Below are 288,358 nucleotides of genomic sequence, written 5' to 3'. Positions count from 1 at the left end.
CCCCCTGTGCCTCAGTTTCCTCATCTGAAAACTGGAAATAGCTTTAGTACCTGCTTCATGGCGTTGCCATGAGGATTAAATGAAAGAGCTTATAGAAAGCATTTAGAACACACCTAGCACAGGGGAGGCACACTATCGGCATTTGCTATTTTCATTACGCTTTTTACTTTCACAGAATGCCATCTGAGTCTTTTCCTGTCACCAGTTCAGCCTTGCTAAAAGCAATTTGGCAAACGGATTCTCACAGGGCAGAGAATGGTATTTTTCTGGGGGAATTGAAAATAATGCCAACCTTATTCCCTTCTCAACTAGCATTCTCCTGTGCTGGGAAGGAGGCTTGGCGAGGGGTCTGGAGTGACTTACAAAATTTGGCAGGATGTTATTTCTGTCAGATAGGAGAGAAAAGTGAAGCACTGAGAAGCACCCGGCCCAGGGCCTCCGTGCAAGCCATGGCCAAAACTTCTGCTCACCTTCAACCTGCAGCAGGCTCCTTTAGCCAGCCAGAAGCCTCCCAGCTCCTATTTAGAGCACCCCCAGCCCCCAGCCCCTCTGAATCCCAGGTCTGTGCTCGGGGCCCTCACTGCCACCAGTGATTAGCTGGGCAATGCCAGTGAGTCAGCTCAGACTATTTCCACAGGCCCAGAAGCCACAGCCATAGGAGCCAAACTGCTGGGCAGAAACTGTCACTGGGTGGAAACTGAGGAATCGCTGGCCCCATGGACCAGGAAAACAGCATGAACCCTAAGTCTGGAGTCCCCCATTTAACTCCCAGGCAGCACAGGGTAGGAATGGACCATGACCTTGGAATTCCAACCCATCCAGAGCCTGAGAGACACTATCAGCCAGTCAGTACCTAGACAGCCATGAACAAACATGCGTCAAGTGAGTCCCTTTACCCCTCTAGATATCCCTCCCCCTTTCCCTAGCTGTCTCTGCCCTTTATAAGTACCTACTGGCTTCTCCTGCCCTCTGACTTCTGTTTGGATTGGTCAATAGGAGGCAACACCATGAGAATGGAGGGCAAAGTTCAAATGAAGTCAGGGCGTTTAGTTCCCTGGTCTCATCCCCACCCCTATCCTGGGCCCATTTTCCTAGAGCCATACATAGCTTCTGTCAGAAAGCTTTCCTCAGTCTCAGTTCTCTCCCCTGATCCCTACAGGTGTAGGAGTGAGTGTGGCCTCTTCCTATTACTAGCCACCAGTGCTTTCCCTTAACGCTGCTCAGGCCTTGCTCAATGGCTCCTGACTCCCTGCAGCCCTCCCACCTGAGACACCATCTCCTCCCTACAGGATCCTTGGCCTAAGGGCTTACCACACCATCAGCTTTGCCTTCTCTTTTTCTTTGGCATATTTGTACCACAAAAGAATACATAAAGTATGAACGTAAGATAGGAAGCCACCACCCAACTTGAAAATACACAAGAGTAGCCATGCATTTGAAATTTTCCGTGTGTTTTTTTTTCTTCTACAAAGAAAGGCAGACTGTCACATGCAGCACACCTCATTTGGATGGGTCCCGAGTATTGGAACACTGACTACCCTACATTCTCGTGCAAATGGACCCTGAGAGCTTGTTTGGCAGTTGTAGCAGTAGAGTGCAACTACTTGTATGCCCTTGACCAAAGACTGGTCCTCCTCTATCAGGAAGGTCGTCCTCTCCGAGCATGGGCAGCTTCAGGAGGGACGTGCACAGAACAGTGAGGGAGAAAGGGGATACCCGCCTAGCCAGCCGGATCAGCCAAATCAAACCTGGCCCTCAATGGGGTGACAGATGTCGAAGCCAGATCGCCCTCACATCCGAAACTTTCTGTGTGTTTTAGCCAAATCTCTAGGCACACACACATACACACAGTTCACTGTAGCAAAAGCTGGGGGACAGTCCACTGCCTCCCTTTTCCACTTGTCACAACCTAACATCGGATCTAAGAGACGATGTACTGGAAATGCCATGGAGAGTGATAGTCACACAAAGTTAGACCCCCAATGGGTAGAACCCTGGGGACATAGTACACTGGAGTAATTCCGATGGTCCCTTATGCTTCTGAATAGGCAACTGAGACAGAATGCCACACAACCGGGGACTTTGGGGCAGCCCTCCTTCCTTCCTGCTGTGATAATCATTACTGTATGCAGCCCAGCAATTTGGCGCCTCAGCAGCCAGACTCCTGGTAGGTGCCTGGGCTTGACCATTATGGGGGATATTATGATCCTGATTACAGGATGGCTGAGCCGTCCAGCAAAGTGACCGGTAATTTGCAATCTAATGGCCATTCAGCGGTGGGTAATATTATGGACCTTACCCTGCAATTGTAAAACAACCAGCCCTCTCTAATGTAGCAGTTTTCCCATCAAAAGCCCAGCCTTTGCTTTTGATTTCTGCTAATCAGTAGCTGTGCCAGCTTTGGCTTTGGATCTGGAGAAGCTAAACAAGGGAGCATGAAATGATACACTCCTCTTCAGGGCCCCTGAATGAGAAGTTTAGGCAGCTCTGTCAAGTGGAGGAAAAAAACAAGTGGAAGAAGCATCTGGAAGGCAATTCTATTTCTTAAAAGAGCATCACAAGCTGGCCCCCAAAGCTTTGCAGAATGTACCAAGTGTTGCCTGGGAATCTGGGAGACCAACACAGCAAGGCATGACATACACAGCCAGGCGTGTGCACAGGGCAAGTTGGGCGCCTACCCACAGCTCGTGCCCATTTGCGGTATATGCACACACACAGGCACGCACGCCCAGAGGAATGCAGTTTCCTCCACCCACAGGGCTGCTTACTGACAGACTCCCAGCATAGGCGTTAAGGGTCCCACCTGTGTGCTGTCCACAATTCTGCTTGTGGGCACAGCTCAGCTCCATGTGCCCTGATGTCAGCGGGTATGGCCAGGAGAGAAAGCACTGTGATTAGAGGCTCAGGACACGCTTGAGTCACAGAGCACGGGCACACCTCAGTTGTGTGCTGCTCTTCAGCGCTACTCAGCAGAGCTGGCAGGGATTGCTGGGTGCTCATGAGTTCAAATCCATCACTAATGACCAGTGTGACCTTGAGCAGTCAGCTTAGTCAGGTGGGTGTGTGGACGGCAGTGGAAAGAATACATCATTAACTCTCTGCACTGCAAGGTAATGGCTTGGTTTTTTTGAACCTCTGTTTCCTCAGCTATAAAACAGGGATGGTAATACCTTTGCCGCCTATCTCACATAGAAAGTTCTGTGAACCAAATGATTTCTTTTCTGCATGTTTTGTAAAATAAAATGGGACTTACTGAAGCTAGGTGTCATTGAGTGCTGGCCTGCTGGGGGAATTAACTGTACGTTCTGTCTCAGCCTCTTCCCCCTTCTCCCCCTTCTGGCTCTTCTGAGGAATCCCTGGGTTAGTGGTTTGGCAAACATCACCTGCATTCCATAGTGCCAGATGCTGCAGACTCCAGGGGCTCTGGAGTGCACTGCCCTTACTGTAGAGCACCCACCACCAGAAGAACCCCAGAATATAAGGGAGGGAGGGAGGGAAGAAGGAAGGAAGGAAGAAAGGAAGGAAGGAAAGGTAAGGGTGAAGGAGCGAAAGTTAGCAGGATTCATTTCTCTCAAACCCTTGGCCCTGATCTTCTAGATGGAGAGTTGTGGTTTTCTAGAACACATAGAGAGGTCTTAGCTTTCTGATTCCTGGCTTCTTCCCTTGGCAGAAAGGCTAACTTTCCATGTGCCCTGTGATTGCAAGCCATGGTGAGATTCCCAAAATAGCAAAGCCTCGTGAACTTCATTAGCTTTCTTCTAAACCCTTCCAGGTCACTGCTGGAGCAAGGAGTTAATGGGAGCAGGGATACATGGTGGTGGGATTAAAATGACATTACCTTTCAGTTCTAGTTAAAAGTGATCAATGTGATCAGAATATAAAGGAAGGCAGAAGGGGGTCATGACCTGTGAGACTTCACCCAACCCAGAGGTTCAGTCTGAGCGTGGTTCTCCCTCTCTTCTGACCCGCCTCACTGTTCCATGTTCACCCAGGACTATGGGACTGTCGAATGTCTACTCCCACAGAATGGGAACGTGGGGACCAGAGTTCAGCGGGGAGATGTATCAAGCCAAGAGAGATGCCAGACCAGATGTGAGTCCTGTCATCTCTGGTCTCAACAGAGTCTAGGTTTGGGGTGCCCACCTGAAATAAATTCAGAGGGGTCTTGCAATAGAGCTAGAGGGTGAAAAGGGGAGTAATAGATGAAATCACTAAAGATATGAAGATTGAACAAGCAAGAAAGCAGATAGATTACCAAGCAATAAAATAGATAACACTAGAAAACATGGTGGATCTTGGGTTGCCTCCTCCAAATCTAGTCCAGATGATTTAGATGATTAATCTACGTCAATCAAATAATCCCAGTGGACCTGTGACTGAAGCCCATGAGACATAGGGTAATTTTAGTTTTTCCCCCTCTTAAGAGAGCCCAGAAAGGGACAGTCCCTCTTCTTCCTTTAGATATCATCACATCCAAATGTAATGGCCGGAACAGCTGCAACCATCTTGCTACCAGCCAGATGATGAAGTTAATAACAAAGATGGTGGAGGGGAGAAGCACAAAGAATATGGGTCCTTGATGACATCATTAATTAAAAAACAGCCGAGCCTGGCATTTACCCAACCTGACTCTTCAAGTTATGTAACATAATACATGTCATTTATTTGAGCCAATCTCAGTGGGGTTTTCTGTTAATTGCCCCTTAGAGCACCTTAATTGATATAAGGACCCGAGCCAGGGAAGCTGGGACACTAAGACTGGAGTGGACCCACCACCACACTCAACGTTGATCTGATGAGGGCTCTATCCAGTCTCTCTCCACTTTCCCCCAGTAAACCTAGGATCAACATCAGTTCAGCCAGGAGTCAGCTGAGTCTATAGATGTGGAATTCTGCCTTCAGCTGCCAGTCAAAGAGCTGAGAGGGCTCAGAGCCAGGAAGCCCATTATAAAAGCCCATTCCAGGGCTTCTGGAATGCAAATGTCCAGGCCAGTTGGGCACTTCCCCTTCCCTTTAGGGTTCTCCCCTTAGCTCCCTCATCAGCCAGGCTCCACAGATACCAAGCACAGAGAATGACTCCAAGTGGGAAACAGTGTTCCATGGAGCCCCCTCTCAGAACTGTATATCCCATGAACGGCTGGGGCTTTGGGGCACTTGTCCTCTGTGAAACTCTTCATTCCAGAGCAGATGGAAATGCACATTTAAAGGCATCATCTCTCAAACCCTCTGCTTGGCATACCAGAGATGACAAAAAGGTGGAGCTGAACATGTTTCAGATGGAAATAACTATTTCTGACTTTTGGGTTAAATGCCACATGAGTTCTTACGTTATTTGTGACTAATGATTCTTTTCCAATGGCAGAGACATTGAAATCTCAGGTTCAACTGAATTACCCTTCAGAGAGGCATAGGGTACCCAGAGGAAAAAAAAAAACTTAGGAAATATGTCTTAGTTTTACAGGTGAGGAAACCAGGTCTACAAAGATGCGAGAGGCACTCGTGGTGCCAAATAATCAGTGACTGAGGTAGGGCTAGAGCCCATGTCTTCTCACTCATGGTTGGCATTGTCTCTTTCCTCTCCCGTAACACAAAGTCATGCTGGGGATGTCCACGACAGGGTGGTTAATGCTTCCAAATTAATAATGCTATTCCAAAGGGCCCCCTGAGAATAAAACTCCTTTTTCAGCAAACAAGTGTTTTTACCATAAATCACGAGCAACAGTGTTGGTACATCATGCTGCTTGGTGGCCAACAGGAAGTGATGCAAGTGCCCGTCACACACTTCCTAATTTAAGAAAGAGGAAAAGGACTGTTTGCCATGGGCATGGAGGTCTCGCTGCAGGCAACGTGGTGCAGGCACAGAGCTCGTGAGATTCTAAAAGGAAACAGCAAAACAACAGCTCTGTATGTACTGCTATAAGAAGTGGAAACGGCAAGAGTGACCCAAGGCCAATGTCCTTATTTCTATGCCCTTCCTGCCTCTTAGTGGCCTCTTCTTTCTCCCTCAACGTTCACAACCAACAGAAGAACCTTAGTCTGGTGGATTCCATCTCACTAATGTCTCCAAAATCCATGCACTTCCATCCCCGCTGCAATATCTCCCCATGCATCCCTGCAACTCAGGGTTCAGGATGCATCCCTACATGCAGATCCGACCACGGCACTGCTCCCACCACCAAATCCCGCCAATGCTCACCATTCCCGATTCTTCGGCAGGACCTACAAAGTCACTCCTGACCCTACTTCCATGTCCAGCCTTCTCTGCTCCATCTCCTCCATCTGCAACCATAAAATTTCCACTCTTGCAACGCATCACAGTTTCTCTCTTACCTCCGATGTGCTGCTTCCTCCGCTAGAAGCGCCCCCACTTCTAGTCACAGCCGCACATTCTCTGTTCCACTAAAGTGCTGCCTCCTTCACAACTTGTCCGTGACCCTCAAACTCTCCCAAGTCCGAGGGCTCCCTTACTATCCCCCTGCCCTTCCCACCTGTGCTATCCCATTGCATGTTTCTTGGCCACACTGTAAGTGCATGATTCTTTCTCCATAGCTTTCGTGCCCCTTATGCTCTGGGAAAGGAGAGACTCGATCTATTTCACCCCGAGATCTCCGGGGCCAAGCATTACCATGAAGCAGATGCTTAATAGGTGTTTGGTGAATTAATAACAGCATTCACAACAATGTATTAAAAATTATCTGAGCTAATCAATGGTAAGGCCTGTGTGATAGGTGCTGAGGAGAGAAAGACAAATGCCTCATAAGCAAAGGAAAGCTCTCCTCCTCCTATTATACATGCAACCACTCCAAGTACCAACGAGTGCCAGAGAGATGCAAAACATCACACAGCATAACTGAAATCCCCAAAAATGGGCTAGAGGAAATACTTGAGGTTGTCATGCAGTCAAAGAACTTCACCAATAATAAAATTCTTCTTTAGAAAAGCATGGAGCCCTTTGAAAGCTAACGCATTTTTTTTTCAAGGTACGACGGCTATCCTCTTAAGAAAAAGGCTACTTGGAGAAGAATACTGGGTAGCTTATGTGCCATTGACTAGTGTTGAGAATTAGTCTTCTAAACATTTAGATTTCATATGCAAGAATATGAAAAGCCTCTTCTTCTTCAGTGCACTTACCACAGTTTACAAAAGCATATTTAGTGAGCATTTATTTGCTGAATATCTAACCGCTACTAGCCTTTAAGCTATGGTAAGGGCAAGAAGAATGACTGTTTTATATCCCCAAAGCCCAGCACAATGTCCTAGCACTTAGTAGGTGCTCAGTAAATATTTGCTATCTGAATGAATGGATGCATGCATGAGTAAACACACAGAGAATACAGCGTGGGAGTTAATTCATCCTTGGAAAAATACTGAGCACTAGATAGGAAAAAGCCATCATGAAAGCACTCTGATGAAAGATAAGGAAAATGAAGAGTGGGGATAAGTCAAGGTCACTAATAAAGCAGTTTTTTTTTTAAAAAAGGAGAGACAACCAAAAATATGGAACCAAGAAGAGAGATGCTATAATAGACCACTGACTGATACATTCAGGGCATTGTTACACCACTGAGCTGTGAATAAAATCCTGCTTACCTAAACAGTGTTGGCGAGTTTATGCACTGTTTGTGTTTTGCTTAGATGGGAACACCAGGGCCGCCCCGTCAGCCTCCATGTTCAACTGTCCCAATCAACTGCCGGCTGTAATTAGGGAGTGCTGGGTAAGGGACGTTGGAGAGAAATCAGAGTGCATATTTTTTCCTCCACTGTGGCTGGCTCATTTGAATGATAATGTATTGCAGTCTGGGGTGTAGCATTGACTGCACTGAATAATGAGGCAGCTCTGGACTGCTGGCACCTGAGTGGCTAGTGCTTAGTGGCCAGCCACAAAGCAGAAGCAACATCTTTGGGCGATAAAAAGGTGATCTCGACGTGGCAAGAGACAGATGCTGGGCAATACCCCACTGCAAGCGCCATCGGAAGCTTCCATCATGGAGAGTTTCATTTATTTTATTCATAGTCATTTTTCCAGCTGAGAGACTCGAGGACGTCTGGCTGGTGGCATCCTGAGGAGATGAAACACTGGGGTCGGAGACCAAAGGGGGTGCAGAATCCCCATCCTGCGGGAACGCTTCACGGCCATGACCTGTTATCTGTACGCAAGGGATCAGGGGTAAAGATGGCTCGACTCTGGGGACACAGCCGAATGACTGCGAGGGGGCCCTGCCAGCCCGTGGACTGTCAAGCAAAAACTTTATTTTTGCTAACACAGATATCCCTAGTAAGACACCCACATGTGCAGACACCTGGCGCTGGAAACCTGAAGCCAGGTGCTAGAAACTGCATGGTGGGTGAGTGGGAGTGCAGTCTCTGGATCCAGACTGGTCTGCTACCTACAAGCTGTGGGACAAGCTGTGGGCCTCAATGTCCCCATCTGTGAAATGGACAGATGCTAACAATAGCATCTACCTCACGCACTTAAAGCAGTGCCTTGCACATATTCCATACCCAGAAAATACTAGCTATCAGTGGCATTGCTTTATGCAGATGCCAGGAGACGCTCAGCCTCTAGGTGGCAAAGCATGCCCTAACAGGATTGGTGGAGGTTCTCAACTCAGGTTGATCAGGGCAGTGCCTGTGCTACTAGCCAGTCACCTCGGACAAGTTACTCAACCTCTGAGCCTCAGGTTGCCAGTATGTAAATGGGAATACCTAATAGTAACTACCTCACCACTTCACCGGGGTTGTTGTGAGGGATTAATTACAGAACACATGCACTGAAAAGAGAAACGGGTACGTGCTCCACACTCAATAAACACAGAAGAGCAATAATGCTGGCAACAGGTTGCTGTTAACACAACCATCCTCACCATCACTATAATTATTACAAACCACTGTATGGACTTTGGCCTTTAGAAAGTAGGCAATGAGATGTCATGAAATGTCCATTAGAAGAATTATATGTACTGATCTGTGGACCTGGACTCTCACTCTGGCAGCACCAGTCTCTGACTACACAGGTAAGTGTCGGCAGGGAGACCAGGCAGTGATCAAGGCAGATGATGCTAATTGCAAAACCATCCTTAAAAATTCTTTAACCAGTTGCACTTACAATGGGGTTCTTTTATTTGTTTATTTTCTATTCCATCCTTTTCCCTGGAGTACTGGTGGACAAGGTCTAGTTTACTTGGAATAAGTGACAAGGTAAATGAGGACTCTCTCTCTCTCTCTCTCTCTCTCTCTCTCTCTCTCTCTCTCCCCCATCTCTCTCTCTCCCCTCACTCACAGCCCCCACATAAACATATATTGTTTAATTTGTCTCAATTTAAATACACAGCTCAACTCTTAATAACATATCACAGCCAGACTTCCTAAAACCTTTCTGGAACAAGACATGTTATGAATACAGAGATAAATCGTGTGAGTGACTTGGGATTGGGGGCTTGGGGGAGTCAGTGACAAGAGTTTTGTAAAGATATTTTGAATCTGTACCTAGACAGCAACGATAATAAAGGTGCCCTGAGCACAAATCCCAAAGCCTTCTGGGTCTTTAGTCTCAGATCCCTCACAGGAACAGTGAGACTGCTCCCTGTCCCCATTTTTTTTTTAATTTTTTTTCAACGTTTTTTATTTATTTTTGGGACAGAGAGAGACAGAGCATGAACGGGGGAGGGGCAGAGAGAGAGGGAGACACAGAATCGGAAACAGGCTCCAGGCTCCGAGCCATCAGCCCAGAGCCTGACGCGGGGCTCGAACTCACGGACCACGAGATCGTGACCTGGCTGAAGTCGACGCTTAACCGACTGCGCCACCCAGGCGCCCCTCCCTGTCCCCATTTTTGATGTCCATACCCTCCCCCTTTCATTTGCTCCATAGTCACTTCTAAGAGCTCTTTCGAATAGGAGGTTTGGGCCCTTCCCACTCACCCCCCACCCTTCCAGTGGGCCACACCTTCTTCTTCCGCTCTGGCTTGTCTGCTGAGACGGGATACATGAATGGCAAAGGGAGCAGAACTGGAGCCCAGACAGTGCTCATCATCCTGCCACCAGGACAAAGGAAGGAAATACCACTATGTCACCTTCCACAAGGGAGAGACAGTGACAATTTCCCTGTAAACACTGCACTGACACTGTTATGATGTATCTCCAGCACTTCTAATCAGTATGGAAGCAGAGAGACAGCGGAAGCTCTTCAGCCCGCAAGACGCCATTTGGCTGGGCGTATGGTCTCCTGTCTCCTGCTGTTACTGAAACGACCTGGCTGGGAACATGCACTACTCTCTGCACTATCACATATATGTATATATCTAGTTCTCTACCTTTGCAAGGTATATCCCCGTCGTTCAGTTACTCCGGGTGAGCGCCACAAGTCCGGAGCACTGAAATTCACACACTGCATTTTCACCTGTATTGACATATTGCCTTCTCTGTATTTCCTCCCCTACAAATTTTAAAAAGGCGAAAGGTTTTTATTTCTCCATTTTTGAAAAGAAAAAGTACCTTCACTTTCCTAGTTTTAAAGACGGAGAGTTTACTTTCGATAATTTCTTCCCAGCAGCAGCAATGGGCTGGATTTCGTAAAGGTTTTGTCAACACTATCCAACTATGTAAGTGTTTTTAGTTTAAAACCTGCTTTCTCTCTCTCTGAAAACTATGTGTTAATCATGAAAGTAGGCACCACCATAACCACATGATCAAACTTAACATCACCAAAAATGGGACAGATATGACATGCTTCCTAAAATGATGCACTCAGAAGGACAGAATGTCACTTATGTGATATTCCTGCCAAAACCAGCATAACCAGGACTGAATTGTAAAGAAATATCAGACAAACCCAAACTGAGGGAATTCTACAAAACAACTAGGCTCTGCTTCTCAGAAATGTCTACGTCATGACTCAGGGACTGTTCTAAAGTCGAAGGACACTAAACAGGACTGTGTGATAGACTATAGTATTGGATCAGTGTTAAGTTTCAAAAATTTGGGTGTGCCTGGGTGGCTCAGTTGGTTAAGCGTCTGACTGCAGCTCAGGTCACAATCTCAAGGTCCGTGAGTTGGAACCCCAGGTCGGGCTCTGTTCTGACAGCTCAGAACCTGGAGCCTGATTCAGATTCTGTGTGTGTGTGTGTGTCTCTCTCTCTGCCTCTCCCCCACTAACTCTCTGTCTCTCTCTCTCTCTCCCTCTCTCTCAAAAATAAATAAACAGTTTAAAAAATTTAATTAAAAAATGTAGAAAATTTTATGCTTGTATTGTGGTTTTATTATAAGAGAATGTCCTTATTCTTAGGAGATATACGCTGAAGTATTTGAGGAGTCAGGTCTGCAACTTACTTTCAAATGGTTTAGCAAATAGTCATAATAATGTGTATATGTATATAGAGAGATAAAACTAATCTGGCAAAATACTAACAGTTGATGGGTCCAGTGAAGGATTAATGGGCACTTGTTGCACTATTCTTGCAACTTTGCAACTAAAATGTCCTTTGTGTTTCTCACATCCCCATCTGTAGGTTTGAAAGTTTTAAAATAACAAGCTGTACGGAGTGGGGAAGGAGTTTATTTACCAAATAAAGATGGGAGTTTTAAAATACAGAAGAATCTCTTTCTGACATTAGAGGTAGGAAAGCATTGCATAAACAGGATGCCAAACACACTAACCAAAAAAGAAGTATTGGTAAATTATATTACATGGTAATTGAGAACTTTTTTCATTAAATTAAACTTTAAAAACTGAAAAGTCAAGTAAAAATCCAGAGAAGATATTTGGAATACAGAAAACCTACTATGTTTTGGTACCCAGAACATATAAAAAATGTTTTCAACACTACACAACAGAAAATTGGGCAAAATACATAAACAAGTACTTTCGAGTAGAGGAAATATGTAACTCATACATATCAGAAAAGATGCTCAACCTCAATAGAGATCAGGGAAATAGAAATTAAGACCATGATAACACTTTATATTTATACTGGAAAAACTTAAAAAGTTAACAGTACATGGTGGAGAAAATTGAGATCACCAAAACTCTTATATCCTGCCAAATCAGATTCTAAAGATCACTTTAGAAAACCAATTTAGGATTGTTTTGCACTAGCTGTTCACCAAATCCATTTCATTTTTGTCCTGCGGACACAGAAAGACTACATTTCCCAGTCTCCTTTGCACTTGGGTATAACCCTGTGACTGAGATCTGAGCCAATGGAACACAAGCAGAAATGACTGGAGCCACTTCCCTGACTTGACAGTAAAATGTCCTTTGTATCTCTCACTTCCTCATCTATTAGTTATTTGTATGCTCCCAACATGTATTTGGATGCCTCATCTTCAAGCTGGGGCACTTCCATCATCCTGAACTCCTGAATGATGAGGTGGGGTGCGGCACACCTTGCACCCCACCCCCATCCCATCTAAAAATAGAGTTTGCATGAATAAAAACCCTTCCATTGTGTCCCTAATATTTTGCTTGTTTTCTTTGACAGCAGCTAGTGTTACTTTTTAAATAAAGGCTTTAGGTTGAACATTTGCATATGCTACAACCCAAGAATTCAGTCCTAAGCAAATGCCCTATAGAAACTTTTACACATGTACACAAAGAGGCATAATAAGATTGTTCTTAGGAGCACAGATTGGCATTGGAAGAAACTGGGGGGACCATCCCACTGAGGCAGAATGAACAATTAAACTGAGGTTAAAAAAAAAATCATACAAGGGAATACTATACAGCAGTTAAAATAATCAAAGTACAGCTCCACAAACAATATGGATGAAGTGTAGAAATAACAACAAGCCCTAAGATACTATCTAAAAGCTGTCATATTGGATAAAAAGTTCAGAAACACACACAAATTATTGTTTACACAGGCATACATTTGTATTGAAGCCACTTGTTTGAGAAGAAAGATACACAAAATTCAGGATAGTGATTACCTCTGTACACAACTGATATTCAAAATGCAACCTGTTAGCACCAACCAAAATGGCCACCAACTCTAACCAACCAGTAAGCTGTGCAGATGCGGGTGTGGGAAAGGCAGAGGAATAGGAGGGGGAGAAACCCAAAGGAAGATGCAAATTATTAGTAATATTCTAGTTCCTAAAGTCAGGGGTGGGTGTATGAATCCCATTCTATCATCCTTTAAAGTGTAAAAAGCCATGTAAGCAAGCAAGCCTGGACTCTAGGGTCAGACTGCCAGGGATCTAGTCCAAGCTCTGCCACTCCTTAGCTGGGTCATCTTGGGATGAATGCTTAACCTCTTGGTTCCTCAGTTTCTCCATCTGAACAAAGAGGGTAACAATAATACATACCACTTAAGAATGTAGTGAGAGGATCGGGGGTGCCTGTGACACTGAGTTGAGTGTCCGACTCTTGGTTTCTGATCAGGTCATGATTTCATGGTTCCTGGGATCAAGTCCTGCATCGGGCTCTGTGCTGACAGTGTGGAGCCTGTTTGGGATTCTATCTCTCCCTCCCTCCCTCTGCCCTTCCCCCGCTCATTCTCTCTCCCTCTCTCTCCCTCTTTCCCTCTCTCCTTCTCAAAATAAATAAGTAAACATTAAAAAAAGAATGCGGTGAGGATTGAGATAATACAAAAAGCATTTAGAACAGGGTCTGGCACGTACTAGAAACTCAGTGATCTTGGGAAAATTAGCTCTTAAAAATGGATATTGAAGAGTTAGCAAGAGTACTGACAGGAATTATTTTACTTTTGTTTGACTTGAAGGTCATAAGATTCCTTACAGAGACCTCCGAGTTCTTGGCACAAGTCATTCCTGTGATCTCCCCACAAACTAGATATAATAATAAAATATGATCCATAAAACTAAGGTTGTGTCACACTACCTGTTCTGTATTAGTGAGGATTCTCCAGAGAAAAAGAACCAATAGGATGTGTTTACACACACACACACACACACACACACACACACACACACGAATTCTTAACAGTGCTTTCTGTACCGCCCCTTTCAAATTCTGACTCTCAAAAGGGACAAAGGCTCAGCCCTCAAGTCTCCTGTGTTCTCTGACTCCAGGCTCTGATGTAGACCTCTGATGAGGTGCCTTTTAGACTTGTTAGACCTACATTCAAGAAAAGTCCAAGCACAGCCTAAATTGCTATCATGTTGCTTTTTGGTTAGGTTGCAAGCTCTACCCACACTAATTCACAGATTTTCTTTAAGTTCTTACATCTGTTATTAAATGAATCATCAGTCTGAAGAACAACCATATTCCTTCTCAGACAACCAATCTTTAAAGCAGAACTCTCATTCCCACTTACTGGATACATCAACAAATACTATTTTCCCTCCCAGGATTCTATTGAAGGAGGGGAAGAGAAGGTGTCAACAAAGCCATGTAACATGGCAGTTTCAGGGGATGTCAGCGAAACATCTCCCTGATGGAGGGAGGGTTCAACCTAAAAGCAAAGAGTGAGCCGGACTCAAGTAAGTGAAGAAGGGCAGTTGAGAGAGAGCAAGAGAGAGAGCAGGCACAAACTTCTTGTGAAGGGAAAGGGGCTCTTTGAGACCTTGCCCAAACCCCCTGGCCTACCCTGGAGGGCCTGGGCACCTCAGTCAGGGACACACTGTAGTTTCCAGGTCTCTCTGCTTGAGGGCACTCTCTGGCTATTGCAGCACTGGCAAGTGCAAGGTGGAGGCAGCCTGGACTGGGGTGGTGGCAGGGATGAAGGGAAATGGAGCGATCTACATATCTATAAAGGAAACTGGGCAGAACTTCATGATGCATGTAAAGACAAGAGAGATGGAGATACTGGGGACAGATCGATTACTATGAACCAGATAGTCACACAAACTCCCCTCCAGATGTGTTTCTCTCTGCCTTTTAAAGTTTGCTCTTCCAACCCAAAGACCTGCTGACTGCCACTTCTGGTCCAACCAGACAGCAAAGATCATGTGCATGAGACAGTGATGGACAATTGTCCAGAGTACAGGCCCCCCGCCCCCACCCCTAATCACACAGTCACCAGGCAGATCCTACCTACAGGTCTTCCCAAGAAACAAGGGCTGGAATTATCCGGAGACCCTCCAGACAGTCTGGGAAGCCAATTCTACAAGTTCAGTAAGAAGGGTCAGGTCCACAGGGTTGGACTCCTGGCTAAAAGAGCTCCTTGCAGAATTTTCTTTTTCTTTCCCTGCCTTCCCATAGAGGATTATAGATAGCTGAAGTTTGTGAGTTGGATTGCTTCCATCCATAAAATAAAGACTATAAAGTCTTTTCACCCTAATCAGAAAAAAGCATCCTGTTGTCCCACTGTATTCATCAATATGTCATATTTAACAGTTACAATTATTGACAGGTATATAAAACATTTGGTGACAGAGAAAATAGCTTCCTATAAAGTGTTTATTCTTTTTTATTGATAATAAGTTGGCTCCCCTAGCCCTACCAAGAGAATACAGACCACTAACAAGAGATCAAATCCATTTATATGGCTTTCTACAATCATTCTTTATACTCTAGGGCTCTGTTCTAGGCCCTGTCTTTTAAATTTCAGCATCTGTGACAACTTAGAGCCCTAAAGCCGGATCATATTACTTCTGTAATGAGGAAAGTATAATTCCAATAGCATCATTTACAACACCCTTTCATTTTCCTTCTGCAAGACTGACTGTGCTACTGTGTGCCTATGACTTGAATCTGTAAAACAGAGAAATTCCAATTGTAGAGAAATATTAACCAAAGAATCTATGCAGTGCCAGATGGGCACCGTGAACAATAATAATAATATTGTATTAATAATAAGTATAAATATAATTGCTGCTTTCATTTAATGCCTACTGCATCCCAGGCATTTCAGCAAACCCACAGTCTCCAGATGTGCCCTGCACAAAGGTGGCCAGCTGAGGGGCAAGCAGGGACTAAAATGCACTTGCCGAACCCTTTGTCCCTGAGCACTGTGTCATCCCGGAGCAAGGGGTGTCTTTATAATGTCCTATCACACTGTGCTAGAAGCCCACTGGCTTATATATTATTTCTGATCCCTAGGACATCAATGCATTTCACAACGAGGAACTCCACGTCTCAAAGCCATTGTGTTTTTCCCACACAATGTTGCTTTTCTACAGAAAAAGAATCTACAGATTGAATTACTGGTTTTTTTTTTTTAATTCTAAGGGAACATTGACCAGAAATAGAATGATCTGTCCATTCATTTCAAAAATATGTATTCACCTATGCTACATAAGACAAACTTCAGCAGACTCCGCAGAGACCAAGGGGGTGAAGCCTATGGTGGTCTCTAGGAGATTACATTTCCTTTTTTTTTTTTTTTTATGTTTTAAAGAGAGAGAGAGAGAGCAAGTGTGGGAGGGGCAGAGAGAGAGAGACAGAGGGAGAGAGAGAATCCCAAGCAGGTTCCCGTCTGTCAGCACAGAGCCGCATGTGGGGCTTGAACTCATGAACTTCTGGATCATCACCTGAGTTGAAATCAAGAGTCAGATGCTTAACTGACTGAGCCACTCAGGCACCCCATCTAGAAGATGATGTTTCCATGAGGGAGTCAAGCTGTCAAGGCCAATAATTAGAACCCCAAAGAGGATAGTTGAAGAGAGGAAGAAATTTCCCCCATGAGATGCTCAAACATCCTTCAAAGCCTTGAAGGATGAGAAAATTACATATACAGAGATAGCAGTAAATTCCCGGCAATGGCAAGAAAGCTGCACCTGTGCATTGAGATGGCACCTCCGCCTTTAGCCTTACCCTCCTGACTTCCTTCCTTGTGCACTTGGCCAGATCCTTTCTATCTTCTGCCTTTCTCTTCCCAGGCCAGACACCATGGCCCATCACTTGGTTCCACTGCCCAAATCCAGTGTCTTGTGAAGCTTTGATGGACCCCCAACCCTGGTGCCTTTCCTTGCACCCACACGATCAGCTGAGGCCAGTGAGAGAAAAGCCCCTCAGCGTCAGGGTTGACCTCACTCTGGACCCTCCGCAGCACCCCCAGTCTCCTAGGGGCTCTCCTCCCACTGGCATAACTGCTAAGTCAAAACTGCAGCCTCGCAGGGGCACTGGCCTGGACCACCACCACCCGAGGCAGGGCCCCACCCACTCTCTCCCTCCTGCACACTCACTGCCACCCAGGGAGCTGTGGCCCAGGTGTGCCCGCCTCCACACTCCTGGCAGAGGGAAGGCTGCACACCAACTCCATTCCTTGCTCCAGACCTCTTCTCTGCCAGAACTGTTCCTGGGGTATGACCCCTCTTACCTCCATTCTCAACCTCTTCTTTCAGTTTCCTCTAGTCTACCAATGATACATGGTTTCCTACCTGCCAGGCAGTGCTGTGGGGGCTCAGGAGACAGCAGTACAGAGCAGACAGCAATGCGTGCGTGTGTGGAGCTGACAGTCTAGGTTACCTTCCCTATGCCTCCTCCTCAGCACAGAACAGGATCCGGGCTCCACCTGAACTTGACAGCTTCTGTGCCTCATCTTGCCTTGCAGCCTCCCCACCTCTGCCTCTGAACTCTCCTTCCCTGGAATGTCCTTCCCACGCCATCCCTCTGTTGCCCTTCCACCTCCCACCCAGACCATCCATAGCTGGGACCCTCCTGGATGCCCTGATCTATCCCACAGCCATCATCGCCCACCTGCTCTGAGAATCACGGGCTTTATCTGCTCTCTCCCGAACCAGACTGAACGATCCCTGCAGCCCCAAACTGTGACTCCTTGGTCTCTGCGTTTATGGCACCCAGAAGAGCTTGTTGCAAAGTCAGTCACAGCTCCAGGAAAGCCTTACGTGCTTGATTATCATAATTGTGTTAATAGCCCTCCTCTAGTAACACATGCCTGGCTCTGTTCAAACACAGTTCTACATACATTTTCTTAGTTAATCCTCTCAAGAATCATCTAAGGTAAGTCCTAAGGCAATCTCTAGTCTTACGAAGGAAGAAACTGTGGTTGAGAGAAACTGAGCAACTCTCCACTTCACACCACTAGAAACACGTGGAGCCTGAATCCTGACCTCGGTCTCCAGGAGCACCAACTCCCAGTCAGCACTCACTAGGACCTGTCCACATTGCACCACAACATCAAGAATGTTTTACAGACAAGAGCAAAGGAAAGGAGCTAACACCTGAATGCCTACTATGTGCCAGTACTTCAAGCACATCCTCCTACTTAATTCTTACCCACCTCGTACTACAGGCCTATTTGATATTACTGTGCAGTAATTGGAGCCAGTGTTAGAGAAGTTAAGAAATTCACTCAAGGTCACACAGCAAGTAAATGCAGTACTCACTGATTTCCGGTTCTCTGATGACAAAGCCCTCTTTCCAGCACAGGGTCCAGTGCTCTCTGGCAGGCACCCACTCAGGATATGTCCACCAGGCCCACCACTTTGAGAGGGTAGAAACTTCTCTCAACTTCTGCAATGCAATCAACTCTTTCAAATTTCTTTCCCAGGGGAAAAAGGAGGAGAAAGCTAGCCTAATTCTTCCCCTTTGCACATATAAAGAGTTTTGTTTTGTTTTGCTTTGCTCTTTCTGCTTCTAATTCTCAATGCTTCAAATACTAAAATTTGTACTAGACCTCAATGAGTTTGTAACATAGACTGCTGGCGTTCTAAACTCAAGTAGTGGTTCCTCTGCCTCTGGGAGGCATTATTTTGCCTGAAAATGCCCTAATTGTTACCTCAAAGCACTGGGCTGACAGATGACCACAATCTCCCACTCTCCCAGACCTCATCTCAGAAAGAAGCAAGCAGAAGGATGCAGCAGACTCCAACGGAGCTCAAACTTGAAAGAGACCGAATTTTACCAGAGAGAGTTTACACATGCAAAGCAGAGAAACCACTGACTGACGAAACGTGCTTCATCCCAGAGGAGTGGAGAGCGGAGGAGAACTGATCTCAGGCTCACAAGGACACCAGACTCATCACAGAAAATAAAGAAACTGCATTTTCTTCGGGGCTGGAGGGAGCTGAGCAACCCCCCCAAGCCTCTGCCTTGGTTCAAGGTTAACAACAACAGGATGAACTTGCCAGGGGTGTGGGAGTTCACTTCCCCACATCCGCCAACACTCTCCTTCCAGCTCTCGTCTCCTCCGGACCCAATTCTGCAGGGCATTCAGCCCTTCAACCTCCTGGACCAGGAGGCCCAGCTCTGCCTGGACTTGGCAGAGCTCCTCCTCTCCAGGAAATGAATACTTTCCCTCGTTCCCATGAAGTAAAAATGTCATGAGAAATGCAGGGGTTGTGCTTGTTGAGGCGGGTCTCCTGGTGATATTCCCAAGTCCTGTCCCGCACAAGCAGGAGCGCCCAGTGGCCAGGGGAAGCCAGCCTGGGTGGACTCAAATCTGCTGGCTGCAGAGGGAAGGACAGACTCGGCTGAGTTCAACGGTTGGAGGTAGGTGGGCAGGCGTAAGATCCACAGCAGCTGGGGACTGTGGGGCCTCCCCGTCTTCAGTAAGCATCAGAAACACCTGAACGGCTTGTTAAAACACACATAGCTGGACCCCATCCCCAGAGATTCTGAATCAGCAGGCCTGGGGCAGGGGCCGTTCATTTGCATTTCGAGCAAGTTCCCAGGGATGTTGCCGGGGCAAGCTCCACACTTGGAAGAGCACTGTCTTACTGCCACACTCTATCCCTCAGCCTAGATTATTCAAACCAGGAGGGGATCCGACATTCCAAAGGCCTGCCTTGTGTGGCTGCATAGTTTGTGCACTGCCCTAAGGCACTTGGATGACGGGATGAGGGACGTGGTAACTGAGTTTATGCTCTACTCGCCAAGCCATGTGCTCTGCCAAGGGGCCATGCTGGCCTGGCAAAAGGGGCTTGTGTATCCCGAAAGGACACCTTTTACCACTCTTCCATCCATAGGGAGTACCTCCTTTTTCTAATTTGCACAAAAGCACACACACAGGCAGCAGTGACCCTAAAGAAATACCCTTCACCTGCCAGTACGTGTAACAGAACAACAAAGGCATACCCAGTCTGTGACCCCTGACAGGTCACAAGGTCATAGGCGATCCTGGCTTTCTGGAGTGGGGGAGGGGGGGTGGCTTTGACAACCCCAACCTCAGTCTTTGTTTCACAGTGAAGCTCTCCAGTCACATGAGGGACAAGTCCTTTCCATGGTCTTAAGGACAGTGAAGGTGTGTGGTCCCATCACGTCCTATACCACCTCAGACCATTAGGCAGGGAGCGGCTGCCACAGAAGGAACATTCCATAGCTAATCCCATCTACCCCAGCAGCAGCCAGTGTATATGAACACCTTCCACGTCGCAGGCACTGTTCTAGGCATTCCCAGAGAAATGCCCTCACTCGGCTTCCCCACCCCACCCCACTCCCACTGGCCCGACTGGCCAGGGCTCCCCTGTCTGTAAAAGCTTCCGTCTGCAGCCCACAGCGGCCCGGCCCTCTCGGCTGGCAGATCGCCCCTCCAGAACGCCCTACGGGCCACTTGTGCCAGTTGAGCTGTGTGCCAGCCCAGAGTCAGCTATGTGTGTTCCCAAACTTACTGACGCCAGCTGCGCGTGTCACTGCGATCAAGTAATTTAATTAACTATCCTGTAAACTGGTGAAATGCAAAACAAAAGAGAACTTTTGTTTCCATGAAAATTAACTTGATTGCTTTGGAAAAGCTCAATGAAGGCACGTTTCCAGAAAAGATGACTGTCAAATTAGATAGCAGTGGAGGAGACCGATGTAAAAGACGGAGGAGGGGCACACGAAAACGAGAAAGAATGCCGTGTTCAGATTGCTCACTATGAGTTTGAAGTTCCTCCTTGAAAGACACTGGAGTTGGAATTGGTGGCAAGGCACTGTGGCACTGGTCGACGTGAAAAAGCGGAGGGGATTCCGGAATCGGCAGAGTCCACCCCTGAACACGAGGCTTTGGCCCTAAATCCAAGGGTGGGGAATAGGTGTATATCCGTATGTTTTAAGTTAAAAATGCATTTATGTCCTATCAGTAGCAGGGAAAGCATCGGAAACAGCTAAATCAGGGTGAAGAGCTCACTCTGTCCCTTTCCAGCTGGGTGACCGTGGATGAATTAACGGTTCCAAATCTCAGAATCCTCCCTGTAACTGGGAACAAACCTTGAGTGAGGAAAAACCGCAAAGCACAGATGCTGGTGACTTCCACTGTGTCTTCAATGCAGCATCCTCTCAGCCCTCTGCTGGGTGATGGCTCTTCCATTTCTTGGCGAGGAACCCACCCCACTCTCATTCTATGACCTTTCAGGGGCAGAACACCTGAGTCAGGATGGGCAGTCCCCAGACCACCACCTGACTGGCCACCGTGGATGCGACCAGGATGGCACGTGGCTCAAGTCTGGGCAACAGGGAACCGTAAAGACTGACATTCTTCAGGATTTTAAGACATCGGGGAATTGGCCTCTTTCCTCCCCTGGCACGGGTACTGTGATAATGTGGGCCCAAGGGCAGCTAGAAAAATTGGAGGATAGAGCCAAACCAAAGAAGACTTGAGGGAAGGGAGTGGGCATCATATGAACCCTGAATCAAGCCAGTCCTGAAGCCAGACTTTCAATGAATGAGCCAATAAATTCCTTTTTTACTTTAAGGCAGTTAGATTTTGGGGTCCTCTTTGTTGATTTTTCCCAGAAGCAGACCCTAGGACAAAGAGTGACCAGCAAGTGGTTCATGTAAGAGATTACCACAGGAAGCACAGGAAGAGTTGTGGGGTAGAAGGGTTAGCCAGGGTAGGGAAGAAAGCCAGGAAAGCGGAAATGATCCAGTAAGTCTCACTGCAGGCACCTGGGGTGTAATCCCATGGAGAAACTCTGGGAAACAGAGGGACAAAGGGCAATACCTCCCTAGCACAGCTGGCCTGACCCGAGCACAGGCAGAGCAGACTTCCGCTTCCAGAAAAGGCCCCCAGACAGAGTTGAGGGAGCAGGCAGCTGGAAGCAGGGTTGGAGTTTATGAAACGATGGGACCGAGAGGATGTAGGCAGGCGCCAGCAGCATCTGCCATAGCCAGGTCCTCTGTTACTTGCAAAAGGAAGACCTCAGGGGCGCCTGGGTGGCTCAGTCGGTTAAGCGTCCGACTTCAGCTCAGGTCACGATCTCACGGTCCGTGAGTTCGAGCCCCGCGTCGGGCTCTGTGCCGATGGCTCAGAGCCTGGAGCCTGCTTCCGATTCTGTGTCTCCCTCTCTCTCTGCCCCTCCCCGTTCATGCTCTGTCTCTCTCTGTCTCAAAAATAAATAAAAACGTTAAAAAAAAAATTAAAAAAAAAAAAAGAAAAAAGGAAGACCTCACTCTTAGGGTCTTACTTTAAGAGGCTCAGCACAATGCTTGGGACATAGTGAGGCCTCAAAACTTCCCATCATCAGCAATCTTATGATTAGTGCTACTGGCCAGCAATGCACATTATGAAGACACGGTGTGTCATATGATTACAAATATTATATTTCTAACCTAAGAACTCTTTAGGTACAGGTAGAAAAGTGAGGTCTCAAAGAAAGGCTACCTCAGTGTCCCAGGCACAGCTACAGGTGCCGGGCCTCCTCCCAGGGCTAGGCTCTCCCAAACCAGAGGATAGCCACAGACCCCAGGCAGCCCTCAGTGCAAATGATCCCTTCCAGTGTCCCGTGCCATGGGGCTTCCTAGGCAAGCACAGAGAAGATGGGGAAGCCAGCCACAGAAGGGCCTGGTTATCAAGGTTGAGAAGACATGTACAAAGATCTTTCGGTCTTTTTGTTTGTTTCAGTCTTGGTTGCTTTTTTCTTGAAGCCTGCATGAAGAAACTGATACAACGTTGAGGCCTATGACTCAGTGATTCATTGGTTGGAACACACATCCTTAAATATTTCAAGGGTTTGGCCCAAGAGATTTCCCTATGATAGTCCAAACATCTGTCAGAAGGAAAGATTCAGCCTCACTGCTCATGCCCACTTGATCTGCTTGGGTCTTGAGGTGTCCCAGGCACTTCCATAAGTACTTTGCTGCCTGTGAAATATAATTTTTATTATCACCGTTTTACAGATGAAGAAACTGAAGAACTGAAAGGGCACACAGCTAGTAAGTGGTAAAACCAAGATCTGGACCCGAGCACTCTGGCTCTGGAAGCCGCTGTGCTATGTCGTTCAGAACATCGCACTTTGAACAGACCCAGTTACACCAGCCCAGATCAGGTACAGGCCTTCTCCACCCAGCCAGGAGATTACGACGTCTTTTCATCGCCCGTCTCTGCCTGTGGCTTCCTCTGCCCTGCTCACACACTACGGCACACATAGCCTGAATGTGGTAAAGACAGTTGACCTCCCCACGCATACCTTTTGACTACCCTGAAACTGAAGACTCACTGAGAGCATAAAAAGTCAATTAACGCATGCTTTGTATGTTACGTGTATTATGTTCTGCATTCTTATGATAAACTGAGCTAGAGAAAAGAAAATGTTAAGAAAATCATAAGGAAGAAAAAGATAAAGTTATAGTATGGTACTGTACTTATAGAAAAAAACTGCATATAAGTGGACCTGTGCAGTTCCAACCCATGTTGGTTAAGGGTTCGTGTCCTCTGTAGGGTCTTTTCTATTTGGAGACGGCTTCAGGGTGCCACAATCCCTCCCAGTTCTGTTCTGCAAGCCCCGCATAAGTAGACCAGAGCCATCCCATTCATTTCATCAACTGTGTGTGCTGCAGAAAAGCTGGAAGTCACATTTTTGAAGGCTCGAGACACAACTTTTTAAAAGAAGTCGGGGCGGCACAGAGGGCATTAGCAGGGACTCTAAAAGTAACAGAGGAGCACATGGAGAATTGGTCAAACTTGAATTCATAGGGCAGCTCTGCCCGGTGACCTGGGGAAGTGACCCTCCTTTCAGAGCCTTGGTTATCCGCATCCGTAAAATGCAGACAGCAGCGCCCATTTGACAGGGTTGTTGCAAGAGTTAAATGAAAGAGCCAAGGCGAGGCTGGTGCCAAGTACAGGCATACTGTGGGCTTCTAATAAATGCTCACTCCCTTCTTCCCTCATGGTAAAGAAACAGGGCATGTGGAAGGTTAACCATCCTCCAATTCCAGGAATAATGGAAATGGTTTTGCTGATGTCATGGGAAGAAGAGACCCACTTGGGAACGGATTCTGTCTGGGGAAGAAAACTCAGCTCAGTGTCTATACATCGCGTGGGGGTTACTTACCTCAGGCTTCCTGCAAGTCATGGCTGTGAAATTATGGCAGCTGTTTATTTGGCCAGGGGAGCGGGGGAGGGGAAAGAATTCTTTGCTTGGGTCCCCACGTCCTCAACCCACACCTCCTGGGACTGCAGCTTTGGACTGAAAGTGAACCCTGCAGTTTGTGAATTTGTTTGCTTTGGGCAAATAATGACTTCCTGTTTCTTAGAAGACAGAGCAGAGCTTCCCAAGGCTTCTCTGCCAGGCAGCAGTTCTTACCAAATGACAGGAACGCTTGTGGGGTAAACAGAACAGAGACACAGGATGAGGCCCGCCTTCTGGGCAACCCCAAGAAGTAGCATTGGGGTTTCAGAAATAGGCAGGACGTTTCAGCTTCCCCAAAGCTCCTAGGTTTTAACTGAATTCCAAGAGCAGTCTGTAGGACTCCAAGGTCCCTGCCCACACACACTGCACCTGCACTGTGAGATTCTCACCGGACCCCCAGAGTTGGCACTACAGAGGCCCTGCCTCCTCTGCCACCTGGCACCTCCTTCCACCTACTGGGCGGTCGGAGCTCCTCTCTGTCCAAAAAGCATCCCGGTCTCACTCTCATCTCCAGGTCCCCATAAGCTGTCCCATTTGTCTTCCCATCCTTCTCATATGATTAGCTCATACTTCACTTCTTCCAGGAAGTCCTCCCCGATTGCTCCTCTAACCTTCCTGTTTACCTCCCTTACCGCTCAACACTGTTTGCTAAAGTTAGTGTCATTCCCGAGGTTCCAAACTATGAGTTGTCTGAGGGCAGGGGTTTTAAAAGTAGCTAGTGTGCGCTGAGAACTTCCCAAGCTTGATTTCCTTTAAACCTTCACAAGCCTCATGACAGAGGCAGTTTCATTATCCCCATTTTACAAATGAGGACATGAAGGCTCAGGACACACAAATATCATACCCAAGATTACAGTTAGCGGCAGAATCGGGCAACAACCCAGCTGTGGTTCTAGCGCTCCTTCTTGTGAGCGTTACAGGGTGCTGCCTCCCAGATAAATCTTTGTTAAAATATTGTCGACTAGCCAGCCCTGTGGTTCTCAAAGCATGGCTCCCAGACCAGCAGCATCTGGGAACTTGTTAGAAATGCAAATTATTGGGCCCTACCCTAGACTTACTGAACCAAAAACTCCAGGAGTAAGGCCCAGAAGTCTGTGTTTTTAAAAGCCCTGTAGTGTTTTTTTTTTTTTTTCTGATGTTTGCTGGTGTTTGAAACTACCTCACTAGGCCAAGGATTGGCAATCTTTTTCTGTTAAGGGCCAGATGGTAAAGATTTCAGACTCTGCAGGCCTAGAGGTAAAATGAAGCCTAGAATATAAGGTACTTCTGTAACAAGACAGAAAACAAATTTCCAGAAATTTTTAATTGTTAAAATTTGAAATATGATAACAACTGAATATGACATTTTTTATCATACAGGTCTCCTAACAAGAAGAATGATATTCATTTCTGGAGGGGATCACATTTTGCTTACTTGGGGTTCAAGGTTAGTGTTCCCCATCATCAAATCAATTGCAAATGTTCGTTTGTAAAGACCATTCTTAGTTCCCTGTACAAAGCCGGCAGCAGGCCAGATTTGGCCTGCGGGCTGTAGTAAGCGGATCCCTGGACCAGACCAAGCCAGTCGAATCAGTAACTGTGGGTGCACTTGGGTCAATTCCTGTCTAAACTGAGCAGTAACTATAAACAACCAGTTTAGTGATTCCACACCCCCAACCCCACTCCTCCAACCCACAAAACAGTTGCTCAACAGAATTGACAGATCTGACCAGGCATTTTGGCAACCCCTAACTCTCAGAGAGGCTGCGATAGGCCGGGCAGGCCCTGCCTCACATAGCTCCCTGATAGGCAGAACAGCTGCCTGGCCACCTGGCCGAGCAGCTGCAGGGAGCCCGCAGCCCAGCTCCCCCCACCACCTGTGGCTTCTCTGCCTACCTCAGCTGGCCCTTCTCGGACTTCCCTGGGGCAGGCGCCCAGCTTGCTCCCGGGAAAGTAAATGCCCGCACACGACAGAAATTGACCCTTTGCTCCATTTTTCTCCTTGACTTGGCTTTCTCAGCACCTGCCTGAACTCGTAGCAGGATGGGAGACAGAAGTAGCAAGAATTGTCAAATCTTTTTCAAAGGTCTCTAAAACTGATGGGTGGAAGTAACCAGTGGCTGAAGGGCTCTACTGAATTAGGTCTCCCAAAACTGTTATCTTCGAGTCTAACCCCCATTGCCTGTGAATGTGACCTTAGTTAGAAATAGGGTCTTTGCAGGGTGCCCGGGTGGCTCAACTGGTTATGTGTCTGACTTCGACTCAGGTCATGATTTCATAGTTCGTGGGTTCGAGCCTCACATTGGGCTCTGGGCTGACAGCTCAGAGCCTGGAGCCTGCTTCAGATTCTGTGTCTCCCTCTCTCTCTGCCCCTCCCTGCTCATGCTCTGTCTCTCTATCTCTCAGAAATAAATAAAAGTTAAAAAGGTTAAGAGAAAAAAGAAATAGGGTCTTTGCAGAGAGTCAAATTAAGATGAGGTGCTACAGGATGAGGATGGGCTCTAATCCAACGACTGTTATCTTCATAAGAAAAGTGAAGTTTGTCACAGATACACAGGGACACAGAACATCATGTGAAGATAGAGGCAGATATTAGAGAGATGTATTTACAAGCCAAAGAACACCAAAGACTGGGGACAAATTCTAGAAGCTAGGGGAGCAGCAAGGAACAAATTCTCCCTCTGAGCCTCCAGAAGGAGCCATCCATGTCGACACTCTGATTTCAAACTTCTAGTCTCCAGAAGTGTGAAAATAAATCTCTGTTGCCTTCAGTCACCTAGTCTGTGGTATTTTATTCTAGGGGCCCCCAAAACCAACACAGCTGGCATAAGAGAATGGTAAAATACAGAGAGGTATGTGAGAACGATGAATCAGGAAAAATCCCTATACTTCCCAAAAGCCCTCGCACTGGAGACTGTGCTTATGACACAAAGTTAAGCAAATGCAGCAGATTCCAAAACTAACTTTTCAATTTTAAACCATTTATGCACACATAAAAGTCAGGCAAAAGGCTGGGTGAAGGTGTCATATCTGAACTATTTATCTCTGGGTGGGGAATAGAATGAACATGGGTTCTTAGAATCAGGAAAAAAAATGGTAACTAGCAAAATCAAAACAATTAAATGGAAGTGATACTCTATGTGTATGCTGAATAAAAAACCAGTAAGTATGAAAAGAAAAGGACAATCATTTGGAATCAGAGCCATTTTGAAGCAGATCCCAGGTAAGCGAGAAGACAAGGCTGCTGTGAGAAGCCGCGAGGAAGCAGGTGCAGCGGTATCAGGGGCCGAGACTGCATCTCAGCCCGGGCTGCACACATTAGACCGTCTGCAAAGGTTTCCAAGTAAACCAGTGCCCAAGCCACCCAGGCAGGCTGAATGAACCAGGGGAGGTCACCAGGACTGTGTGAAATTTAAATTTCATTGTAATTATCTCTGCTTTGAGAAAATTCTGTGTGGGGGCAAACCTGAGGTTTGCCTCAGCAGTGAGGGGAGATGACAGAATTAATAATAGGTAACATTTTTGAACATCTGCTACACGGCCGGCAGAATTCTAAGTTACTGACATGGATTATCTCCCTTACACGGCCTAAGAGTGTCATAATCGCAGTTGCCATGGTTAAACCCATTTTAGAGACGAGAGAACTGAGACCCAGTGATGTTAAGTACTGTGGCCAGGGTCACAGAGTTTGTCAGTGGCAGATCTAGAATCCAAAACGAGGAAGTTAAACTCTTCACCATCTCACTACACTCCATCTTTGATCTTGAGCCATGATGCTCCAAGCTGGGAATTTGATAAAGAAGATTGGAGTTGCTCAAATCCAGAACGTCATCTGGAGCCCTGCTTTTTCCCAGCTTTATAGAACACGGGCAACTACGCTGGGCTCAGCAGAGCTCCATATGCATCCTGAATAGGTCCTGTGTGTGTAACTGATTTAAAAACTCTGTCAGCTAAGCACCTGGGGAAGATTCTTTGCTTTCAGAATTAAAGATGGTGTGTTTCGATCCTTGACGATCTTTGCTAAACTGCACAGAAGCCACTGTTTAAGGTGGATCACCAGAGACGTTTCTTTTTAATCTCTGGACTGGGGACTATAGCGCTCCTCTCGAGAAATATGTTCACGTTTGTCACGTAGACATGAAACCCAAAGGTATCACATCCCCTCTATCCACATGTCCCCAGTATCCTAATTTCCTCATCCCTTTACTGTTAATTTCTTTTGCCTTTTCACACTGTCTCTATTTTTATAGATCACTGAAGCCAGTGGCCTTTAAACTAGGCCACAGTTCAGAATCACGTAAGGGGCTTTCAAAACTCCTGATGTCCAAGGGCATCTGGGCGGCTCAGTCAGTTAAGCGTCCGCTTCAGGTCATGATCTCATGGCTTGTGAGTTCGAGCCCCGCGTCAGGCTCTGTGCTGACAGCTTGGGACCTGGAGACTGCTTCAGATTCTGTGTCTCTGTGTCTCTCTCCCTCTGCCCTCCCCCAAGCCAAGCCACCTGCCTCTTCTCATTCAGAAACTTCCCCCCAACCCCTCCGTATTCAGGGACCCCTCCCACTTTGTTCCAACATCTGTGGCTCCACTAGGGACTCGAAGAGAAAACCCAAAACCACAGCAAACCGTTCTTCTGTAATTTGCTGAGCTGCCAACCTAAAAAGAGACTAAATATTCACCCCCCACTTTTTTTTTGTTTAAATGAACTGTGAAACAAACCGAAGTTGTGGTTTTGTTTTCCAGAAACAATTTAGTAAACTGGTTTAATGCTGAAGCACAGACAAGATACTCATAAAACTACTGAATGCAAAAAAAAAAAAAAATCCTCCAAAGGCACCTAACATTATATTCACAGTGATTCAGATGCACACATAAACAAATAAAACAGGTAAGGGGTGATAGGTGGCAAACCTGAGTATCAGAGGATTGATCTTTGAAAAGCGATTGATCTTTGAGGAGCGCCCCTGAATACAGAAGCATGAATGTTATCTGCAGAGTCAGAGCAACAATACAGAGCAAAACTCAGTGTAAATATTAAACTACCATCTACCCTCATTGGAAACCCTTGCCATCCTTCATGCCCTTGGCCTGCTCTCTACTGCTTCCCACCTGGGGGACTGTGGCTGGCAAGACAGTGTCCAAGAAGGCATAGCAATGGAGAAGGGGACTTGGGGTTCAGAAGCCCCACTACTGTGTTCCTTAAAAGGGGAGCTGGGTGGGTTTATGTTGTTGGAATCAGACCCCAGACCTGGTCTCATCTCTGACTTAGCTGTGGACCTTGATGGAACTCTCTCCCCATCTATGAGTCTCTGTCACCTGCTCAGTACGATGCAGAGTCTTCTAAGGATTAGATACAGGTCTAATATCAGAACTGCAAGGTCTGATATTTAGGGCAGCAGGCTCTAGGAGCCAAGTCAGGTAACTGGCTCAGGACCCTGGGAGGGCTTGACTCAAACTTCCGGGATTTCAGGAAGGGCTACCCCTATTTGCATCTGGGACCCAGAACGGCTGGCCCTCTAGTTTCTATGGAGGGACCTCTCTGGAAAAGAAGCATGGGAAATCATCACAACAACAACAACAAAAAATAGCCAAGAAAGGGACCAGCTCACCTAGAGGGTTCTACACTTTCCAAATGACTATGAAGTCATGAGATGCAGTACACAGAGCATGGGCTTAACCACACACACACACACACACACACACACACACACGATTTTTATAAGAATACTAGATTTAGGGGCGCCTGGGTGGCGCAGTCGGTTAAGCGTCCGACTTCAGCCAGGTCACGATCTCGCGGTCCGTGAGTTCGAGCCCCGCGTCAGGCTCTGGGCTGATGGCTCGGAGCCTGGAGCCTGTTTCCGATTCTGTGTCTGCCTCTCTCTCTGCCCCTCCCCCGTTCATGCTCTGTCTCTCTCTGTCCCAAAAATAAATAAAAACGTTGAAAAAAAAAATTAAAAAAAAAAAAAAAAGAATACTAGATTTAGAGTCAGCAAACCTGTGTTGCAATTCAGTTCTGGCACTTACTAGAGCACTTCAAGCAAGTTAATTTTGTGTAAAAACTGCCAAATGAAGCTCATAATATGAACTGCAGTAAATGAAAGATAGCCCCACATTCTCTCCTACTCCTCCCACTGAGAGGTACAGTCTGATTTCCCTCCCCTCAAATCCAAGCCATCCTCAATGACTGCCTTGACCAAGAGAATGCAAAGGCAGTGACACTCTATCTGCCAAGGCTAAATCATATGGCATCCTGGTCTTCCACTGAGGTCTCTTGGAGTGACTTGCTTTTGGAATGCTTTCTCTCAGGACCTACCACCAGATTCTGAGCAGCCCAAGCCACATGGAGAGCCCACCTGTACACGTTCTGGGCAAGCACTCCCACTGGGCTCCTGGCCAACAGTCAGCGTCAACTGCCAGGCATGTGAATGTGCCATTCCAGATGCACAGGCATTACACTTGGGGAAGTATGTTATGCAGTAATAGACCACTGAAACACCTAACTTGCAAAGCAAGTGATTACCATGTGAGATTAACTGTCAAGAATATAGAAAAACACCTATAAATCATAAATCACTCCACAAATGTAAAGAGTTATTATTAATATTGTGAGTTCTTGCATTGCCCTTCCTGTCTTCTCTCAAAGAGCAAGTCTGGGCCCTTGTTCCAGCCCACAGCAATCTTCTGCCTTGGCTCTGTGTCCGGTTCTCAGATTTTCCAGGTGAGCTTTTAAGAGACGCCAAGATCACAGAGAGGAACCCTTGGGGTTGCTTACCTGAGGTTCCTGACTACACTCTCATCCCTACATCCTGCTCACAGCTGACATTTCAAACCCTGGGTTTCCCAATACCTACATACAGCTGCATGGATACAAACTCCTCTGTCCATCTTGCCCTCAGAACTAGATGCTCTAAGTTGTCCCTGAAGTTAACATCTTTCCAGCCAGAATCTGTGCATATCCGTCCTCCTGTGGCCAAGGATTCACTATCATGGTAAACCACAGAACCCTACAGACCCCTACAGAGGGTCACGAGTGACAAGAGGGTGGAAATATGACCATAATCAGCTGGCTACAAATTTTTTTCTCAAATGGCCTTATCAAACCCAATGCTAGAGTCCTGTGGGACTATTTTTCAACAGAGTTTGTTCACTGGCACAAATCCTTTGACCTGAAACATTTTCAAGAGAGGTCCTTAGCTGTCTCTATCCTCTCAAGCAACATCAGACAGGAGACAATGTTCAAGGCAGGCATTTTTTAAAAATCCATTCAAGTGCTGTAATTTCCTGGTCATCCTGAGTGGAACTAAGTGAAGGAATCTTTTAATTTCAAAGGTAGTTCTCTGGAAAGATAATTAACAGAATTCTTTCTGGATTTCCCACTATATTAGTATTTGAAGTTGGGTTACTGTGCTCACCGGTCCCTCCCATTTCCTCAACCAGTCAGTACAGACAGAGGACAGCCCACACCCATGCTGCCTCACAAACCTGATGGCGTCAACCCCCACCTCTTTACCCTACTGCAGGGAGGGATGTCGGTGTCATCATCTGTCTCGTGCCATTCCGGCCATCTGTGCTCCTCTCTATATCACATGGGGCTAGAAGCCTGCAAACAACATTTCCCAGGTCGATTCCCACGCCAACTGGCTTCCAGTTAGGTTCTGTCAACAGCAGGCAGTGCCAGGAGACTGGAAAGAGGGAAGAAGAGAAAGACCATCTTTTTGTTCTTTCTGCTTCTGATGGTGTCATCAGTGCAGGAGTGGAAGCAGGCAAGGGGTCTCTCCTGGGTTCCTGGGCAGTGGTGGGAACAGGATTGGTGGCTCGGTGCTCAAGGGCTCTGGCCCTGCAACAGCACTGTCACAGTGGAGGTGCTCAGGTTTCCAGGCTCCTAGAGTATCAGTGAGAGCACAGGTTTCTGGCTTCCTGCAATGTGGCAGCAGCAGCAGGTATACCAGTAGTCCAGAGTCCAGCAACCCTGACTTTGGGGTAATATCATATGTCTTTCTGCAGCTATAGCCTAGGGGTGGTAATGACGCCACATAACTCCTAATGCCTATAACTTCTCCTAACCTCATTTTCCTTTTTTCTCCTTTGGCCCTTCTGACATTTCTTGTAGAAAAACCAAATGCCTGCACTGAATTCTTTCTGTATGATATACCTACAGCAGTTTCTAGTCTAAGCACCTCTAGGAGACACTGTTCATTGCTTACCCAAGGACCATTCCTTCTTTCTGTCTTGTAAATGGAATGCCAATTTTGGTCAGATCAACAAGCTTCCTGGATAAATACCCACTTTTCCAGTCTCCTCTGCAGCCAGGAATGACCACGTGACAGTTTTTGTCAATGAAATATAAGGAGTCTTCTGGGATTTCAGGGAAGGTTTTTGCTTTTCTGATATGATGAAATAGGTGGAACCAGTGCCCCCTCTTCCACCTTCCTTCCTACCTGGAGTGTAGATGTGATGTTTGGACCTACAGCAGCCCTCCTGCAACCACGAATCAACAAACGTGAGGACAAAAGGCAATATTCTAGAGGAAAGACAGAAAGAGCCTGATCCCATGATGCCATTGTGAGCCTCTACACTGATTCCAGCAACCACGTTAGCCCTAGGGTCCATGTTTGAGTCCCATCCTATGACAGATTGGAGTTCTGGAACTTCCTTGTACATTCCATTTCTTTTCAGTAACTTCTGACTTAATTTGACTACATAGAAACATCAGAAAATAGTTACCAGCTCCTGCTTATCTCAGTTTGCGTATACTCTCACACGAGGCTTCGTTTTTTTTTTTTTTAAAAAAAGATTTTTTTTTTTATTGGTGATAACATTCCTTATTATGATGGGGACACCATCAAGTACTTTGCTTGAAGCTTTGCAGTTTGATATCGGAAGCAGACTGCTCTGCACTCTGAGGAATTTATTTACTTTTAACTGAATCAGACATCCATAATTCTCAATGGGGGCCATAGGAAAGCTTTTCTTCACTTCTCCCTCTTTCTCACCACAGACAAGGTCATCCTTAGGATTCTAGGCCTAAGAAGTAGCTTATTAAGGATATTAGCAGGATATTAGCTAATTTGAAGTGATTCAACAGTGCAGACGATGGTGTTTTCTGAAAACCTCATACCCCACTGTTAGTAGGTCTTCATTTTAATGACTGCTCCTCTCAGGAAGAGACAATCTCGGCACCTGGAAGGATTCCAAGGTTGCAAACCTCACATGAGGCTTTTTAAAAGAGAGGTCAAGAGGCAGATTCAGAAAATGGGGGGAAAACCCAGCATCCCTATAAACAGGGGAGCAGGAGAGAGGGTGTGCTGGGCAGAAATCTGACAGGAGCAGCCCCCACAGCATTTGACCTCCCTGTGCTCATTTTGAATTGCCCTTTATAAAAGCTCACCACACAATTCTCATTAGGGCCTCTGAGATAAGCTGGAGTAGGTCGGAGGCAGATTATTTGGGTCACAGCCAGTAATGCAGTATCACAAATCCCTTCCTCTCACCCTACTTTTCTCCTCTTCTTTTTTACCCGAATTGGCTTCGGAGCCCCATCTTCCTGGAGAGGCAAGCTGGTGATCCCCGCTGACCACGGTTTCTCTTGGCAGCAGGTCTAGTTTGGTACCCAGTATCGCTGCATCTCTCTCCCCGGGAGATGCCCGCCGCCTGGCCATGCTTTAATTAAGCGGACATCTCGTTCCCGCAGAGGGGGTGCAGCTGCTGTGTTTTGCTACTATCTTGAAGCCAAATTAGAGTGTTTTAAATCCTTAGCTTTCATTTGCTGAGTTCTCTGGTCTCTGGTGGGAAATGTGCCCCTCCCCCCACCCCGCCCCCACCCCCTCTCCAGTTCCTTTGGAAGCGTGGCCAAGGGGCAAGAGGGCGTCCCTCCCTTGAACTGGGCACTGATCATGTGCACATGCCTTGTTAATGAGTGCCCTATTTGTGAAGAAAGGGAGGGAATGAGGAGAAACCTCATTTCTCTCCTTCGATTTGTTTTTTAATCAAATCAAATTCTTAATTACATTTGGCTGGAATGAAATTATGCCTCTGAAGAGCTTCCAGATGGAACTAGGAAAGTGACTTGAGCTGAACTCTGCAGCCGTTTTAGTCAGCATAACATGTTTGCTCCTGAGGGGGCTGCCAGCCTGGTGGTTTTACTCTGAGGGACAAAGGGCACTTCTGTACCATCCCTCTGCCCGACGTGTCGCTTAGAGACTTCTCACCTGGCTGGGCTAGGGGACTTCTAAGTTTAGGGGTTTCCTAAAAAGTTGGCTCGATGGGGACCCTGAAAGGCAGTCTAGTGAAGAGCTTGTGGGATTTATCATCAGACACACCAGGGACCAAATGCTGAACTACTCCTCACTGGCTGTGTGATACCAGGTGCCATATAATCTCTCTGAGCCTCAGTTTCCTCATAGAGTTTTCTTACCTCATAGGATTATTGTCAAGATTAAATCATATGGTTTGCGCATAGCCTTTTTCTCCTTCTCTTTCCTTATTCTCCACCTATTTCCTCAGAGAAAAACTGCACAACACAATTGCAATGAAGGCTAAGATGCTGCTTTATTTAAAGACACTCTGGTTTACAAGCCACTGTTTTGGGGATCTCACGAAGAGGGTGGGCAAACAAGAATGTCAATTCTCATAAAGAGATTTAACTCCTCCCTTCTAACCTGGCTCCCGTGTCATGAGTCCCGAAGCTCTCCTTCCCTCATCCTTATCATGGGGCTCCTATTGTCTGAGCATCCTCTTTCCTCTCTCTGGATGCAGCATCTTGGCCTCTCTAATACCATCGTCTGGAATTTCATTATTTTAATGAAGCAAACGCAATCCAGCTTTCAAAAGACAGCTGGTAGTGTAGCCTTTGGGAGCACAGAAATGTGCTCCTCCTGGCTCTGTCCTGATCCCCCTGGGCAGGTGGGGGAGAGGGAAGGCAGGAGAAGAGCAGACCTGGTCATGTGGGGCAGAGGAAACTCCTATTTTAGCCACTGGCTCCCTGGGTGTGACAAATTAACCACTAATCCAAAATGGAGGATGTGTGGCCTGCCGGGTGATGAGGTACACCCAGCACGTGTACCAGCAGGTACAGGCAAGACGGTGTGGCACGTGTTGCCAAAACCTTCAGAGCAGGGCAGCAAATGCCTTGGCACTCCAACTGGTCACTCTATTTCCATGGTACATGTCACTATGAGCACATGTGGAAACCTACAGGGGACTTGCACTGGAATGAACTTTTATGACAGATCCTTTTAGATTTTTCTCAGGGGCTTTTGCCAAACCACCTTAAAATGGCTCCTCTGTTCTTCTCTCAGCCCAGGGGTTATCACCGGGAGGAGCTAAAGTCAGAAGCAGCTCCATTTGCCCAGGAAAATGAGGAGATTCTGCTCTTTCCCTTTTTCCACCATCTTCTATCTCCAGCTCTGAGTCCAAGTGAAACATTCTGAAATATGCTTCCTAATCAACCATTATGAAAATTCCTACTGAGATCCTATTGTATGCAGAGCATAGCAGCTCTTGGGTCAGCTATTAATCTTTGGATTTAATTTACTGACTTATTTAAAACAGTGTGCATGCCTGAGTTCTTATACTTCAAACATTCCAAAATGGTTTCCAAAGAGTTGCGGCAGGTACTGGAGAATGGTTTACTTGGTGCCTAATCCCAACTGCTATTTTCCTCACCTTTCTCTAACACAGAGACTGAAAAGCTAAATACTCTGCCTTCCTTCCAGCCAGGAAGGGCCCTATTCTGGCCAAATAGATATATGTGGAAGCCACATGGTAGCTTTTCCCTTTCCAAATAAAAAATAAAGCCTCTCGAGAAGACAGCTTTTGGCATGCCCGCTTCTTCCTGCCTGGAAGCAGTCTTGCAAACAGGAAGCCCAGAGCCGCATTCTAAGAATAATGGGACGGCAAGATACAAAGGAACTGGCGGCACCCCGAAGCAGCTGTACCAACGCTGGGCTGCACACCTCCCGACTGCTTGTTCTGTGAGGGAAATACAGCCCAAGTCAGTAGTTCAAGCCTCTTCTGGGTGAGTTTTCTATTATTGGTGACAAAACTGATTCCTATCTTATACAAGTATGAACCCACAGAGCCACTGAAGATTTGGCATATTTCTCTTCTTCTGACCCTAAAGGATCATGAATGAAAGGGTCAGCACTTGTCCTGGTGAGTTGGGGAAAGGAGCAAAAAGGAAGAGTTCGAAATTGCCCACTGTCTCTAGAAGAGGGGTCAGAGCTTATGCCCCTTGTGGTACTTGAGTTACAGACTTTCTGTTCCTCTGTAGTGGGGGATTTCTCAAAATTTGGTATTTAGAAGGCTAGATGAGACTCAAGTCTCCTGACATCAAAACATGAATGGTTTCACTTCTCAAACATTTCAGTTGAATGTTTGCCAAAGTTTTTATCTTAGGGAAACTATTTGCTGAGGTTCTAATATTATGTAAAATGCTGAAGCGAGGCCTCCCCCAGAGGATTATATTACTATTTAGTTTTATATTTCTTCTGATGCCTCCAATAAATCATGAACTTTTTCAGAGATGTCAGAGGGCAGCCTGTCTCTCTGACTGCAAATGACAAGCTATGAATAATGCACATGAGTCTCAAGGAGAGGCTCCCAAACCTTCAGCCTGTTGCCTTTAGGCTCTGGCCTGCTGTCAGACTATCTACTTCAGTGGAGTCTGCTTTGGGGTGTGCCTGGTGTGGGGTGAGCTCTACACTGACCAATCACCAGGAACCCCCAGCTGAAGGTCTCAGTTCAGAGCACATGATTCCTGGAGCCAGGCACACCGCCAGGTAATGTGCAACACCAAGAGATGGCTCCAAAAAGAATGAAACTAGAAAACTCCAGAGAAGGGGTTCCTGGGTGGCTCAGATGGGTTAAACATCTGACTTCAGCTCAGGTCATGGTCTCATGATTCATGGGTTCGAGCCCCACGTCAGGCTCTGCGTTGACAGCTTGGAGCCTGGAGCCTGCTTGAGATTCACATTCTGTGTCTCCCATTCTCCCTCCCCCTCCCCTGCTCATTCTCTCTCTCTCTCTCTCTCTCTCTCTCTCTCTCTCTCTCTCTCTCTCTCTTTCTCTCTCTCTCCCTCCCTCCCTCCCTCCCAAAAATAAATTTAAATTTTTTTAAAAAAAGAAAAGAAAAGAAAACTCCAGAGAAGGCAGCCAGTGTGTTCTAATCTTCTCAACTAAAGACTCCTCAAGCAAAGTCCTGGCTCCCTATAACTCCTACAGTAGTGCCTGGGTCTTAATGGTGGCCCAATAAATATTGATTGTATGGCAGGATGAACATATGGCTGTATGGACGGACAGATGGATAGCTGGATGCACTTCCATACAAAAATTAACATAACACAGAGTATAGACAGGAATGAATAGAACTTGTTTATCATATATATCAAGTCAGAAGAAACTTCACAAGACTGGCAAGTGAGGAAAAGCAAGGATGACATGACTTGACATAGCAAAGAAGAAAGCTTAGAAACCCCCTCACGAGGCTGAGTTGTATATATATGCAGTCTAATACCTGCTCCAACCTTCGCTATCCTAATATTTCCATAATCCCTCTTCCTCCTCATTTTTTACTGAATTCCCCAAGGAACAGTGTATACTTGCCATATCCACAAATAAATCTGGCTTTCCTCTCAGCCAGCCTTATGAGTCTGCTTTCAAGATCTCCTTAATGACTTCCAAATATCCCTATCCTTGTCTAAATCATCTGCTTCCCCGACTATGAGGAGTTTCGATACTCAGACGATTCCTTAAATTCCCCTATGTTCTCCTTTCTTGATTTCTGTCTCGTGTCACTCTCTTACTCTTTCCTGTACCCTATCGCAATGTTGTCTTTCTTCTTTTTTATCTGCTGCATCCTCTAAACCCACTTCTTCCCACGCAGTAAGCTTTTGTCACATACTATCTTCATCTTTTTCACTTTTCATGCTACATTCCCCTGGTGACCTCATTCACACCTAAGTCCTCAAGTGTCTTCTTTTGGCAAATGACCCACATGGGATGTCTTTGGCCCCAAGGACTAGACGGGACATCTCCATCCACCCGTTAATTCATTAACCAACAATTTATAGAGACCTTATCATGCATGAAATTTGTTGGTACAAATTGGGGAACCAAGAAAATATGATTTATTTTAATGATATCAAAGTTTAGAGGGGGAGACAGCAGTAAAATGACAATAATGCAGAATAACAGTTTTCACCAAAGAGGAGGTCCTACCTAAGAGACCTCTAGGAGAAGGCTAAGTAGGGGTTAGCCTAGAGGATGTGATGGCAAAGGACATCCTAAGCAGAGAAAGGACACAGGCATGAATATATATGAGGTAGTACATTGGTCAACTAACAATTACTTGTTTCCTATCAAACACCAGGCACTATGGTAGGTATTTTCACAATATAATATCACATCACATTACACAGTGATTATTAGGTAAAAAGCACTTTTCTAGGTCCTTTTCAAATAATATATTATTTAATCTTCAAAGAACCATACAAAATAAATATTTTACCTTGAGGTTACAGATGAATAAACTGATACTTAATGGTACTCTTTCTTTAATACCCTACCCATAACACTCCGCCCTTACCATAGTCAGTAACCTGAGTTAGTCAATAGACCCATGCTAAAGAATTGGCCACTGCAGTTCAAAATGCAACAGTAACTAGCACGACTTATAAACCAAAAAACTAGACCAACAAACCTCTAGTCTACTCATAAAGCCCAAGAGTAAAGCTGGTTGGTGAAAGATTGATTAACTAAGCTATTTTGAACGAAATCAAGAACATTGTGTCAGCAATTGCTATTACTAGTGTAAAAAAGAAAACTATTGGCAGATACAGAACAACCCAATGAGTAACTTTTGTAAGGTCAAGGGATGGCATTGCAATTGGTCTATTTGCTAAACTCGAGCTGATGAAACAATCAGGAAGGAGTAAAAGGAAAGAAAGAGTGAGCAACGGAGATGGTGCCTAGTAGAAGAAGACAACTGGCTTAAGACATGGTGGACAGATGGAAAGGAACACACCAAAATCAATTAGGGTCTCAACAAAACAAAAGTGGCCAATCTGGGTTGGTGACCCTAGCAGTGTACTGGAAAATGTTCAACTACTGGCCACTCAGGAGGAAAAAGCCCCCAGTTCACACCAATTTCCGTGGTGTAAATGCTCCCATCAAGGCCAGTTTCACATTACCAATCAAACCTCATCAAGTGGGGAATTAGGAAGAGATGCTTGCAACTGACTCTCATGAGCTGGTGAGATGTGGTTCTAGCACACCACTGGACATTTCCAACCTTCCTGGCTTTCAGCATGTCCTAGGATAGAGAGACCTTCAGCTCACCCAAGTCAGAACTCCTTGGAACAAACAGCTATGCTCTTCACCAAATAATCTGACCCTGAGGTCTTTCTATTAGTTAAAAAAAATCGATTCCAAAATCAAACATCTCTCCAATCTTACCATAAATCAATTTGTAATCTAGTATATATTATAAGAAATGTACAAGACAGACTTTGAAAAGAGCTCTTGAAGAAAAGAAAAAAAGGGAAAATGAAATCCCTATTGACACACGAGCTGGGATTCAGGAGGAGGAGAGGCACTTCCGGGCAGTGATACTAGATTGAGACCCTGAGGTAGGACTCAGGGGAAGAAGCAGTGTGGATGTGCGTCTGTGAATGAAGCTTCTTGACTCACTTCATGAAAATCAGGACTTGAGGTCTAAGAATACTTACTCCTTAATCTTCCTCCCAAAGGTCTTTCTATCCGTAGAAATAACATTTACTTCTGTATTGACCAACATCTCTGGAGCCCAGCACTTCGTTCTATTTCTCCCTGCTGCCTCCCTTAAATTCTAGCTCTCGTGACCTTGTAATGTTTTATTATCTCTCTGCCAACATCCTTCTCACTTTTACCCTCACCACTCCCCCAATATAGGTGTTCATACACACACACACACACACACACACACACACACACACACTCATGGCCCTGCCACCCCATCTGAGCACTACTCTGCTTCCAGAATGATCTCCATCCAGGGTAGCTCTGAAAAAGTCCCTTTGTAGCTGAAGAATGCCACAGAGGCATGGGTGGCTCAACCAACCTCATTTGAGCTTACCCTCTACCCATCCACATCCACCTATGATCCTGCCATTTGCTTGACTCCACTGTTCCCAGACACACCAGTTGTCCTACCTCAGGGTCTCAATCTGGTCTCACTGCCCAGAATTGCCTCTCCTCCTCCTAAATCCCAGCTCTCATGCCAATAGGAATTTCCTTTCCTCCATTATCTTTCTTCTATTCCTCTCAAAGTCAGCCCTGTCCTTTTCTTATAAAGTATACTAGACTGTAGGTTCCTTAAATTAAATGCATCTATTGTGAGAGGACCCCATCTTCTTTCTCCTTACTCAGCACCTACCCGAAACTTACAAAGTAAACATGTAAGACAGAAATTGCCAACTGTCCTGTAACATCCAGTCGTTGTCTCTGCAGAGAAGGGCTGTTTTTTAGCTGCACAGATGGCCACCTAGAATAAACATTACATTTTCTAGTCTCCTTTGTGTCTGCTATGACCCTGTGCCTAAGTTCTGGCCAAAGAGAAATGCACCAAAGGGCATGTGTGGCTTCTGGAGTTTTCCCTTAAAAGGAAGGAGCACCCCTTCTCCTTCCCGTGCCCTCCTTTTCTCTGGCTGGAATGAAGATGTGCTGGCCAGCCACGTTGGTCAGAATAGATGTGAGCAAGCACCACAGGATCAGGAAAGACAAAAGACAGAAAGAGCTTGTCCCAGATGACACGGAGCCACTTGCCCAGCCAAGTGAGCAGCTTATGCACAGGTGATTACACCAGAAAGACTTTTTGACTGCATTTAAGCCACTGTGTTATTCTGGGTCTGCCTTAGAACAGCTGCATTCATATTCTAACTAACATAAGGTGCTTAATACACATTTACTGAATTAAGTTCATGGATGATGGATTCTAGGTTTGTATAGAAAACAAGAAAATTAAGGAAGTCTTGCTTCATGTGTTTAGATTAAAGTTTTAGGCAACTGGACCTCACAGGAGTCATCCCACTATGCCTGTGTCAAACAGAACATTCATTAGAAACTGAGCTAACTCTGGGGCACGTGGGTGGCTCAGTTGGTTAAGTGTCCGACTTTAGCTCTGGTCATGATCTCACCATCTTATGAGTTCAAGCCTTGCATTGGGCTCTATGCTAACAACTCAGAGCCTGGAGCCAGCTTCAGATTCTCTGTCTCTGTCTCTCTCTGCCCCTCCCCCACTAGTACTCTCTCAAAATAAATAAACATTTAAAAAAATCTTTTAAAAAGGGGGGGGGCCTGGGTGGCTCAGTCAGTTGAGCGTCTGACTTCAGCTCAGGTCATGTTCTTGGAGTTCATGAGTTCAAGCCCCATGTCGGGCTCTGTGCTGACAGCTCGGAGCCTAGAGCCTGTTTCAGTTTCTGTGTCTCCCTCTCGATCTGCCCCTCTCCCACTCATGCTCTGTCTCTCTCTGTCTCAAAAATAAACATTAAAAAAATTTTTAATAAAAAATTAACCAGAAGGGGACAGAGCAAGAGCAGCCACACATGGTATTCCATGGACTAACTCTATTCTTACTATTTTTTAAAGTTATCTCCATGCTCAACAAGGAGCTCAAACTCATGATCCTGAGATTAACAGTTGCATACTCTACTGACTAAGCCATCCAGGTGCCCCTAAAAGGATTTTATTTTATATTTTTCAAGTAGGTTTCATGCCCAATGTGGGGCTTGAACTCACGACCCTGAGATTAAGAGTCACATGCTCTACTGACTCAGCCAGCCAGGCACTGTCCTGTTCTTACTTTATTGATTAAAGGCATTCATCCTAAGATCAAAAACACCCCAATTGTGGTGCATGGGTAGCTCATTAGGTTGAGCTAACCAAGAGATGGCTCCAGAAAGAATGAAACTAGAAAACTCCAGAGAAGGTGTGCCTGGGTGGCTCAGTCGGTTAAGCATCTGACTTAAGGTCAGGTCACAATCTCACGGTTCATGGGTTCAAGCCCCACATCAGGCTCTCTGCTGTCAGTGAGAAGGCTGCTTCAGATCCTCTGTCTCCCTCTTTCTCTTGGCCCACACCCCCCCACTTTTGCTTTCAAAACTAAATAAATATTTAAAAAACAAAAGCAAAAAAACCCCCACAAATGTGCCATAATCACGTTGTTTGAGGCCTGGCAGAGTAAATGATTTTTTTTTTTTTTTTTTTTTTTGGTTTGGGAGGTGTTCCCACATTGGGAAAGTCAAATAAAGAATACATGTTCACCAGAACCCAGGGTGGCTGCTTATCAAGGTCCCAAGTAGTCTTACAAAAATTCTCCAAACACAGAATTGTCCTTTGACTTTCTTCTGTTTTTAATTTTCTAATTTTCTAAAGTGATGGGACCCTAAGGAATTGATGCATCACACTGATGAAGAGACTTCTCCTCATCTATTTAATTCCACCACTGTCAACCAACCCCCCACCCCAGGCGTCAATCCTCTAAGATGGTCACAAACAAGCAGGGAAGCTCCCACACAAGGCAGCTCCTCCTGGACACGGGACAAGGGGCCGAGGGATGAGATGTGCCCTGTCATTTAGCAGAAGTCACCTAAGCCTCCCTGAACTGCCACCTCCCTTAACCACTGAGCTTGCATCATGCTAGTTACAGGAATCATGCACCACATGTTGAGTGAAATAGGAGCCACAGGAAATGAGGCAGATTCCTGGGCTTCAGGGAGGGCTCATTGTTAACCAGAAGGGGACAGAACAAGAGCAGCCACACATGGTATTCCAAGCCCTCGGCAAACTGCACAAAGGAAGGCTGGATCCGCCTGTTCTAAAGACAGTTTATGGCTTGGATTCTGGAGACCCGACTTCTTTTGCTCTGGGCAAGAAACATTGAAAATTCAAAGCTGTTTCTGTGCGTGCGTGCGCATGTGTGCGTCTGTGTGTGTGTGTGCGTTTTAAATATATGGCTGTGGATCAAACAGTCTGAGGGTTCTGTAGACATTTAAAAGACAAAGTAGACTTGCAGTAGACAAAGCCAATTTTGGAAAGAAGGCCAAATGCGAGGTCTGGGAAGTGCCCCTGACTCAGCGACTCAAACCACGGATCCTGCCCGGCCCTTTCAGAGCCCCATTTGCGGCATTTAAAATTGGGGTGACAGGATCCCCAAGGAGTCTGAACATCCAGGTTGGCGATTGCCCACATAACCTCATCCTTTCCTTCTTCCTCCTCTAACCTAAATCACTCCCTCCAGGGTCCAATTGACTTAAAATTGCTTATTTTCTCCAGGGGTTTCTTTACAGATCTCACTGCTCCTTCGTCTTCCTGTTCTCCAAAAGCCACGTGCACATACAGTCCTAGCTCCTCTGACAGGGCTATGAGACTCCCGGGGGCAGAGCCTTCGCTGTCTCTTTCTTTCCTTCCTCCGTGGTGTGTTGGATGATCCAACTCAGGCAACTTAAATATTTGATCAGTTGGTTTGATTTTCTGTGAAAGGACTCCTTTTCTCCGCACCTCCTGAGACAAGGTAATAATAGCAACCAGTCACCTCCGCTATCAGATACAGAAGGCTCTAAGTATTGGCTCCTTGTCCTCAAGTGTGGAACAACCAACAAAGCAAAGAAGAGTATATTCCGAGGCCCCTTCCTTGTGGCCTCAAAGCAAACTACCCGCCTTTCTTCTCTCTAAACCTCCTGCTCCTGAAGACAGTCCGTGAACGACGTGGTGAATATTACCAACTTATAACAGTTAGAAGGGAAATTAAATGATATGAAGTCTTTCCTCACCATGGCTGGTAGAAGCTCAAACGGTGGAACACCATCATTCCCCAAGCACAACACGTGGAGACTGATTCCTCAGAATGGATGGCGCCAGGCCCACTGTATCTCCCAGGGGCTGTGAGGGGGCCGGAGTTCTAGCCATCTTCTCTGAGCAGGCTGGGTGGGGGGACCCCATGGGCACACGGACCTCTTCCCACAAGGGAGAGATGTGGCTCCACACAAAATGGCTTCTTACCAGAGCCAGAGGACTAAGCAGCTTTTGCCTGGTGGTACCCGAGTGAGACTGACCTTTTTGATTTTCCGGGGCAGAGAACCCACCAGCAGGCCCAGGTATCCCCAGACACTCTAGCCATAGGTCTAGTGCAGGAGAGGTGAGCGGCCTGTTTCCTGAGGTGTTCTGAACAGCGTTCTTTTCCTCAGCACAGCTTCTGCCTCTGTGGACGGGGCACAGCAGGGAGCCCATGGGCTTGCACCTGAAGAGAGGGAAAGCACATTTCCATTCATCTCCCTCTGCTGTCTCACCAGCTCACTCCGCTTGTTGCTCCGGCCTCCCATGGCTCCTCAAACAAGCCAGGCTTGTCCCAGCCTCAGGGCCTTTGCACATGTTCCCTCTGCCAGGAATGCTCTTTCCTTGCATGTCCTCACGATACACCCTCCCCCTGTTCAGGTTTGTTTAAATATCACCTCTGAGAGCTCTTTCCTAAACATTGTTCCCCACGCCCCCCTCCCCCAGCGATCCTTGCTCCCCTCTCTAGCTTTATTTCCCTCTGCTACACTTGCCGTTGCCTGGCATACTGTCACATTACTCATATATTTTGTTTGCTGCCTGCTTTCCCCCTTTAGGATGTAAGTTCCATGAGGGCTGTTTTGTCCTCTACTGGTCCCTCAGTGCCTGTAACAGTGCCAGGTAAATAATGGATGCTCGTGCGCATTAAAAATCTTTACCAAATAAACGAAATTATCATCGCTGTCACCGTTAAAAGAGAGGAGTGTAAGTTACCCTTGGCATCAGTAAGGGAGCCAGAACTCTCGCGGGAGCTGCTCCCCACGGAGAGGAGAGGTTGTGCAAGGCCCCTCGGGGCTGAGCAGTGTAACACACTGGATCGCTTTGCTAGTCCAACAACAAAACTTCCTTGTCTCACAGTTCTGGAGGCTAGAAGTCTGAGATCAAAGCGTCGGCAGGGCGAGCTCCCCGTGAGGACTATGAGGCAGAATCTGTTCTGGCCTCCGCCCTAGCTTCTTGGGGACTCCCTGACAATGTTGGGGCTCCTTGGCTTGTAAAAGCAGCAACTCCATCTCTGCCTCTGTCTTCACATGGTGTTCCCTGTCTGCGTGTCCGTGTCCCAATTTCCTCTTCTTATAAAAACACCTGTTGTTTGGGACGAGGGCCCACCCTAATACCTCATCTCAACTAATGACATCAGCAATAACCCTATTTCCTAATAAGGCCTCACGCCAGGGTACCGGGAGTAGGACTTCCATGTCTGAATTGTGGTGGGGGCTGGGGGACACAAGTCAACCTGTAACACTCTGCACCTTGTCTAGAGACAGAAATGTTGCCCCTCTCACTGCTTCCCATGGGAAGGAACATGGATGTCAGACAGGATTGTCCCAACACCAGCCTTAGAGCCTGTATCCGCCTTCCTCAGCGCTCCCTTAAGATGACCACTGTCCAGGCAGTGTGGACGCCCTGGGCCTCTACTCCCTGCAGCCAGGGGGGAGGCCGCCTGCCCTTTGGCATCCCGTAGGCTCCCTCAGCTGGACCCGAACTGATTCCCTCGGAAAGACAGACAGAGGCTCTTCTGTGTCCTGCTATAGCCCCTCACTGCTACGAGCCTCTCAGCCTGCCAACGTAGATGTTCTCAAACAGTGCTCCTGAGTGAATGCATTCACCCTGAAAAGCCAGACATGGGATATAACTCAGATGAATCCGTCCGGCAAGAGGGGGCTTGTTGAAAGGAGGCTCAGATGGCATGTGCCCCATCCGCAGCTGGGGATGGGCCGGGAGGAATTTCCTGAGCGCCTGGGGCAGGTAAAGCTGCCAGCACCTAACTAGGGCACCAGGCACACAGTTCCTGATACAAACACTTTGAGAGCTAGAAATGACAATACATATCCCAAACAGCAAGCAAACGACACATCGATCTTTGAAAGCCTCAGTGGGGCTGATGATAGAGTTGTCCATTAGCATGAGCACGCAAATGCCCGACCCCCAGTCTCCATCAGAAGCCCAGTTCTTGGTGGTTTACCAGCTGCAGTAAAGCGGTGGGAGCTGCCCTCTGAAAGCCTCACCCAGGTTTCAGTCTATGTGCATTTGCCCCAGAAAGGGCGCTAAAGAACACAGGGATGCTTTTGTTTTTACAACCCATGACATTCTGATTTACCAGAACTAAAACTAGAATAATTGAAAGGCAGCCTAGATATGTGACTTCAATAAAGCCGGAACTGTCTGCCAAACAATACTTCCTTCACTGTGGGAAGGAGTACATGAAGGAACTTATGCGCCCCGTACATAGTAGGCACTTATCAAATGCAAGGATGTGGGTTGAAGAAGGAGACTCTTCCAGCACTGTGCAGGAGCATGCAGGAAGCCCTGGGCACCGTGAGCTGTTTTGGCCTCCCTGTTGCCCATGGTGCCTGCTGCTGCCTGAGGCAAAAGACCAGGAAGAGTTGGGGGTTTCCAGCATTCCCGGGTGGCAAAGTGCCGTCTGGGGCACTTTTCTCCTGCCCAGATTTAAATTAAAGTACGAAATTTGCATTCAGTCCCCTCAGGGCCTGGCTCAGTGACCTAAGCCTCAGGTTTGAAATACTTCTGCTCCGGGGAACTGCAGGTTCAAATCCCAGGAGGGTTTCTGCTAGGCCTGGCATCCTTCTGAGACAGATCATTTGAATAAATGCAATTTAGTGAAGGCAGACCTTTCAGAGGAGGCCTCTGGGAAGGAGAGATGGGGGCCCTATGGGAGGGCCTAGAGGCTCCGAGTTTTATCCAGTTTTCCTGGTGTCCTTGCCAAATGTCAGGTGTGCACTTAAAACTTTGGGGAAACCAGAGAAAGCTCACAGAGGACTCCTGTGCCAAAGCCTAGCCCCTTACTTGTCTTTATTGTGAATCCTCTGTCATCTTCTTTCTCTCCAGCTCTCTGCCCAGAGAGTAGATGTTTTTTTAAGAGGGAGTACTTCTGCCTACACTCTTTTCCCAGTTCGGAGATGGGTCTGTACCCCTTCAAGCCACAGCCACAGGAGGGATAGTTTAGTACAGTGGTTACAATTGTAGAGCCCAGATCAGATGGCCTGGGTGTAAACCCTGGCTACACTGAGTCCTACCTGTGTGGCATCTTCTAGGTCACACAGCAAAAAGGATACTTGTCTCTGCATATTTTACAATACCCCATATTATTGGCTCTAAGGCACTGCCACAGTCCCCCACTGCTCTGAGCTTGGAGACTTATAGGGTAAAGGGACTCCAAGAAAGTGCTCTAACAGCCCCAAGCAGGGGCAGCAAGGAAACATCAGAGTGGTTAAGCCTTCCTTTTTTTTTTTTCAACGTTTATTTATTTTGGGGACAGAGAGAGACAGAGCATGAACGGGGGAGGGGCAGAGAGAGAGGGAGACACAGAATCTGAAACAGGCTCCAGGCTCCGAGCCATCAGCCCAGAGCCTGACGCGGGGCTCGAACTCACGGACCGCGAGATCGTGACCTGGCTGAAGTCGGACGCTTAACCGACTGCGCCACCCAGGCGCCCCAAGCCTTCCTAATTTTTAAAACAAACACTCACAAGCCACTTCAATGATTCCTCCTAAACTTCCCATAGTTCCCCAGAGTCCAATCAGAATTTACATGGCTTTTTAGGGGCCACTGTTCTCAGGGCTCTGATCTACATGGCAGAAGTATATAGGGGCTGTGGGGAGACACTAAGGGGGGAAGCAAGAGAGGGGGTCTGTCTCAAGTTAGTGCCCCTGAGGACAGACATAGATTACTGTGCAGGATGTTTATCAGGAGTGCTCTTGGGACCAACACCTGTAAGGGAAGGGAAGGAGGCATGGGTGGGCAGAGGGAGAGAGTGAGTCGTGATACAATCTCAACAGAGGGCTCAGCTGACTATACAGGAGGTTGGAGCAGCCAATAGGACACAATGAAGTAATCCAATGACAAGCAGTCTCTTCCCACTCCTGTCTATTTCATTTTAACCTTGTTACTGCAAGAGCCCTTAGCCCTGAGGCCCAGCTCCATTTTACAGGGGTAGTCCCTAAGGCCAGAGGGGCTCGGTGACTTTGCCAAGATTCCCCCTTGCTGGTTAGTGGTTCATCCAAAGCTAATTCAAAAACTGCACCCCTGAACTCTTCACAAAAGAGTGAAGGCAGAGCCCTGCCTTCCATCCTCCCCTCAATTTTCACACTCCCCAAAATGAAGTGCCCTTGACCAGTTCTCTGGCCAGGGCAGCTTAGGCTTAAAATGATGTGGAAGCATTTCAGCCCCACTTTGCCTCTTCTCCCACAATAAGGTCCTTTAGGAGGGTTGATGTCCATCCAGGAAGCAAAGACAAGCACAGGAGGAGGCCAGGGCGCTCCAGCAGTGAGAGGGCACAGCCAGCCCGCCAGCCCTTCAGAATGGGACATGAAGGCTGACATTGTATGTGGTGCAGAGTCTCCCTGGGCATTACCTTGTCTAACCAGTTGTTAAACAGGACTCTTCCTGTCTCCGAGTGTTGCCTGAGGCCCCCAAACTGAGAACAATAGCTATTCAAACTCAGACTCTGGGGTGAGGTGTTGGTCATCTAGCCAATAGCCTTCTCCACTCTGCAGCTGAGGTGGTGATGGGTGAATGCCCACCCAGAGCCCTGCTTTGGAGTTGAGGAAGTTGGAGAGGCTGAAGGTAAGGATTTCTTTAAAGAGAGTTGTGGAAAATCTTTAGAGATTTAGAGTTGTGGATTTCTTTAGAGAGAGGCCGTCTATTGGTGGGGGCAGGGAGTGAGGAGGAAATTAAGGAAGTCATCAAGGAAGTCTCTCTAGAGGGGAGCTTGATTTGTGTCTGCTGGAATTAGGGAGGATGTAGACACTGACTGCCGACTCAGAGATAACAGGTGGCTGAGCCAGGAGGCAAAGCTCTGGCTAGGTGATGTGGTGCCTGTTCCAGATGGGCCCTCGGAATAGTGCCAGCCTGAGAAGGCAGGAAGGGAGGAGGGGACGCCAAGAGAGAAATGGACTTCTGGAAACTACTATGTGGAAGGAAGAACACAAGAGGAGGCAGTGCCCATGGTGAGTCACTACAAATGGGAGATCCCTAGGGACAGGGTGAGTCTCCAAAGAATCATAAAAGCATAACACACTTGGTATAATTCCAGAGTGCCCTGATGCCAGACTATAACCTCATCATCCTCGAGATTCTGCACACTTATTCTTCGATGTCCCCTTTCCCCTAGGCTAAATCCTGAAAGGGCTAGAATAACAAGAGGGTGAGTAAAAGAGGTAGAGCAAGGAAGAGAGACCTTCCCCAGTGCAGCCTTCTGAGACCAAATCAGGCCAAGAAGGGATATGTGTCTGTATGTGTGTGTGTGTGTGTGTGTGTGTGTGTGTGTGTGGCATTATAGGGGACGGGCAGGTGCAAAGATTTGAAATATATGAGTGACTAGAACTTTAATTTGGATATACTCAATTTTTAATATTTGTGGATAATTAAACTAGTTTTGATGGCAAAACAGCTTGAGTAGAAACTCAGGTGATGATTCAGAGCCATGGAAGGAAGATACCAGGATATAGCACAGATTTACACCTTATCAAGTCCACCTCAGTCGATAAACTGATTATACTTATTCAAACAAACCCAGAGCCTCCTTCTGGGTTGGTTGTGCCCGGCTGAGCACTGGAGCAGAGGAAGAGATAATCCAGTATCAAAAGGAACAGGCCCCACGTCCTTGTACACGCTGTGAGCTCTCGGTATCAGGGACCCTGTCCAGAAACCATGTTACTATGCCTTTGGGGGATGAATATAAGAGCCCAGGCTGGGGCCTCCAAAAAGAAGATCCTGGGCCTCAAAACCAACCCAAAGGCCCACAAGCCCTGTGACAACAGCCAAACATAACCCACGGGGAGACTCGCCCCCGGCTCATTCCCTGGCCAGGATGTTTGCCTTTCCTCCCTTCCCACATGGAGATCTGAGTGGAAATGGCCTTTCTTCCTCTTCACACTGATGAGAATTTGTTGGCAGTGAGCCTTTCCAGTGTGTGTTTCCTTCCCAGGGAAGCCGATGCCTTCACAAATGAATTCCTTGCCTTGACACTGAGAATAGCCGCTGTGTATTTCTCCTCACTGAGGCCCTGTCCATTCTGGGTCTTGTGAGAACAATGCTTGGTGCCACTTTTATCCCAACAAAGAAGGAATTGGCCAGGTTAGTGCTCAGGGAATGGCCTGGACATGGGTGGAAATCCCTCTCTGTTCCTGCAAGGCCTTAACTTCATAATCCCAGGGTAGGGCATGAACAAGAGGGACCAGGGCTAATGACCAGATACATCCAGGCCTTTGAAAGTAGCCTCCAATGAGAGTCAAAAACGACTCTCTTATTCTGACCAGCAGTGTGATCGTGGAGAAGTGACCTCACATTTCTGAATCTCAATCCCTTCACCCATAAAGTAAGGATAATAATGTGAAACTCAGGGGTGCTGTTGGGATGATTAAATAAGAAAAAATAGGGAGCAGTGCAGGCACACAGAAGATATGCAGTAAATGTTTCCAGCTTAAAAATCAGACCCTACATGTCTCAGGCAGCCTTCCTTGATCACCCCGCTTAATGCCAGCATATCTATCAGCTCATCATTCCACTAGCTTTTCTCCAAAGGCTATAGGTAGGAGGTGGAAAGACACCCTGTGGCTAGGTGTAAGGTGTTGTTAGGTCAGGCTGCTGGCAGCCTAGTCACCAAAAGACCCATATCCTAAAGCTGGACCTTGTTCTTCCAGCTTTACATATTCTCAGTGATCTCTCTCAGTGGTGGTAACACAAACATGGTCACATGTGGCCCAGAGATAAGCCAGGCTGCCAATGTGTTGATACCAAGAGGAGAGGGTGGAAGAGGAAGAGGTTGTTGCTTTCTAATATCTGGAGCCCCCACAACACCCTGACTAAGATACCGGACGTCCCCAGTTTTGAGGTTCCCTCTCCTTTGCGGTAGGGGAACCACATGGTCTATTTGTCCATAAGGTACCCATTTTTCTGAGTTTCCTTGCAGATTAGTCCTGCCTTGTGTCTTCATCAAATGTGCTAATATCATTGATTATGCCACTATGAAGTAGATGTTTCTACAGGCCTGCAGAGGCTTCAGTATCCTCTCATTATATGTTGATTTCATTAGTGTAGCTTTCACAGCCTCCAGCTGACTGAGTGATGAAGAATACTGGGCATGGTCCCAGTCTCCTGAGGCCTCAGATCATCCCAGCTGTCAGTCCCTAAGAAATCCTCTGTGCAAAGATGATCTCCAGCCCACTAGAAGGGTGGTTCTGGCCTCTGAGTCAGACACGATAATGGCACCATATGAATGACTGAAGAAACACACCTCTGGCTTCTTCTAAGCCATTACCCTACATGTGCCATAGCCAAGGGAGGACCAAAGGGCCAACTAAGAGCAAGAACTGGGGAGGACCAAGGAGCAGCTGCCAGTCGAAATATTTAAAGGGACAAAGACAGGAGTTCAAATCAGAGGCTGCTCACAGTGGGAAAGGTTTAAACTTGGTGACAGGTTGTCTGGCTGAACTTTGCTACTATAAGTAAAGTGTGCATCTTGCCAAATTCCAACAATAGTCAAATTTTGTGCCATGAGTGGTTTTCTTGTCCCCATTGTTAAATTTTCGGTCTGTGAGTAGGAATTCCAACTACCAGACCTCGTTTCTACTGCGCTTCTCCAGGTAGGTCCAAGGCTTCACAACAGAAACCTGGTGGGCATGGTTCTCCAGGCCCAGTGATGGCAGAAGTGAGCGTGGTGATGGGGCATTTCCAGACACTTGGAGAATTCTAGAATTGTCTCCTAATCCAGTCCCAATGAGTAAAACTGACAGGAAGCTCACTGTTACCCAAGAACCCACTCAGGCCACACAAACTGGGGCCCACTTAAAGATTCTCGGTGACACAGAAAGCCTTCCCGAGATGCCATATTAGAGAGAAAAAAGCTGGTCTATGAGCTACCTCAAGTCCTGACATCTCTGGGTGTAGTCTGGGAAGACTCCAAAAGTAAACACTTCTCCTCTGAGATAAGTATTTCTGTCTGTTGATATGACAGGAAATTTCATGAAACCATCTTCAGCCAAAGAAACAACCAAAGGCTGAGAATGCCTTAAACATGCTGATCATGGCTGTTGCACAGTTAGCAGTGAATCAAATGCCTCCATTTGTCTGATAATGAAATAGCTCAATTTACTAGGCACTTCATCTACTCCAGAGCTTGAGATATACGTCCTCTTTACACATTATGTTTGTTCTACAAGCCTCACAAATACTAAGTGGGGTAGAAATTATTAACTCCCTTTTATGGATGAGGAAAAGGATTATCAAAATGACTTTTAAAAAACCATGGCTAGAATACCCATACGTTAATATGGGGCATGTAAAATGGTGCAGCCACTTTGAAAACATTCTGACAGCACCTCAAAACGTTAAACACAGAGTTTCCATATGACCCAGAAATTCTACTCTCTACCCAAGAGTAGTGAAGACATATGTCCACATAAAACTTGTGCATGAATGTTCACAGCAGCATTATTCATAACGGTCCAAGGTGGAAACAACCTAAGTGTCCATCAACTGAAGAAGAGATAAACAAAATGTACTATATTCACAAAATGGGTTATTGTTCAGCAATTAAAGGAAAGGAAGTTCTGACATACACAACATGGATGAACCTTAAAAACAACGCTAAGTGAAAGAAGCCAGGTAAAAAGACCACATTTGATCCCATTTATAAGAAACGTCCAAAATAGGTAAATCTATGGAGACAGAAAGTAAATTAGTGGTTACCGAGGGGAGAGAGTGGGGAAAATCAGGAGTGACTATTAATGAGGATGTGGTTTCTTTTTGGAGTGATGAAAGTATCCCAAATTAAGATTATGGTGATGGCTGCACACCTATGTAAAATAGACTAAAACCACTTAATCATATACTCTAGATGGACGGATTTTATGGCATGTAAATAAATTGTCTCAATAAAACTATTTAAAAAAAATAACATGGCTGGTTGAACCCTAAGAGATGTCTGTGCCTACAAAGTAACCTCTGAACTGAAGGGCAAAACTAGGGTTATGAATGTGTGATGGTAGAAAACACAGAGCTGTCATAACAGAAAAATCTGCACTTGGGCAACCTTGAGTAAGTTATTCAGTACTTGCGCATCAATTTCTAGGACTTTTATGAAGATAAAATGGAATAATACCTATCACAGTTCCTATACAGACTTGGATTTGAATACACGTTAATTATACCTTCCATCTCTTAGAAGGGGGACTCAAAAGAACAAGCCAGGGTCCCAACCCTGTAAAGGGATGAGGATATGAGTCACTGGACCACAACAGGATGCTAGGACTGGGGATAAAGCTGAAACCTGTCAAAACTCGTTAGGCCCAGTGTAAGGACTCAGACTCAGTAACAACTCTACAACCCAAGACTGGAGTCCAATCAACAATCAAGCAATCATGGTGAGCCTCACGCAGGGCACCCTGAGATGGTTGAACCCTCCCTTGCCCTGATCATGCCTCTTTCTGCAACTTACAGGAGGCCTGAGGAGGGGGTGGAGGCTCCAGCTGAAGGGGGGTAAGGACTTCAGAAGCAGGGCTAGAAGGTAGGAAGCAAGAAACAGAGATACATGAGTGGTTCCAGTCCTTTAAGAATTGTTCACATCCCAAATGGCTGTATGAATCTATAAAGACCTATTTCATTACTGTGAAATGATCCAAAACGTGTCATATGGATGGGAGAAAGAAGATGGCACTACTTAGATTATCTACAACTTCACTTTTCATTCATCTCATTAACTCCAAGTATTCCTATTCCCAAATCCAAATTCTAAGCCAGTGGCCTCAGAACAGTCCTTGTTCCCCAGATCTTAGAGGGCAGAAAAGGAAGCAGTGTGTCTATGTTCAGTCAACAAGATCTGCTAATCCTTCTTTCTTCTGCAGTGTCTTCAGCACTTATCTTCTTTTGACAGACAGGGAAAGGAGAGAAAAAAATGTATAGGCGTACAGTTGACACCTCAGCCCTGATTTTCAATTCAATCAGCCCACTTAAGATTCAGGAAGAGTACCATGCATAGTGATGTAGGAGAGATCTAGATAATAGTAAGTACCTCAGAGGATCACTGTGGAGAATGAATAAGATGGTGACCCAGTTGAACAAATTGTAGATTTGGAGTCAGGTAGAAATAGGCCTATGTCTGAAACTTCTTTAACCTTCAATTGCCAATCCCAAAAGACTGCTATGAAATATCTACTCAGAAAATGCCTAGGGTAGTGTCTGGCATCAGTAAGCCTCAACAGATAGTAGGAAAAGAGAAGTACATTCCACAGTGATTGGCACAGTCATAGCCCCTGCCTACATTGTTTCCCAGGGGTGGTAAGGGTCAGACGGCCAAGATGTGATTGAGAAAGAGGTCAGATGCATGCACGGAAGGGCCTAGAAGACCCCAGTGTGGAACAAGCCAGAGGAGAGCTGTTGTAGGCAGCTTAGTCCGGCAACCTCATACCAAGGGGAAATTTTGGCTCCAGACCTCAGAACCGAAGCAATTTCTGTCCTGGCTGGAGCCTTTCTGTGGGGTAATACACCACCCCAGGCTGCCTTCAGCAGGAAGGCAGCACTCCATCAGGAAGAACTGGTCAAGCTGGCAAGAGAAGAGTACATCCTGATGCATGTATTTACAAATATGAGAAGGGAATAAACGTCCTTCTCAGCAGAAGTGATCAGCAATATTTGACCTCAATTGGCAGGAGTTGTCCTATCAAGCCCATTCAGAAAGTCCAGAATTCTGCGAGGCACAGAGAAATGCGGTGATTTGGCATGAGTCACAAGCCATCTCTTCCACTGTCTCAGTCCGAGGCTTCTACTGAGCCCTTAGAATCAATAATAAAGAAAGAAGCCACTGTTTATATCCGGAGTCCTTTGTGCAGACTATCCCTGCCTCAGTGGGTGGCAGGTTGTCTGCAAAAGAAAGAAAACAGTCACTTTATTAACCCTCTTTGTGGGCCTCAGCTTTCCTCCAACCTTCTTGATTGAAGGTTAAAGCTTTCCCCCTTCCAGTGGTGCACATTGATCTCAGAGGTCATGGAGGAGAGATTTTCATATCAAGGGCAAGCGTCCCTGGTGAGAAGCAGGGAGGTGGGGTGGTGGGGTGGCGATGAGGACCAGGGAGGGTATCTTTTTATCAAAAGGTGATTCTCATTAGGGCCTTAAAGGTTCCAGGACGAGAAGAAAATCGTGCATTATCTCTTTAGACAGGCTTAGCATGATAATCTGGAGCCCAGCAAAGGGAGCTCAGACCCAAGCAAAACATGCCAAAGTGGAACAACCCCCCAAAATAGCTCAAGAACAAAGTGGTGTGAACCTGACACTCATGAAGATTTAACAAAGCTTGGGTTAAAAATAAGTTATTAATCAGTTAATGTAAGCACATGGTATGAAATTCTGGAGAATGAAAAGTCTCCCTCCTACCTGTATATCCCAACCAAGCAGATCCTCTCCCTGGAAGTAAGCATTGTTAACACATTTGAACATATTCTTCAAGAGATAATGTATGCCTCTATAGCATACAAACACACACACACACACACACACACACACACACACAATCTTCCCTGCCCTTTACACAATACTATACTATATATATTGTTCTAACTTGCCCTCTACTTAATGACGTATCATGGAAATTATTCAATAGTTCCGTCTAGTCATCTGCAATTATATCTACTTATACTATTGTCATTTACCTCCTAAAAAAATAGCATTTGCCCTCCAACTCTAAAATTTTTGGAAATCAGTGTGTTTTCTTTCTTTTTTCCTTGCAGAAACTTGGTGAAATATGTGATTTCTATAGTGAAGTGTTGTATGACACTTACATTCTGTATTTCAACCATAATTTCCACACGTTTTGATTCTTAGTCCTACAACTGTAGGGATTCAATGTTTACCACTATTCCTATAGCCAAAGTTTTTCCACTGATCTCTTGGCTGGAAAAATTTGCCTTCTCATAGTTTCTTCAAAGAGTGGTCCACAGAACTGCTTATCTTACCTATTTGAAACTGTTTGTCTTCTACTTTTACACTTGATCAACATATTTGCTGGGTATAAAATGCTTGGATTCCTTACATTTTCTTTCCATGATTTGAAAAACTATCAGCCATTTCTGTCGTGAAGCTTAATATCAGCCTTCTGTTTTTCCCTGTATAGGCAACTTTTCCTTTTTGGTTAGAATGCTCACAGGCTTCCTTCCTTACCTGTGAAGCTTAATTACTTTACTAGGATGTGATGCTCAGTGTATCAATTTTTCTGGGGATGTGGTATGCCCTCCCATAGTAGAAATTCAAGTCTTTTTCATTTCTGGTAATATTGTTGAATAATACCTTTGAGCATTTTCTTCTACTTGCCTGGTTCTGTTCTATAGGGATATTATTTATGGATGTCATTTGACTGATGTCCCTCTCTATTATTTTCATGTTAGTCTTGTCACAATTTTCTCCATTTCCAATTCAATTTGCTGGCTTCTCAGTCCTTTTCTCTGTGTCCTTCTTGCATTTCCATCAGTGTTTATTCCTTTTTGTGCTTATTCCAATGTGTACTTCATTTCTCTTTGTCTCCTTCCTGGACTCTCCCGGTTGCTGGGCCATACAGTATAGTGGTTAAAAGTGAGGGCTTTGAAGTCAGGGTTTGATACCACTTACCGGAACATAAATCTGATTGAGTTACTTGACTTTTGGCACTTTGTGTTTGAATTGAGTAAAATGAGAGCATTTACCTTACAGGGCTATTTTAAGAATTGATGAGTTAATACATAAAAAGCAATTTGAACCATGATGGGCACATTTTAAGGTCTGTTTATGAATTAGCAAAAGGAGATGATGAGGATGATGATGATGATGATGATGATGACGACGACGACGACAGCTGTTTCTTCTCTGAGCTCTTGCCTCTGCTTTGTGTTCCTAGATCAACTTGTGACATTTTTTGAGTTCATGGTGATATGGTCATAATTTTCATCTACTTGATGGCCACATTTTTCTGGTGCCTGTTTCCTATCTGTTATTCTCGTTCTTTTCCTCATGTTTTCTTATAACATGTTTGTGTAGATCCTGTACTGATTCTTTTTCAATTATTACATATCTTTCAATAAGGCTAGTTCTTCCTGGACTAGCATTTCGCAGGAGATTCTCACGGCAGGCTAGCCTGGGCTTCAGACCAACAGAAATAGTCTGCATGATCATAGAGTGGTGCCTATGAGCGAACTATCTGTCCTTCATAGAAATCAGCAGTTATAAGACTGTGTGTGAATTGGAGTCTCTCTTCCCCATTCTCTCCAACAAACTGTCTTCTTCAAAGATGATTTTTGTATGCTCCTCATTCAGCCTCACATCCCTGCTACTTTTCGGTTTCACACAGGGGCCAGAAAAGCTCCTATCATCTAGTGATATATCCTAGTGCCACTGAATCAAATAAGGGATGGGGATTTGAGGCCACTAGGGTTTGTGAGAGAATTATGCTGTTGAGCACTGTCTGAGATGTATAAATGGAAACTTCCTCCTTTAAGATGTTCCCATAGCACTCCATTTGGCAGCCCTCCCTCGTATATTATGGTGAGGGTCACAGGATGCCTTTTAGTTTTATCCAAGATGAAATATTAGTTTGTTTCTTGATTTCTTTCTCTGCCTTGGTGGGGTTGTGGCTTTCATGGCTTGTCAGAGGCAAGGGCAGAGCCCTAGCAATACCTTTGTCTCCAATAGCATTTATGAGGAGTTCTGACCCCATCAGGGAGCCACACTGGGGGAGGGAGGCCTTGGAGGACTCAATGAGCAAATGAAAGGCCTTACACCATTGATAAATTTATCTTCCCTTTGGAGCAAAGCCCACAATCACCATGGTTTTATGTAATAACTCAGAAATCTGGGATACTGCTCTTGGTAAACAAAGCATCTTTACCACATCACACAATCTCCTTATTATGCTTCACAACCATAACAGCCTCTGTCAGAGCTTTAATTGGAGAAACAAGATAAGCCAGGCACGTTTCTTTTGGTGATTTGTTATTAATAGGTTATATCCACTCAATGACTACCAGGTACTGAGCCTTTCTCCCCTTAGAGTAACCAGAAACAGAAGCACCAATTGGCAAATAACAGATAATAATTAAAAAAAAATTTTTAATGTTTATTTTTGAGAGAGAGCGTGAGCAGGGGAGGGGCAGAGTGAGAGGAAGACACAGAATCTGAAGTAGGCTCCAGGCTCTGAGCTGTCAGCACAAAGCCCAACATGGGGCTCGAACTCATGAACTGTGAGACCATGACCTGAGCCGAAGTCAGACACTTAACCGACTGAGCCACCCAGGTGTCTCTAGGTAAGAATATTTTCAAAAGTCTCTTTAATTAAAAAACAAACATCTGAGAGTTTGTCTGGTTTTCTCTTACTAGACTTGAACAGGGTCAGACAAGGACTCCTGAGTCACCAAATCAGTGAGGCAGAAAGTCATTTGTCACCTGGTGTGAGAACACGGCTGGTTGGAAATGCTTTGCAAATACAGGAAGCCACTTTGTCTAGAGAGATTCTTGTGCACAGTGAGACTAAGTCTTCCCAAAAAAGCCTCGAAAGGAACAAACCACTGCCTGAAAAGGTATTGCCTTTATCAAGTATGTGGTGGAACTTTGGGGCTTTCAAACCAAGGGCTCAGAGAAAGAGCCACTTGACAAGGTCATCAAGATAAAGGAAAATGCACCACCCCCACTTCAATTTCACCTGAACCACTAGCAGGATATTCATGAAAATCCAGTGGGATCTGAAGGGCAAGGAGACCTTGAGCGTGAATTCTCTGCCTAGCAATTTAAAGAAGTGTTTTTCACACATCATCATCAGTTCTGAGTCCCCCAAATCTCCCAGAGTGACAGCAATCAAAATTGATTTGGGGAATTTCATCCACAAATTAAATTTACTGGTTCCAATATGGAAGCTCAGTGGCTTTATCTCATGGCCAGTGAGGTGACCAGAGGGTTTGAAGTATGACTTGTGAAAGACTGAAAGCATTCGATCATTTGGCACAAGTGAATGGTTTGAAAGCAGACACAGGTGCACTTTTAGCTCTGGGAGCCAGAGCTGGCAGGGCCATCTGAAACTGTTTGGGGCACACACGGTGTGACTTTAAGAAGGCTCATGTCTTCCAAGTTCACTGCTACCTAAATTTTTTCCAGGCTCACTTTTTTGTTTGTTTCTTTTTGGTGTTGTGCATGTAATCTAATGTACTGACTACCCTAGGAAGTCATTCCTGTCTAAAATTCTGCTGAATGCTCTATTCATGGTTTTCACCTAGTGAGAGTTCACCCAGCATCTAGCCCATAGGTATTCTCTGACTGTATGTCACAGCCGTGTGCAGCAGCACCCCCTGACCATGACAAATGGCGTTTCTCTGGGTGACACATGGGAATTGCAGAGAGAAATCCTTCTGCAAAGAGCTGTTGGCAGAGAAGGCGGCAGGGTTCCAATATCTGGGGTGGTCTGGCTTGGCACGCAGCCCAGCCTCCAAGCTTACTCTTTCTGGTCCACCTTATTTCATAATTGACTGTTCAGACAGACCTGGGAATGCTGGATGTGATGAAGGCAAAAAAAAAAAAAAAAAAAAAAAATCTTTAAAACTGAGCTTCCTTATACAGATTTCTGTGTCTCCTACTCAGAAGGTCAAAATCACCAGTCTGGGTTGGGGTCCAGGAGTTAGCATGTCTGATAGTGCCTCAGGTCATTCTAATACAGGGGGTCCATGGACCATGCTCTGATAAACGCTGCTCTGTGAGATGATTCACGGATTAAGGAGAACAAAACATACTTTGTTCATGTGAAAAAAAAAAAAAATTCATGGGCTTGTCCTTCCCTTCCACTATCTGCTCCTAACCCCTGACTGGTGATATGACAGCAGGATCAGATTAGTCAAGTTGAAACCAGCTATGGAAAATGTGGGTGTTCTCTGGACTATCTCTGGCCTATCAGGTGACCTAATAAGCTTCTACCTTGTTTTCAAACACCCACAACACATACGCACATAAAATCGCATTTCTTTGGCCCAAATAAAAATAAAATTATTCATGTCATGTTGTACCATTAATGAAAATTCAAAATGGTTGTTAAGACATTTCCATCCACTTCGTTTTATCCATTTTACAATTCACTGTGGCATTTTCTTCTTGAGGGTCAGAACCATGTCTTACATTTTTCTGTGGGCCCTCTACAGTTCCAAGAATACATCACATGATCAATTAACACAGTTAATTCCATGAGAAGCATGAGTGGGACCTTGAAGCCAGTTGTGTTTTAATCTGCCACTAACTAGCTGTGTAGCTTTGGACAACCTTTCTGTAATTCAGTTTCATTGGTAAAAGGGGGATGATAAAACATGTTTCATGGGATTGTTGTGAGGAATTAAATAGCTAATATAAAGTACATAGAACAGTGCCTGAACCACGGTAAATGCTAAATGTGCTTGCCATCATTATGATGATTGTTGTTATGGTGATGATGGCCGAAACCATAGGGAAGGACTGTAGTTGTGCTAGCACTGGCCCCAAACCTTCTTTCATCATCCGTGAATGCGCACATTGCTCTATTCTAAAGTGGAAGCAATGTTCAAACTACTCTGAAGTAGATTTCAGCTTCTCTAGTTTTATATTACTTCTCTACTTTTATATTTTATATTACTTAAAGGAACATATTTACAAGGTAGCAGTCCATCTACAAATCATCCATGGAGGAAAAGCAAAATCCCTTTGTACGTGGCTATGTTAGAAGGTCCCACACCCAGCAAGCTAGGGTTTATCAGGAGAGGTGAAGGTTTTTTTCTGATTGTTAATACACAGTGAAATTAGACAAAGAGAAGACGAAGGAAGCTGTTTTCTTCCTTTCCTATTTTCAAACTGGGTTCCCTGTGCAGGGGCAATTCACACCACATCACACTGATTCATGAGAAGGTTAACATTAATGGCCAAAACGTGCTTCAAGTTTTACAGCTTGTGTGGACATTTAGGAAATAATAGTTTTTACTACTCCTCCAACTTTTCTCTTTGAAAATTTTAGAATAAAAAGTTGGGAAAGGGAAAACAAGAAAAATAAAAATGTAAGTAGGAAAGAATAGGGACCATCATTCCCTTACCTAATCTTTAAGCAACCCAAGATTCTCCACAATGAACAAAGTGTAAAATTCTTGCCAAATGACAGGACAGGTAGGAAAGTCAAAATATTCGTAAGTAAGTCATAATATTCATATTTGTAAGGTTATACATTTGTAAAGCTGCCTGTCAATAGGTTATTATTGTTCTGGGCATTGAAGACACCAAAAATGATGCTTGCACAGTGGAAAATAAATCTCTTCTCTGGAATCCCACACCCCCAAGGGGTCCTTGCCTGGCCAGGTCTGTGCTCTCTGACCCTCCTCCTTACGTCAGGGGCCAAGCCATGACAAGGTCTTCCTTGGGATTTGCCAAATTAGAACTAAGAAAAGATGGTCCATCTCTGGCCAAGAACTGTGAGATGTGAGGATCAGAAATTTGTTTCCTATCTGTGAGGTAACTCTTAAGAGAATAAAATCAATATTCAGTGAACAAAGAGCAGCATTCAGAGGACTCAACACTAGGAGAAGCCATGTGGAAGTCAGGAAGATGAAGGACTGGCAAAGGTGTATGTCAGGATAACAAATAAGAGAAATGAAAATTTTCAGGATTCTATTTTGGATCCAATTATCTTCATTCATTCTCTGATCTTTCTCCTGAACTAACTCTGCCTTGAAAGCGCCACATGGATGTCTTAGACGCATCTCGAATTTAATGTGTGAAACTGAACTCTTGATCCTCCTCCAAAAAACTTGCTCCCCGGCACCTTCTCCATTTCAGTTACTGGCAACTTCTTCCTCCCAGTTGCCCAAGTTTAAAAATTTGGAGTCATTTTTGATGCCTCTCTTTTTCACATTATCACATCTACTATCAGGAAATGGCTCAACTTGCCAGATATATAGACTCTAATCACTTGTCACCATATCCACTGATGTGACCAGGTCCAGGCTCCATCATTTCTTGTCTGGATTATTCTAAGAGCCTCCCAGTTTTTCTCTCTGTATCCCTCCTAATCACATGGCAGCCAGTGAATGGTTTCTCATCTCACTTACCAATCAGGTCCTAGGATTCCTCCCTCTACTCTGAATCCTTCAAATGGAGTAAAAATCTTCCTACAAACCTCCATAGGAATAATGATAAAAAATAATTTTGGGATAGTCCAACTCCCCTACTCTTTACCCTCATCTCCTCCCTCCCTCTGCCCCTGTCTGCCCACCCCATTCTACTCCAGTCACACGCCCTTTCCTTTGCTGATCTCAGATAAGGCAAGAGCATGGTCACATTTCTACCTCAGGTTCTGTGCTCTTGCTGTTCCTTCTGCCTGAAACACCCATCTGCCAGACACTAACTAGTATGGTCAGCCTCCTCCCTCACTTCCCTCGGAAATCTGTTCATATTTCACCATATGAGGAGACCTCTGAGCCTATTCTACCTAAAACAGCACCCCTTCCCTTACTTTTCCTTATAACACATATCACTAGCTAATTACATTATCTAGGTCTTCCTCCCACTTAGAATATATGCTCCATTATGGGGCGCCTGGGTGGCTTAGCCGGTTAGGCGTCTGACTTTGGCTCAGGTCATGATTTCATGGTTCGTGGGTATGAGCCCTGCATTGGGCTCTGTGCTGACAGCTCAGAGCCTGGAGCCTGCTTCAGATTCTGTGTCTCCCTCTCTCTCTGCCTCTCTCCGGCTAACGCTCTTTCTCTGTCTCAAAAATGAGTAAATGTTAAAAAAAAAAAAAATAGAATATGTGCTCCACGAGAAAAGGCATTTTTTTGTTCATTACTTGTCTTCCTAGAGCCTAGAACCACGGCTATCGTGTGGTAGGCACACAAAAGATGTTGGCTAAAGGAACCACTGTAGTACATCTTACATTTCAATCTTTTACCCAACCTAGCTTGAATCCGTTCTCCTACTGCTGTAAAACAGTTAAATTTTGCTTCAATCACGTTTCTTTAACTAAAATATACCTGACTATGTAATGATATTTTCTTCCCCTACATCTTCCTGTCCTCTCACTGACCATTTACTTCCTGAAACAGGTACCATTTAACATTTTCAGCAATTTGGAAAAAGCTCAGATGTCCTTTGCTACCATAATGTATTATAATATTGTGGCTACAATGACTTCACTTAATAATTTTATTCAACTGACAATATTCGAAAGTTATGAAACATTCATTTTCCCCCAAACTAGTTTCCATTCTCAAATGAAATCACAAATCAAGAGCAGTGAATTGTAGAATTCTATAGTCCAAGCCCCAATTAGGAACAAATTCTCTCCCCTTGAATTATCTAATGCTTCCTCCATTCTTCTTCCTGTTCATTCACATTTTAACAATCTCAGGACATTTCCTAGCACGGGCCCATTGGAATGTAAGAAAACATGCACCTATCAAATCTGTTTGTCTACCTGACCACAGTCCTAAACTAGGAGTTGAAGCCATGGTGGTTCAAGAACGTTGGCTAAAACGGGAATGAGAAAGTAATGTGAGTTCATTTGTCTGACATCCTTGAACTCCATCTTTTATCTAAAGGCTCAGAATAATTTTAAGATCTCTCTGCAAAGGTGGTCAAAAGAATTTTCCATCAGGGGAGATCTCCAATTCTATATTACCAGTCACCTTTATTCCTCTGATGCCACTCCTCCTAACTTTTCAGCAGTCCACTTCATTATGAAATGTCTGTTTTAATAGACCCATGTGAATTTATATTTATCTTTAGGCAACATCAATTTTCAAAAAAACAAGAATAAACTTGCATAACAGAACCAAACCTCATACCATTTTAGTTTTAATTTTTATTTCTACTTGGCATTAATGGGATTTTAAAATGTCACCAGAGACACATTTATTTTAACTTTCACCTATTGACTTAACCTGTTAACATTTGGAATACACCGTTAAGACTGTGTAACAAAGAGAAACTTTACAAATATTTCAAGGGATTAAGTATTTTGAAAACTGTAGCTTTAAAAAACGTATTTGTTAGGGCATCTGGGTGGCTAGATCAGTTAAGGGGCCAACTGCTGATACCAGCTCAGGTCATGAACCTGCAGTCATGAGATGGAGCCCCACGTTGGGCTCTGTGCTGAGCTTGGAGCCTACTTGGGATTCTCTCTCTCCCCCCCTTTTTCCCTCTCTCCATGCCCCTCCCCCACTTGCACTTTGTCTATCTTTCTCTCAAAGTAAATATGCATTTAAAAAATTGTGTTGTTAAAAATAACCCTATTTGTCAATATCACTTCTGGGTATAAAGACACAAGAATTTAAAGCAGAGTATCAACGGGCTTTTGCATATCTACATTATAGCAACACTATATACCATAGCCAAGAGATGGAAGCTACCCAAATAATCTACACTGATGGATAAAAACAAAATGTCACACATACATATAATGGACTACCACGCAGCTTAAAAAAGGAAAATGCTAACTCACACTTCTGTGGTCAATTAATCTATGACAAAAGAGGCACATACTATGGGGTAAAGAGAGGCTTTTCAATAAATGGTGTTGAGGAAAATTGGACAGCTACACTCAAAAGAATCAAACTGGACCACTTTCTTACCTCATACACAAAAATAAACTCAAAAGAGATTTAAAAACCTAAATGTAAGACCTGAACCCATAAAAACTCCTAAAAGAAAACACTGGCAGTAATCTCTTAGATATCAGCCACAGCAACATAGGTCTAGGTTATGGATAGGTCTCAGACAATGGAAACAAAAGCAAAAATAAACAACTGAGACCATACCAAAATAAAAGCTTTTGCACAGCAAAGGGGACCATCAACAAAACAAAAAGGCAATCTACTGAATGAGAATATCTGCAAATGACAAATATGATAAGGGATAACTCTAAAATATATAATATCCAAATTTACACAACTCAACACCAAAAATACAATCTGATTAAAAAATGGACAGAGGACCTGAACAGACATCTTCCAGGAAAGACGTAAGAATGGCTAACATACACATGAAAAGATGCTCAATATCACTAAATTATGAGGGAAATGCCAATGAAAACCACAATGAGAGATCACCTCACACCAGTCAGAATAGCTAGTATCAAAAAGACAAGAAATAAACGCTGGTGACGATATAGAGAAAAAGGAACCATCGTGCACTGTTAGTGGGAAGATATACTGTGAAAAACAGTACACAGGCTCCTCAACTAATTACAAATACAAATCCTGGGGCACCTGGGTGGCTTAGTTGGTTAAGTGTCCCACTTCAGCCCAGGTCATGATCTCACGGTTCGTGAGTTCGAGCCCCATGTCAGGATCAGTGTTGACAGCTCGGAGCCTAGAGCTTGCTTCAGTTTCTGTGCCTCCCTCTCTCTCTGCCCCTTCTCCCTCTGGCACTCTCTCTCTCAAAAATAAATAAACACTGAATATATATATATATAAAACTCTTTAAAAATATAAATCATGTACGATCCCGTAATTCTACTACTGAGTATTTACCCAAAGAAAACGAAAACACTAATTCGAAAAGATACAAGCATCGCTATGTTTATTGTAACATTACTCAGAATAGCCAAGATATGAAACCAATCCAACTGTTCACTGATGGATGAATGGATAAAGAAGATGTGGTACATATATGCAAAGGAATATTACTCAACCATAAAAACGAATGAGATCTTGCCATTTACGAAAACATGGATGAATCTAGAGGGTATTACGTTAAGCGAAATAAATCAGAGAGACAATTACCACATGATTGCACTTATATGTGTATTTATTTTTTTTAATTTTTTAAAATTTAATTTTAGAAAGAGAGGGAGAGGGGCAGAGAAAGAGAGAGAGAGAGAGAGAGAGAGAGAGAGAGAGAGAGAGAGAGGAGAATCCTAAGCAGGCTCCACGCTCAGCACGGAGCCTCACACGGGGCTCAAGTCCACGACCCCGGGACCATGACTTAAGCTGAAATGGAGAGTCAGACGCTCAACTGACTGAACCATTCAGGCACCCCACTTATATGTGGAATTTAAAATCAAAACAAACTCATAAATACAGAGAACAAACAGTGGGGGTGGGGGCAAAATAGGTGAAGGGGATTAAGAGCTACTAACTTCCAGTTATAAAATAAGTCACAGAGATAAAAGTACAACACAGGGAATATAGTCACTAATGTTGTAACAAAATTGTGTGTTAACAGATGATAACTACATTTATCATTGAGTATGTATAGAATTGTTGAAATGCTATGTTGTACACCTGAAACTAATATAACATTATATGCCAACTATAATTCAATAATAAATAGTTTTTAAAAAGAAAGAAAATCCGTCACATGTTACCACATGGATGGATCTGGAGTATGTTATACTACAGAAATAAGTGAAATAAGCAAAACACAAAGAACAAATACTGTATAATTGCACTTACATGAGGTTTCTAAAGTAATCAAGTTCACAGAAAGTAGAATGGTGGTTATACAGGGTCTGGGGGAAGGGAGAAAAAGGGCTGCTATTGTTTAATGGATACAAAATTGTTTAATGGGTATAAAATTTAGTCTGTAAGATGAGGAAGGTCTAGAGATAATGCACAACAACGTCAATATACTAACACTACCAAAATGTACACTTTAAAAAAAATGATTAACATGGTATATTTGTGATGTGGTTTTACCACACACACACACACACACACACACACACACACACACAATCTAACTGCACCATTTTGCTATAATCTCTGAGGGAGATGAGGTGGGACAAATGTTTATATTGCATATGCAGCATTCACTCCCTATAATGCAATTTCCTTTTAAACCACACACACAGAAAACCTCTCACAAACTCAGCATTTATTAAATATAGCAAGTCCTGAACATATTATAGTTTATTAATTAGGGAGAATGACCAAACGTACAGACTGAGGAAAAATCAGCTATTCTGTCTCATATTTTATCTTTGTAATTATATGATTCATGTCAGTCTTCTCCACTAAGTAGACAGTAAGCTCCAGCGTGCAATTTTGTTCACCACCGTATCTCCAGGGCCCAGAAAATAGTACAGAAATATTTACTGGATGAATGAACATAGTATTAAACACTTGGAGATGTGGTAATATCCTGGTCTATAATCACCAAATTCAAGCGTAATACGAGATATACCATAAAGGAGGCAGAATCAACTTTCAAAAAACTAATTTTAATCAAAACAAAAATTGTTGATCATTAACAAGTTTATAAAACAGTGATTTAGTTACATAAATAAATTGATATCAGTGTATCAAATCTTAATTACTTTCAACTTCATGAGCATGTTTACATGGGTGATGAAGTACAACCTTTTTTTTTTCTTTTTACCTATTATAATAAATAAAATGGAGCGCATGAAATAGTTCTTCTAAACAAAAATACCTACAAACATACCTCTAGCATGTTCTCTAATGAAGGGAACAGGAGACACTGGACAACTTTTGCACCAAAACATAAAAATTGCTTTAAAAAGCACAAGGTTACAGAACCATCAGCTAAAGTAAAGACACTATACTGTAACCAAAGTTGGTATTTAATAATATAATGAACAGTTTGGTAGTTAGATCTCCAGTTTGGTTATTTTAAAGCATTAAGACAAGGCAAGATAGAAGGCTGCTTTTGTTTTGAGTAATTCTAGAGAAAATAAAATATATTTAAAAAAAAAAAAAGAAAGAAAACTGAAAAGTAGAACAGTCATACCTACACAACTTTCTGTCCTGCACAAAGTCAAAATACCTATGCAGAATAGATATATAATATATATAATGTTATTTGTGCACAAAGGTTAGCTTATTATTAGCTCACTGCAAAGGCGTTGTATCATATGTCAATTGTTTTGGAAAACATTTTGCGTTTCGTGTCAAAAGGATATTTCTTTTAAGTTTCCTAGGCTAGGAGGCACGAACCCCAGTTCCGGCATACTGTATATTCTTAATGCTAAGGCTTGCTGCTCTGGCTGTGTATTTTGTTGTCCCTCTTTATTCTAGTGCCTGTTACAAGCATGTGTGGTGTAGTGGTTGTTGGTGGTGGTGTGTTTGTGTCTGGTGTCTGTGTGTATACATATATATATGTATACATAAACTGTATAAATATATATACATATATCATTTCTCCCAATAGATCGCAGTCCAACCATGCAATCCAAAAGGTGGCTCTGCATAGATGCCCAGCATGAAGTTCACCGCCTGAGCCAACCCTGAAGCAAGGCGCACTCTTTTAGTCCTTCTGATAGGTTTTCTCTCAGTTTTTTTGTTTTTGTTTAAAACCAAGCTACTGCAGCTTCAAGTATTTTGCATTACATAGAATATTTTTTATAAATTAGTTCATGTTATATTTTCAATATTCAGACATATACTATAATATATATACAGTACAATAAATGCTCTCATTCTTTTTTTAATTTTTTTTTTGATAAATCCCTGAGAATGTATGTTGACAGTCGCTAAGTTTCCACATGCACAAGCATCGTGTGCCATGCTTCCGGACGAACAGCACTGCAAAGCCACGTGGGTCAGCCTTTTAACTATTAGTATTTCATTTTGTTGGTTTGTTTAAATATGCTGAAAATGTAAAGATGAGTTACAAAGGAGTAAAGCTGAATCCATTCGAGGTACTTATCACAGGATGGAGGTGTTCTGTTTGGTTTTTAAAGCCATTTCAATTATTTTTTTTTTTTGAGGCTGTGAACGTATACAGAAAACAGGAGAGCTATGTGGACTTTCGCCACTTGACAACATATACTCAGTGTAAACCAAACCTTTTTAACCTCTCTCTCATACAAAACCAAAAGAAAAAAATTAAAAATTATAATAAAATAAAAGGAAAGGAAAAAAAAGTAAGAAAAAGGGAAAAAAATTAAAAAAACACACAAACTTTCACAACATGACAATTTAGTCTGCAAACGCAATATAACTATACACATATAATACCGGTGTGGCTCTGTTCTTTAAGTTAAAAAGGGTACAAAGGCAGGCTCAAGTAAAAACAAACCATCCCTCCCTTCCCACCCCCCACCCCCATTCATACAAGTTCTATCAACCAAACCTCTCCCGAACCAACATCATCAGTTTCTTTTTGCCTTTGTAGATTTGTTTCAGGTTGTCGATAAACTGTGTAAACTGAATGTGTCCGTCGTGCGCCATTAAGAAGGTCTCTCGGGCCTTGCTGAGGAACTCTATAAACTCACTATAGTGCCGAGGACTGATGTGCGTGAGTCTTGAGTGCGTCGTGTTGATGTAGGCCCCAATTGTGGCATCCAAGAGCTGCCTCAAGGGGGCTTTGTCCAGTGACATGAGCTTACCAGAGTTCCTCCTTCCGTGAAGTCCCACCATGCCAGGAGTGGTCAGAGTGCATCTGCGCAAAATGTCTGACAGTACCGTTGCACACTTGACACTCTTGACCACCAGAGGTATTATAGCTGCAAGCTCATTTTTACCAAGGGAGTGGCTGAGCGCACAGGCCCACAAAACGTCATTAATGGCAGGGTGTGTATCCTGATTGTAGCTCAGGTTGAGATGGGTCATGGCCAGGGTGGCCAGCTTGTAGGCCCTCATGGGGTACCCGCGGTGCTCCATGTACCGTGCTATCGTAAAGAGCTGGGTGTAGCTCATGCCGGTCGTAGCAGCGTCTAGAACAATTTGGTACGCCGTCTCAAAAGCTATGTGATCCTTTTCGCACAGGGTCAGCGCAGAGAGGGCACAGTTTTGAGGGTCCTTCATGGCACACTGCAATGCAAGTGTCCGGGCACTGCTGGCCAGCTTTTCCTGCTGGTGGCAGTCCAGATGGAGGCGAACGATGGTGCTGTTGGACATCACGGTGGTTGCAACTATACTTGTGGCCTCAGTGGGAGTAAAGAGCGTAAACCAGCTCTGCATGATGCTGTCCAGGGCATAGACACCTTCAAGGAACACAGAGAAGCCCTATTACTGACGAGGAGGCTGCACAGAGGTCTTGCCTTATTTCCACCTAACAATCAATGTTTACATGGTTAACCATCACAGGACATGACCTAGGTCACGAAATCCTGGAAGGTAATGTGCCTGGACGCAACCTTTTAGAATAAGGTTATGACAGATTATTATTCAGTGAAATACCTAAAAGAAACATGAATTTCCCATAATAAACTTCCTCGGTAGCTGGTATGCACTGCACTGCTTGCCATTTCAGAAAATGGCTTATTGCTAATGAGTTCTAGTTCACTGGGGCCTCCTGTCAGTTATCCACCACAGAATCTGAATCAGAAAAAAATGACCACTCTCACCAAAAAAGAAAGTTTTTATGGAGGATGTGTGTTTGTATATAGTTTAAAGTACACACAATACAAAATGATTAAGACACACAAAGAAGCAGAAAACTATGACCCGTCATCAAGAGAAAAAAGTCAACAGAAGCAGACCTACAGGTGACTCAGATGTTGGAATGTCTGACAAGATCTTTATAACATAACCGTTTTAAGGGCAGAGACCCAATGTGGCTGAGCCATAAGAAAATCTTAACTGCAAGTGATATGAAGACAAGGTACTAAAACTCAAAAGAGAATTAGGTATATGCCTTGGTGCAGGTACAGAAGTTGTATTAGCAGTTCTCCAACCGGTATTACTTTTGTAATGCTGCACTAAAGCATCACCTCAACAATCTAATGATACAATTTTTATACTGAGACCAACTTCCTTTTTTCCAAAGTAACAAACCATTAAGATTAATAAAAGAAAAAACCAAGAAGAATGATTTTACAATATCTAAAAACTCAGGTGGCAGTGTCCTCTCAGCAAGAGGGGTATATACCCTTTTCTGATGCAAACAGGAAAACAATTTAACCAACACTCATTTAAAGCAGCCACCATTTTGTTTGTTGACATTCCTACTGGAAATCTAATTTTCTTTAGTACTGATTTACCGCAACAGAGGGGAAACAGTTGGTTGATGGTCTCACAAATTGCAGATTATGGGCAACCAGGAGGATCTTCTTATAGGTTTCACATACCCGAAAGCTCACCTAACCCACACTGTCATTTATCTATTGGATATGATGACATATGCCCTCATGATAAAGAAAAATCTCAGCACACCTAGATAACTTTATATTATTTTAATTAAAATGGATCTAACCACTAACCCACAGTCTCAAGTTAGTTTCAAATGTGGTTTCCAACCTACCAAGGACTCACTCTGCAACTCTTTAATATAAAACTATAAACCTGATAATGATCTCACAGTTCATGAATTCCAGCCCCACATCGGGCTGTGCTGGCAGCATGGAACCTGCTTGGGATTCTCTCTCTCTCTCTCTCTCTCTCTCTCTCTCTCTCTGCCCTTCCCCTGCTCACTCTTTAGCTCGCTCAAAATAAATACAAATTAAAACTTAAAGAAACAACCATAGGCCTGATTATCACAAAAAGTTACTAAAAGCACCTTAAGAATGACAGAAATGAACAAAAAGTATTTACTCAGTGACTTATTCAATTTTAAACAGGAGTATGAAGCCTCACAAGTGTGATAGTTGAGAAGAGGAACAGTACAACTAAAGGCTGGAGGCAGGGGTTGGAGGAAAGGAAGACCCTGTGGGTTGCTAGAAGGAACAAGGAGCCTTCGAGAAATCCAGGTAAAAGAGGGAAAACATTCTTGTATTTATAAATGATGAGTTAAATCCAACCAGGAGGCACTGGGGAAAGTTTCTCCTTCTCCAGAGTTTACCTACCCACTTCAGTAGCACACGTCACCAACCACCTCACCATCTCCCGCCGTCGCCAATTTAAGGTGGACAGTGTCATTCGCATAACCTATAAACACAGGATAACAAAATATTTCAGAAGATGACCCTAAGTCAATGGAAAAAGGAAATAATTCATCCCAAGGTATAAACTACTAGGAGTATTCCCTATGACCAGGAGGATGGAGAGCCATATTTAGAGCAAAGTTCTGCACATCAATTTAGATTCGACCATGGCTTCCCTAGCTGGCCTTGACCTTGCCTAGGAAGCAGGGGGCCCACATTCTACTCCAAATCGGCCGACTGATCAGATGCGGCATCCTGGGCCAGTTGCTCCATTATCACTTTTCTCATCTGCAAAACCAGAGCGCTGGACTGCAGGATTAAGCACAGTCCATGCCCTCACCTCCTCCACAGCTTTAACATATTCTCTGATTCTAGATTTCTGAGGCTCTTCATGAACTAATTCTGACTAGGACCTCTCAGTGGACAAACAGGTATTTTAAAATAATCATTTTAGTTACTCCTTCAAAATCTGGTTGTTCTTTTTTCTGGTGATCAAGAAGATATGCCTAGGTCTACGGAAAGAAATCATTTTTTGGCATCATTAGTCATCTGATTTTGTTTTTTACTTTCTAATAAGATCCTAAAATAAGTTGATCCACCTCTTCCTACTTCCCCCACCCTTTAAGATTTAGAACATCTGGGGAATGACATGCCTAAAGCCTTAGAAAGGCATTGTGGGACTTCTTCTTGGGTCCTAGAAAGAATAAGGCAGGGATTAAGTTCTAAGTGATCTGCCAGATTTATCCAAAAAAACCTGCCAGAATTCCAAATAACCAGAAAGCTTGTGTTAATGGTACTTTCTGCATCATTCCTTAAAGAGGCAAATGATAACAAAAATAAGCCACAGAGCACAAATTTATTTTTAAAAAGAAACTTCTAAAATGTCATTGTATAGCAGCAATCCTCTCTACCCTCTACTTGGACACTACTATATAGGGTGAGTACATTTTCCTGTAATCTAAGTCTTTAAACTTTATTAACCATCATGAGGAGACTCCGTAACTAAAAATCTACATTAATCATCTGATCAGGACATTCTATTCCCCATACTTAAGGTAATTATGTAATTATTTCTTTCAATGCTTTTAATGGTATATATGGTATATATTTTAATGGAGAGATTTCCTGAGACAGATCAAAGTTTAAACTTTTCAGTTCCTGGTTTATATAGGAATTTTTTTTAGAAACTATAAGGAAGCAAACATCCATTTGTATGACTAAGAAAGCCTGCCAGAATACTGGAACTGGACCCTGGCCCAATCATTCCTCCTTTACCTAATTTTCTCAAGGTTATAAAAAGGAGCTAGAACTGCCCATCTATAATGAAAATGCAAACATCAATAAAAATTCATACTTCCTCTAAAAATTTAACCCCACAACTGATTCTTTATTATACATGATAGTTCTATTTAAGTCTCTTACTAGCAACAATCTCTTCTATTCATTAAAGGACAAACAGCGGTGTTAAGGCCATAATTCAGAAAATGACCTTTGTTATTGAAGGACACATACAGGGTTTCTTAAAGTACAGTCCCTGCACCTCAGTCAGCAGTCTGGTTCAGCTGGCAATGAGCATAGCTCTGAAATACAGTGCTCTTCTAAAGTCTAACCATTTTGAGCATTGAAGAGTCATTTGCCTGCACTAAAATATCCAAACAGAAACAACCCTAAGATGATGCCTTTATTTAGCAGTTCGTGGTGCCCCAGGAAAGACCACCAGTCATGTACCTGCAGGCCCAGCTCCAGAGACACTTTCAAAAGAGTGATGTCTGGCAAACTGTCCATGAGAGTTGCTATTTTAAATGCATCTTGGGCAAGCTTGAAGATGTGGGATGAGGAGTGAATGTTTTTCTGGATGGATTCTAATACTGTTTCCAGCCTCCGAACGTCGCCTGCAACGAACATGGGAAAACCAAACCACAGCAAAACAAAACAAACAAATCATACAACCACATACATATACACACACACACAAGAGGGAGGGAAAAAAGGAAACAAAACAAAACATAAAGCGCAAGTTAATTTACCTGAAATGTTCACATATGGCACAGATGTCACTACAACTAAGTGTTCCAGAGTTACATGCCTATGAATCTCCGCTTCACAAAGATACACGGAGACACATCCTCGGTAACAAAGGCACAAAATTAACCGGAATGAACATGAGATAGTAAAAAACCCTCCTTAGTTCCTACTTACATATTTTTGGTGAATATTTCAGGGAGAAAAAAAAATACGTCACCTAATATTTTAATCTGCTTCTGAACCTGAACCACATTTACATGGCATGACACTAAACCTAAACTCTGTCAGCACCGAGTTTAATGATGCAATTAAAAGAGGAAAACGTCAGGTTCAAGTGAGTAGCACTTGTTTTACCTTATAAGCTAATGTCCTTACAACCAGATATTAGCATCACTACTGAGAACTGGATGGAAAACATGACCGTTTAAATAAAAAAAGGCAAACTATTTAATCATGAAGTCTCAGGACAATCCAATACCTTTGGCTGCAGTTAGCATGGTGGATGCCAGCTCACACTGCTGGGATTCTATGTGGCTTAGAGTGAACCAACGAGGATATCGGTTGGGAACAACTGACGCAATATGGTGTGGGCGGGTGAGGTCTCCAGTTGGAGCAGTAGATTCCAATACTAGTAACCTGTAATGAGAAGACAAGGCAGTTGGCTCCCAGTTATTCCTGGTCCATCACCTTGGCCACAGGGTCTGGTCAGAAAGCAGATGAATGGGTAGATGCTGGGAGAAACTGCTCAGGTCCTTGGTGCAAGAAGAGCTGGTACAGCTACACTCTGCTATCTGGATGCCAAAGTCACCTTGTTAATTGCTCATTACCCAAACTTAAGAGATTTCTTTTCCTTAGCATCATTCAAAAAATTGCAATTATTCAAGGAAATTAAGATATATAGCAATGAAGAGATCTGAAACACAAGGCTCGATGTTTACCTACTTTAAAATTTTTGAATCTTATCACTCATTAAAAAAATAAAAATCAACAGAAACTGATAGTCAGGTGAACATTTAAGACTGAGCTTGCAACGGTCAGGGATCAGTGGGTAGCTGAAATGGATAAGCTAACTCATTAAAACACAACATAAGAGGGGAAGTTAGACAAAAAATAAACTCATGCTTCCTGCAGAATTAGTTCCTTATTACTTCAGGAATTTGTAGTTAGAATATGTTCTATCAATCCTATCAGAGATGATGAATGCAAATGATCCAAGTATTTGTCCTTTGACAGTCTTGCATAAATTCAGTGAGATCTCTATTTCAATCAATCTATGTTTGACTGAGAATATGTTGACAAATAAAGAACAATTATTGGAAAACAAAGCACGTGCTTAGCAATCTCTTCCAGATAGAAGTACCAAAGAGATAAGCAGAGTAGCTACAACTGCAATTATTCCTTTACAATCATCAAAACGCTGACCTTAATTCAGGTATACCAGTGTTAGGGACTATGGAATAAAAGCTGAAGACCAAAGGGTGTGAGGCTGGCCTTGGGGCCTCACCCAAGAGCAGTTACTGCTCTGCTAAGCTAAATGCCTCACTTTCATTTCCTTTTATCTAGGGACAAAGAGATGTGAGCATTAAAGAGTGACAAGGTAAGCTATTAAGTAAGAAGAATTTTGGTGGAGTTGCTATTTAACTTTTCAAAAAACCTAGAATGCCCCTGTGTTCACAGGCAGATCTTTCCAGAGTTGGCTGTAGAGGAAACTGGTCAATATGCTAAAAGGATGAGAAAATGAGTGCTAAAAACACCCTTTTCCCGCTCTCCCACCCTTCTCTCACTTCCACAAGGACGAAGAAGCAAGTAAGCTACAGGTCTCTTTTCTTTCCTGTTGCCCTGGCTGCCTGAGGGGCTCTATCTAGTAGGTCACACTACCTCCCTTCCACAGCAGTCTTTTAGCAGGACTAGTGGCAAGTAGAAGAAAAGGTTGGAAAACAATCCCCCAGGGCCCTACTAATATCCCCCATAAACAAACTGCCTTGGCAGCAACCAAGGACAAACATCAGTGAGTTTCTGAGTGTTACAAAGCAAGCCTTTCTACCTGACAGATACCTTCCCATAAGCTAGAATCACAGAGAAACCTTTTATTTTACCCCTCAACTTTACAGTGGTCCTAGCAATCATATAACATTAGCATTCTTCCATTTCAAACAGGAGCAAAATTCTTAAGATTTATGGAAGCATAGAGCTAAGCATCTGTCTTCGTCTGACAACTTCTATTTCAGCTTCCAAAAATGGGAATAAAAACTTACAAAACTGTGCCCTAAAATAGACCAAGGGGTATAAAGTAATTTGGTGGGGGGATTTCTGCTTATGTTAGTTATTAATTGATCTGGGGACATTTTAAAAATTAGATAAGAGAAAACTCAACAAGGTTTCTCTGACAGGTTAAACAGATTTCATGGCGCCAAGGAAAGAATACCAAGTTAAAAGACGTCAGACTCAATACACATGGGCACACAGGTAGGTACACACACACACACACACGCACACTCACTGCATAAAAAAAGAGGCCTCCTGAAAGATGTAAGCTGCCCTCACACAGGCAAGAATTTCTTTTGAATCCACTACAATGTTTCCGGACACAGAAACTTTGATGAAAAGATTCTACGGGACCAAACTACTCCCCAGCACCTCAAACTCTTAGGCGTGTGTGTACATGGTCTGTCTTTCTTTGGTGACTATAACTAAGTCTAATCTGCACTTTAAGACAGGAATGTTTTAATTATTTAAAAAAGGAAAAATCTCATATTTTAAGAAAAGGAGATCTGCCTTTCAGGTCCTTAACGTTTAATAGGCAACAGTTAAGATTAAAAAATATAATCTTGAATTCATTAAAAAATACTCACCTAGACAAATTCATGGTAAAAAATATTTGATGAACAGACTTTAAAAAGTAAAGTGAAGGGGCACCTGAGCGACTCAGCCAGTCGAGCATCCGACTCTTGATTTTGGCTCGGTTCATGATTCCAGGGTCGTGGAATCCAGCCCTGTGCTGGGCTCCGTGCTGAGTGTGGAGTCTGCTTGGGATTCTCTCTCTCTCCCTTTGCCCCTCCACCCCCGTTACCCCTCTTGTGCACTCTCTCTAAAAAAATTTTTAAGAATAAATAAAAAGGAAAAGTGAAAATAGGAAGGTCAGTGGCAGAGAACAACATAATCTAATTATCATTCATGAAAGGGAGGGCTGGGGAGGAGATGGAAATAGTCAGACTGAGGAGAGCAGGTCCTGGAAAATGCCTAATAGTGCTGCCTTCAACCCTAGTCACCAGGCCTCATCCTCCCTTAAGCTCCAGGTGAGCACAAAGGGGTTTCAGCGATACTACGGCCTTCCTGCACTATTGATGCAGCAGGTGTGAAGGGCTCCCTCAGTTATTACATTCAGTCAAGTAAACTTATTATTTACCACTGTTTCAAAATCTAATATTTTCAAAACAATTAACTAATTAGGAAGGTTTCAACTGTTGCTCCCTTGTGATTAAACTTGGCCTAAAATTGTTCTTTAATTCCCAAATTCTAGCTTCAAGAAAAGTAAGAAAAAGCCACCATGAGCACAAGTATGACAGCAGTCTAGGAGACAATTCTTCCTTTACTGTAAAATAAGAAGCCAAACAAACCAACAAACAAACCACCACTACAACAATCCAAGAAGCATAAATAGTTTCTTTAGCTTTGCTGCTGCCTACAAGAGATATGAATGAATGAGAAGTCAGTTAACAGCCATTTTTTTCCCAGTGGGGAATTTGGATTGCCTCTGCCCGACTGGGCTGTGAATACGTACCGCATTGCTCTCAGTGCAATTTTGTATGCCAATTCAGCATCATGAGGTAGGAGAGAGGTGAAGAGATACTTGGCAAATGTGTGCATTGGAACGCTCTCCCGATGGATTATTTCGCCTAAACCACTATATGGTCCGGCTGTGGGAAGAGAGCATACACATTTTACATTCCTAAAAAAGGAACTAAGACTTCTTGTAAAGTATATTTTTAAAAATTTTTATGTAACGTTATGACATATACAAGCTATTCTAGTTAAGAATGTAACCAAAGTGACATAGTAGAAAGAAATACAATTCTTAGTCAAAAATGATTCCACAGGGTGTAGTATCCAGTATCCAATCACTTCAGGAACAGTCCCCAACTAACTGTACCATAGCGAAAATGAGAATCACAGAACTAAGGGGCAGAGCTTTTTCATACCATAACTGCTTCAGAGAAAGAAACCCCCTGAAGCATAAAATCTCACTGAATTCAAGAGACATCCTTTCTCACTGTGTGACATCTGAGCATCCAGATTTGCAAACGCACAGACGACTGTGCAGCTTAACTGTGGAACCTGCCCCCGGACCCCATCGGTCTTGTGGGCACGGACAAGTCAGGTTTCCAGAAAAGAGTGCTTCGCCTCAAGGGAGGACTCTTAAACCACAAATCCCAATGCAAAGACTTTAAACACAGTTGCTTCTAATAAGCAGAAATAGGTATTAATTCTCGGAAAGTGATTAATAATAAAAGAATAGTTAGTAATCCATTTGATACTCACCACAGGCAAAAGAAAAAAAAAATTAAAGTAACTGGAAATCTACTACTTTGAGGGCTCCAAAAGACCAATTTCAAAAGTAAAATTACATTTAAGCTGTCAAACCTCATTTCTTAGTAGGTTATGACAGGCATGGTGACAGAACTAACTTCCCTTGTGAGCTCTCTGAACGCTGCCCTAAGAAAGGCAATACCAAATTTTAAAATAAATTTTGAAAGGAAACCACAGTGGTTAGTTCAACTACTTTCCACTTAGGTACTTTGAGGTTTAGTTACTGTAAAGTGTTTAATAAATTAGTTTCCATGTCACCTTTGGGTAACATTTGTTTAATGATTTCTAGAATTATGAACCATGACACTACTGCTCAAAGGACATAATACATTTGTTTTCCATGAGAAAAAATCAGTCTGGCAAAGAGTTTAGAATGCAAGAAATGTCAGTTCAGAAGAAATGGTGTGAAGAGTTGGAATTGGGCACTGAGTAGGAGCATGATACATTATAGATAATTTTAATAGAGATTATTTTAACATTTCTGTATTTTTTGGTTAGTATTTTTGAACTGTTCATTATTTAAGGACTTTGAAAATCGTATTCTCATAAAAATTTGTTTTTTTACCTAGGCAAACTAAAATCCACCCTAGAGTTCTAATTTTACCAAATCCATGACCTTTCTTTTACGTTTAAGACATTTAAAAATATTCTGCAAAAGTTAATATAGCATTATAGTTCTGCCTTTAGTTTAAATAATGAGGCCAAACTATTTAAATTATTATTATGGACTGAAAATTTATATTCCCCACCCCAATTCATATGCAGAAGCCCCAACTCCCAAGGTGAACTATACTTGGACATAAGGCCTTTACAGAGGTAATGAAGGTTAAATGGGTTCATAGGGTATGGCCCTGATCCAATAGGATTAGTGTCCTTATAAGAACAGATATCAAAGAGTTCTCTTTCTCTTTCTCTTTCTCCCCTTCTGCTTGTGAGAGCACAAGAAGACAGACATATACAAGACAGGAAGAGAGGGCTCACCAGAAATTTAATTATCGAGCACTTTGGCCCTGGACTTCCCAGCCTCCAGAATTGTGTGAAATTTCTATTGCTTAAGCCACCCACTCTGCAGTATTTTGCTATGGCAGCCTGGGAAGACTAAGACACTAACTCTACTTAAGGCCTAGTTATAGCAAACTTGTAGACTATCTATTTTCTTCATTTCTCCTCCATTTCCTTTCAATGTTTCCCTTAAATCATCAAGTTACCTTTTTGTGCTATGCAAAACAGGCCAGGATGCATAATCAACACTTCTTGTTATGATACCTCCCAACAAGAAAAACATTCAGCCAATTATTCAAAATTGTTTGTAGATGAATAATCAGTGTAATCCCTGAACTCCCAGAAGTACTTTACCATTACGTCAATTGGCCCAATGTGCCAATATTGCATTGTGGTCAAAAGCGATCAACACACAGCAACAATACAGGGTTACTACTGTTTCTTTTTCAGAAAAAGTTAGCATCTTTTACTTCGGAATAGTTAGTGTCTGCTAACTACTATGCTCCTGAAATTTACAAAGTAACTGTAAGAAGAACTGATGCCCCAGTGCAGTCAACTTAGTCATGGAGTGCTTATTTTCAGGAGTTTACAGAAATGGTCCCTTGGCTTCCCCTTAGACTGCTTCCCGTCCTGCACTACCCATTCTTTACAGTCCTAGCAGGATCAGGAAAGTAAAGGAAGCTGTGATGAATCAACAGCATTCCTTAGCAGGCACAGTTCTTAAAAAAAAATGTAGGGGGCGCCTGGGTGGCGCAGTCAGTTAAGCGTCCGACTTCAGCCAGGTCACGATCTCGCGGTCCGGGAGTTCGAGCCCCGCGTCGGGCTCTGGGCTGGTGGCTTAGAGCCTGGAGCCTGTTTCCGATTCTGTGTCTCCCTCTCTCTCTGCCCCTCCCCCGTTCATGCTCTGTCTCTCTCTGTCCCAAAAATAAATAAACGTTGAAAAAAAAAATTAAAAAAAAAAATGTTTAACAGGGAGGGATGCGCTAATCAAAAGCTAAGAAAAGTTTTAAAATATTCATGAGTAATGAACATGGAGACATTTAAAAAGGCAAATGATAAACAGGTATAAGACACTATCAACTCTATAAAAAGCACACATTCTCTTCCTGTCCTTCAGTATAATGGAAATCAAAACTCAGTTACTAAGAGCCAATGACAACATAAAAGTTTGTGGCTAATGGTACTGCTTGTATCAAAAGGAATTAAACAGGAGGGAACTAAAACAAAACAGTAATAAAAGAATGAAGATCACCCGAAATTTGCCAAGATAGGCTTTTTTTAATCTTTAGAAGAAAAAAAAGTTAAGGAGAGTGCTTCAAAAAATTACTATCAAGAATTTTACCAAAATTACTCTTGTTATTAAGAACATTTTCCCTTTAAAATACACTTATAAAACACACAAATGTATGATACTGTAATATATTTGATAAAGGTTTTTCTTTCAAAGAGATCTTTAGCTTTGGACAAATAAAAAGCAGTGAAATGTTATTTTCTCTAAATCCTTTCCCTGTATGCAAGAGTTCTAAATATATGATGAGAACACCACACTTTACTCATCTATCAATCACAGACAATCCCACAATAATAATACCCATGTACTTAAGATAAAGAAGCAACTTTACCCAGTAGGCATCACCGAAATTTGCATAAAAGATTAGGCTAGTATACAAATTACACTTACTCTTTTCCAGAAAAAAAACAAAACAAACAAAAAAAACTTTTTAAAAATAATGCCAGCCAAAATTTCTTAGGCCATTCAGCTCTTGACCTTATAAAAAGAAGAGAATTAAGACTGTCTTAGAGAGTCCATGAAACTTTGAACCTGGTGAATCTACACTTAATGAATTCTCTGAAAGAATTAGCGAGTGGTAATTCATTCCTGGAGCCTCCAAGTCCTTTGCTAACACATGCAAAACGACATACTCAAAACCCAGATGTCATGTAAAAGCCAAAATAATAATTCAGAGGAATGCCGATGAATTTCCATTTCATTATTTAAGTGATCAAGTAAATAGGTACATGGCTACCAGCAAGAACTCGCAAATTATCAAACTTAACATTTACCTCAGTAACAACACAGACTAAACAGTGACAGTCCTTTTCAAGGTTTGTGGCATTAAAAGGAGCTCATTTCTAACAGGCTATCTCACATCACCACTTATATCAAATGACACACAAGTGAACATCAGTACTTTTTGATTAAGTGATACTATTTTTTGGATAGTAAACATTCCTGTGACATTCAGTGGCCATACCAATCAGAATAACTACCATACTGAATGCATAAAAACAGTATTCCCAACATAAGAAAGCTTAGTGCCTCAATAAAATTGGCAGAACAAGCGGAAAACTTCTTTATCACACTACCTTCTAATAGGAAGACTGCTTGCTTGCGAAAAATTTTCACCAGTGTGTCATCCAATTCAATTTCCTGAAGCTTGGAAATGAGCTGCTCCTCATTCCGGCAAACCTTCTCTTGTGTGTACAGCCCGTCAGGCATGATACGCTGCTGTCCCAGCCCTATCAGGGCGACTTCCACAGCTAGTGTTAAATAGGATTCCCCCTCTTCTAAGAATTTGTGTGCAGGGAGATGCTGGTATTCCAGAGACTTGCACTGTCCCGTATTCTCTGTAAAATGTCACAAAAGAAAGCAGAGTTCAGATACTACTTTTGCAGGTACCGATAGGTATAAATATTTATTTTACCCAGGACCATTAAATGAATCGTTGACTTTATTCCAAGAAAAATAGAAAATATGTTTCTTACGTTAAAGTGCGTAGTTTTCTAGATCTTTTAAAAAATGACCATGAATGACTAGATATGTATGTTTTAAGGGACAGAATATTACAAATATTTTCCTCCCACTGAAAATGAATCACCAAAAAACCCTACAAATCTAAGAAGAGATCTTAAGAATACTAACGAGTAAAAAAAACCCAAAAAAACAAAAACAAAAAAACAAAAAAAAAACTTTACTTAAACAAGAGTAAACTTATATAATGACTGCCATAGTTACCAACTCTTTAAAGCCCGGCATTAAAAAAGAAGTTGTTTCCAAAGTGTTATCACAATATTGGAATTTAATGAAGAAATTAGAGAACACAAAATACTAACCAATTTCAAGGTCCTTTCTGCTATCAAAGAGTCATATCAGTTATCAAGAGGAACGATTCTTTGAGCATTCTCTTATCTCTGCTGAAGCACTTCTATGAGAAATTTTAACCAACTTCAACCATCAGACTCCCAAGGAAAATGAATTCAGAGTCATAGCTTTCACCGTCCTGACAGAGTCTGGGGCACCCATAATCCATGAAGGCAAACACCACAGGGGAAATTGTGGAGGGACAACATTATTAATCCTCTGTGTTCACCCATTCATGAGAGCAGAAAAGGGACAGTACTCCCTCCCTGCCACACCTCTGTCCACAGCCCACAGGCAGTTATTTTAACGCTGATTCTTAAGTTTCAAGAGGCCAGAGAGAAATCTCAAAACATGCTTTAAAGGAATGTGTGATGTAGGGGAGCCTGGGTGGCTCAGTTGGGTAAGTGTCTGACTTCGGCTCATGTCATGATCTTATGGTCTGAGAGTTCAAGCCCCGCGTGGGCTCTCTTGCTGTCAGCACAGAGCCCACTTGGTATCCTCTGTCTGTCTGTCTCCCTCTCTCTCTCTCTCTCTGCGCCCCTCCCCCACTTGCCCTCTGTCTCAAAATAAATAAATGAACTTAATAAAATAAAATAATGTGTGATGTAAAACACTTTTAGTGACATTAGATAATCCTCTTAAAGTAGACTACAACCCATTTAAGTCACAAGTAACTTCTAAGGCAAAAACAAATTTAAAAAGTAACCAAATTTCTAGTTCCCAATGCTAGGATATACATCTTTATCTTAAATCTTAACGCTGGAAAACAGTCATAAATGCAGATAAATTCTCAGATGCAGAATCACTAGCTAGAAGAAAATACGTATTTCTAAGGTTCTTTAACACATGAGCCCAACTGTGGATTCGAAGATTTTTCTCAGCGTGTTAAGTTTTCCATAAAACCATGGGAATGCCCATTTCCTTGCTCCCTTGTTAACCAAAAGTACTACTAACAGTACAGATTCACAAAACCAACTGTGACAAGAAACACTGACAATGCCACTCAAGGTTTAGGGGAAAAAAAGCACAGGAGACAATGCCAACAGTGTTACCTGTAAAATCGGAGAACCCAGAGAAGCTTTCATCATCAATTCGGCAAGCTTCCATAAGGCTGCTGAAAAGAGTGCCCACAGGGTCCAGGGGGTGTCCAACCCAGCCCTCCAGATTGGTTATCAAGGTGAGGCTTTTATGGGGTAGCTCTGTATAAGAAAAGAAAATTGAGGGATGGAGACAAGTAGAGGAAGAGATGCTTTTAATAGTGGCATCCTAACAAATTAGTCCTGAATTCCACTGGCAATTCTTCTTTAATTAAAAAAACGATCGTACACATAATACCCAACATGTGAACAATTTGGTGTTCTCAAAGTTTATCTGTAAATCCATATAAATGGTGCCAACTTTCAAGGACAGGCCTGTGTGTCCAAGGTACTGGGTTAACATTACCACTTATACTATTAAATTATGTTATATGAGGAAAAATGAGTTCCAAATTTTTACCGAGAAGTGAGGAACAACTCCCCTTACTTCCCCAAGAGTGGCATTAGAGAAGACTAAGAAGTCTCCCTGGAATTATACTGGATAGCTATATTAAGAAGATACATCAAAGTCAATGTTCACTGGGTCACCTACATGGGAGACTAGATGGCAGTGGTAACCTGGGTCTGACTTGGGACTTCTCTATGGGTATCATTTAATTACTACCCTAGCACCTATGAAAGTCCTCATGATCATGAATCTGTAAGCCATTAAAGAGAGGATCTTTGCCACAAAGGGGAACTACAGCAGAAGATAACATAATTTGGATGAAACATATCCTTTGCATTTTCTCAACAGAATGGTAGCACTTTCAAGTTCTTATGTTAAATTACAGTCCTGAGAAAAAAGCTGTAAATATTCTAAGATATGTTCTTTGTTGTAAAATATGCAATATTTTACATCCAAGTGTTTACTAAAGTAATAAATAAGAGTAGCTCCTTCTTAGAGGAAAATATAATGAAATCTATACACAAGATAAAATATCCAAGAAAAAAGCTGACTTTTTGTAAATAACTGAAGAACCATTTCATGGATCCAACAGTCCTTTAGAAGTCTTCTGGTTTTAGACCATCAACTATCAGTACATAAAAAATAAATCATGGCTTGGCACAATATATGAAAATTTATAGAAGTTGAGTCTTATATTCCTTGGATGGGTCTTTCCCTTTAGTTTCTGTCACTGTCTTTCATATACATAATCAGTATGAAAAAAGAAAGAGGAGTTTACTCTTGGAACAACAAAATATATATGTTTTATGGGGGGGGTGATATATGGTGAAAGGTGTGGTACTTACACAAATAAATCTATTATCAAGTGATGGAAACGACATAAAATTTTATAAAGTATCTCCTCTTATTTCTTTCCACACAAACATTAATGAAAAAAGAGAAAAGAGAGAAATAAACAAAAAAAGGAGTGTCACTTTTTTTTTTCAAAATCAAGAAGCAAAGTGAAGTAAGTCAGACAGAGAAAGACAAATACTGTATGATCTCACTTATAAATGGAATCTAAAAACAACCCCAAGCTTCTAGATACAGAGAAAAGACTGGTAGTTGCTAGAGGCAGGGGTGGGTGTGGGTGAAATGGGTGAATGGGGCCAAAAGGTGCAAATTTCCATTCATAAAATGAACAAGTCATAGTGATATAATGTGCAGCAGGACAACTACAGTTAATAATACTGTACTGCAGGGGCACCTGGGTGGCCCAGTCAGTTAAGCCTCCGACTCTTGATTTCAGGGTTCCTGAGTTCTAGCCCTGAGTGAGGCTCTGCGCTGACAGTGCTGAACCTGCTTGGGAACCTCTATCTCCATCTTTCTCTGCCCTTCCCCTGCTCATTTTCTCTCAAAAATAAATAAATAAACACTTAAAAATGTATTAATAATACTGTACTGCATATTTGAAAGTAAATCTTAAAAGTTCTCATCATTAAAAAAGTTTGTCAGGGTGCGTGAGTGGCTCAGTCGGTTAAGCATCCAACTTCAGCTCAGGTCATGATCTCATGGCTCGTTAGTTCGAGCCCTAAGTCAGGCTCTGTGCTGATAGCTCAGAGCCTGGAGCCTACTTTGGATTCGTGTCTCCCTCTCTCTCTGCCCCTTACCCACTCACACTATATTTCTCTCCTTCAAAAATAAATACAAATGAAATGAAATGTGATCATTTCAAAATACATAAACATCTAATCATTATGTTGTACACCTGAACTAATTTGTTATATGTGAATTATACCTCAATTAACAACAAAAAGCTGACATATTATGCCAAACAGTATTGAAAATGTACAAGGTGTATATACATATACTAATCTTGATCACATAACAAATAGCTGTCATGGCAGTTTGGAATTGTAACAGCTGTGGAAAACCTATTCTTTTAATATGAACCAATAAAAAAGTAGAAAAGATATAGGTATAGAAATGTAATCACAGTAATAATTAAGAATAGTCTGAAATAAGTTATCATTGCTCACAAGATAAAAGAGAAATGGGTCTAAGAATGGTCTCAAAGACAAATTAAAGGAGTCTAACTTAACACATATTCTAATTTACCTATACAAACTAACATTTTTTACACTTTCTGTTTCTTAGATAATGCAACATTTTAAAAATCTTTACTTATTTTTTATTTTTAGAGAGAAAGAGAGTATATGAGTGGGGGAGAGGAGCAGAGAGAGAAAGAGAGAGAATCCTAAGCAGGCTCCATGCTCAGCATGGAGTCCGGTGCAGGGCTGGATCCCACAACGACCTGGGATCATGTCCTGAGCCAAAATCAAGAGATGGATGCTCAACCGACTAAGCCATCAAGATGCCCCAGATATTGTTTAAAACATTTTTTTAAGATGGTTTATTGAGAGAGAGAGAGAGAGAGAGAGAGAGAGAGAGAGAGAGAGAGAGAGAAAGAGATTGATTGATTCCTAGGCAGGCTCCATGCTGTCAGCACAGAACCCGATGTGGAGATCATGACCTGAACTGAACAGATCATGACCTAAAATGAAATCAAGAGTTGAACGCTTAACCAACTGAGCCATCCATGTGGCCCTAAAAACAACATTTCTAAGAAAAGTTTATGATTTTTTTAATCTGATAATCATCATGACCTAGCTTTATTTCTACAGTACAAAAAGTGCCTCACTTCTCTTAGCTTGAATTATTATTATCCTTTATACTTTTCAGAAGTAGCTATAGACTGTGGCTACTTTTGGCTATAGATTGTGTTTAGGGGAAGAGGGATTTCAGAAAAATTTTTAAAAAATCTAAATAGTATGTTTTGTAAACACATCTGGTAACCAGTGATGTTATGAAGAACATGAAGAAATGAACAAAATAATGACAGCCAGGGATATTACCTTCCAATTTCATTTGAGCTCCCCTTTCTTTGGTTACAATTTTAACTCTGAAATTTTCTTTCATCATATAAATAATAATGTTAATTAACATCTATAATAATTCTGATATAGAGGGTGTTAAAAGTTACAACAAACACTCATTCCAACTTTCAGCCTATTACAGCAACTTGTGATAAATTTTAGCTGTATCCTTGGTGTGTGTATAATCATAGAAGGATTAAAAACAAAACATAACTCAAAAAAAACCCCTAGCAACTAAAAGTATTTGTCTGAATAAGAAATAAAACTCCACAGTGAAAAAACAAACCTAATCAAAGCAACATAAAAAAATTTATAACCTATGGAAGGAACAAGAAGTGCATTAATTAATCAGAAAAAGCATATGTATTTCTTTTTCTGATCAGGGCCTTCTGAGTATAACTCTGAAATTACTGTTACTCAGCAGTACTTATTTAAAAGATTAATAGTAAATTAAGATAAAGAGAAGTTAAATGTGTCCTGTCAGTTGGCAGCTCATCAGATGTTATTTACAGAATTTGAAAAATCAAATCTGATCACTTTAAACAAATACCATGTCCCGACACACAAACTGTTACAGCTAAGAAGTTTTAAAGTACTTACATATTATGCCAGGCTCTGTTTTAAGAGCTTTGTAGCAATTAACTTATTTAATTTTCTCAACAACTCTAATAAATAGATCCTCTACTAAGCTCCATCCACAGATGAAGAATCTACTGCCTAAGGTCTCCAAGCTGGGACCCAATGCTAGGATTCAAACATGGACAGTGTGCCCCCAGACCCCTTACTGTTAGAATTAGAATGCACTTTCACAAAATAAGCTATTGGCTCACTGGCATTTTTGATAATTCAGACACACTAAATAACTACTTGAACAACAACAAAATTATCCCCTTAAAAAAATTAACTAACCTAAGAAATGTTTTTAAAAATCCTACTTCTTACAACATTTAACCAAGACAAAACGTGCCTCAAATTTCTCACAGATCAGCTATTACATATTCCAAATGAGTGGTGAGTAAAGCCATCTCCTAATTTCAAAAGCCATCTCTCCCCAAAAGACGACAAAATCCAGTGATGTCATCACCAAGAATCCCATTCCATTGGAAACAAACTCCTTCACATTCACCTTTTTTCTGAGTCCGGAACATTTCCAACTGTTTCTGTTGCTGTCTTCTTAACGTGTTAACAATAGCTATTGCTAGTCTCAGGGCTTCTCTGGGGTACCCATGAGAACGTAATGCGTCCACTCTTGCACAAGCTGTAGGAACATGTTCTAAAACAGAAAGTTAAGGGGACAAAGTTGTCATCGTCAGATATATGTACAAAAATAGCATGTAAATAGAATGATGTTTTTCCCCAAAATACTATTAAAAAGACCTAAGAAGCCATTTCTGAACTTGGATTTGAATGCAAAACTCAGCTCCTCCTGCCAAGCATTCATCCCTCTCCCATTGAATCCCTCAACTCTCCACCTCCCACTCCAATAATGCTATAGAAACGAAACAAAGAAGTAAGTCATGGAAATGTCTTTCCGGTTTGGCCACTTACCATGCCAGAGGGGCCACCCTCGGGAGTCAAAGAGGGAGTTTTCAGTGTCGTCATGGTAACAGTAGTTGGTGTATAGGTCACTGCTGATAATGTGCTGCAAGTGGCTATCCTGCCAGTGGAGATCGCATGCCTCGATGGCTCGGGTGAACACTGTCCGATGTGGCCTGTTCGATGAATCTGTTTTGTCCACAATTCAGAAAGCCGTGTCAGCTATTATTCACATGTGAATAAATCAGTCATACCATTCTGTGGCCAGATGTTCATGAACACACCCACACACACTGTCCTGCACCCCCTAAGCAGAAAGATGAAGGGTGAATACTCTCGTGTCCTAAGTACTAGGAGGCAAGTCAGCCCAAAGAGCCACCATCCACTCACTTGTTTTATCAAACACAAACACTCTGCAGCCATCAAAGCTAAGGTTAAAGGCATCCTGCAAAAAGAAGGGTCAAGTCTAGTTTCCATGCCAAATACACTCAAAGGAGGCACTCGGCACAAAAGTCACATGAAAACTCACTGCTCCCCACTTCTGAGGTGCTGTGGTGGGCTGCCCTGATGGGATCAACAGCTCTCACAAACACTATGCAAGAGATGCGACACCAGCCATGGAACCTTTCAGGAAGATGCAATCAGCCTTTAAAAGATATGCATAAGGGTTGTGCTTTTGGTTGTATTTTTTAACTATATTGTGCGGTTTTGCACAATTAAAACTATTATGCTTCTTGGGATATAATGCTGAAATGCCACTTTATATCCCAAAGGGCATAAATGCATATAGTTAACATTTCACAAAGCCACACAACATAGCTACAAAACAAACCAGCGCACTTACCTTGCCCCTACAGGCTGCCTCCTGACTCCTGTGCAGGTTCCATGACTGGTGTGATGTCCCCAGCATAGTGTATGCCGGGGCATCACAAAAGAGCAGAAGCATACACTCCGAAGAGGGTTCAAGTTTCAGGACCTGACGGAGAAAAGAAATGTTTGGGGAATAAAGAATATTCTCATCCTAAATCCTGGGATTATTCAGTCCCTCTGGATGACATGGTTCCAATTCTGCAACTGCAATCCCACACCTCGGGTCCCCACTCCAGACTTACCTTCAACTGTGGCACAAACCTTAGCAAGCCTCAACCGATAATCAGGAAAACAAACTATTCTTATATAGATTTTACTTAGCTCAAGTATCACCCCTCACTGTACTGAAGCTTAACTAAATGAGAAGCAAACTGGAGCTTTGGCTCCGCAAAGATATAAAGGGAATCATAAAAACCAAAACACAACCCAATTGAGAAGCACTCTGAAAACTCATCTGGTGCAACTCCCCTATTCTGCTGATGGAACTGAAAACTGAGAGATTAAAGTGACTTGCCAAGGTCACACAGCCAGGCAATGGCCATCAAGATCAAAACATAAATATCCACACTCCAAACTCAGCTATTTCAGCTGTTGTGACAGGCTTCAGTGAGGTCTTCACAAGAGAGACCTTCAGTTTTACCAAACCTTCAGCTTGGTTTCAGGTCAACTTAGATATCTGTATTTAAATGGGAGACATATCAAAATGTATGATGACTGAACACGCGAGGCATAAATAGTGACGTATCTGTCATGGCCCTGCCCAGTGGGCAGATGAACACCTTGCAAAGAGGAAGAGTGGGCCCTACATTTAAGGCCCTTTGAACCTACTGGGGCTTTGTGTTGAGCAGAGTAAAGATATCCCTACCCAACAAAAAACTGGTTCCATGACCTCTCACCCAGTGTCAACTGGGTAAATATTCCAAAGTCCAAATTTTACACATTTTAAGTGGCTCTGTCATTACATTTATTTAGCTCAAATCACAGAAAGAGAATTGAAAACTAAATCAAGCCTTTAAAAAAGCAATTTAGTACAAAGCATATATTAAAAGAATTAAGAGTTCTACTTATCAATTTGGCTCACTGTGGTATCACTTAAGAAAAGTAAGTTGTAGAGTATGATTCCATTTTTTAAAAAAAGCAGAAATCTCAGGGGGTTTGGGTGGCTCAGTCATTTAAGCCTCAGACTTCGGCTCAGGTCATGGCCTCACAATTCTTGAGTTTGAGCCCCGTATCAAACTGTTAGTGCAGAGCCTGCTTTGGAGGATCCTCTGTTCCCCCCATCTCTTTGACCCTCCCCCACTCACTCTCTCAAAGAGGAACATTTACAATAAATAAGATAAAAAATAAATAAAGCAAAAATCTTAACTTTTCACATGTTTGTGATCGTATGAGCAAAGCAAAAGGTACAGGAATGGACCACACTTCCAACGGTGGTTAGCTATAAAAGACTAATAAAACCAATTCTAACATAAAAGGCTAAATACTAATGAAAAAATAACTAAATGAAAATGTAAGATATAACATTGTCTGTAACAACCTGGGAAATAAAATAAAGATTATGTACAAAGACAATGGCTACAAATATAAAAAGTTAGTTTCATTAATATCAAAATTATGGTCAATTTTTATTGTAATATCTGTAGTTCTGTTTTTATTAAAAAAATTTTTTTTAACGTTATTTATTATTGAGAGACAGAGCAAGACAGAGCATGAGCATGGGAGGGGCAGAGAGACCAGAAGACACGGAATCTGAAGCAGGCTCCAGGCTCTGAGCTGTCAGCACAGAGCCCGACGCGGGGCTTGAACCCACCAACTGTGAGATCATGACCTGAGCCGAAGTCGGGCGCCCAACTGACTAAGCCACCCAGGTGCCCCATGTAGTTTTTCTTATTTTTGCAACAAGATGGGAAAAACAAACAGATTACATTCGTCAAATTTTCAAAATGATAAATACACAAATTTGTAAAAAGTTGTTAATAAAGGATATGTAATATCAATACACGCCGATTAAAGAAAACTTGGGAAATTCAGAAAAGTAAAAGAGGAAACCATTAGCTCATTTATCCAAAAATTAAAATAAAAAAACTGGCCACAATTCTGGTATATTAAAAAAAAAATACTCTTTCAAAGAGTGGGGATTTTAATACTGTTGTTGTTAATTAAGTCTAACAAATAATCTTAGCGAAGACAAGGCCTGATTCACCCTTCACATTCACTCCAATCTGCCAGCACATTCAATTCTGCTCATGGTCTGAGTCATGCACACACTCCACCCAGCTGCAGAGGCATGGCGGCTGGGCTCTGCTGGCTCTCCCCAACCAAGCCTGCTCAGCACTCCCAGCACTACTGCAGGCTGAACATCAGAGTCCCTCTGTAGAGATGTCTCTTCTGACAGCCTCTTGCAGGATGTGGATATTCTGCTAAAAACAGAAACTATGGTGCCTTTACCTTTAGGCCCAAGAAATATTACCCTTAGAAACTAGATTCTAACTTCATATCCCAGGACCAAACCATAAAGGAAATGAGCGGTTTCATCTGGAGGCTGGACCACTTCTTTTTTTTTTTTTTTTCAACGTTTATTTATTTTTGGGACAGAGAGAGACAGAGCATGAACGGGGGAGGGGCAGAGAGAGAGGGAGACACAGAATCAGAAACAGGCTCCAGGCTCTGAGCCATCAGCCCAGAGCCTGACGCGGGGCTCGAACTCACGGACTGTGAGATCGTGACCTGGATGAAGTCGGACGCTTAACCGACTGCGCCACCCAGGCGCCCCTGGAGGCTGGATCACTTCTTAAAGGCTTTCTAAAGCCTATGGAATATTTATGTTTAATAAAAGGGAAAGTAACCAAATGTAAAGTAAAATGTAAACTGTAAAATGTTAGGATGGCAGTCCCAAAAAGCAGGTGGGAAGTGAAACACAGAGAAACAAACAGTTAAGTAAAAGGAGATTAAAGTAATTTACCTATATAGATATATATATACCGTTTCCTAGAGATGGAAGAAAATAAAACTAAATTGCAAACCTGAAAATACTATGCTTCTAGAAAAGAAACTGGGATGTACTTATTTTCTCTGAAGTTATGAATTAACATAATCATGGGCAATAAAATATGACAGATTTCAAATACTGAATTGCCAAAGCAAATAAATATTTCTAGACAAAGCTGAGGCAGACAAGCATCTCTTTCAAGTCCTAAAACTTCTTTTTTCAAAAGATTTTATTTTAAAGCAATCTCCACAACCAGCATGGGGCTCAAACTTACAACCCTGAGATCAAGAGTCACATGCTCTACCAACTGAGCCAGCCAAGTACACCTTAAAACTTAAAACTTTTTGGTAAGACAAGTCCCTATGGAGTAAAAGACCTTATTTTCTTTCTCTGTAGATACTGAAAACACTATAGTAACATTCACACTTGACACAATGGCCGGCTCTTTCAGTAGTACCAACTCCATATGGGGCCAGAACATACAGAAAGACAATCTGGATTCTGGATCCTTCCATTGTCATTTAACTCCCACTTTACATTGGTCATAGTCTGTCAAATCCCCCAGACATCTCCCCCGCCAAAAGAGGCAGCAGGGACACAAAAATCACACAAAAATAGTTACAGGAATAAGTGAATGAAATTTTTATTTGTTAAGACTTAACTTCTGTAAGGACGTGGTTCTGAAAGAGAGGAGAAAATTGTGTAGTAGCTGGAAGAGAAAATGGGGCCAAGGAAAGAGTTGTTTTTTGTTTTTGTTTTTTGAAAATGAGAGGAACTTGAGCTAAATGGGTAGATCCAATAGAAAGGGAGAAGCTGAAAAAAAGAGCATAGAAATGAAAGACACAGGTCCTTAAGAGGACATCTGGAAATGTATGGAAGCATCTCTTAGTTGTTCCAAAGACTGGAAGGCACTATCAGCTTACAGTACGTGGGAACAGGTATGCTACACAATGCATTATAATAAAGAATTTTCCTACTCTAAATGCCAACAGCATCCCATGCCCCTCCAACCCAGTCACATAAATGTTTATGTTTAAAATTAACAAATTTTAACTGATTAAATTACACAGCAACCCAAATATGAAGTGGGTTGCACCAAAAGAGATAAAAATAGTTTCTCAAGCCTCTCAATATTTTGTTTTACAAGGTAATATATTACTTCCTTATTCCATGATTTTTTACATTATTTCAAACTAAATAATTAATAGGGAATTTTAACACATTCTAATACATGAAAGTACAATATTCATTTGTATTCTGATAATATGAAAAAGCATACACAAAGATATCAGGTAAAAATTAAAATACATACAATCACAGTCAAAACACTAAGTCTCTGAATTGTGAATTCTTAGAGGGCAAAATAATTTTCCCACGTATACTGTATTACTGTTGTAAACATATATGCACAATTAAGCAAATATAAAGTGAGCAAAACATTACTGTGGACTCACCTTGGTTAGCATTTGCACCCTGAGGCAAAGCATTGGTTAAGTTGGGTAATTCACTGCCATGATTTCCATCTTCCCATGGACAGACATCAACACTGTTCCACTTTTTCAGCTGTTTTAGCCAACTGGCTTTCTGTTCCAACTTGCAGTGGGGGTTTAAAACTATACACATCCACAGAGCACCTAATTTAAAGGGAGAGAGGGAAGTAAATTTCAAATATCATAAGAATTTCCAATTCTAAAACCTAATGATACATTTTAAACCCTTTCAGAATGGACCTAGGTCTGCCATTTGTATAACTCCATTCTCTCCTTAATCTAAGCTACAAATCTCATATAAGGTTTAATGGAAAGAAGGACAACAGAGCCCAAATTTGAACCAAAGATCCAAACATGGTTACATATAAAGATGAAAGATATTTCAAATGCTAACTGTATCACCTTCCTATTTGTGTCACATTTTGGACAAAAAAGACAAAAAAGAAGTAAAGTCCAACTTACCACTTTAGTCTACAAACAGATTTTATATATGGATGCTGTAACAAAGCACTCTAAATGCTTTTTCCATGCAAAAATTAAATTTACTTCTAAATTTACCTTTTTACAATAAAATCATAAAGGTACTATAATGGACACAAATAAATAATTTCCTAGTTTTACAAGCTTTCCAAACTTTATGATGTTTTTAAATTAGAATGCATATCAATTGATATGCGTATGTATATTTCAACAGATGTTTTAAAAATAAAATTCATTTAAACATACTTCCCCCTAAATGATTTCACCAGAAATTAATCTTATTATATATATTTTTTAATGTTTGCTTATTTTTGAGAGCGACACAGAGTGTGAGCAGGGGAGGGGCAGAGAGAGAGACACACAGAATCAGAAGCAGGCTCCAGGCTCTGAGCCATCAGCACAGAGCTAGACGCACGCAGGGCTTGAACCCACAAGCCGTGAGGTCATGACCTGAGTCAAAGTCAGAGGCTTAACCGACTGAGCCCCCCAGGCGCTTCAAAAACTAATCTTATTATAAATGAAATCACTAAATTTATGTCTTCATGTGAATGAAATCATTAAACATTAATCAAAATTTCACTTGTTTTTCAAAGGAAAAACCATAATGAATTTATTTTTTCAAATGATTTAAGTTTATTTATTTTTGAGAGAGAGCACACATGAACAGGAGAGGCACAGAGAGAGAGGGAGAGAGAGAATCCCAAGCAGGCTCTATGCTAAGAGCTCTATGCTCTTAGCATAGAGCCTGATGCAGGGCTCAATCTAACAAACTGTGAGCCAAAATCAAGAGTCAGATGCTTAACCTATTGAGCCACCCAGGCACCCTGCCATAATGAGTTTAGAATGCATAACTCATAACTTGAATAGCTAATTAGGTAGCTAATTCAAACAAATACTTCAGAAGTTCTAAAACTACAAGTTTTACTTTACTGATTTCAAAACAAGACAGATTCTAGTACTTCAAACTCATTCACAATACTTTTTCTTTTAAAGGTACATGTGTGGGGCACCTGGGTGGCTCAGTCGGTTGAGCATCCGACTTCAGATCAGGTCATGATCTCGCAGTCTGGTCCATGGGTTTGAGCCCTGCTCAGGCTCTGTGCTGACAGCTCAGAGCCTGGAGCCTACTTCGGATTCTGGGTCTCCCTCTCTCTCTGCCCCTCCCCTGCTGATGTTGTCTCTCTCTCTCTCTCTCTCTCTCTCTCTAAAAAATAAACATTAAAAAAAAAAAGAAAGGTACGTGTATCTATGTGTATTTTAATCAACTGTGTTAGCCAAGTAAATAAAAGTAGAAATAACCACTGTGTTTTGTTTGTCCAAAAGAGATGTTTTACATTCTTTCACATATAAAATTAACAAGATTCCCAAATGTGCATCAACAGATAAATGGATAAAGATGTGATGTGTACACACACACACACACACACACACACACACACACACACACGAGGAATATTATTCACCCATAAAAAAACAATGAAATCTTGCCATTTGCAGCAACATATATGGAGATGGAGAATATAAATGCTAAGTGAAATAAATCAGTCAGAGAAACACAAATATTGTATGATTTCACTCATATGTGAAATTTAAGAAACAAAACAAATGAACAAAAGCAGGGGAAGGAGGGAAGGGAGGGAGGGAGGGAGGGAGGGAGAAAGAGAGGAACCAAGAAATAAGATTCTTAACTATAAAGAACAAACTGATGGTTACCAGAGAGAAGGTGGGTGGAGATATGGGTGAAACAGGTGATGGGGACTGGAGAGTACACTTATGATGAGCACTGAGTAATGTACAGAACTGGTGAATCACTACACTGTACACCTGAAACTAACATAACAGTGTATGTTAACTATATTGGAATTAAAATTAAAAACTTAATAAAATTAGCAAGCTTCTTCAATTATAGAATCTGATATTTTAAATATCAAACAATTTTTACCAACAGAAAATTAAAATTGCCACAACTAATTATTTAAGCCACAAGTATTTAAAAATTACATTTCTATATTTTTAAATGCCAATTAAAACCAAAATGTGATCAGTTAAAATGGAATAAACCCACTATTGTTATCTCTCTCCAAAAGTACAAAAAGCAGCACCTTGAGGGCTCTAAAAAGTAAATAAACAAGTAGACTGGAGAAATAAAACTTAAAAAAAAAAAGCCATGTGAGGCTGATTTCATGTTACTTTTTTCCCCCTCTTTTGTCTCCTGGGTTGGCAGAAAATTAGTCCCATTTTGGGAACTTTGTAGAGGGCACATACAACAAAAAAGGAAAATATCATCTAGTTGGTGAGAGAACTGGGAAAAGGGGACCCTCCTCACAATCAGGAGCTGAAGAGGGAGACCCCTAAAAACTATATACCAACAGGCCCACATCCTATGTACTGGGCAGACCGCAAGCAACAGAGACAAGGCTTTGAAAACTTTACTGATAATGTCATCCAAAGAAGGTAAAATAAAACGTATGGTCTGAATCTACCCTGATTGTTGACTGTATGCTTTAAAAAACAAAAACAAAACAAAAACAAAAACAAATTCTCCAGAGGATTTTAAGAAGACTCAGATTTTCACGACACAATATTCAAAACATCCAGGATCCAAAATTACTTGGCTTACAAAGAAACAGGGAAATGTGATCAATTCTCAAGGGAAAAAACAACAAGCGTGCCAACCAAGACAAACCATATGTGAGAATGATCAGAGACTTTACAGTAACTATATAACTATGCTCCATGAGAAGGTAAACACTATTAAATGAGTAAAAGACAAACTATAAAAAAAAACTAAATGGGAATTTTAGAACTGAAAAAAAATATATCTGAAATAAAAAATTCACTAGATAGGATCAGTGGCAGGATGGATATGGCAGTGGGAAAAGTTAGTGAATGTGAAAATAGAAATGATCTCATCTGAAGAACAGAGAAAATCAGAAGAAAATTAACCAAACCTTAAAGACAAGTGGGAAAACATCAAAATGTATAATATTTGTATTACTGGAGTCCCAGAAGATGAGACATAGATACAGAAAACTGTGGAAGAAATAATGACTAAAAACTTCCAAATTTGTGAAAATATATGAATTTACAGAACGAAGAAGCTCAACTAACCAGGAAAAGGGTAAGCTCAAAGAAAGCCATGCCCAAACATACCATAATCAAATCAATGAAAACCAAAGATAAAGAAAAAAAAAACTTGAAAGTAAAGAATAATAAAAAACCATACAGAGAAGAATCACTCAAATAATTAGATATTTCTCATCAAAAATCATAGAAGTTAGAGGACAGTGAAACAATACCTTCAAAGTGTTCAAAGAAACTAAAGTGTCAACCTACAATTCTATATCCAGCAAAAATACTGCTCAGGAATGATGGTGAAATAAAGATTTTCTCACATCAGAGAAAACTAAAGTATTTGTTGCCAAAAGATCTGTTCTAGAAGAAATGCTAAAGAAAGTTCTTCAGGCTGAAGAAATTAATACCAGAGGGAAACTGAGGCTTTAAGAACAAAGAGCAATTAAGAATAATAAATAGCTGACTAAATATAACAAACTGCTCTTGTCCTTTTAAGTTCTTTAAAATAAGTATGACTACTGAAAGAAGAAATCTGAATATTGTCTTGTGTCATTTTAAATGTATGTAGATGTAATACCCATTTAGAAAACTATAAAATAAAGAATGGAGAGTAAAGGAACCTATAAGGTTGTTAGACTCTACATTCTACTTAAAGTGGCAAAATGTTAACTCCAAATAGACTGTTTAAGGCTAGGTATGTTTAACACCAAAACCATAAAAAATATACTAAGAGATAAAAACAAAAAAGACAATACATTAAATGAAATACTTAAAAAGGTTAGAACAATCCAAGGAGGACAGGAAAAAGCAGAAGGAACAAGGAATAAAAACAGAAAGGATAAAGAGACTTAAATTCAACTACATCAATAATTACATTAAATGTAAATGGTCTAAACATACAAATTAAAAGAGATGGTAAATTCAGATTAAAAAGACCCAACTCCACGCTATGTACAAAAAAGATACTTTAAATAGAATGACATAGATTAAATGGAAAAAGATATACTGCGTAAAACTTTCAAAATAAAGCTTAAGGGGCCATATTAATATCAGACAAAGTAGACTTCACAACAAGGAATAGTTACATCAAGGATAAAGTGAGATGTAGAATAAAAGGGTGAGTTCTCCAAAAACAATGAGAATCCTAAATGAGTAAGCTAAACCCAACATGAAGACTTCAAAATACATGAAGCAAAAACCAACAGAGCTTAAAGGAGAAATAGACAAAGTCACAACTATATTTAGAGGGTTTAACACTCCTTTTTCAATAACTAATAAGTCAAGCAGACAGAAAATAAGGATGAAGAATACCAACTCTATCAACCAATTTAACCTCACTGACATTTATAGCCCACTCTACCTACCATTAATAGGAAAAACAAAACATTACTTTTTTTAAATGCACAAAGAACATTCACCAAGACAGTCCATATTCTATGCCATAAAACAAACTTTGACAAATTTGAAAGAAGTGAAATCATACGAAGTATACTCTCTGATGTAAAAGAATTAAACTAGAAATCAGTAACAGGAAGATATTTGGAAAACTCCCAAATATCTGGGAACTAAATAACACTTATAAATAACTCATGAATAAAGGAGGAAGTCACAAGAAAACTCAAAAAATATTCTGTAATGAATGAAAATACAAATAAAATATATCAAAATTTGTGATGTATACCTGATAACAGTTTACAGGGAAATTTACAGGGTTAAATACTTATCCTGGAAAAAAGAAAGGATTCAAAGCAACCATCTAAAATTTTCTTTCTGTTTATTTTTAAGAGAGAGAGAGAGAGAGAGAGAGAGAGAGAGAGAGAGAGAGAGCGCACAAGCAGGGAAGGGGCAGAGAGAGAGGGAGACACACAATCAGAAGCAGGTTCCAGGCTTTGAGCTATCAGCACAGAGACCGATGCAGGGCCTGAACCCATGAACTGGGAGATTAGGACCTGAGCCAAAGTCTGATGCTCAACTGACTGAGCCACCCAGGCACCCAAAGCAATAACCTAAATATCCACCTTAAGAAAATGAGAACGCAAAAGCCAGCAAGCATAAGGAAGGAAATAACATCAGAAACCAATTAAATTGAAACCTGCACCCCCTCAATTCAGTGAAACCAAAAGCTGCTTCTTTAAAAAAATCTAATAAAATCAGGGGCACCTGGTAGCTCAGTAGGTTAAGGATCCGACTTCAACTTGGGTCATGATCTCAGAGTTCCTCGAGTTCAAGCCCCATGTCGGGCCCTGTGCTGACAGCTCAGAGCCTGGAGCCTGCTTCAGCTTCTGTCTCTCTCTCTCTCTCTCTCTCTCTCTCTCTCTCTCTCAAAAACAAATAAAATGTAAAAAATAAAAAAAATTTTTTAAAGGCTTATAATGGAATTCTACGAACAACTTTATGCCTATGAATTCTACTACTTAGATAAAAAAAAAAAATTCCCTGAAACTCGCAAACTACCAAAGTTCATCACTCAACAAGTAACAACCTGAATAGTAATAAATTAAAGAAATTAAATCTGCAATTCAGTCCCTAATAATGTAGGTTCAGAGGTTTCCTTGGAAAATTATACCAAATATATTTAAGAAAGAATCCCAATTCTACACAATATCTTCCTGAAAACATAGAAGGGAATGGTCTCCAACTCATTAAGAGCCCAGCATTACTCTGATATCAAAACCAGACAAAAATATAAGTAAATACAATTACAGATGAATATCCCTCATGAACACAGAAGTAAACATCTCAACAAAATACTAGAAAGTCTAATTAAGAAATATACAAGAAGGAAAATAAACCACAACCAAGTATCATTTATCCCAGGAATGCAAGGTTGATTTAACATTAAAATTCAATCAGCATAACTCACTATATTAACAGACAAAGGGGGAAAAAAAAGACCATCTTCAACAGATGTAGATAAAGTAATTTTTTCCAACAGAAGAAGCAACTGACAAAATTCAACATTCCTTCATAATAAATAAACCTCTCAACAAAATAGGAAGATAATCAGATAAAGGCATCTGTGAAAGAAATGCTACACGAACATCATAATGGCAAAAGACTGAATATTTTTCCTGAGATCAAAATAAGGCAAAGATGGATCTCTTCCATCTCCTGTTCAGCATTACACTGGAAATTTCAGCAAACCCAAAAAAGCGAGAAAAGGAAGTTAACTGCATAGATACGAAAGGAAAAAAATTAAACAATTTCTATTTGCAGACAAGTGACCTACAAAAATGCTCCTAGAACTAATAAGTAGGTTTACCAAAGTTCATGACACAAATTCAAAGTAAAAGCAAACAACCCCCCCCCCCAAATTGGGGTGCCTGGGTGGCTTAGTCAGTTGAGTGTCTGCCTCAAGATTTTGGCTCAGGTCATGATCCCAGTGCATGGAATTGAGTCCCACTATGGGCTCTGTGCTGAGCATGATGACTGCTTGAGACTCTCTCTACTGTTCTACCTCTCCCCCTGTTCATGCTCTCTCTCTCTGTAAATAAAACACACACACACAAAACCAACTGTAAATCTATATGCTAAAACTGAAAAATTACAGTTAAAAATTTAACCAAAAAATTACCATTTGTATTAGTACCCAAAAAACCATGAGATACTTAGTTACAAATTTTATAAAACATGTGCAGAGTCTCTATGCTAAAAGCAAAATATTGACAAAATAAGTTAATCTTAAAAAGCAGAAAGTTTACTATGTTCATAGATTAGAAACCTTAACAATGTTAAAATGTCAATACTTTCCACACTGATCTATATACTCAACACAACCCCACTCAAAAGCCAAGCAGGTGTTTGTGTACATGATGGACACAAGAAGATACTGAATCACCAAAGCAATTTTAAAGGACAAAGTGGAAAGACTTATAGTAGCTAATTTTGAGACTTCCTATACTTACAGTAATCAAGACAATGCACAATTGGTAAAACACACAGATCAATGGTACAGATTAAAAAGCTCATAAACAGACCTACACAAATATGGTCAATTTGACGTTCAAAGTCAATTCGGTAGAGAAAAGATAAATGTTTTCTTTTAAAAAAAATTTTTTTTAACGTTTATTTATTTTTGAGACAGAGAGAGACAGAGCATGAATGGGGGAGGGGCAGAGAGCGAGGGAGACACAGAATTGGAAGCAGGCTCCAGGCTCTGAGCCATCAGCCCAGAGCCCGACGCGGGGCTCGAACTCACGGACTGCGAGATCGTGACCTGAGACGAAGTCAGACGCTCAACCGACTGAGCCACCCAGGTGCCCCAAGATAAACGTTTTCAACACCTGGTGTTGCTATTAGATATTCTTGTGAAAAAAGTGAACTTAAATCCATACCAAAAACTTCATTAAAGGATTGGTTCAATTAAATTTTTAAAAACTCAAAATAGATCATAGGCCTAAATATAAAGCCTTACCATAACACTTGGGGGAGGGGGAGAAAACTCTTATGATCTTGGGTGAGACAAAGATAAAGTTGATCCAATATCAAAAGCAAGATCCATAAAGGATGAAATTGAGAAAGCAAACATCAAAATTAAAACCTTTTCCTCTACGAAAGATACTCTTCAGAGAATGAAAAGATAAGTCACAGACTGAGAGAAAATATGTGCAGATCATACATTTGACAGAGGATTTGCATCCAGAATATGTAAAAGTCCTCACAAAACTCATCAAGAAAGTGAACAACCCTATAAAAATGGACAAAAAATTTGGAAAGACACTTCATCAAGTAAGATCTACAGAACCATATAATGTGTATAATGGGATGTTGCAGATGAAATAAAATATAATAGCAAACTGCAGATGAAAATGTGCTCAACATCATCACTCATTAGGAAAGTACAAATTAAAACCATACCACTATACACCTATTAAAATAAAATCAGAAAAAAGAAATTTAGAACTTGACACTGCCAAGTGCTAGTAAAGTGTGGAGCAACTGGAATGCTCAAAGGGTGCAAAATGATAGAGCCACTCTGGAAACTAGCTCAGCAGTTTCTCATGAAGTGAAACATATTATTTAATTACCTCATAACCCAGTAATCCACCTCTAGGAATTTGCCCAAGGAAACTGAAAATTTATGTTGATAAAAAAAACCTATACAGGAATGTTTACAACAGCTTTGTTCATAAATGCAGCAGGTTGGAAGCATCCTAAATGGCTTTCAACAGGTGAATGGGTAAACAAACTGGTGCATTCATAAACCGATTACTACTCAGCAATAAGAAACAAACCCTTGACATACACATAACATCTCAAATGCATTATGCTACACGAAGGAAGCCAGAATGAAAAAGACATATGTGTGTACCCTCTTTACTATTTAATTTATATGACATATTAGAAAAGGTAAAACTAAAAGAAGTGAGAATAAATCGCCGATGAAAGGGACAGTCAATGATGGAAAGGACACATGGGGACAGTGTGAGGGAATTTTTGGAGATGATATAACCATTTCATATCTTGACTGTGGTCATTGTTACAGAAGATGCCATTTGTCCAAACTCAAAACTGTACATCAAAAAATTCAGATGTATGTATTTTTTTTAATAATTGTAATAGACATTTATTTAAAAGTAATACATTTGCAGTCCAGCATTCTAAATTGTACATTTCAGGTTTAACCAACTTCATAACAATACTTTGAGGACAGCTGCAACCATAGATTCCAACTACATGATTCTTTCTTTACCCATTTTTCTCTCTCTTCTTTCCTGAATAACCTCTTTCAGATACAGTTTGGAGTAGAACCTATCCTCCTCTTTTGCCTACTGCTCTTTATGCAAAAGCTACTGCCTCATGGTCAGGCACAGTGCTCCCTTAATGTGAATCATCCTGTCATTATAAAGGTTCCCAGGAAGCTTTCTTATGCTTGTTTTCCACTATAATTCTCACATACTGTATCATCTTGCAATAACCCCAGCTTACTGAACCCTGCAGCACTGTAATACCATTTTCAAATATCCCTAAACCACCAGCTTGATGCTGCAATGGCAGGCCTACTCTCCATGATGACCCAAGACCATAAGTACAGGTGTCTGCATTTTTATAGTAAGTACTTGCAGTATATATTTTACAGTAAGAATTTTACTACATGTAAACTACAAAGTAAACTGCTGCTACATAATATCTGTACCAAACAATACTGTCTACTGGTACTCCAAGGATTTAAGTATGAGGGCACTCTAAGCAGGAATCCTCTAATGAGCCAATGGGCATTGCAAAAATCACTACCTTATTAATTCTATGCCTTTCCCAGAAAGGGAAACAGGACAATCAGCTTCAAATGAAACATGGCCACCCAGCTTCAAATGAAACATATCACAAAGCAAGGGACAAATCAAAACGGTATCTAAAGAACCTGTTAAGTTGCAGCCTTTTCCAATGAACTCCACTGGAAAATGAGATACAACTTTACTAGGTTTTAGGCTGTGGGCCCTAGCAACACAAAAAAAGTTACATTTAAGTAATTAAATAAAAGCTATATACTGGATCAAAAATTTCCATTAATATTTATTAGGGTACAATGAACTAAAAAAATTTCCAAATCATCAAATGACCTTTAGAAAAAAATAAAATCAATATTCAACGGGTAATGCTTAAAAATTAAGAATCTTCTAAGGTTTTCTTCCAAGATGTTTTTATCTTATAATTCTCCTAATCTTAAATAGACATTAGACAAAACTAAAATCAAGAAGTTGCCCTGAAAGATGCGCCATGACTAGTATAGTTTCATTATCAGGTTGTTAGTGTATTAACAAGGTTGTGTGTAAAAGGGCAACTAAGTAAATTAATGTTGACAAATAATGTGATGTAAATGTTTTTCTAAAATTAGTGCTTTGTCTTTAATGTGTTCACTATAGTTCAGAATTCTGTATTTCAGTCCATAACTTGTAAACTGTAATTTATTCTGAAAATCAGCATGAAACATGCACCCCCAAGCCAACTAAAAGCTGGGCTAGAGCTAACTTTAAATTAAATGCAGAAATTATATACCCTAAAATATATGTTAACCCAAACCCATTGTTTCCACATAAACATAACACAAGGTTTTAAAAACAGAATAACCAAATTTATTATCAAGCAATAGTTCTTTCGAAATAACTCAAAATTAGAAAAACATTAACCAATACATATAGTGCTGAAGGCCTGACTGACTTGCTTATGAAGGAGTTGATAATGTGACAGTAGAACAGCGAGTTTCACCTTCACCTACGGAGAAGTCAGAGTCTATAAGAAGATAACATGATTTTGATGACATAACACTACTTTTCTTTAAAAATGTCCTTTTGAGGTGCCCTTGGCTGGCTCACTTGGTAGAGCATGCAACTCTTGATCTCGGGGTCTTAGGTTCGAACCCCATATTGGGTGTAGAGATTACTTAAAAATAAAACCTTTAATTAAAAAAATTGATTTTAATGTTCTTTTGGGGCACCTGGGTGGCTCAGTTGAGTGTCCTGACTCTTGATTTCAGCTCAGTCATGATCCCAGGGTCATGGGATTGAGCCCTGTGTCAGGTTCTGTGCTGAGCATGGAGCCTGCTTTTAAGATATTCTCTCTTACTCTCTCTAATAAAAGAAAATTTTTAAGTGTTCTTTCTAAGAAATAGGAGAATACCAAAGATAACTTTAATTAAATAATCATTATCATTGATCCTCGCCATTTCTTGGATGTCTACTATGTGCTACAGGCACCATATATGGGGCTTTAAAAACATTTTCTCATTAACTTATAACTCTAATATTCGATTCCCACTTTAAAGAAAAATAAAACTCAAATAGATTATGCAAATTCCTAAATATTCTTGAAACCTTACGCAACGATTTCTATGATTTGAGGAAAAAAGTCCAATCTAGATTTTTGTGCTTACATTTCTCTAATTAGAAAATTTCCATTTTGCAGAATGAGAAAAATTTTTTAAAGCCAAGCCTTTATTAATTTGCCTATAACATTCTTTAATTGCTCACCTCCCCAAAAAGAGGTTTGATCCTGAAAGGATGTTCTTAATGTTCGATTCAAGTTCTGAGCTACAATAGATATGGTCTTTTATCTTAACAGTCACCACTACAAAAGCTGTAATTAGACTTAATAACCAAATTAACCAAATTGAGTAAGTCATTCTCCAAATTTTATTAATTCAGAGTTCTACTTTGGGCATTTATCTCCTTCCCCTCAAACACATGCCCGAAACATCTGTAGTTTTAAAAATAAAGCTCTTTGATAATTAAACACTTCATTCTGTTGTCCCTCAGAAATATTAACCCTTTTAAGGACTCAACCAAAAATACAACACAGAACTCAGTGAGAACTTAGCATTTCCAGCACCTACCAGAGGACCTGACATCTATAAAGGTATTACTGGTTCTTTCACAAAGGATACTTAATTATTTGCAATGAATTACAATGAAAACAAATTCAATACCTTTAAATTGCTTTTCTAGCTTCAATGCCTCAAAGTGTATAAAGGCAATTATCAAATCACTGGTGTGTACATCATTCAGTTTCTGAATTATCCACAGCACAGTTTGGCTCTAGTCTAGCTTTTTCCCACCAGCATGCTTTTACTCTTCTTTCCACGATACCACCTCATCTATACCCAAAAGATGCACTTCACCAAAAAGACGCACTATAATGTACAAGCCAAAGTAAACCAAAACCAGGAAGGCAACTCCCCTGGGAAGAGGAAAAAAAAGCATTCTAAGCTTGTTGATATCCCCTATCTGACCAAATCACCAGCAAATGTGGGCAGACTCACAAGGAGGCAGAAGATAAATCATCACAAAGGCCTTTATGGTTACTTCAACAATCCAATAATAGTGCCAGCGGATAAGCACCCATACTCCCAGAAAATGTGGGTAACAAGAATTAATGAATTCAGGAAAGCCTGTCTTTTCCATCAAACATTCAGTTGTACAAATCACTACCATTTTGCCCCATCTCACATATCCGTTGTTTTACATTTCCAACTAGAAGGAATGTTTCATCAACAAGCTCTGATCCGGAAAGGACACGATATGCTACAGGCAAGACCATTTACTGTCTCTGAGGTGGCAGCTCCCTATTTAAACAATAGGGATAATAAATCCCATCTACCTTGGAGGGCTATTGAGACTTAAGATAATATATAAAGTGTTTGAAAAGTGCAGAGTTCACTCAGCTCCAAAAGGTGCAGTCCCTGCAAACCCCTGTGTAGAAGACTTCAATGCTAGAGAAACACGTTGAGGAGACTCAAAAGTTACGACAGGATTGGAAGGCTCAGACTGCAAGCGATTCTGTGAATATCCATACACATATTTTTATATTTAATAAAATAAAACAAGAGAACATATTACATCAATAAAATATCACGGACATTAAATGCTTAAGCTAGTAATAATGGGTTCCTGTAAATTAATTTCCACTCGCTGTGTGATTTTAGCAGGAAACATCTTTTAGTCTGTCTTTCTCCCTCAGTTTCCACAATAGGCTTTTAAATGTGTTTTGTTTTCTGGCAAGCATTGTTCTCTCCAGCTTCCCAAGGCCAACTGGGGCCCACAGGGACACTTAGAGGTCAGAGATGCTTTGGGCAATTTTGTCCTTATCTACTGGCAAGGAAGAGGCATTTCTCAAACTCATCCCCATCCCTACAAGGGTCATGTAACATTTTCTCTGCCCATGGTAACTTCGTGCCAATGGATGGACAGAGAATGCAGCACTGAAGTGTGGGCTTATTCTTCCTTTAGCATCCCCTTCCTCAGCCTCCCTGCTGAAACTTGTAGCTACTGTACACTCTGTCTCCTTTTTTCATTTTCAATGCCCAGGGTTCCACAGTCTTCTACAGGAACACAAAATTAAAAGTTAGCTGAACTCAAATTCTTATTACCAGGTGAGAAAAATCCAGAAGTCGAGCCAGGTGAAATTTGGCACAATGAAAATATGATGGTGAGGAAGAATTACTGTAAAAAAATTCCTAAAATTGGAGATGCAGAATATGTTAAGATCATGTTACCCTATTTATTAATAATAAACATTCAATGGTGACAAACATCTGACTTAATCCAACCTAAGGGAAAAACTGAAATACAGAACTTCATCTTCACACATTGTTATATCCTGTACTGCTGGAGAAATTTGGCATTTGGAAAATAACCATGAGAAGAAGCACGAAGCACTGTCAGACAGAAGTAAAAACCTAACCTAAACTTACTGGCTTAATACAGAACATACCATTGTATCTCATGATTCTGCAGGTCAGAAATGCCTTTCTCCTAACCTTCCCCTTGCCTCAACACAGCCCGTCCATGTGGACAGCAGGGGCTTTCCCAGCGCATGGCAGCTTCAGGAGAGCCAGACTCCTTACATGAAAACTCAGGGAACCAAGACAGAACCTTCTATGAGACAGGAAATAGACCTGCTAGTCACTTAAAGCTTGGGCCCAGAAACTGACCCAGCATCTATTCTGCCATATTCTGCTGGTCAAACATTTTTTAAAAAATTGACCAGATAAAAGAGGAGAAAACAAAGACCTCATGTCTCAATGAGAGAGTAGCAAAGAATATATGGCCATCTTTAATCTATCACAATTACCAGGAAGATTATAAATCTGCTAGATTACAAGACAGAAAAGTGAGGTATTTACCAATGAGTAGGTGAATATTGTCAAACTAATCAAACCCAAATGAACCACTGAACATATGAGAAGAGGTGCAACTACAGGAAAAAACAAAATCGGGATGCCTGGGAGGCTCGCTGCTTAAGCGACCAACTTGGGCTCAGGTCACGATCTCACAGTTCACGAGTTTGAGGCCTGTATCAGGCTTTGCGCTGACAGTGCAGAGCCTGCCTGTAATTCTGTGTCTCCCCTCTCTCTCTGCACCTCCCCTGCTTGTGCTTTCGCTCTCTCTCAAGATAAATAAATAAACTTAAAAAAAAAAAAAAGTCATTATGAAAGCTTAACAGCACAAAAGGTATCCCAACACACAATGCAATATTAAGTGCTGGTTTGTATGCTAATATTTTTATCCCTTCAAGGAAAATCCTAACAATATCAGGTTACACATGTTAGGTTTCTAATTAGAGTCTACATTTAAAGTTTTAAAATGTCTGCTTTAGGGTACAAACCGCTCTATTTAGTTCAGCTAACACAGTTCTAAAAGTGAATGGCATCTTTACTTATCCACCGGACAATAACTGCTGCCATTTATTGAATATTCACCTCACACTAACCCTGTGCTAAGTATTTTACATACACAATCGCATTTCACTGTCACAAAAACTCACTTTACAGCTAAAGTAACTTACAAACTCATGCTCCCCAAAATCCAATATTCTCAACACTCAGATATTATAGCCTCTGCCTACCTATTTAGTCAAAAAGTACTTCCGTTAAGCTAGGATTCATGTATGTAGTTATGCATACATAAATCCCAAGACTCACCATTTTTGTCTCTTGACAGAATCATCATTTTATTGCTCATATTTTCGCAGCATAATATAAAAGGGTAAATTATTGTCTAAAATTATGAAGAAACCTTAAAGGCACAGCTAAGAAATCCTGTACTTTATTTAACCATGTCTTCTCTCTCCCCTGTAAAGAAAGCATCCCCAACAAAAACCTACACAAGGTCCATTTAAAAAGAGCCTAATGAAAACAAAAGAAAACTGCATTTTTCAAGACTTTGAAAGTCACAGCAAACAAGAAACTCCACTGAAGATTTAAAACAAAAGATAAACCCAACTTACAATTCAAGAATGATTATCCAAGTCAGAAGAAATCTGTTTTCTCTGAAATTATGATGTGTCACGAGGTCTGTTGGAATACAGTCACATCAGCATTTCCAGGATAATGCACTTGCGTGTGACTAAGTGTGCTTTTTGCCTGTGGGTGTACTACTGGGTGGAGCATTATGATTTGTGACTGAATAAATCAGTTGGCCATTCTCTAGTGGTACCCCCCAGAGTCAATAACACTTGTTTTTAAAGTCCTTCCACTTCATGTTTTTTTTTAGTATGCAAATCAATTCAGTAATTAAAAGGTACACCTCTTCCATAAAGGCACTTAGGCGTTTTTGATAAATGTGGCTCTTCTCCCTATTTTCCAGAAGATACAATGTGTATAATGCTAAGGGGGCAACACACAGGTGCAGTGGCAAGTGGGGAGTAAGAGGCAGAGGAGCAGCAGAAAGGTTAGTGATTCCCTTTTCTCTCTGCCTCAAAGGTAGAGAATAAAGAATGTTACATAGTTTAACTTCTACTTTTTAATACCATGTTTATTCCTATGAAATAGTAACAAAGTAAAACAATTACTTGTGGTATTTCCCAGGGTTCCACAGTTATAAAACAATTCATAATATTTATCATATTTATTTTTGTTCTCAGAGGCTATTACGAGAGGCTAGAATTTCATGCATGATCCAATTAACTAATTATACTTATTTAGAGGCCATGAAATGCCTAATTGCAGTCACAAATAGGAGATCACTGGTATAATTAGTTGTGCTACCAAAACTACAGTCACAAAATTTCTTAGGTCAGACCACACAAAAACTGTGACCCTAATTATAGTATTGTTCTCAGTACAATTCAGTCTTAATATATTAGTCACCACTGTTTGAGAAATAAGTTTAACTGGTAAAAACATTCTCCTTACTTTAAATTTGGTATAGTTTCGAATGCACTAAAACATTTCTGGGAAAATTTCAAATACCTCAGGTTCACTGTATAGAGAGAGTTTGTGAGATCGTGTTAGGTCAAGCAGGGCTTTTTTTTTTTTTAACTTTTTTTAAATGTTTGTTTATTTTTGAGAGAGAGAAGGAGAGAGTGCACACGAGGTGGGGAGGAACAGAGAGAGGGAGACATAGAATCTCAAACTCCAGGCTCTGAGCTGTCAGCAGAGCCCGATGCAGGGCTCCAACTCACGTACTGTGAGATCATGACCTGAGTTGAAGTCAGACGCCCAACCAACTGAGCCACCCAGGTGCCCCGAGCAGGGCTAACTCTCAAGCAAAAGGGCGCAAAATCGGCTATTATTTAACCAGGCTCTGAGAAAAGACTGAATGAAACAACCATCTTTTTTTGCTATCAAAAAAGAAAACAAACCAGATACTCCAAAAAGTTAATGGGTATCCTTGATAATGTTTCCTCTGGGGAAACCTGTGGCCCTCCTCTGATACGCAGTGATTTGTCAGTGCTGACAGGTCAACATGCCAGATTCACCAAAAACAGCCTGCCTGACCTTACTGGGAATCTGGTTCTGTAGGAATGGCCAGAGCCAGCTCGTCCACCACTCACCACCCTTCTCATTTTTGAGGGAGGGAGGAAAGACAGGAAAAATCATAAAGAAAAAAGCCACAATGACAGACGTCTTATTTTCATACACAAAAAGGGTAGTCAGTGTTGTTAGTGAGGGGAAGGAATGTGAACTGTGGTAACCTGCACGAGCATTTTCCATGCGCTCTGCACTGGCTGCTTAACCAAGCTGTCTTCACAAACAGTTCCACGATCCATTCAACAGTCCAAGTTTATATAAATCTATTTCTGAAAAAGACTCCCTAGGTTTTCGTGACGTCTCTCTCCTATAAGCTTCGCACTGGGCCCACTTTCTCGACACAGGCAAAAGACCCTTGGAATGAGAAAGTGTAATGCGTTATTTAATCATCTTACTTTAGGCCTTAAGAATCCTCATTATGGTCATTTTACACATAAGGAAACTAAAGTTCTCTCTAAAATAAGGGACCTGTCCAGGGATATACAGTTGGTAAATATGGGGATCAGAATCCATACTTAGAGACCATCTGACTTCAGTAAATCTTCTCTGTATTCCAGTCGAAGGCTTTGAAAACTACAATAGTCCTGGTGAGCTGTTACCTGTCCCTTTGAAAAAGCATGCTCGGTTAGGTGTATTTCATTTGACTGTTACAAACTGACACAGAAGACTGATTCAGAATATGAAATGTGTTAGATCCTCAAATTTTTCTGAAACAGGTACTACATTATCTAACTTCATTTCTTCAGTTGCCTTAGGTGGTCTTGGGCTGCTTTTTATTTTTCCCTTATTCATTTTGTTTCCCAACTAGACTATCAGCTCCTAATGACAGTACCTATCATAAAGCACTGTAAACACCAAGTCATTGTTAATTTATCTGCTTTCTGGTAAGGCACTCTACTGTCCACCAGCCATATCTATAGATAAGTGCTTCCCTGAGCCAATAGGACAAGAACTGCCTTTCACTTAACCATGGAGAACAATTAGGATAAAAGATCATCAGGATCCCTCACAAAAAATAATCAAATTTACCAATGGCTATGATTATGGAATACTGACGAATATAGTTTAGCACTAGACTTGTAAAAGGGATTGCAGTATTTGGACATAAGAGAACTTCAATTTCATTCATAAAAACAGTTTCTTTTTTTTTTTTAATTTTTTTTTCAACGTTTTTATTTTTATTTTTGGGACAGAGAGAGACAGAGCATGAACGGGGGAGGGGCAGAGAGAGAGGGAGACACAGAATTGGAAACAGGCTCCAGGCTCCGAGCCATCAGCCCAGAGCCTGACGCGGGGCTCGAACTCACGGACCGCAAGATCGTGACCTGGCTGAAGTCGGACGCTCAACCGACTGCGCCACCCAGGCGCCCCCATAAAAACAGTTTCTTAATGCACTGACTTTTCTACCGAGTTGAGAAAGAACCTGTGATGAGTGCTGAGTTCTTGGAGAACAGAATGTTTCATTTTGCTCTAATTCATTCTATTACTGAATTAAACTTTGATGTATTGGTCTTGACAAGTGCTTCATGCTGATTGTATTGTGTATGATAGTATAATCACTCCCCATGCATTTCCCACTGGCTGGCTGATTAATGCAATAGATTACCTGCAGCACTGATGGCAAGGGGGAATCACTGCCCTTCTGTACTCTATACTGTTTGTATTTCAGTGTGCATTGAGTGTGTGCGCACGCGTGCATCTGCATACATTCAGGCATAAACAGGCACCCATGAATATCCACCTGTACATGGGCGAAGACGGCAAGATAAGCCAGGAGGGGAAGAAAACTGAAGACGCAGTGAAGATTAAGGCCTTTCAATCACTATTCTCAGTACATCAAAAATACTCAACTTTGTAAAGCTTCCAAATAAGTGTTTTAGCATTACACTTCAATTATTTCTTCACTATTTTATTGATAGATACTTTACTAAGCACCAACTATATGCCAGGCATATTTTTTTCACCTGTGCAGGAAAACAACTTTAAAAAAATGTGTCATTTTCAGTATTCTAATTAGTGGACAAGAAGGGGAAAGGGGGGTGAGATTATCACATGAACACTAATAAAGATGAAAAAGGATGGCTCCGGAATTAGTTTAAATGCCCCCAAAAGACAGCAACTGACAAGATTATTAAGGACCGTGAGTAGTTTAAATGGTTTCAAAACAAACAAAAATCTCTCAGACTAGCTGTTGTACACAGGACCCTAACATTTGGCAAAGAGCATCCTATGTGTATGATCAGTATGTATGGTGAATAGGTTACCGGATATACTATCACCTTTAAATGTGTTGGAGACCGGGGGTGTCCCACTTTTGTGGTCTTGGCAACATTTTGAAGCCACTGTTCCTAACAGGATTCTCTCCAAATTCCAAGCTTATATTGGATCCAAGTGCCCTGTATACAGTCCTCCCATCCAACTCCCTCAGCTTATGCCCATCCATAAAGAGGGACTGTGGCTTCCAATCTAAGCCATTTCAAGGTTGCTGATAACTTAAGTCTGATACCTAATTGATGAGTGGTCATGCTCTCCTCCAGGAATGCCCAAAGCAATTTTGAAACTTACTAAGATACCCCAAATTGAAAGGGGCTGGGAAGCACAACCTAGGGTCAAGAAAATAGAGCTGACACAGCCCAAATTCAAAGAGTAGAATTTCTATTTCAAAGGTTATCTTTGCAACAGGAGACACAGAGAGCTGGGTGAGTTAGCCCCATTTTGGACAATTACTATCACTACTCCTGGTTATTTGTCTCTAGATCAGAGCCTGAGAAAATAACCTAGAACCAGTTACTAATTCATCCAAGCAGTTTAATGTCAGAGGGCACCTGTATTTTACTAGACAGAATATTATTCTTATTCCAATTTGAAATTTTTAAACACTGAAACAAGATTATGCAATTGTTAGATAAGCTTACAGCAGCCTCACAAAAACTCACCTGCTATACATCATTTACCAGCTTGCCTTCTCCTCAAAAAAGAAAATTATTTATATAAATAAAAGTCATTCTTTGGTACACCTCTAAGAAGAGCAGCTATTTAAAAGCCTATTGAAGACAGTAAGAATCAAGCATGCATTTTTAATCTCGGAACCCTTTGTTCTAGAGAAATCTTAACAGAAAGCCTATGTGTCAAGTGGTGAAAGTCATCTGTTGGGACGGAGAGGACTTGCCTCCCCCCATCCACACTCACGTCCTCCCAATCCTGCCTCAGGGCCTCTGTGAGGCACAGGTGAACACCCCCTGTCTAACAGACACACATTCATCATTTCCTTGGGTTCTCCTGCCCCCTCATTGACCCACCTAAGCTTTAATCAACTGCACAAACATTTGTAAAGCACCTTGCTCCACACGGCACCCCACAGAGAACAACCTAAGTGGCTCTCTCACTCCTCCCGTGGCTTCTACTTCTTCTAGTCTGGCTCCCGGCATCTCTGATCCCCGTGAAGCTCCTGAGAATCTCAGAGGGCTTAGATGAGGCTTCTCAGACCTCATTAATTTTTGTACGCTGCCACTTCAGGGTAAAAAGTGATGAGAGGAAAATTTCCCCAACCCATCTTCCTTCCTTCCTTCCTTCCCACTCTCTCACTTCCCCCCCACCCTATTGTGATGGTGCTCCCCAGAGATCCACAGTTGAGCAAGGAGACCACCTCTCCCCCAGCCACATTTCCCTTTGGTGGCAGTTTCTTGAGGGCAAGTGCAATACTAACTCTTAGGAAACAGAAAGAGAATAAAACTTTTCTAAAATTGTTGTGAGGAAGAAAAAGACACTTTATACTAATACTCTGACACTCTTAGTAGCCACTAATATGAGAAAAAATATCTACTACCAATGGATTCATAAATATTACATAAAAGAAACTAACTAGAACCTATTCTTCGTACAAATAATGCTACCAACACACTACATATACAATATAGGACACGAACATGTACTATCATAAGTCATAAGGCATCTTAACTCCTAATAAAATCTCTGTGGTCTATATTTAGAATAAAGTTTCATAAAAATACACAAGGGGGTGATCCCCAAGTGTTGTTACAGATCATCTATTTGTACACCTAAATAACTTAGAGGATGATTATCATTAGGAATCTCCAATTGGTTAGATAATAGGATCAAACAATCTGTAAAGATCTCTTTTAATCTTGAGAATCTACCATTTTCTATTAATATTTGTTTAAAAGTTGTTCTCTTTATTTCTACTCTTTCCCATAAGTGAGTAATGAATGGATAATTAAACCCTAGCAGCTGCACTCAAGGGAAAGACGGTTGATGGCACTGTACAGGAAGTAAAGAATATGCATTCACAGGGTACCTGGGCGGCTTAGTGGGCTAAGCATCTGACTTCAGCACAGGTCATGATCTCACGGTTCGGGAGCTCGAGCCCCGCGTCAGGCTCTGTGCTGTCAGTGCAGAGCCTGCTTTGGATCCTCGGTCTCCCTCTCTCTCCGCCTCCCAACCACCTCTCTCAAAATAAATAAACATAAAAAAATGTTTAAAAAAATACGCATTCTCTCTTTTGGTTAAGTTCTGACCCAAACTAAAAGTTAACTCTGCCTACTTCAAGGAGCAGAGAACAACCCCCCTTCTTCCCATTCCCAGAGCAGAGCAGAATCCAGAAGTCTCAGTTTTAAGAGACAAAAAGCAAGAGGACCACACAACAGAGAAATACACCACGCACAGGTAGTGAGGACTCAGCAGCAGCATCAGTATTCTGAGAACATGGCCAGACAGAAGCAAAGCCTCCTGAACAACACAACAGACAAAGCCTCTGTATTTAGAGGGAGCTATGAATAATAAGGGGAAAACCACAGAATGAAACAGGAAGTGTAACCCCACTCCAGAGCAGGACAGCCTAGCCCAAGTGCAGGAGGGATCTGCAGAGCTACAGACCACATGACATAAACAAGTATTGACAACTGTGTTATCATTAGGGCTTGATACAGGCCAGGACAAAGACCATGACCTAAAGGTCTCACTGGCTCCTTAGCAAAGGAGCCTGGAAAATGAAATGAAAATTCGACTGTATCCCATATCCCCTATGTACTCTCTCTGTATTTTGTGATAAGCATAAGTTTATTATAACAGTTCTTAATCAATAGCATGTATGTGGCTCTTCTACACTGTATCTTTTTTCAGATGCTGAAGTTAGAGAGTTGCTAGAAACAAAGATGAGCAACTAGAATAGGTAAGCTCTGACAACTATAATTAGACCTGCAGGACCACGAGTGGGCAGACCAGCTGTGCAGCTTTTACAGGGTTTACTGCCATCTAGGTGAGCTTCACCTTGCCCCTGCTCTGCTCGGAGCAGAGACCACTTAGCAGAGAGGCAAAATAAAACAAGTGAGGATGGTATGTAGTTTGGCGGTTAAGTCTCTGAAGCCACTGGCCTGGGATCAAATTCCGGCTCTGCCACTGTGACCTCAAGCAAGTTATCTAGTCTCCCAAAGTGCCAGTTTTCTCAGCTATAAAATTAAGGCAAATAATTATACCTAAATCTCACTGGATTGTTTCAAGAATAAAAAAATAATGCATGCGTTATGTGCTCAGCATAGTGCCTGATAAATAAGTGCTGACATCTATGTCATCTTTAGTAGCTGGACTAAAATGGGAAATAAAGCATAGGAAAAACTTAGATCCTAGGTCTACTCTCTCTCCCTTCTCACCTCCCTTTGGAGTAAAAACAAATGACAATAAAATTGGACTGAAAATCTTGAAGACAACACTGCTGACAATGAATTTGAACCCTTTATAACCCTCTCCCATTGAGTTCATACCTGTCTTTGTTCATGTTATTCAATGTCACTACTTCTTCCTAACAATTCGCCTCCATGAACACCTTGTAAAACCATGTTAAATTCAATCTCTACAAGTATTTGTACTAATATGTGAATAAATTACTCTATCAAAGTACCCCTCAGTTCACTCATGCCTAGTCTAATTTCTGTCTCCTGAAGGTTCTATCCCTCTATTTCCCCCCCATACTACCAGGACCATCACCAATAGTAAAATCAAACACTTAATACATCTATGCCTCTGAACATTGCAAGTGCTTAATACCATACTGATAAAGAAACCACAATAAGACTTCTGGAATGAAGGGTTAATGAGAAGACACTGAAGTGGTTTCAGTGGTAAAGGTGTCTTCTCCTTATGGCCAGGGAAGACAAACTGGCAGGTGAGAAACAATCCCTAATGTGTAGTCCATTAGGCTTACATTGTACACTTACAGCTACAGAGAAGTATCCAACTTTTGCACCTGACAACTTTTTGCTGCAAGGGGGCTCTGGGAATTGCTGTTTTCTCCATGGCACTAGCAAAGAGAACACTACTTATATGGCAAACCACACTGGAATGCTTCCAAGTTCTCTCTGAAAAGGAGTAACTCCTCAGACATTCACTAACCACCATCAGCTTCAAACTTGGGAAAGCCTGGATTTGAATTTAGCATATAAACCAAGTAGTGGCTCAAAACAGTGGATGAAATTACTAAGTCTACTACTTTTAGAGACGTTAGGTGGCATTTCCCAGGTATTTCTCCACAATGACCTCCAAAGCAGAGTCTTTGGAATCTTATTTCTGACTGCGCACAAAAGCCCTTCGAAGTTACTTACAGCATCATTTTAAATGTGTGACTTAAGCATACGATTCAGGAATAATGTGGGTGGGTGGGTGTGGAAGAAGCCCACAGAGATGACTACTGGTATCTGAGGTAGTACATGAGACAAGTGTTCTGAGTCTGCGGAGCAGGAAATTTTCAGTATTTGCAACAGATTTGGTCTCAATGGATGAACGATAGGCTAAGTTCTCTATTGCTGAACAAAGATTTATTGTGACTCCATGCACCCTGAATCTGTACACCGACTCAATCTATCCGGTACCCTAACAAGGAACACGAGAGCTGCTGCTTAGCCGCTGGTCAAACTAACCTTACAGCGGATTTCAAAATAGAAACTTCTAACTATGACTATTTCTACTCACAAAGACTTAGGTATTCATTTCAAAACTTTTTTTTTAGGTTTTATTTTTAAGTTATCTGTACACCCAATGTGGGGCTTGAACTCAACCCCGAGATCAAGAGTTGCATGCTCCATCAACTGAGCCAGTGTGACACCCCCATATCAAAACCTTGGAAAAGAATTCTGTAAGATAACTCCTTGTATCTTGTGAATGTGAGCAAAGCTCAGAGTAGCAAGGGTCTTGCAATGGTAGCCCAGCCTCTCCCTAAAAAACAAAGTTGAGATGCTAGAAAGCAAAACGTATGACTCAGCTCACAGAGAAAGTGTTTAAAATTTTAGGAAAAAAACACATATGTAAAACTTGAAAAATGAAAATTTAAGAATCTTTCCCTATTATAAAGCTGTAATTAAATCTTATTTAACTGTTTCCTCTAATGACATTCATTTTTAATTAGATTTTAATAGACTGGCAGCTACAACCTATAGTTTTATGAAGCAAAGTAAAATTACAGTCTAGAAGACATTTAAGGAAAGAGACCCATCAACATAGATAAGAGATTACAATATACCCCCTCATCCCTAAAGACCCCCATGGTAATTAAGTGTGCTGAACAGAAAGCCATTAGGGCTAACAGTAGGTGTGCTCACCACCAATCGACACTGGGTTGTTCTTTGAAATCTAAGGATTATTTCTATGATCTGCTTTCTAGAAAATCTGCATTTTATAGAATAAAGAATGCAACTAAACAGGTGTGTATTCTACAGATCTACCAAATATGCACCTTCTATCACTGCAATGGGCTTTCTATCTTAAGATTTTATTTTATTTTTTGAAATTTGAGAGAGAGAGCATGCATGCACACGCACGTTTGAGCAGGGGAGGGGCAGAGAGAGAGAAGGAGAGAAAGAATTCCAAGCAGACTCAGTGCTGCCAGCACAGAGCCCAATGTGGGGCTCAAACTCATGAACCACGAGATCATGACCCAAGCTGAAATCAAGAGTCAGACACTCAACCTACTGAGCCACCCAGGCACCCCCTTTAAGATTTTAACGTATACATTTTCTCTTGCTGATCATGATACCACACGCACTCTGAGATGACTGCCGTATGGTTTAGAAAATGACTATCACATAGAAAAAGTAAAACTAATATTGAAAAAGATTCATATATAAGAATAATGTATCTGCAAATGGGATGCACTGAACAGGATCTTAATAGTATGCATCTGTATTTATTTCATACTACATTATGAATATCAGGGAATAAGTCACAAAAATTAACTCAGACTAAATGAATATCATAGGCACTTAATTTAGAAAAGAAGAACTGAGCATAATTAATCCCTCTGTTCCCGAGGGGGAAAGGAATCAGGCCTGTTGCTACTTCAAAAAAGTTTGTATATACTTATTTGAAAGAGAGACAAAGTTATACAAATATATATTATGTTTTAAACTAATTTTCAAACATCAAGAGTTAAATTTTAATAAATCACATATACTCAGTAAGCTGTAAATATTGGGGAGGGGAATATCTGATCTTACCAAAAAAATTAAATTTTGTAATCAGGCTGACAATCTGATGCCTCCAAATACCTCTGCCAAGAAGCAGAGTTACTTGGCTAAGATACTCTTACTTGTACACTTTCATCAGATTAAGGCTTTCATGCCAGGAATCTTTTTTTTTTTTTTCCTGGTGTATTGGCTATTGCCAGAAATGGACCCATCGAATTCACCAGTGCTAAGGAGTTAAGCATCTGAGATTTAATTTAACAGTTTCAGCTTTATTAAGCTGTCACAGAGCGGCCCCACTTTGATAACAGTAGCTGCTCCAATTATGGCTTGGTTTAGGGTTGACAAGTATAATGATTCATTCGTGGCACATGAGAAGCAATAAAAGGTTGTTTTGCATTACAGCTTTAAAAATGTGGGCACTTTTTTCATTTAATTTGTCACTTAGCTTTTGCTAAGAGGACATTTAAATTGCAGTAAAAGGCAAATGGGGCTTTTAGTTTAAATGTAATCCCCATATTTAAATGATCTGTAATGGTGCAGTGTTGGAGTGGGAACACTATTGTCTCACAGTGGGTCCTGATGGTGACATGTGACATTTGTATTCAGGTCCTGTATTATCCATGTGGCTAAAGGGCTTCCAATTTCATTTCACAGCCAGAAGCCTGCAGAAAACACCAATTAACTTGCAGATCCCATTTGCCGACAAAACTCAGCCTCTTCTCAATGTCTGGCATCTGGCAGTGCTCAGCATTTAATTCCAAAGCAGAGCCTTGAAGCAATGTGAGCCCTGTGCAGGGGCACAAAGTCAAATTCTCCCATTTTATTAAGAAGCAAAATCCTTTCGTTTTGTAGTCCAGAAGCAACTTTTAGTTAATTTTTTGGTGAATGAATATTAAGATATGGTAGCTATTGTTACTTCTACATGGGATTCTTCACAGAACATAGATGCGGTTAAAATGGCTAGTGATCTCTGCTTGCCATCAGAGTACACAAGAGAATTTACAACAGTCTAGTAATGATTGGTGGGCGGGGTGGGATTTGTGAAAAAAGGAAATACAGGGCAAGAAAATGTATTCTTCATCTTAGACTGAAATCAAAGAACTTGAATAATATAAAGCCTGGTCCATAATCAGAAAGCAGTTCATCATAGGGTATAACTAGAATCAGCTGGTGGGAACTTCCACCTAATGAGAATTTATAATTCTTATTGAAGGCTGAGGCACATAATTTCCAAAACAACTTGGAAAAGTGAGATGTGACTAATGGATTAAATATGAACACTGTAAGTTTTATTTAACTATATCACTTTTTTTTGTAACCAAAAAAATTAGTTTGCCTTCTCCTAATTAGTTATTTGTAATTCTAATTTCCTCCAAGCATCTAAGTTCTTAAAATTCTATTCATTTAGTATTAATCCAAAATTTTTTTCTTTAAATGATTCCCTTCATTATAGTTTTTTTTGTAATGCTAGTCCTTTTGAATGTCATAAACCAACTAATCAATTCAACATTTACTGATATATTGATTATAAAATAATTTTATAATCAGTATACATATACTGATTATAAAATTGAAAAAGGTTTACCTGGAAAAGTGTAACACTCAGTATTGTATAAAAATACGTTTAAACCACGCATTACACTTGTGTTCTCCAATCACCAGACCATGCTCCCAAACACTCTTCTAATATATTGAAACAATCTACTATAGTTACAGACTGATTTAAATTTTGATTGGGTTAGAGATCACTAACCATTACTTCAGGTGACCCAAGGAATGTACCAAGATTAAGTTATTACAAGGTAGTTAATAAAAATACCAGGGAAAAAGGTCAACAAATACCTAACAGGTGGCAAGTAGCAGATATATCTGTCAAAAAAAAAAAAAAAAAGAGCTGTCATCCATACCAAGTTTCTGAACATACATTCTATTAACGGGAAAGAGGAAACTCTAACGTCCAATTCTTTACCAACTTGCTGCATATCCGTAAGTCAGTCAATGCCATTTTCTAGAAGTCTCCTGAACTTCCCCAGAATTCAGTTTCCTTACCCATAAAACAGTTCACTTCAAAGGTCCCTTCCAATTATTACAATCATGGGGCACATACAAAAACAACAGCTTCCCTTGGTCTAGACTTAACATGGGATCAATCAACAGGATGTGGTCTATTATTAACCAAGAGAGAAAAAAGGTGAAGGTATGAAGAGTTATTCTATTCAATTTCAATGAAACTAGGATCTTCTAGTTATCATATCCAAAACATAAAATACAGGCATTGAGATATTTGTCAAAAGTTCCATTTTCCCCATGCAGATTTCTTAATAGAAAGACCACAAATGCATTAATTCCCTAGCAATGGGCACTGGGTAAAAATATTCATCTCCCCAAATTTCCCGGTGAATAAGACTAACGGATTTGTCATTTTTTTCAATCATTTTTATCAGAGATCTGGGAAGCAATAAAAATTGTAGTTTGCTGTATCTTTTCCATTCTGACAATCAAAAGTTCGTCTAAGTCTGTAGCAGCCAAAAAAAAAATGTTCAAACCACTTTTGATACTTTTAATGTAGGCAAAGGAGGGAAAAACCCAAATTTTAGACGAATTGATTACAATATTATTCTAGAAATAAGTAACTAGCTCTACTAAACAAAATAACTGTTTTAAAACAACATGGCTTCTTTTTTCAAATATTAAAGCAGATTCCTATGCTCGCTTTCAAAATCACACAATTTCCCCCAAACCTTCCCAAGATTATTTCCTGCAAATGTCAGCCCAAGTCCTCCTTCTTCTAACCAGGATATAATGGCAGTTAGTTCACATACGAGCAGCTCTCTCTTCAGCAACACTCTGACTATGCTTTTTTAAACACTCCACCATGATCTTTACCCATACACAACTCAATGGCAATCCATCAGGAAACTTGTATTTACCCAGCTCATCCCAGAGCTGCCTATATTTGTCAGTCATCGCAGTGCCTTGTTGCCTCCAAAGTGACAGACGAGGGTCAGCCATGAATTGCTCTGTTATCAACGTCAACATGCGGGCCCCATTAGAGTCCCTCATCTTCAACATCTCCCGCACCTAATGGGGAAAAATCAGACCTTTAGAAAAGTGTTCAAAAATACGCAGCAATACACAAACAGACCACTTTATTTCTTTCTCTGGGGTCCAGAGCAGGTAATTTTTGACACCAGTCCTCTTAAGCAAACAAAAGTTTGTTAAAAACTGGTCTCTATCCTAAATGGCAATTTAATCAGAGAATTAACTGTTAATTTTTTTAAAACATGTTTCATAATGCACATGAGGAAATTTGGTTACCTTCCCAATTACAAAGAAGAAATTTTTGCCAGCCTACAGAAACATACCAAATTAAACAAGACAAATAATTTGGCACCTTCCTGACTCTTCCAACTGATTGTACTTACCACCAGAATAGACAAGCCAAAAGCAGTCTACTGATAACTCTTTAGAGATCTAAATCGACTGAGTAATGTTTATAATAATAACATCTGTCTTTCTGTTCTTAAAAAACTGCATTATTGAGACATAATTCACATACCATACAATTCACCAATTTAAACTGTACACTGCAATCTTTTGTAGTATATTTCCAGAGTTGCGAAGTCCTTCAGTTTTTGAGGTAAATCAGAATTTTGAGGTAAATTCTCACACCGAAGTTTTCTGACAAGAAGAGCAACATTATACTTTTATATTCACTCAGATGGGACTCTTTTTGCAATAGTCAAAGGAAATGGACTGCATCACAGGTTAAACAATTTTCTTGCTCTAAATGAGAGATCCAGGAAGCAGAACCATAACCTGTGACCTGGTAAGCTAACTCCGCCTGTCAAAGCTGGAACTTAAAGCTCTGTCCACTACTCTTATGCCAAATTCTCCAAATAAAATTTTTAAAAAGGGGGGGAGAGGGGACACAAGACTAAGTCTCTTTCCAGAAAACCCTAAAGAAACCTATCAATCCCAAAAGTGTTTACTGCTATGTGTTCAACAAATAAGAATCTGAGCTGAACACCACCAGTTCTCCCTACAGGACATTACTTGAACAAGGTCATAAGCAGCAGAAAAAGAGAGGGGGTCCTTTTATTCAAGGTTCTGTGTGAAAGGCAAATGAAGGAGGAAATGGCAGATATTCAATTAAGCAGCCTAAACCTAAAGATCCACAGATCCTGTGTCAGGCTTGTACCCTGACAAGTAATGGAACCCCATCACAGGCTTTACATTTGAGCCTTGCAAAGAACTCAAAAGCACTTTCACCCTAAATCACAAATGTTGTGCTTCCAGGATTATTTCAATAATCTTAAAAAGTTATTTCCCATATGGAAGCACTAAACAGTCATGAACAGATGAAGACTGCGAGGAAGAAAGGGAGTTGCCATTTACTGGACATCATGCTAAAGAGTTTTTACATTTGTACCTACCAGGTATTCTTCACAATAACTATATAAAGTAGGCCAGATTATAATCCCATTTTATGAATTATAAAACCATGCTTCAGAGAAATGAGGTAACTTCCCCAAAGGACAAGAGGAATCGCTGGGATCAGAGCCCAGATCTGTGTTAACTCTAAAAGTTATGCCAAAAAATTAAAAAATAAAAAAGTTATTCCATTTCCAAAATTAGATGATGTTACTTCATACAGCATATATAATGTATACATCATCTACAGGGATAAAAATAGCAGCTGTAGGCCTGTCTAATACCTCTTTCACTTTGCTTCCACTAGGCCAAAGTGTACTATTCATTAACATGAGAATCTATGAAATACTTCCTGTGAATCAAAATATGCCAAACCTTTAATATTACCACTACATCATGGATTTGATTTAATGTTTCTTTTCCTGATAAACTTCTAACTTATTACTCAGCAACAGCAATGAAAATAAACGCTTTACTCTTAAGCATCTAAACCACAACTATTACGCAACACTCAAGTACACCTATAGTCTAATGGTAATTAATTTTCAGAAGGCAGACTCTGATCTACTACATGAGTTTGACTACCTATTAATTACCAAATGATGATTAAATCACGTGTGAAGTAGTTTTAGGGTTAAATGTATTTTACTGTAATCTAATTCTCAGAAAATTGATGATCTATATTTAGTAAATGGGATAAATCTTTGGCAAGAGGATACTGATTAATCAGAATACACTATTTTCTGAACATGACCAGTAACAGAATATATGCTAATTCTTCAGAGTTAAAAAAAACAATAATTATTATAAATATTAGAAAAGCTTTTTAACACAGTATTGATGAGTTGTCAAAAGTATCAATCAGTTATCTCTTCTGCTAAAAACCAATTTGAATACATTAGCCAGAACAATAGCTATATCCCCTATAAAAAGAGAGTGATTTAATATGACTAAAAAAGCATTTTACCCAGTATTGAGAATTGTGTTTATGGGTACTAAAAGTTCTGTATAAAGCAACAGACATAGCTTCTACTCACACAGAATTTATAACGATGATAACTATGTTTCCTGGGCCATCAAATTTTGGTGATGAAAATTAACATTTACCAAGGCTAAAACGACATGTTAGACACCATTACATTTACTCGTAACTTGAGGGAGATGTGTTATCATTAACTAATTTTACAGATGAGGAAATGGACTTAAATAACTTGCCAAAGTTCATACATTCAGTAAGATTTAGAATTTAGATTGAAACCCAGGTCTGTATGACTCCAAAGTTCCTGCTTCTGAATCTAATTTAAATACACTGACATTATTAAACTAAATATATAATATCTCACATGCATGTATAAATTGTTCAAAAATAATTATGTAAAATTTACAGAATATGGATTAGAACAGGAGATACTTCGGAACCTCAAAAAAAACCCTTAAATATACAAAGCACATTATAGGGACTGTATTCAAAGTTATGCTCTACTTGAGAACATTAACTAGAAAAAGTAAAAAATGTGAAAAGATAGCATTTTTAATAATATTAAGCTATTTACTTTTGAGTACTGAAAGGTTTTTCAAAATTGTATAAACTGTTACCATTTTAGTAATGGGAACTGAGAGAAACAAAAATGCTCCACATCTTGTCTACGGACACCTAAGTAAATTAATGCATTACAACATAATAGTTTCTAATTGGTTGGTTAACTCAGACTCTATTCTTCAAAAAAATAATTTAAAAAGCCTTTATTCTAGTGTACACATAATCATATATAGATACTTTCTATATATGTATATATTTAGAATATTTCTTTTAAAAAAAATCATACCTTTGCAAAGAGCAAATTAAGCTGCTTCCCTGATCCGTGGTACCCGCCCTGGGAAAGGAACAGTTTAACCTGTTCTTGAACCTGCTCTTCATCTAAGTGCCAGCAGTTTTCATCATCTATACTAGCACCTGCTGTTGGATCAGGAGCACCTAGAAATAGAAAGAAAAAATAACACATATGCTAGATAAAAACTCTGTGCTAAAGGGCTCTGATAATAAATTTGAGAAGAATTAAGATTCTGTACTTTTTGCCTACACACTTTTTAAGCCAATCTCAATTTCAATTATACATACAAATTTATGACTGAAAATAAATATGAAAATCATTCTCTCATTTCCAGGTCTTTGTTGATTTGTGCTAAGCTATAATGCAGATTACTGTAGAACTGAGATATTTTCTTTTTAAAGATCAGAAACTAAACCTTTGCAGATGAGTTTACACGTCTAAAGAATTAAAAAGTCACAAAAAGGTCTTATTGTAAAATACATGATTGTTGATAAAGCTCTACTGTGTAGAACATGTTAGGAAAGTTTTCAAAGACATGAGAAAAATGTGAAACCAAGTAAACTGAGCAGAGTATTTCTCTTTACTATGTTAATTCAAGAAGCTTTCACTGTTATCTGCTGCTGTATAAACTACATGCTGACATACTCTTTAGTTGCACAAAAACTGAAGATTAAAAAGGGAAATCAAGCCACATGGGAACAGGCAGTGCAGCTGTTGTACTAAACCAGGTTGTAGTATCACCTTGCCGAACTGCATAAATATTTTATTGCTGAAGCACACACAAAAGGTAAGAGCTATGTAATAAGCCCTCCAAGAAGACTACCTTAGAAACTCAAACATTATCCAGATATTTAGGCAGGTAAAAATTAAGTTTCATTATTTATTCAAAAAGTAAAATGGTATTTAAGGCCTAAGATGTATAAGTAATATAAAAAATTTAAATCTAAAAACTTTTCATCAATAGTGTTTAATCTCCTTATCAACCCTTAAAAAATACATTAAAAGTCTGGTTTCACATTCCTTTCCTTTTCTTCTAATAATCTAATAATGCAAAATGAATTGGCCAAGGAAACAAACACTAACATCTGCTTAGAACCAGGGTTCATTAGTTCCTAAGAGGAAGGATGAGTCTGTGAATCTCCCCGAAAAGGTGCGCATTCATTTATTTATTCATTGAGACAACATATTTACTGAATGTCCTCTGCTAGATTTGGGGATGAAATTGTGTACAAAAATAGAACTGCTATCGTCATATAATTTACCATAAAATATTTTTGACTAAGACCAACAATTAACAATTAACATCATGCCCAATATATTTGTATATCCAGGTGTTTATGTGATCACATCTATTAATCTAAAGCAAAAGCATGATGGAAAAAAGACCTTTAAAGTGAAAGGCTCTGATATTCTCTATTTCTTTTTTTGAAAAGGGCTTATCATAATTTTTAAAACTGATTTCATAACCCAAAACGGGTTGCAACCCACTATTTGAGAAATACTATTTTAAGTGAGATAAATATCAACCTAATAATCACACATATAAATACACAATAATAAATGATAATAACTGTTCAAAGGAAGCAACCAAATGCCAGAAGACGGTATCAGAAAGCTCTGACTTGGCCATGGATCACCAGGGTAAGCACACCTTAAGGAAATGGAAACTGAGTTGAAATTTCCCTTACGTAGATTAGAGGTTAACTAGAAAACAGGAAAAGGAAGGAATGGGTCTGCATGTGAGACTAAGAGCTTAAGCAGAAGTCTCAGGTGGGAAGGAACACAGAACACAGATGAGATAAAAGCTAGTCTATGTTCATACAATCCAAAAGTAGAGGATGAGGAAAAGACAAATACAAGACAACCCAGAGAAGAAGGGCTAGACCTTGAGAGCCCAGGCAAGTGAGTTTAGATTTCTCTTCCCTAAGTGTAATAAAGACAAATTCCTGACAAGGTCATCCAAAGGAGAAGAATGAAATACTCTAGATCGTAAAGATGTTTTGCTCTAATGTGCATCAATTTCAACATTCCTACGATGGAACATATTCAGCCACAAAAATGAATGTGGAGAATCTCTATGTACTACAATGGAAAAATATCCAAGATATGCTGTTGAATGAAAAAATAAAACAAGCTGAAGAAAAGTGTACATTAAAAAAAAAAACTTTATGTAAATAATGAAGTTTTAGGAAAAGCCTAAAACTTAGCATTTCCTTCCACATGCACAGAATGGGTAACCTAGGGGGCGCCTGGGTGGCTCAGTCGGTTAAGCGTCCGACTTCGGCTCAGGTCACGATCTCACAGTTCGTGAGCTCCAGGCCCGCGTCGGGCTCTGTGCTGACAGCTCAGAGCCTGGAGCCTGCTTCACATTCTGTGTCTCCCTCTCTCTCTGCCCCTTCCCTGCTCATGCTCTGTCTCTCTCTGTCTCAAAAATAAACAAACATTAAAAAAAAAATTAAAAAAAAAAAAAAAGAATGGGTAACCTAGGTACACGAGGGAAGAAAGCTCTTCCCTGCACCTTTTCATATTTTTAAAATTTGAGAACTATGTGAATATATTTAGGTACCTAAAAAATATCTCTCAAGTGTGGAGGACGGACTAGGAAGCAAAAATACGTAAGAGAACAGTGAGGATGATGTTTTCATGGTCTGTACAAAGGATGATGATGGTAGCTTGAAAAACAAGAGTGAGAACAGAAATGTAGAATCTGACAGGAATTCAAGACATAAAAGCAAAGAAGTGGTAAAGAAGTGGGTATGTAAGATTTGTAAGATCAGGGAGTTAGGAAAGACAAGGTTTCTGGGTTACACAACTGGATGATGGACAACTCAATGACACACAGATCAGAGCAGGACCAGGTTATGGGGTGGGAGGGCAGTGTTTATTAGGTCATGAGTTCTGCTTCAGATAGGGTGAATTTTAAGTACCTCTGAGATAGCCAAGAAGAGGAGAAATGATTTCAAGTAGGGGACTGGATATTTTACAGGAGACTCTACAGATAGGAAGAGTATCTAAGATAGGGCCCCAAGGAAGGCCAATGTTTAAAGACTGGGAAAGAAAATGAGTGAGGATGGCAACAGGAATGAGTGGCCTAGAAGGAAGAGCTGGAGAGACTGGTTCTTCCAGAAGTAAGGCAGAGAAAGTTGTACCAAGGAGGGCTTGGTATGTAGTAGATATTTAAGCTCCAGAGAGCAAGGATGGTAGCTGCCCTGCTCACCACTGCTTCCTGACACTTAACCAGTTTTTGCCTCTATCAGGCAGTCAAGTACTGGAACGGGGGAGAAGGAGGGAGGAGAAAGACATGTGTACATTCCTCCCCTAAGAGAAAGATTCCTATCAAAGAAGAACCGCTAAAGCATTTTCACATTTATCTCATTTTTGCCTTACAACGTCCCCTAGAGGTGAGTTAAGATCATGATCCCTATTCTACAGAAGCAGAAACAAGTTCACAGTGATTAGGACTTGTCCAGAGCCACAGTGCCAAATCCACAGTCTCCTGGTTCTCTCCCCTTCTGAAGAATACATCCCAGAACCTTGGAGCTAAAGTTGAACCCTGACGACATCAAGACAGGCATTGTCAGCCCTAAATCAAACACAAATCTAAGGAAAGATACTGGGATGTTCACAAGCACTTATTAACACATTTCTCTCTTTCACAGGAAGATCTAAGGACACACAGTGCTGTGAAGAGTTAACTAATGGGGCTACATCTGTATCCCACAGGGACCGAGAGCCCCTAATCCAGCCCATCTCCTTGATTCGAGAGAAAGAGACACACACAAATACAAATGCACAACGACAACTATAGATTCATCTTTTTTAAGTTTATTTTTTTAACAGAGAATGCATGCATGCCCAAGTGAGTAGGGAACAGGCAGAGACAGAGAGGGAAAGAGAATCTCAAGCAGGCTCCACTGACAGCAAAGAAACTCACACAGGGCTCAATCCCATGAACCATGAGATCATGACCTGAGTCAAAATCAAGAGTCATGTCTTTAATAGACTGAGTCACCCAGGCGCCCCTATAGATTCTTTATATACACCAGAAGAGACTTGCCCAACAACTCAATGATAGGATGTCAACTTTCATATTTAAGCTTTCTCCAGTATCTTGCTAAAACCCTCCTGGGCAATCTGACACATCCTTCTTTAACCTCTTTTTAGGGAAAATTCTGACAAGCTACTGATTATCTACTCTTTGTTCCTTCTGATGAGCTGAACTAAAGAAAGTCAATTTCTATCCTCACAGTGGTTACTTCCTCCAGTACTCCTCACTTTTCAGTTGTTCTCTATTGGGCACTGAAGACCAAGACCTACAAGGAATCCTGTCCCTAAAGGACTGAGATGGGGACTGACCATCCTGGTGTAGTAGAAGGCATGCTACCCTTCACTGCTTGGGTCAGAGCCATGTTGAGACTTGGCTTTTCTATATACCACATAAATTTCTAAATATTTTAAGTAGATTTCAATGTGGTTTAGAGGAAAAAAAACCAGTCTTATTGGCCTAAAGTGGCAAAGGGGTCAACATTCAGACACTCTACAAGAACTTCAGGATATACTCAACTCTTATTTTTTTCATACTAAAAGAGAAAAATGTTACAAAGAATATTCCAGAAATCATGTTTATTTGACTTGAATTATAACAATGAATTTTTCCTTAAAATTCAATATGTTTTAAAACACTCGTATTTTTAAAAATATGATAATTTGTTATGTTACTTTAATGGGATATTTAATTTACACACAGATATTCTTGACTAGCTGGGAAGACATCTAAAAGAAAATGTATAAATATATGAATAATGTTTCTCAAGTTTTTAACAAAACTGAGGGTTTTTCAGTTTTCATGTTGAGGGCAGGAAAAGCAGGTTAGGTTTGGTAAGCTAGTGTTAGAATTAACGTATTTCTTAAAGAGTGTGGGGGAAGTGGGAGACACTGCAGAGGCAAAATGGCCCAGATAAAATTTTACTGCAAATAATCTATCTAATAACGTCTACACACGAGCCGAGAAGACCTAATCCTAGATCAGACCTCGGAAGACTTCAGTTCCAGGCACAGCTTGGAAAAACTATGTACCCTCAAGCCTCCCACTTCCTCAAACCTAATACTGTATAATGGAGGAATAAAAAATTAACTAGGTGATAAGAATTAGAAATCTTTTCATGTGACTGCATAGAAAACATCTTCACTTGGTAATAAGAATGCAAGTAAACACAACCAGTTGGTAAATAAAACATAAATTTACTCTAAACACAACTCAACACTTTAGGAATATGTAATACTATACATTACAGACCAGGAAATTAAATGTCTACAATAATAACCTCCTTAAAAGAACAGATTCATTTAGTAAACTTTAATGCTTAACTATTTAAATCCTAATATGTCTTGATTACAAGTATTAAAGTGTTGCCTAAGCCTTGTATAAAATGTAGACTTGCAAAATTTATTTCTACTTGTTAGTGGCTATCTACCAACAAAGAAAACCTCTCAGTGTTTAGCTTTGAGAAAGGTATGCAAAGAAAAACATTATTCATGTATTTATACATTTGCTATTACATAGTCCCCCAGTTGGGCAGGAACCAGAATCTGTGTATGTAAATTAAATGGTCCATTAAAAGGTTTTAAAACCTATCATATTTTTTTACCCTTATTTATATTTATAATTACGAACACTATAAGTTTACAACTGTATAATTAATCTTTATTACCAAAGCTTAATTCTTCAAAGTTTCAAGCCTTCAGGGAAAGTGAAATTATCTAGTGAAAAAAGTCAAGCAGTTTAATTGTCTCTTATTCCCAGCTAGAGATGTGTGAATTTGATTTACCCTCTTATGTTAGTTATGTAATACCATAGCAAGAGAGCAAAAAGAGAATTCATGAACATGGAGGGGCACTTGGTCCATGTCCTTGGCTTTCCCTGTCTGATACCTGATTTGGTTTATCTCAGGATCAAAACCCCCTTATCCGGGCAGTTCTCAAAATTAAGAGTCTATCAAGATTCCTGAGGCACCCTGTGGAAAAAATAGATACCTAGGCACCACACTTCAGAACTACTGACTCAGAATGTTTGTCAGCAGGGTAGGGGAACTATTCTATATTTGGAGACAATGTTAAACATGTTGGCACTTTGTGGGTCTTCATACTGAAAAGTATTCAGGGTTCAGAAGCATCAAACAGACACCTCTCCAGTGTATTGAATGAAGCATATTTAAGACACACCAAATGAAATATCTGTCTCATGTCAAGGAAACAGTTGCTTTTAAGCAGTAAGCGGCAGCAAACCATTCTGTAAATTTTAAACTGAGAAACTGAGACACATTCACAACTGGCTTATGCTATGTTTGGTATGTGGAATTATTCACAGCTTTGGGTTCTAATAGGGAACTTAATGCTTTCTTTTCTTGGCTTAATCTGCTGGAAAACAATTCAAACAAAAAGGAAATGAAAAGCTTTACTTTACCTCTTCACCTTAACTGTGACCTAACTTTAACAATACAGTAGTCTAAATAATGCCTTAACTATTTATATTTATGCAGAAGAGAGGGTTTTTTGGTTAAAATTGTTAAATTTAATCTATAAAGGCAGAATGTAGGCAACAGATGTCTACACTGTAGAGGTGATTAATTCAGCTTCTTTTAGGGCACCTAGAAAAATGTCACCTCCTAAAATTTCAGTGCCCGCTGCTAAAGCTAGGCAACATTAAGTCTGCGACTTAAAAAAGCACCGGTACACCTGTCTTACAAGCTGAAGGCAAAATCCTGACATCAACCACTGGCACCGCAAGGGAAAAGGCAAAGCAGCAAACTTTAGTGATTCAGACTCCAAAAAAAATTCTTTATTTAGAAAAAACAAGAATCAGAAGATTGCTGAAAAATAACATGCACTGAATAAAAACACACTTGGAAAAAGATTCAAATTTTATTATTCCTTAAATCCTCATTTCAAAGTAGTGGCAATGCCTTCCTTTCAACCTACAATTGTGATGGCTTCAAAAGCCAGATCCTTCCTCACCTTCTATTCTCAATGGTCAGCTCCAGAAGCTGTTAGAGGTCGGCCCATGGTCTTTATCTCGGGAGGCTAATGACAGAGGGAGCCCTGGCATATGCCAGGCTGGGCACCCTCAGCAAGCCACCTTCCCTTCAGTTAAATGCGAAAGAAGAGAATAAGTAGTACTGCAATCACCATATAGCTCACGGAACTCACATAGAAAGGCCTGTCAGGGTTTATAGATCTTCCTCTATTACTTTCCTCTCATCTGACTTTATTACTCATCTCTTATTATCACTTAATTTCCTTCAGAAGCTCAATAATATGTTTATTCATGTACAGAAATAAGCATGTGTCTTATATGGGTGAAAAAGCAATACAGTATTTGTACACTCTCCAGGCTCATTTAAAAATGCAGAATGTAAACATAGTGTGCATAACAGGTAGGTCACTTTCTGCAACTTAGCTAAAAATGTATTACTTGGTACACAAATATAAATATTTAAATGCAAAGTTCTCAGGAAGTCTTGACTTTACATTACCTAACTCTTCAGATTTATTAAAAGAAATCTACTATGTTTGCAAGCTTCGAGAATGGTTTGCTCAGATTATTTAAATGACGTTGTTTAAAAAACAGCTCACAAATATTTTCCTCAACTCTCACTGCTCTGAAGACTCATGTCAACTGAGTCATCACCATGACAGTGATAACAGTAATTCAAATTTACTCCTTTAACCCTCCTGACCTTATAAAACAGGTAACTCTTCATTGTCCATGTCTTACAAATAAGAAAACTGAGGTCTGAAGAGATTTCAGTTGCTATCCGCAGTAACAGAGCTGGAGAGCAAAGGAAACATAGGCTAACTTCTAAGTAGATCATCAACACTCTGCAGAGTCTCAGAAAAAGTGAAAACCCCATTTGTTGGGGAGGAGGGCACAAGAAGCTCATAGAGCCAACATGGACAGACTTAGGGTCAGGTCAAGGACAGAGGACTAGCGAGGAAACTGATCACAGCTGGTAGCTATCCTTTGAAAAGCATGAGAGTGAAGACAGTGTCAGAGATGACTATATGGTATAAGGGAAGGCAAGATTTGGAGGTGAAAAGACAAAAAATGAAGGGTACTGGGCTAAAAGTAACTTGGCTGTTTCTGTATTACCCTAGCAAATTCCTCAAGGGCTAGAGATGTGATTCCTCCAAATGAAGACACAGAAGTTCTAAGATTAGTTCTTTTGCTGAAGTGAAATGCTTTTTCATATGAAGATAGTCATACATACATGGTCATACATTCCATCAATTTTGTAAAAAAAAAAAAAAAAAAAATTTAAATCTTATTAGAGAAACATCTAGTTTTAGTCAAAACTTAAAAATAAACCTAGTGAGGGGCACCTGGGTAGCTCAGTTGGTTAGGCGTCCGACTTTGGCTCTCAGGTCATGATCTCATGGTTTGTGAGTTTGAGCCCTGCATTGAGCTCTGTGCTGACAGCTCAGAGCCTGGAACCTGCTTTGTATTCTGTGTCTCATTCTCTTTCTGCCCTTCCCCTACTTGTGCTCTGTCTCTGTCTCTCAAAAATAAATAAACATTTAAAAAAAATTTTTTTTAAATAAACCCAGTGATTCTTTGAGGGAAATGTAGCCGTACTTACTAAAAAATGCATGTACCACTTGTTCTGGCATTTCTACTACTAAGGATCTGTTATTCAAAAATACTTGCACAGGGGCTCCTGGGTGGCTCAGAAGGACTCTTGATTTTTGCCTCAGGTCATGATCTCAAGCCCCATGTCAGGCTCTGAGCTAACAGTGCAGAGCCTGCTTGGGATCCTCTCTCTCTCACCCTCTCTCTCTGCCCCTTCCCTGCTCATGTGCTCTCTCTCTCTCAAAATAAATAAACTTAAAAACAAAAAACAAAAATATTTGCACAAATTCACACATGTACACACACACGATGGTTGAAGTGGTACTGCACACAGTACAAAAACAAAACAAAAGCAACTTCAAAATTATTCAGTAAGTTAGTAGTTAAATGTATCCATAATATGGAATACTACACAGCATTAAAAACAGTAATAGACACGTCTGTACTAACATAAGATATACACCATATATTAAGAGAAAAAAGCAAAAGGGAGAAAAATATTTTTAATTGTTTTTTAAAAACCACATATGTGTGTGCACAAAGAAAGCTGTCTCAAAGAATACAAACCACACCGTCAGCAGTAGTTGCCTTCAGGGATAAGGGAACTGTTGGAGACACTAAGGAAGGAGCTGGTTGATGAAGGAGCCAATCCGGATTTGTCTTTTTATCTTCACACAGTTCTATATTACTATATATTTTTCCAACATACTTTTTTTAAATTGTTTTAAAATTTCTCTAACTTTCACACTGCTGCACTTTAGGACAGCAAATTCAATTCTCTCCTACAGAATATTTGCAAATTGTATTAATCACCAGTAGATCATACCTTTGTTTCACCAAATGTCAATGCCTGAGTGTCCTACGAAAGAAAGAATATGCTTGTAATAACCAAATTATCTCCCTAGGATACTTGTAAAAACTGGTTGCTAATGCAAGCCCGATTACAATGAACATGACCATCCACAGGGGAACAAAAGGAAGAAAGATGTGACATAAGGCCTCCATCAAACAACTCCGACTGTCGCTCACTGCTAGATTTGGAACACGTATGTGTACAAAAATAAATCTCCAAGTTCCTGCTAAGAACAAAACAGAACGAAAAATGACAGTGTTACTTTTTATTTAACAAATTCCGAGTGCCTACTGCTTCTTAAGTACTGCCCTTAGGGAGGCCACCAAGATACACACACAGGTCATAGTTTCGGACCTGATGGAGTTTACAATCAACTAAAAGTAAGCTACACAGTGAACACAGGATTGCTGAGTAGGTCTGCTTGTCTCTTTGGAATATCTAAGAGAGGCTGAATGGACTGATATATAAGATGGCTGGGACACAGAGGCATTTGGAGGCTAAGTTAAGCAGGACTGGCAGGCATGAATGGAATTTATGATGTTGGTTTTATTTGAACCATGCTCAAACAAATTCAAATGTCTCATCAAAGAACAACACGTAAGTGCACACTTGAGTAGAACCACAGGAGGTGCACCTTTTGCAGTATGATACCAGGTGCTTCCTGTGTCTATGTAGAAATACCACAGAATCAGAGGTGGAAGAGATCTTGGATGTCATGTGTCAAGTGCATCTAACATGTGAATATATTCCTTCTGCTTCTAGCTGACTGAAATGGTATCTCTGGGCACATGACAGCGATATCAGGGAGGAGTCTACCCTACTTTTGGGATGGCCCAGGCTCTAGGAGTGAAAGGGCCACTGAAATGACCCCCCCCACACACACATACACACTCTGCTCCCAGCCAAGACCAATACCAGCTTCCGCTTAGTCTGTCCCTCTTTGCTGTAGTGTGCCCACTACAGGCTAGCTCATGGGGGGGGGCAAAGTGCACAAGGGAGAAAGTAGAAGGAAAAGAAATACATGACAGAAAGTCAGAGTAAAGTAAGATGACCTCCAACTGTGATATCATTCACCCCCCCCCTCCCAATTGGTTTCTACCCTCTTCTGTGAGAACTTCTGGATACACTGAACATGAGGTAAACTCAGTAATATTTCTATTATTATTATTATACGTGTATTTCTTATTAAAATTCTGCCAATGCTGTTAGAGAAGAGCATGACCACTGTAAATGAGAAAAAAATGAGCTTCACCCAAGGTTACTCAAGTAATGCATACATAATAGAGACAATACTGGACTCTAAGCCTTCAGATTTTAAGTCTGATGTTCTGTCTCTACACCACGATTTACCAATCTATGTAATACACCTCCTTTAATACAAAACGTAAAGGACCAAAAAAGGCTGAGTTAAGTAAGAGAGAGGACTAGCACTTGGAAATCAGTAAATTTAGAAAAGTACTTAGTGAAGACACCAGCATCTTTTTTAAGAATGTGGAAGCTGGAAAGTTTTATTAGAATAAAAAAATGAAAGCAAACAATTTTGCTGAAAAAAAAATGCAGGATATAATGGGAAATCTCCTTGGAGGGCCATTAACATCACTATCTTACAGCCACTATTTAGCATACAGTAGTTAGTTTTATAATCTAATCAAAATTATGTGTGTGTGGGGGGGGAGTGTTATGAAAACACAAAGAAATGAAAAAAAAAATCTGACAAGGAATGAACTATTACAATAACTAAGTCTATATTCCAAGTACCTTTGCTCAGTCTGTGAGCTTGGATGTACTAACACATTCTCTTCAGTTTCTTCATCTAGAAACTACTGCAATTATAAATATGCAATATCAAGTTAAAAAGGAAATTGTTAGGAATAATATGCCTGAAATCATCTTGAGAAAGCTTTTAACTCCTCAGGATAAAATTCTTGCAGAAAGAAAATATTCCAAAATACAGTGACCCTTGAACAATGCAAGGGTTGGGGGGTCAACCCCCCAAACAGTGGAAAATCCATGTATAACGTCTGACTACACAAAAAGGTAACTACTAATAGCCTACCACTGACTTTCAGAAGCCTTACCAATAAGGTAAAGTCAATCAACATGTATTTTATATGTGTATTATATACTCTATCCTTACTATAAATATGCCAGAGAACATAAAATGTTAAGAAAATTGTAATAGAAAATACGCTTATAGTGCTATACATATATTTACGGGAAAAATACAGGTATAAATGGATCTGTGCAGTTCAAATCCATGTTGTTCAAGGGTCAACTATAATAAGGAAAAGCAACTAATAGAATTTTAAGCAACATTAGGATAAATAAGTTCTTAAGAAAAATGAATAACCTGTTACGAACATAGTTTGTTATTTCCTTAAATTATGACTTTCTTCTAAAAAGGATTTGGAAGCCAAACTTGTCTTTAAGATACCTATTAAGATAACTGAAACTAAATCGTATCCCAACTCTATTATCTGGCCAAGTAAAAGTGATGCTTTTCCTTAAAGAAAAATTAACTCTATCAATATTTGTGTTTAAGACATCTTTCTACTCAAAGAAAAACTACACCCAAAAGACCATACAAAAAAAGCACTGCTTTAATGGTTTGGAGAATGCTTTATGTACAGATGTTTGGAGGCAGGTGAAATCATGTGGTCAAATACTGCAAAATATTTTTAATCCCACTCTCTAATAAGGCATCGATCTAACAGTTAAAATAACACTCTCCAGGGTTCCCCTTTTGTCACTTAAAGTCATGGCCTGCTTCCTACCTGTCTTCTCTTTACCATGTATCATACAAGGACAGAAGGCAAGAAGGCAGCTCATGTAACTGGCCCATTTCCAGGCTGGGAGCAAATCTGATGATAAATTAAGTGAAGAAGAAACTGGTGGGATAAACTGCTCAAGTTCACTGCTCTAGTTAAGCTGTTCTCATACAAGTTATTTGAAAACCACACTAAGCCTAAAGCTAATCTGCATTCTGCCCTTGCTATTTCCTTGGAAAACTTTTTCTTCTTATTTTAGAAATTCTGAAAGAAATATAAATATCATAGGAACACTTTCTTGCACCCAGCTCTGCATTACATTAATTCATTAGTCTTATTATTTGAACATAAAAATGAATTTTCAAAGCTTTTAGACAAGAAACTTTGGGGGCTGCTATTCTTCAAAACAAGGAAGACCCATGCAGAACAAATGATTGTTGATGTGGACCTATGGTTAAACTAAAACTCAGAGAACAAAGTAACCCTAATGGATTATATAAATTCGGGGGGCGGGGGGAGGAAATAAAAGTTTGAAGAACACATACAAGTTTGAAGAAATGGTATATCCTATTCTTCTGCCTCCACTGAACAATTTAATAAAAAAGCCATGGATAGGCTCCTGAGAAATCTGAGATGATTGTTACCTAGCCTGAATTTTCACAAAGCAGTAAGATTGAGGGAGGTAGTATGACAAAGAAGAAGCCTACCTGAACGAGTCCTTGAGTGCATGTCCTTTGGTGGGTCAAAGGTACTTCAGTGCCACAGTTGTTTACAATATTGTATTTAACAAGGGCAGGCTCTACCAAGTAAAATGCTTTACACACCTTGTGATACCTCTCTAATAAAACTGAACCTAATATGGGGACTACTAGAAGAAGTATGGCTATGGGGGTGTCCCTCTGACATAAAAACCATTTTCAAAGTATCTTATAGCACTAGGGGACTTGTAAACGAATGTTCACAGCAGCTCTATTCAAAACAAGATCGATCAACAGTGGAATGGACAAACGGTGATGTTCTCAGAGCTAGACTATTCTAGAGTTGTGCTGTCCAGTAAATAAGGTAACCACTAGCCACACGTGGCTATTAAGCACTTGCAGCACTGTGACTACGGGGGGTTTAAGGTATGCCGTAAGTATAAAACAGACACCAGATTTCAAAGACTGAAATACGAAAAAAAAGGGTAAAATGTATCAGCTTTGTGTTGACTTGATATTTATGAATATTGAGATTAATCACTTTTAAAATTAATTTTACTTGTTTCTTTTTAAATAGGCTATTACAATATTTTAAACCATACAAGTGGCTCACATTATATTTCTCTTGGACAGTGCTGCTCCAGAGCAATGAAAATTAATGAACTACAGGTACATGAAACAGTATGCATTAATCTTACAAACATGATTCCAATGAAAGAAGTCAGATAAAACTCAACTAGTGTTTAATGATGTCAACAACAAAACACAAACCACCAAGGTGTGATTACCATAAAAACCAGGCAGTGGTTAGTTACCATGGGGAAGAGAAAGGAGCTTGTGACAGAAAGGGGACATATGGAACCCTCTCAAGTGCTGACAGCAGTCTATTTCTGGGACCTGTGTTGTTGGTTCACTTTATTAAAACTACATATTCATATTTTATGCACTTTCCTACATGTTTTACCTCACAATTTTAAAAGTTTTCAAGAAATAAATATTAAACTTCCTTTCCTTAAATATTTACATTCACTATAGCAATTAAGGACTTTTTAGAAACCTAAAAGAATAGATTGAGTCCTGTATCTCAAATCAATATAACTAAAGAAATGCAAAAATGTTAGGCCCCAGAGTTGCCTAGTCAAGACTGTGTTACATTCCTCAACATATTTTTAAATATTTTTAAAATTACGTCTAAATGTTTTTAAAGCATAACAACCTATAACTTAGCCATATTATTTATCCTGTTTTAATGTACTCCATGAAATAGGTTGTGGGTGTATTTCTGACAGGTTGCACATACATTCTTGTAAGTCAACATATCTGCAATCACAAAATAAACACCTGATAAATGTGTTTATAAGAAACCATTTTTGAGATTTCTTACACAGTGATAATCATATCCTAAATTCTCTCTGAACAAGTTGTAATATGTTTTTTTAAAATATTTATTTTTTAAAGAGCGCAAGTAGGAGAGGGGCGGGGGGGGGGGCGGGGGGTAGGGGGCGGCGACAACAGAGGATCCAAAGCAGGCTCTGTGCTGATAGCAGTGAGCCTGATGCGGGGCTCAAACCCACGAACTGCAACATCATGGCCTGAGCTGCTCAACCGACTGAGCCACCCAGGCAGCCCAGTTGTAATATTTTTCTAAGAATAATTTAATTTTCTTAATATGAGTCATCCTGTCAGAAATGTCCTTTCTTGGAAAATAAATCTTAAAAGAAAATGGGGGAAGAAAATTCAGAGTACGTCCAAGTTAATTTACTGATAAAAGCTGACAAAGGTGAATTAAATAAGTCTTGTGTTTTCCACAACCAATATCTAACATTTGATGAAATTTTACCAAATGTAAAAGCATAGGAGTCAACCTTTAACAACTGAGAAATTTTTCTGGGCACAAAAGGTTTGCTATCTAATAGAATGCACAAAACACTTCGAAACAAATGTTTCAGGATACAAAACTAAACTTAAAAACCTCTGTCAACAATACTTTAATAATAAAAAAATTTTTAAATCTCTCTTGCCTACTAAGAATAATGCTGAAGACCTAAATTCACATTTAATTCATTTTTATGCAGAAGAAAGGAATTTATAAATGAAAAAGAATACAGAAAAGACATCTTACAGAATGAATGTCTATACTCACCATGAACTTGGTTGATTTCTGAATTCTGGGAAAGAATTTCATCTGCTAATTTCTGAGCAGTTGGCAAAACTTCTGTGTGGTGCACTGTGATCAAATACTGTACAAACTTTTGTAGTTGGTCTCTATTCATTTGAAAGAGAGTCTCTGAAATGGGAAGATGCAGTTTGACCTGATCTGGCTTGCGGATGCGGTATAAAGACAGTGCCACAACATGAGCACAATAAAATATGTCCTTGTTTCCACAGCTGCAGGTCACTGAGGTAATCTTGCAACGATCAAAGCTGATGGCCACGTTGCAAACAGTTTCTGGCTCCGATTGTATTGCAGGTTCTGTCACTGTGCCACTCAAGTGGAAACCTATGTGATAGAAAGGGAGGAGAGAGGTTAGCTGCTGCATTCAGATGCTATGAAGTATTTCTAATTCTTTGCAATGGGCAGTACTTGACAGCAGTGAGAAAAAAATATTGACAGTTTTTATTTTCAAGTAAAAACATTCAGACCACGCAAACATCCTCCCGCCTCCCGTTCTCCACACTTTATAGGGAAAAAAGCAATGGTATTTGACAGACATGCTAAAGTATTTTACACATCTATATGAAAATATGGATTGCAGTATACCACCATCACACCTATAGGAAGTTGTTAGATCGCACTAACAAGCCATAATCACTCATCTCTGAACCTGTGGTATACCTGACACAAATCCCCAGATCAGTGGTTTTCTTCCTTTAAAGACACAAAAAAACAAAACAAGGCCAGCTTGGCTTTGTGCTCAACAAATTCCTCCCTTCCCTCCTTTATTCTAGGCAGCCACTAACATCTTCTAACCAACAATGCAACTCTGGGGCAGGTCGTTCACAGACACTGATCAGATAAATTTTCTTTAAGGTTTTTTTTAAGTTTATTTATCTTGAGAGAAAGAGAGAGAGTGCAGGAGGGGCAGACAGAAGGAGAAAGAATCCCAGACAGGCTCCACACCAGCAGTGCAAAGCCTGATGCAGGGCAGGGCTCGAACTCACAAACCATGAGATCATGACCTGAGCCGAAGTCGGACGCTTAACTGCCTGAGCCACCCAGGTGACTGTGACCAGATAATTTTTTTAATTTAATAATCCGTGCCTAACATATGCCCCAATACAGCAATGTCTATGAGCAATGCCTATTGGTAGAACTTCAAAGCCCACCAAACCTCATATATACCGCAGTCTAAGTAGCTCACAATGAGCTGGTACAGAAGTAAGGTTATTAAACATGCTTACATACACAAACACACAGGCACACAGAATCACCAAGGGGAAAGGGTCTTTACAGCTTAAACTTAGAACTACACACAAATCCTTCACACCCTCCCTGACCGAGAGGTCATTTGGTCGCTGCTTACAATGGTCCAGAGAGGAGACGCTCACCCCACACACACACGACTCCCCCTTGGATTGCTCTAGGAAAACCATACAGCCAACTGAAAACTGCCTCCCACCACACTGACATCAGTCGGTCCTGGCCTATTTGGCCAGGGGACAAAACCTCCTCTCACTATCCATATGTGGAAATATCAGTATGTGGAAAGTTAACCCCAAATTTCTTTTTGGCACATCCATTCAGTTCCACCTTCCTTCTCTCAGAACCACATTCAGAGGTAAGGGCTAAACCTTAAGGAGATAATTTTGGGAACTTTCAGGACACCAATTTACCTCAAGATTTTGAGTACTTGACAGAAACATAAGATCCAGAATGAAGGTTTTGACTTTCTTTCAGCCTTCCACTATCTATGCTACTTGAATAAAACTCATCAAGCAGGACACTGTCTTCATTCCCAAAAAGAAAGATCTTTACCATTTGGGAAATCTGAGAGGGATGACAGACATATAACATGAGAATGACAACTACATAATGCATAGAATTCACATATGGGGCACTTGAACCCTACTTACTGTCTCCCCCAAGGGATGATCATCAGGCCAGAGAGCTGGAAGAAATACTACTCACTATTCAGTTTAGAAGAAATCTTTCAGAGTAATACAATTTCATCCTAATAATTCATATTTAGTAACATAGAAGGAAAGAGAAAAGTGTGGTAATAAGTTTTACCAAGTTAATTTAAAAAGAGCAATCCCTAAAAACAAGTTACTACTAAATTTCATGGTAAGAAATTTAGAGAACTGTAATATGATAATCTTCGTTTTTCTTACAAAGAGCTTATATTATCCCTGTTTCAGAATGAATATTCCAGTCTCCTTTACCTCTTTTGGTCAAGAAGTTTTTTTGAATACTACAATTAAAGAAAAGATACATAGTAGATATACTTCTATTTTTTTTTAATTTAATGTATTTTCCCATGAGGAAAAAGTCACAGAAAAAGTAAACACCCAGAGAACTTCAAAAGTGAAGAATAGTAAGGACAAACTTACCTTACTATATACCAGATGCACGATAAGCCTACAGTAATTAAAAATCCACAAGACAGGCACAGATTAAGATAGAAAAAAACCCAATGGATAAGAGATAATTCTGAAAGTCCTGAAGTATATTCTGTACGTTCAGTGCAAGAGATCTCAATGTTTTCTACCTTCACAGACATGTTGTATACAAAGAAACCGGTTATCACTATGGGAAAATAGTTAACATAAACTGACCATTTATAAAATTGATCTCTCCCAGCTTCACAGCACCATAGCTCTCCTTGTCCATCAAGTCAACATCTTTGTCTCTCCATGACAGTGATATTGGACAACTTTTCCAATCATAGGAAAAGTCAAGATAATTGAGGATCTAAGAGTTGGACTAGTCACTACTTAATCTGTAAGGGTATAACATAACAGGTACTTCAAAAGAGAATGATTTAACTACCAAAGAAGAGGCCCTTATTAAGAAAAGTGATGAACCCCTCAAACAATTTTTTGCAAAAAGCTGCACAAGTCAGAAGGAAGTAAAGTGTATTGAATGAATGCTGCGATCATTAAATTATGCCGAAGGAAAAACTCATCTATTATTCAATTTCATTACAACAAATATTTACTATTCTCACAAAGTCTTTTAAAAAGCAAACCATATAATATTGTGGCCTCCAAAACAATCTAATTCAAGAGATATATGAAAGCGCACATAAACATACATATGTCTTACAGAGTAACACTTCATTAATCTGATATCATCAAAGATTAAGGTGTTTAATAATGTTCATTTTCTAAGCAATTCTAGATTATCTTTCAAGTACCCCCAACTCCTTTAAAAATTCCAAACATTTTTCTTAGAAATATTTCTAAATGTTCTAAGTTCTCCCCTGCCACCCTAATCAGCTGACTATTGGTGCTACCAAGTGAGTGGGGCAACATTCTTTGTAACAGCCGACTGCAGGTGGCAGCATTTTTTCAGCGGGCTTTTTGTTACTTTTCTCCACTATCAGCTATCACAAGGACTCCTCTCCTATACTGCTAGCCTTTTCAAAGAAAATTATTTGCCCTCGGGTCAGCTGCACCTCTAATGTGACCAGCTTTGTGACAGCTATTAAATACTCTGAGGCTTATTTGTTTGGGGAGGGGGTCCCCCGCCCCTTACTTTTAGGTTGAGATGGTTGATGTCACTATGGGGAATGGCTTTACTTTTAAATACAGGAAAATCACACACACACACACGCACGCACACATGCACACGCGACAGCTGGTATAAGTACTTTTTAAGACTGCAATACTGAGTCAGTTTGTAAGAATTCCATCAAGCCTCACTTCAGGATCGTGTACTCATGTATTTTGGCATCTCCAATTTGAGAAACCTTTGAAATTCCAACACACTCTAAGTTAGTTGGTCCTATATCATACCAGAGCACCCACAAGAGAACTAAGAATACTCCCTCAGCAATCCCTAGAGAGCTACATAAGCCATCCTTCCTCCACCCCTTATTCCCTCCTACCCAAGCTGATCTTACCTCTTAGGGAGTGTGTGACCTGCAACAAAATAATATTCCTAAGAATGGACTTTGCCTTTCTGGAGTTTTGACAAACCTTGATGACAAACTGAGTAGCAAATAAAAACTCTCTTTCTGGAATAGCTAACTGTTCTATATGACAGATCTAAGGACAAAGAAAGGGGCAGGCAATTCTATACCCTGTAGTAAAACACGGGCAATTAATTTTCAAAGAACTAAAACCAAAAAACTTACATAAACCTTTTCTTATAAAAGTATTTATTTGACTTTACAAAATACAATCTGTCAAAGATAGTTAATCCCATAAGAGCAAACCTCTCAGGGCAAATTGTTTTATCATCACCATGTTTTAAAAAATTTTTTTTCGGGGCGCCTGGGTGGCGCAGTCGGTTAAGCGTCCGACTTCAGCCAGGTCACGATCTCGCGGTCCGTGAGTTCGAGCCCCGCGTCGGGCTCTGGGCGGATGGCTCGGAGCCTGGAGCCTGTTTCCGATTCTGTGTCTCCCTCTCTCTCTCTGCCCCTCCCCTGTTCATGCTCTGTCTCTCTCTGTCCCAAAAATAAATAAACGTTGAAAAAAAAAATTTAAAAAAAAAAAAAAAAAATTTTTTTTCAACGTTTATTTATTTTTGGGACAGAGAGAGACAGAGCATGAACGGGGGAGGGGCAGAGAGAGAGGGAGACACAGAATCAGAAACAGGCTCCAGGCTCTGAGCCATCAGCCCAGAGCCTGACGCGGGGCTCGAACTCACGGACTGCGAGATCGTGACCTGGCTGAAGTCGGACGCTTAACCGACTGCACCACCCAGGCGCCCCTCATCACCATGTTTTTATCAGGGAGCCCCCAAAAAACGTTAGTATTCACATTCTCAACCTGCAGAAAGTGAAGAAAAACAAAGCACAAACCAAGGCACAGTGCTGTATGGGCTTTAGTAATAGAGACACTGTGATTGGGATCAGACTCTGTCACTTAAATGCTGAGTGCTCTGGACATGTTATTTAACCTCTCTGAGTCTTGCTCTATTTGCAAAATGGGGCTAGAAATACCATCTAGGGTTGTTTTGGGAATTTAAATGAAATAACATACGTAAAGCACCTGGCACATAGTAAAAGTGCTCGTTAAATTTTATTTCCCTTTCCCTACCCTCCCAGCTGGAGAAACAGGAGAGGGGTGGTAGATACAATCCCTTCATCTATAACATTTTTTTTTTAATCTATGCTACTGAAATCTGGTGGGGGGGGTGGTGGTTCTCACTTGACAGGTGTCTTGTAAAGTAAGCCTGGCCACTGAGAATGTTTGAGGTAAATGAGTTGGAGGACACTAAAGGGATCACTGCTGTTTGACAACAAAACCAAAACCCTTCAGGGTCCTTTGCTTATATACCAGCTTTCTTTCCCCTTTCCCATTAAGTTCCACCAACACATAAACAGTTAATTTTGTGATCGATGGTTACTTTGTACACAGAGAAACCAGAAAACTGGGAAGAGATTTTTTTTTTTAGCAGTCATACATATTTCTAAAATGTTAAAATGCAGTGATCCTCAAAACGTGGTCCAGGGTCCCTAAGACCCTTTCACAGGGTCTACAAGATCAAAATTGTTTTCATAATTCCATCTCGGCATTACTGACCTTTTAAACTCTCCCTCTCAAGTGTACACATTTAATTTTCCAGAAGCTACATGATGTGTGCTATCACAACAAAATGAAGATAGGGACAGGAAAATCCAGATCTCTTCCAATAAAGACAGACATTACAAAGATTTTCAAAAATGTAATACAATGCCACCTTTTCCACGAAAATATATTTTGGGGGGGGTAAAGTTGTTTTTTCATAAAGGCATGCTATTTATGTTAATAACTTTATTACTGTTATTTAATAAATATATTATCTTTTCTCAGGTTTAATTTCAAACAGTTAATATCAATAGGCATAATCCTCATTAGCAAAGGACTCCTTAAGAATGAGGTCAGAAAAACAAAAAGCTGCTATTAGAATGTACTGCTAAGAAATGGAAAAGATAAATCTTCTTCACCAAATCATCTTTTAAATGGCATTATTTCCACTTGTATTTTATACTACATCAAATTTCTCACATATGAACACATATTCATAACCTCTACATTAATCTCACATTAACAAGGATTAATGAAAGTTTCTAGAAAGCAAACATTTACTCTGTCACTAACATTCTACAATGAACTTTCCTTGAAAACTGATTTTCCATATCTAAGGTTAGATTTCTGTTTCATTTTTAAAGGGGACAAGGAGACCTATGATACCAGACTGGGAAGACAACGGTTTTAAAATATACAAAGAATTTCTAGGGGCGCCTGGGTGGTGCAGTCGGTTAAGCGTCCGACTTCAGCCAGGTCACGATCTCGCAGTCCGTGAGTTCGAGCCCCGCGTCAGGCTCTGGGCTGATAGTTCAGAGCCTGGAGCCTGTTTCCGATTCTGTGTCTCCCTCTCTCTCTGCCCCTCCCCCGTTCATGCTCTGTCTCTCTCTGTCCCAAAAAATAAACAAATAAATAAATAAACGTTGAAAAAAAAATAAAATATACAAAGAATTTCTAAAGGGTGGCTACTTTGTGCATATATATTTGTACATATACATGCATATGCATGTATGTAGGTATGTATGTATGTACCTATGTACATGCTCAGTTAACTGAAAAATCGTTACAAACTCAAAGCATTAGAAAATTTCTAAGCTAAAATAAACTGGGAGACATGAAATAAATACACACTAAAAACTACTTCTTTCGGGGTACATTCTTTTCAGAAAAATATGCACCCTGTGCATGAGGCGCTCAAGTAACATATTCTTTGTTGAAAAAGAATTTAACAGAAGCACTGGTGTAGCACTTACACAAATACATTTTTCACCCTTTTCCTAAATAAAAAGAACCCCTGGGGAAATTAAAGGCAGAAACCAAGGCAATGTAATGTTATGGCTGAAAGGGTGGTAAGGGTTATGAGAGGGTATTTTTGGATTTTTTAAGCTAAGACTAAAAATGCAAAAGTGTCAACATTTAATACTCTCATAACAAAGTATTCACTGGTTGACTAAACTCATTATATTGGCGAATTGCATAGTAACTAATATTTGATTATGTGCCCTTTGGTAAAACAGATGAGTTAATCACTGCCTCCAAAAGCCTAACTTTCACCTTTCCTAACTCTAATAAATACTGTATACAATCTAACATGCCATGTTGCAATTATCAATTTGCAAAAAATTTTAATTCAAATCATGCACAATTTCTAGATCAGTAATACAGATGCGGTAAGAGCCCAAGATAGAAATACAAAACAACTCAAAAACCACCTTGTCTAAAATATGATATTCCTTCTTCAACTACATAATTTTCTCAAAGGGAAATCCTAAATTAAAGAGACTGCATCCTCTGAGCTGGCTAATTAAATTCTCTAGCCCTAATTTCTAATACTAAGCTTAAACAGCTTAGGAGACATTAGGAGATTTTGCCGGCAATCACTAATGAAGCAGTTTCAGTCTCTTAGAAAAATTATTTTTTAAAGGGAAAGCTTTATTTTTAAGTTCACCTTAAAAATGTCTGTCTGGGATGGAATCACTCCTACACTTCATTAATATTTGAGAGAAAGACAATGGCAAATTAATGCAAAGACCAGACTGTAAACCACAGCACACCATATAAACAACATAAAAATTTACGGAGCATGCACTGGATGGGCCCAACCAAGAGTTCCCAGCGGCATTCTGTTCAGTATCAGGTTTATTTTCTAGTTAATGCATATTCTTGCACCATTTCATAAAAGGGTCTGTATGATCACAATACCTGTGTTAGATATGAATGGCATTAGTTATTTAAAATTATTTCTGAAGAAAAGACACGTATCTACTAATATAGCTATCTGCAATACACACTTAGAAGGAACATTAGTTTAAGGGGAATGCATTGGATTAAAAAAAAAAAATCACATCGTTCTGTCATCTGAAATCTTGAAGTACCTACAGATTACCCACAATCACCATTACCATAATTTTCCAGAATGCGGTTCTGTTTTTTAACATGCATATGTGAGGGAAACAGCCATCAATGAACCTGAGAATTAGGGGGCTGGTGGGGGAGGTAAACAAATTAACAGAATTTGATTTATTTGCACATCTGTAAAGCTGCAAGGTGCTTAGGAATTTAAATTATTTGCCCCAATCTTTTAAATTCCACTTTCTTAAATGCCAACCTTTTCTAACAAGCAAAGGAGTTCTAGCCTTCCACCCTTCTTAAAGGCCAGATCAGCCAGGCTCCCTTGCTCCATCTGCATAGTCCTCAATACCCCTGCCATTGCACCCCTACAATTCGGTATTTCCTCCTCTTCCCCTCCCCTACTTAGTCTCTCACCTGGGTCCTCAACTTCTGAAGTACAGATTAAGTTTATTAGAGCCCTTTGGTGCCCAAACACCAACTCTTAGCACCTTTACACACCTTTGTCTTACTTCCCAGGGTCCAGGCCTAAATCAAGAGGGGACAGAAAATCCTTTTTACCTGTTTATTTCCTGTTGTTGCTTACAGCCAAACAACCTTCAGAAATGTTTGGCTGTTTGCTTTAGAATCGGAAAGAAAGGGGAAACTCTAGACACTAATGCTGTTTATCAGAGCCAAGAGGTAAGGAGAAAAGTCTGCTCAGACCAAAGAGGGGAGTTGCAGGCTTCAGTGATCAAAACCCTCCAACCACAACCTGAAGTTCCAGCCTGAGCCCTCAATCCCAACATGAGCCCACACATCTTGGCCCTCACCAATTCCTAATGCCTAAGGACTAGAATCTGATACACTTACATCTCACAACCATCCTGCAAAGTGGGTTATAATCATCCTCCCCTTTTTACAAACTGAGGTTCTCTCTGAGTTGCAGTGATAGAACACACTCTGGATTAGATAGGGCTCTGTAGGACTATTAGGAACATGGGTCTCTATATTCCAAATGATAAATTTGCACAAGTAAAATCTCTCCATGCCAACACATTAGTGGTTTAAAAGGATGAAGGGGGACGCCTGGGTGGCGCAGTCGGTTAAGCGTCCGACTTCAGCCAGGTCACGATCTCGCGGTCCGTGAGTTCGAGCCCCGCGTCAGGCTCTGGGCTGATGGCTCGGAGCCTGGAGCCTGTTTCCAATTCTGTGTCTCCTTCTCTCTCTGCCCCTCCCCCGTTCATGCTCTGTCTCTCTCTGTCCCAAAAATAAATAAACGTTGAAAAAAAAAAATTTAAAAGGATGAAGGGAGGCAAATTAATAGATATAGACAGTAAACAGTGTTAAGGTTTAGGACCTTTGGAGGCAGGGCACTGTCTTTCATCTCTGTAGCCCAAAGATCCAACACAGCTCCTGGAACAGGCCCGGCCCTTATAACTGTCAAATGAAGGAAGTGATGCGGCTCTTCCAAGCAATGCATGACCTGTCCTGCAGAAGTCACAAATAGAAAAAATAAAAGCTTTGGTCTGAAGCCCAGGATGCTATAAACTTGGGAGTCCACTCTCCCCTTACACTGAGTTAAGCGAGACACAGAGGTCTGTGACACCATCTAAGACAGCAGATATCTGCTGTATTTCCATCACAGAGGACTATCCTGAAGGAAACACTCAAGAAGCATTTGTTAGGTGAAAGAATGCACAAATCCTCTTAGGCTCTTGGTATGTGGAACATACAAAATCGTGCTTCTCAAACTGGAATGTGCATCAGAATCACCTGGCAAACTCATTATACAACAAGACGGCTGGGCCCGTTTCACCATCCCAAGTGATGCTGCTGCTGCTAGTGGTCCAGAGAACCAATAACCATGATGATTAGAATTAAAGCTTAAACAAGTCTTTTCTAGTCAAAAATATACTTAAGTGAACACAGTAAAGAGAACAGAAAAGAATATATAGCTTGTGATATAAAGAATGTAAACAATTTCTAGCTTACTATGTAAACTACATGCTCCTCATTCCAAGAAGACAGGTATGGAATATTTAAATGGTCTCAGCATTAAGAAAAAAAAATGAAAAAAATTCCATAATATTCATAATTTTTTAAGTAAAACCTTCATTCAAAATCATAATTAAAACATAAAAATTAGAAATCAATCAGAGAGTATTTACTTTTACAGAGAGATTGTTTCACAGTGTCCCATGGATTCATCATAATTGATGGCTCTTTGTGAATTCAAAACAATCCATCTGGGGGACCTGGGTGGCTCATTCCATTAAGTGTAGACTTCAGCTCAGGTCATGATCTCACAATTCATGGGTTCGGGCCCTGCGTCGGGCTCTATGCTGACAGCTCAGAGCCTGGAGCCTGCTTCAGATTCTGTGTCTTCCTTACTCTCTTCTCCTCCCCCACCGGGGTGCGCGTGCACGCGCGCTCTCTCTCCCTCTCTCTCTCTCTCTCAAAAATAAATAAAACATTAATAAAACATATTTTTAATGTAAAACAATCCAATTAATGAGAAAAAAACTGGCAACTATTTTAGTAACATATTTTTTGCCTACAGGAAAGAATACTCAATAAGAAAAAGTCAGAGGCAACAGAACGTACAGGAAAACAAAAGGTGAAGTAGGACTTCATAATTTCCTTCCAATTCCAACACATTTCTGTTAAACAATTTTAGACAAGCAATTTAGCCTTGATTTTCTTATTAAAAGGGATTACTAATACCTTACCTTCCAGGACTGCTCTAAGTGGTAGAACTGACAATGTACGTTAACCACCACAAGGATTCCTTTTATGGAATGCCTGCTATCATCAGCACTGTAATAGAAATGTAATGCTCTTGGAAGCTTGGCATTTCCAACAAATGTAAAAAAACCCTAGCCCTTTGGCGAGTATACAAGCTGTTGGAAATGCCAAGCTTCCAGGAGCATGCTAGCATTTCCATTACAATAACGTGCAAAGGTTTGTTGTTACTGTAGTAATTCTAATATACTCATATTTCCAAATTAATGGAACTGCTATAATTTTTTTCAAACTGTCCACATTTTACATAGGACATTCTTAAAATGTGATTTGATTCCAAACAGTAGAGAAAAGAAGAAAAATTAGAAGACGTATTAATTTTGTCTGAAAGTAACTTCTAGTTTCAGTGAGTAATTTTCCAATCCTATCTTTGAAGATCTCTCTTCTAAAATGTAAAACACCTTTTTTACTTCTAATGTTTGCCTTCTGTGTCACTGTATATAAAATTATTTTCACAGCTCAAGTCCATCTTGTCATTGAGCTAGAGACTAATTCAAAGTTGGATGCAACCGTAAGGAAACTTGCAATTCTTATTGTGAAAGAAAAAGTGACCACAGCTTTTCATTCCCGGTAATTTATGGCCTGACAAGCAGAGTGAAGTTAGAACTTATGCCCTCTTCAAAGAATCCTAAGAAACACTAGCCCTGCCAGAGCTGTAAGTATTATTATTTCCCTGTATGTAGAGATCCAGCTGAGAAGAAAATCCTCTCTGCTTCATGTGTGTGTCTTTAAGAACAGTGAGCACATGCGTTTACACCTTGGCTAAGTGGTTTGTTTTTTTTCTTAAGTACATAGTGATAAATGAGAAGCAAAGAGACGGACTGGTCACCCGTTCAAAATGTAAATGAAATTTATTAAGATATTCCCATTCCTATCTTGGCCCAGTGTAATTACAGATGATTTTCTTCCCTTGTTTTGGTTGGTGTGGAGGACGTGTTTTTTCTAAAATTTCTACAGTGAAGACGAATTACTTAAGAGATTAAAAAAAAGTGCTCTCAGTAAAATTGCAAAGGTGCTTAAAGTCTTCCTGAGGAAAGAATCTGCCATATAAAGGATGCCCAAAACATGTTCTGGGTGCCTGGTAATGACCACACACCAAGTGTAAACAGTGACAGTGATCATCAGTCAAGCTTTGCCCTACTACCTGGCCCAGCCTACTTTACCAACAGGACACTCCCAGGCTCTCCTTAACCCCATGGATGCTCAGCCTTCCTCGTGGCTCAGACACTTTCCAAAGAAGAAGATGGACTTCAGCACTCAAGGTAAACAAGGCAGAGAGACTGGGCTCCTGGTTCTAATTTCAGCCATTAGCTAATGTCAGCCCCATGGGCAAGTTGCTTCAAATCTATTTCTTGTTCTTTCTTCTTTTCTCATGTATTAAATAAGGAAAATAGATGTTAGATGATTTCTAGAAAATTAGGAAGCTTGGCAGCAGTAATGGAGAGTATCCACGGCAAGATGAAGGATGGTAGCTGTCACACTCACTCAACCCAAGACCTTTGACTTACCCTGGCTGCCACAAAGTTGAAGCAATGGTCTTCTCAAAGGACTTAGAAGTTATGGCTCAGGGAAGGAGCAACAAAAAGGATAAATACCACTATTGTTGCATCTATGTATATATGTCACTGGCGTGTGGGAGAATTTTTTAAAACTTCGAAATTCAATATAAAAGTAAACAATACATAATTTTTAACCATCTGCCTATAACTGATATTCTTAAGGCATAATAGCTTTTTGTGTTCTAGATCTAAAATCAAAATCTAATCTTAAAAATCTCAGATTGTATAAATACAGGTAAAGTTTATCTATGCAAAATGTATACAATATAGAATATAAAAACACGAAAGCCCATTAAAAATGAAATGAAACAAATGGATTAGATCATCTCGTCTGTCTTTACCACCAAAAGGGCAGTAGTATTCTTTCCCTTCCCATCCATTAATTAAGAACATGAGGGGCTATACCATTCAACAACACTTCCCTAATCCCCTAACTTGGTAACAGGCAATGTACAAGTCTCCAGAGAAGTATCCATGAATAACACATGGGCTCCAGTTCTGAGAAATCACTGGATTATTGGGCAATTTACACCTATGAAGTCAGATCAGGGTTGAATTCAGAAATACATAACAAGAACAGACCGACATTTCCCAAACTGTGTTATATATGTTAAAAGGTATCAAAGGGTGGGGGTTTGGGGAGGTGTTCCCTTATGTCAGAGAAATTTCTATTAAGTTGCATCCAGCACCACCCTTTTAGAGATTGAGAATGTAGCTCATTCAGAATAAGAGCTCTAAGAACTTAAACAGTACCTGGAGTCCTACTGAACTTTATTTACTAGGACTTTAAAGAAGAATGGTAGTGGAGTGCCTGGGTGGCTCAGTTGGTTAAGCGTCCAACTTCAGCTCAAGTTATGATCTCGCAGTCTGTGAGTTCAAGCCCCACGTCAGGCTCTGTGCTGACAGAGCAGAGGCTGGAGTCTGCTTCAGATTCTGTGTCTCCCTCTCTCTCTGCCCCTTGCCCGCTCACACTCTTTCTCTCCCTCAAAAATAAATAAATATTTTTAAAAAATTAGAAATGCCACATTTTTTTTAATTTTTTTTTCAACGTTTATTTATTTTTTGGGGGACAGAGTGAGACAGAGCATGAACGGGGGAGGGGCAGAGAGAGAGGGAGACACAGAATCGGAAACAGGCTCCAGACTCTGAGCCATCAGCCTAGACCCTGACGCGGGGCTCGAACTCACGGACCATGAGATCGTGACCTGGCTGAAGTCGGACGCTTAACCGACTGAGCCACCCAAGCGCCCCAGAAATGCCACATTTCTTAAAGAAGAATGGTAGTACAAGGTCTAGAACAGCTATAGGAAAATTAAAAAATGTATTTAGTTCAAGATGAGCAATAGGGTTGCTTAAACTACAGGCTCAACTGAGAGTTTAGAATCATAAATCAGAACAAGCCAACTGACAGGCTTTTGTTACTTTTTCTCCAGGAGTTTAAGCCAACTCAGACATGAGTGGCTTAAAGGTTGGAGAAGCCTCATCACCAATATTCCCCTTCTACTATTAAAGAACCATTCATTTATGGGGAAAAGTAAGCCTATCGTTGAAAGCCAGTCTTCTTACAACACAATACAAAAGAAAGCACACCAATGTTGTTATGTACACAATTACACTTAAAAGTTCATCTGGCATTCTCTCAACTAGAAATACCTATTAATATTCAATTAACCAGAATACTAAACACTGTCAACCCAAAATGGTTAAGAAAAGTGTTTATGATATTTTACCTCCAAATCCTAGAAACATGAGTGGCAAAGCTCAAACATCTGTTTGAGAGAGGACCTGAAAGAGTCTTAACATGCAAATTCTGTATTAGAGTTTATTCCATAATACAAAGGAACAGTACATGGTGTCCTATGAAGGAAGGACTGTTAAGATGCTGATGGCACTCAGAAGTATGTAGAACAGTGCCTGCACAGGACATGTACTCAGTATTTGAGTGAACAAATAAATGAATGAAAAGGTAAAAAAAATTTTTTGTAGAGCGATTAAATAAAATCTGAATGCTCTATACCAAATTGCTCTAGTGTGAGAAGCTGCAAGATAGCAAAGTCTGAAAACAAATGATTGTATGTGCCTCACACGGGAAACATATGTGAAGTAGTTAGAATTAAACTCTTACTATAGATAATTACCGTTTATGCATGACTTTTTCAAGATCTTGCAAAAGTGCCACTAATAATAAATATACACTATTTTAAAAAACAACTTGGTTGTATTTATTGCTTCTGAAAACAAAGTTTTTATAAGGTAAACGAACAGATATATTCCATTTTAGACTGGAGAACATTTCTATTGGACAGGGTATTGGTTAACATTCTAGAAAGAATCAGAAAAGTACAGATACTGGCCAGGAGCTCTAACCACAATTTTCTTTTCAACATCAAGTAACTGTTAACTGAAACTTTATGAATAATAATCCAAACTTCAGGATTAAAAATAAGAAGAATTTTAAATAGGTAACAGAACTCCTGCACCAAATTTTTGAATACCATTCATTCTAAACAGAAAATATAAATGCAAATGGCTTCAAATCTTAAAGAGTACTAATTAAGTAGCAATTATGTATACAGTGGATTAATGTGGTTCAGAATCAAAATAATGTGTCTAAGGATTGTCAGTATAATGGAATAAGAAGTGACCTGGGAAAGCGACTGGAGTTTTAATCCCAGCTCTGCTACTAATTAGCTATTTGACCTTCAGTCACTGGCCTCATTTTCATATCTGCAAAAAGAGGCTGAAGGACTAGATCAATGGTCCCTAGCTGTCTTTTTTGGGGGGAGGGGGGATAGGGAGCAGTTACTGATCCTCTGAGAATCTGAAAAAGGGCAATGTATGTTTCCCCCAAATATGCACAAAACTATGCAGAGTATTTCAGAGTTCAAGATCTGTTATCTTCATTTATTTAGTTTAAGGGCATCCTTGTAAATCTCCCCACAGACCCTCAAATTCTAAACTTTAGTTTCTGAGTGAAAAACAACCAACCAACATATATACTCAGATTCAAAATAACTAATGAAAATCCAGACTTGTGCCTCAAGTTACTTTTTTCTTTGGTTTACAATGGACTTACAAGGACTTTTCTAAAGAATTTAGACATTTAGAAGCAACTGGAACACCTATGCAAGTATCAATATACCTGGAGGCAACCAACTTACCCAGGCTCAAGAGGCTATTTTGTCCATTCATGAGAATAGGGGACCTCAAATTTAAATATAGCCCACGTAATACTCGGCATGAAATGATGAAACAAGAATAAATCTACAACAGATTCTTAACGGGAGTTAAAGGGGAAAAATAATGAGGAATAACACACATCATGTATATGATCCAAGGCATCATAAAACTCAAATGACATATAGATTAAATGCAGACAAAAATACAGTACTTCAACAGCTAAGAGACCAAAGACATGTGGTCTAGTTGTTTAATCGAACAGAATTAATATTTTTTATAAAAAGCTATTTTAATTGCCTAAAATACAAATATATTGGATATATATTGTCAAAGAAAGCTCCACAATGTAAAACAAAAACAAAACACCTGAGGAATGAACTATGTGGTAGTTTTCAAATTCCGAGGAAAAGGCAAATGGCCCTACATTTGTAAATCAAATACATTAGCTAAACAAATGTTTCATCATAATTCAAATTAATTTCTCTGGTAGAGTATGAATTCTGCTATTTAAGGTTGAAATAAAATTTGCCCCTTTTATGTAAAAAGGTAGTCAGAAGCGTCTCATGCCCAACAGAAATCTATGTACCTGCTTCAGAAACCTACAAATAAATGTTAGGACCACAAAATATGGAAGAAGTAAAGACATGATAAATGATAAATGAGAGCCACAGCAGTATCTTTTACTAGTCTACCTGGTCGTTCTCCTCTTTCATTTCTCTCCCTCTCCTAGCATTCGTTCTTTCAAATTCTTTACACACTTTCAACCCTTGCTAAACACATTTGTACCTTGCTTCATTCCCTTATTCCTCCCTCCATTTTGAAAAGGCTAACAGAATCTTCTCTGGGGCAGTGATACTCCCCAGCAACTCCAAACTCCACCTGGACCATTTATAAACTAATTGGGGATTGTCTGCAGTTACCCTGAGCCTAAAATAGTTTTTTTCCCTTTGGAAACAGCTCTACAAGACTACAAGGAGCACAAATCTAAGTTGACTTTTTCTTTTTCTTACACACATATCAAATTTCAGCATTTTATTAAATAAGAAAATGAAAAATCTAGGCAGGCCAGAGAAACATTAGGCTTAATATTTTAGAAGTTCCAAAACACTGAAGAATCCTAATTCATTCTCTTTGATGATTCTTCCTCAAACAAATGTTGGAGGTTTTCCCCCTAAATAAATATATAAGAATTATATTTACACATTATTTTTGAGAATGCCTCTGATACATTAAACCCTACTGAGAAACTGAATTCTCCTAATATAAAAATGACAGCCATACCTAATGATATACTGTTATGTTTAAAGGAGAAAATCAGAAATGAAAAGTTGATACCTTAAGAGAAGATGAAACTAGCATCATCAGATTAAACAAGAATCCAGTTTTCATGATCATCACCTCACTAAAACAGCAGTTCTGTATGCTCCAAAACTCTGGCTCTTAATTCTTCAGAACCAAAGGTTCAGCTGGAAAAACCAAGGATTTTCATTTTTATCAGGTTGATGAAAATCTATCAAAAATTTATCAATACTTCATAACTTCGTAAACAGCATCCAAAAAATCTAATTTAACACTTGCTTGACAATTCCAGGTCATCATTAGAACAACATTCAGGACACTATGTCTTCCCAGTAATGCCCTCAAGGCCTCACTCAGCCCGGTTACTAGCCCTTTAGCTGAAGACTTGAAGAGCTAAAAGGTACTGCCCTGCTGGCTGAGAGCCTGGTCTGCTTCTTTTTCTCTCTCCTCCCTTGCCCCTTCTCATGCTGACATTTTACTTAATACTTACATCCCCTATCCTTCTTCTAAAATGCTGGTTTACATCCTCTAGGAGTTTGGAAACTAGATAACCATCGTCTGTAGACCTGTGTATAAATAAGAGTAAATGACGTCTGAATACAGGCCTGAGGTTTTCTTTTGTGTGTTAAGTGCTTAAGCTGCAGTCTGGGGATATTGGTGGATTTAGACTGGTAGCTTCAAAAGCCCACCATTTGTCCTTGTTTGTTCTCAATTTGAATACATTACTTTTCAAGTTTTCCCTAAAAGTGCCATGAGCTCAAAAAGGTAAATTCTAAAGATATTTTTCATTCATTACTAGAAATATGTGGTATAATGTCTGATTGCTTTAATCACTACTGCCAATAGTAATAAGAGTTAACTCTTCTACCTGTCACCATATAAATCTCACTTTTGTCTCAGGAAAAAAATGATTTTTAAGATAAACATACATTAAGTCTAACATAAGAAAGCTCTATGATTTTTAAGACAAACACCTTTGTTTTAAGAAAACGAGGCACACCCAGATCTTGGTTTCTAAATACCATTCTCCAACAAAAGGAACCAAAACTTCTTGGGAAAACAGCTTATTCTACATCTGAGATGAAGAAAATACTAATAGTGTCAGAAATGAAATGCTTAAAAAAAATTTGAGGGAACTGTCACATCCTGAAAGAGTCCACTTAGCCAGGCTGTGACTATTTGAGCAACAAAATAAAATAACTTTATAGTATTACATAACTCAAAAAGTAAGTATACTGATAAAAATTACTGAATTAATTTAATTAATTAATTAAAGGACACACATCTTCCTTTTAGAAGAATTCCAACTAATAATGTTGAAAGACTGAAAGAAATAAAAACCATCATTAGAAAACCCCAGTAATATCTGGTGCAAGATACACTGACAATAGTAAAATTAGTGGGGAAAGCATTAAAAAGAAACAAAGTATTTGGATAGCCTCAAAGTAGCTCCCCTCCAGACAGGTAACTGTGGTGGTTTTAGCGCCTATCCACAAAATCTTTGATACTCCTCCCTCCAGGCAGTGAAGCTTAACTCTCTTCCACTTGAATGTGGCCTGGACTTTATGTGACTCCTTTCTAATGAAAAGCAAAAACAAAACGAAACAAAACAAAAAACTGTGGCTTTTTAGAGTGGACAAACTAGTCAGATATCATCTTAAGCAAGTGACAAAGGTCGGCATAACCAATAGTAAGTCACATTGTTCAGGGGGATATCAACGTATCCCCCCAACTCCTCACACTGTTCAGGGGGATATCTAAAGTGATGCAATGAGAAGTGTATAACACTATTATTTCTCTGCTATCCTTTTGAAAAATGCACAACCTCTATCTCATCATGAGAAAAGCTTCAGACAACACAAATTGAGGGATATTCTACAAAACTACCTGCCCAATACTCTTCAAAAGATAAGGAAAGACCAATGAACTGTCAAAGATTAGAGGAGATGAAGGAAACACAATGACTAAAAGCATTATGGTAGCCTGGAATGGATACTCAAAAAGGAAAAAGACATTAGTAGAAATGCTGGAAAAATCTGAATGAAGTCTGTACTTTAATAGTACTGTACCAATGTTAATTTCTTAGTTCTGATTAACATAGCAGGGTTATATATTAACTTTAAGGAAGACTGAGTAAGTGGCAAATGGGAACTCTGCTATCTTTACAATTTTCTGTAAATCTCAACTTATTTCAAAAAAAAAAAAAAAAAACCTTGGTATGTTTACTTAGTATGGTTACTGAGACCCTGGCAAACAGGTCACAAATATCTAAACCACAAAGATTGTTTGGGCCACTTTAATATAGAGATTCTTAGTATTTCAATTTAAAGATTAAGAGGATTGTCATGCCAAGAGAAAGGGTAGGAAGGAAGACTCTGAAGAAATACGAGCCCATTTGTAAGTCAGAGTCACGAAATAATGTTCAAAGCAACTTTGTTATAAAACTGGCAACCCAAATATCCATCAGCAACAGACTAAGTTGTGACATACTCCTATAGTATAATACAATACAGCTGTGAAAAATGAATGCACTGCAATCAAATCTGAGTTTTTCTTTTTTTATTGAGGTATAAGTGACATATATTGTATCAGTTTCAGGTGTAGGTATACAACATACCGATTCGGTGTTTGTAGGTACTACAAGTAAGTACTACATATAAATACTGTGGTACTTACCACAATAAGCCCACTTAACATTTTAACCATACATAGTTACAAATTCCTTTTTCTTGGGATGAGAACTCTTCAGTTCTGTCCTACCAACTCTCAAATATGCAATTCAGAATTATTAGCCAGTCAACATGCTACACACTACACTGGCTCAGGTCATGATCTCACGATTCATGAGTTCAAGCCTCACATCAGGCTCCACGCTGACAGGGCCTGCTTGGGATTCTCTCTCTTTCCCCTTCTCTCTCTCCTCTTCCCTAACTCATGACAATGCACACACTCTCTCTCTCTCCCCCTCAATGAGTAAGTAAACTTTAAAATATCTTCAGATTTTGAAGTATTTTATGCATCAATTTTCCAAAAGCCACAAGTGATTCATAAAATGCTCACAAAATTAAATATTAGGATATTTTTGTAGATTCCTAGAGTAAATGCCACAAGTTAGCTATCACACCTGGGTATAAAATACAGCATTAAAAAAATCAAGATAAACGTACTTCCTTTAACTTTTTAATTATTTCCACAGCCAATTATAATAAAAACAGTAGGCTTATTCTAAATTTATAACACTAAAGTGGCCCTAGGCTGAATACCCACGCCTAAATATAGTATTTCCCAAAGAGGGGATTGGCCAAAATCTATCATGACAAGACTGAGCTATAAGATACCAAAAGTATAATCAAAAAGTGCTACCTATGGTCAATATTAAACTATTTTTTTAAATGTAAGTTAGTTCGGTCTAAATTTACTAAATCCCTTACTCGGTGAGAAATACTTGATTCTACATGAAAATAATTATTTACTTAATTATGCTTTAAGGTCAAATTCTGAGTTCAAAAGAAAAAAACCTCCTAAACACCCAGAGGGTACAATTTTAGCAGATGTACTGCTTTGTGAGCACACACCCAGGGAGTACAAAAGTAACCAAAGCTTAAAAACCACATTTCCTTTCATAGGGGAATTTTATTGCATTGTGAGATTTTGCTTTTGAAAAACTATAAAATTGAGAAATTAAGGTCACTAGAGAAATAAGAAAATAACAAACTTATAGAAGGTTTTACTACTTCCTACAAGTCTCTTGAAATATGAACAAACTTTAAATAATGTATTTAATAGGATTATAATTTAAGGCACAATTAGGAGTTAATATATATATATATATATATATATATATATATATATATATAGTTAGTTAGTTAGTCAGTCAGTCAGTCAGTCAGTCAGTCAGTCTATCAATCTAAATTGCTCTTACCCTGACTTCCTGAATCCAACTAAAACATTCCTGCCATGATGCCAGCTTTCTAGTCAGGCTTTCTGAAAAGACTAAGGAATCTCAAGTTTCCCTAGCTGAACAGGAGCCAAAATGCAAACCACTGCCTCTTCTGTGCAGTTGTAAGCAGTTAACACTCAGAATAAGTCACTCCTAAATCAAAGCAGTTTTTACTGATCACAATGACAACAACCCAGCCTGTCACTCTTCAGGAGTCCAGACACACTTTTAAGGTAAGAGAAGCTTCAAACTACCATCTTCTGGAACACACAGACTTCTTGGAACCACATTATCTTTAAATAAATAAGCCTCAATCGAATGAAGTAAAATTACAGATAGCTCTAAGAAATATACTTGATTACTTAAGTGTTCCCAAAATGACCAATGGCAAATGTTCCTGGGGTTCCTTCTCTCTGCGCTCATTTATTTCTTCTCCCTTGAGTGCTGGCTTATCCCTGTCCCAAGCTTCACCTTCATGAATCATTTTTCCCAGCTCAGGAGGTAAAGGTACCATTTGCTTTCTATACTATTCACTACTGTGGAGTCCTGTAAATATTTCGTAACAATGATAATAATTAACTGATTATGTCAAGCATTCATAGTTCACAGAAGTATAACCAGGAAGTGATAAAAATCTCCAACAGTAGCCTGTAAGTGACAGAGGGTTTTATTAACCCACTTTAGGGAAAATGTGTTAAAGGTGGCAATTCAGTAGAAGGCATACTTTATATAGCGGCAACCTTTATTTGAGATACCAATTACTTATTTTTTTAATAAATCATCCAAATGAGAAATAATCTCAAGTGAGAGTACTTACATATGTCTGGAAAGGCATCCCCATTTGTTCCCACTCCTTTCCCTTCCTGGCAGAATGCGAAGGCTGATCAAATCATCTACAGCCATCCATTTCCACTGCCTTCAGCAATACCCATTTCATAGATGGAGCAGAGAAGATTTTGAACAAATCACCATTCTTCCTGCCACCTGATACTACCAAATTATTGGAAGGGGAAAAGTAAGTGGAAAAGATAATCCAAGAAGAGTAGCAGAAAGAAAGGAGACCAAAAAGAAGCTGAGGATGTCAGAAGACAAGAGGCTTACGGGTTGCTACTAGGTTCAGAGCTTCTAAGAAGCAGCAGTGGTCTATCAGTTTGGAAATGTTTCTGAAAAGGAGGATGTTCTTTCACTCCACTTACGTAGTTAGCAGAGTCAGTCCAAACTGTTCAGCACCCCAGCCCATCTCTGCCTTTCTGGTTAAGCTGGCAGTGAGGTACGTTGAGAATTCAAACTTCCAGTCAAGCCTCCTTTTTAGTTACTGCCTGAATCACACCTAGAGGTCAATCCGGGGACAGGTGTTTCACTGAGACTGCCCTCCCATCTGCTTCACATCTGTTCCTGTCCTAAAATAGCTATACTTACAAGCAGAGAGACAAGGAGTATGAACGGGATTGAGCGGGTCCCCACGACGCTTTGTACATTCAGCATCACTACTCATCCCAACTATGCTGGGAATGTGACTCTTGGAACTATGACAACAAAATGCCAGTATAAACTACTACTAGTGCGACTATTGCTACTGCTACTACCACCACCACTGGCACCACTACTTAACACCTTTTTAGAAGCAGACTGGAATAATTTAACCAGAAGAGAGTCGTGAGATAGTATATATGGCCTTTTTCAAACCTAGGCTATTAAAAACAATCAAATAAAAAAGTATTAAAACTCTGGAAATTCAAGAAAGTAAATGAGAAAGTAATAACAATTCCTTAAAAAGTTGTATAACCCTAACCAGGAACACTTTGTGACATGCCTGTTAGTAATATTAAACACTGAAGAAAAGTCCATGCTAAATACCGGGCCTGCAACTCAAACAAAAAGAGTTTTCTCTTATAAAACTCATTTTGGGTGACTCAGAATGGGAAACCAATGTGACTGAAAATAAACAGTGATATATCCTATGAGTAAAGGTGCTATCCTCAATTATTGTTCTACTGTATTATGAGCACAAACCTAGGATTACAGAGAACACTTAACCAGGAATCACCATTCTTAAATGTAAGTGCCAAAAAGAAATCTTACAGAATGGTCGCAGGGATTCAAAGGGGGAAAAGATGCTTCTGGTTACAAGGACAGCCAGGGTGACAGTTTTACCATTTTGTGAGGTTTCCTAGCATATTCCCTTTGTAAATGGCATTTCAAGGACCACAATGTCAAACTATCCCGTATTCACCTAATACTCTCTACTCCCACCGGCACCATGATTTTCTCAGAATACTTCAATGTCAGAGAGAACACCCTAGTCAAGGTTAGTCTAGTTTCATTCAACTTTCACTGCCAGCTACTCTTACTTCTAAAATATGCTCATTTGGACTTCCACATGACAAATAAATCTTCTCACCATGCTCCCATATACTTCCTGGTTCAATGTTTTTACTTTATTGTCTCCAAATGTATCAGATAAGGCCTGTATGCCTTTCTGAGGTTGCAAACTCCTTGAACAGTTCCTTTCAGACTGCCCACCAGCAGCTCTAGCATCTCTCTTCCACCAGCTAAATCTTTTTATGGTCACATAGGCTTTCTTATTTATACCATACTGTTTCAAATCTAGCTGCGTCAGCTAAGTTTTCTACACCATAACAGCAGTAAATAAGAGGCTGATCTGTGACCAAAAGCAGGCATACAGAAACTACGGCAGAGCCAGGGCCTGTGTAGTCAGAGGCTCTGCACAGCACCATCTCCTCAGCCAATCCCATCCTGCAGCTGGGCTGTGTAGCTTTGGACAAGACCCTTAACCAATTAATTAGGCCTTAGTGTCCTACATATAAAATGTGAGGTAAACCGGGTAATTTTTAAGGTTATGTCCACCACTATTTCAATTAAATTTTAATTAAAAATCACCACCCTATACAGCTAGGACTAAGTTTATTAAGCCTTCTTTATACTCTCCTGAATCCAGATGATTTGGAATCAAAAAATATCTCTTGAATGATGAAAGGTGGACTGACTAGAATCTACCCCTGAAGTTATCTTTACATCCAGGAGGAGTTGAAGGTGAGTCTGCCTGACTACTGAATTCTGGCTGAGAGAAAAAAATGTTATGAGTATGTGTATTTTAGTGAGTTAAAAAAAAAAAAAAGGAAAGGCTAACAATTTCAAACTTGGAACCACTGCCTAAATTGCCATGAAATTTTAACTTTTACACATAATATAATCTCATGTAGATTATTCACAATCTAGATGAACAACAAAAACTCATTAGTTCATTCAATTTCTTCAGCTAAATATGCTGCTTCTCCTTCTGGAAATCCTCATCACCTGTATGACCTATTTCAAATCTGGTCATCCACACAGTGAAAGATCATTACTATGTAAAACTTCACCACCTATATATCACACAGTAAAGTATTTGTTCTGTCCTCTATCCACCAAAGTACTCTCTACACATTGTTATTACAGCTCTTAGCACACACAACACTATGGTGAATTGTTTATATGCCTGTCTGTCCCAGTGGACTATAAACTGTTTTATTCATCTTTGTGTCCCCAGTACCTACCAGGACCAGGCACACGGCTGACACGCACTAAATGTTCACTGAATTGAACTGAATAAAACAAAATTTCCTATTCACCAACCAACATAGCTTTGGGTCTGAACATCCCAAATATTCATGCTCAGACATGTTTTGCTATACTGGGTAGCAAAAACAAACTCTAAGTACCCTGTAAATTCAGGTCTCAGAGAAACCTGGGGGAAACGGTTTTTTTAAAAAGCAGTCAGTATTTAAAAAGTCTTCATACCTGTGGACCAGAAGGTCAAAAGCTTCTTTGATCTTGATTTTCAGTATGAATACAGATTGTAAAAGCAGAGCCTCACCATAATTTAAAACTAAAACAAAGGGGCGCCTGGGTGGCGCAGTCGGTTAAGTGTCCGACTTCAGCCAGGTCACGATCTCGCGGTCCGTGAGTTCGAGTCCCGCGTCGGGCTCTGGGCTGATGGCTCAGAGCCTGGAGCCTGTTTCCGATTCTGTGTCTCCCTCTCTCTCTGCCCCTCCCCCGTTCATGCTCTGTCTCTCTCTGTCCCCCCCCCAAAAAATAAATAAACGTTGAAAAAAACAATTAAAAAAAAAAACACACCAATATCTGGGGCACCTGGGTAGCTCAGTTGGTTGAGCAATGGACTGGCTCAGGTCATGGAACTCACAGTTCGTGAGTTTGAGCCCCGCAACAGGCTCTGTGCTGACAGCTCAGAGCCTGGAGCCTACTTCAAATTCAGTGTCTCCTTCTGTCTCTGCCCCTTCCCTCCTCACAGTTTCTCTCAAAAATAAATCAACGTTAAAAAAAAACCCAAAAACGCACCAATATCAAATATCCTTCAAAAGTCTTTTTATTCTGGAACAAATCATTTAGAAATAATAGTATGTCCTTATCTAGTGGGGTTGAAACACTCTATGACTCTATGACTCAACATTTCCATTGCAAGGTATATTTACACTAGAGAAGTGTGTGTACACACCCACCAAGATAGTCAAGAATGCTCTTGACAATCTTGTTGATACCCCAAAACTGAAAGCAATCCAAAGTAGTGCAGATATATAAAATAGATTACTATACAGCAATGAACATGCTACAAGCAACCACACAGATGAATCACATAATGCTGAATGAAAGCAAACACAAAGAATACATAAAATGGAATTCCATAAGTATCTGTTCAACTGTAGGCATATGTCTTATGTACTATTCAATATTCATTTTATACTTCACAGTAAAAAAAAAAAAGCAGTCTTTTAGCTTAAAAACTCTAGTCTCCACACATAAAATCCTTACTTTCATTTCAGTTACAGCATTTATAAGTCTACCTTTTCACCAGACTATCAACTGCCTGAGGGTGGAGACTGATTTTATTCATTTTTGGGCTCCCACAACATCATGGTACACAGCAGATGCTCAACAAACACTGGAAGGATATATGTATGAATGAATTATGGACACAGGGAGATCTCACATGGCAAGGAAATCTCCTTGAGGCCGAAGAATAAAAGCCATTTCACTTTTCTTATATACAAACTAATCCCAAATTTCAACAAGTTAAATACATTTTCAGATGCTTATTTCTTTTTTTTTTTTTTTTTTTTTTTTTTTTTAAATTTTTTTTTTCAACGTTTATTTATTTTTGGGACAGAGAGAGACAGAGCATGAGCGGGGGAGGGGCAAAGAGAGAGGGAGACACAGAATCGGAAACAGGCTCCAGGCTCCGAGCCATCAGCCCAGAGCCTGACGCGGGGCTCGAACTCACGGACCGCGAGATCGTGACCTGGCTGAAGTCGGACGCTTAACCGACTGCGCCACCCAGGCGCCCCACAGATGCTTATTTCTAATAAATGGCTCCATTTAGACCCAGCATAGTTTTAGTATGTAATTTATCAAAAGTGCAAGGTATTTCTGAGCTTAGTTCAGTCACCAAATTCTGATTTTCCCTCCTGCAATATAGCTGCCAGACTCCTGATTGTCTAACTGTATTAATAATTCCTTAATTTAAATACAAAAAACACATGCACAACCCTCTTTATGAGTTTACCCCCAAGAGTTCTAAAATGTTTCTCCATTAAAAAGCACATCTCAGCACATCCTGCTGTTCTTAGAACTGGAATGCTTTCCTCTTCCCAGTTCCCCGTCAGTCTCCTATGGACCATAGGACTGAAATTAGCTATTCATTACATGTGAAGGAGCGCTGGCTAGAGCAGAGCCCTGCAGAGAAAGACTGCTATTTTACATGTCAATTTCAGAACCAAAGCATCTGCTACCTTACTAATATGTATATTTAATGTCTCTGCATAATGTGCAGAATTATATGCTGTTCATTGCCTGTTTGTTCTGATATGAGGTACTCTTAAGTAGCATTATTTTAAATTATTCCCCTTAAAAAATACGGGATTCTTTTATCAGGTCTCCTCCCTGGTGCTGTCTCTAACAGAAGGTCCAAACTAGCAGCATACAGAATACTGAACAATCATGACTCAGAGAAATGTAATCAAGCATGACAAGTTTCTGGCCTGTAATTACTAACAATTTACTTTGAATTCTAGGCTCCCAGGATACGATTTTACATTAGGTTGCCATAGGGGAGGAGGGTCTTGGGGGAGAGGTGTTAAGTTTTTAACAGCTATTAGTAAACCCAGAATATTTGAACTGTTGTTTTTCTGGAAAGGCTGATGTTCAAAGTCATATTTCTAGCAAGTCTCTCTCTTATCAGCAACTCACTCCGTGTTAAACATACAGGGTTTTTTTCCTATAAATTGTTGTACCACGTGTCACTGAATAAGCCTCTGAATGGGATGTGGAGGGGTTAGCTTTAAACTCTATAGTCCTCATCCTATAGATTATAATTGGTTTTGTTCATTAACCTTCATATTGAGCAGGAAGCTGAGAATATTCAGTATTTTAAGAAGTACCCTAAATGCCAGTATTATACTAGTCAAATCTATGTAATACTAGATGTACGATAAAGAATTAATGTAGGTGTTAACAAAATTAATAAAAGTGCCACATTGGCACAATCATCTGGACCGCTTTACCAGTTAGTATTGCTCTAACAGGACATGCTTAGATGAATAAATAAGGTCACTCTAGCTTTATCAATCATCCACATTGGTTAACAAATACTGCATTCGGTTACAGAAGGCAATTAGCAGATTTTGGTTTTGTATGTAGTTTGGTTTTGTATGTTGGTATGATGAAAATACAGTGGCCATGTGAGGTGCCCACAGTGAATGACTGGCATTGTACCATCTGTTTTTACCCAAAGTCCAAAACATGAGGCCTAAAAATCTGGTCATAAACTTTAAAAGATTAATAGATATTTCTCTCAGATGTATAAGTTTAGATGCCACAAGTTCAAACAATAAATCTATCAGTGCATGTCCATTACCATTCACCCCACATGTCTTTCAGAAGCTCCCAAGCAGGTGTGTGGCTGTTGAAGCAACCGTAGAGCCTCTACTTCCCTTCCCTTATGTTGCAGTGTCTTTTTTGCTTTGTTTTAGTATAACTTTCCAGCAGCTAATGTAGTTAGCAGTGTGTGCAATCTGAAGCAGATGTTCATACTCCTTTAGCCTTCTTCTGCTCTCCGCTAGAGGAGGGAGGCAGGGCAAGATCCAAGAACAGTTTCTGGTCAACTGGCAAAACACAACTTAGATGATGGGCAGTAGAAATGAATGCAGGCTGATAAATATTTTTGATTAAAACCATTAAGAATATTTCAGGTTGGAAATCATTATAACCTGGGAAGACAAGCCAGTTACACTGTTTTTATAGTATCATCAAAAAAAAACTAGTTCTATTTCTGAGGAGCAGAAGCCATTAAGGTACTTCTACTTTCAGGCACTTACTCACAACTACAATTTTACATCTGTTATATATTTAACATCGATCCTCCCTCTAGAAGTTATGCTCCAGAAAACTAGGGTCACCCATGTGTCCCAGCATAATGTCTAATATTTGATAATGATGACTCAATAAATATTTGTTGTGAATGCATGTGGACATGAATGCTAGACATAAGCAATCTGAAATTAGTAGGAACTATCATACGAACCCACGGAACTAGACCGAACCTATCATCAAACCAGAAAAGAGCTGATGGTGACCAAGACTTCCATGAATAAGCTAGTTCACAATCTGATTAATGTCACAATATGAGGCTACAGAAGCTTTATATATTTAATGAATAGTATGGCACCCACCTAGCAAAGATTTTAACAAATAAACCCTAACAACAACATACACGTATGGAAGAAAAACTAAACCTGGAGAAAATATTCTCCAACACTGTATCAAACCTGCAAAATTTTAAGACTAAAATTACCACCACTGTATTGTTTAGTTCAAACACTTGTCAGGTGATGTCTAAATTCCTACCAACATCTCATCTGGTGATAATTAAATCGTGACTAAAGTTTTTTTTTTTAATATGTAAGTAATTGTTCATCTTAGATATACATTACAGGTTAGACACCAGAAAGTAAATTTTAGTTGATCTTTAATCCCATCTTTAATCAGCATTTCAAAAACAAAATTAAGTTCTTTGTGATCTAAAACCACCACAAACCAACAACCTGAGAAAACATAATAAATCAGCCTCTTATTTAATCAACAATGATTTTAACATGTAATCCTTAACAGTTGTTTAAAATATGCATAACTAGGTTTGCAATAGTTATCCTGATTTAAAGCAAAAGCACATCTGTTTATGAGTAAGTAAATATAGTCTGACAGCAATTTGGAACATCTATCAGAAGGAATCAACTGCAAGCTTAATAAGCATTATTTGTATTCCACATAATACTCTATTTGTTCTTTCTAGCCACTGCAGTAATAAAACACACTGAAACTCATTTAGTGTGTACTAAATCCAATGTACCTAGGCAAAACACTGAAAATTTCATTTGGATGGTTCCCAGACCATATAGCCTAACTTTTTAAAGTATTACTACCATCTGGTTACTAGTCTGTGTTTACCAAAACAGTAGCTGTGCACACATTTCTGTAGCAGCTGTGGTCAAAAGCTTTAAATCATTTGGCTACATGAAAACTCTTCAAGGAAAAAACAAATACAGTATTTTGAATTTATATCTAAAATTAAGTTCTATTACTGATTTTAATAACATTCCCCAAGAACAAAAATAGTAAGATTTTAAGTGGTATTTGAGACATCTTAATTACTTATATTTTCTATCATTTATCAAATGACAAAAGGTCCACAGAACTCAAGTGAATTACGCAAGGTCACATGACTAGTTAGTAGCTAGACAATGTCCAGAACATGATTATCTTTTGGTTTCCAGAACAAGGGTCTTTTCATAAAATTGCTCCAACGAAATACTGAAATATTAGAAAAAGAATTATGTAAAGGGAAAATACCATTTACTAAATCCAAGTTAAGATTATTTTAAAAGCCAGCATTTTCATAAAATATAACAGCTCATGAATTATTATAAAATCTGACTTGTATTTGTTTCCTGTAGTAAAAGCTTAAAGAATCTTATGAAATTTATAAGAATTTGCTTTCATAAACCTTTTCCTTCCTTTTTACTTTCTTCTCCCTCCCAACCTCTCCTCCATAAATAAATAGTTAAACTAGGTCTACAAACCAATCCCATGTTTGGTCAAAAGTAATTCCTTAGCTCTTACACACATCCTTATGTTCACCTTTCTACTATAGTATAACTACATGCCACATTGTACGCCTATAAATAGAAAGTCTTTTACAACTATCAAACTTCTAAATGATTCCCTCACTCCTAAAAATCAAACATAATCCCCAAATATAAATCAATGCGGAAATGTTCTATGCCTTGCTTAGACAGGAATGAAAGGCAATAAGACAAATGTACCTAATAGAATTCGTCTGTTGTCACAGTACTACCAATTTAAACTTAAGAAAAACAAAATTTCAGAACATAATGGTGACTCTTTTAAGCTTATTTGGGTTAATGACAAAAAATGTTTTGACAAAAAATGAACTGTTTCCTTCTTTAATGCCTTTTCAAGACACCTAAGAAGAAAAACCAAACAAACAATCCACCAAAATAAAGCACATGTTTCACTCTTCTACGTGGAATATTAAACTTTCAAAGGAAATAACTGGATATTAAACTATTTGGGGATAAGTGTATAGAAGGGTTGATCTGTATTTATAGGTGGACTATTTTTTACTTTGTTGGCTTCCTGATTACGGGTCATTTATTTTAGAACATGAGAACCCAATGAAAAACTGAAACTCAGAATTTTTATTTACTTCCTTACATAACCAGGAAAAGAAAAGTTGGTATCTGTGGACAACATCTAGAACAAACAAGGGAGACGTTAACATCATCATTATTGACACACATGTACAACAGGGTTTACACTTCTACATCCATGTCGTAGGTGCCTCTCAACAAACATCCTTACAGAGTTGTCAATGGACTAGAACAAGCAGTATTATTTCCATCTGACAGATAACGAAACTCAAGAAGGTTAGATGACACATCAGGGCCAAGGCTACTTAACCAGCTGTGGTGAAAACCGAAGTCCTTAGGTGCCAAGTCCAGCAGTCATTCCACAACACTCCCTCAGTTCATTTCACTCATTGCAATTAATTTGCAACAAGAATAATAGAAAAGCTACGTGCAATGCCTCACTCTGCTCATGTACTGTTTTTGGTCTTCCTTTCTCTCTTCCAACCCAGTGACTCAACTACATTTGGGCCCAACACTGGGCTGAGAAGCCAGGCGTGTACTTCCTACACACATCTATAGATTCTATAAACTGAAGCCTATGGTTTGTTTTGCACAGGTGGTTGGGATTCCATTTAACCACTTGTGTATATACAATTCCTTCTCAATTCAAACCTAGCACAGGCTGAAGTTTCATGTTTTAGAGAGGAGGGAAGCAAAATTGTTTTGAAATTCTCTGTGAAAAACAGCCTGTTGTATTAGAACAAACAGCAGCTTGTTCCTATCATTCCTTTGTTTGACAAGTCTGGGCTGGCTAGAAAGGTCATTTATGCCTCAAAGCATCAAATTAACATTTGAAGACATGAATTTTAAAAATGGCTATTTGCTTCTGTTCCGTGAATGGCTAATGCAGTTCACAAAAAAAGGAAAGAAAAACCCACTGCAGTTTTAGCCAAGTCCCAAAACAGACTAAAAACCAGTAACAAAAACAGAAAAAGGAAACCCAAAACTTTCCCCAGGCAAACTGAGCACCGATTTTATGTCCACGTCAACACAAGGTATCTCTTAATTAAGTCTCATTCTTTAAGAAAAGAATTAAGAAAGTAGCTGAAATGGTCAAATGTTTACATAATTCAGGTGGGGGATGGGGAGGGAAGTCACTATTTAATTATTGTAAAATGACTTTCCGCCATATCAAAAGGTTCTTCCATCTTAACCCTCCTGCCCCAACACTAGCAATGACTGTACAAGATAAACTAACTTAGTAGTCTTGGTTCATACACAACAACTTTTTCAAAACATGAAGTTCCTATATTATTTTCCCAACACAGATCTATGTTCCTACATATGTGAAATGTAAGCTATCATTACTAACTACAACTTCTACTACATACATAGGCATTCAAGATCAGAAAATACTGAGCCTCAATGGCTCAGTCGGTGGAGTATCCAACTCGATTTCAGCTCAGGTCATGATCTCACGGTTTGTGAGATCGTGCCCCACGTCGGGCTCTGCGCTGGAGACACATGGAGCCTGTTTGAGATTCTCTCTCTGCCCCTCCCTCGCTCACACTCTGTCTCTCTTTCAAAATAAATATTCAACAGAAAATACGTGGGGCGGGGGTGGGGAGCGGGCGCCTGAGTGGCTCAGTCAGTTAAGTGTGTTGACTTCGGCTCAAGCCATGATCTCGCAGTTCATGGGTTCGAGCCCCACATCGGGCTCTGGGCTAACAGCTCAGAGTCTGGAGTCTGCTTCAGATTCTGTGTCTCCCTCTCTCTCTGCCCCTCCCCTGCTCATGCTCTGTCTCTATCTCTGTGAAAAATAACATTTAAAAAAAAAAAGAAAAAAGAAGAGAAGAAAGTACTTTGGGTCCACTAGAAAGAACAAGGGATGTAAAGTCTGAAATTCACTGTACAGCCTTACAAAGCTGATTCATTCTTACTATAACTCATTTTCTACAGGCGGTATGTATACTGAGAATACCACAAACGAGCTTCCTGAATATTATAGGAAATGTAACATTTTAAATTAGTACAAATTAATATGAGATAATATGAACAATATGGGAAATAAAATTTGAGAATCTTACTAATTCCCAAAGTATTGTAAGAAAATTTTGAGAAAATTTATAAAATAAGAGGAAAATTATAAAACATTACTATAACAATTCAAAATAATCTCTAAAATGCAAATTTATTTTTAAATAATTACCTCACCAAGAAATACCCTATAATATTATATATAGTTCATAAAATCATGTCACAATGATGATGTTGCCTCAAGTCACTTCCAACGTCTCCTCTTCTCACCTGCTTAACCCCTTGCAATCTGTGTTCCATTCCAAACATCCCATGGACAGGGATATCCTTTAGAGATAATTAATAATAATCTCATAAATGTAAAGCACAAAGGTCTTCTTTCAGGCCTCATTTGCTCTGACATCTCCACAACGTCTGACACTACTCCATAAAACCTTCTAACCTGGCTTCTGCAATACCACACTGGCATCCTTCTCCATCAACCTGTCAAAACACCCCTTTCTCAGTACCTTTCACTTAGCATTCATGGATCTAAATGATCCTAAGTAGGAGACTCAAACTTAAGATCTGCCTTTCATATATATATCTGCCCCACTGCACAAATCGTAGGGCTGCCAATCACACAAATGACAATGCAAACTGGTACCCACAGGAGCTGAGCAATGGAGCGGACCTCTCCTGGGATTGTTCTCAGCCTTACCAGAGATAAGGCTTCCTTTTTATGAACAACAACATCCATTCCCACACTTTCTACTACAAACTATACAACATACAAAATACATACACACACAACAGATATACATACACTCAGTCTAGCAAGCTCCCAAATCTGTATCTTCATCTCTGTTTTCTTCTGATGACCAGTCCTTCCTACCCAAGTGTTCTGAGCTATCTCCATATATACAATATATATTTATATCCACCTGTACTTTATTCATCTCCTGCCAAAACCAGTACCACTTTCCAGGCCATGTCAGACTCCTTAATTTCATTCATGTTGGCCACAGTGGATCTTGCAAACGCCTTCCTCTACATTCTCTCTTGCATCGATTGCTTCACCTTCATTCCCAAAGCCCTTCTCTAAATCAGGCTTTGCCTCTGACCTCAACGGATGAGCTCTCCCTGCCTGCTTCCGCCATCCTGCCACTCCAATGTAGACTATCAATCTAAAGCACAGGTAGGAGCACTGCATTCCCCTATGCTCAGACTAACTTTATATGCTACGCCAAAACTGTGACTCTATTCTGTGGGAAAACTGAAGGCTTCGGATTGTGACCCCCCCCCCATCTTCATCTTTACATTTTCTACTTCATCCACTTTATATACATTGTCATTTACTATATCAAGAAATCTAGGGGCGCCTGGGTGGCGCAGTCGGTTAAGCGTCCGACTTCAGCCAGGTCACGATCTCGCGGTCCGGATCTCGCGGTCCGGGAGTTCGAGCCCCGCATCAGGCTCTGGGCTGATGGCTCAGAGCCTGGAGCCTGTTTCCGATTCTGTGTCTCCCTCTCTCTCTGCCCCTCCCCCGTTCATGCTCTACCTCTCTCTGTCCCAAAAATAAATAAACGTTGAAAAAAAAAATTAAAAAAAAAAAAAGAAATCTAAAATTTTCCTCCATTAAATCCCCACATAAAAATTACTACAACACAGTCATGTGAAGCAAATCCACTCTGATATATATTAATAATTAACCATGTCAATGTACACGTTTCCAATTAAAATCAGCTTATTAGTTGAACTATTTATTTCTAGATTGCTTTTTTAAATAAATTTCAATTAAAAAGCAAGATACCCCATGTTTATGCAACATTATTTAAAATAACAAACTATGGAAGCAGCCCAAGTGTCTACCAATAGATGAATGGATAAAGAAGACACACACACACACAACACACACATGTATGCATGTGTCATATATGTATATGTGTGTCATGCACATGTATGTGTATATATCATGGAATATTAGTCACCCATAAGAAAGAATGAAATCTTGCCATTTGCAACAACATGGACAGAACTAAAGAGTATAATGCTAAGTTAAATAAGTCGGTTAGAGAAAGACAAATACCATATGATCTTACTCATATGGAATTTAAGAAACAAAACAAACGAGTAAAGAGAAAGAGACAAACTAAGAAACAGACTTAACTACAGAGAACAAACTGATAATTACTAGAGGGGAGCTGGGGAGGGATAGGTGAAACAGGGGATGGATTTTAAAGAATACACTTATCATGATGAAAGAAAATAAAATAAACCATCCAGCAAAGAAAGGAATTATCTGCCCAGTTTAAAAACAAAACAAAAAAGAAAAAGATAATCATGCCACCTGATCAAGGCAAGAAGCACATCATCACTCTCTAGAACAACCCCCCCCCCCTTGCATGAGCAGTGCTTCCTGCAAAGTAGGCACTCTTAATAAATGTCTCAGAAGCTGAACCTCAAATGAGTGGCAACATCTGACTGTCCCTCTAGCCACAAACAGGGGGTGTTTTTACCTGAAGTTGGTTTCCCTGCCATCTCAAAATGTAAAATAATAAAGATGTAACAAACCCAAGAAATGAAGTAGCGTTTTCTCTAAATTACTAACAATTGGTTGTACAGTAGTAGCAATGGACCTGCAGTAAATCACTCAAAGTATTTCCTCTTCCCTGCCTTATAACAGAGAGTAACACAGCCAAAGTGAGTGACACAGGCCACAGTGATTAAGAAGCACAAAGCCACGCAGAAAGCATACATGTGAAGCCCATTTTAAAATTAAAAAAAAAAAATTTTTTTAAAGCAAAAACCAAAAGAGGTTACACAGTATGAAGATATTTAATGAAATGGGACTATGTTTTCCATCCCTTCATATATTTCTGGCACCCCTGTTAATTTTGAAAATAAAAAAGCCCAAGGGAATCACCAAAATGGTGGTTCACTCAAGAAAATGATTAGAGGACTAATAAATTAAAAGATTAAGAAAGTCCTATATAAACTAGAGTTCTCTTAGATACTGACCATTATAAATGCAATGTCTCCTGTGGTCCCAGTCCCCTTCAATGATAATATTAAATCTACTAAGCTCATACCTAACCTATCTAGGAGCCATCATCAAGGTACAAAGGAACCAAGGAGGCCATCGTCAGTAGCTGGAAAGGAATTCTCAAAAGGGCAGAAGTGGGATGGACAATAAAATCCGCCCCCCATTTTTTTTTTAAATTAAGCTGTAGGCCCAATGTAGGCCTTGAACTCATGACGCCAAGGATCAAGAGACACATGCTCTACCGACTGACCCAGCCAAGTGCCCCCAAATCTCATTCTTTTTTAGGTTTATTTACTTATCTTTGAGAGAAAGAGAGTGTGTGTGCAGGGAAAGGGCAGAGAGAGAGGGAGAGCATGAATCCCAAGCAGGCTCAGCTCTCAGAGTGGGGCTGGATCTCAAGAATCGTGAAATCATAACCTGAGCCGAAGTCAAGAGTCACTTTACCAACTGAGCCACCCAGGCACCCTCCCTCAAAATCCCATTTTTATTAACTCAGAAAGAATCACTGTAAATATATGATGTTTAACAATTTAAGAATTTTATTAAAATAGCTCTTTGATTACTACTAGAAGCATATGCATTAGAATTTTTATTTAAAAAAAAAACACCAAACTTAAAAAATATATAGATGATTTAAGCATTTTGCAGCTACTAAAGTAAACATTAGTTCAAGCATGAATCACCTGTAGATGCCAAGTCTAGGAGAAATTTTGATAAACAGCAGGACATTTTCATAGTCTTAAAGTATCTCCCCATAGAATGCTAATTCTAAGGGGAAATTAACTATATAGTGAAGAAAGTGGAAAACATTTTGACCAAGTAATGATCACAATTAACACCCCAATGAGGGGCAGATGGATTTCATGTGCCTCCAGATTTGATACCTTGAGAAGAACACATTACTTATGTAGCATTCTGGCAGAGAATACGTCACCTGAATCTAATCATGAGAAAACCAAATAAGGAACCTCCTATTAGAAAAAGAGGGAAAATTCAATTCTTTAAAAATGTCAATTGTCATAAAAGATAGTCTTTGGAAATATCCCAGATTAGAGGCTAAAGAGAGAGAACGAAATGCAATACCTGATTCAAGACTGGGTCCTGTTCCCGAAAAAGGGGAAAAAACCAACAACAACCTATGAAGAACATTATTGGATCAATTGAAAAAAAACTGGAATATAAACAGTACATTAATTTTAAAAGTTTTCATCAGTGTTAAAAGAAAAAGAGCTCAATAATAAAGAAAATAGGCTAAAAAGTCAAGTGAATAGAGGCAAAAAAGAGGTAAAAAAAGAATCAGTCTTTGATTCTTGTATTATTTTTCTGCAGTTTTGGAATTATTACATTTTTAAACTTAAAATATAAAAAGTTTATATGCATCACTCTAGTGTTCTGCCATCTAATTTGGTAAACAGTGTTTGCCCTTAAATAGTATTATGAAAAAAAAGACTTCATTACATTATCATTCTACAACCTTAGAAAGCACACAACAGCCTCACTGTGTCAGAGAAGGGATACCTGTGTCAAAGAAAGGTTTAAAAGCAGCCTTCACACTTCCATAGCTGAGTGTAAACGAGCAGTTCCTGCTTCGACAAGGCATAACTGTATAATAACAAAACAGAAGGAAAGGAAAGTTATTCTGCTCACATCAGCCCACTGCTTAAAACCTCCAGTTATCCGCCCATTTCCTACAGGACAGAATGTAAAGTTCAGACTCCCTAACTTGGCATACAACACGCTTCGCAATCTGGGGGAGAAGATTACCTCTAGAGATTTATCTGCTGCAGCCACCACCCCCACACACACCCTCAATTTTTCAGCCAGGCTGATTATAAACGAAAAGCCTTTACACATGCGATTCCCTCTGCAAGGACCATCCTTGTCTGATGCCCTCCTCTTTCTGGTGAGCTCTTTTGTTATGCTTCCTGATTAAATGCCACAGCCTCTATGAAACCTTTCCTGACTCTCTTCCAGACAAAGTTAGTCTTATTCCTTATACTCTGCTCCCAAAGAATTACATCCCTACTTTTGAGTCATATGAGGATCTCTTTCCGTGAGTTTCTCTAAAGCTAGAATGTAAGGCCCCTCAGAGCAAGGATTGTAGTCTACAGTGTCTTCTAAGCACACTGACTCGATGACTAAATTAACTTCTCTAAATAGAACAGGTTCAACAGTAAACAACAGCTAACTAACACCTGGAACACTTATTTTGTATCAGACACTACTGTAAGTGCAAAACACCAAATTACTCCTCACAACAATCCTAACTCACAGGGTTTTTGCTATTTTAACCTCCCCGAAACTGGGATGTGTCATAATTAAAAGGACAGCATATTTTTCTTAGAGTAAGAAATGGCTTAGCGTAAAGCAATGGTGCTTCTTACAATCAATGGTGTGAGTTTTGATGAAATACAGTTTTACTCCCACATATTCCTCTGTAGTTATAGATGAGGAAACTGAAGCACAAAAGAGAATTTAATTAATTTGGTGAAAGTTGCACAGAAGAGTCAAGATTCAACCCTAGGCTGACTGGACTCCAGAATCCATACTCTTAAACCACGAGGTTATACTATTTCCCCAACAAGAGTGATCCCACAGCATGGATAGGCTATGGGCACCAGAGCCAGGACAAATACAAAAAGGAAGCTTGCTCTTTAAGGTCACCAGGATCCTGAGAAATGGCTGGGATGAACCTCAAGATTAGAGGCAGTGAATGAAAAAGGTCCTCCAAGTGCCTGAAGAGAAAGCCAAAGGCCCATCAGCCTCCACTCTCTGGGCAAGGCCTGGGTCTGAGTCCTGGCTCCCTCTCCGCCCCCCAACTTTTCCCTTAGGTTTGCCTTCAAGTTCCTAATGAATATAATCCTAATTCTCTCCCAACTAGTATTTTACCAAAAAAGTGAGCTAATCAAGCCTTCCTTCTGCTATATATCTTAATCCCTGTAACATCATCCCTGCTAGTAATCTAGCCTCAGCTCAAACACGTAAGCATTTTCGTTTATTTTCAGAAAGATGGAAGAAGATACTCCATATATTAAAGTCCATCCTCCTTCTAATTTCCACCCCCAATCCTTTGTCTGCCGTCAGAGCCTGCACAGCAAATTTTACTTTCTCTCACGACTGTCCTTGTCCTTCAAAAACTATAGTCTTGAGGTAACAACTCACAGGCACCCTGCCTACTCCAAAAACTTGCCATCACCAAAGGAAGGAAAGGAGGGAGGAAGAAAGGGCTCGTATAACTAAGACATAAGCAAAGTGCTAAAAAACAGAGAAAGGGCAGCTCATTTGTGGGGGATAGAGAGTGGGGTGTGGGGAGGAAATAAAGGTTCATGGAGGAAGTGGCTTTTGAGGGATAAAATGTCAGTTAGTGTCAAAATTCAGTATTAGACTGGGGTGAAATTCTATAAAAACAAAAAGCTGAACTTTAAATATATGAAATGTTTTCGGTTCCTAACATTCTTGCTTCCTCTCACTTTATGATTCTGGGCAGAAGGCTCATTGGCTTGTACAATTTGTACAGTGCTGAATGCATAGATAACCATCCTACTGACAGTGGAGTGTAGGGTTGGAATAAACAAAGTAAAATTTACCATCTGGGTGGTGCCATCTGATTTGGAGCAGTATCACTTGCTGAAGATTACGTCTGTATTCTTCACTAACAGAAGGTTGCCTCATAGACTTCATTTCTACTAATCTAAGGTAAGAAACTGACACAAATGCAACCTCTGCAATTGTTTCTTATCATCAGTGACCAAGTCAGACTGATCCAAAGCACAACTCCCCACATACTACCCACCCCACTCCCCAGCAGCCCAGGGTCCACTGCAAACTGTCTGCCACACTATGTAACAGGGATAATGCCCTAATGCTGTGTTCCAATTCCCAGTGAGATCAGAAAGATCATGAATTCTGGTAAAAATACTAGAAACTTCTGTACAGAGAACATTAAAAAACGTTGTTATAAGTGATCTTTCTTTCCATGTGATGTTTAACGAGCAACATACTGGTCCAGAAACAAGTGAAATGGTTGCTAGAACTTTTAGATATACTATTAAGAAGCAGGGGCACCCTTATTATTTTATCTTTAACACAGTCCATAAATTAACCATATAATGTCACTGGACAGTTTTCTGATCTCTAAAGCACAAGTTGGCTTGTTCGTATGGTTTTCAACTTTTCTTTTTTTTTTTTTTTTAATATTCATTCATTTTTTCAGGGACAGAGACAGAGAGACAGAGCATGAGGGGGAGAGCGGCAGAGAGGGTGACACAGAATCCAAAGCAGGCTCCAGGTTCTGAGCTATCAGCACAGAGCCCAATGCGGGGCTCGAACTCAAGAACTTCGAGATCATGACCTGAGCCGGTCAGTTGCTCAACCGACTGAACCACCCAGGCATCCCTCGAGTTCTTTATCAATGAGTTCAGAGTGCCTTCCAGGCAGGATGTCAGAACTTAAAAATTACTACTGCAAATTAATACTGCTGATACATGTAAATTCATACCATATACTTATAGAGACTTCAGTTTATAAACTACTTTCCAATGCTTTTGACACAACAACCTTATGAAACAGATCCTTATTTTACAAGTGAAGAAGCCAAAGTTCAAAGACATCAAGTGATTAGCCCAACTCCCTACTGCCAGTAAGGAAGGAGCAGACCTGGATCTCAACCTGTATCTTCTGACTGCATTATTCTATTAATAAAATTTGTTCATCTATTAATAAAATCATGGCTACATCTAACCCACTTGCACACCTAACTCCAGCCAGGAAAAATCCCATTATCTGTTGCATATCCTCTTCTGCAATGAATGCAACTGGGGGGCCACGGCCATTTACTAATACTATGCTGAGGGGCTTTCAGAAAGGTTTGCACTGTGTGGATGAGGAATAACACTTTAGACCCGTGTTGTCTAACAGAACTTTTTGACAATGGAAATGTTCTTCTACACCTGAACTGGTTCAATACAGTAGCTACTAGATACCTGTGGTTATTGCGCACTTGAAATGCATAACTGAGAAACTGAACTTTTACTGTTATTTAATTTTAACTAATTTAAATTTAAATGGCCACATGTGGGAAGTGGCTAACTTACTGGGCAGCTCAGGTCCTTCCCGTGATGATGGGAAGTGAAGCTCAATGTTAATGTCTTAATATTGTAGACTTAAGTATAAATGAAAAAGAAAATCAACTAAACAGCAGGCCCAGAGCACACCACTGATTCACAGGAACTAGAATGGATATGACGCCATCAAAAGTAATACAACCAAAAGATAATCATAGAATAATCTTTCAATCTCTGCAAACTCTCTGGTCAGCCAAATCTAATAAGTGACTGTAAACGCCCAGGCCTGCTGATAGCATCGACTGTGAAAGGCAAGGAACTCTACTCTATAGGTCACAATGGCTTTCTTGGGGAAAAAAGACCTTATCACTGCATGGAAACTACACCAACTAAACTATAAACAAGAGCTGATGGATATAAAAAGCAAAGTATCTTAGTAAATCAGCCATTATTTCTCTAATAATACTGTATCTTTACACGGAAGGATTTAAGGGAACATCTTACAGGACAGGACAGCCATGTCTGTGTCCTTCCAGTATCACATCCATACCTCTTATCACAATCCATAACATTTGTTACTATGTCTCCCTTCTCATTACCTAGCTAGGGAATAAGAGGTTTCATTTAAATAAAACAGACTAGTATGGCATCAAATTTTTGTTTTAAAATTACCGAGACTTCTTAAAAACTGAGAACAAACTGAGGGTTGATGGGGGGTGGGAGGGAGGGGAGGGTGGGTGATGGGTATTGAGGAGGGCACCTTTTGGGATGAGCACTGGTGTTGTATGGAAACCAATTTGCCATTAAATTTCATATGTTGAAAAAAAATAAAAAAATAAAATAAAATAAAACTACCGAGACTTTCGAAACCCCCAGATAGGTTTCACGAGTCCCATGAACAAAAGTACTTGTCATTTCTTACTCCTTTAGTTTCATCCAGGTTCAAAGGGCCTTACTGGTGCTGATAACACAACTGAACTACAAGTCAAAAGCCTGGAGTCTTCGTTCCGATTCTTTGACTACTGTATTTTGTCCTTTAAAATCCACTTAATTTCTCATTGCCTCAGTTTTCTCATTTTTAACTGATGGGATGATTAGATCACCTCGAAGAAATGTCAATTTTAAAACTCAACTCTTCTGTGATATCCTCAGTGGTTTTCAGTTGGATTCATGGTCTTTCTTAGAGCCTCCTATTAAGAAAAATCACGTATTTTGCTTAAGTAGCAAAACCTATGTATGTGCAATCTGCTTTAAAAATTCACAGATCCAGCCACTGTCCAAAATTCTGACTATAGAATTTAGTTTTTAAGTATAAAAAAAAGACATTCATTTCTAGTATTTCAAAAGCACAAATCCTTCCTAACTGCACAAATTAAAAAGTACACTCTTAAGAGGTAAGGAGATAATTACTTATACCGTTAACAACCTAGAACACTAAGAAAAGCACATGCTATCATGGACCTTTACTGGTTAGTTTCTGCTTTTCATTTAACTTTCAAACTCTTCTCATATACTACAACAGCAGCCTCTTCAAGAGCCTTTCCACCTCCAGTGTTCAGCAATTCTGAAGCAGTGGATTCTAACAATATCTTAAAAAGATATTCATAAGCAAAGAACAAATAGCTTTTCTACTTACATGAAGGCTTTTTTTGAAACCTGGATCAATATATACCCAAAAAAATCCACTTTGGATACTAAATTTGAGTAATCTTCTAAACCTGTTCAATGTAGATGATATATACTGAAACAAGACCCTCTAGAGCAAGGATAGGCAGTGAGTTTCTTGTGAACTGAGTCATTTCTACAACAGCAGTTCCGGCCAAATGTAGGCACTGTCTCTTTCTTTATTTTTAAACTTTATTTATTTATTCTGAGAGATAGTGGGGTAGGTAGGGGCAAAAAGAGAATCCCAGACAGGCTTCATTCACGCTGTGAGCACAGAGCCTGATGTGGAGCTCAAACTCCCCAAAAGCAAAATCATGACCTAAGCCGAGTTCAAGAGTCTGACGCTTAACCAACTGAGCCACCCAGGCACCCCTCTCTTTGATTCTTTTTGTCCATCTTTCTCATTTTCTTCACACCTGTTCACTTTCCTTAGCTTCTGTAAAGACATATGGGCTTTGTGCTTTTCTAAACTCAGTAACCTATTTTTGACCATCCATCTTTTCAATTAATTCTGTCTTGCAATCCAAGCATGGTAGCTGGCAAGGCAGCAGGCTAGGGCTACTGGGCTATATGAGGCCAAAGGATATGGCACAGCCACACTAAATCACTCCCAGAGGTATGGACCTATAGGAATCAAACCCTTGACTTAATCTCACTGGCATGAGGTCTTAATCAGCTGGCTAAAAAGCCTACCTGCTGGTCACTCATCACTTCTAGAGAATCAAGGAACAGTATGCTATCACATCCTCAGGAGGCAATCAGAAGTATATAAGCTCTGACAGGTATATAATCACCCAAGAGAAAAGACCAAAAGCAGCATGATATCAGAGGCTGTGGCTCCTAGAAATTACTCTGGGAGTATCTAAAATTCTCATTAAAAATTTCAAGAAGTTTCATATAGTTTCTGGGGGAGGGAAAGATGAAGGGATAAAGCTATATGTGAAGAGAAGTGTCAGTAGTAGGAAAATTCCAAGGGTAACCAGAATTAACACATCTTAAGAAGGCCTCCATGAAGCATGACCAAGCAGCATAGCACTGTGAGAACCAAGTCTTTCTGCTTCCTTTCACTATACTCCTTTCCCAGTGCTTGGACTCCTTGAGCAACAAAGGAATGCCTTTTGTTCTACAAGCTCATGTGCAGAGAGTCTACTTCTATCTGCCCTTTCTGTCCTCAGTGATTCCTACAATCCACATACTTCTCTACCCAACCCATACGTAAGAAGGTTAGACAAAGATTATGATCTGTGCTTTTGCTTTTACAGTAAAATCAGGCTGCTGGTATTCCAAGCCCTGATAAGCTTATCTTGAATAACTTAAGCTCCTATTACCTTTCATTGGTAAATTTTTTATGAAGGCTTTTGGCCCTTAAAGTTCTCAGTTGTTTAAAACAAACAGAAAGAGGAGGAGGGGTGGGGGAGGAACAGAAGTTCTAAAGACCTAACTAGTCTTTCTGAGGTAGAATATAGCATATACATTAACTGACCCAAGCTCATCTAGCAACACACACTGAAAGATGGCTTTTAGGTCACTAGCGATACTATCTTCTAACTGGGACGTCTGTGAGTTATAGAGAAATGTGGCCCAGAATCTTTATGTGGCCAATACCAGATCTCATCTCCTACCCATCACAACAACAAACATACTCATATACAGGATTCACCAAGTATTTCTAAGCCAAACACTTCTTTGACATACACTAAAACAACACTGTCTTCATAATCTATAAAGTACCCCTAAATTAAAGACTCCAGCCATTTGGGCTTCTAAACTAAGAAATGAAAACCTACTTGAGCTCTACCACATTAACTTCTCTGTGTAGCACATTACTTCAGCAAAGCCTGCAAAAAACACAGACCTGTTAGTTCAGTTCCAGCCACAGAGAATAGTGACTGAAAGCAGGGGCTTTGGATACAGTCAAACATGAGTTCTAGTCCCAAATGGCAATGTTAGCTCCATAGCCTTCAACAACTAATAACCTCCCCACAACCCAGTTTCCTCATCTGTAAAGTGCAGATCCACATGCCAACTATTTCACAGCCCTCTTATGAGGATTAAAGCTTGAATAAAATAATACACAGTAAGACATCAGTATAATGCAAGAAATGCAGTATTCAACTTTTATTGTAGATTCTATTATATGGGTCAGTTCTCTCTCTGTTACGAGATAGAGGTCTTTGGTTCTATTATCCTATGACCTCATTTGCCATATCTCCAGCTTCAAGAAAGTCTTAGCCTGGACTAATGAACACAGCATTCCCAATCCAATCTAGTCTATATAATCAAATATCTCAACTACCCAGAGAAAAGTGCCAAATGAAGCATCATTTGTTCTGTTCTACTTCCACAACTTTATTAAGTGGCTCTGTCACAAATGTGTAACTAGTTTTTACAGAGAATCACATGACAATGTCTGTACATATCAGAACCAGAAAAATAAATCAAGGGCAGGTCTTACAATGAATAGGTCAATGGCATCCTCTGAATATATATATATATATATATATATATATATATGATAAACCCCAACTTTCCAATTTTCTATCCAATACAAAAATGTACTGAGATTGGAACAATGTCCTCATGCTAACACTGTTACAAAAACACACCTGTACACTATTTCTAATTTTCATAAACAGCTGGCAAATATCTATAATTCTTTACTTTTTATTTCTATTTTATAATTTTATTGTAATATATCTTTTCCTTAAACCTCCTAAAAATTCCTTGGGGAAAAATAATTCAAAAAATAAGCAAAAAAATACCTAAAAATCAAAATAGGTATTGGATGCTCACTCCTCTGAAACATATACAATCTTCTTTAACTTCCAATCATATTTCATGAGCATAGCATATTTCATGAGAGTTCTCCCACGCTGAGTTCTTCAGTTCAGGGGTTGTTTGTTGCCAATTATAACTACCACAAGGTATTTCCCCTTCAACAGAGGAAATAGAATTCTACTATTATTAACTCAGTCTGAGTTACAAGAACACCCAACAAGCAGCAGTTAAAATCCTGTATCCTCAGTTTTTAAAAGCATAAGTAACTCTATAAAAGAAAAAAAGCTTTCACCACTCTCCCTATCTGACCTCTCTGCTGAATAGCCCAAACATACATGCGAAACAAGCCTTGATTAGTCACACTCCAAAACCCCTCCAGTACAGAGGCACCACCCAGATGTTCAAAGCAGAAAATAAACCCTGTTGATTTGTCCCCTTCTATGTCCACCACCCCACAACAGCAATTGCCTGAACTAATATTGCCTGAACTAATGCAACCACCTTCTCTACGGGATACCCTGCTTCCACTCTTGCATTCACCAACCTATTCTCCACCAACCTATTCTCCATGGAGCAGCCGGTGGAGGGGGGCAGGTTGGGAGCCTTGCCATTACACTCAGGATAAAAGCTACTTACTTACCATGCCTCAAAAATGCCTTACAGGATCTTGCCCTGCCCATTTCTCCTATCCTATCTGGGGTCACTCTCCCTTCATCGTCTACTTCACCATCCAACACTGGTTCCTTTCAGTTCCTTTCAGTTCCTTCGCCACATCAGGTCCTTCTTCCCTCAAGAACTTCTTCCCACATACTTTACTAATAATCTCTACTTTCCATTAGACTGCAAGATCCATCAGGCAAGGAAGAGTTTTTATTCAGTAGTACGTACCCAATACCTGACATAAAGTTTGGCACATAGCAGCTATTCAAAAAGTTTCTGAGAAAAGAATGAATGAATGAGAAGAGAAAATAAATTTTAATGACAGATACCTTCAACAACAAAATGAAAAGCAATATATGAAACCAGCCTCAATGAGAATAAATTAAAAATAAGCCATTTTTTAAAAATGTTTATTTAGTTTTGAGAGAGAGGAGACAGAGACAGAGCGTGAGCAGGGGAAGGGCAGAGACAGAGGGATACACAGAATCCGAAGCAGGCTCCAGGCTCTGAGCTGTCAGCACAGACTCCGAAGCAGGGCTCAAACTCACCAACTGTGAGATCATGACCTGAGCTGAAGTCGGACACTCAACCAACGGAGCCACCCAGACACCCCCAAAATAAACCATTTTTAAATTTAATATTCAAAATGGACACTCCTAAAAGATTCTTGAGCAATGCTCTGAGGAACCAAAACAAAGACTAACAGAAGTTTTGAAAATTAAGTACAACATGCTTCTATTCTGGTTTTGACAAATCTGTTGTCACTACTGAACTTGCTCTTAATTCCATGTCAGTAAAAACCAAGAAGTAGCTCATAAAAGGAATATGCAAATAGTTAAAACACTAACCAGAACGAAGACACAAATGTGCTGCCAGCTGCTTCAAATACCAAAAACAATAAATGCCTTCATATCACTATTTCGTGATATGCAAGAGGAGAGGGGAAGATTCTAAATTCAAGTCTTGAAATATACTGAAACCACAGCACTATGCCTGAGCCATCAGTCTTCAAAGGATCAGAGCAAAGATGCTGCCTTTCCTCACACCCCATTCCAAATAAACAAGATGCCAGATCTGAAGTATGATAGTTGCAACTCTGACCTATCCAACAGCTCTTTCCCTACGAGAAAAGTAGCTCCACTTTCTCTCCTGAGGTTTTTCTCTTTTAATCATGAAGTCTCAGTATTGGGGTCCCAGTCTCAATCTGCTATGATTCACTGGAAAAGTATCTACATGCTTTACTCAAAGTATCAAGCCATCCAATGGAAATTAAAGATTTACTAGGGGTGAGCTACAAGGCTAACAACGGTTGTTTCTTTTTCCTTGTGGGCTGGAATTAAATCAACTCAGTGTGGTTATATTGGTTATATGAGGCTGTTGGGTATTGCCTGCTATAATGTCTTCGGTGTTTTTTTTTTTGGTGTTGTTTTTTTTGAACACATAGTAATTACAAACGCAATGTATTTGTAGATAGTATCTTTTAAAACATGGGTTAACTAGACAAGAAGTAATTTTAAAGCGTTCTTATTAAAGACAAGGCTGGAAATCCCTAAAACACATCATAGTATTTGGACAGTAAAACGTACTGCGGTTTGGGGCAAAAACTTCCAACAGAGACCGCTGCATGGCAATCTTTGCCATGTTCCCATCCTTTAGAAGCTAAAATGTGCTCACCTCACTTGGTATTAAGTAGAGCTTAAAAAGCGGTCCATTAATTAAGTCATACTTATCTTCTACAAACTCCAAATAGACTCATTCAAGAAGCCAATAAGCATTCAGTCATTATTTTGAAGGTGTTTTTAGAAAAAGTAATAACTATTTTTGCAAAAGCAAAGAAGAAAAGCTTTAATTCTAAACCCGTCTACACTCAAAGCACTCAGGGCTCCTCTCCCAGAACACAGGGCAGCCCAGTGAGGTACTCACAACAGTGCTGGGGTGCTTCAGACTGACACCTTACTGGGGTGTCAGTAAGGACTCACACTAACTCATTTCTTCTGCTGCCTGGGGAGCCCAACCAGATTGTATCATTGCTCAGAATTTTTATGTTAATAACCTTTTTTGCCTTGAGTCCTATTATGGGGGAACTAATTAAAAGCATTTCCCTCCAGTGAAATCAAGACACAGTGCAATCAAAAGTGAGTGGAGAATGCCATGTACTTGGTGACTAAGCAAGAATTCATAACCTCTTTCTGAATTCAGTGTTGAATATACCAAATACTCCTGTGGATATTCCACGTATTAAATGAAGTAACTTTAATATTTGGATCTAATATAACAGAATAGGGGTGCCTGGGTGGCTCAATCGGTTAAGTGTCCAACTCTTGATTTTGGCTCACGTCATGATTTCACAGCTGTGGGATCAAGCCTTGTGTCAGGCTCTACACTGGGCATGGAGCCTGCTTAAGATTCTCTCCTTCTCGGGGCGCCTGGGTAGCTCAGTCGGTTGGGCGTCCGACTTCTGCTCAGGTCACGATCTCGCGGTCCATGAGTTCAAGCCCCGCGTCGGGCTCTGTGCTGACTGCTCAGAGCCTGGAGCCTGTTTCCAATTCTGTGTCTCCCTCTCTCTCTGACCCTCCCCCGTTCATGCTCTGTCTTTCTCTGTCTCAAAAATAAATAAACGTTAAAAAAAAAAAATTTTTTTTTAAAAGATTCTCTCCTTCTCCCTCTGCCCCTTCCCTAATCACACACGTGTAAGCATGCACTCTCTCTCAAAAAACAAACAAAATAATAACAATAAATAACAGAATAGTTTATAGTTTTTTATACTTCTGGTATTAATCTGCATAAAATGTATTATTATCACCAAAGACACCTAAGTGAAAAACACAAGTCTTTAACATGTAGCCTGATGCTTTAAAAAGAAAACAAATAAATAATTATGTCACTAAGCACAAACTCTGAAAACTCTAAAATTCTGTCGAATCGCCAATTTAGGGCTGACCACTTGAGCCTCTCTAAATAATTTAAGGCTAAGCATGTTGTCAACCATGTTGTGTTTCGCCAAACAACGTCCTGGTTTTTTGCTCTTTGTTTACTCCTAGTGTACACGATGGCTTCACCTTAGCTGAGGCTGCTACACACAAGTGAAATCATAGTGACGGACTCCAGAAGGTGAATGCCATCAATGCCTAAAACAAGTGCAGAAGCAGCTTCTTAGCAAGAAGGATAAATATGCATAAGGCTTCCTTTCATGAAAAACTAAAACCTCCTGGGGTTTCCCGGCTACCTTAGCTCAGATGGTAGAGTGCACTACTCTTGATATTGGGGTTGTGCTGGGTGTAGAGTGTACTTTAAAAAAAAATAAAATAAAAATAAAAAAGCTAAAACCTTCTGTATTGAAGGAAAGTCATAATAAAAAAACTTATAAATTGGGGGTTCCTGTAACAGTTACTCTAAGCCACTCACTTAAATTAGCTATACTAGATAATTCCAGTAGCCACTCAAAGAAGGCTTCCCTATTGGCCTGATCAAGTAACAAAGCTTTCCATCAAGTTTAACGGCTCCAAGGAGCTAAAGATCCTTGTTTATAAACTTGTACTGCACTCCACGCTGACCACCCATACCTCTCATCACCCCACACAAAAACTTAATGAACTTGCATTCCTGACTGACTCACATCAAACTAAGAACCAGAAGATTAACAAAACTCTTGACTATAGCTAAGCAAAATGATCTACTTAATAAATAGTTGAGAAACATAAATGTTTTTCAAAGTAAAATTAACCACATGAGAACAGGATGTAAGGGGAGAAAATGTAGCAGCAAACCTGATCTTTGAAAGATGTCACCAGGGAAAAGTCCCCATTTTTAAGAGCTGAAGAATCAGCAACAATAACCCATACCTGTCATGCCCAAAGGTGTTTTTAATAGAACTGTATTCAACTTTGGCAGTTTTCCACATAGTATTTCTTCTTTTTGGTGTTCTGTTTTACAGAACTGCATCTGAGAGCCTTTACAATTTCTTTCTGGTACAATTCTGAAATAAAACGGACTTAAGATTAAAAAAAAAAAAATCAACAACCTCATTATCCAGCAAAAGTCATCACCCCAACCCCTCCACCATCAAAGATCGCCATAGTTTTTACTGTTTCCCTGTCAGAAGCAAAAACAAACACAACGGCCCATGAAATCTGACAATTTGATGTTACAAATACTTAGTTTTATGCCATTTAAATTGAAGCAATACGAGCCCTGGCTTTCGAAAACGAGGGGGGGAAAAAGTCTTTCACCTTACCACACAGAAAATAATCAGAATTTAGCATTCATTATGAAACCGCAAACCCGCGCGCAACCCTGCCTCGGCTGTCAGTCACACACACACACCGCCCCGCCCCATACTGTCAGTCACATGCAGGCCCCGCCCCTCCCCGCCCCCTACGCTGTCAGTCCCGGGCTCTGGCCCGCGGCTGAACCGGCGGCGCTGACGTCAGCTGGCGACCGCGGCCGCATTCCTAAACAGTTCAGACAAACCCACTGGTGGGAAGCTTCGAAAGCCCTCAGCTGTAGTGAAGAAAGCAAAGGCTTGGCTGGCAGCCAGACTCCTGAGCTCAGCATTTTGTAATGCACTTCCTTTTTACTTAACAGCTTGCATAATGTCCTTAACCCTTCCTTTACCTGCATCACACCTTTAACCCCTTCTTTTCTGGAACTTCAAAGCAAACTTCCGAACTCGGTCTCCTACAGGGTTGTAGTATATTCTGCACCAAATTACAACTGGCCGATTTTTAATATTGCTGAGGAGACAATTTAATTAAACACACATGCTCCCACTACAAGGCCCACATTTTCCCCCCTTAAAAATGTTACTTTTCAAGCAAAGAAATTAAGTTTATTAAAACAATATAATGTTCAGTTTTTTTCAATACCCTTCCTTAATTTATCTTAGCACTTATTTTTTCAAGAGTATACATTCAAATGGTCCAAACACAAAAATAACAGTATACAGTGACAAAAATCTCCCTCCAACCCTGTACCCCAGGGTAACCGGTTCTCACTCCATGAAAACCAATGTGATTTATTTCCCTTGTAATAACCCAGGAGTAGTTTAGTATATATTCTATTTTCTCCCTTTTTTACATAATAGTAAACACCACACATGCTTTCTCTCCTTGGCTCCCTTCTTTTCTAGAGCTGCATGGAATCCCACAACTGACTTAGTGATCCCCCATATACGAGTATGTAGGTAATTTCCAATTTTTTACTATTTCAAATAAGGATGCAGTCAAACTCTTATATGATGATATCTCTAGAATAAATTCCTAGATGGAGAATTGCTGGGTCAAAGCAAACATACATTTGTAATTTTGAAAGATGCCTGCAAACTGCCCTGCATTGAGGCGTACCTCTTCCACTCCTACCAGAATGGCAGAAGGATGCTATTTCAACCTCACTCAGCTCAGACTATGTTCCTGCTTTAAGAGGCTCTCCTTTATTTCACAGTGGTCCCAGATCCCCCATTCGTTGTCAAGTCATTGTTACGAAGCTTTTTTATTTTTGGAAAACAGATCTCTTTAAAAAAAAAAAAAGGTATCTCAAAGTAGTTTTATTTTACATTTCTCATATGAATGAAGTTGAGCATCTTTTCATACATTTAAGAGCCATTTGTATTTCCTTGTGAACTGTAAAATTAAAACTTCGTCCATTTTTCTATTGGGTTGGTTGTGATTTTCTTACTGCTTTGTAGAAGCATTTTTAGCTAAGTATCTTTTGTCTATAATGAACTTGAAGGAGCTTTTTATATATTAAGGAAATTAGCCCTTTGTTTGTAATATGAGTTGCAAAAAACTTTTTTCTTCTGGTAAATTATTTTGGTGGTTTGTGGAACACAGAAATTTAGGAATTTCATGTAGGTGGAATGTTATCAATCAATTATTTAATGGCTTTTGTTTATCAGACAGACTGTAATTCCCAATGCAATTTATAAAAGAACTCTCCTGTGGTTTCTTATAATACCTATTATGTTCTCAGTTTTACATTTCAGTATTTGTGAAGTTTATCCTTTGTTTTTTTTCTAGATGAATACCCAGCAGTTCCAACATTATTTACTGAACAATCTTTCCTCCTTCAATTTGAAATGCTATCTTTATTATATTTATCAAATTTTGTATGCATGGGGTTCATAGGATTTTCATGATGTATTATATTTCACACTGCATATAAGTTACTGATCATTTTAAAATCTAGTAGAAAGTAAGATATGTGTTCCACAGACAACAAGATCTGGTTTCCATAAATACATTTTAGATTTGGGGAGTTTTGTCCATTTTTAAACCAAACTAAATCCTTTTCAGGATTTCTGGGATAAATTATAGCAAAGTATCATACTGAAATAGTATCTACTGTGATTTCAAAGTAGCTTTTTGACAATATCCATTCAGAAACATGACTCCCGACCAATTATGGCAAGCACTTTTGGTCTTCTTAAAGCCTCAGACCATTACTAGAAAGATTGAAAACGTTGAAAACACAGTTAAAGCAAAATTTTGATACTCACTGTAGACAAACGTGTCTTTTATATATCCTTTAAAAAATATTCTATTTTTTTTACAAATGAGGATAAACTGGGGCACCTGGGTGGCTCAGTTGGTTTAAGCATCCAACTTTGGCTCAGGTCATGATCTCACAGTTTGTGAGTTAGAGCCCCACATCAGGCTCTGTGCTGACAGCTTGGAGCCTGGAATCTGTTTCAGATTCTGTGTCTCCTGCTCATGCTCTGTCTCTCTGTCTAAAAACAAATAAACATCAAAAAAAAATTTTTTTTTAGATGAGGAAAAACTAGTCCTTGCAACTAGTCTTTGACCTTCTTTCCAGATCTGTTAGAGATTATTACACCCGGGCTCTGAAATTCCTAGGTTTTATATTTATGTAAACCATCATATTAATAAATAATTACTTATTCTATTAATTATACAAATTATTAAGCATACCAATGGTTTCAACTTTAAGAATATATGAAAAGACAGTAATAGGCAACTTTCATTAGCTGCTAAAAACACACCAGAAACACAGTTTTGAACAGGATCTCGTAAGGGTAGCCAAGTAGTTCCCAAAAGGTGTAGCAAGATGACACAAACTTTCAAGCACAAGGTTCAAAGCCCCTGTATGTTAGTAAGAGAGGGGAAAGCTGGAGACAGGGCAGGGAGCAGGAGGACAAAACAGAATGACTGAAGCAGGAAGAAGGCCCAAACCCTGAGAGGCAGAAGATCCAAATGCGGCTAAGGCTGTTCTCCACATGATGAGGTTCTCATTTATTTCAGTACTCCCAAGCCCCAGTTTTCCTAGGGCAGGCATGACCCAGAGTCACCGGACTGCAAAGTACATGTCAGGAGAAAGCAGTTAAAGATGTTTGCTTTGTGTGAAACAGACACCTGCACATATGCAGTTTTGAAAGTTCTGAAATAGAATTCATGTAAAAGATTTTATTCTCCTAAGATATAGTGCTACAATTATAGTTATGAAGTTACTATTTTAAACTCTGAGTCCATTTCCCTATAAAAACTATGACACACAGCATAAAGTCCAAACAGAAATTCTTTAAAGCTCCTGACACTCTGCCCCTAGTCTAGCATTCTATGCTTTTCTTTCAAGGAGCCTACATTTTGGCCCCATGGGAGGAGGGCCTGCTGTTTCTCAAACATGCCTGTTAACTTTGCTCACATTTTCCTGTATCTGGAATATCCTCCCAACAAGAGAGAATACCAATCTCTAAACTCACATCTTCTCCCACATTTTAGAGACTTGGCTCAAATGCTGCCTCCTCCATAATTTCCTCCCTCTCCGAGGAGTCAGCCCCTCATAAACTCCATCAGCCTCCCCAACGATGATGAAAACTGCAAAAGACAAATGTCATCAAAATACATGTTTAAATTTCTCAAATTAATGTGAAGATAAAAGAAGAAACTAAGAGAAGACCACACTCCACTAATAGAAAAAGACGGATGATTATGAAGAAAAACAATGTAGATCCTATTTATAAAAAATCTACTTAGGTAACCCATTTATGTAAAGAAAGTATACATTTTTTAATTGGTCTCATCTTTTTTTAGGGGAATGGGATCAGCTTACCCATCACATCTTCAAATGGAGCTTTCCATCAACTTACAAATATAAAAGAGGACAAAGCTAATATATTTTAATATGGCACTAAAAACACAACATCCACCAACCAGATGACTAGAGAGAAGTACAAATGCTCTTTCATTCCTTGAAGCCCTCTTAGTTCATGAACCCCTGGTACCTGTGGCTTTATCTGTCGAGTAGTAAGTCCCACTGGACCTATGACTTACGACTCAGAACTTCCAAGGTCAGGATGAGTCAGTATCCAATAATTCTCAAATCTAACTGGGCATCAAAAGCACCTACCTGCATAATAAGTCAACAAATACAGAGATTTTCACGATTCAAGCCTCAGACTTCCTAAAGTATAAAAGCTGACAGTGGGGCCTGGGAAACTACTTGGTTAAAACAAAAACCAAAAAAACCCAAAAATACCTCCCTACATGACTCTCTGATTTGTAAACAAGTAGTTTGGAAAATAGTAGACTGGGCAGGGCCATGAAGGGAACAAGAGGACTAGAGGAAGTGGTGAGAATCCTTCTTCTCTGGAGTTCACCTTCTCTGCCTCATATCTCAGCCCCAAAAATGAAAAGGCAGTTACTAGGAGAAAAGCGACAGAGTTACAGGAATAGCGACTGTTAAGGGTTTCCTCTTTAAAGCCCACCTGCCTTTGTCAACCTTAAGGTCTGCTGCCCACAGAAAATCTGAACCAAAGATAGCAGAACAGGGACAAGGGTTCTCCTTGTGGGGTCGTAGCCATGGCTTAAAGGCGCTGGCAACAATAATTCAGGAAGGTGCTGGAAGCCCTTTGAGGTTTTCCATCTGCCTCAACTTACGCCATTATTTGCTTAAAAATTTAGTCCTAGGGAACAAGAAGAAAATGTAATCATTTTAAGAATTCAACTGATAGGAAAGGGGAGGGAGGGGGTTTTACCCTATGGTATAAAAAGTAACTTTTCAAACCTCCTAAGACTGCTCTTAAAGAGACTGTATGAGGGGGCCTAATTCATCTCTTAGCAAAGACTACAGCTAGTGCTCTCCAGGGGAAGAAATTAGAAAATACACTTCAGGGGCTGAATGATTTCCAAATGATTTAATTACTTTCACTGTCAAAAATATTACTTAAATACCAGGAAGCTCATAAGATTGCAAGCTATGAACAGAGCATTAAAAACTGCTTCCTTTTGGGACAAAAATATATACTAGCCAAAAAAAAGTTTTCAACTCCCATGCAGAGTATGAGTATCCATTACTCTGTATGATTCCAGACTCGTGTTTGACATGCATAATTTCCCTTCTGATTTTATTCAAAACATTCTCTTTCCTTTTCCAAGCCTACTTCCTCCTAAGCCTGGAGACAAAGTGTTCCTTTTCCCACCTCGTCCATGTGATGATGCAACCCCTGCAACAACTAAAGGAGGTATAGGCCCCTAGCGGTCTTACTTGTTAGTCTGTGAAAATCCGAAGCTGCCAACTGCACACAGATTAGAACGGCCCTGTTGAGAACGGCTCCCTGCTCTGTATCAAGAGAAATGGGACTGACCACAAGTCACATGGTTTAGAAACTCCAGGCCTTTTTCCATTTTTTTTTTATTTTTCCATTTTATTTTTATTTTTATGTTTTATTTTTCTAAACAATAACATAAATTCAACAGCCCCAAGAGTTCTGAACGCTATAAATTCTAAATTTTTTGGTAATATGAAAAGTGTCCCAGTGAATAATCACTCCATCTTTAGTTACTGCCTAAATTGAATGGGTTTCTTTCAGTAAATCCAGCCAATGGTTTCAAGATAGTCTTTGAGAACCAGAGTTACCTCAAGGACACCAAAGACTTGTGTCCTCAGTGGAGTCCAAAATCTTTGTTTCTTCTATGTCAGATGTGTAAGCTTGGCAAATACCATCATTTGTAGACAACATATTATTCTTAGTGCAATGCACAATCACTCCTTTAATTTTATCACAAAATCACAGATACATGCATTTCCCCCATATTACCTAAGTGTACAACATAAAAGCAAGGATTTTGTTTTATTTGTTCATTTCTATATCCCTAGGCCCTATCACATAGTATATGTTCAAATCACTATTGGTTAATGAATGTTGCCCAGTTACAATATATACAGAAATGAAGTTAATTTCTTTCCCTCATTTAGATATAAGACTCAACTGTATATATTGAAGTATAAATTATACATTATGCTCAACAATGCAAATTCAAAATCTGCCCATGGGGACAAAGTAACAGTTATTTTGAGAATAATAACTTTGAATTTCCTAAGTTGAGTGCAACTGGATACTTAACCTTTAAGGTGCAAAACCTCATGTATTTAATAAAATTGAATCTCATTAGAGTTCTAATTTCCACATGTACCCCTACAGCACTGTAATCTAGAAACCATACAGCATCTTGTTCTCCACAGAAAGTTAGTCGTTAAGGACTCCTTCATTTGAAGAGCTTCTAGACACAGTATTTCCCATATTAATGGAAATTCTTCTATATACTGTTCCTGGAATCCATGCTGCAAAAGTCTGACTTACTTCAAGTAATTAAAGCCTTTATATAAGTTGGAAGCCAAATCTAAACAAGGCAAAATTCCAATGATAATGAGTGACTTAATGCAAAATTCTATTGTAGTTTTAAAAGTTCTCATTAATAATTAAGTACATCAAAATTCCAAGCATTTATAGGTCCATGTTCAAAATCATTCTCACAGGTTAGTCCTCCATTCCGAATGTTCTTCTCCCTTTTATGGTACAATTCATCTTTTCTAATCCTTACAAATGAGGTCTTTTCATTCCACAGTATGTGTGCTCTATTACTGCTTAATACTTTACACTAAAGAGAACCTCAAACACAGAAATATCTAACTGCTACCATTACTTGGGATACACATGTTCCATAAAGGACATTGTAAGAGTGATAAAATAAGAGGAGATAGTTTCTTAAATTTTGCCCCCTCTTTACAAGACTTCTAGGGACAACTGAGTGGCTCAGTTGGTTAAGCGTCCAACTCTTGATTTTGGTTCAGGTCATGATCTCACAGTCATGAGATCAAGCCCGGTGTCAGGCTCCACATGAGCATGGAGCCTGCTTGGGATTCAGGATTCCCATTCTCAATCTCTCTCTCTCTCTGCTCCTCCCCTGCTCGCACTCATGTGCATTCACGTGCACACTCATATGTTCTCTCCCTCTCAGTCTCTCTCTAAATAAATAAACATAAAAAAAAAAAAAAAAGACTCCTGGAATGTTTTTTTCCAATTTCTCCTTCTACCCCTGGAGGATGAATTTAAACTGTCTAAAGTTATAGTCTTTTGAAAAACTCTGTGGTATATATGTAGTAGTACCTCTGGAAAAAAAGATCAGAAACCTTCTTAACATAGGACATTTCCTCCTTCTATTGGTCCACAAGCCAATTCAGTACTCAGTTCTGGGCATTCCAGAGGTCAGGAAGCCAGAGGAAGACTGAGAGCACCAAGAAAAACACAGGATGGGGACTAGTGGGCAATATTATTGGAGATCACATATGGAAAGGCTCACCTAAGTAGAACACAAGAACTGGCAAAAGAGCTGGCACCAGCAGTCCAAATGCACACGAAAATAGAAACTTACAAATACAGAATTTTCAAGACAGATGATAACTTACTGAGAAGCCTGTTTGAACTGAAGGCTTCAAAACAAGACAAATTACATCCAGCTATGATTAAAAACATATTGCTGGTAAGAGCCTGGAACCACTATGATGGTTCCCCACACGTTAAATGTAAAGAACAAAGAAAGATGCTGGCTCTCTGCTACAAGAGTCTCCAGTTGGCTTTGCCTTGGTCAACATTTTCATCAACTACCTGGGATGGACTCAGGGGCAGTATCAGAGAAGAGAAATGAGGAGAACATAACCTGTGGGACTCCCTAATATCCAGGACAGATGGAAGGATCAGAAAATTCAGCAGTCAGGAGCAAGGAACAGGTATAAAACAATTCACAAGAAAAAAGAATTAAATATGAAGTACTGCCCTAGAGCTAAAACATAAGCTGTTCATCTATAAAATAAGGCCTTACCTGTGAGCAATTCATGTGAAAGACAACTCCAAGGATGAGAGCTACATGCTCAACATAGCAGAAATCTGTCTATAAAATAAACCAACAAAAACATCAACTTGGGCTATTCTCATTAAATTACAGTTTCCAAACATTCTTAGCATGCACTGTGCTAGTCACATCCTAGCTAAAGTACTGGATATGCTTCTCCAAGGGTCACATTTTAAAAGTGGCAGTGAAAACCTGAGATATTTCAGGAAAGTTAGCATGATATTGAAGTTCTGAAATACATCAAAGAGCAATGGTTAGAGCTTCGGCAGCATAACCTGGAAAAAATTAACCTGACACTCGTTCAATATCTGAAGATCTGTTGCGTGAAAGACGGAAGATATAATTAGGACTATGGGAAGGCTAGGAATCTACACACCATGAAAAGCTCCTCAATATTAAGCTGTTCAAAGCTGCACTGAAAACAAAGAGTTCCATCTCTAGAAGGGAAGGGAAGCTGAGGCTGAATGAAAAAGCCAAGAGACAGAATAATGACCTGCCAAGAGTGCTTCAAGGATGTCTACCTGTGCTCTTATGGAAGGCTGCATAAGCTACTTCCAACCCAAGAGCCTGGAGATCACCTACAGCCCCTGAACGACAAGAGACAAAAAAAAGAAAAAAAAAAAAAAAAAAAAAGAAAAGAAAAAGAAAAAAAAAAAATTGAAGCCAGACCAGCAGACTACCTTTCTCAAGTATCACAATCATATATTAGCAAAGCCAGAACCAGAAGCCAGCATTACGGGCTCCCAGATCCACACTCTTCATATCCTGTTCCATCTTGTTCCTGCTCTTCCACGTATCAGGCCACTTTGACCCTTGTCTTCCTCAGAGATCATTCACACTTGAGAAGGAGGAGTTGGAAGAACTCATGGGATAAGTGATTTTGTTTGTTTCTTACTTCTTTACATACAGTTCAAAGTTACTCTGATAGCTCAAGAAACACCAATCCTTCACGTACACAGATATCATACACCTTCTTCTACTAAAAATTCAGCCCTGAGAGCTTTGCACTGAGGATTCAGGTCCTTCAGGCCTACAAAGAGGAATGGCTCAAACCTTTCACCTAATTCAGTAAGTATTGATAGATTCTAGAAAAGGCAAAAGAGGATCTTATTTTTCCTCCTCAGTCAAAAAGACAGAAATGAAATCTGCACCGGCAAAGAAACAGATTTCAGTGTTTAAGAGAAACTGCCAGCGTGAATAATTTTCTCACTCCAGTCACACAAAAGGATTTAAATTCACAATCAAACTCAGTGTTTTCAATCAATATACATTTTCAAATAATAGATGCTGACTGACTTTTTAAAGGGCCATAAAACTCGCTCCTCTTCACTCCCTGAACTGCCATTCAGCCATAGGACCCAAAGTCATCCTTCCTTTTCGCACTAACAGGCACCCTAGTAACAATAGTCCACAAATTCAGTTTGTTCCCTAACTCCCAGAAAATTATTCTCAGAATTGAAATCACACAATGCTTGGTTTAATCATAAAAACACAATCTTAATGAACCTCTGCTAAGGCTCACCAGGTGCCAGATGCTATGCTAAGTACTTTACGGCCTACTGATAAGGTAAATATTATCCCCGTGTTGTAAATGAAGAAAACAAGGCTCCAAGAGATTAACTTACTTGCCCAAGGTCAAGAGCTACTAAGTGTAATGGCCATGCTTCAAACTCCAAACTCCAAGTCTACAAATTTCACCACTTTACAATGCTGCCTGCCTACTTACTTGCACAAGGAGAGTGATCCTGTAGACTCCAAGCAACAACTGGAACCACAGCAAGGAGGGGGTCCTGAGTTTATTCAAGGGTTTCACAGGGACCAGACGACAGAAGGGACCACAGGGCACAAAGTGCCATTCTTGGAAACACTGCTGAGATGCGATTTTGTAACCAGAAACATTAATGGCAGCAGGAGGCACTAAATGTAGACATGAAAACGAACTTCCTTTATTATGAAGGTAAGCCTCTAATAGTTACATTAATAATGATTAAATTTCTCATTGCTTTGTGTGCTAAGCACTGGAATCAAATTTCTTCTCTTTAGGATTGGGATCCTACAGCCCACTCTATACACTTGGAGTACAGGCAGCAGCAAGAACTCTATTCCCCTTCAGAAGTCACCTCCTGACAGCTTGGCTGTCACTGATGGGCTGCGCATGCCAACATCCCCAGAGGGCCCCTGCTGCGAGGCTGAGGATTCACTGCACGCGCAGACCAACAAAACAAACTGTCATTTTTTTCCTGAAATGTGGATTCAGCCACAATTGCCACTCCCCAGAGCATTTCACTGATTCCCTAATATAACACTCAAAGTGAATTTGACTAATCAAATTTTGTTAGTAGTAAATTTATTCCTGGGTATTTTATTATTTTTGATGCAAGTATAAAAGGGATCGTTTTATTAACTTCTCTGATAGTTATTAGTACATAGAAATGCAACAGGTTTTTGCATATTTTGTATCTTGCAACTTTAACAAGGCACTGTATGTAAAATGCTCCCAAGAGATTAACTATGTCCAGTTCAAAAATTTAATGATGAATATTTAAAAGACATCAGAAGGATCAGTCATTTAAACCTAAACCCACTCTCCAAAAAACCATGTGTTTTCTGAATATTTTTTCTTCAGCAGCATGTAGAAATTATAACCAAAAACTTACATTTAAAAATGTCTAATTAGTGTATTGATGAATGTAGATTTCTGCCCTTCTCTTTACTTAAACCAAGCTAAACTGAAGTTAAAATATGCTATGCTTGGGGTGACTGGGTGGTTCAGTTGGTTGAGTGACTGACTTAGGCTCAGGTCGTGATCTCACAGCTCGTGAGCTCGAGTCCCGCGTCGGGCTCTGTGCTGACAGCTCAGAGTCTGGAGCCTGTTGCAGATTCTGTGTCTCCCTCTCTCTCTGCCCCTAACCCACTCGCATTCTGTCTCTGTGCTCTCAAAAATAAACAAACATTTTTTAAAAACGCTATGCCACTAAAAACAAAACTTTTCTGACACCTCATACTGCCATCTTACATCGGTAAAGTATTTTGCAAGCTAAATAAAATGTTTCATTCACATTAGAATGAGAACATTCAATTCTCACAAAAAATCTGTACAATTAGGAGGTAGAGGTGTTATAGGGATAAGTCTGCAAAAGAAGATGGAAGTGATAGAGGTAAATAAGACATCTAGGGCACAGTGCTCAAAGTGGTGAGACGTAAGCAGAAACCCAACCTTCTGGATCCACGCTGCCAAAATCACATCTGCCTCCACACACCAGACTGTACCTTCTGATCTCAGTATACGCAGGAGATTTGTAAAGAAGCACAAGCTTTCCAGATTCTTTCACTTCCAAGCCAATACACTGATTGAGAATTCCTCAAACCAACATCTGCCCCTCAAGAAAACATCTTTAAAGCTTAGTAAGATATTCAAGTCAACAGCCCACTGACTGCCCTCCCCCCGTAAATCCCGTTTATTTACTCCATTTGAATAATTTATAAAGGAATAAATTCTCTAAGTACACTTTAATATGAGATTATGAATACAGTCCATGGCCTACTGTGTCTTACTTAAAAACTCTGCTTAAAAGATCAAGTGAATAAAATGTCTTAATTTATATACTAGAAATTCTAAATCCTAATCTCTTTTGATACATTTTTAAAATTTTTTAACCAAGTGTTTTTCAGTTTTTAAAAATCCATTTTGTTTTAAAGTCAGGTTTTTTAAAAAAATCAATTAAGTATTTATCGAGCTATTACAAGTCTAGCCCTATGCTCATTTCATCAATTAAACCACTGATTTTTATCTTAACTCTGATATTGCTTAACTCATTATTCAGAGATGACACCCTGACAGATCCATATTTGTGTGCAGGTATGAAATGGGGGGAAAAAAATCAATGCACAGCAGTCTTTTTCTGCACTGCACAAAGACTGTTCCTCTTTGCACAGCCTGCCGTCTGTCCTGTGTCGGGCTGTCAGGCAAGGCTGGGTAAGGACACACCCTGTGCCATCCCCCAAACCTGTATCTATACACCAGATTGGACTGCCTGGACATAAGTTTTCTCAGCACTAAGCAGTTATACCACCTGTCTGAAATGGCATCCCCTTTATTAAAGGAGTCTTTCTGCTTACCTTACAGACCCTGAAAGCCTTGCTGAGGGGATGAGTCACATTATAAATGTACTCCCTCTAGTACTAATGTTTAGCACATCCCCTAACTCATAAATGGGATTTTTATTACTCCATGAAATGAGCACAATAGGTTTTCATTTGCTGCTCATGAATGTGCCCATGAATCAAGGCACAGGGCTAATTAAAGCTTTGTGATGATGCCCCACTATCACTAAAAGATCAAGTCCAACTCTTCATCACAGCACACAAGGCCCACTATGGTCTCTACCATCTCCTCTTCAAGCATCCCCCTCTCCTCCAACACTTAGCGTGCCAGCCATGAAAGCTGTGCAGAATGTGAATCACAAAAGAGGTGTAACTGTTTCCTATCTTCACATTTTTGCACAAGCTTTACCTGCTGCCTAGAATGAGTGTATTTCCATACCCCCAACTCTGACCCCACCTTTCCCCCTCCTAACAACTTTCCCCCTCCAACTCTTCTCACTTTCCACCTCTGGGTACAAGTTTCCCCGTCTCTTCTGGAAGCCTTTGCAGCCTTTCTTCCTCAGAACTGATAACTCCCCTCTCAAACACACCACTCAGAGGGTACTTGGTGTGCCATCTATCAAGCTACATGCTTTGAGGTTGTCTTACTTTCCACAAGGTGAGCTCCCAGAAGAGGAGGAAGGGGTCTGACTCAGTTTTGCACTCCTAATACACACCAGTGCTGGCAGCACAAATCAGGCAATAATGGAAGGAAGACTGGCACTGCTCAGTTGCCCAGGGCTCATCTATCCCAGAAAACTGTTCCCACACAGGGGTTGCCAGAGCCCAAGCAGTCAGATTCTGGCTGACTCCCTCATGACCAGCCTTGGAGAAGGCACCAAGGGGGCCAGCAGCCTCGAGAGCATGCCCAGAGACAAAGATATACTTCCCCAGTGAAGAACACAACAAGTAGGCAGTGCCAGGCAGAGAAGGAACGAGGAGGCAAACACTCCATCGGCATTTCCACCCACCTGAAGGAAGGGAATTTCCTAATCATAAAAGCTTACCTTTTATCTCAATTCATACAGCCTTGTCGCCTACATTCAGCAATAAATTGCTGCTTTGTAGTAGAAATAATTCAATACAACAGAACGTGGACATAAAATAAACAGCCCCCAAAATGAAAATAGTCCTTACATTTCCTAAATTCAACCAGTCAACAACTTTATCCTACCTCTATAACTAGAACACTCCATAGATTTTGACTCAGGGGCTACTTGATTTAATTTTATATATCATATAATAAAGTTATTTATCTTGTTTCCAAGTTCCCTACAGGTTAAAAGCAGCAGGTTTGAGAAAAGAGTTTTAAAAGGAAGACAAAAATAAATCTATAAAAATGCAGACCCCCAAACCCCCAAAACCAGCAATCTGGACCATTTTGGCCCTATATATGTGGATGCTAATAACTACATTCAGTCTCAAAGAGCACAGGTCAGATTCTTAAAAGGGAATATTATCAGCTTTCCAGAACTGCTGACCATACAAAATTATATACTTTTTAATATATTGCCACAAAGTATAATTATATTTAAAATAAAATTATATTAGCATTTCTATTTACAGAAATGTGCCCCCAAAATACAAGCGGACAAGAGGAATATGCCACTATGCTTAGGGTAGCATTGCTCCCAATAGTGAAAAACTGAAAACTAAACACCTATCAAAAGGGTACTGAGAAATAGATTATGATATATACATCAAGTGAAACACAATTCAGTCATTTTAAAATATGATACTCATTAGCACAAGAAAAAAGCCACAACAAAGTATTAAGTAAAAAATTAAGACTGGTAAATGGCATGTGTTATAGAAGTTCACTCATGACACAAGAGTGTACACATGTGTATGTTCGTGTTATGTGCACATGGACACCCATGCATGCAAATTACCAAACTGTCGACAGTGATCAATCTGGAATTACTAAACTGTTAACCGTGATTTTTGCTTCCTCACAATTTTCTATATTGTCTGAATGCTCTACAGGATCAAAGATCTTATATATAATGAGAACAAAATTATTTTTGAAAAACAGACTCCAGTATAGGCACATACATCTCAAACACTGGTTTAGAGAATAAAAGAAAAGGGAGAAAAAAGCAGGTACTTGCATGTATGTAACTAGCCTGGACACAACCACCAAGTGTTGCTTTACATCTATCTGCCATAATAGAGAAATCAGCAAAAGGCTATATAGGTGCATCACTGTAAATTCATCAATACTAGTAGAAAACAGAATTTTGGGGGCACCTGGATGGCTCACTAGGTTAAGCGTCTGAATCTTGATTTCAGCCCAGGTCATGATCTTGCAGTTTGTGAGTTCAAGCCCCGCATCGGACTCTGTGCTAACAGCACAGAGCCTGCCCTGGAACTCTCTCATTCTCTCTCTGCCTCTCCCCCACTCACGCTGTCTCTCTCTCTGCCTCACTCTCTCTCTCTCTCAAAATAAATAAACTTAAAACAAAAAAGAAAACACAATTTTGAATGCCAAAGTATTTAGACAGAATATTATAAGGATACCTTATAGATAGCTTCAATCACCCTATCAATTTCAAATAGTTTCTTAGTTCTATCTGGAAGAAATACTTCATCAAATTTTCACTGTTGAAACACCACGGCATTTCAGCCTTAAGAAAAATACAATCTTGAAGACGTATACAGTTGACCCTTCAACTATGCAGAAGTTAGGGACAATGACCCGCAAAACAGCCAAAACTCCCCATATAACTTTTAACTCCCCAAAAATCTAACTACTAACCAGAAGCCATACCAGTAACATAAACAGTTGACGAATATTATATTTTATATACGTATTATACACCATATTCTTACAATAAATTAAGCTAAGGAAAAGAAAATATTAAGAATCATAAGGAGGAAAAAATACATCTAGAGACCTGTACTGTGTTTATTGATACCATGAGTTTATGTCATCTGTTTACACGATGCATCATCTATCGGTACCTTCACAATATTGTCTTATATGATATAAAACACTGTATATGCCATACATATTACTAGCGCTAGACATCAAAGATGAAAAAAATAATGTGGAAAAGAAATTCATATGTATTTATAGGTATAATGATCCATGCATTGATAACAAAAAAGCAGCAACATGGTGCCAACTAATGTTTAACAAAGCAGGAAAGAATATCCAAAGGAATAAAGAGTGTCTCTTCAGCAAGTGGTGCTGGGAAAACTGGACAGTGACATGCAGAAGAATGAACGTGGACCACTTTCTTACACCATACACAAAAATAAACTCAAAATAGGGGCGCCTGGGTGGCGCAGTCGGTTAAGCGTCCGACTTCAGCCAGGTCACGATCTCGCGGTCTGTGAGTTCGAGCCCAGCGTCAGGCTCTGGGCTGATGGTTCAGAGCCTGGAGCCTGTTTCCGATTCTGTGTCTCCCTCTCTCTGCCCCTCCCCAGTTCATGCTCTGTCTTTCTCTGTCCCAAAAATAAATAAACGTTGAAAAAAAAATAAAATAAATAAACTCAAAATGGATGAAAGACCTCAATGTAAGACAGGAAGCCATCAAAATCCTCAAGGAGAAAGCAGGCAAAAACCTCTTTGATCTTGCCCACAGCAACTTCTTACTCAACACGTCTCCGGAGGCAAGGGAAACAAAAGCAAAAATGAACTACTGGGACCTCATCAAAATAAAAAGCTTCTGCACAGCAAAGGAAACAATCAGCAAAACTAAAAGGCAACCGACAGAATGGGAGAAGATATTTGCAAATGACATATCAGATAAAGGGTGAGTATCCAAAATCAACAAAGAACTTATCAAACTCAACACCCAAAAAACAAATAATCCAGTGAAGAAATGGGCAAAAGACATGAATAGACACTTCTCCAAAGAAGACATCCAGATGGCCAACCGACACATGAAAAAATGCTCAACATCACTCATCATCAGGGAAATGCAAATCAAAACCACAATGAGATACCACCTTACACTGGTCAGGATGGCTAACATGAACAACTCAGGCAACAGATGTTGGCGAGGATGCAGAGAAAGAGGATCTCTTTTGCATAGTTGGTGGGAATGCAAGCTGGTGCAGCCACTCTGGAAAACAGTCTGGAGGTTCCTCAAAAAACTAAAAATAGAACTACCCTACAACCCAGCAATTGCACTACTAGGCATTTATCCAAGGGATACAGGTGTGCTGTTTCGAAGGGACATGTGCACCACCATGTTTATAGCAGCACCATCCACAATAGCCAAAGAATGGAAAGAGCCCAAATGGCCATCAATGGATGAATGGATAAAGAAGATGTGGTATATATATATACAATAGAGTATTACTCGGCAATCAAAAAGAATGAAATCGTGCCATTTGCAACTACGTGGATGGAACTAGAGGGTATTATGCTAAGTAAAATTAGTCAGAGAAAGACAAACATCGTATGACTTCACTCATATGAGGACTTCAAGAGACAAAACAGATGAACATATGGAAGGGAAACAAAGACAATATAAAAACAGGGAGGGGAACAAAACAGAAAAGACTCATAAATATGGAGAACAAACTGAGGGTTGCTAGAGGGGTTGTGGGAGGGGGGATGGGCTAAATGGGTAAGGGGCACTAAGGAATCTACTCCTGAAATCATTGTTGCACTATATGCTAACTAATTTGGATGTAAATTTAAAAAAAAATTTTTTTTTTAAAGCAGCAACATGGGTACTTTATGGTAGTCTAGTATAATTGGATATGATTGCTTCACAGCAGCCTAGCCTAATGAATTAATCATTATAAAATTTTTAGGGCATACAGTATTATGGTCATAATTCAGAATATAGTATTGGAAATATTGTTAACATTTTTAAAACCACTTACCTGTGATGATAAGCTGATAGGCATTTTCTCCAATTACAAGAGAGGGAGGCATACTGTACAATACTATAATTCTTTGAAAGCAGTTATCAGACAGTAAGAAAACTCATGTTATTAATTTTATATTAAATATCACTCACCTTAAACCTACGTAAGAATAAGTTATCCTTTTCCATCCAAGTCTTGCACACAATATTCTATGCAATTAATACCTGGATGATGATGACACAAAAACATCTCACACAGCTCTTTCCATACAGTTACTAGATTTCCACAGGAAGACATACATAGACACAAAAGATAAGTTCATTAACTGTACGGTCTGACAATTTACCATTCATTTGGTGGGAACGGATTATCACAAAAGTCTTTACCCAAATCATCTTCCTGTTGAGCACGCTGAGAAAGAGGAAGAAGAAAACAGGTTGGTCTTGCTGTCTCAGGGATGGCAGAAGTGAGGCGGGGGGGGGGGGGGCAGGAGAGACAGGCACACTCAGTGTCACTTCACGGCAAAACATTATAATTTCTGGCTTTGCTTTTTCATTTCTCTAAAAATGTTTCTATACAGTATCGCCATTTGTTTTAATTTCAGCGCCTGTAAAGTAGAAGGGCCTATGTCATAAAGGAAGTCAAGGCAGTCTTGAATAATCAGAACTCTTCTGTACTATGGTTTAATGTCAATTTGTTGTCTGGCACTGCTTCTTCTAGGTCTTCTTTCATCTGGCACTGGTTTAGAAGCACTCATCTCCATCAAGCCATCTTCTGTTTGTTCCTCTAGCATGGTGTCGATTAGCTCTCGAATTTCTTCAAGCTCCCTACCTTAAAACCCTTTGCCCCCACCTTTTTGGCCATACACACAATCTCTGTCATAATCTCCTTAACTGACTCTGTTGTAAACTTTGGAAGTCATGCACAACATCTGGACAGAGGTCTCTCCAGCAGGAATTTATTGTTTTGGGCTTGACGGCTTTCACCGCTTTTTCTAAAACAATGATAGCATCTTCAATGATGTAATCCTTCCAGACTTTCATGATGTTCTCTCTCTCTCAGGGTTCTCTTCCACAGCATTGACAATCCTTTCCATAAAGGATCATGTGTAACGAGATTTAAAGGTCCTCATGACTCCCTGGATCTAGAGGCTGAATCAGAGACACCGTGTTTGGGGGCAAGTAGACAACTTTGATGCATTCAGTGCTGAACTCATGGGGTTCTGGGTGGCCAGGGGCCCTGGCCAATATCAAAAGAACTTTAAAAAGGAGTCCCTTACTGTCAAGGTACTTCCTGACTTTAAGGACAAAGCATCGATGGAACCAGTACAGAAAAAGGGTTCTCACTGTCCAGGCCTTCTTGTTGTACAATCAAAAGACTGGCAGCTGGTGTTTATCTTTTTCCCTTCAAGGCCAAGGAGTTAGCAGCTTTATAGATGAGAGCAGTCCTGATGATAAATTTGACTGCATTTCCACAAAACACTAGATTTAGTCTATCCCTTCCTGCCTTATATCCTGGTGCTCACCTCACTTCTCTTCCTTACTAGGTAAATGTCCTCTGCGGCATTTTCTTTTCCAGAATAGGGCACTTTTGTCTGCATTAAAAACCTGTTCAGGCAGATATCCTTTCACCTCAGTGCTTTTCTTAATGTTGGGTATGGGAACTCGTCTGCTACCCCCTGGTCAGCAGAAACTGTTTCTCCAGGTATCTTGACATTTTTAAGCCAAACCTCTTCCTAAAATTATCAAACCATCCTTTGCTGGCATGGGATATTCTCCAGCTTTAGGTCCTTTACTTTCATATGGTCATATGATGACCTCACCTTTTCAAATCACTTGAAGAGTCTATAGGAATGTCTTTCTCGCAGCAATCCTCACCTACATAAAAACTGCATGTTCAAAATGAGATGAAAAAGTATTTTGCTGAAAGTACAAGGCTTTTGCACCTATGGCACAGTTGCAGCAACAGCTTCACAAAATTTCCTTTTCTTTTTTTACAGTGGTACTTATGCTGGATTCATTTATCCTGAAATGGTGGGCAACAACAGTGAAGACCTCAATCTATGGTAGATGTCAAGAAATTCCATGTTTTCTTCTAATGTCAGGACTTTTCTCTGCTTCTTGGGAGCACTTCCAGCATCACTAGTGCACTTTGTGTGGGGCCCCTGCTGTCATTCAAGGTTTACAGTATTGCACTAAACACAGTGAAAAGTACATGAGAACCTCACGAAAGAACTTTTCACCGTGATACACAATTTACCATAAAGACAAACTGCTCATGAGAAAATCACTGTTACACGGTACTTTAACCAGATATTTGCAATGCTTGAGCTCAGTACAGTGGCAACAAGAAGGGCCTACAAAATTATTACTGTAGTATAGTATGTACTACAGTTAATTTTCTGTGGCTAGGATTTAATAATGTATCTTTACGTTTACATATCTCAACTGTGAGTGATGTCACATACAATCTGCTGGATGTGTGCATAAGCTTTGATAAGTTTTAACTGTTATAATAGATTTGTGTATATTTTATGGCAGTAAATGATAAAACAGACTAATATCTACATATATTCCATGTATTCATGACATACTTTTCTCTTTTTTTTGATATTTCTAAGCTATGCAGTTTATCTGGAGTTTTCTGAAATTGTCACAAATCTCCAAAAATTTTCCAGCGGATCTATTGAAAAACATCCATGTATAACTGGACCCACACAATACAAACCCATGTTGTTAAGGGGAGATCACTAGCCAACTGACAGTGCTCATTTATAAAAATGTTATCAATGAGGCACCTGGGTGGCTGAGTCGGTTGAGCATCCGACTTCACCTCAGGTCATGATCTTGCAGTTCGTGAGTTCAAGCCCTGCGTTGGGCTCTGTGCTGACAGCTCAGAGCCTGGAAACTGCTTCCGATTCTGTGTCTCCCTCTCTCTGCCCCTTCCCCGCTCATGCTCTGTCTCTCTCTGTCTCTCAAAGATGAATAAACGTTTAAAAAAAAATTTTTTTTAAACGTTATCACATGTAGGCTCTCCAAAACAAAGGGCAACGACAAAAGTGGAGGAGAGGAGCACAGAGAAATAGGACTTTCCACCTCATGTAGAAAAGAATTGTGAAAGACACAAAAAATATTACTTTCTTATAAGCACAGGTTTAATAAGGGAGAGGTATAAGGTATCTGAAGGTATGTGAGCTAAAAAAACAATTGAGAGTTGGGCACAATGCTGGTCACATTCTTTCTGAATTCTAATAATTTTCCCTTTTATGAAAGGCACAAGTAGATAAAAAATGTTAATTATAGCAAACTTCCTTGTCAAAATTATTAGCCCTTGATGAAAAAAATACTTTTGAAAATAAATACAATAAACAATTATGAAATGCCCTACTCTCTTCATTGTACCAGACTAGTTTCCCAATGAAATGAATTCATTTGGGAAGGCAGGACATCCCCCTATAAGTAGACAGGCAGACTGGCAGGCAGGCTGGCCAACAGAGTCAAGGAAAGGAGAGAGAAAAAGAAGATGAAGAGGAATGGGAACTTTGTAGCAAATGAGATGAAAGAAAAAGAAAAAAAGAAAGAAAAATTCAACTCTGCCTCATGCTGCAGATGCCCTCAAGAAATATGATAAATGACACATTCTCATTACAAAAAAAAATCCCCCAGATTGGCCAAGGGACTTGGTTTCTTTGTGGTTTCCAAATCAAACATTGTATGCACCTTTTGTACATCAAGGCTAGTATATATACAGCATGTGGCTATTCTCAACCCAGCATGTCCTCATCAAGATATATCTGTGGCCTGCTGTAACTTCTAATGACAACACTGATAGCTGCATGGAAGACCAACACAGACACAGAACAGACAGACACAAAATGGATTTGTAATGTCAAATCTATATTCTAACCTAACCAAAGAGGTGAAAAATCTACACACTGAAAACTACAGAAAGCTCATGAAAGAAACTGAAGACATGAAAAAAATGAAAACAACATTCCATGCTCATGGATTAGAAGAACAAATACTGTTAAAATGTAGATACTACCCAAAGCAATCTACATAGTCAATGCGATCCCTACCAAAATAACATGAGCATTCTTCACAAAGCCAGAACGAAAACAAACAGTCCTAAAATTTGTATGGAACCAGAAAAGCCCCCGAATAGCCAAAGCAATCCTGAAAAAGAAAACCAAAGCTGGAGGCATCACAATTCCAGACTTCAAGCTCTATTACAAAGCTGTAATCATCAAGACGGCATGGTACTGGCACAAAAACAGATACACAGATAAGTGGAACAGAATGGAGAACCCAGAAATGGACCCACAAACGTATGGCCAACTAATATTTGACAAAGAATATCCAAAGAAAAAAGACAGTCTCTTCAGCAAATGGTGTTGAGAAAACTGGACAGCGACATGCAGAAGAATCAAAGTGGATCACTTTCTTACACCATACACAAAAATAAACACAAAATGGATGTAAGACCTAAACAAAAACAGGAAGCCATCAAAATCCTAGAGGAGAAAACAGGCAACAACCTCTTTGACCTTGGCCACAGAAACTTCTTACTTGACATGTCTCTGGAAGCAAGGGAAACAAAAGTAAAAATGAACTACTAAGGCTTCATCAAGATAAAAAGCTTCCATATAGCAAAGGTAACAACAAAACTAAAAAGCAACCCACAGAATGGGAGATGATATCTGCAAATGACCTATCAGATGGAGGGTTAGTATCCAAAATCTATAAAGAACTTATCAAACTCAACACCAAAAAAACAAGTAATCCAGTGAAGAAATGGGCAAAAGACATTAATAGACAATTTTCTAAAGAAGACATCCAGATGACTAACAGACATATGAAAAGATGCTCAACATCACTCATCATCAGAGAAATACAAATCAAAACCACAATGAGATCCCACCTCACACTGGTCAGAATGGCCACCATTAGCAACTCAAGCAACAACAGATGTCAGCGAGGATGTAGAGAAAGAGGATCTCTTTTGCACCGCTGGTGGGAATGCAAACTGGTGCAGCCATTCTTCACCAGTATGGAGGTTCCTCAAAAAATTCAAAATAAAACTACCCTTCGACCCAGCAACTGCACTACTAGGTATTTATCCAAAGGATACAGGAGTGCTGATTCGAAGAGGCACATGTACCCCAATGTTTATAGCAGCACTATCGACAATAGCCAAAGTATGGAAAGATCCCAAATGTCCATCGACTGATGAATGGATAAAGAAGATATGCTGTGTGTGTGTGTGTGTACACACACACACACACACACACACACACACACACACAATGGACTATTACTTGGCAATCAAAAAGAATGAAATCTTGATATCTGCAACAATGCGGATGGAACCAGAGGCTATCATGCTAAGCAAAATAAGTCAGAGAAAGACAAATGTCATACGATTTCACTCATATGTGTAATTTAAGAAACAGATGACATAAGGAAGGGAAGCAAAAATAACATAAAAACAGAGAAGGAGACAAACCATAAGAGACTCTTAAAACACAGAGAACAAACCGAGAGTTGCTGGCGGGGTGCTGGGTGGGCTAAATGGGCGAGGGGCATTAAGGAGGGCACTCATTGGAATAAGCAACTGGGCGGTATATGTAAGTGATGAATCACTGGGTCCTATTCCTGAAATCATTATTACACTACATGTTAATTGAGGAGGAGGAAGAGGAGGAGAAAAAACCGTATTCTTAAACTTGGGTTTTATTCCTCGACAAGACAGTTCCCAAATGTATTTAGTCTTTGAACCACCACAGGATTTTTCATTTCCCTAACTTCTCCATTAAGATGTGGAGCTCTGAAAGCTGCAAGGAAAGTATACTTCCATTTCAGTATGCAGGTATGGTACCACAAGTCTCAGGTGAGGAGAGCCGACCTAAGAAGGGAAGCTGACCGAGTGGGAGGGGCCCCCCAGAGCAAACAGAGTGTGCTCAAGGGCAGGAGAACAGACCGAAGTTTCAATGACAGATGGTGACTTTCTTCATTTTTTGTCTCTTCTCTCCTTTCTTTTCCCCAAATAAATTTAGAGACAAGGGTTCCAGTGTGCCAAAATGCATTTATGGGTCTTCAAGTGACAAAGAATAAAAAAACAAAAATCTACAATGATTCAAAAGACAGACTGAAGGCAGTCTTTTTGCTTACTGCAGAACCAAATTCAGAATTTACCAATTTCAACTGTGAAATTGTCAATTTCACAATTCTTTCTACTTCTACATAAACAGTATAGATTCCCATTGTTAAGATTTCTCAGTAGCAAAATACCAAAGCCACAATTCTAACTCAAGAAAACTTAAAGCCTCTCAGTTACTACACAGCAAAGTGGTTAAGAGCATAGATTTTTTGTAAGCCACTGTGTGGGCTCAGGTTCCAGGTCTGCCATGTACCAGCTATGTGACCATGGACAAGTTACTTAAAGTCTGTACCTCAGCTTCCTTATGTAGCTCTTAATTTAAATAAATTAATATATATAAACTCTTAAAACATTATGTCACACAATAATAGTAATGACTGTTACTATTATTACCATCATCATCATCCAGCAGGTTTACCACTGAACATTTCAATTCAACTTCTCTCCTGGAAGAAGAGTATCACTGCTAAAGCATCCCAACTATTTCTCAATTTCAAAAGACAGTATAAAACTAAAGTGTTTCTTACATCTTAAATAACATTTTGGAATGTGGTGAGCTATTCAGCTAACAGTGGTTTTTCAAAGAGTTATACTCAAGAAAAGTTTTGAAATTAAACCTGTTCCCTCCCTCTTTACACCTTTCAAAGGGAAAAAGGAAAAGGAAGATAGTTTGGGAGGTGTTTTGTTTGGTTTCATTCTGTTTTTCAAAGAGTGGCTTTGACTGGTCACTTATCCAAACTAGTCTTACAGACATTTGTAGAGTGTTAAATATGTGAAGTACTTTTGCCTTACAGCTCTAAAGTATAGAATGTTATAAGCACCCAATTAATTTTAAAAAGCACTTTCTTAATTCGTAACTTTTGCTTTTGAATCTCAGGAGTGTTGTCTTGCCCCTTCTATTTGCTACATTTAGCATATTCCATTATTTTTAATAGTGGAGGAATGTTAATTAACATAAGCATAGTTTCTCCAGCATCAGGCATGAAAGAGAACAGGAAATGGACACAACGCTGGTTTTCAAGCAACTTATGCAAACATATGGCTTGTTGGGGGGGGGGGGGGGGGGCTAGCAGATTTACTTTATTTCATTAATATTACCCATTCACTGACTTAGGGAAAGTATAGATACCTCCCAAACGCAAATGCCAGTCCAACTGAAGAAGAGCTGTTTTATACTCAAACAATTACAAGTAAAGTAGTAAATTCTCAAGTTAGAACAAGCCCCTTTGAACTCTACACAGTACTCACTATCAATAGCATAAATAAAACAATAAAAGCAAATGCTCCCTTGAAAAGAGTCTTAGCAACTAAAGATAAAGGGGTCTGTCATAATCAAGTTGCACAGACGGCATCTGGCAAGAGCAAATGGAGGAAGAGGCTCAAAAGTAAATCATGATTTTGTTGAGATATGAAAATAAAGAAAAAGGGGAGCTAGCAACGTTTCTTGAGAAAGTAAGACATTCAGAGGTATGAAAAACATTTTTTAAAATCCACATAAGGGATTTTAAAACAGGAAAATTAACCCACAAGTTGTTGAATTATTTTGCTTAAGTATACATGTTTTAGAAACTTCAGAATCACGAAATATATTCCTGATTAGCAACACTCAAGTTTTCCAGCTGCCTTTACATTTGTTCACTTTGTCAAAGCCCTAATTCTATACCAAAGCCTTTTGTCCTACTCAAATGCTAGCTCAGCTCACCTTACTGGAAAGGCTCTTCTGGTTTTGTCAGCTGTGCCCATGATAAGCAGCTGGGAAGTATGGAAGAAACATTAACTATTGACTAAAAAAGAGTATGGACGTGGAGCTTTACCATTTGTTACAGAAGAGGTTATAAAAAAAATGTAAATCCAAAAAACAAAATTAAAAAGACTATTCATTGCTCCACACCTGCTCAGAAAAACTTACAATCACCAATCCATGTAAAATAAAATAGCCTCAGCTCAACTAAAGGAAGTATTAATCCTTGTTTAAACAAGGAGCGGGGAAAAAAACTACCGAGGCACAAAGGCAAAGGCAAAGGCAAAACCACTCAGAAGCAGGAGGAAGAGAAATGTCCACTGATATACTGGGAATAAACTCAAGGTCTCTCGGAGGTCTGTGTTTCCTTGATGCAGTACTTGAAACAAACAGCAAGCTCGGGGCATAGACATTAATCTAGAACGTAGGCAGAACTTTTCACAACTTCAAAGCATAAAATGTGTTCTCAATTAGTATGTCATATATAAATGCCAAATGTAGACTAGCTCTCAAGTATTTACCATCTTTAGCCTGCGATTTTCCCATCTTTAGCAATGGGAACCAGTGCCACTGTTCTCATTATCGGCTATGCGCCCCTGTTCCCCTTATCTGCTATGCCTATCTGTGCCCACCCCTCCAAGTGGTATGGCTGAGGAGGGACTTCTCCTGAGTGTGACTGCAAACCTCTGTATTTGGAGCTGGCAGTAAATTATATCCAACCAGGCACCAAACAGTCTCGGGTATTCACTGCTATTCAAAAGACAGCCAGGTTAGACACGCTGTAAAACCGGAAGTAAGCCGGTATGATCACCAAGGCTAGCAAGAGTTATCCACACCTCTTTGCCCATGGGGTAAAGGAGCTGAGAACAGGCTCTCAAAAGAACCAAGATGCAGGTGGATTGTCAATGATGGAGCCAAGTAAACTTCTCTGCCTGGTTATTTGAGACATTATGTGCTGTGCAAAATATGTGCAGTCCATCATGAAACAATGAAAGAGGAAAAAAGCATTAACAGTGATAAAGCATCAATATACTAGCCTAGATATGAGACATAAAGTACCTCAATTAATGCAAATGAGCCCTAGAGAATTTAAGTAACTTAATTTAAGTAAGTGCTAGAACCATAATCCAAACACTGATCTCCTCAACTACAAAGAAAATGTTCTTTCTATCAAATCACAGTTCCTTGTATTATTTCTCTCATCATCATGCTGTCCTGAAATAGTTACAGTTCCACTGGAGGCATCTATAAAGGTGGTCTGAAACTTAAAAGGAACTAAGCATTTCCTTGACAACCAAGCAATGCACACTGGGTTGGAAGAACTCCTTTAATCAGTAACATTTTTCTATTTTTTACCACTTTCGACGAAACGCTTTCTCAAAATCTGTAACTTCCTTCTTAAACATAGTAATACAGCAACCACCGCCGAACAGTGTGTTGCGCCATGTCCACAGTGTTGTGCCATCTGGGATGAAAGACTGCACTCATCTGACAGATAGAAAGGGCCACAGACCACCTGGTCAAACCCCATAATTGCAGGACCTCCCTCATAAGATGTGCCCAAGGTAGAGAGCTAAAGTGTTAAAAATATGAAAAGAAAGCCATTTACACGTGGCTCAAGATATCTAAAATTCATTTCAGCAGCTTTGGGGACACAAAGGTTCCAACATACCATCTACACTCAAAGCACTCCGCCAACACTTGAGTTTCATTCCAGAAAAGGGAAATAATGCCCATCGCAAGACAAACTGGTCACCTGTCAATCTTAACATTTCTTAAACACTGTAATCTCATGAAGTCATACTCAACTACATGAGAGTAAAGCAACTGTTCACAAGGTTGTGTGAGGGTGGTGGTATTCTTTTACTCTTTGCGAATCTCTCCTCCCTCTCTAGACTTACAGAGCTACGTATACTTTTTACTACCACACTTGTTCTAAAAACTCTGTATCAGTTTGGAAGACTTTTTATCAATAAGGATCAAAGATTCTCTGTTTTACCATGAACAACATTTTAACAGTGTAAACCTGATCCCTATCTGGCAAATTTCAGTATCATTAAAGTAGTAGTTTTTCCTCCGAAATATTACTGACTTTAGCATCATTTTTTTCATTTTTCTAAATAAGATGATTGTACGGGCACCTGGACAGCTCAGTGGTTTGAGCGTCCAACTCTTGATTTCAGCTCAGGTCATGGTCCCAGGCTCATGGGATCAAGCCTCATGTGGGGCTCCATGCTGAGCATGGAACGTGCATGAGATATTCTCTCTCTCTCTCTCTCTGCCCCTCTCCCCAACTCACATGTGTGTGCACACGCTCTCTCTGCCCCCTAAAAATGAGCAAATAGATAAAGTGATTGTATTACTTAAACCAGTCCCACAAGCCACTGGTATGTATAAGAAACAGTTTTTATACATCAGTAAGTACCAGATTAAAATAAGAAATATCAAAATAGTACTGCTATGCAAGAATCATCAACCATTTGAGGCCTTCAACTCACTCAAAACAAGATCAAGATTTCACTTACAGCTACAGTCAGCTGCTGGAGTGAAAAGAAAGCCAGCCAGCCACACCAGCCTCCATCCCCACCTTTTGCCTTTCACTATTCCCCACCTTCCAAAGTTGAAGGTGCAGCACCAAGCAGCCCAGAAGGTCTTTAATCTAAAAGGGAGGAGATTGCTGGTCAGTTGTCTAGCCTCCTTCCTGACAGTAGAGTTATTTTAAAATAGCACCATGCTGGGGCACCTGGGTGGCTCAGTCGGTTAAGCAGCGGACTCTTGATTTCAGCTCAGGACATGATCTCACAGCTCATGAGTTCAAGCCCCATATCAGGCTCTGTGCTCAGCGCACAGAGCCTGCTTCAGATCCTCAGTCTCCCTTTTTCTGGCCCTCTCCCGCTCCTGAGCATGCTCTATCTCAAAAAGTAATAAATGTTAAAAAAATGTTTTTAAATAAATAAATTAAAATAGCACTATGCTTGAAACTTGGAAAGAAAAAAAATCCTAAAAACAAACAAAATATTGAGTGTCTAAAGCTGTTTCAAAAAACAGAGTAAGTATTAAGTTACATTTTAAAATAATATTCTCAATCAATAAGCACATTATTTTCCCGGGGGGGTCCACACTTATTGGACACACTATTTACTGTACTTACTTCAGATTAAGAACTGTATCCATTGCTTTGAATTCAGAGAAACTTTACCTGGAAAGTTATTTGGAGGTTAAAGAAATCATAATTAAAATGCTGTTTAAAAATAAGACTATTAGGGGCACCTGGGTGGCTCAGTCGGTTGAGCATCCGACTCTTGATTTTGGCTCAGGTCATCATCCCAGGGTCATGGGATCAAGCCCCCATGTGAAGCAAGAGCCCCGCTTAAGATTCTCTATTTCCCTCTGCCCTTCTCCACTGCCCGTGCACGCTCTCTCTCTCTAAAAAAAAAAAAAAAAAGTCTATCTCAGGTTTCCTGATTTCCTGACCCTCTATTTCAGTTCATTGCAAATGAGCTCTTTAATTTCCTACCTAACCGCCCTCACTCACCCCAAAAATCAAATTTCTTTCTACAAGGAAGGCATCAAAACTTTACTGCTTTTGGTATAACACTTTTAGGAAATTGAAAAAAAAAACCTGCTAAAGAAAGAATTATTTACTCCATTAGGGTCTAGTTTATTTTGTCACTGTCTGCTGTGTAACTATAGGAAAGTACTTTATCATAAATAAAAACACATCTCAAGATTATCACTGTTGATGGGCGTCAAAGGCAATGGCAGTACAGTACTCACATAATCCCTCTGCAGAAATCTCAGAGAAGAAATGAGGTGGAAAGGATTCTCTCTTTTGGCTCTGAAATACAGATGTATATTCTGGCTATTTTATAACCAAATGACTGATAACTACATGTAGAGAGAGGGAAAAGATGCATAAGAGAGCACGCAGGACCAGCCACACTGGTTTATCAAATAAACAAGACGCTACTTAGTCTTGGTTGCATTCATCTGGAACAGACCAGCTTGTGGCCTGCATTCCAGTTCTCATTTTTCTAGCATATCTGTATCACTCCATTTTCTATCCCTCAACAAAGAACAGTAAGTTTAACAGGTGGACCTCTACTAGCATAACACATGTTAGTTACAACCAACTTCATCTGTTATATAGAAAAAGATATCTACATTCCACATCTCCATGAAAAGCCCCAGTAAATTTCATATTTGTTTTGAATGAATTGTATTATACTTATCTATGCAGTAAACTACATAATGCACTGTGATGGCAGGATCTATTCACTCCACACTGCAAAAATGCTTCAACTGCTAAAGAGAAAACAGTCCTTCTCATGGCACTCAGAAATTTTGACTATACGCAATTCCAAATGAACAACAGGGAAAAATATATTCCTCTGATGATGAAAGACATAATATACTGTATGTTGGTTTTCTACAGCCAAGAGGCCACAGGTACAGACTAGAACAAAATAAACTACAGCAGTTGTCTGTTCACCACCGAGGCATGTGTGCGCCTTCCTTCACACTTTTAGATGAAGCCACGACATCCATCACAATGTTACTGTGAGCTCTTCGTCCAAGACAAATGTAGTTTATTATAAGTAAACTCAGTGTTCTACACAAAAGAAAACTTTTGACATGATTTTCACTTTAAAATAATTTGCAATGGTATTCTTTAAATATAAGTCCTGGAATGGCTCATACTATAAGGAGGAGCAGAAGGAGCAGTACCTCCTTATGAATGTAGGAAGGAGTCTGTGCTTACAATGACGATTCTAAACTAGGGACTGGTAATTACTGGCACAAAAATCAAAGAGAGCAAAAGTCAACACTCAAGAAGACTTCATGGTTAATAATGATTATAGAAGTATAATCCCCCTGGGCTCCAGTCAGCATCTTCCAATAAACAAGTATTTCTTCAGTACTTACTACTTGCCAGAAAATCCTACCCAGCTGAACATTTCCCACACTTCCACCTCTTGAACTGATACCCAGAAAGGGCTCCAGACTTTTATAGAGAATACTGACCCAGATACAATACACTCAGTAACTTCAGTTTTGTCAAGATTTGAAGTCCTAAGAACTATGAATGGATTTTACAGTGCTAGTATTTTCAAAAACTAGACTTAAATATCCTAAGAAAACCATTGTACAGATGCTGCTAGGAATATTTTCTGGAGCTCTACTATTATGAGGAAACTACTACTGGATGTCCAAATGCTGGGCATAATTTAAAGCTCTACGAAATCTAGTGTGAGGATAGTGAAAAACAGAACAAAATAGGTCCAAGCCCATTTAAAATCATAAACAAAGCCATTTTCTCATCTTAAACATCACACAAAGAGGCTTAACAGTTTTGTTTACTATCAGATGTAACTTGACATTTGCGTTGCTCATAGCCCTTCTTCTAAGTATGCTCAGACTTTCAGGTCCTTTTGAATAGCAATAACTGGATCTCATACCTGCCCTCGGACCAGGATATGCTAGTAACATCAAGATGCAGATATGCATACTTCCACTTTTATATTACCAGGGTAGAAAATTTTTGGTAGGGGGATGTTTATTTTCTTGGGAAGGCATTGTAAAAAGGAAGGTCCGCACTGCTTTATTCTAGTGTTCACTTGATATCCTATAGGGGTGGGTCCAAATATAATTTATTCCTCCTTAAAGACATCCCTCACAAGGCAAGAACCAATGGAAATGAAAATTTCCTACAAGAGCTGTTTTTCAGATACTCAGTGGAATAAAAAGGGCTTTCCGTTTTTTGTGGTATCAAATTCTTTGCCTTCATACAGTTATCACCTCAAAACTAGTCGAAGGACCCTCTGGCAAATGAAACTGTAAAAGGCAATGGATTACTCGACCACAAGTAAATCCTTACAATTTTAAGATGACAGTGTACTTCTATGCAGTCGTTTAGACAATAGAGATTTAAAAGAAAAGAGAAGCAATAAAACACACTTCACAAATTCAAAAGATCGTTCCCCAGATAGAAAAAGAATTTCCTTCACAAGGTCTAGCCCAAGAAATTGTAGTAAGCATAAAAACATTTCTCAGTTGAGGGGCGCCTGGGTGGCGCAGTCGGTTAAGCGTCCGACTTCAGCCAGGTCACGATCTCGCGGTCCGTGAGTTCGAGCCCCACGTCGGGCTCTGGGCTGATGGCTCAGAGCCTGGAGCCTGTTTCCGATTCTGTGTCTCCCTCTCTCTCTGCCCCTCCCCCGTTCATGCTCTGTCTCTCTCTGTCCCAAAAATAAATAAACATTGAAAAAAAAAATTAAAAAAAAAAAAAACATTTCTCAGTTGATAAAAAGAAGACACAGACTTAATGTTAAATTCCCAACTGTTTTATATCTACCTTTCTAATTTTTATTTGATTTTTATTATGGATGAAAACTGAAAAAAAAATTGAAAGGATATGTTTGCCTCCCAAACTCTCCCCAGGAAACATAAGGTTATCATTTTCTGACTAATCCTTCCAGAAATACTATATGCACTTACACATAAGCAATATAAATGCTTGTATAGTCTCCTTTCTACTCAAGTGGCAGCATAACACAAACTATTTTACATCTTTCTTTTATTTAACAAACATCTGTATCATTACATATCAGTATGGTTCTCCTCATTGTTCTTTTACAACTGCACGATATTCCATTATGTGGAAGGACCATAATTTATTTAACCAGTCTTCCATAATGAACATTTAGGTTGTTTCCAGAGTTTTGCTACCATAAACAATGCTTCAGTAAGCTACTTCATTTCAATTCAGCATAAGCTAAATTCCTGGATGTGGAACTGTTACGTCAAAGAGGTCTGTACATTTATAATTCTAACGGATGCAATCAAATTGCCCTCCATAAAGACTGTGCCAGTTTATAACCCCACACCTATCTAACCTATGCTGACAATGTGTTAAATTTTTTATTTTATCAATGTGATGGGTTGTTTTTAAAGGGCATCTGATGCAGTTTTAATTTGCATTTCTCATAAAATAAGTACCTTTAGATTTAGTGCCATTTGTATCTCATTTACATGAAATCTCCACACATATCCTTTGCTCATTTTTCTACGAATTGTTGGTCTTTTTCTTACTGATTTGTAGAAAAATTTTATATATAAAGAAAATCTCCTATAATCTTTGAGGAGTTAAATGTTTTCTCAACTTATCTTTTGACTTTGCTTGTGTTAGTTTTTGATATGCAGAGACATTCATTTTTTATAAAGTCTAACTAACTTATGAGTCTTTTTCTTTTATTGCCTCAGAGTTATGTATCAAAGTTGCAAAAACCTACTTCATTCTAAATTGTAAAAAATTTCTCTCCTATTTAGTTCTATTTCTTTTGTGACTTTGCTTTTTAAATTTAAAGCATGATCTACTTAAAATTCATTCTGGTAGAAGTATGAATTATACATTCCACTTTATTTTTTTCCAGTTGGCTCCCCAGTTATGCCAACACCACTTACTGAATAAATTTCAGCACTGATTTGAGATGCCAATTTTATCATGTCCTATGTGTTTTGAGGTCTCTTTCCAGTATTTCTACTTTATTTCATTGATCTGTAGACCTACACATGTGCCTTCATCACACAGTTTTAATTAATGTAGCTTAATAATACCTTTCGATATCTTATAGGGCTGGCTCTACCTCTCATCACTTTTTTTTTTCCCCTACATTAATTAACATTAGTTTGTCAAGCCAAAGAAAACCCTTTTGGAATTTTTATTAGGGTCACTTCTAATTTACAGACAAATTTGGGGAGCTCATTTAAGCAACAACCCCAATCCCTGGCAATTTTGTTCCACTGAGTACTAATGGTGTGATTCAAGACTTAGTTAAAGTGTTCATATTTCACATTAGCATATCTCCAGTCACAAGATGATGGTCTTCTTCACAGGTAGTGGTGGTGTTCGGCCTTAACCCTCCTCCTACAGACAAAAGGGTCATATGAAAATGTCTGAAAGTCAAAAGTACTGCTAAAACAGCACATTCACTGAGTTTATCCATGGATTAAACATAAATAGGAAGTTATTCTATGGTCCCCATATGTTTTCTTAAAATGTAAGCTACAGACACAAGAGTAAAGAACTGAAAAAGGCTTCTACAGATGATCTAGACCAGGTTGTAAGCAACCTTTTCTTCAAAACATATCACACCTATCGTAAAGATTTATTTTATGGACTGTTTCCTAATTTCCCATTCAAAGGACGCTCTAAATTGGAAAATCATGTCCATTCTACCCCAACATTCCTACAGAATTGTTACCACATGTATAGTATCTTTTACCATCATGTAGATGGAAGCAAAAGGAATGATGGATGGGAGCAAAAAGTTGAGAGAAACAATATTTTATATTAACATTTACAAATTATAAACACCTTAACATACACTATCTCATTTAATATACATATGCCTACACATGAAAAAGTACACAAAAATGAAGAATAATTTTATAAGCAATATTTTAAAACCAAAACATTCATTACTACTATATCCTGTAATTTTAATGCTACAGGTCTTAGACATCAAGAGAAATGTATTCTCTCTGTCAAAAGGTGAGGGGAGCAAGATATGAGATTAAAGATGTATGCAGGGCCAGATCAAGCAGAGACTTACAGACAACAGTTAAGAATTTTACATTTTAGCCTCAGAGAGATTTTAAATAGGGAAAGAACATAATCATAATGGCTTTTTAAAAATTATCTGTGTACAGTATAGAGGAAGGGTTAGTGGTCGTATGGCACAGGAAGATACAGAAAAACTTATTGCAATGAACCAGATCAATAATGGCTGGACTTTGGGTAGCAGCAGTAGTGAAAGGATCTGTTTTACAGATATTGAAGAAGTAGCAATGCTAAGACACTGATGGCTTGAACCCAGAGGATGAGGTGCCATTTACAGAACTAGGGGACATATAGGGAAAGGCAAGTTTGTAAGGAAAATACTAAGTTTGAGGCACAAGTGCTGGAAGCAAGTAAAGACATCCAGTGAACAGACTACAGACTGCTGGAGCTCATGAGAAGTAAAGATTTGAAGCTAGAATGTGGAATTTTTCAGAGTAGGTTAAGAGTAGGGAAAGGGCCCAGAAACATGGGTAGAAGGTGACCCAGCGAAGAGAGGCAGAGTTAACCTGAGAGGCAAGAGAAAAACCAAGAGAGTTTAGAATTATAAAAGTCAACTGAAGACTATGTTACTAGAAAGAGCGGTCAGGTCAGCTTCGTTCAGTGTTGTTCAGCTGTTAAATAAGATGAAAATGAGAAGAACACATTGCATTCAGTGATGCTGGGATCCTTAACAGGCATAGCTTCAGTGGAGTGACAGGGACAAAGACCAGAGGGCAGCGGACTGAGGAATGAAGCTGAAGGTGAAGAAACAGAGTGACATCACTCTTCCAAGAAATACGAATATGAAAACAAACAAACGAGAAAGGTTACTGAGGGACAGAATGAAGTGGGAAGGCTTGGGTGTCAAATGAGAATTTTTTTTAAAGTAGAAAAGCCTTCCTAATGTTTAAACGGTATGTATACACAATAGTAATACGGTAAAAAGAGTTATCCCTTCCCCTTTTGATAATGTCCCCAAATTAATACAGAAAACAAACTGGATTGCTGTTCATTTCTGAGGATGGTCTGTCTTATTAAGGTAGTGAGAAATATCAGCCATCAATAAATGGAATTTATTTGCTCCTAAAGATAAGCTCTAATAAATTAACAAAAAACATCAACAATAAATCTCTAAAAAAATAAAATCAATCCGAAAATCTTTTACGTAGACATACGAGAGTTCATAAGAGAAGTCTGCATGCATTTAAATCATATCAGAACTTTAGGATGCTCACATCAAAACAGAAAATGGAATTCAAAGTTCATATTCCTAATGTTCAACCAGGAATTGGTAAATTCTGAAATATACTTTCTCAAAATAATCACATAAAGGAAAATAATCTGTAAATCCAATAGGTCAACTTCCTCTGATTCTTCCACAGATTAAAGGTTTTACAGTTGCCTTGAAATAAAAGGAAACTGATGATTTCATGAATGGTCTGGTTATTTACACCCCTTGAGGCTCATACACAGCACAACTAATGGTTTTGCCTTGAGGCAAGAGATTTAACATATTGCCCTTCTAATTGCTCCCTGGACACTGTACACAGGCCACGTGTTTCTCAAGTACAGATTCCTATATAACACTCACCTTTAGAGAAAAAAAAAATCAAAGATAAATATCTCACCAAATACTTCTGAACCAATAAAACTGTTTGTAATATCCAAACCCTAACAAATCACCATGCCAAACACTAGCTAATACACCCAATAAATTCCGGTTCTCTGACCAGGTTTCTCTAAAATGAAAGTGATTTAGGTGAAGACATTAACTTCTGAACATTTAGTTGTACTACAAATGCAGTGCCAATTTTGAAATTTCAAACATGACAAATTTCATTCCTGAGGAACATCTCTTATGCCTTCATAATAAGCACGGGCACTTAGGAAAGTGATCCATTTTATAGGAGCTTACAACATAAAAATAAAATCTCAGTAAAGAGATAATTTTTAAAAAGAAAACAAAAATAGAACTGAGTATTAAACTTCTGGAAAGGTGAGAAACATTCTCTATACTTAGAAAAGAAAGCACAATGGAAAATTGTTTAAATTCCAAAAGTAAAAAAAATCTTACAAATGTCCAAAAATGGCAACTAAAATCTTGGCAAGATGGTAACACCTGCCCAACATCCCCCACTCCCGGGGGCAGATGAGGTGGGGACTGAGCCAACTGTCTCCAGAACTCATGCTTTCCACCACTGTGTTCCTTTACCCAACCTTTACTAACAGGTGAGGAGGACAGGAATAAAATTCCTGAAATAGGAAATGTGACTAATAAGCAAACACACAGGAAAATATTCAACTTCCCGAGTGACCCAAAAATTTCACATTAAAACAACAGGTAACTTTTGTTTTATGCCAACTTTGGTAACTTGCTAACTGGGCAAAAATTTAAAACCTCAGTAATATCTAGAACTGGTAAGTGGTGTGTGAAACTGGCAGGGAATTTGGCAGTATGTACACAGAGCCTTAAAAACATCCCCATGCCCTTTCATCCACAGTGTCCACTTCTAGATGTCTATTCTAAAGGGGGGGGGGGGGGGACTAAAATATGGACAGAGCAGAGGGGGGTGCTTACTGCATATGCTCAAAGATGCTTTTCTGGCAATTATTCATAAAATGAAAACCTGGAAACAACCAAAATATGTCCAAAATAAGAAAAATAGGGTCATGTAAAATGGGATAAATCCACTGGTTTATTATACATCATCAGTCATGCAAACTTGGGATACCTGAGTGGCTCCGTCAGTTAAGTGTCCGACTTCGGCTCAGGTCATGATCTCACAGTTTGCACCCCGCATCAGGCTCTGTGCTGACAGCTCGAAGGTCAGAGCCTGCTTCAGATTCTATGTCTCCCTCTCTCTTAGCCCCTCCCCTGCTTACACACACACACACACACACACACACACTCTCTCTCTCTCTCTCTCTCTCTCTCTCTCACTCAAAAATAAATAAAACATCAAAAAAAATAAAAAATAATTATAACAGGTATATAAAAAGAAAAATGTTTTTCTAATATATTCTCTTTTTTTTTAACATTCATTTATTTATTTTGAGAGAGAGAGAGAGCCCATGAGCTGGGAAGGGGCAGAGATGTAGAGGGAGAAAGACAATCCCAAGCAGGTTCTGCAATGTCAGCACAGAGCCCAATGTGGGGCTGGATCTCAAGAACTGAGAGACCATGACCTGCGCCAAAATCAAGAGTGGGACACCTAACCAACCGAGCCACCAGGAGCCCCAAGAAAACTGCTTTTCATACATTGCATTTTCAATCCAAAAAAGAGCTGGATACAAAAATGTACAGATGATAGAAACCCCTTTTTAATGCACAGGAAAATACAAAAAAGAAAAACACTAAAACTGACTATGGTTGGTTAATGTGATGGTACAGAATGGTTTTTTCCCCCACTATCGTGCAAAAATCTCAAAATGTGGTTTAATTACTTTTATTTCAATAAATTTTTGAAAAATGAGTGCTTTACAGACCATGTGCAAATTTAAAATATAAGAACAGAAATTTGAGTGTTCTTTGACATTCTTTTCCCAAGAATGAAAAATAGGAAGTACAATAAAGATTCCTCAGGTAATTTGTTATGTATGATCCGAATTCCACTGTACAAAGGATGCAAAAAACAATTGATTGTGAGCCTACCTAGGAATTTAGAAATTACTCCACTAGTTATTTTATTTTAAATGCAGTCGGAAAACCATTTGATTTTTAACCTGGTATGTTTTATTATGTGATTTATGCTACAGCCTCCATTTTCTAGTTTTTTTGTAAAATCTGACATCCTCAGTACTTAGCAAAATGTCTGCTGGAAAAGAGCTACTTATACTAAGAAAAAACTTTGTTAGGTAAAAATCATATTTAATAATATTCTAAATCTTAATAATGTGTCCCATGCTAGCAGGACAGTTCCTGAGACCACAGGGAGTTTGGTTCTTACACAAGCATACAGAGCTATGCTTGAGTAGAGGAAACACTAATGTCCCACAAGTGAGGATAATCACAAACCACAACTCAAGTAAGCAGACATACATAGGTTGTCCACATCCAATAACACCTGTGCACAGTATTAGAACATTTCTGAAAGAACTGGATAGGCTACCCAAATGACTAAAAAAAAGTCCAGCTAAACCTCCATGTCACCCTAAGCTTGACACTAGGAAGATCAATTCTAGCCAACCATAAATCAATACATTTATTACAAGAGACTTTGAGACCTGTTTCTTTTAGCTATTACATGAAATGGTGGCTGGGATGCCTGGATGGTTCAGTTGGTTAAGCATCCAACTCTTGATTTTGGCCCAGGTCATGATCTCACAGTTCATGAGATCGAGCCCACGTCAGGCTCCATGCTATAGCGTATAGCTTGCTTGGGATTCTCTCTCTCCCTCTCTCTCTCTGCCCCTCACCCAATCTTTCTTTCTCTCTGTCTCTCTCTCAAAATAAATAAACTTTAAAAAATGTGATTGGTAGCTTAGTCAGTGAAGCACCTGACTTCAGCTCAGGTCACTATACCATGGCTTGCAAGTTCAAGCCCCATGTAGGGCTCTGTGCTGACAGCTCAGAGCATGGAACCAGCTCTGAATTCTGTGTCTCCCTCTCTCTGCCCCTCCCCTGCTCATGCGCTAGCACTTGCGCGCTCTCGCTCTCTCTCAAAGAATAAACATTTTTAAAAGTTTTGTTTTTTTTTTCTTAAATAATGGTTAACAAAAAGCTCATTTATGAAGTTTAACCCAATGATGAAATTATTTCATTCAACTTGGGCTTTCACTTACCTATGCTCAGAGACCTTTTGATTGTTATAGGAGATAAATTCTATGATAGGGAATGTGAGATTTAGCTCCCCAAGAACTGCCACATTTATTACCAAAACTACTGGGTCTTCAGATCTTAGAACAATACATGAATCTGTATCTAGTACCAAAGGAAGTGATTGCTAAAACCACCAACAAACATTTGTACAACACTTCATAGTTTTAAAAAGGCATCATATATAAAATATTTGATAACTAAAATGTATCTAGACCTTTCTTTATAGCACTCCCTCAAGGTGCTCCCTTCACACATTATATGCCACCTCACATTCCAACCAACCTTTTAAGTTAAGCAAGGCAGGTATTAAACGATGAAGCTGAGGCTCAGAAAGCTTAAGTGATTTGCCCAAGTTCACATAGCTATTAAATGGCAAAGCAGAAAGTACACTTTGGGGTGAAGGACACTTTTGCGTGCCTCTCCTCTCCGTGCCAGAGCTCCATCAGAGAGCTGATGGACTTGCATCTTGTGCAAGCAATGTGATCAAAGGGAAACTTTGTGATGACATCCCAGATATATGTCCTTTCTTGGTAGCCAGCCAGCAGTAGGACTTGTTTCATCTAATGACACACATAATAGAAAACCCACAGTTCTTTACCCAAAAGGCAAACTGATAATTAAAAAGGTAAGCCTCCTACTGAGCCAAAGCCCTGACTTTTTTTTTAAGGATTTATTTAAAAGTTCAGGAGCAAATACCATAAAGGAAAATCAAAGGCAGACCTCTGAAAGGTTTTGTTTCACCTTCTTTTCTAATGTTTATACATCAAGCAAAACAACATCTCAATATCTAAAATGGCAATGCCAATTATCCTAACTTACAGTGATAAATGATGACCCTGTGTAAGTATTAATACTCTTTAAACATTTCAGCTGCGTAAAATGTTCCTAGGATGTATTAAACATCTGTCTTCTTAAATATAAAAAAAATTACTTATGTGTCTGCTGTGAATCATTAGTAACTGTATTTTATATAAAGTATAGTAGCTAACGTGTTCCAAGCTCTTAATATGTGCTGGGCACTGTGTTATTTACCTACAAAGTCTCACTGAATCCTCACAATAACCCTATGATGTAAGTACAAAGAACTTTAAAATCCAGTGCAATATTTTATAAGTACAGAAACAGAGGCAATGAACATTAGTTAAAAAATCAGAAAGTAACAGAACTACAATCTGAAGCTAGAAAGTCTAACCACTATATTATACTGCCTCCCTCTGCTCTGGCCTGTTCTCTGGGGACTGGAGATTATGGGAAAGGCACAAATTCTGGAATCCGACTACCAAGATTCATATGCTAGCTCCCCTGCTCAATAATGAGTCTTGGAAAAGCTAGAGAAAAAAATCTCTCACTTTTCTCAGCTACAAAATAAATGTAAGAGTTGATACAACAGTTCTTGCATTATGGAGCTGTTATGAGGAGAGAGTGTGTAATATGCTTGGTAAACAGAACTAACTCAAGTAGAGGACTCAAGAAGATCAGTAAGCAATAGCACAGTGATTCTTCAAGGAAGAGTGAGGTGTTGGGGGCTTTGGTCTCACACCAAATGGTCTCAAAATGCTTTGGTGAGTTCTTTAATCTTTTTTTTGTTTGTTTGTTTGTTTTTTTTAAGGTTTTACTTTCTCAAACTATCACTTTCTCAAGCTGGCACTCTTGGATGCTAACCTGCCTATATGGAGCTTACCCTTCTTTCCCCTCTTCCACATCTCCTTCAAATACACTGTTAACTAGAAAGGGAAAAAGTCAGACTTTCTAAAATGATCTCTTAAGAAGAAATACAGATTGTAAAGGAGGATTTAGGGTCTCCTAATTAGGGAAGAGGAAAATAGGGCCGGACTTTTTAGAGTGCTGCTTTTTTTTTTTTTTTTTTTTTGCTTAGTCAGCTTGTGATTTTTTTTTTTCAAGAGTGTAGAAAATACGCTACATTTTAGGCTTACAGATAAGCAGGATCTTGCTGGAGCACACTAGAATGGGCCACTGCTATGGCTCTATCAAATCAGATACACAAAGATGGTGAGGGAAGGCAGGCTAGTACACTGCACTGCCCTAAACAGTCCACAAAAACACAAACAACCCTCTTCCTTTGGCTCACTATAAGGGTTAAGGGAGGTAAGAGGTGATGCCTAATATAAGTAAGAGATAGGTCTTGGGGTCTGAGGCACCGTACTGAAGAGGAACTAAAGTACATTGAAAACATCCTCATCTTAGACACACCTGCCCGGGGACTGCCAGGTGTAGTGGATCAAGAGAACAGCTTTTCTGCACACTACAACTCAGTGCTGTGTTGCAAGGCAGCCCCACGCAAACCCACATGCTCTCTATCAAGGCAGCAGAGAGAAATGACTCCGACTTTTAGTGATGGGGCCCATTACACAAACTTAAGTACCAAAAACCACTAAGTGTTAGAAGAGAATATAATCACACTGTTTACTGTGAGGCTGGCTTCGCTGGATTAAAATAAAAGCACACAAGGGAGGGGTAAAATGGAGGTGATCATACAAAATGTATTTGAGATACCTCAAAAATAGAAGCTGTCAAATGTGAACAAAGTTTAAAATATTCCACTTTTATTACAGCAACTATATCAAGCACTGCTATATTTCTGTGTCATACCCTTATAACTGCCATTTCTCAAAACTTGCCATTTTTCAAAATTCGGCAAGTCATTCATTCCCCACCCAAGAAGCTGGTCTAGGAATTATTTCCACAGAAACAAATTCCTGTTTTTAACCCCCAAACCCTTGTTATTACCTACGTTTATGAACATGATATTCCACAATGGAATGTTTTAAAATAGTTAAGTTCAGGGGCGCCTGGGTGGCTCGGTCGGTTGGTTGAGTGACTTCAGCTCAGGTCACGATCTCGTGGTCGATGGGTTCGAGCCCTGCGTCTGGCTCTGTGCTCACAGCTCAGAGCCTGGAGCCTGCTTCGGATTCTATGTCTCCCTCTCTCTCTGCCCCTCCCTCACTCACACTCTGTCTCTTTCTGTCTCAAAAATAAACATTAAAAAAATTTTTTTAATAAAAAAATAAAATAGTTAAGCTCATTGATATAATCGATAAAATATGTTACATTCCAAAGGGCCAGGAAATGTATAGGCCAGAGACAAGGAAGCTTTTTCAGTAAACGACTTTTTCTATTTTAGGTTTTGCAGGCCATAAAATCTCTGTCACAACTACTCAATTCTGCCCTTGTACCACAAAAGCAGCAAAGACAACCTGCAAAATAATAAGCACAAATATGTTCCAATCAAATTTTATTTATGAACCCTGAATTTTAAATTTCATGTAATTTTCATATGTCACAAAACATTATTCTTTTGATTTTTTTCCTCCAACTATAAAAATAACATAAAACCCAATCTTCGTTTTGCAAGCTACATAAAAACTGATGGCAGGTCAGAGTTAGCCAATGAAACATACTTTTCGGATCTTTGACATAATACTAATACTCGCAAATGAAGGGGCGCCTGGGTGGCTCATTCAATTAAGTGACTGGCTCTTGATTCAGCTCAGGTCATGATCTCATGGTTCATGGGATCGAGCCCTGGGTCAGGCTTCTGCACTGACAATGCGGAGCCTACCTGGGATTCTCTCTTTCTCTCTCTCTCTACCCTTACCCCACTCATGTGCACACGTACCCACTCTCTCTCTCTCAAGAATGAACAAAATAAACTTTAAAAAAATGAAAATGCAAAAAACCCCACTGACTTGCAATTCTGAAATGAGGTTCCCTTCAAATATAGAGGTGGTTGTTAAACAATGTGCTATTGTGCTTTTGAATTCAAAAAGATGGAAAAGATGCTTTACAAACAATTTAAAAATCCTGGCTTCTAAAGTTAACACCAAAATGTTAAATAAGACTGTGTATTTGTAATAATCTTTAAACATGTATGAACTTCCCTCAGGAATGACTTAAACTTCTGCAATGTTCATATTATTAAGCACAGTATTTTTAGGTCCATCGTAGCACAGCTAAGAGCCCCCCCCCCATCCCTGCATAATCCCTATAGGTCAACTAACCAACCAGTAAGTCACTGTGCCAAGTGTAAATTTCTTCAGCATGATACAAGCTATTTCCTGAAGCTTTATTAGAATAAATGTTGGGTCTAAAATATGCAAACACTCTTGGATCAGAGAGGAGGCTTTTGAGAACATTGGATTAGTCAACCTTCTGTGAGCTTAGCAGAAGCGTGCAAGGTAAGTACCTATAAAATCTTATTACAGCGAGTTCTGTTACAGATATATTCAAACCAGGTACTATATAATCCGACAATTTCCACATGTCAGTAGGTGACTGAGAGTATCCTTACCAATTCTAACTAATAAACAATTCTGAACAACCAAAAGCTAGCTCTGATTCCATACTGAATCTCTTGAGGAATTTACATGATCACTCTTATATGGGATAACCTTTTAAACTGGGGTTGTTGCCTATAATAACTCTTTTCAACTTGGTCCGCCTCAGTGGACTCTGATCAAACACCTTTCCTGTGTGCAGTGCCCTCTGTGGGGTGGGGAGAGAAGGATGCAGTCAAATTAGAGGAAATAAGCTTCCTCATTTTAACAACTTTTTTCAAGCAAGTGTCAGAGCTGCCAAGTAGGCAGGTGTTAAAGAAAACAGAGCTCTTCATCATGAACCTCAGGGGAAAAAGAGATAAATTGAAACCAGAATGATTTACCTCAGGTATCTGAAAGTCAGTGATTCACTTGGAACAAACATGTATTGATCTGGGATATCAAAATCTCTTAAGTAAGCATTTGAAGGGAAAAAAAATATATATATATATATGTATATATATATGTATATAATATATATGGGCCAGACATTTGTTTTGTACCTGGGAATTCTAATTGGTTGCATTTTCATAACTTTTTAAAGTCATTAGTAATTCCATTTATCCAGATCTTGCTCATACAGGGAAAGGGCAGAAATACAGTTTCCTAGGAGGGTCAACCAACTAGTGGTTGGATTATCAGTGACCTCAAGAAGAGCAGTACAAGAAACTTTTGGCTTCCTGAAATAGGGAAAAACAAGGAATCTGTTCAAGCCTTCTTTCATAATGATGTGTTGCACTCTAAATATTTATGGTCCCCAAATATGTGGACAGACTCTCCTCAACCTGAAGTATCTCATCTAGTGGCTCAAGAACAGTGTTTTTCAAATAGTAGGTCACAAACCATTAATAAGGTAGATGTGGGTCACAGAGAACATCTTTTAATGAAATGAAACCGAATGCTTTTGAAAACATCAAGTATGTCATCTTTTAAAGGTAATTACTGTCTTTGTGAAACTTTGGTTCCTATTATTTATAGTAATGTATGTTTGTGCACAGCTGTGATATAGTTTCTTACGGATTCTATGTCTCCCTCTCTCTCTGCCCCTCCCTCACTCACACTCAGTCTCTCTCTGTCTCAAAAATAAACATTAAAAAATTTTTTTAATAAAAAAATAAAATAGTTAAGTTCATTGATATAATCGATAAAATATGTTACATTCCAATGTATGGCATGAAATTCCCACCAAATCTAAATAGAGGTAAGAAGTAAATAAGCAACCAGGAGAGCAGTCAGACCTGGAAACCAAAATTGGGTAGTAATCATCACCTGGTAGCATAGAAGAATTTGGGGGTGATTGAGATCACCTAGATAGGAGAAAATAACCCAGCCTCAGGTGCCGGGGACACATATAGTTAGAGGTTTGCTAAAGGAAGAACCAACCACCTAAACCAAAGGAAGGAGTGGCCAGGGAGCCAAGATTCCCCTGTAGGCTTCCTCTAAAGCAGGCAAAGTCAATAAAACTAAAAGTTAAAAACAGAGGTATAAACCTTTCAATTTCCCATTTTTACAAAATAAAACATGAATGAGGGAGGGCTGGAGGATGTTTATGAGTAAAGAAGATAAAACAAATTCTATGGAATCTGGAAACATACTCTTTTTTTTTCAGCTTATTTATTTATTTTGAGAGAGAGGAGGAGGGAGGAAGATAGGGAGGCACAGACAGATAGAAGAGAGATTGAATCACAAGCAGGCTCTGCATTGTCAGTGTGGGCCTGAAGCGTGGTTCGACACAGGGGTCGAACTCACAAACCATGAGATCAAGCATGACCTGAGCTGAAATCAAAAGTCAGACGCTTAACAGAATGAGTCACCCAGGTGCTCCGAAACGCACTTATCTTAATGGTGTGTGTGTGTGTGTGTGTGTGTGTGTGTGTGTGTGTAGGAATACTTAGATGAGTATTTTATAATGGGTCCTTTATATCAAGAGAGGATGTTGGTATCCACTTAAACCATCTATTTGCATGTCTGATGGCAAGACATGGATGAACCACATGACAGTTAACCATTTTAGGGTTGTCCACTGGCTTTATAAAGAAATCAAACCATATTACAGTGAACCTTACCTTTAAAATGTATTTTGCACTATCTTCTTGCAAATCTCACACTACATTCCATCCAAAGAAAGGAATTCTTAATAATCTGGAAGCACATGCTTTCAGCATAAAGTATAATGGAATAACTGGATTGCCCTTTTGTTTAGACTGGAGTTGTTCCAAAGCTATTATTCTGAGCACCTGTCAATAAAAGCCACAGCCTCTAATGTTCTAGGCAGCAGCCTCATTTGAAGGTAATGGGGCTCTCTTGCAACTTACATGAAGATCTATCATCATGACTACTTTAAATGCCTGTGCCCTACTTCATAACTTTTACAAATAACACATTAGTACTCTTGATCTTAATAAAACAGGATGTTTCGTGGAGTGGGAAGGCAACTTCCTTTTTCAATACGAGAAGCAACTACTGCTTGCGACACTAGTTTGTGACAAAATCAGAACGATGATACTGAAATGGGCCTTAAAACTGATCTTGTCCAGTTTCTTCACTTAACAGATAACAAAGTGGGAGCTTCTCCCAGGTGGTCCAGAGGAAATAATCTGGCTGTCAGAGCACATCAGATGAGGGTTTCAACCCCAGTTCTATTACTGGTTCATCACAAAGAGTTAGTTTCTTCATCTGTAAATAAGGGTAACAAACAAGCAATCTCACACAGGAGAACTTAAATGAAGCAACACATCTGAAGCACTTAGCACAGTGCTGGTACATAGTAGTTACTCAGAGTGAGTCTGTCTCCTTCACTCATCCTACTCTCTTCCTCCTGGCCCAGGGCAGAACACAAATTGAAACCCTGCTCTGACTTGTCTGACTTCATAACACACAAAGGAAAAAGGTCATAAGAACTGTATACATGAAGATTTTATTGGTCCTGATTTAAATATAAAATTAACATTAAGTAGCTTCTTATAGGGGCGCCTGGGTGGCGCAGTCGGTTAAGCGTCCGGCTTCAGCCAGGTCACGATCTCGCGGTCCGTGAGTTCGAGCCCCGCGTCGGGCTCTGGGCTGATGGCTCAGAGCCTGGAGCCTGTTTCCGATTCTGTGACTCCCTCTCTCTCTGCCCCTCCCCCGTTCATGCTCTGTCTCTCTCTGTCCCAAAAATAAATAAATGTTGAAAAAAAAAAAATTTAAAAAAAAAAAAAAAGTAGCTTCTTATAATACACTAAAATCCAAACTCAAGGCAAGATATGGCAATGGTTTAAGGAATGGGAAGAAAAAGAAGAAAACCAAAGGGCCTCAGTGAGATAAGGGGAAAATGAAGCAAGTCAAAGTCAGCATCATAGAAATCAAGGTTGGAATCCCATATAAATAGGTATCCATCCGTACCAAAAGTCAGAAATAGATTAAAGACAAATAGAAACTGAAATAACCGATTATATTAGCTATAAAATCAATAGGGACCAGAAGACAGGTTCCAGAGGTTGAGGTGAAAAACTGTTGCCAGTAAGAGATATCAAAGAAAAGTAAGTGCAGGATAAGCAAAATCAATGGAAACAGCTGCTCATTTGAAGTGCTCAGCAATAAGGAAAAAAAGCAAATAATAACCATGTGTGGAGGCAAGATCAAAGTGCAGAGGCTAAGAGCACACACTCTGAAACCAGACTACCTACATCCACATCTCAACTCTGCCAAGCTGTATCTGTGTGACCTTCTCCCATGACTTGGTCTCCACACCTGTAACATAAGGATAAAAACAGTACCCACTGTGCTGGTTATTTTTCTGTTGGTTCTCTTCTCTTCTCTATTATTACATAGGAGCTGGAAATCTATAAACTGTATTTTCCAAACTCCCTTTACCAACTACCTTCCTCTTGGATATGGTGGCAGGAGATTCCAAGGTGAGAGCAAGAAAAATGTCTTTGTTTCCTGTTCCTGGTGGTACCTCCACAAGCAGCAACAGACAGCCAGAGGCTCCAGCAGCATCTGTGGGGGTTCCAAAGCAGCAGAACCAATGAAGATCTCCAGCAAATCTGTAGAGCATACAGTTTATGCAGCAGCTGTCTGACAACTGATTAACATTTCCTTCTCCTTTTTGTTCCTCCAACATTCATCTACACACACACACACACACGCACGCACGCACGCACTTACTCTCTCCTCCTCTCCTTTCTCCTCCTCTTTGTTCCCTTCTCCTTTTTGCTCCAACACACACCTTTTTCTTTTTGTTCCTCCAGCTCTTCCAATACCACTGTAACCAATTTCCTGCATTAAACCCTTCGGTGCTTAAAACATTCCGTGCGTTTTATTTTCCTGACTGGACACTAACTGATAACACGTACTTTTTTATGGCTATTATGAGAATAGAAGGAGTTTTAAAATGTGCTTAGATCAGAACCTAGCATTTTATAAACGTTAACACTTATTTCTCTGCAAGCATCTTAAAATCCCCATGTCCAAAATCAAGTTCCTTGTCCCCTATACAAGACTCTAATTCTGAAAACAGTCTTGAGTCATCCTTTCCTTCAACCAGACTCCAAATGTGAGTCACCTTTCTCCTTATCAATAAGCAGAATTTGGGGTTCCCACTTCAAGAAGCACTTTCAGCCTCTATTCACCAATAATAAAGTGTAAGCCTTTATTATCCCTCATCTGGATCAATGTCTTTCCCTCCCCAGGGATGTATCAGCTTGCAGGCTTCAGTTCACTCTACACTGCCCCAGAAGGATTTTCCTAAAAGGAATAGGGGAAGTGTCACCACCAGTGTTGCCCAAAGTCATGAGCTCATTCAATCTCATAAAGGCCCTCCTGAAGCCAACCGCAGCCTACTTTCTTAACAGTAATTCCCACTATCCTGCTTCCTATTTGCATCCCCAAATCTTACCCTCCAACCACATCAGAAATCCTTGGCAGTCCCCAAGTTCCCTCTGCCCTTTGCTCCCACTCTACCTTTGCACAAGATAATTCCTTCCATGCCCCACCCCCCCTTTTACTAGATCCTTTACTAGATCCTCTTTACTAGAGCCTTTACTAGATCCTTTCCACCTCAAACAGATCTAATGCCCATTCTTACTATTTCACCAAATAATACGATCATAACTTAACACTATATGTTTGCGTTATAACTTGTAAATATTGAGCTCTTCACAAGACTAGGACCTCCTGAATGCCCTCTATAGAGCAGAACTTCCCAATATGAGAGCTGAAAGTTGTAAGATACTGATATCTCACCTCTTGGGGCAGCCATCTGGGGCTACCAGTCCAGTAGCAGCTTGTCTGTAGTTTAAAACCTCCTATCCCCGTGTCCTGTACAAAGTATTACTTTCAATGTGTTCTGAAGTAAAAGAGATTGGAAGTACTGCTCCAGAAGCATCCCACTCAGCACCTTTCACACAAAACAGCTCTGGTCTTCCACCAGACCTCATGAAATATAACTCCCCATTTCAATGCCTTAATTGGAAGCATTCACTATTATAAAAACTTAGAAGTTAAAGGGGCCTGGGTGGCTCAGTGGGTTAAGCATCCAACTTCATGAGTTCAAGCCCCATGTCAGGCTCTGTGCTGACAGCTCAGAGCCTGGAGCCTGCTTCGGATTCTGTGTCTCCCTCTCTCTCTCTGCCCCTTCCCCGCCCGCTGGCTCGCTCGCTCTCTCTCTCTCTCTCTCTCTAAAAAATGAATAAACATTTAAAAAATTTTTAAAAACTTAGAAGTTAAATGAAAACTATACCCATTCCTTACTTAACCTACAACTTTTTTTCTTAACTTACGAAATGTGTATATAAGAAAGTCAGTGAAGAGAAAGCACAGATCTTTCAAATATAAGAAAAACAGATATTCTGGACTCATTTGCATTCAGAAATATTAGATTTGATTTTGGACCATTAAACACATAATTGGATTCTATCTAAAACAGTCTATTGGAATTCAGAACACAGTCCCCCTCAAGGAGGGAAACTGTGGTTAGCTTCTTAGCTTCCATTTGTTATAAACAGTATAAAACAATACTGTTTCAAATATTAGTTAAATACTGCTGTCTGGGAAGAAAAAACACATTCATTTAGAAGGACAAGGAAATGCATGACTTTCTGCATGGATTCTGAGGGCATCTTCAGGATCCTTTCAAGGGCTTAAAAGGTTCAAGACACAATTTCTAACTTTACTTTGAAAATCTGAAACTTGCATTTTCCTTGTTATAGGCCTATCGTTGTAATTACCCTTTTCCTATCAACTACAGTTTAATCAAAGCTGAAACAGCAAAAGAAAAAGGGAGAAGAGAGAAGGCTGGAAAATTCAAGGCGAGAAATGTAAATACTGCAGGCAAAGAGGACATAACACAAAGGAAGAACTACACTCTAAGAAACAAATGAAAAAGGGAAATATGAAAAGAAAAACATCCAGGATATTCCAGGACAGCTGGCAGAGAAACTGATGAAACAAATTTCCCACATTTGCCACACAACAGTGCTAACAATCAAGGACAGCTTTGTAGCCCTTCAAATAAGAAGAGGATTAAAATAAGATCTAGAGTAGGGGCAAAATAAGTCTTTCAAAGGTATATGGCAATGTTTCCCACACTTACAGATGCTGGTCCCTGAAAACACTTCCCTGGCCATCAATAAAATTATAAAAGGATATGTTTGTGTTCATAAAGCTAAATTTAGGGGTGCCTGGGTGGCTCAGTTGGGTAAGTGTCCAACTTAGGCTCAGGTCATGATCTCACAGTTCATGAGTTCGAGCCCCACATCAGGCTCTGTGCTGACAGCCCGGAGCCTGGAGCCTGGAGCCTGCTTTGGATTCTGTGTCTTCCTTTCTCTGCTCCTCCCCCACTCACATTCTGTCTCTCTTGAAAGTAAACATTAAAAATTTTTTTAAAAATAAAAATAGCGGCGCCTGGGTGGCGCAGTCGGTTAAGCGTCCGACTTCAGCCAGGTCACGATCTTGCGGCCCGTGAGTTCGAGCCCCGCGTCGGGCTCTGGGCTGATGGCTCAGAGCCTGGAGCCTGTTTCTGATTCTGTGTCTCCCTCTCTCTCTGCCCCTCCCCCGTTCATGCTCTGTCTCTCTCTCTGTCCCAAAAATAAATAAACATTGAAAAAAAAAATTTTTTTTTTAAAAAAATAAATAAAAATAAAAAAATAAAGCTAAATTTATCCCAATTAAGAAGATTGTCCTCTATTGTGAGATTATTTTTTGGTATTAAAATGCCTTGAAATTTTTTTAATTATTGGCACAGGGGTGACTCAATTAAGCATCTGACTTCGGCTCAGGTGATGATCTCACAGTTGATGAGTTCAAGTCCCACATCGGGTGAGCACCAGCCCTGCTTCAGGTGAGCCCTGCTTCTCTCTCTCTCTCTCTCTCTCTCTCTCTCTCTCTCTCCCCCAATCTCCCTCTCCCTCTCCCCCCCACCTCGTGGGATTTTCTCTCTCTCCATCTCTCTCTGTCCCCTCACTCACTTGTGCCCTCCCCTCTCTCTCAAAAAAAATTTTTTTTAATTATATCAAAATATTGTTTTGTTTTAAAGTATAAATACTAAACGTGCCAGTCCTAGGCCTATTCCCACAGATATATACTTTGAGAGTTCCTTAGCTCAGGAAAGTTGATCACTGTAGACATCATTTCTCAGGCTCCCAGGTCACCTGGCTTTTCTCCAGGTTCAGTCTATGGGAAGCATTCCTGGAGAATTGACAGGTGGAAATAAGGGAGGAGCCAGGGTATTTCTCCCTTTTACTTCTCCACTTCAGGCAGTGTTCCCAACAAGAGCTGCATTTCTTCCAAGGCTCCAGCTCCTACCAGGAGATTCCAATCTCAGAGCAGCCCTGGCTCCTTAAACTCCCATAACTACCAGTGATACTATTCTCTTCTTGGGGCTGTTAATCTCTGGGTTGCCTGACCATCCTATCTTGCTTCTCAGCTTGTCCATCACAAGCAGGAGGTTGTATAACCAATCTCCTGCACTGAATTCCTATTTTAAAAATTTAGAAAACTTCTAAAAACTTTTCCTGGCTGGACCCTAACCAGTACATTTAGCCGGTGCTTCTGGATGTATAAAAAATCACCTGGAGGGCATATTAAAACCCAGATTCTGGTCCCCACCTCCAGCGTTTCCCAGTCTGTGCATCTGGAGTGAAAGAGAAGAATGTGCATTTCCAAGAAATTTCCAGTTGATGCTGATGCTACTAAACCAGGGACCACACTATGAAAACTACTACAAAACAAAGAACTGGCCATCTTATGTTGGTCTGTCCCCCCTCCCTTTTTTTTTTTTCACTAGACAATAAAATCCAAAAAACACTCTGAAACGCAAGGAAACCCCATCCTTCTGTCTTCATATGCAAAATCAAACCTTTTAAGGCAGTTTCCTTACATTATTACAAAGCCAACAGGTTTCTTATTTTTAAATTTTTTATAGCCAATAGGTTTTTTTAATAATTTTTTTATGTTTATTTATTTTTGAGAGAGAGAGTGAACGGGAGAGGAGCAGAGAGAGACACACACACACAATCTGAAGCCTCCAGACTGAGCTGTCAGCACAGAGCCCCACATGGGGCTCAAACTCATGGACCGCGGTATCATGGCCGAGACAAAGTTGGATGCTTAACCGACTGAGCCACCCAGGCACCCCAAGGCCTATAGGTTTCTAAGGAACTATTTTTGAAAGTAAATATAATTTTAGCTCTCAATGTATACCTTACCTAGAAATAAAATCCCAATTTTAAATATCATAACCAATCCACTGAGCTCTTCTAAGAAGATAAAATGGATTTAGATTCTTAAATTATTGGAAATAACTTAGCCAATGAAGTTTCAAATCTACAAAATAATCAATTGGCAGATGGTTCTTCTACCTTAGAAACTTAAGACTGAAAAACAGTCCTAAATAATCCACAAAGAGCAATTCAAGAACAGTGTCTTGGAACCATGGTTTAAGAATCACTACAAGATACTCAAATTTATGGTTGGCAAAAAGTTATAATCAAATTATATAACCAAATCACAGCTAAAATGTATACCTAAGCAGAAAGAACTTCTTATGAGACCACAGGGTCCAGAAACCAGCACTAAAAGAAAAATGTGAGCTGCATATGTAATTTTGAGTTTTCTAGTAGCCACACTAAAAAAGGTAAAAACAAACAGATGAAATTAATATATATTATTGAACTCAAATACCCAAAAGATCACCATTTCAACAAATTACTGACAATATATTTCACATGCTTCCTTTAACTGCACTGCCTTCAAAATCTGGTGCCTGCCTTACACACTTCCAGCACACCTCCGTGCATTCTAAATGTAGTCACACATGTGGCGAGCAGCTACCCCATCAGAGGGCACACATATAAACAAAGTGAAATTCACTTCTCTTCATTGAATAGACTGATGCTTGATACAGTGGTTGTGTCCCAACATACTGATGTTAGCACAGCATGTGAATTTTATTTTTCACAAGTTACCTGTAAATTGCATTTTTAAGAATTTAAAGCTATAAATGTTTTGTATTGTTGTTTCAAAACTAAGCAAACATTTGCCTCCCGCGAAACAGAAATAGTTTTTAAATACTGTATTAAAAAAAAAAAAAACAAAAACTTCCCAAGAGAATCACACTGTAAACAGGTAAGGTAAGCTACCATCAACTGCTATTTTACTTGTGAGTCCCAAAGCCAGCAGCATCTCAATTCGCCTTTCTCCGGCCCAAGGGAAGACCTAACAGCCACTATGGGCCTGCACTGGTCTCCACGCTAAGGAAATTTTCATCTCCTAGGCTTAACAGGGAGCTAAGTCATAACTACCAACCAAATCCCCAAAATACAGTGTCTGGTCATTTGCTGGCGGAAACTGATGTAACCTGATCACTTTATACCATTAGATAGGAGCACAGTTAACACAATGGGACTAGTAGAATTGTGATAAAATATATTTTTAATGTGATTCAAACAGCATTTTAACACTGAATTAAAACTAGAGAGGAAAAATCAGCTTGAGGTACTATGTTTAATTATTCAGGATCTATAGAAAGAGATTAGACAGATAACCTATATGCAAAATTAAAAATTTAAGGAGACTGTAAGTTTTTATTTTCAGTAAGAAACCAGAGTACATCATTTTAATGCTTTTAATTAACACACCTGATGATCAAAATAGAGTCCAACAATGGAATATTTAACAAGTCACTGAGTACACGGCAGCAGACTATAAATTATAAACAAGGTGCTTTGAGAAAATCTGTACATTAGCCTCAACACTTGAAATCCACAATTTGATGCTGGATTCCTGTAGAATCCAGTGAGGTAGGATTTTGTTAGGAGGGACTAAAACAGTACTTCTAACACTAAACAACCTCTGAGCCTCTCAATAACGGACTGTTCTGTTCCTTCACTTTTCAGAAGTGAGTTTTCTTTTGCACATAAAACTTACCATAAGCATAAGTGTACTTGTGTGTATGTGCAAGAGTAGTGAGATAATTACATACCTTTGGGGCTTAAATACATCTGGTGTCACATCACACCTTAGGCATATAGTTATTTCATTTTGAACCATTCACTGTAGAGAGTAATTACTCATCCCATAACTTGGTCATAAAAAGCAGAGCTTACTCAGTGTTTCAGCAATTATATAGCATAGGTAGGTTTTTATATGGTACTTTTGTAAATCAGATAATGAAAACATATACCTTAATAAGGTAAAGTGCTAAAATTATGACAAGTTATATAGACTTACTAAGCTTTTAACTGGAGACACATCTACATAGTAAGCTGCAGTTGGTGCAGAAAGGCCCAGCTATAGAATAAAAGTTGAAGCCATATGCAGAGTTCACTACTTTGAGGAGAAGGTACAGTGGCTGCAGGAATGAGGTCACAAGAAGACAACTCTAACAACCCAGGTCTTCTAAGGAAGGATAGAGTCCTGACTATTATCTTACATTAGCCAGTCAGGTTGTGCACCTTTACACTGCCTACTCCCAAGTGAAAAATAAAGGTCATGGCATCTCAGACTAGTGGATTCAATGGCCTCTATAAATGCCCCTTTATAGAATCTCATGGTACACACAGGAGAGAATAGGGAAAAGGGAAAGACCCTGTACGTTGCCTGGAAGGACACATCTAGCCTTTCTTAGCCTGCAACAGAGGAGAGTTCCCTCCAAACAAAAGAGGAAAAGGAAGTTTTAATGCCTGCTCTAAGAGTGAGACTAGAATTTATTAGTAAGAAAAGACTGTTCACAGCACTTCAGCAAACTGCTAAATCTCTCCATCAGTAGGGCTATTAACACAACCCACCAGCACCCGGAGCTGCCTTCACATAACAGTGCTGGTTGCACCGCAGCAGCCTCACACAGCTTCTGTTATACCTCCTTCTCTTTCAAGTATCTCCCTACATACATTGCACCCAGGTCTCCCACTAAAACCAAGGAACCGAAGAAAGAGAAAACATAACTGTTTCAAGCCAAATTATTAATATCATCAAATGCTGTGAATGAAACTCTCTTTTAAAAAGCTCACAAAGAAAAAAGTCATATGCAACGGAGTTTAGTACCAGCTCCAAGAAGCAATTAGATACTATGGGTCATATACCCATTACTACCATCAAAACCTAAAAAATAAAATGTAGCAGATCCTGGAAATCATGGACCATCGTTCAACGGTCAGGGAGCCAATTTTGCATGGTGTCACAGACCAAGAAGGTCTCTCAATGGCTTCTTTGGTGCACATACAGGAAGACAAGCTGCTTGTAGCAACACGTGAAAAGAAGATAGTACAGTGAAAAGACCCCACTTGAGAAGTAGGAGGCCTGAGTGTCCTGGTCTGGCACAGACTGGCTGAGGGCTCCTGGACATGTGACTTAGCATCTCATATCTCAGTTTCCACAGTCACGAATGAAGCGAATACCTTCTTCTCTAAGTTGTTATGACGCTGGAGATTATGCCTGCAGAGCACTAAAACCAGTGCCGAAAAAGTGGTAGATGTTCTGATGCTGCAACTACATAGAGGAGTGAATGAATACAGGTTTCAAATTAGAGCTGACCCCCTCCACCATGCCAAACAAGGTGATGAAAAAAGTTCAAGTTTGTCCAAGATCACTTTAATGGGACAAAAATACCTTTATGCAGTAGATATGCAATTGATAGGTCTTCCATGCATCATTCCAGCCTATTCCTTTTGAGTTGAACTAACATGAAGATTCCAAGATTAACATGACCAAAAAACAGACTGGAAAAAACAGAGGTTCAAAGCACAAGCAAGAATGCACAAAATAATAAACAGAAAAAAAAAATGTTGGGGCGCCTGGGTGGCGCAGTCGGTTAAGCGTCCGACTTCAGCCAGGTCACGATCTCGCGGTCCGTGAGTTCGAGCCCCGCGTCGGGCCCTGGGCTGATGGCTCAGAGCATGGAGCCTGTTTCTGATTCTGTGTCTCCCTCTCTCTCTGCCCCTCCCCCGTTCATGCTCTGTCTCTCTCTGTCCCAAAAATAAATAAACGTTGAAAAAAAAAATTAAAAAAAAAAAATGCTGCATGCAGACCTGCTATGTGGCCCACAGTGACCCTGCACATGAGCTCTCTCCAGAGCCAGTGCCCTGCCCATCAATATGAAACACAACTGCCCGTTCAAGAGAACTGACAAAAAAAGGAAACAAGAAGTGACCCACACGTGGGAAAGAGAATCTATTGCTCTAACCGCATGCCTTACCATCTACTCAAAACCTTTGGCAGTTTGGATTTTCCCAGGTGCCACATGACAAAGTAAATTTCTCAGTCATATGAACCCACATACCAGCACAAGTGACCCTGATAAAGGAGCTTCTCAAACTCTTCTAAGAAAAGTCCCTGTAATAGCAGAGACGCATGAAAATGTACCTATGGGGAATCTGGGAGTGGCCCAAAGCAGCCACAAACATACAACTGGACTGTTTTTCAAACTAACACATTCTTTGTGGCATAGGTGTGGGATGGAAGGTAGATGGAACCACTGAGTTAAAGCAGTGCCTCTTCCTGGAGAGTTAGGAAAATATTTTCAAAGTAAAACATTACTTCCTGCATCCATTTATTCAACAAACTTCTGAGAGTGGAGTACATGCAAAGGGTTGTACTAAGAACTATGGATACAAAAGTACGTACACATACATACAGACACACACGTACAATCTAATGGGGGAGACAATAAAAAAAAATCACACGGGAAATTGTGATTATGGTTACAAAGGAGAGAAACCTTTGCCAGATTTCTCTAAGCCAAGATGACAATTAAGGCACGAATCAGGCAAAAAGAGCATTCCAAGCAGAAAAAAGAACATGGGCAAAGGCAGCTAGCAGGGCAGCTTGGAGGCAATAGAAGGGCAAGGGAGAAAATGTGCAAGAGGCAGATGAGAGTACAGGCCAGATTATGCTAAGCCCTGCACACCCTCAAACGACCTTAAGTCCTCTGCACAAAGGAAGGCCACACACGGAGCAAATGGGCAACATCATTCTGGCTGCAATACAGATTGTAAGAGCTGATGCTTGCCTGTCCAAAGTTTATAAGCTGATCCTAATACTCTTAGAAACACATGAAGTCCACTCTTACACATGTGCATATACACAAAGAAAGCAAGAATATTCTTTGAAATAAAAAATCTCTGTGGAACATATTAGAAGTGCAGAAAGGCCATTAAGTTCACTGAACAGCTAGAAAGACAGTGGGGTAAATAGGTCACATCAGCAGAGCTTTCAAGGGCAAGACTTATGAGATACTTAAAAACAGAATTGAGGAGGGGAAAAAAAACATCCAAAATGTCAGTTCATAGTAAGCTCTTAAATTTTCACTTGAAACTATTTTTCTCAACACTTGATTTGTAAATGTTTAAATCAGGAGAAAAACAGTAATCAACTCTTTTTATTGATTCCCGTTGCCAAAAGAAGGAAAGGTAGATCTCAGTACATGGTCCTATGACCTGAGAAATTCAGAAGCATATCTGAAATGGAATGCTTTGTATCTTCTTCCATTCTCCACCTGCCTATGGTAAATATTCAGGGAAGCATTGAAACTAAACCCCAAGTCACTAGGCTAACCCATAAACTGTCCATTCTACTCATGAATATCACTGAATTGATACTAGACATTCCTCTTCCCATTTCCAGAAAAATTATTCTACAGTTCCATGTAAAGACAGAATTCATCAATCAATCGGGTCAAAAACAAAAGAGGCGTATGACATCAAGGCCAAGGCATACTTTGTTGACCAACATATATTCTGTTTAGGTGCACTAGATCAAGCAACATTTGCAATCATAATAAAATATTAATAGAGATTAATCTGCAGATAGCAAAACTTCATGTTTTAATGGTTAATGAAGCAATTTTTGAAACAATGTTTCCCCTATCTGATTACAAAATCAATACATGATTATTGCAGGGTTTTCGGGAAATAGAGAAAACCAGAAGAAAATAATAATGGAGAAAATTAGGTAAATTGGAGAAATTAGGTAAATAATGGAGAAAATTAGGTAAAACGGGAACACTGCATAACAATGTATTTTCCTCCTGTGTAACTATTCAGAATTCAAGTACTTTCATGTATTCATTTCCATGTGGGTCTCTAAACAGCCTCACGATAGAGGTGACAGAGGTATAATTATTCACATTTCATAAGGAGTCAAGGAAGCCCAGAGCCAGTAAGTGATCTGCCTAAGGGTACACAGGTAGTTAAGACAAGAGCCAGCAGAGGACTCTTGTCTCCTGATGGGTTAGGCATCCCCTCTAAGCTCATGGTCATGTGATGAGCAATGACACAGTTACAGAAGTGGTCAACTGCCTGTACCTAAAATGAGAGCACCTGTGAACATCAATCTAAGGTAAGATAATGTGCAAATAGAACTGTATCATTAATATAAACATGCTAAAATACTATGACATCAAATAAGGATAGGAAAATTAACATATCTCTAAATTGAAAAAAACAGTGGGGGGCAGTGAAGGCGAGACACATCAAACTAAGAGTTCGAAAATCTCTTAATTGTTTCCTTTTGAGATGACTAAAAACCCAGACAGAAATCAAATATTTCCTATCTGAAAGAGACTGAGTGGAGTCATTGATTAAGAAGACCAGGGATAGCAAAAAGGTTTCCTTCGGTCCCAAACAACTCCTCAAACAACTTCCCTCCCTTCCTTTCTCCCTCTCCCTCTACGCACACTGGAATGTGCATGTGCAATCACATAGAGTATAATTTTAAAATGATTTCTTAATTGCTCCATCCTTTGTGAAAAACGAGGTATTTATACAACTACAGTAAGTGTATATTTTATAATTTGAACTGGAACACTTACAAGAGTGAAAGAGGGGACTGTTGATAATTATGCCAGGAAATGAGGCATAAACTAAGATTCAGTGGACTGGACAAATGGAAACACATGGTCACCCAATATCTGGACAACCCATCCCCCTCTCATGAGCCAAGCATTTGGCGTACATGTTCATTAGCAAATTATTATTCAAAAAACTGCTTGGTTATCCCATTTTAGGCAAAACTGAGTCGGAAGCAAATTCTACCTCAAGAGAAAGTCATCAGCATTTTGTAGACCAGTTTATTAATAAACCATTCCTATCAATTAGCCAATGTATTTTCACAATACATCAGATTTTGTGGGATGTTCTGAAGTCACATGTGCTTTGCAAGTTATCTGGAAAAAAAGTAAAAAAAAAAAAACTAAACTAATTAAATTTATTTTTGCCAGTTTCTTTAAAAAATGAAATAGCAAATAAAAGGAAAAAGCAATCTCTTAATCCCTCAAAGGCATTTGTAATTGAAAGTTATTTTCTTGGGTAACTCAAAAGTACTGTTCTATACAGGAATGCTCAAATTATTTTCTGTTTAGGACGGGAATCATCAAATAAACTGCTTTTAGAACAGCTTTTTAGCCAATGTTATTAACAAGTTAACAAGCTTAAAGAAAAAGTCCCCTCAAATAAGAAAATTGAAGAAAGAAACCTTACATCTGTGAGGTTATTTCTCTCTGTAGAAATAAGCTGATAATAATAAGCCAAGTCCTAAAAATTAAACTATCTATCTTGTGGTCATATTCCTATTCAAAATGCCTCTTAAGAGATTAAGTTACAGCAATTCAGATTCAGAAAAGCAAAGAGAAATTAGGACTTGGAGGGGTTTTTTTTGTTTGTTCGTTGTGTTTTGTTTTGGTGCAAAAAGGTGATTTTATTAAAGCATGGGGACAGGACTCATAGGCAAAAAGAGGTGCACTGGGGTCACGTTGGGTAATGGAGTTTGATGGTTCTGTTTTGTTTTGTTTTTTCACCTAAGAGGCAATCACAAAGACTGGCATAAAATCTAAGCTTATTTCATTCAAGCAACATTTCAATGTCTACTAAGTACACTGCATGAGCACTATTACTAGTTGGCTCTCCTGAATTTAAATTTCCTAGTACCTTTTTTTTTTCCATCTAGCAGATACATCTTTCACACCAAAAAGGGACTTTGTATTTAAATACTCTGGGATTCTCGTCCCAAAGAAAAAGACTAAAAATAAACAATGGGCAACTCAAAATGACTCTGTAACTGTGCACGGCAGAATATTTTTACATTTGTTTGTTGGCACTTCATATTTTCAGTCATTCGATAGCCAACTGTTGCTCCCTCTATCAAAGACACAGAAATCTGCAATCCTACAAAGGAGTGGATTTTCTGATTTCTCATAAATCATTTCTCATTTCCTCCAATATTTACATTAAGGATGAGTTCCACAGTTGTGTTCTCAAGCTTGGAAAAGGTCATGAATCAGGCCAGTGTCAGGCCCCACAACAACCTCTTGTAGATTTTCAGAAGGTCAACCTACTCTCAGTGGAAGAAAACCATATTATTTAAATGTTCCCCATTTACTGTATCTTTTTAAAAAACAGCAAGACAGTTCTAGATTGCTTAAGTAAGGCTTCTTAAGAGTCAAGACACAATAGAATTTTCTAGATTTGTTAAATAAGCCTTCTTGAAAGAGAATCAAAGCTCTATTCTAAATGATTAAAAAGGCAAAACTAAAAAGAGAAAACTAGTTGATCCACAATTGTTAAGGATCAAAGAGGGAAACAGCAACTCAAGGAAGTAAATTTCTTTAAACTAGCCTTTTAAAGATGCAATACAAAATACATCCATAAAACTATCATAATACAGACTACCAATATACACTGAACTTTCATAGATTACCTTCTGAATTGTTAGTATTTTTAACAGGAAGAACTAGGGGAGAGGGAAAGTTAAGTAAAAAATAAGTTTTTATATGACAACATAAATGTACAACCCAAAGAAATATAAATTCTTGAAATAAATACTGTATATTTGAACATGGCTACTTGAAATTGTTGTGCTTTTCTGACTTTAAGCCACCACAACTTGGCTCACCACTACCACCATTCCTTCCTAAGACCCCAACACACAAACACATACACACACACACACACACACACACACACACACACACACACACTGTTTAAAAAAATACAAACCATACCTTTATATGTCAAAAAACAAATTTCACAGAGGAGCACAAGAACTCAGAAGTCTCAGGATTTACCAAAAAACAAAAAACAAGCTAAACTATGAGCTACTAAGACAAATTCAGGCTTAATATATACACTGAATTTTTAATAAACTCATAATCACTGGCTCTTGTATCACCAATTTTTTTCTAACACATCTAAACTTATAAACTAGGAAAAAAAACTTGAAAAATCATAAATGAAACAAATTAGTATTAAAACAAATTTTTTTTAAATCTACCCATTTTAAAATATAAGTATTTTGCCATAAACCGTTATAATAAGAGTTTTTTAAACTTTTTCCCACTGCAATCATCCTTATTGGAAACAAAAATGCAATACTATTCAGTACTTTGGAATTTCCTATTTATGAAACAGCCTAGACAAAATGCTTTTTTAGTAAGTTGTTAATAGAGATTCATGAAAACTGCAAAGAAACTGCCCCAGCAAAGTTCCAATAAGGAACGTCATTTGAGCACTTTGCTCCTAAGGAGTCTAAACAGCACTAGTCAAACTACCTTCTGGGCTTTGGTTTTAATCAAGCTTGTTAGCTGACCTGGTGCGGACATCATTTACATGACTCACCTCAATAAAATATAAATTACATTAAGGATTCATAACTTAGTCACTTACATACTATCATCCAGTAAATTACAATGTTCTACGCATCATATTACTGTATATAGATAGATATCGATCTAGATTATCTATTATCTACACACACACACACACACACACACACACGCACACGCACACGCACATACCCCTACAGAGACATACATAATGTTTATGGATCAATAGTCTTTTTCTAAGACACCTTTGAAATACCTACTATAACCACTAACTGCAGAAAGAAACCAAATGGTACAACTACTACACTGCATTAGAACTCAATGTACTTGTGGGATGCCTGGGTGGCTCAGTTGGTCTATAGCTTCGGCTCAGGTCATGATCTCACAGTTTTGAGTTTGAGCCCCACGTCAGGCTCTGTGCTGACAGCTCAGAGCCTGGAGCCCACTTCAGATTCTGTGTCTCCCTCTCTCTCTCTCTGCTCCTCCCCCGCTTGTGCCCTCTCTCTCTCTCTCTCTGTCAAAAATAAACAAACATTAAAAAAAAATTTTTTTAAGAATTCAATGTACTTGATAATCTATCCCCAAGACATTCTGATTATATTTCCTAATGAAATTTTTGTTTTCACCAAGTAAAAAAGTAAATTATTCTTATATCAGCAACAGCAAGCTGCCCAATTTGCTCTTATCCACAAAGTAAGAACTTGAAGATGTAAAAATGTAAATAAACTCTAAAACATCTGCCTTCTCTAAGCTATTAGATCACAAATTCACCTTTCACTAAATCCCTCACCTAAACTTCCTTATTTCACAAAAATGAATTCAGCAGAATCCATCCAATAACTGCCTTAAAGATAAAGTGAAGAAAAAAAAATCAATCAGACTCTATTTCTAGTTATTTTGGCCAAAAATTCTGTGCTACTTTCAGAAGGACATCAGATCAATGCACTAAATGTTATCCTGCCATTCAAAAGACCTAAGTATATTACAGCACTACTACTCTTTGAATAAGGTTGAATAACCATCATCTCTGGTTCTGCTCATATTCACTGTAGACCATGGTAAATGGAAAATCATACCTAGCATAACCTCAAGCTCTTCTACATACCACTGTGGAAAGAATATAAACAGTTCTTACCAAAGTCCCTTCCAAAGATAAAGATTCACACGCCAACATTTTTTTTACTTTTTTCCAAAACTCATTCAAGAACAAATACAAATTACTTTTCATTTTGAGTGCAATAATCAGGTAAGTACTGAAATCCACATGTGCATCCAAAATTTAAAACTCAGTTTGCAAAGAAAATCCACATGATACTGGCTAAATCTATACAAAGACACTGATATTCCAGAAACCTAGCTGCTCCCCATGAAAATAAATAGTAAGTTTTTTATTTGTGAAACATATTTCTACAGTATTAACCAAACCTAAACACACACAACCGAATTAGCAAAGAGAACACTGACAGCTATAGAAAAAAACAGTACATATGTTTTTTAAAAATGCCTGATGACACCTATAATTATATAAACCAATTTGGACTCTACAACTTCAACAGCAATGGCAATTTTAAAAGATGCCCCACGCCTGGGTGGCTCAGTCGGTTAAGTGTCAGACTTCTCAGGTCATGATCTCACGGTCCGTGAGTTCGAGCCCCGCGTCGGGCTCTGTGCTGACCGCTCAGAGCCTGGAGCCTGTTTCAGATTCTGTGTCTTCCTCTCTCTCTGATCCTCCCCTGTTCATGCTCTGTCTCTGTCTCAAAAATAAATAAATGTTAAAAAAAAAAAATTAAAAAAAAAAAAGATGCCCCAGGGGCACCTGGGTGGCTCAGTCGGTTAAGCGGCCGACTTCAGCTCAGGTCATGATCTCGCAGTCCATGAGTTCGAGCCCCCCGTCGGGCTCTGTGCTGACAGCTCAGAGCCTGGAGCCTGTTTCAGATTGTGTCTCCCTCTCTCTCTGACTCTTCCCCGTTCATGCTCCGTCTCTGTCTCAAAAATAAATAAATGTTTTAAAAAAAATTATTTTAAAAAAGATGCGCAAGACATATTAAATAGGCCGGGCAAATTTCACTCTTCTTGGTGCCACCACAAAACCAAAATGACTGAGCAGGATATAACAATGACCCGATAGTGCAATTCTTAAATCTTCCTCCTGTCTAAAATAGTTATAGTAGTATGATGACCACTGTCAAAACTCAATCTTTTCTAAAAATAAACATATATGTCCCATTTCAAAAAAGTAGAGATAAGTAGAGTATCATCATGGAGAATATATCTGAAATTTCAGTTTGATAACTGAAAAGTTAGGTTTTTGACATTTGCCAGCAGTCCCACAACGTGCTGGCCCTGTGCCATCATGGCCCGGTGCCAGCCTGATGCAGGGCCAGGCTAAAAATAGCAGCCAAGCAGCAGCTGGAACACATAGGTCCTTGTGACCTCAGCTTTATTTCCCTAAATCAAGGGAGGTTTAAGGGGAGGAGACAACTAAAAGCAGAGAAGGAAGGGAACAGAATAAGCTCTCAGCTGGTATTTTCTACCTCTCCCAGATTTCTTGCCTTTTTTCCTACCACTCCCTCCTACTCCTCACTCCCACCACTCCATCTCCCACACTCGAGAAAGGAGGAAAGACAAGAAGGAAGTGTGGGAAGGGGAGAAAGGGAGGAAGACAGTGAAGCGCTGAAGAAGGTTCAGAGGCTCCGCCACCTCCTACTCTCAGGTTTCTCTCACTTGATTCTACCATCATCACAAACCAGCCACTGGCCATTTATTTCAGTCCTCAGGTTTGCCATGGTCTAGAGAAAGTAGAAGAAAAAAAACACATAGGTGACTGGCAGGGAAGGGGCGGCCTAAAAGACAGTGTGAAGAGTACAAAATCAGAAGTGTCAAGAAGTGCTAAGAAAACAAAGTCCTAAAGAAATAATGCAAATGTATAAAAAAAGATGCTCCTTCACATACACTAATAAGATTACAAATTTCTGGTATCTGAATTTTAAGGGCTTATATTATGACAAATATTTATGAAAACCATGACCATCTTGTCTGTGGAAACTGGTTAATATCAAGCTGTAGCAAGAGCAAAGGTTGAGTATAACTTCGGCAGGCCGTCACCAAGAAAGATTAACACAACACAAGAGGCTCCAGGCCCTGCCCATTACACTGAAATTATAAAACATCAATATTTCATTTATAAAAATGCTGGTCACTGTTAGCAAATATTTAACAGGTACAATGTGGCACATATAGCATTCTAAATTGTACCAATCTAATTAAGAGAATTTAAATCTTGCTTCTGTGGACTCACTCTACATGCTACCTTCTTATGCTTATTTGCAGTATAATATCTTCCATCATTAGAGATCTGACACCAATTAACAATAAAAAATGCATTAAGTAAACAAGGAGACTGGTAAATAAGGCAGGACCAGGCAGTGAGTCACCTGAATTTAAGCATATTAATTCGCTAAATGAGCTTCCAATTTATCTGATCAGTTTATTCAGTTAGTACCAGTTTAAATGTACTGACAGGTCCTACTGCATCCTTCAAATTAACATCTTTCCAATGAACTCTCTGCCTCTCAAAGAATATGAAATCTTTTTACCAGCCACAAGAAATAATGATTTTTAATCAAAACATTTAAAAGGGGCCTTAAAATGAGATAAATACAGAATTTCTAAATTTTACCTTGAAAGATTACCTTTGCCTCATATATACCACATTTAGATCTAACCTACAAGTTAATTCCTCTTTCAAAAGTTAAAAATGGGGGTGCCTGGGTGGCTCAGTCGGTTCAGCCACCAACTCTTGATTTCAGCTCAGGTCATGATCTCACAGTTTGTGGGACTGATCCCCACACTGGCCACAGAGCCTGCTTGGGGTTCTCTCTCCCTCTCTCTCTCTGTCTCCCCCCACCCCACCCCCCAGGGTCCCCCACTCATGTTGCACGCATGTTCTCTCTCCCTCTCTCAAAATAAATAAACTTTTAAAAAAAGTTAAAAAATGCCCAATGGAAGATGATCAAAATCACCCCACACAACCATCTTCCAAAGCTGAAATTCATTCATAAGAGAAATTTGTGAAATGTAGTTTTTCAAGTCAAATTCTAAAATACATGTTAAGGGGCGCCTGGGTGGCGCAGTCGGTTAAGCGTCCGACTTCAACCAGGTCACGATCTTGCGGTCCGTGAGTTCAAGCCCCGCGTCAGGCTCTGGGCTGATGGCTCGGAGCCTGGAGCCTGTTTCCGATTCTCTGTCTCCCTCTCTCTCTGCCCCTCCCCCGTTCATGCTCTGTCTCTCTCTGTCCCAAAAATAAAATAAAAACGTTGAAAAAAAAAATTTTTAAATACATGTTAAAATTCATAGCTGTGGGCACCTGGGTGGCTCAGATGATGAGGCATCCGACTTCGGCTCAGGTCCCACTCTCATGGTTCCATTCATTTATGAGTCAGAGACCCGCATTGGGCTCACTGCTGTCAGCACAGCACAAATCCCACTTCGAATCCTCTGTCCTCTCTCTCTTTGCCCCTCCACCAATGATGCTCCCTCTCTCAAAAATAAATATTTTTTTTCAAAAATCATAGAGTTATGGGAACCTGGGTGACTCAGTCGGTTGAGCATCCAGCTCTTGATTTTTGGCTGTCATAATTTCATGATTCATGCATTCAAACTCCACATCGGGCTCTGCACTAATGGTACAATGCCTGTTCCAGATTCTCTCTCTCCCACCCTCAATCTGCCCCTCCCCCACTCGCGCTCACTTTCTCTGTCTCAAAATAAAATAAACCTTAAAAAAAAAATCACAGTTGTGATAATTTAAAATTCTGGCCACCATGAAAATCACTCCATTAAGTAGAAAAGACTATAATAAATCTAAAGATGAGCCCTCTAGAATAGTTAATGATGATGCATCATAGGCATTAAAATGTTTTTAATTTTTTTTTAATGTTTACTTATTTTTGAGAGAGAGACAGAATGTGAGTGGGGAGGGGCAGAAAGGGAGGGAGACACAGAATCCGAAGCAGGCTCATCTCTGAGCTGTCAGCACAGAGCTGGAGACAGGGCTCGAACCCACCAACCATGAGATCATGACCTGAGCCTAAGTCAGACCAACTAACTGGCCCAACTAACTGAGCCACCCAGGCGCCCCTCGTGGGCAGTATTACTTAGAGGGTAAGAGTACCACCCAGAGAGGCTGTGTCTGGCTCGATAATGTACCAGTCTGTGTAAATGGGCAAAGTCACTTTCATTTTTTTCCAATACTTCAGTTTCCTCATCTGTAAAATGAGAATGATAAAAGTACCTACCTCATAGGACTGTTAAGAAATATAAAGTGCTTGGAGCAGTATCTGGCACAAGGTTAAGGGTATGAAAGTGTTAACTACGATTATTAGTTAGTAAATGTTGTTGCAGTAATATTAAAAAGCTCACCGTAAATCATGCTTCCTTCGATAAAGAAAAGCCACCCAAACAAGAGGTCTTTAGGAATTAGAGATGTTACTAAAGTTCTGAGACCACATCAATTACATGAAAGATCCCATACATCTAGGGACTGTTTATATACTATTTACTGGCATGAGGGTAGGGGATTCTGACAAAAACACTGGAAAAGCCTACAAAAATAAGTCAAATGTAGACACTGGTTAAGTTTTCATAACTGTACTAAATTCAGAGCAGCCAAATTTCTTACTGGGTATTAACTTCTCTTGTTCTGCACAAGCATTTTAAACATTTAGTAAATTCTTTATTACATAGGTGTACAGGTATAGGAGTGCATTCATGTATATTCACACAACTGTAATGTAGTTTCTTAGTTAACAGTCTAACTTCTTCAGAACTTTGGTCTCATCTTACAACCTCTACAATTTCCAAATGTCTAGAAATATTTTCACACTAGCATGTATTCAGCAAGCTACAATCATTGCTTAACTGAAGCCATTAGATTTCCACCAGAAATTGAAATGCTATCTAGAAATACTTTTAGAACATTCAGTAAAATGGTAGCCAAATAATCTCTCCAACAGTCCAATGATTTTACATTCAAGAATATGCCTGGCATGGGGGGTGGCTCAGTCGGTTAAGCGTCTGACTCTGGATTTTGGCGCAGGTCATGATTTCAGGGTTTGTAAATTCAAGCCCTGCATCTGCCTCTGCACTGATAGCCTGCTTGGGATTCTCTCTCTCCTTCTCCAACTCTCTCTCTGCCCCTCCCTCGCTCACACTCACCCATGCTCTCTCTCTCTCCCTCTCTCTCAAAAATACTTTTGAAAGAGAGAGTAGTTCAAGCGAGGGAGGGCAGAGAGAGAGAGGGACAAAGGATCCAAAGCATGGGGATCAAACCCATGAGCTGTGAGATCATGACCTGAGCTGAAGTCAGCCGATCAATCGACTGAGCCACCCAGGTGCCTCAAATAAATAAACTCAAAAAAAAAAAAAAAAAAAAAAAAAAGACTTGTCCTGGAGCCTGGAGCCTGGAGCCTGGAGCCTGGAGCCTGGAGCCTGGAACCTGGCTGGCTTAGTCAGTGGAGCATGCAACTCTTGATGACAGGGTTGTGGATTCAAGCCCCACAGTGGGTGTGGAGATAACTTAAAAAGAAGAAAAAAAAAATCTTTAAAAAAATAAAAAGAATATGCAGAGTTCTGGGGGTTTGTGGAATTTACCAAACATCTCCAGCAAATTAACAGGCGGACTGAAGGGAGGAAAAACAGAAATTCAACATTTAACTTTGCAATTTATTACCCCTCTCTGGACAAACTACTCAACATGTCTGCGCCTCAGCTCTACAAGTAGGTAATAACTATCATACAAACGCATTTTGTAAAAACAAAATGCTTCTCATCTGTTAGCATATTTTAAGAAGAAACAGCACAACGTATCTACACACAGGGTCACTGAAATATGCTTCGGGTAATGATACCCAAGTGACACTGAGTTCATCTCCTTTTATGTGCACTTGTGAACATCAAATTAGTTACAAATACGTAAGTAAATACATGTAAATATATACAATACATATTAACTGACCCGAATCTAATTATCACTGAGGAATCCCACAAATATAAATCACTTAGCATACCCTTACCAAAGTCCACTTACTATTTGCTGAAAGTCAATCTTTAAATTTCAAATGAAAACAGATTTTGCACTGCTTTCTCTCTAAAGCTTACTTTAACTACCTTTTCTAGATGAGAACTAAAAACCATGTTTAAAGCATATTCTTAGCAGAACACATGGCACTAAAAGCAAAAACTGCAAAGATGGGTTTTTTTTTCCTAAGCTTATTTATTTATTTTTGAGAGAGACAGAGACACAGAGCACAGGTGGGGAAGGGGCAGAGAAAGAAGGAGACACAGAATCCGAAGCAGACTCCAGGCTTTGAGCTATCAGCGGGGAGCCCCAATGCCGGGCTTGAACTTACCAAACTCACCAAACTTACAAATGCCAGATCATGACCTGAGCTTAAGTCAGATGCCCAACCAACTGAGCCACCCAGGTGCCCCTGCAAAGATATGTTTTTTAAACAAATCTAACTAACATACTTTATTTGTGAGACTGGCTAGGACTAAGAAACTAGAGTCTCCTTTCATGAGACAAGACTATGTAGTATTTTTCTCCAAATTACCATTTGAGACTGATTTTTCAAAAGGAGATGGAGAGTCTTCCTATCCACTTAATGGAAACTGTTTATGTTTTCTAATTTACTGTAATCCCCAAACATTTACACATGTCAAAAAATTAATAAAACAAGAAAATTAAATTAGGTTTTTTTTGTTGTGAGAAAGCACTGGTCTTGAGATTATACAATAATTTGAAAGATAACTAAAAATGGTTTTGTGAGTCCCACATAGTTTAAAAATGGTTTTGTGAGTCCCACATAGTTTATTGTCACCTAAAAAATAGTTGCCTATAATCTGCTTTGTTTCTAAGATGTTTATAGTTAACTATGATCTTCTTTCTTTTCTAGGATATTTGTCCCCTTAAATATAACAGTTGAAGGTCAACAACAGTTCAAGTTTAATGACCACCCCTATAAAAACTGCTAACACCACAGGAGTTTTGTTTAATTTTATGTGTATGTAACAAAGCTTCTTAAAGGTACCAAATGCATTTTGAAGTATTAAAGCAAAACGGTTTTCTAACACAAAAACAGAGCATGTAAGCATGTGGAATTACTACAGACCCAATTGTGTAACTTTTAAAAGGGGCAGCTTTCTTAAAAGACAACATTGGTATTCTTCCATTGCCATCCTTTTCACTGAACATACTGCCCACTGAAATCAAACATTAACTAAACCCTTAATATGAGTGTGACCAGAAAAGATGTGCTGGCCTGCTTCTTTCCAAATGAAACATTTAGAGTTAGAATTGATGGCAATTGATTACCCATTGTGAAAAGAAAAGAGGCCCAGGATAAACATCTTAAAAATCGGCCAGAACATACTTAAGACAATAATGACTTGAGTCGGTCAATTAATTGCAATAATTCTTCTATTAAAGGACATGTTCCACAGTCATCCTGATGTTTCTAAAAGGAAAGGCATCAAAGTCTTTACAGAAAGGATGAAATTCAATGCACAGTTGAAATAAAATAATGGGGATGGCCTTTTCCTCCTCACCCCAAGGGTGTACTCAGAATACAACTAACTGTATGGCAAGAAATTAAAGCCTGAAGCAATAGTAAAAATGTTTGCTTAATTCAGATCTGCAATTCACCTTCCATCTTATTGAAATCTTTTGGCTACAAGTATTGTTGTTTCCTGAACACTTTAGATTTCCTCACTGGACCAATACTAGCCAACAGAGATGGAAATTCCAAGATTTCCCCACATATAATTGAAAAAATTGAAATTTTAACCTTCCTCAGAACAATGCTGAGCACATACTAAGTACTCAGATACTTTCAAAAATCAATTGTAAGCAAATCAAACATTTTAACTGGCACAGAATAAAAGAAGACATATGCAACTAGTTTCAAACTTTCTTTTGTGTACTTTTTCATTAATCAAAAGGAAGAAAACATAGGATCTAATTTTTAAATGTTCTATATTATCACTTCCCTCTTGAAAATGCTTTCAATGAAATATACTATCAACAGTAAACAAAATATCCTATTCTGCAAGTGTACCCAGAATCATACTTTCATATAACAATCTCTGGTCTATAAAGAAAACCAAAACACTCAAAGAAATGCCCACACATTAGCCTTAAATAAAGTGACTAAAAATTTTATGGAACCTAATTCTAAAACAGATTCCCTTTTACTGCCTTGCCACTCCCTAAAACAAGAAATTTTAAGTTATGAATCTAAAAAGTCCATAAAAAAATGTTTACCAAAGTGTTAACAGAATTCCGGGCAATATTCTTTTCTCCCAAAAGTAACCAGCAAAACAAAACAAAACAGAACAAACAAAAAAAAAGCAACTCCTTTTAAAATTTATCTTCTTCCTGCCCATACTAAAGGCAAGATCCTAGTTTTGTTTAAATACTTGTTTTAAACTGATTAGTCACAAATTAAGCAAACTTGTTTGTTTCAATACAAAATCGAATGTATACCAATTTTCCGAAAGAGGACACACGCACACCGCAAAACAAACAAAAAATTGAAAAACACAAGATAATTTTTCTAAGACTTTTTAATTACAAAAATGAGCGCTTCTGATCTTAGAAAAATCCAACCATAAGACAATCAAAAAATGAAAAGTAACCCCCCCAAAAGTACACCCATCCACTTGACTGCCCTTTTCCAAAGATAACCACTATTCATTGGTTGCTTGTGTAGCCTTCTAGAAATTTTTATGCATCTGTAAGTCTATCTTTTTTGTTTTAAACAGAAATTACAGCCTACTGTATGAAGAGCTGACTTGTTTTTAAATAAAATATTCTGGTCACCTTTTCTTATCAGTATATATCTCTCTGTTTTTCACGGTTGCGTAGAATTCCATAGAGTACTTCTTAACCAGTTCCCTTCAGATGGAAATTTCCACAGACTCCAGCTTTTCAGTATTACAGATACTGCAATGAGCATTGCTCAACGTACAGAACATCTTTGTGCACGAATATCAATGAACATAGAAAATAAATTCCTAGAAATGACATAAAAAGACAGAGCCAAGGAACCAGGGAGGCAGCATCTTCTCCCACCTCCTCAGCCAATTCTGTGTACTATCTACCCATCTTTTTTGTCTTCACCTATGTGGCAGAAGAACGTGGCCTGTCACCTTTACTAACAACAAGAGTGAAGACAAATTGATCATTTACATTTCTTTGTGAAATGTGTTGCCCGTGTTTTAACTAAATTATTCATCCCTCCCTTTTATTTTTTAAACTAATTTTTCAGAGTTCTCGTTAGCCTCCAACATGCTGCAAATATTTGCCCCAGTTAGCTGCTTAACTTCATTTACCACGTTTTCAGTTTTCCAGAAATTTTTAGGTTTTTTCATCCAATTAAATTTGTCTGTCTTTTAATTCAAGTTATTTGTCCTTAAAATTTGAGTTCCAGGTCATAATAAGAAAGCTCTCATTCCCAGGCAAAACTTTGGGGAAATTTTTTTACATGCCTTCTAAATTATTACTTCAGTGATGTCGATAATATTTACATACAAGCACCTTCAGCAATGACTCTCTCTTGATATAATATCAATCAATAAAAAATTAGCAAACTACACTTTCTCCAAAACTTCCAATAATTAACTGACGGACAGTTCTGCACCAATTAAATACCATTTACAACTACTACATCAAAGACTTAATTTTTTTCCCTTTAAATTTCTTCTTAAAATAGGAGTTTAAAAATAACTAATAAACATGTTTAGTTTCTGGGAAGTCCCAATTCATTGACCCTCAATACTTAAAAAATCTTCAACAGTGTCAAACAACTAGATTTTCCCTGCTGCATCTATAATTTAGTCATCTCTACAAAAGTCAGTGAATACTTCCTGTACAAACAAAAACTTGTAATTTTGAAATACCAGAATATTGCTTATGGTTCTATCATGGTATATGGTGTTATTTTCCATGTCACGTTCTGAAGCAAAAATGACTTCTACCTCAAATCGAAAAATTACAAAATAAGCCTCTTGTGTTAGTATACCAATTCAAACCACCACTTAAAGCTAAGTTAGATGGTTAATCTAGCCATTCTCTCTGTTCTTCATCAAGGAAAAGAAATCCTGGTCCTGAGTTTTCTATCTCACAGAACCAGCTGCCAGGCATTTAACAGCCTTCCATCTCATAAGCTGACTGGCACAACAAGTAATACAACTTGGAAGTTAAGGAAACTGGCACAACTCAGAGGGGAAAAAAGAATATTTTCCACAATTTGTACAGCACTTGTTTAGCACGTATGTAAGTGTTTCCGAAAGGGTGGTCAACTCTTCAAGCTATGCAAACAGCATCATACGATTTCATATCAACTACTGCCAACTCCATTCAGTGGCCTCCTTCCCCTTTGGGGACTATTCAAAAAGTTACTATTTTCTTTTACAACTCACCCAGGCCTCTTCACTGATGAAAGCAGGCAAAGCCCACGCTGTGTGTCTGTCTCCTAGAGAAGATTGCATCTTTTATTTATCGCCCCTTGGCTTTATTTTCACAGTGAATTCCTGGCTTAAATGCAATCAGCCAAGAAACCCTCCCTATGTGCTCTCCTGTCATTCCTCATTGCTTGCAAGCAGAGTCAAGCACAGAAGGGGGAAAAAAAAAACAACACTCAACATTGCCAGCCAAGCCATAAAAATTCCCAAACTCTAGTTTGGTTATACTGAGAAACCGTGGATGTGCTTCAATCCGTTTCAACCCAGCAGGAAACGAGGGGGGGGGGGGGGTGTAAAAAAAAAAAAAAAAAGGAGGTATAACTTTAAAGAATGCTAATTAGATTTTTTTTTTTTTTTAAGGATGGATAGCCTCAAAAGTTAAACCTCCTCTAGACATAAGGAGAAGATACCGAACCTAGAAAAGACAACACTGGGGGCTGCCTTTGGAAATAAATGACCATGCAGAAAATCACGTTTGCAGACTGCATTAGAATTCAAATTAACTAAAGAGAATTAAAATAAATCTTAATTCTCTTTTGCGGCCCCTATCCAGACCCCCACCCGACTCCCAAAGAGAAGGATAAAAGAACGGACTATGGAAAGAAAGATTAAAAATCAGAGACAGCGATGCTTCCAACCCTCTCCCCATTCATTAGGTACCATGTTCACCACCACAATACTATTTAAAGTAGACAGCAATGCGGGGGGGGGGGGGGGGGGGCAAAATATGCCGTTTGCAATCAGGAGAAAAATATGGGGGGGGGGGGAGTTTCATTATAGCATTGTTCTTTTCACTCCATCCCAAACATCCCCATTCTACAGCTGAAAAAGATATCTGGCCAGAAAAAAACATTGGGGGTAGGGAGTGAAGACAGGGAAAGCTTTTAAACTCGGTATTTGAGAAAACTCTCATGGTCTGTCAGAGAAAAGGAGGGCTGTGCAGCTTTAAATCACAAGTCCTGCTCGCCTTTGTCAAATATCTTCTACTTTACAAGCTCTGAAAAGAAATAAAGAGACTCTTTTGTTTGGGTCTCCCTTTTCGGAGGATGACAGAGAACTGAAAGGGGCACAAATAAACCTGAAAACGAGAACAAAGTGCGGGGTCGCGCCCGGCTGCCAGGCGGCCGCGCCTGGAGGGACGCTGCGCGGCCGCGGAGCCCCTCTGCCTCGCGCTCCTGCCGCCGCCGGCTGCGAGCGCAAAGCCCGTAACTGCTCACCGCGGCTCGCCCCGCGCACGGCCACCGGCCACCCAGCGCCAACCAAACTCCGGCGGCAGAGGCCCCAGGGCACCGCCGGGCCCGACAGGAAAGGGAAGCGCAAGCCGTTCCTTCCCCGGCTCGCGCCCATGGACTCGGGGACGCCCTCGGGGGGAGAGGTCTCTGAGGAGAGGGAGTCCAGCCCGCCGCCCCCCTCCCTCCTGCGCACCAACTAGGCAGGGGAGGCGCGGGGGGAAAAGACACATTTAAATCCCCGGGCCGCCGGCGGAGCTCGCCCGGGCCAAACCAGACGCCGCAACGACCCCGGAGTGCCACGGCCGCCAGCCCGTCGGAGCCCCGAAAGGAGCGGCAGCCGAGAGGCATTAAAATGTAGTCCCCACCCCTCCAATAGAGGGGGCGGGGAGGGGGAGAGAGGAGAAAGAAAAAGGAGCCAACGGCAGACAAGGAGAGAGAGCAGGGTGAGCGCGGAGGGCGGCCCGGCCGCCGGCTCGGCCCCGGCCGGCATTGTCTGTGCGGCCCGCGCCCCCTCCCCCGCCCCGCACGGCCCCGCCACACACACCCTTCGCCGGATCCCGGCCGTCCGCCTCCGCCTTTGTCCACAACCACCCCCCAAAAAAGGGCGAGCAGCCCTCCGGGACGTGCTCCCCGGGAGAAGGGCGGGGAACGGAGCGGGCCGGGGGCACCCGACACCCACCCCGCCAACCCCGCCGCGGGGCGAGTCCTGCTGATTCATTTCCCACTCGCGCTGGCCCGTCCGGGGAAACGGGGGCGGGGAGGGGCGAGAAGGAAATGGGCGCTCCGCTCGAGAGGACGGTCCGGGCCGGTGAGGGCATCGGGAGGGGGTGCGGACGCGCGCCCAATTGAGGGGCTGCCGGAGGAGAGGGGGCGGGCGCCCCCCGAGGGACTGACGGACGGACAGACGGCTCCGCGGCTGCCCCGTGACTCACCGACTTGCAGGACGTTGTCGACGCAGCCGCTCTCCAGCAGCGCGATGCCCCGGCGGAAGGGCAGCCGTGTCTCGTCGCCGCCGTCCGCCGCCCCGGCGGCCCCCACCGACGGGGCCCCGGCCCCAGCGGCGGCGGCGGCGGCGGCGGCGGCAGCGGCGGCGGCGGCCGAGGTGGCGGCCGGCGAGGACGAGGAGCCGCCGCCGCCTGCGCCGCCCGCGCCGCCGCCCGCGCTGCCGGGACCGCCGCTGTCGTCGCCGGGGCCGCCCGCGGCGCCGCCGCCGGTGTTGAAGGACGAGTACATGCAGATCTCCCGCTCGCTGCGGGGAAAGGACCAGTAAACGATGCGGCGCTGCACCGGCTCCGGGATGCGCTCGAAGCGCTCCTCCACGCGCTGGAACGGCCACTTCTCCGCCACCTTGCGCGCCGCGATGTCCAGGAGCGACTCGGGGCTCTGGGTCTTACCCGGCGGCAGCAGCCCCAGCGCCGCGCCGCCCCCGCACGCCGCCACAGCCGCACTGCCCGCCCGCTGGCCGGGCCGACAGGCAGAGCTGTAGCCGCCACCCGCTCCTCCACCGCCACTGCTGCCCCCGCCGCCACCGCCGCCGCCCGGCCGGCAGCAGAGCCGTTTCGCGGGAGGAGGCTGCTGTCCGCGCTCCGCCATGACCGCGCCGCTTCTAACCCGACAGCGGAAGTGCTGGGACCCTATAAACGGCACAAGGAAGCGCGACACGCACACGCCGCGGCGACGCCACGCTGCCATCTAGGGCCCGCCGCTCCTTGTACGGGCACGAGAGGCGGGGCCTGCTCCGTGACGTCGGGGTTGAGGCGGGGAACGGATAGGGGGACCTAGGGCCAGGGGCGGGGCCTATGCAAATCGCTGAGCTGAAACATAAATAGAGCACTCCGCGGACACGGGGGTAGCGGGGGCGGCGAGGTTGGGTGCCCGGTGGGTTGTGAGAATGTCAGGCTGCTGTGACGCGGGGGGCGGGGCTCAGGCGGGGTTCCCGCGGGAGGGGACGGGCAGCCGAGCCTGGCCTAAGGTGGGTGGGTCTCTGTGCCCCCTGCCAACTCAACTTCCCCCTCCAATTCCCTGCCGCCCTTTGATGTCCGGCAAGTGAAGACGCGCCTGGTGGGTCTAAAAGCGGAGGGAAGGGGAGTTGGCGGCGGGGGGGACTTGGGGAGAAGAGCCCGGGGAAGGGTCCGGGCTAAATGAGGGGCGGGGCCCGCGAGCCAATGCCCCACCCCCCCACCCCCGTCAGAGCCTGGCCGCCCGGGGAAAAGCCTCTGGGCGGAGGAGGCGCTTTCAAAACAAAGAAATGCGGCGTGGAACCTGAGGGACGGGGGTGGAGAGGAAGGCGGAGGAGGTGCGGCCGAGGCAGCCCCGCTGCCCGCTTCCCCTACAGTCAGCCCAGGGGAACTCCCCCCACCCCCACGCCAGCCGGGACTGCGGCGCTGGGGAAGAGGGAGGAGGCTGCGCTCGGCTGTTTTCCAGTTCACTTTTGCAGACCCGGGTAGGGAAGGAGAGCGGCCACTCAGCTGCCCCGCATGGCTGCAGTGCACCCGTCCCGGATTCCCGTGTCCGCTGTATCCCGGCGGCCGGTCTGGGAGCCGAGCCGGCCAAAGTGTTCCAAAACGCGCAGAGCGCTCGGAACCTACCCCGCAGCTCTGCGACGCGCGTCCTGAGCTGGCCGTGGCCTCCCGGCCCTAGCGCACTCTCAGCTCGGCGGGCGAGGAAGCTGGCCAGGCCGCTAGCGCGAAGCAGGGAAACTTGAACCGGCTCGCGTCGCCCCCGCGGCCGCGCCGCCGAGACCCAGCTCCAAGCTGGGTGCTCTGCTCGAGGCAGAGGGCACACCGGGGCAGTGGATTTAGCGAACACACCTTTGTGAGTACACACGCCACGGATGCGCGCACACACACACCCCACGCGCGCGCGCGCGCACAGCCCCGCCGACTGGAGACGGCGCGCCCCGGCCGCTCGGCGGCGGACGGCGGCTGCTAACGCGCTGGGTGCGCCCTTAGGTCGGCCAGGCTCGGCCCCGGGTGCCCGGCTGCCAGGAACCTAGGCACTCCGGACGCTTGCCGTCCTCCCAGCCGCGCTGGCTACTCCCGAACGGCCCTTCCACTTGGGTAAAGGCAGCGGAGGGGGGCGGGCGAGCGAAGAGCGCTGCTCGCTGGTACGAGGGCGCCGGCGAAGGCAAAGAGGCGAGTCCCGGGCTGAACTGGGAACCCTGCGGATATTGTTCGCACTCCACAGAGCTCGGTCAAATCTGGGTCCAAGCCGCAGACTTAATTAGCGCGTTGGCGACATCCTTACTCTTCGCCCCACCTTGTTTTTACTGTAAATCGTGATACTGATACGGTCGGTATTGTGGAAGATAAACCGTATCTCCTTTGACACTTTCACGTCTTTTAAGGTTATTGGCTGGTGTTACCCACCTGCCTGCTTCATTGCCTGGGTTAAAATGAAAGGAAATAGAGTGCGTCTGAATTTTAAAGAAAATCGCCCACCGAAGGCCAAGGCCCAGGGGACCTCGAACTGCCGGTCTTGGCTCTTAACTGTGGTCAGGCCTTGAGAAGACCCAGGCTGCAGGTCCCTGGGGGACGGGATGCTGGCAGACTGTCCATCGCTACCTTGTTAGGAAAATTTTGATGACATAATGTTTCTGTATATCTGTCTGGTATTTGGGGGTGCACCTCTCAATGCTTAGGTAAAGGCCTGAGAAAAAAGCTGGAAGAAGATCTTTATAGGCAAATGGGAGGGGAGGGCTCTTTCCTCTAGTTATTACATTTCTGGATCTATTAAAAATAAAAATAATGTTTAAACTTTTGAAAAACATAGGTGATAGGAAAAAAGTCGAAAAGTAAAATACAATTTGAGCTCTTCTCAAATACAGTCATGTGTAATATTGTGTACATTACCAAGTATTTTCATATGATACACACAGAATCGCTTATCTGGAAAGTAAAAGATGACAAAACAGGTGCCCCTAGACAGGGTAAGTGATTTATTCAGGGTCATAGGATGTGTTAGTGGAAGACATTAATTTATATTGAACAGAAAAATAGACACTTTGGAGGTGCCTAACTTTAGAGATCTCGATTTTGTAATGAACCAAAGAGACTAGATTTAAGGCATCATCCTACGTTGGAGGGATCTAGTTTAATTTAAAAAAAGAATCCAGAGCCACCAGCTCCTCTCAGTTTTCCCTTCTGCAGTAGCTTAAGCTGAAACCACTCTCCCTCTTGAATTGCTCTCCCCTGGTTTCCCTGACACTTTACTGTGGCTCCATCATCTCCAACTCATCTTTCTCTGCTTTGTCTTTGGTTTTCTCCTACTCCAAACTCTTTAACATATAATACCCTTCCTTACAGCCTATCCTCGTCCTCTTCTGCATTTTTGGTGACCTGCCCCTCGTAGAGTTTCCACCATTCCCATCCCCTAGTAATGGTCTCTGCTTCAGCTCACTTCTTTCTTCCTGGTGCCCGTGGCCACCTCAAATCCAGAGTACCACCTTTCCCTGGAAACCAGGATCTCTTCCTTCCCCTAGACTGGCATTACTGTTGCTGCCTGTTACAGGCCCCCAAGCTTTATGTCTCTTTTCCTTTTCCTGTGACTCCCATGTAGGCTTACTTGCTGTGTTGTCTATCCCAGTCCCTCTTGCTGCTCAATTATTCCGCCTCTTCACTCTGCAGGGCCTCCTCACTGGTATGTCTGTATAACCTTTCCTCCTCCAAATCCTCCTCCACCCAGCTGTTGTGCTTCCTCAAGTACAGTTCTGACTGTGTCACCCTCCTGCTCAAGTTCTTTTAAATGGCTCCGTGCTGCCTATTGGCAGAAGACCAAACTCAGATACGATCTTGACCAAACCCAGCTTTCCAGCCTCATCTCCCATAAAAGCCAATAGCACTTCGAGCTCCCCAACAGGATTTTTCTTATGCTCCAACAGGACTTCTCCCAGTTCCCCCAGAAGTCCTCCTCATTTTCCCACTCCCCACATTTGCTCAGGACAAGTCTACTGCCTATAATGTCTCTCTCTTCCCTTGCAACTTGCCAAATTCCTACCCTTCTTTCAAGGACTTGCTCAAATGCCGGTTCCTCTGGGAAAACCCACCTAGAAGTGTGATCTCTCTCTTCAAGCCCTTCTAACACTTTGGATCTTTCCTATAGCATCTATACCATTCTACCTGGCATCACAGTTATGTTTACACTCGCCTGAGCCATTCGCATTCTCTCCCTTCCCTGGTTAGAAATCCTCTGAGGATTGGGATTATGCCTCAGCCATTTCTGTGGCCCCAAGTGCCCAGCACCATACTGCAAGGCTTCTACCTCCCCAGAGGTTAGCTTTACCCCTGAGCCAAGGAAGAAGTAAGTCACCATATGTTATCATTGGTTGGTACTGTGCCAGCTCTAGTTGTGGGGATATTTACAGTGTTTTCCTGGTGTTCATAGAATTCGTTACTAAATTACTTATAATTACCCTTTTCAAATAGGACCCTACCCCAGGGACTAAATCAGGACTAGAGGCCCCTGATTATGCTCCAATATTTGCCATTAGGCAATGGTAAGAAATAAAAGTACAAAATGTCTACAGCTTCCCAAATGCTGTGACTCATCATATCACATCACATATCACATCGGCCAGTGTGGTCAGGGGCTAGGCTGACAGGCAAACTTCATTAACATGACTCCCAGGAACTAAACTGAGAGCCTCAAGGAAGAGACACTCTCTCCCCCAGCACCAAATCTAGCACCTGCTCTGTGTACTTGGATGCCTACATGGATGTATGGCAAAGGAATTTATTTGAAAGGGACAGTAGAGTCCTATCCAGAGACCTAGCATGGCACCCTTACCCAGGTAAATTTCTAATTTAAAAATGAAAAATTTGAGGTGCCTGGGGGTTCAATCGGTTAAGCATCTGACTCTTGATTTTGGCTCAGGTCACACTCTCACAGTTCATGAGAGCAAGCACCTTGTCAGGCTCTGCACTGACTGTGTGGAGCCTGCTTGAGATTCTCTCTCTCTGCCCCTCCCCTGCTTGTTCAAGTGCACTCTTACGCTCGCGCTCTATCTCTCAAGACAAACATTTAAAAAAGTGAAAAAATTGAGTTAAATTCAATAGAGATTTATCAAATTCCTGGAGCAGTGGTTTTCAAAGAGAGAACGCTTAGAGTGCACCTGAACATAATGCTGGAGCTGGGAACCATAAATTGACCATCAGTCACTCCCCACATAAGGCTTCTTTACACCCAAGTTTGAAAACTACTCTTTAGTGGCAAGAACTTCACACAGTCCAGTGCTTAGAAGGAAGACTCCAGAAAGAAAAAATGACATTGCCTCATCATTATTGCTAGTCATCTCAGCTAATCGAGGGAATAAGTTACAATCTGGAATTTTGAAAAATAAATCATTACATCTCGACATACACAAAATGATCAGGTTAACAACTTGCTTACAAATAAATTTGCTTTATATTTTATAATTTGGAGAGGTGCCTGGTGGCTTAATTGGTAGAACATGTGACTGTTGATTTTGGGGTTGTGAGTTTGAGCCCCTTGTTGGGTGTGGAGATTACTTAAAAATTAAAATCTAGGGGCGCCTGGGTGGCGCAGTCGGTTAAGCGTCCGACTTCAGCCAGGTCACGATCTCGCGGTCCATTAGTTCGAGCCCTGCGTCGGGCTCTGGGCTGATGGCTCAGAGCCTGGAGCCTGTTTCCGATTCTGTGTCTCCCTCTCTCTCTGCCCCTCCCCCGTTCATGCTCTGTCTCTCTCCGTCCCAAAAATAAATAAAAAAACGTTGAAAAAAAAATTTTTTTTAAATAAAATCTAAAAAAATAAATTTTGTATTTGAACAATAATTTCTCTCTCAAGAGATAAATGTTTGCTTTTGTTAAATATTAGGTAAGCTATTATTTTTATTTATATTATGTTAATTTGGAGCAAAAACATTTTAGTGTAAATACAGACTGTATACAATTTCAGTATTGTGAAAACTGACCAGACTGGTATCATTCTGCTATTCATTCCACTCTGAAGATCCGTGGTGAGTCTCATCATATAAAAGCCATCTCAGAACCAGAATGCTTTACTGGCCTCCAACCAGGCCTAGAACCTAGTTGATAGCCAGAAGAAATAGGAAATGCCACATTTAATTAGAGCATTTAGTCTTTCCCCTTTGTAATTGCTGAAATGTTTTACTAGGTCTTTTGTAAAGCTTGTCACAAGATAGACCCAAGAATATGTTTAATTGGATAATGTGAAAATATTTACTTCCATATTTATTTACCTATGTCAACTGGAGGAAAAAAGAAAACAAACAAAAACTCCTGTTAAACACTGAAAAAGTAGCAATATAGAAGAATTGTCATTTAGAAAATTAATGATTTCTTCAAAATTCCATCACTCTTTTGCAGATGGGTCTGATAAGTGAGATAGAATCAGAAAAACACAATTAAAACATCAACTACTACAGTGTGAACATATTCTCTAGGGAGACAGAAAATGCCCTGACATGTACGGAGGATTTATTTGCAACGCATAATGTCATCCCCCAAATCATTCCATAAACATATAGCATGAGCATTCTCCAAAGTGTTCGGACTGTTTTTTATTCATTCTTATTCCCATCTGGAGGAAGTGAAAACATACAATTCAGACAACCACATAACTTTTGAGAGCACCTTATGCCTGGAGAAAGATTATTTGCATTTAAGAGGTAGCATGAAAATTAAAGTTAAAAATGTGAAAGCCAAACTTTAAGATGTATTTATGGAGCACATTGTATCACCTACAATATTTTTAAATATTCAAGAACTCATTCACTGTCCAGAATAGCACCATGACAATTCACATATGAAAAGCGTCACTTCCAATGATTTTCTTCAAACCCAGATTTCGAGGGCTTGTGAAAATGAAGCAGTTTCAGCAAGAGCTGGTATGTCACATATTTTCTCAGCCCAAAATCTGTATTAACACATCCACAGAACCATACTACAGTAAACCCGTGGTTACGCAGAACCTTGGTAAGAACCATCCTCAACAATTTCCCCAATGACTGAAGATCTACTTCTTAAGTACCAACACCCTTTTTAAGAGCTTGACTCTGTGGCCCAGAAATCCTTCTAAAATATGACTGACTTCTTAAGCATTAAGTCTTATTATAAACACAACAATGCCCTCAAGATCTTAAGGCATGCAAGAAGATTTGTCTGTAATTAAAGCCCCAGTTTGCTTTTGGTCTTTCTCTTTCTTCCTTACTTTTATTTTTTTAATGTAGTTTTCAATTCTTATGGGTTTTTTGTCTCAGGAGTTTTGTTTTGTTGGGGGGGGGGGTTCTTTTTTGGTCTCCTCTACATTTGTACTGCTCCCTGTTACTTTTAATTATTTACATATACCACCCCATCCCTTCTCCCATTCTAAATTATTGCTCCCTATCTGCTGTGCCCTTGGAACCCAAAAAACCCACTCGTTAGAACTGTGTGTAGAATGAAATTAATCAATTAAGTTCTTAATGAGGACCTACCCTCTGGTAAAAATATGTATTTAAAATTTGTTACATTTTTTTTGGCTTCTTGCAAACTTCCCAGATTCCAGGTGGGTCACAGATACAGGGGAAGTTATTAGATGGTCAAACTCTGGCTTCTGAGCAGTTAATATATGATGATAAGTGAAATTCATGGTGATGGCTCCAAAGTGCCTGAGTCTTCATACATAAAATATCTTGAATGTGATTTAGGTTTAAAGTATTTCATAAAATTATAATCCTTTGAAACTTGGTGGTTCACATCTGGAATGTATGGCAATATTCTGATGGATTTCAGATAAACCAGAAGCTGCCATTCCCAGATCACACACAAGAAGGGCCTGTCATACATTCCTGTTACAGCTTGAGTTCACCCTGGAATGAGGAGAGATAGACACCAAAGTCCCTAACAAACCCACCCTGCAAGACTAGTCTCTGCACTGAGAATGACCTGGCTCCTGCTCACATCTCCAACTGGCCTTGCCCCAAGTTCATTCCCCTCACACTCTGGGGTTCTGCCAACACAGGCTGCTCAGGCCTGCTTTCAGTTCCTCGAACACTTGAGGCTCACTTCCTCCAAAGGGCCTTTGCCCAAGAGTTCCCACTGCCTGGAATGTTCTCCCTCCCCAGGCCCTGCAACCACGGCCCAGTTTCCTCCTACTCAGCTTAATCATACTTCCTTAGGAGGGCCTGGCCGCTCTAACAGGTCAGCTCTGCTTACTACACACTCTAGTAGTTACAGGGACTTCTCCTAGGAGCCCTTATCAGAGTTGTAAGTTTTCATTTCGTTGTGTGTGGAATAGATTACCTAGAAAATAGAAGGTGCTCAATAAATATTTGTTCACTCCATGGAAGAAAGGGAACAAGGGCACTGTAGCCAGACTGGCCTCCTCATTGAGGTTAACATCAAGGCTTGCCAGGAGAGCAATTTCCAACAGCTTACCTTCACTTAATTGCTGCCAAGGCCCATGGGTCCCTCCACTCATTTCAAGAAAAGAATAAAACGAAGTACTCAACATTTAGCAGCACAGCAAGAAGCTCCACTGCTACATTCTGGACAGCATTGCATTCTTCCAAGGAAAAAAGAAAATCTCCCCAAATTTCGGAAACCTGGCCACACTGTCATCCATGCTGTCTGTAACATGTCTCTTGTTAATTTTCTTTTTTCTGGCTTTCATCTGAAGTAGCTCTCAGGTTTTGGCCATTTTTCGTCTTCTGGTTGCCATGGAAATAGCAAACACTGATCTCTTGGGGATTAAGAGGAGAGTAATGGGTTTCTCTTGGGGTTCTAGGGTTTTCCTCCTTTGATAGTATCTGTGAATTGAGAGAAGGTCGATTTGGAGGCAGTGGTTCTGGGTCACCAACAAATATTTTGTGCCTAGAATGTGCCAGGCAATTGTTGCAGGAATGCCTCCACCTCCAAACCACTGCACTAAAGATAAACATGCCTTGTCCCAGTTGCAGGCTCTTGGTTTATCCTCAAGTCAAGTTCAAACTGTTGAGCATCAACTATACACTCTAAGTGAGAACCTTTACCTCTTCCCTCCAGGCACTTTCATGAAGCTTCAGATATTTTATACGGCTCTTTCTGACCCCCCGGAAAGTTGGGTTACAAAGAACCATACTATATACATTGTCAATTTTCTTTTGTCTTTCTCTGTTTCACAAGTAAGACAAGATTGCTGAACTTTCAGAGCAAGAAGTAAACATTTGATGTGACTTTTTGTTGTTGTTGTTGTTCCATAGTCTTCGTAGTTGATAGTTGCTCATACCCACCGAAAACTTGACCAGTAATAACTGACAAACTTCTAAAAATCTGGGAAAGGAAGAAAAGTTTTTGATTCCTCAATAGACAATGCCCACAATTTTACTTCCTTTCAGAATGGCTTCATTTCTTTCAGAAACCGAGAACTATGTGCATGTATATGGCTACATAAGTTTTGGTTTTTAACACAATGTATGGTATCCTTTATTATAATTTTCTTTCTTTAAAAAAATTTTTTTAATGTTTATCATTTATTTTTGAGAGAGAGAGACACGGAGTGTGAGCGGGGGAGGAGCGGATAGAGAGGGAGACACAATCTGAAGCAGGCTCCAGGCTCTGAGCTGTCAGCACAGAGCCAGATGCAGGGCTCAAACTCACAAATCGAATCGCGAGATCATGACCTGAGCCAAAGCCGGATGCCCAATGTACTGAGCCACCCAGGCACCCCTGTAATTTTCCATATCTCAAGTCACCAGAAAGTTTCCAAGTTCCCTGAAGGACGGACATGGAATATTCTAACAACTCCTGGTTTGTTCCTGTGTGTAAGTCAGGCCTGCTGCTTTTCCTCTGCCATCTAAGACACCATGTTCTGTAGAGCATCCATCTGATGGTTGGCTCGCCTCTGCACTCCCCACCCTCCCCAGCCTTCTTTGTAAGGCTTCTACCTTACAAATGTGTTTGAGCAAGGCCACATCTCCACACTAAAGATATTCCTCTCAATTTACAATTCAACCATTAAAGATTTGGTTCTTTGGACCTTAATGAGCCCCCTTTGAAAAATATCACTATCCCCTGAAAGGCTAAGACTTGAAGCTATTACCATTTTATAATCTCAAGGAATTCGTTAAACTGACTGCCACCCCCTCCGCCCAGCCCCCATAGAAAATTAAATTCAGACAGGCACTGTAGGGTGGTCCTAATAGAGGGTGTCTGGGGTGTGGGTGGGGAGCATTGAATGAACATCACTAATTTCAAAATGTTACCTTGGGTTTCCCATTCTTCAATTCATGTCTGTCCTTGAAGTTTCCCTTTCCTTTCTTTTCCCCATCTTGTACCCCAGGTTCTTCTACCTCTGTTCCTCTTACCTAGGTTTATCTCTGTGTGTGCAAATGCCTCTGCGTCCCCCAGGTCTTTGTCTTGACACCAACTTGTCTTGCAGTGTAACCAAAAAAAAATTAATTCAGATTACCTCTTGGATGATTTAGGTATTTTCAGCTTCATTAACAGCTAATCACCACACAATGGATTACTCAACCAGGGTTTGAAATATGCCTCCAAGGTGGCTAGACTAACTGGAATGATCGTGTAAGGGGACTTCAGGAGGGTATCATATACACACAGCTATTATGTCTTTGTGGGAACATGTGTTTGCGTATGAATTGTCTGTGCATGTTTTTGGCAGGTCCCCTTTCTTATTCTCCATTCCCTGCCCCCTCCCCCACCCTAGCCTCTGCCAGGTCTGCCTACAGATCCCTCAGTCATGAAGCCTCCCGGAGAGCAGTGAGAGCTCATTAGGTCTAGCAGCCTCCTGAGAGGAGTGTCCCAATGTGCCCGCAGGTGAGCCAGACAGGCCAACTGCACCCTAACAGGGTTCAGAGGCTGGCTGGGAAGTGAAAGATGTGTAGCCAGAAGGCTTGGAAAAGTGCCACTGGGGACACAGCCAGGTATCTTGCCGCCCTCAGAAAATGTTCCTCTTGCCTTACCCTAAGGAACAAATTACCATCCAACATAGAAGTGTGACCTTGGAGCCGAAGTTTTATGTGGACTTTTTCTCCAACCACTGAAAATATTCTGTTTGGGGATGAGGGTTTGGTCGGTGTGGGAGAAGATGAGACCCACCCCTACATACACACATACAACAGATCGCTGACTCCAACAATGGCTTTGACCAAAGCCAGCTCAGCCTAAGTGGTGGCATACTGAGGTAGGCATCCACATGCAGGTTCTGTTTTTACAGATCTGGCACCAAACACCAAGTCCTCTGGCCACACAAAGTGCTCTGTGGGCAGGACTAGCTGTTTGCTCTCGCCAGAAACCACTTTCATGGCTGGTTGGATTTGTGAGGGATTTTTCTGCTAACATTTGTCAATGACCATTGTCAGGTGTTGCTAGGGTTGCAGGAGAAAGGTTTCACTTGATTGGCTGAGCAACTGTATTCTGTAACCAATCCAAATGCTGTGCCTGGGGGAGGGGAACTCAACATGATAGAACAATATCAAGCATAGGCAGACACATTCCGGGTACTAATAAGGCGTCTGGAAAAATGGAATTATAGTGTGCAGGAATCCCTTGCCCTTCTATAGTTCCAGCCATGGCTTGGTTGCTGTTCAAACTGTTCCAGCCTAAGTTAAAGTCATTCCCACTGATTGGAGGATATCAAGATTTCAAAACCGGGGAGTAGCAATTGTGAGGAGGAAGTAAAACTCCTTGCTCATTGTGTTTTACAGCCTTCCTTAGTAAAACTGCTGAATTGTAATTTAAAATATTCCACCCTTTCAAATAAATTAAGTGCAGCCCTTAAAAACAGGAAATGAGAGAGGCGCACACGTATTGTCAACTAAACATTCACAGACCTTGTACCACAGAGCAAAGTTGAAAGTCACAGAACAGTCCTGTGAATTCACTTTAGAAGAATGACAACAAGGGTCACCACCAAGGGAGACGTTCTGCCTCTGGCAGTGCACTCTAGGGCTGAAACCTGAATGCTAATTAGAAAACAAATGAAAGACAAACATCAGCTTGAAGGGAAATTTGGATCTCAGAAGATCACAGATATTGTGAGATTCAGATAAACCTTAGGGTACTAAGGAAAAGTTAGAGGATACTTGACGGTAGCAATGGCTGCCCCCCTCCCTTCAGAAAATATAACTGCTAGTCAGCCAGATGTTCCTGCCGAACTCTGGTAAATATATAAAAAGAATTATCTTGCCTAAAAAGTAAGTGAAGCTTCTGTACAGTACTGATTTCCCATTCAGTTATCAGTATAATCACCAAACTTTGGCATTTTTATTGTCAGTTTTTATTCAGTCACAAGAAAAGTTTCTTTAGTCTTCTTCCTTACCATGCCTCTCCCTTTGTTCTCAGACCAGTTCCTTAGAAGATGGAGCGGCAGAATACAAGAATACAGAGAGGGGCGCCTGGGTGGCTCAGTCGGTTAAGCGTCCGACTTCGGCTCAGGTCATGATCTCACAGTTTGTGAGTTCGAGCCCCGCGTCGGGCTCTGTGCTGACAGCTCAGAGCCTGAAGCCTGTTTCAGATTCTGTGTCTCCCTCTCTCTCTCTGACCCTCCCCTGTTCATGCTCTGTCTCTCTCTGTCTCAAAAGTAAATAAACGTTAAAAAAAAAATTAAAAAAAAAAAACAAGAATACAGAGAGGAAGAGAGGAAGGGCGCAAAAGAGAAGGGGGGTGGTGGTGGGAAGGAGGAAGGAAGGAATAGGAGAGAGAGGGAGAAAAGGAGGGAGGAAATAAAGAAGGAAGAAAGAAAGGAAGAGTCAGAGGAAAGAATCAGTGTATGCTTCCCATGGGTCCCATCCAGAATTATCCATTTCTCTTATCCAACCCAGGCTCTTCTGCTTGTAAAGGACCCTGCAGCCCAGCCAATCCAACTGAGCCAAGTGAGTTTCAGGCTGAAACAGGGTTTCAAGGTTCTGCATTTTACTTTATATACATTTTGAAGTAGCTCAAAGTGAAAAAAAGAAAAAAAAGATTCCAAGACTGGGTTTTGGATACTTTCACCTCCCACTCCCATTGGTATTAAGAAAAATATGCAGGAGCAGAAAATGGTCTTGGGGAGGGTTGGCAACAGGACAGCTTCACAACCCTCCCCACCACTTTCGGGTACCCACTTAAGTCCACCCACATGGCTGGCCAGGGGGACCGATCTAGCTGACTTCACCCAAGATCCCTGAGTGCCTCAATGGAGACAGTAAAATAGCAGGAATCACTATTCCAAAGGAGAAGAAACTTGGAGAGTATTTTTGGTTCCCTTTTTGGTTGCATGTGTTGCTAAATGCAGATATTTGTGCTGTTGGCAACATCTTAGGAAATGATTTAACCTACTTGCATAGCCAGGCATAATTTATCATGTGGCCCTGTGACTCTAACCCCATTCATTTCTCCCTTCTGATTACTTCAATCATGTTTGTGTATGAATTACTCAAGACATATCTTTGTTTCAGAGACCCTGAAATCGTACTTGATTTTTCTAACTCAGAACCTAGACTTCCCTCATCCTGACCTTATCTGCTCTCTTCAGGAATAGATCCAGGAGGCCAGGAAATCTTACCACCCACATCTAATCTTCATACTCAAGCAACTGGACGAGGACTGGTGGGTCAGGAAACTCATCGTTAGCCTAGATCCTCTCCAGGCCTGGCAGGCACACCCACATAGTCATTGGGGAATATTCTCCAGGGTTAAAACCACCTAGAGCTTTGCTAATTGGTGCTCTCTCTCCATAGTTCATATTTCCAGATAATTTCCAGTGAGAATCATACAATCAGTAACCAAAGGAATTGGTTATAAAAACCTAGAGGATCAATGAAACCCAAAAATCCAACTGCTTGTTTCAACCTGTAGTCAAACAGCAAAAATCATCCACTCAAGTCTCACCCCTTTTCTATCCTGAATCAGTCTCTAATAAAGAAGGAAATCATTTCAGTGATTTAAAAAAAAAAAAATAGAGGACAGAAGACACAGAAGGCCCAGGGTAACCCACAACTAAATGAGCAGTTTCACAACATTAATGATCCCAGGAAAAGATGGAATCAGAGAGGGAAAGACACGTAAGGGAGTTGGCATGAAAGTTTGAAAGACCACATTCAGCCCACACCCTCAAGAAAGTGTCTAAGAGAAAGTAGGCCAGAACAACAATGAAGATAGGGTGAAAAAGATGTGAGTTTAGTTTTCAAAATGTCATGTCCGTATTGAGTGTCCCTTAGGTCCCAAAAGGAAACAAAGGGAGAAATCAAACAGCTTTAGTGACAACACAGCATTTGGCAAAGAGTCTGGGGTGCAATCTTGGGAAGATGTGGAGCCCAGTAACAGGTTGAAAGAATCACAACAGGTTGAATGTCTCTTCAGCTGGTCTCTATTTTTCCAAGTTCTGCTTTACTCATTGCCGACCATTCCCCTCTTCAATCTGCTCTTAATTTTGCCCCATGCTGTCACTGACACCTGGGTCTCTCTGTAGATTTCTTTCCTTTAGTTCAATTTCTTAAAGCCTTTGTAGGGAAGACTTCATCCATTCATGCCATACATTCAAACTGTTTATAATATGATTTCTCAATAACATATGATTAATTAATTAAAAAAAAAAACATTTGTGATGCTCATAAGCCAAAGGACTGACTTGATAGCATAACATGACTTTGACCAGGTGGTGACTCTTTCCACCAATAAAACAGAAGACTCGGTCTATGGAGCATGTGACTCTTGATCCCAGGGTTGTGAGTTTGAGCCACATGTTGGGTGCAGAGATTACTTAAAAATAAAAAATAAAAATCTTCGCAACGAAACAAACCGAAAACAGAAGTCTTGTTACTGTAGTGCAAAGTAGCAAGGGAGGTCTAGAATTTGTTTCATCCTCTGGATACTGAGAGTGAGCGTTTACAAGTCACCAGGTTTTCCTCAGTTGTTCCCAAAAATGCATGTAAATAGATGTTTTTTTCAGGAAGACACATCTATTGCAATTAAACCAGTGAAGCTTTGAGTGTTTTTGAGGCTACAATAGATTTTTGAGTACACCATTTATTGAGATCAATGTGCTTTGTTTAGGTCACAATAACCATAAAAGAAAACACTGATAAATCAGACTTCATCAAAATAAAAAAACTTCCCATCACTAGAGACCATTAAGCAAATGAATAGGCAAGGGGCGCCTGGGTGGCTCAGTTGGTTGGGCACCAGACTTCAGGTCACGGTCTAGCGGTTTGTGGGTCTGAGCCCCGCATCGGGCTCTGTGCTGACAGCTTGGAGCCTGGAGCCTGCTTCAGAATTTGTGTCTCCCTCTCTCTCTGCCCCTCCCCGACTCATATTCTGTTACTCTGTCTCAAAAATGAATAAACATTAAAAAAAAATTTTTTTTTTAAGAAAATGAATAGGCAAGGGACTCCTGGGTGGCTCAGTCTGTTAACTGTCTGTCTCTTTGACTCCAGCTCAGGTCTTGATCTTGCAGTTTGTGATATGGAGCCCCTGTCAGGCTCCGTGCTGAGAGCAGGGAGCCTGCATGGGATTCTCTCTCTCTGCCCTTCCCCCGCTAGCAATCTCGTTTTCTCTAAAAAATAAATAAATAAACATTTAAAAAATAAAATGAGGAGCACCCGGGTGGCTCCCTCAGGTAAGTGTCTGACTCTTGGCTTCCGCTCAGGTCATGATCTCATAGTTTGTGCGTTGGAGCCTCCTATGGGGCTCTGCACTGACAGCCCTGAGCCTGCTTGGAATTTCTCCCTGTGTCTCTGACCCTCCCCAGCTTGCTGGCTCTAAATAAATAAATAAATAAATAAATAAAAATTTAAAAAAATTTAAAGGAAAATTAATAGGCAAGTCATGGACTGAAAGAAAATATTTGTGAAACATAAACTCCACAGAGGACATCAGTCCAGAATGTATAAAGGACTCCCACTGAACAATAAAGACAAAGAAAATTTTGAATGAACAGAAGTTTTGAACAGATACTTCACAAAAGAAGATGTATGAATGACAAATAAGCACATGACAACGTGTTCAATGCCCTTATTCATTGGGAAACGGCAAATTAAAACCACAATGAGGCATTACTACACCCTCACCAAAATGGTTTAAAAGTAAATAGGCTAACAACATTAAATGTCAGCAAAGATGGGAAGCAACTGGAACTCTCCTACATTGTTAGTGGGAATACAAAATGGTGCACCCACTTTAGAAAGAGGAATGGCAGTTTCTTTGAAACAAAACACACATTCATCCTGTGATTCAGCAGTCAACACAAATGGGTCTTTTCCCACAAACGGGAAATGAAAACATAAGTCTTTAAAAAGACTTTTATAAAAATGTTCCCAACAGCTTTAGGCACAATAGCCAAAAACTGAGTATGGCCCAGGTATCTATGAGCAGGGAATAGCTACACACACTGTGGTATAGTCATATAATGGATACTACTCAGCAACACAATGGAACAGATGAATTAGTGTTACACGATAACATGACTGAATTTCAAAAACAGTATGCTGAGTGAAAGAAGTCTTACATTAAAAAGTTCATCCTATTTGATCCCACTTACATGAAATTCTAGAAGAGGCAAAACTAATCTGCAGTGACAAAACTCAAAAAAGCGGTTGCCTCTGGGAAGGAAAGTAAGGGTGAGGATTGACGGGAAGTGGCACAAAGGAACTTTCTGGGATGATGGTAATGTTCTATGTGTTTACAGAAGCTTGGGAACACAGGTATACATTTGTCCAAACTCAGAAAATGTACACCTAAGATTGTACATTTCATTGTATATAAATTTTACAACAGAAAAAAAGAAAGGAAATATTGAAGTTTTTAAGTGGAAATTGATTGATGCTTACAATCTACTTTGAAAGGATTAATAGAGGAGGGATGTACAGATATGAGATAAAATAAGAATGGTTAAATGTTAAGGGTAGAATCTATGACTAGATGGTGGGGCATATGGGTATTCACTGTAAAATTCTTTCAACTTTGTTTGGAAACACTCATAATAATGTGCTGGGGAGAGACATCGATATGCTAGTCTGACCTGTGGATTCTCCTCAGTTGTTTGTCAGATCTGAATGCTCTCTCTCTTAATATTCATATTAAATTATAAATAGGGTAGATAAAGGCTTGGATTTGGAAGAATCTCACATCTGAGCTCTCTTCCTTTTCAAATCTAGTCTTTCGTACCTTTTTATTTTAGCAGACAAAAGAAGCCAGGAAATGGTTATTATGAGAGGAAGGGAGGGGGAGAGACCTGTGACCCTAAAAAAAAAAAAACCACAAAAAACTCCTACTGCAAAATATTGAATATCAAGAGCAGGCACGCACTCCAGACTAGCAGAATCAAGAAATTAATGAAAACACCCAGACTGCATCCTCAGAACCACTGAGGAATGATAATTACAGACAGTATTTCTGGAGCAGATACATAACCTTGATTCCCAGGACACCCCCTAAAGCAGTCTAATAGTATGCTATTTGTGGAAGGTTTTTCCACCTTTAATAACAGAGAAATAATGTTAGAAGGAAAGAAATCCCTTATTTAGCCACTGGGGTACCATTACTAAGCCCCAGCTGAAGGCCCCCTTAAAAGCATCCATATGGTAAAAGAACATGTTTCCCCACGAAATCAAAACTGAGTACATCTGAGACTTTTGAACATCTTTTTCCTTGGATCTTAAAATGGATTTGTGCATATTTGTGAAAAAAAATTTTATGATGTGCTATCTTCCAAAGTGAATGGTTATTTATAATTCATAAAAGACCTGAGCACAGGAAAATTCTTCCCTTTTATTAGCCCTGTAAAGTTAGACCAGCTGATCTTTTAGTGCATATTACAGACATCAAATTCTCCGTCTGGTTGAAGTTTCTCTCTTCGCACTAAATGCAAAGAGGCAGGGCTACTGAAGCTGTTGTTCAAAAGCTGGCAGGGTCCAAATCTCTTTTGATTAAATGTTAAGTAAACAAAAAATCACTCTCAGAGCTAGTCTCTAAAGACACAAAAGGAAAAATACTTGGAATGCTAAACATGCTTTTTAAATCTTGTACAGCCTTTATAAAATACAATGGCATATTTTTTTAATGGATTTTCTTTTCTATTTTCAACATTTAGCCATCATCTTTGGACACAGTTGCCACATCATTTCCTCTCAGCTGCTGCTGGCTGCCTGTGAGTCATAGTACAGGTCCATGAGCAGAAGTGACTTGAGCAGGAGAGCACGGGCACCAGGGATTTGGACCCATTACAGGGAGCCCTGCTGCCAAGGGCTCCCACCCAACTGCACCTGCACATCCCCATCATGATATCATAGAAAGTTATTTCCCTAGAAGAATCCAGCTTTCTTAGCTCACCCGGCCAGGACCACATCCACCTCAATGACTAGCATGCCATGGACCCACATAAGAGGGTTTCACAGAATTCTTAGAGATCTACGTTCATTCTGATAATAACACATGGTTTTGCTTTCTTTGAAGTTCCCTGCCCTCTAATATTCCAGATGAGCCTTTTAAGCTCCATGATAGAATTATCTGGAGATAGAAACTCTTTCTGTATTCTGACTTTTAAGTACCTTGACTTTAAATTTAGATTTCTAACTGCCAAATACAAAAAGGCAACTCACTTATAGGACAGGATCCTTGGCCAGAAAGGATCACCTTGGCTTGAAGGGACAGGGGTAAACGATACAAATGCTTTTTGAGCAAGTTTTTCACCATCTCGTGCTGCCTGACTCAGAAGATAAGAATGAGGAGATCTCAGCCTTTCGAGGATACGTCAGCTTGCACTATGTAGAACCAGCAGTGGGAATGGAAAAGGCAATATTTATTCTGAGGGCCCTGACAACATCATCATTAAGTCATTTGTCCACTCCTCAGTGGTTTGCATTTTACAAGATCCAGAATGAGAGAGGCCCATGAGCTATAATTCTAGGCCTCCTTTCCCCCTTCTACCCTCACTCTCATTCAGCATTAAGCACTGCTCAAAAAAAGCTAGAACGATGACAAAACTAAATATGCAATCATACTAGTTTTAACTTAACACTTCCAGAATTTATTTGCCTATCACATAAATGAAATCTTTCTCCAGCCATTCCTTGCCATCACCCACCCCCGCAAAACATCATTACATAACCCAATGTTAATTAATTATCTCCTGTGTCCTGTGCCTCTCACCTGCCCTCCATTCATCCACCCATGCTACTAATATTCCTGGAGTACTCACCACCCTCCAGGCCCTATTGTGGACATGAGAGGCAAATAATTTCTAATCCTTGCTTTTAGGGAGCTTACAGTCATATAGAAGATGGTCTCGTCTGTGTCTCCTCTGCCTTCATTGACTTTCATTAACTTTCTGCTGCTACTCCATCAGGACAAGAAAACAGGAGATCTTACTTTGCTCAGACAATGCCCCTAGGTTCACGAAATTTGCCTACCCCATTTTCTTTGCTTGCGACCCACCGGGTCTGGGGAAACCTGATATGCAGTCGTCATGAAAAAAAGTAAAGTTTACTGCAGTGGGAGCAAATGTCAGGACATATTTTGGACAGGGCACACAATAGTGCCAAATACTCACTCTACACCAAGTACAGTGTATTTGATTTTCTCTCCCCTTTCTAGGCTACTCACCTCTCCTCCAGAACTAGGGGCTGCAGTTCATTTGGCTAATCACCCCTTTGCGTCCTTCAGTCCCATTATCTCTCTCGTCTCCAGAGATGAGCCATGGGATCCTTTCTCTGTGGAGGCCCTAAAAGTGTAGCTTCCTTAGCCAACATCCACTGAGCTGTGTTCTTTGACATAGTGTTATACGTTTTTGGGAATGGGTGTGTAACTGAGTCAGAAAGAAACCTCACTGAAGGAGAGGATACCAAGAAGGTACCCAAGGCTTCCCCTTCTGCTACAATCAGCAAAACCTCTAACACTAGGGTTTGTTTATCACGTTTCACAAACAGACCAGAAAAACTCCCTTGGCTAGTACTCCTTGAAGAAGTTTCCAAGCTTTCACCCTCCTGGGTAAGGCTGGAGGTCCCCGCCTCTGTCTGCATCTCACGGAGGCTGGGTTCCAGGTATGCAAATATGTTACTGGTGAGTCAAGCCCTGGCTCCTCTCAGCCCCAGAGGTTGGAGAACAGAGCCTAAGGCAGCTGGGGCAGCCACTTGAGAAAGATAACTCAGTGTTGCTCACGGCTGGGCTGATAAGAGTCTTCCGGGGAGGTGACTAAAGACATCGCCCCCTGTTTGCCTAGAGACCAAAAATTCTGGTCTGCTCCTCAGCCCCGTGTGCTGGTACTTGGTGCAGAGGCCTGTCCCAGTCCTCGAGTTTTACCCTTATCCTCAAAACCCCCAACCTTCCAAGTCAGGTTCTCCCTCACCCCTCATTCCTGCTCACCCTGCACCAAAGGTGAACCTTTCTGTCAGGTCCTCTGCCTTGTGTTTATGACTTTCACTTTGGGCAGCACTAGCCCTAGATTTCCATAGCTGCTTCACCCTTGGTTGCTTAGCCCACAGGCTTCAACAGAATATACTGCCATCCACTTAAGTAATTTTAAATTTTCTGGTAGCTCATTGTTAAAAGTTTAAAATAAACAGGTAAAATTAGCTCTTTTGCCTCCAAAATTTTTAAATTATTTTAAATGGCTTTATTGAAATATAATTCACATACCATATGATTAACCCATTTCAAAATGTACAACTGAGGGGCGCCTGACTGGCTCAGTTGGTGGAGCATGCAACTCTTGATCTCAGGGACGTGAGTTCAAGCCCCACGTTGGGTGTAGAGCTTACTTTAAAAAAATTAAAAATTAAAAATTAAAAAAATAATAAAATAAAATATAATGTACAACTAAACAAAAATTTAAAGATAATAAATAAGTAAAAAAGAAATAAAATATACAACTGAATATATTCACTGAGCTGTGCAACATTGCCAAAATCAATTTTAGAACATTTTCGTCACTTCGTGAAAAAAAAAAAACAAAAAACATACCCATTAGCACTCACTTCCCATTTCCCTCCAAACCACCTCCCCTCCCCCCCAGCCCTAAGCAACCACTCCTGTACCTTTTGTCTATGGATTTGCCTATTGGCCACTTCATATAAGTGCGATCACAAAATGTGTGGGTTTTTTGCATCTGGCTTCTTTCATTTAGCATGTTTTCAAGGTTCATCCCTGTTGAAGCATTCACTGTAATAATATATTTTGTTTAACTGAATCTATCCCAAATATCATTTCAACATGTAGTCAATCTTAAGAGCAATTAATGATGTTTTTGGCATCCTTTTTTTAGTATAAACTCTTTTGAACTTTAGTGTGTATTTTACACTTACAGCCATCTCGTCAGACCAGCCACAATGCACCCTCTCAATAGCCTCCTGTAGCTGGTGGCTACGGTATTGAACAGCACAACCCTAGCTAGATACCTCTCTGTTACTCCTTTTGTATTTTTATTTTATTAAAAAAAATTTTTTTTAACATTTATTCATTTTTGAGAGACACAGAGAGACAGAGCATGAATGGGGGAAGGGCAGAGAGAGAGGGAGACACAGAATCCAAAGCAGGCTCCAGGCTCTGAGTTGTCAGCACAGAGCCGGACATGGGGCTGGAACTCACGAACCTTGACATCATGACCTGAGCCGAAGTCGAACGCTTAACCAAGTGAGCCATCCAGGCGCTCCTGCATTTTTATTTTTTAAGTTTATTTATTTATTTGAGAAAGTTTATTTATTTTGAGAGAGAGAAAGAGAGAGAGAGAGAGAGAGAGACAGCACGAGTGGGGGACGGGCAGAGAGAAAGGGAGACACAGAATCTGAAGCAGGCTCCAGGTTCCGAGCTGTCAGTCCAGATCCTGATACGAAGCTCAAACCCAGAACCTCGAGATCATGACCTGACCAGAAACCAAGAGTTGGACACTTAACCAACTGAGCCACCCAGGTACCCCTGTTACTTTGGAAAAACAGCAGCTCTCTCTGTTCACCACTGCACTCCTGCATGCCCTCTCTACCCCATCAGCACCTACACCATGGCTTACAGGTGGCTTTAGGATTTTAAGGCAAACTCTACATTGTACTGGTAAATTCCCCCTTTGCATCCGTTGTAGAGAGCCCTGAGCTCATGCTCCCACTTGGGCAGTAGCCGCTGAAATTAATGCCTCCACACAGGTAACCGGAGCTCACTCTTGCTCATTCACTTTCCTCACCCAGACGCCATGGTTGGACGATGTATTTTGCTAAGTGAAACTTTCTGCTGTAAAGAAAACAAACAAAACAAAAAAACTTAACAAAATTTAACAAAAGAAACTTTTCTCTTTCTTTTTAAAAACAAGCCTGTCATTTCTTAATTTTCTCCTTGGTACATTTTCCAGCCATTGTTTTGCTAATAATAGCTCTAAGCACACAAATAAAGCTCACTGGTAGTGGTAGATTTGGGAAAATTGCTACAAGCTTCCTGACAGCTTTATCCTGCTCCTGTCAGCCATTTCCCCCAAGAAAATGGACATTTAATCAGTGTGAGGCTGCATCTTATTAGCCTGGCTCATCAGCTTTCACCTCCTTCCAGGCTCCAGAGAGAAGGCAGAAACCTGCAGCGCTGCCCCCCACTGCCCAGGATGCAGGGATTTCAACAGGAAGCGGCACCTTCATGAATCAAGTACATTATTCATTTCAGTGTGGCTACGTCTTTATGGTAACCTGTAAGTTATTTCTAAACATTTGTGATTCTGAAGATTGGCACATGGAAATGTTTGAAATTACCTTTTTGAAAGAAAAGCTTACAAAATTGGGGTTATGTAGCCCACAAAATGGAAGATTGAGGGCAGATTTTAATATGTACAAATTTAATTGGGGCCTAAGAATAGCAGTATCAGCATCTTATTTCTCCTTGGAACAGGAGAGAGAAATGAGCTAAGGATGCTGGAGGAGAGATTTAGGGTTGACTTCAGGAAGAACTCCTGTTGAGAACATTGAAGAGCTGGACAATCTCACAAGAGGAGCTTCAGAGTTTTGGTTAACCTTCATTCTGCCAACATTTACTGGGCACCTTTTGGGGATTTCCTGGTTGTGTCTAATTCTGTCCCAGAGCTAAATCCGGAAGATTTCACCCAAATGCTTTTCTGGACTCTGGCTTTCCTCACAAAGTAATGCTCTCTCCCCCACTGCCCCCATCCCCATGCCAACCCTCTGCCCCCAAGAACTTCTCATCTTAATCTCAGCCACTTAGGAAGGTTCACAGAGCTCACAGTCCTGGAGCACCTCCCCCCCCCCCCCCCCCCCCCCGCTCCCCGCACACACCTACACAAATACCAAAAACAACAACAAAAAACCCTTTTAAAATAAAGAATTATTCTGAAAGCAGAAAATCAGACCCACTACATTAGTCAAGACTTAGGCCTCTTGATCAAATAGCCACTCATAAGGCAATGGCATTTTGAGAGAAGCAGGCAGAAATGGTGGCCAGCTCAGAGGTTTGGTGACTCCCTGTAAGTTTGTTTATATTGCCTAGCTCTTTTACTCAACCAAAACTTTCTTTGCTGCAGAAAATGGCCTCACCATT

General features: G+C 40.4%; 1 protein-coding gene across 1 annotated transcript; it reads right to left on the bottom strand.

The window, feature by feature from the left end:
• Positions 1–67,422: 67,422 nt before the first annotated feature.
• On the bottom strand, positions 67,423–265,537 carry ZSWIM6 (zinc finger SWIM-type containing 6). The gene is made up of 14 exons (XM_043591029.1): positions 264,836–265,537; positions 140,716–141,072; positions 125,622–125,770; positions 122,292–122,442; positions 94,054–94,233; positions 88,753–88,929; positions 88,331–88,477; positions 83,857–84,003; positions 82,030–82,290; positions 77,855–77,990; positions 74,552–74,709; positions 73,777–73,940; positions 71,971–72,052; positions 67,423–70,170 (listed from the first exon to the last, which is right to left on the bottom strand). Exons 1-14 carry the CDS (start codon positions 265,494–265,496, stop codon positions 69,308–69,310), a joined length of 3,633 nt encoding a protein of 1,210 aa, XP_043446964.1. The 5' UTR covers positions 265,497–265,537; the 3' UTR covers positions 67,423–69,307.
• Between the last annotated feature and the right edge of the window lie 22,821 nt (positions 265,538–288,358).

Source organism: Prionailurus bengalensis, chromosome A1, assembly GCF_016509475.1.
Source record: "Prionailurus bengalensis isolate Pbe53 chromosome A1, Fcat_Pben_1.1_paternal_pri, whole genome shotgun sequence".
In the NCBI taxonomy this organism is placed as follows: domain Eukaryota; kingdom Metazoa; phylum Chordata; class Mammalia; order Carnivora; family Felidae; genus Prionailurus; species Prionailurus bengalensis.
Note: the sequence above shows the minus strand (reverse complement) of the source record. Positions and strands in the feature narration are given on the sequence as shown.

Bases quoted from the DNA above. Each gene is read 5' to 3' on its own strand.
- ZSWIM6 (XM_043591029.1), bottom strand. From the start codon at position 265,496: ATGGCGGAGCGCGGACAGCAGCCTCCTCCCGCGAAACGGCTCTGCTGC. The intron at 77,991-82,029 runs GTAGTGTGATAA...CTCTTCCCACAG, and splicing joins AGCAGTCTTCCTATTAGAAG to CCGGACCATATAGTGGTTTA. The intron at 73,941-74,551 runs GTATTGGATTGT...TGTTCGTTGCAG, and splicing joins CATGCTAACTGCAGCCAAAG to GCGACGTTCGGAGGCTGGAA.